The sequence below is a fragment of the Styela clava genome, chromosome 9, assembly GCF_964204865.1.
Source record: "Styela clava chromosome 9, kaStyClav1.hap1.2, whole genome shotgun sequence".
NCBI classification, from domain to species: domain Eukaryota; kingdom Metazoa; phylum Chordata; class Ascidiacea; order Stolidobranchia; family Styelidae; genus Styela; species Styela clava.
The window spans coordinates 7,725,224-7,979,939 of NC_135258.1; the positions used below are offsets into that span (position 1 = coordinate 7,725,224).

At 35.5% G+C, this 254,716-nt stretch overlaps 23 protein-coding genes, 1 long non-coding RNA gene and 1 other non-coding gene across 29 annotated transcripts in view; 12 read left to right on the forward strand and 13 right to left on the reverse strand.

The window, feature by feature from the left end:
- The window catches only part of LOC120338797 (aldo-keto reductase family 1 member B7-like), a 7,544-nt gene extending 6,616 nt beyond the window's left edge, over positions 1-928 (reverse strand). The window contains exons 1-2 of the mRNA XM_039406749.2: positions 754-928; positions 1-127 (exon numbers count right to left, since the gene is read on the reverse strand). The exon at positions 1-127 is cut by the window's left edge and continues 41 nt beyond it. Of these exons, the coding sequence (XP_039262683.2) occupies positions 1-127; positions 754-816 (190 nt within the window). The 5' untranslated portion in view covers positions 817-928. The remainder of the gene's footprint in view (positions 128-753) is intronic.
- A 6,555-nt stretch (positions 929-7,483) lies between these two features.
- Positions 7,484-8,595, forward strand: LOC144427131 (uncharacterized). Its single transcript, XM_078115832.1, has one exon. The coding sequence runs from the start codon at positions 7,611-7,613 to the stop codon at positions 8,355-8,357; it is 747 nt and encodes a 248-aa protein (XP_077971958.1). The 5' UTR covers positions 7,484-7,610; the 3' UTR covers positions 8,358-8,595.
- Positions 8,596-13,392: 4,797 nt separating this feature from the next.
- LOC144427317 (aldo-keto reductase family 1 member B7-like) lies at positions 13,393-17,894 on the reverse strand. Its single transcript, XM_078116335.1, has 8 exons — positions 17,752-17,894; positions 17,250-17,417; positions 16,598-16,714; positions 16,411-16,491; positions 15,721-15,944; positions 14,502-14,667; positions 14,312-14,394; positions 13,393-13,704 (listed from the first exon to the last, which is right to left on the reverse strand). Exons 1-8 carry the CDS (start codon positions 17,812-17,814, stop codon positions 13,650-13,652), a joined length of 957 nt encoding a protein of 318 aa, XP_077972461.1. The 5' UTR covers positions 17,815-17,894; the 3' UTR covers positions 13,393-13,649.
- Positions 17,895-20,146: 2,252 nt separating this feature from the next.
- LOC120338796 (aldo-keto reductase family 1 member B7-like) lies at positions 20,147-26,416 on the reverse strand. Its single transcript, XM_078116334.1, has 8 exons — positions 26,278-26,416; positions 24,636-24,803; positions 23,944-24,060; positions 23,081-23,161; positions 22,142-22,365; positions 21,423-21,588; positions 21,240-21,322; positions 20,147-20,606 (listed from the first exon to the last, which is right to left on the reverse strand). The coding sequence occupies exons 1-8, from the start codon at positions 26,344-26,346 to the stop codon at positions 20,552-20,554; spliced, it is 963 nt and encodes a 320-aa protein (XP_077972460.1). The 5' UTR covers positions 26,347-26,416; the 3' UTR covers positions 20,147-20,551.
- A 1,279-nt stretch (positions 26,417-27,695) lies between these two features.
- LOC120338795 (aldo-keto reductase family 1 member B7-like) lies at positions 27,696-34,361 on the reverse strand. The gene is made up of 8 exons (XM_039406747.2): positions 33,312-34,361; positions 32,361-32,528; positions 31,888-32,004; positions 31,466-31,546; positions 30,791-31,014; positions 29,133-29,298; positions 28,931-29,013; positions 27,696-28,287 (listed from the first exon to the last, which is right to left on the reverse strand). Exons 1-8 carry the CDS (start codon positions 33,378-33,380, stop codon positions 28,233-28,235), a joined length of 963 nt encoding a protein of 320 aa, XP_039262681.2. The 5' UTR covers positions 33,381-34,361; the 3' UTR covers positions 27,696-28,232.
- Positions 34,362-35,412: 1,051 nt separating this feature from the next.
- Positions 35,413-42,964, reverse strand: LOC120338792 (uncharacterized). Its single transcript, XM_078116399.1, has 9 exons — positions 42,878-42,964; positions 41,430-41,595; positions 40,012-40,101; positions 38,796-38,914; positions 38,146-38,323; positions 37,638-37,756; positions 37,075-37,368; positions 36,792-36,876; positions 35,413-35,560 (listed from the first exon to the last, which is right to left on the reverse strand). Coding segments are annotated over exons 1-9 (1,107 nt in total). The 5' UTR covers positions 42,933-42,964; the 3' UTR covers positions 35,413-35,559.
- Positions 42,965-49,293: 6,329 nt separating this feature from the next.
- Positions 49,294-55,979, forward strand: LOC120338793 (aldo-keto reductase family 1 member B7-like). The gene is made up of 8 exons (XM_039406746.2): positions 49,294-49,554; positions 51,303-51,470; positions 52,110-52,226; positions 53,210-53,290; positions 53,502-53,725; positions 54,530-54,695; positions 55,370-55,452; positions 55,693-55,979. The coding sequence occupies exons 1-8, from the start codon at positions 49,363-49,365 to the stop codon at positions 55,739-55,741; spliced, it is 1,080 nt and encodes a 359-aa protein (XP_039262680.2). The 5' UTR covers positions 49,294-49,362; the 3' UTR covers positions 55,742-55,979.
- Positions 55,980-66,668: 10,689 nt separating this feature from the next.
- Positions 66,669-69,374, forward strand: LOC144427146 (immunoglobulin domain-containing protein oig-4-like). The gene is made up of 4 exons (XM_078115871.1): positions 66,669-66,826; positions 67,004-67,122; positions 68,664-68,957; positions 69,306-69,374. Exons 1-4 carry the CDS (start codon positions 66,672-66,674, stop codon positions 69,359-69,361), a joined length of 624 nt encoding a protein of 207 aa, XP_077971997.1. The 5' UTR covers positions 66,669-66,671; the 3' UTR covers positions 69,362-69,374.
- Positions 69,375-77,100: 7,726 nt separating this feature from the next.
- On the reverse strand, positions 77,101-82,911 carry LOC144427263 (C-type mannose receptor 2-like). Its single transcript, XM_078116152.1, has 7 exons — positions 82,851-82,911; positions 81,363-81,528; positions 80,902-80,991; positions 80,262-80,383; positions 79,349-79,526; positions 78,914-79,032; positions 77,101-77,414 (listed from the first exon to the last, which is right to left on the reverse strand). The coding sequence occupies exons 1-7, from the start codon at positions 82,909-82,911 to the stop codon at positions 77,101-77,103; spliced, it is 1,050 nt and encodes a 349-aa protein (XP_077972278.1).
- Positions 82,912-86,605: 3,694 nt separating this feature from the next.
- Positions 86,606-86,769, forward strand: LOC120340260 (U1 spliceosomal RNA). Its single transcript, XR_005569309.2, has one exon. It is a non-coding gene; the product is annotated as a U1 spliceosomal RNA (small nuclear RNA).
- Positions 86,770-99,303: 12,534 nt separating this feature from the next.
- On the reverse strand, positions 99,304-106,066 carry LOC120339657 (aldo-keto reductase family 1 member B1-like). Its single transcript, XM_039407825.2, has 8 exons — positions 105,950-106,066; positions 104,799-104,966; positions 104,269-104,385; positions 103,429-103,500; positions 102,820-103,025; positions 100,457-100,622; positions 99,808-99,935; positions 99,304-99,713 (listed from the first exon to the last, which is right to left on the reverse strand). The coding sequence occupies exons 1-8, from the start codon at positions 106,016-106,018 to the stop codon at positions 99,650-99,652; spliced, it is 990 nt and encodes a 329-aa protein (XP_039263759.2). The 5' UTR covers positions 106,019-106,066; the 3' UTR covers positions 99,304-99,649.
- Positions 106,067-111,092: 5,026 nt separating this feature from the next.
- Positions 111,093-113,434, forward strand: LOC120339710 (uncharacterized). The gene is made up of 2 exons (XM_039407896.2): positions 111,093-111,225; positions 112,866-113,434. The coding sequence occupies exons 1-2, from the start codon at positions 111,210-111,212 to the stop codon at positions 113,186-113,188; spliced, it is 339 nt and encodes a 112-aa protein (XP_039263830.2). The 5' UTR covers positions 111,093-111,209; the 3' UTR covers positions 113,189-113,434.
- A 142-nt stretch (positions 113,435-113,576) lies between these two features.
- LOC120339311 (SH3 and PX domain-containing protein 2B-like) lies at positions 113,577-125,477 on the reverse strand. The gene is made up of 15 exons (XM_039407401.2): positions 125,280-125,477; positions 124,003-124,083; positions 122,783-122,935; positions 121,947-122,044; positions 121,442-121,464; positions 121,096-121,236; positions 120,477-120,593; positions 120,156-120,273; positions 119,468-119,562; positions 118,916-119,028; positions 117,762-117,908; positions 116,722-116,966; positions 115,892-115,974; positions 114,581-114,660; positions 113,577-114,132 (listed from the first exon to the last, which is right to left on the reverse strand). Exons 1-15 carry the CDS (start codon positions 125,346-125,348, stop codon positions 113,857-113,859), a joined length of 1,839 nt encoding a protein of 612 aa, XP_039263335.2. The 5' UTR covers positions 125,349-125,477; the 3' UTR covers positions 113,577-113,856.
- Positions 125,478-128,761: 3,284 nt separating this feature from the next.
- On the reverse strand, positions 128,762-143,456 carry LOC120338864 (oxysterol-binding protein-related protein 11-like). Of its 2 annotated transcripts, XM_039406840.2 has the most exons (18): positions 143,224-143,456; positions 142,258-142,361; positions 141,857-141,937; positions 141,199-141,366; positions 140,049-140,174; positions 139,414-139,532; positions 138,912-139,008; positions 137,690-137,830; positions 137,212-137,339; positions 136,784-136,816; positions 135,712-135,849; positions 135,045-135,213; positions 133,945-134,129; positions 132,963-133,092; positions 132,355-132,541; positions 131,788-131,881; positions 130,925-131,025; positions 128,762-130,407 (listed from the first exon to the last, which is right to left on the reverse strand). In XM_039406840.2, the coding sequence occupies exons 1-18, from the start codon at positions 143,346-143,348 to the stop codon at positions 130,212-130,214; spliced, it is 2,322 nt and encodes a 773-aa protein (XP_039262774.2). In that variant the 5' UTR covers positions 143,349-143,456; the 3' UTR covers positions 128,762-130,211. The 2 variants fall into 2 exon arrangements, with proteins under 2 accessions (XP_039262774.2, XP_039262775.2); XM_039406841.2 differs by lacking the exon at positions 136,784-136,816.
- On the reverse strand, positions 143,387-154,289 carry LOC144411629 (uncharacterized). 2 transcript variants are annotated; one of them, XM_078115784.1, is made up of 3 exons: positions 151,776-151,796; positions 149,936-150,189; positions 143,387-149,459 (listed from the first exon to the last, which is right to left on the reverse strand). In XM_078115784.1, the coding sequence occupies exon 3, from the start codon at positions 146,853-146,855 to the stop codon at positions 144,978-144,980; it is 1,878 nt and encodes a 625-aa protein (XP_077971910.1). In that variant the 5' UTR covers positions 146,856-149,459; positions 149,936-150,189; positions 151,776-151,796; the 3' UTR covers positions 143,387-144,977. The 2 variants fall into 2 exon arrangements, with proteins under 2 accessions (XP_077971910.1, XP_077971909.1); XM_078115783.1 differs by having other exon boundaries at positions 149,936-154,289.
- Positions 154,290-155,954: 1,665 nt separating this feature from the next.
- Positions 155,955-160,300, reverse strand: LOC120338865 (uncharacterized). 2 transcript variants are annotated; one of them, XR_013477747.1, is made up of 3 exons: positions 160,078-160,300; positions 158,743-159,577; positions 155,955-156,085 (listed from the first exon to the last, which is right to left on the reverse strand). XR_013477747.1 is itself a non-coding variant. In XM_078115785.1 (2 exons), exons 1-2 carry the CDS (start codon positions 160,288-160,290, stop codon positions 158,813-158,815), a joined length of 978 nt encoding a protein of 325 aa, XP_077971911.1. In that variant the 5' UTR covers positions 160,291-160,300; the 3' UTR covers positions 156,086-158,812. The 2 variants fall into 2 exon arrangements, 1 of the variants encoding a protein (XP_077971911.1); XM_078115785.1 differs by lacking the exon at positions 155,955-156,085 and having other exon boundaries at positions 156,086-159,577.
- Positions 160,301-160,331: 31 nt separating this feature from the next.
- Positions 160,332-162,418, reverse strand: LOC120338868 (26S proteasome non-ATPase regulatory subunit 9-like). Its single transcript, XM_039406845.2, has one exon. It carries the CDS (start codon positions 162,347-162,349, stop codon positions 161,753-161,755), a length of 597 nt encoding a protein of 198 aa, XP_039262779.2. The 5' UTR covers positions 162,350-162,418; the 3' UTR covers positions 160,332-161,752.
- An 88-nt stretch (positions 162,419-162,506) lies between these two features.
- On the reverse strand, positions 162,507-165,807 carry LOC120338866 (GPI-anchor transamidase-like). The gene has a single exon (XM_039406844.2). It carries the CDS (start codon positions 164,304-164,306, stop codon positions 163,164-163,166), a length of 1,143 nt encoding a protein of 380 aa, XP_039262778.2. The 5' UTR covers positions 164,307-165,807; the 3' UTR covers positions 162,507-163,163.
- A 20,178-nt stretch (positions 165,808-185,985) lies between these two features.
- LOC120339044 (uncharacterized) lies at positions 185,986-191,533 on the forward strand. The gene is made up of 4 exons (XM_039407088.2): positions 185,986-186,146; positions 187,214-187,369; positions 188,483-188,609; positions 189,272-191,533. Exons 1-4 carry the CDS (start codon positions 186,036-186,038, stop codon positions 189,706-189,708), a joined length of 831 nt encoding a protein of 276 aa, XP_039263022.2. The 5' UTR covers positions 185,986-186,035; the 3' UTR covers positions 189,709-191,533.
- Positions 191,534-192,371: 838 nt separating this feature from the next.
- LOC120340014 (ryncolin-1-like) lies at positions 192,372-197,174 on the forward strand. The gene is made up of 6 exons (XM_078116489.1): positions 192,372-192,651; positions 193,056-193,195; positions 194,085-194,181; positions 195,524-195,620; positions 196,165-196,232; positions 196,448-197,174. The coding sequence occupies exons 1-6, from the start codon at positions 192,375-192,377 to the stop codon at positions 196,696-196,698; spliced, it is 930 nt and encodes a 309-aa protein (XP_077972615.1). The 5' UTR covers positions 192,372-192,374; the 3' UTR covers positions 196,699-197,174.
- A 6,571-nt stretch (positions 197,175-203,745) lies between these two features.
- LOC120338921 (microfibril-associated glycoprotein 4-like) lies at positions 203,746-207,658 on the forward strand. The gene is made up of 6 exons (XM_039406918.2): positions 203,746-204,057; positions 204,420-204,559; positions 205,146-205,242; positions 205,645-205,741; positions 206,263-206,330; positions 206,990-207,658. Exons 1-6 carry the CDS (start codon positions 203,769-203,771, stop codon positions 207,247-207,249), a joined length of 951 nt encoding a protein of 316 aa, XP_039262852.2. The 5' UTR covers positions 203,746-203,768; the 3' UTR covers positions 207,250-207,658.
- An 11,419-nt stretch (positions 207,659-219,077) lies between these two features.
- Positions 219,078-222,680, forward strand: LOC144411643 (ryncolin-1-like). Its single transcript, XM_039406921.2, has 6 exons — positions 219,078-219,394; positions 219,757-219,896; positions 220,222-220,318; positions 220,752-220,848; positions 221,405-221,472; positions 221,956-222,680. The coding sequence occupies exons 1-6, from the start codon at positions 219,118-219,120 to the stop codon at positions 222,210-222,212; spliced, it is 936 nt and encodes a 311-aa protein (XP_039262855.2). The 5' UTR covers positions 219,078-219,117; the 3' UTR covers positions 222,213-222,680.
- A 4,379-nt stretch (positions 222,681-227,059) lies between these two features.
- LOC120338923 (microfibril-associated glycoprotein 4-like) lies at positions 227,060-230,628 on the forward strand. The gene is made up of 6 exons (XM_078115959.1): positions 227,060-227,342; positions 227,731-227,870; positions 228,198-228,294; positions 228,743-228,839; positions 229,363-229,430; positions 229,913-230,628. The coding sequence occupies exons 1-6, from the start codon at positions 227,066-227,068 to the stop codon at positions 230,170-230,172; spliced, it is 939 nt and encodes a 312-aa protein (XP_077972085.1). The 5' UTR covers positions 227,060-227,065; the 3' UTR covers positions 230,173-230,628.
- Positions 230,629-240,281: 9,653 nt separating this feature from the next.
- On the forward strand, positions 240,282-242,232 carry LOC144427354 (uncharacterized). Of its 2 annotated transcripts, XR_013477916.1 has the most exons (3): positions 240,282-240,780; positions 241,083-241,199; positions 241,351-242,232. It is a non-coding gene; the product is annotated as an uncharacterized LOC144427354 (long non-coding RNA). The 2 variants fall into 2 exon arrangements; XR_013477915.1 differs by having other exon boundaries at positions 241,083-242,232.
- Positions 242,233-244,455: 2,223 nt separating this feature from the next.
- Positions 244,456-247,953, forward strand: LOC144427175 (microfibril-associated glycoprotein 4-like). Its single transcript, XM_078115961.1, has 6 exons — positions 244,456-244,756; positions 245,114-245,253; positions 245,582-245,678; positions 246,127-246,223; positions 246,729-246,796; positions 247,279-247,953. Exons 1-6 carry the CDS (start codon positions 244,480-244,482, stop codon positions 247,407-247,409), a joined length of 810 nt encoding a protein of 269 aa, XP_077972087.1. The 5' UTR covers positions 244,456-244,479; the 3' UTR covers positions 247,410-247,953.
- Positions 247,954-254,716: the final 6,763 nt, after the last annotated feature.

A 254,716-nucleotide genomic window follows, 5' to 3' on the forward strand; every position in this document is an offset into this window, starting at 1 on the left:
CTTTATATAAATCTTGCAAAGTATCTCCGATTTCTTTCTCATTTCCATACAACCAAGCACTGTCTATATGCCGGTATCCACATTCGATTGCAGCGCGGACAGTCGTACAGACTTTTTCTGGTGGTATCTGCCAAAGCAATGAACTCACATCAATGGTCGCTTATGTACCGTTTTGGAAAAACTCGAGTAATTGACTCGATTCGATTTCGGCTCGAGTTACCATATATCAAAGATTCGAAGTAACTCGAGTCTTCTGAATACTCAGACCCATACTTATTTATCCGCCAGTGAGACTTACCTCAGTGATTCGTCTCGAATGACTTCGGGTTTAGGAATTTCCCTTGGACACTGGACTAGCTTGCGTTATAATTTGGATCACTGAAACTTGTTGGATTGAACGTAGGTCACATGTAGATTGGAGGAACTTATTCATTTTCAAATTATGGTGAGCTACTCAAATTTAATAACTTTCGAGGCATATTATAGAAGATTCGCTATAATACTCATCTAAATAACACGGAATTAGTCTACGATTTTCAGAGCTATAGGTTTAGATACATTAATAGATGTAGTTTTTCAGTTGAACAAAATATCCGAATCGAATTGGCGCCCAGCAAGTACAATTTCGTTGTGAGTCTTGTAGAAATATTTAATGTATTTTCTTTAAAGCAAATGTCTTGTTTAATCATCAAGATTTTTTTTTATACACTTCTCAAGTGTTTGTGAACCTGGTAGTCAAATATCTATACTTACAATCCCGAATCCCAATACCAAAGCTGGCATCTGATGTCCCGTGTTTAATGTTAGTTCGTACATGACAAACAACAAAATCAGGCTTTGTTGTCAAATATTATTTGTTCTTCAACTTTTCAAATTTAGTCCGGACTCTCGGTTTAATGTTTTTCGTGAACTACTATATACCTTCGTGACAGCTATATACATTTTAAAGACGTATGTTATATAGAAATATAATATTATGATATAATAGAAATGTAACATATATAGAAATAACATAACATATATGAAAACCAAATAGAACCTAAAAGGTATCAACATAAAACCTCGAATAAATAAAAACGTATTGTAAAAGAAATGAGTAAGCATGTATTTTATTCGTGATCTCATCTGACCTTCAAATTTTCCGCTTTTTTAGCGACCACTCTGTCTGTATATTTATTTAATCGACCTTCTCTAAAATTTTCATCTTATTTAACAGCGTCCTAGTTTTACATCACACATTGCGTATTTTCATGACAAATAAGCACGGCTCTTCCTAATCAAAAAAACGGTAACGTTTTTGTCAATGCCAATACGTGCTATTATTTTTTTGGCATAGTTATGTTGAATATTATCCACCGAAAGTAGCCATGTGAGAAAATTTGCACAAAAGCAATTTATTCTTATTTGATTGCCAAATATATAATTAGGATAACGTCGCCTAGTGATAAATTGACAAAGAAAAGAATTAATAGCAAAGCGCATCGTTCAAATGTACAATGTTACAAACATTTTAATAGATATCATATTAAATAGAAATGAAAGTTAAGTTTTGAGAATTGGGGCTTATCTATTATTTGATAGATATGTTCGCGCGACCCTCCATTTTTTATGCGGATTTTGTTTCAATGCAAATACCGGTCATCATGCATACTAAGATATTGCAAGAATCCAATTTTGGTTATTATTGTAAAACTGCTCGAGCTGGCGAAAATTAGATACAGGGACGTTGGATTACAAACAATAAAAAAAAAACTTGTGCTTGTTCACATATATGTTGTTGTTGTTGTCATTAGGTTTTATGGCACTGATAACATTAGTGGTCTTTTGCACCATTAACATATTTGAAATGAAGAATTCTAGATATCAAATTAGGAAAAATAAATAGATATATATACAATAAAATAATTATAATATTAATAATCCTAAAGAATTCTGCCCTTAAAATACAACGAATTGTATAGCAGATTCAATCATATGTAATTACTTCTGCCGATCTTCCAAAGCTTCTGGTCCTAAATTTTATATCGAAACGTTCCAGTAAACACCCATGCATGGAAGGTCGAATGGACATTTATCATCGTTGCAATTTCGGCTGAATGTCATATTGTTTTCCGTATCTCATGATCACATTATTGTCGTTCTCGAAAGCCATGTTTGAAAACCTCCGCTTAATATTTCACTAATTCAATTATTAGCAACAAACAAGTACATACTTATTTGAAAAAACACCCCGGGAAATACCGGTCCTTTGTAAAATGCTGTGATACTGGGCGATTGCGACACATTCCTGATTATATCAATTTGACATCCGGAAAAGCATTTGAAGCTCAACGCGGGATGTAACCCTAAAAAACCTGCTGCCAACGCAAGCAGCACAGAATCAATGGGGATATATACCGTGAGAGATCCAAATTACGGTAAGCTACTAAAATTGAATAGATTTCAAGGGATATTATACAAGTTTTTGATTTAATACTCATCTAATCTAAATAGCACAGGAGTGGCATCTAAATAGTAGAGCTAGATTTAGATGCATTAGCAGGTGCTGTTTTTCAGTTGAACGAATTGGATTGACGTCCAACAAGTTTCGTTGGGAGTCTCATTTCTTGAAAGTAAATGAGTCTCGTTCGACCATCAAGAATTTTTTGGACACTTCACAAGTGTTTGCAAGCCTTGTAGTCCAATATATATCTATACTTAAAGCCCCGAATTCCAATACCTAAGCTGGCATCTGTTGTCCCTTGTTCTCCAACTTTTCAAACTTAATCCTGACTGACTTCGGATTGATTTTTTTCCTCGTGACTTATTTTCCTATGATCATGATGGCTTCCGACAGCAAATTCAAATAGGAGAAAGTTTTAACTGTTGAAAACGTTCCACTGTTGGTGTTGTGACGAGTTACAATAGTAGCCCTACGTTGAACAATTTACACTGAGCTGTTTTTAAGACACAAGTGATCTCGTATACTGGTGCTTTCTAATGTCTGATTAAAATTTACCGAATTTATTTAATCGTCTAGAAAACTTCACATTTTTAACAATGTTTTTATTTTATACACAATGCACACTGCGTATTTTTATGCTCAATTAAACACGGCGCTTACTAAACAATACTAAATGAACTGTAACGTTTTCAGTGCCAAGTACGCGCTATTATCTTTTCGGCATAGTTATGTCGGACAATATCCACCGAAAGTAGCCATGCGAGAAAACTTGCATAAAAGCATGTTCTTTTTGTTTGATTGCCCAATATATAACTAGGATAACGTCACATAGTGAAAAATTGACATAAAAAATAAGTAATAGCAAAAGGCATCGTTCAAATGTACATTGTTACTAATAGTTGGAGTAGATAGGCCTAGATAGAATGAATTATAACTTAGCATGCTTTGACATGCATACGTTCAAATTTCTGCTTATCTAATTTTTTCCTGAGCCAGTAAAAATCAGATACGCCGACATTGTATTACGTATAACAAACACACCACGTGCTTAATTACATATAAAATTACGAACAAAACACTTCTGTCTATCTTCCAAAGCTTTTGGCCCTAATTACTTTTCGATTTTAATCGGTAAGTATGTTGATAGGTATTTGTCTGTCTGATCACGTTTTGAGTATGTCATATTTTCAGGCGGTTCTGTTACAAAAAGTCATGTAATGCTAACCGGTTCGCTGATCACAAAATATTCCGTGAGACGTTTATATAGAACCGGTGCGAACCGGCTGAATCCCACTACTGCTTTTGGCCCTAATTCGTATATCAACACGTTCCCTGTTCCAAGTTTCAAAAAGAGTAAATATGCTAACATTTTGCTGATACGCTCAGCATCGCTGACAACGTGCAAGATCTTTACCACGCAAAGAGTGTTGTCCTGTCCAATGGACATTAAACATCGTTTGACCACGTTTTGAGTACTGCAGCAGTTTGCGGTTGCCATGTTTAAAATAATTACTTATCGATCTTAAGATCGGTAAGTATGTTGATGTCTGTTAGAGTTAGATGAACGCGATATCTTGCGAAGGCGAGGATGAATCTGCTCCAAATTTTGCATGTGCATTCATCATATCTCGGACCAGAATCCTATTGATTTTGAATGTATTATGTCGTATAATTAGCGGGTTATTAATTAATTAGTGATGGGACACGTGGTGTCACCATTGAATCAAAGCGAAGGAATTGAAACCGCAGTTTCTGATTTGGAGGATCCCCTTTTTTCGTCGCTGAGAACGATTGTGTGCGTAACACTGCCCTATCTGCGATGTTGAGCGTTTAGGTATTTTGGTTACTCGCCGCTTCGACTTTTTGGGATTGGTGATGACCGGTGTATTGTTCCTTGTTCTGGAATCGTTGTATTAAGCCAATTCGGATGCAATCGGAACCATCCTTCATATACTATCTTTGTATTTGACACAAACTGTGATGAAATTGAATTAGCGCCACCTAATGTGGCCAACGTGGCACCATCGTTAATAGTCTCATGGCTATGCGAAGGTTTTATTTGGTTAGCGTGCGTCAGGATTGCTACATCTTGTAACTTGTTCTTTTTCTTGTTTTAGTATAGTAGTAATCTTTAAGTTAATAAATGCCTAGAAAACAGTCTAAATGAGTTTTCCTCGAATGGTTTCACTACAATTTTATTAACTTAAAAATTAGCTTCGGTTTTACCACTACAAAGCGTGATGGCTCAACAATTGGAAAAGTTTATCCGTGTACCAGTCTTGGACACTCCGCCGAATTCGCCATATGCTCAAAAGGTTTTCAGTCATTGGGAACGCATGATCAAGAGCTTTTTGAATTCTGCAGAAACTGCTAGAGCTTCGTCTCCGACGACAACAACATTGCCTGTGATTGACAAATTGGCAATTATTGTGGGCTACATGTCTCCTGATGTGTTTGTTTATATTTAAGAAATAACAACATATGACACTGCTATGGCCAAATTAGAGAAGTTGTACAAGAAGAAGAAAAATGACGTTTTTGCCAGGCATAAATTGGCGACGAATAAGCAAAGAAGTGGCGAATGCGTAACAGAATTTTTCCAACAATTGTCTTCGTTAGCTAAAGACTGCAACTTCGAAGCCGTATCTGCTGATAAGTATAGAGAAGAAGCTATAAGAGATGCTTTCATAACTGGATTGAAATCCGCCGAAATTCGTCAACGGTTGTTGGAGCACGAAGTATTAACACTTGACAAAGCTCTTCAGATTGCAGATTCATTAGAGAGAAGCCAAAAGTAGCTTTATAGTCTTCCATAACGTTTGATTGATCCTTTCACACTGAGCATTTCCTGTTGGATGGTACGGAGTGGAATTGGCCAATTAATGACCACATTGTCAGAAAAAGAAGCATCTGAAACTGTATCAGACACAGAAGAAAGACGTGATGACAATTTCAAATCTATAGCTGTGACATCGAGAACTTCAAACTTCGATTTTGCTGTCAAAAGGTGTGGTTATTGTAGAGGTGTGCATCGCTTAAAACGTCAAAATTGCCCAGCCAGAAATGTGTATTGCTTCAAGTGTGGTCGACGTGGACACTTTGCAAGAGTATGTAGATCTTCTAATGAAAATCGTGACAAAGTTGAAAACCCACATTTAGCTGCTGTTGTATCTAGCAGTCTAAAACTAGCTCTTGTTTCTGTAATAATCTCTGGCAGGCAAGTTGATGCTCTTCTCGACTCGGGCTCTTCTGATAATTATATGGCTAGCAATTTCGCGTCTTCTCTTGGGCTTACTCTAAAAGGACCGATGTCTAAAATTTCACTAGCATCAAAGAAGTCCGAAACTCGTATATTGGGATCTGTGACAGCCAATATTAGGGCTAATTCCCGAACATACAAAGATGTCAACTTTGGCGTAATAAATAACTTGTGTGTGGATGTTATATTGGGGCATAACTTCATGAGCAAGCACAGAAGAGTTATATTTCGGTTTGATGGCGCTTATGAGGATCTAAATGTCGAGAAAACCTGTAACCTAACTGCTGCAAAGGTTAGTGAACCTATTCAGATTTTTCAGTTTATTGAACCCAACTGCAAACCGATAGCAGCTCCGTCTAGAAATTATTGTTCAGACGATCGTCGATTTATTAAAAGCGAGATATCTCGTCTTCTTGGGGAAGGTATAATAGAGCCTTCAAGATCCCCATGGAGAGCACAAGTTATTGTGACCAAAGATGCCCGGCATAAGAAACGTATCGTTATTGATTATTCTCAAACGGTAAATCGATACACCTATTTAGACGCCTACCCATTGCCCAAAATTGACAAGATAGTAAATGAGGTAGCTAAAGGACGTGTATTGTCTACTATAGATTTGAAATCGGCCTACCACCAAGTGCCATTGGCAATAAGTGATAGACCTTTAACTGCATTTGAAGCTTCTGACTCCCTTTATCAATTTTGCAGGCTTCCATTTGGTGTTACTAATGGTGTAGCTGCATTTCAGCGATATATTGACTCTATCATTGCCAAATACGACTTGAAGGGAACTTTGGCTTACTTGGATAATGTCACTATTTATGGTACGAACAAGGAAGAACACGATGAACGACTGAAAGCATTTCTCTCTGCTGCCAAAGATTGTGAGTTAACTTTAAACCAAGATAAATCCTTTTATTCTGCTACTGAACTATCACTGTTGGGTCATCTAGTATCACATAACACTATTAAACCGGATCCTCAGCATTTCAAACCGTTGCTCGACATGAAGCCTCCTCGTGATTCTAAGAGTTTAAAGCGTTGCCTTGGAATGTTTGCTTACTATTCCAAATGGATTCCTAAATTTTCTGATAAAATAATTCCCTTGACTAGAAATTCGGGGTTTCCACTTTCAAACAATGCTATGAGATGTTTTGAAATTTTGAAAAGCGATCTACTAAATGCCTGCCTCGGGAGTATAGACGAAAGCAAGACTTTCACCATTGAATGTGATGCGTCTAATAACGCAATAGCTGCTATTTTAAATCAGTGTGGTCGTCCAGTAGCTTTTACTTCCCGTACACTATCTAAAAGTGAAATAAAGTACCCTTCAATTGAAAAAGAAGCTGCTTCTATTATAGAAGCAGTATGAAAATGGAGTTATTTGTTACATGGAAGAAAGTTTTGCTTAATTACAGATCAACGGGCCCTGTCTTTCATTTTCCCAAAAAACCATAAAAGCAAAATTAAAAACACTAAATTGTCATTGTGGAAATTGAAACTTAGTTGCTACAATTATACTGTTGTTCATCGAGCCGGGATTGACAATGTAGCCCCTGATACTATGTCTCGAATAAGTTGCCTTTTTGGCAATCCTGATTTTGACCTCAAAAGTATTCATGAACAACTTGGTCACCCGGGTGTTAGGAGATTGTCACATTTCATCAGATCTAAGAATCTGCCTTTCTCTACTGAAGATGTGAAACACATTTGCTCCAACTGTCAGCAATGTGCGGAGCTAAAGCCGCGATATTTTAAAGGCAATTACAAGCATGATTTAATTAGAGCAACTCGTCCGCTGGAACGAATCAGCATTGATTTCAAGGGTCCCGTTTGCGGTAAAAAGCAGTATATTCTGATAATTGTTGACGAATACAGTCGTTTCCATTCGCCTATCCTTGTAAAGATATGACTTCTACAACTGTGATACAGTGCCTTTCTTCCTTATTTTCACTGGTGGGATTACCTGAATACGTACATAGCGATAGAGGCCGGTCATTCTTATCAAGAGATGTTACGGAGTTTCTTGCAAGAAGGGGCGTTGCTAACAGCAATTCCACTCCGTACCATCCAACAGGAAATGCTCAGTGTGAAAGGATCAATCAAACGTTATGGAAGACTATAAAGCTACTTTTGGCTTCTCAAAAATTACCAGAGGGTGCCTGGGAAATTGTCTTACCTGATGCCTTGCATAACGTAAGATCTTTATTATGTGCGTCTACTAACTCGACTCCACATGAACGGTTGTTTGGTTTTCAACGACGATCGATGCTGGGCCAATCGCTCCCCGATTGGCTACTTTCAAGGGGTAGTGTGTTGCTTCGAAAATTCGTTCGGACAAAGACCGAACCTCTCTGCGACGTGGTGGATCTATTGGATGCCAATTCTAAATATGCACTGGTACGCCACTCAGATGGAAGACAAACTACAGTTTCTGTGAAAGACTTGGCGCCATGTCCCGACCAATCTAAAGCTAAACCAACCGAGACTCCAAATGATTTGAATGACGCTGATTTGCCAGAAGCTCAGGATGAATTAAATTCTACTTCGGATGAAAATTCGGAAACTCCCGTAGAAGATACTGAAAGCCCTCAACTTCGTCCCTCTGGTAGAATACGTAAGAGCCCGGATTGGTACGGAGATAGAATCTCTTAGCTTTATTCTACGAAGTGCTATTTTCATTTTGTAATTTTCGTGCATACTTTATATTCTGTTATATATATATATACATGATCTTTCTGGGTGGGGTGATTGTGATGAAATTGAATTAGCGCCACCTAATGTGGCCAACGTGGCACTATCGTTAATAGTCTCGTGGCTATACGAAGGTTTTATTTGGTTAGCGTGCGTCAGGATTGCTACATCTTGTAACTTGTTCTTTTTCTTGTTTTAGTATAGTAGTAATCTTTAAGTTAATAAAAGCCTAGAAAACAGTCTAAATGAGTTTTCCTCGAATGGTTTCACTACAATAGTCGACGTTCGCCATTTTCGGTGGCAAATAGGCTATTTATTGGCTGAAACCAAATCGAAACAATCAGGTTCGGGGTTGCAGAATTCTTCACCAAAATTTGGCTGGGCTGTGATTGAATAGCTGCCGCAACCCCGGTTAGCGCCGTTGTTTTTGACACAAATATAGGATAGTCGGCATTAGCCATTTTTGGTGGTAAATAGGCTATTGGCTGAAAACTAGTTCGGATTTGCAGAATTCTTCATAACAGTATTTCCTCGAGTAGTATTTCGACGACGACGTGGGGTGGGCTATTGTTTCCTACAAATTTTGATATAACGCGATGCCCAAGATGGATATAAAAAGATTAGAGGTTAAAAAGAGGGAAATTCTATCCGGTATTGCAAACAAATCGCGGCAAAAGCATCGAAAAGAAACTGAGATGGAGACCTTATGTCGACTTGATAAAGACTAAAAAACACATGCCGGAGGTGCGAAAATGGGAGACCATAACCGAAAAAAAATTATTGTCGCGAACAAGACAAAAAACGAACTGCCGAGGTTCGTGCGCGCGAAACGGCTCCGAAAAGATCTGGCCGTCTCCAAAAAGTAAAAAAAAAACGGAGAGTCGAGTTTTGTGCGCGGGAAACCACTCCGGAAAGATTTGGCCGTTTCGAAAAAGTAAAAAAACGGACAGCCGAGGTTCGTGCGCGCGAAACGCCTCATGAAAAATCTGTCCGCCTCCAACAAGACAAAAAATGGACAGCCGGGATTCGAACAAGGAAACTATACAGGAAAAAAACTGCTCGTCTAAATCGAATAAAAAAACCCGCCACGGACACGGAATCGTCAACATGGAGAAAATAACACAAATTATACACATTCAGAAATTTCATCACCGTATTTCCAGTGGCGCAGATTTTCCCTGCACTCCATGCCACCGTTTACAGTACAAAGTTAGTTCAGTGAAACTCAATAACACTGCTTACAAAAAAAGTAAACATGAAAATAATTGAATGTGTTCTATCGTACGAAATTAAGTCACCAGATGGAAGCGTGTATATTCGCAGAATATGTCACACATCGTTAAAGAATGGGAAGATACCTTGCCAATCTAAATCGTCATAATATGACGATAGCGGACCAACCAGCAGCTTTAAAATACCTGAATGTGCTAGAACTTTGTTTGATTTCACAGCAAATCCCTTTGATGAAAATTTTTGGATTTCCTCGAGGCAAGCAACGAGGAATTCACTGGCCCGCATTCAATGTTTCCTCTAAGTTACACGTCGTATGTGATCAATTTCCTCGGTTGCCGTCTGAATGTCAGTTGATTCCATTGAAGTTAATTAAAACGTAAATTGTCCTACACATCGCATTACATGTATGATTATGTGCTAATTTATAAATTGATATGTGCACAATTATATTGAACATGCTTCAAAAAATGATGAGGAATTGTGGAATTCTATGTTTATCGACGGCAACGATGACGTGCAGTTAAATTCTAATGAATCAGTCAAAAATATTCCGTAGCACCAGATATTCAAACAACGTGTCCTTCTTGCCATTTCTCTGATAGCGAGAAAAAACGTAGTTCAACAAACTCATCACCCACAAATGTTTCGTATTTGCCGACATCTACGGGTAGCGTTTTGAGTCGCAATTTATGGAACACAGCACAAACACAGGGAAGGAAAGTAAAAAATGTTCCATCAGATGGAAATTGTACGTTTGATGCCGACCCGCGAACGTCTTTCCGATTCTAATTTTGGCCCGAGGCCAATAAAGTTTGGGAACCCCTGACTTAGTAGGCTACGTCTTGGCATATCGTTGCAAACCCCAGTCGAAATACGACGTGAACTATTATTAAAATATATGCTTGAACACGCGGATGCCTGTAGAGTTTTTGTATGTATCAATGTCAGATATGAAGAACTTGATTGCTCTGACATGGAGCATCCGTCAGATTACGATACGACATTTCCCAAGTTAATAATCCGGCGCCTCGTCATAATCTAATGTGGCAAAATTTAAGAAGAATAATACTAACAAGAACAACAACATAATATTGAAACGATCGGTATGTACACTGACGTGTCCAATAAGATTGTCGTCAACACAAAGGGAAAGAAGTTTGGCTGTTTTATGGGCAGGTTTATGTCACTTTGTCCCGGGTCAGAAAGTTGGAAAATTTGTATCTGACTGATTTTGTTCCATGTACTATCAGATGTAGTTCTGAGTGTTCTGAAGTGATGAAAAACATGCGTGCAATGACTATGACACACCAACGTCCACCCGGATTGACATATTTAAATAAATCAATTTGGTTAACGGTAGGTCATTTAAACATAAGGTACTTTTTAAAGAAGATGGACGATTTAGTTTCTCATACATGAAGTGAAATTTTTCGTCATGCTGATATTTGCTGTTTCACAGAAACATATTCGATCGGACGTCACAACAAATTCACCAACAAATTGGACCACGTTTCCTTTAGAGAAGACGTACCCAGTGAACAAAATCATGGTGGAAAGCACGGATTATTAGTCTGTGCTTCGCGAAAGCTGAATCCAGTTGAAATAAAAACATCCTCGAACGTGCTTGAGCATAAAATGATTCGACTGAAAACTTCCACAAATAAAGAATTTTTTTTGTTGTGAATTTACAGACCACCGAGTTTTCTGCAGTTGGAATTTCTTAACATATATATTCTCCGAATTAATGACCTTCATTTCACAAGGAGATCCAACATTCATCTCGGGATATTTTGTTGATAATATTTTCCATAATCGATCTTCTATCAAGGAAAAATTTATTGAGCTTGGTTTCCGACAATATATTCCAACCAATCGCGCGACCACAGATGATGGGTCTCTGCTTGATCACATGTATTTTAATAGAAATTGTACAAATGACGGCATTGTTGTTGATATTGTGGACACGTATTATTTGGATCATTTGGATCATCAGTGTTTATAACAATCAATTAACTAACCACATAGTTTAATATCTTTGGCGAAACACCGCTGTGTGTCTCAGCAGGATAAATCATTCAGAATATGGCCAACCAGTAAAACACAATTTGCAAGAATAACACATGTGAAATCGTACTCCGTCAAAATTGTCGAGTAAAATATTGAACATGTGAAAGATCGATAAGTCGGTGGTCTCCGATCGCTATCTAGTTTTACTATTTGTTGGGTCTAGCGCAAAAACGTCATTTGTGTGATATTCCAGTTTGGTTTTAAGTACCCGTTACAAAACGAGGCCTAAAAAAATCGGGTATAAATGTATACATTGTTATCATTGTATACAAAGTATATTGGTGTGTTGCCATTGGAAACCAGATACAGTGGCCTATATTGCTACTCAATTTTGGTCACCGCATCATTATTTTACACGGAGTATGATAAAGTTGATTCGTTACTATAAAGCTACCGTCCATTGGAAACCAGATACAGTGGCCTATATTTAGGCTTACCATACGTCCCGCTTTTTAGCGTCTTGTCCCGCCGTCCCGAGAAGTCAGCCAAAAGTCCCGCTTTGGCGCTCAGCTATCCAGCATAATACACAAATATGTTCTCGTTAATGTTGTTGCTGTGTAGCGCGACGCTAGCCTACTTACTAATGGTGAATGCGTTATTTTGTTTGTTTCGTTGCTTCCCGCTAACATTGTTATCGAACGTATCACATATAAAATTAATTATAATTGGTCCTGTTCGGATGTTCACGTGAATGTAACATTGAACAACGTCTTTTTGAAGGTGTTATCTACACAAAAGCATGTTTGCGCGAATAAGTAAATCCTTAATGCTTGAAAACGGCAGACTATTTCATTATTCTTTATTCGTTTTGCTGTACTTAAAAAATCCAAATTTGGATCATTTGTATCGTTAGCGTCTATTCCTTTCTATTTTTAGAACTGAACCCGATATTTAGACAGAGAATATGCGCATGAATTCTCGATGATAATATTGCCAATAAAGATGGCTTTAAATGTAGGCCTTAGTAGTAAAATCGGACAATGTAAAGTTACAGGATCACAGCTAAGGGGTCGTGTCTTTAGAGGCGTCCCGCTTTGAAGTCAAGCAAAAATATGGTAACCCTACCTATATTGCTACTCAATTTTGGTCACCGCGTCATTATTTTACACGGAGTATGATAAATTTGATTCGTTACTATAAAGATACCGTTCTCTGATCTAGTAAAGCCTCGAATCGAATTCTCAGCAAATTCGGTTTCTTTTATCAACGTGAATATAGATTAAAACAAGAGAGCAATGATCGAATACATGGAAACGAAAGCCGTAGTGACATATCTTTTACATTACCGGTAGCCTGCCCATCAGATCACTGACATGCAAGCTCGGCACGAATTTTTTAAATTTGATGACGACATCACACAAAGCTTCGAAGTAAAAAATTGATCTAATTGATTCCAAATATAATAGCTTTCTAGCGGCAACAAGAAGCTTTAATCACTGAAAATTGGTCCAGTAGTTAAATAGAAAAGCGATTTTGCATGCAAACAACATAATACAAAACAACCATTGGTTCACTTCGTGTGCGATGACATATAAATTCATCAGAAACATATCGAAGCATTTCATTTTTAAATCATAGTTGTTTGAATTATTCATATCTTAGTTTTTCTTATATATTTATGCAGACCAAAGCTGTAAAACGGAAATTGAAAATATGGAGTCAATGGCTGCGAAAACAGTTGCATCATATAAAAATGATGCCTACTCACTGGCTCAATATTTAAAGAAAATTGATATAAGAAACACTGAATTAAAATATTCGTAAAATCGGCGTAAAATTAAAGTATTGTTTGTTATTGCAACTGTAAATTATTTAAATAAAGAAAAAAAGGCTTTGTTTACAGTATATTATCACTTGAACAATTTAGTAAATTTTGCATTGAATGTGATTGTAATTGAATGAATATTTATTCGTCATAAATTAAATAGACGGGAGTCGTAAAAATAGTTGATTTTAATCTTCAGAATAATTTGATTGATGTGCCCAGTATCTGTGGCCGCCAAGAAACCTGAAAAAAGAGCGCATCATGTAAGGAATACATCTAATTTATATCTATACTCCATGCCTTGCTAAAAATAACAGTCGGTTAAAACTAAATTGAAAATGGATCGAAAATAAATGTTTATTAAACTCCAGGTCTGAAATTGGTTTAAATAAATAAGTCAGGACAGTAATGATCAAATATATGGGCACGAAGATCCAACAACTAACCGCTGTACAGGTTGCATTTGCCACTCACAAAGTCATGCGGCTGACATCAAAACATCACAAACAACATCAAAACCAACGACAGTCGTGGCGTATGCAATCGCGTTTAGGGCGCTAAACAGTGTTCCTTCCCACGAATTGAAATAAAACAGCAAAAGTTTGTTTAAATATCGGATCTCGTAGTACTTGGGTGATATTGAAAAAATAATCATAAAAATCAATAGACAACTGACGACTTATACCTACCTCAACCTTAAGTGATAAAAATACGAAATCGATCGACCCATTTGTTACGAAGAAAATCTATTTTTTCCAATAAATAAGTCGCTTCCAACATCACAGAAGCCAACAAAATTAGAAGCCTCAACTTTGATGATTTAACTAAAAATATCAGTAAATGTTCCCACCATGCCATATCGAACGCCCTCCAATTTTTGTCCAAACCGTAAATCAGCTTCATTTCATCTTCGGTTATTTTGAAGTCGTAAACCTGGATATTCAAAAAGGTGTTGTTGATAACTGCAATGTAAGAAAAAATCAGGAGGTTGAAGGAAGGGAAATATATTTTACTAATCAGAACGCCTGTGTAAAGCTCACTTGAAAATTGCTTTTTATTCGCTCAGGGTCCACGCTTTTTGCAACAGCTCCTACTCCTCTTTGTATTTGGAATCTTATTGCTATTTGAGCGACAGATTTCCCTCGTTTTTCTGTAATTGATTTCAAAACTGGATCTTCAAGAACAACTGGGTCTTGGTCGGTAGCCCTGAAATAAAAATATAAAGTTTTCCTTCGATAAAAGTACGAGAGTTTTTTTTGTCATCATCAATTTATTGAGGTATTTTGCGCATTACTTTTTGAAATTTGTTTATGCAAAACTACTACCCATTAAACAACATATCAATAAATAGCATTTGTTTGAGCACGTCTGAAATCCTGCAGCCGTCCACATGTAATCACCATTAATTTTTTGACTTTGTGTACCTAACTAGTGTTTCCACACGAACTTTTCTTAACGTAAGTCATGCCAGCAACCCATTGAGAAGAGTGATTTCCAAAAACTTTAGCCTATGGTACAATTAAGAAAATTCATGTAAACTTTGCATTTAAAAAATTACGCCGACGATTAACGATATTGAACGGTTGACAAAAATGCCATGCTTCCTAGACTAGCACGAGGCCTGTCCGCCTGTTTAGATGGACCTTTGACTCCCGTAAAATTATTCTTATACTTTACCATTGCAAACTTTTCGGTGCTTATTTTAGCAGGGTTTCGCTATTGGCGCCTGTAAAATGGGATATTTGTTTCAAATCATCATCATGATTTATAGCGTTTAATTAACCATCTGTTTTTAAACGTACCGGTAAAGAATTTTAGCCTAGTCTATCACAGCTATGTCTACAATAATTTTCTAATACTGCAATTAAACTGACACTCTTAAGAAGACAAAGTGATCATTGAAATATTTGATAAATATTTAAATATCCGAGACACAACTGAAAACTAACAAATAGAATTCAAAAACGCGAAAACGAGATAATGTTTACGACGACGCTTGAAAATAGGTCTGAACAAGAAAAGTGTCTGAGCGAATGCGTTGATACGTCACTTTTTGCAGCTTGCTGATTGGCCAATGTCACGAAGAAAACAAGGAAGTCGATGTTCGCGGAAAGTTCATAGCAAGGCCTGTCTGTAGCCAGTTGGGAAACAAATTTACGACCCAGAGGCGCCGTGGTACGACGACCAATTTGGTCGCCATTTCGCCACTGTCCTGCGGAACACTCCAAAGAAGCTCGCGGAACTACAAAAATCTCTCACCAAAATCTTGTTTTGGAACCCAGCGCTGCGTATGCAACCACAGCAATTCCATTTCTTTTGCAGAATTCTATATGTTTCACATCAGCTAAGTAAGGATGAGATTCAATCTGATGAACAGCAGGTTTAATAGAGCAATCTTTCAATATTCGGTTTATCTGGTATTCGTTGAAATTAGAAATCCCGATGCTTCGAACTAAACCTTCCTTTTGTAACTTCTCGACCTCCTGAACAGAGAAAAGAGAAAAATCACTGATAAATAAATCTTTATTTGATCCATCGTATAGAATACGCCACATTGACGAACACAACTCGATTCGTTCGATATTTTATCGAGAAACAAATATGGTACCGGTGTTGTGCTTGAATAATTTTTATCAACAGTTAGGTAAATCCGACATTGCAACGACCAAGTAGTTATTTTTTCTTACCTACTTATCGCCAATGAGATGAGAAACTCCCTTGTCAGGAACACTATAAGGCAATGTTTTTTTTAGTTTATTTATATCAGATAGAATTTATTCCAATAAAAAAGAGAGCGTATCCATTAGCTGTGGAGACTGAAGATATGGGTAAGTCACGATCTTACCCGACACCGGCTTTTTTAATTAGAAAATTTGCAATGTTTCATCAATGGTCGACAATTATTCTACGAATGGGAGACAATCCTGTTTCAATTTCAAGGTCACATACTTTCCAGGTATCCGCGTAATGAACTTCATTGTCATGGAGATAAGTTCCGTTTTCGTCTTGTGGAAATGGATCTGCTGTTTTCTTTATAAAAAGAATAAATTAGAGTCAATTATGGAGGGATTTAACAGATAATTTCACGACTCCACAATTCCTCACGATTCAATATGTATTTCTATCTAAAACTTACCGGCAAAGCACATGGGATGTGAATCAGGAATAAATCCAAGTATTCGGTTTGTAATTTGTTTAGGCTTTCCATAAAGCCCTTTCTCACATCTTTTGGGTCATTGAATTGTGCCCACAGCTGCAAAAATGCAATATATTACGTAAATACACAGTGCAAAATTTGTATTTGTAAATTTGTGGATGTTTATGTTTCGTTGGATGGGTGAGGGAATTTACGCGATCCAGTCGTGTCGTGCGATAGCAATTTTATTCCTGACATTAGTGCTATCCGCTTTTTGAAGATTAGTTGCTTGTACACAAGCAAAGATAACTAAATTCAATTACAAAATAGCGTTATAGTTAAAACGATACCGACAGCAATTAGATTCAAAATTATGAAAACAGGTTTTCTTTTGTATCGAAATCATCAACAGTAGATTTCCTCATTCACAAAACGTACGTATGTCACTAACATGAAACGCTTTGCATTAATCTGATAGATAACTTTCAAAATGCTAAATACGACACAATTCGTCGGCTGCGATGCACTGTCGTAAAACAGTGCACCGTCCTAATAATCCAGATATCCCAAGAACAGGTTCGCGGACCCGCTGGTCCCATCAATGGACAAGTTAAAAAAAACGAAAACAAATACGAAGAAATCAGCCTAGTACCTTGCTTGTTAGAAACATCTCTTCTCTTTTTACTTTCCCCTCTTTATATAATTGTTGCAAAGTATCTCCGATCTCTTTCTCATTTCCATACATCCAAGCACTGTCTATATGCCGATATCCACATTCGATTGCAGTGCTGATTGTAGTATCGACTTTTTCAGACGATACCTGCCAAAACAATGAACTGGCAATCCGTATATCTCATTTACGGTCGCTTATGTAAGGTAATGAAAAAACTCGAGTAATTGGTCAATCAAATACCTGGCTTATTAATGGCATATCCGATATGGCTGGTATCAAGACGAGAGGCTCTGGTTCGCCCTATGATTTAGCCGTTTTATCGGCTTTCGTCTCTCCGAGATGAATATGTAAATCCTATCTCGGTTAAAAATATTTAATATATTTTCTTAAAAGTAAATGAGTCTCGTTCGACCATCAAGAACTTTTTAGACACTTCATAAGTGTTTGCAAGTCTGGTATTCCAATATCTATCTATACTTACAGCCGAGAATCCCATTATCAAAGCTGGCATCTGGTGTCCCGAGTTTAATGTTAGTTCGTACATGACAAACAACGAAACCAAGCTTTGCTGTCAAATATTATTTGTTCTTCAACTTTTCAAACTTAGTCCGGACTCTCGGTTTAATGTTTACTTTTTCTATACTACTATACACCTTCGTGACAGCTATATACTTGTACAAAGAATTATTTTTCAAAAGTTTTTTGAAGGCGTAAGTTGTGTAGAAATATAATATATATATATCAACCTAAAACACAAAAGAAATAAAAACGTATCGTAAAAATAGTTAGTCGACCTTCTCTAAAAATTTCATCTTATTACCAGTGTCTCGATTTTACAATAAACACTGCGTATTTTCATGACAAGTAAGCACGGCTCCTCCTAATCAATACTAAAGAAACTGTAATGTTTTCGTCAATGCCAAGTACGCGCTATTATCTTTTTGGCAATGAAATTATCCACCGAAAGTAGCCATGCGAGAAAATTTGCACAAAAGCAATTTATTCCTATTTGATTGCCAAATATAAAATTGGAATAAAGTCGCCTGGTGCCAAATTGGCATAAGAAAAGAATTAATAGCAAAACGCATCGTTCAAATGTACAATGTTACAAACATTTTAATAGATATAATATTAAATAGAAATGAAAGTTAAGCTTTGAGAATTGGGGCTTATCTATTATTTGATAGATATGTTCGCGCGACCCTTCATTTTTTATGTGGATTTTGTTTCAATGCAAATACCGGTTATCATGCATACTAAGATATTGCAAGAATCAATTTTGGTGATTATTGTAAATCTGCTCGAGGTGGCGAAATTCAAATACGCGGACGTTAGATTGATTACGCAAAAAAAACATTAAACAAGGCTAGCGCTTGATCACATATATGTTTTTGTTGTTAATCTGGTTTATGGCACTGATAACACCAGTGGTCTTTTGCACTATTAACATATTCGAAATGAAGAATTCTAGATATACAATTATGAAAAATAATTAGATATACAATAAAATAAATTTAATATTAGTAATCCTAAAGAATTCTGCCCTTTGAATACAACAAATTGTATAGCAGATTCAATCATATGTAAAAACTTCTGCCGATCTCATATAACCATGCATGGATGGTGGAATAGACATTTATCATCGTTACAATTTCGGCCGAATGTCATTTTGTTTCCGTATTTCATGATTACATTATTGTCGTTCTTGAAACCATGTTTGACAACCTCCACATTTTTTTACCTATTCCAATTATTAGAAACAAACAGTACATACTGTACTTATTCAAAAAAAAAAAACCCGCACGGACTGAATAACGGACTGTTGTAAAATGCTGTAATACTGGGCGATTGCGACACATTCATGATTATATCTCCCTTCATGATTCTGTCATAATTTGACAGCATCCGGAACTCAACAAATAAGTGTTGTCGTACTTATGCATATGGTAGTTATCATAGAAAGTTTGCAGAATGTATGTTTATAGAAGAAAAAAACGCCACTAATGCAAAAATGTGAGATTTGACCACGTTTTGAGTGATGCAGATTGCGGTCGCCACGTTCAAAGTGATTGAATTGTATTGCAACTGGATAATTACTAATTTCTATTTAGAGCAGTGGCAGGGGTGTTTTATTAGGCGGGGCTTTCTGCAAGAGATCTCAAGTTTGTCATTAATTCCGTACTTATATTACTATTTGTTAGGCTTAGCGCAAAAACGCCACTTGTGTGATACTCCGGTTTGATTTTGAGTACCCGGTACAATACAAGGCCTAAAAATTATGGTATGTATGTATACCTGGTTTTCAATGTTGTGACGTTGTTCTTATATTGGCGTATTGTGACGTAAATTATATTGGCGTGTTGCTTTTGGAAGCATTAATGCAGTATATTGCTACTCAATCTAAGTGATGTCGGTCACCGCATCCTCATTTTACATGGAGCGTAATAAATTTGATTCGTTGCTAAAAAGATACCGTTTCTTATGCCCTCAATCTTTGAGCGCTTCAGCAAATACAATTTTTTTTTTAACGTGAATATAGATCAAAACGAGAGAGCAATGATCACCTACGTAGGAACAAAAGCTAAAACGCAGTAGTAGCACGTCTTTCCCTGTACCCGTTGCCTGACCACCGGATCACTGAGATGCAAGCACGGCACGCACTTTTTAAATTTGATGACGACATCACACAAAGCTTCGAAGTGAAAAACAAATCTCATTGATTCCAAATGTAATAGCTTTCTAGCGGCAACAGGAAACTTTAATCACTGAAAATTGGTCCAGTAGTTGAATAGAAAAGCGATTTTGCACACAAACAACATAATACAAAACATCCATTGGTTCACTTCGTTTGCGATGACATGTAAATTCACCAGAACCATATCAAAGCATTATATTTTCAAATCATGTTTGAATTATTTAAATGTATATATATTTTTTATATATATTTAAGCTGACCAAACTTGTAAAACGGAAATTGAAAATGTGGAGTCAATGGCTGCGAAAACAGTTGCATCATATAAAAATAATGCCTACTCACTGGCTCAATATTTGAAGAAAACTGATATAAGAAATGCTGAATTTAAATTTTCGTGAAATTGGCTTAAAATATTGCTTGTTATTGCAACTGTAAATTATTTAAATGCAGAAGAAAAAGGCTTTGTTCACGGTATATTATCAATTAGAGAATTTAGTAAATTTCCCATTGCATTGAAAGTTATTGCATTTAAATTCATATTTATTCGTCATTAATTAAATAGACGGGAGTCGTATATGTGGCTCATTTAATCTTCAGAATAATTTGATTGATGTGCCCAATATTTGTGGCCGCCAAGAAACCTGAAACACAAAAACGCATCATATGAGCAATACGTTTACTTAATTTATATTCCTATTCATGCTTTGATAAAAATAACAGTCGGTTGAAATGAAATTGAGACTAGATCTAAATAAACTTCAGGTGTCCAAGTAAATACGTCAAGAGAGCAAATATTGAAAATATGAGTACGAGAGTCAATAACTGTACCACAGTACAGGTAGCCCTCGCGACTCACACAGACATGTGGCTGAGCACCTTAATCAAAAAATCAAAATCACCGACAGCCGTGGCTTATACAATCGCGCTTAATGGACCAAAAGCACTGTTCCCTCCCATGGTTTGAAATAAAACAGCAAAAGTTTGTTAAAATATCGGATCTCATAGAACTTGGGTGATATTGAAAAAATAATCATAAAAATCAATAGCCAACTGACGACCTATACTTCAAGCTTTAAGTGATAAAAATACGAAATCAATCGACCCATTTGTTACGAAGCAAACTTATTTTTTTTAATAAAAAAGTCGCTTCCAACATCACTGATTTAGCAAAACAATCCAATGGTCACTTCGTGTCCAATGAACAGTGAGAGAGAAAAAAATTAGGAGCCTCAACTGTGATGATTTAACTAAAAAATATCCGTAAATGTTCCCACCATGCCATATCGAACGCCCTCCAATTTTTGTCCAAACCGTAAATCAGCTTCATTTCATCTTCGGTCAGTTTGAAGTCGTAAACCTGGATATTCAAAAAAGTGATGTTGATAATTACAATGTAAGAAAAAATCAGGAGGTTGAAAAATATATTTTACAAATCAGAACGCTTGTGTAAAGCTCACTTGAAAATTGCTTTTAATTCGTTCGGGATTCACACTTTTTGCAACAGCTCCTACTCCTCTTTGTGTTTGAAATCTTATTGCTATTTGAGCGACAGATTTTCCTCGTTTTTCTGCAATTGATTTTAACACGGGATCCTCAAGAACAACCGGGTCTTTGTCGGCAGCCCTGAAATAAAAATATAGGTTTATTTTGATTAAAGTACTAGAGTGTTTTATCAATAATAATCAACGAGATAGCGATCAGAGACCGCCGACTTATTGATCTAGCGGCGTGTACTCTGACTCAATAGCGACACCGCGTGCACATCAGTAATTAAACAATACCTCGCTATTTATATGACATAATTCATCCAAAATCAATAGGCTTCTGGTCCGAGATATGATAAATGCACATGCAAAATTTGGAGCAGATTCAACCTCGCTTTCGTGAGATATTGCGTGTATCTAACAGACAGACAGACAGACAGACAGACAGACAGACAGACATAATTCCTATGTCTCAAACAACATTAGCCGTAATATCATTTGAGCAAGTCTGAAACCGTACACCCCTTCGTCCACATGTAAACACTAACTCTTCGACTTTGTGTACTCAACTATGGTTACAAAACGAACACTTCTTACCTAAGTCGTGTATCAAGTGATTAGCGATTTAGTTAGTATTGACTATTTGCTTTAATTGTATTGTACGCCAGTAGTATTGTACTGAAATATATCACCAAAATCTTGTTTTGGAACCAAGCACTGCGTATGCCACGACAGCAATTCCATTCCTTTTACAGAATTCTATATGTTTCACATCAGCTAAGTACGGATGGGATTCAATTTGATGAACAGCAGGTTTAATCGAGCAATCTTTCAATATTCGGTTTATCTGGTATTCGTTGAAATTAGAAATCCCGATGCTTCGAACTAAACCTTCCTTTTGTAACTTCTCGACCTCCTGGAAAAAAAAGGCGATATTACTCATAAATAAATCTTTATTTTATCCATCGTATCGCACGATACGAAAAGCGCTAAAATACCAGGCTTGTCCATGGGACATATATTTCTGTCTCATTCCCATCCCATCCCATAACTACATGTACGAAGAGACATGCAAAACAACAAAACTCATGGAATTTGCTAAATTCATATTCATAACTATTATACACGTGTCCATCAGCCCCTTCACTAACTATATTGTTGATGCTGAATATATTTTGCTCTTTATAACTAGCAAGAGAGTTATGCTCAGATATATGGGCACGAAATCCATAACGAAATGTTTCACCATCATTACCTCGAAAATCATACGGTTTTCGTGTCCCACGTGACCCATGGGAAATACAAATGTGTGCTGTGGCTGTGCTGTCCCATCCCATCCCATAGGACGTTTCCCATGGGAATCCCATTCCCATGGACAAGCCTGAAAATACGCCACATTGACGAACACAAATCGATTCGTTCGAAATTTTATCAAAAAACCAATAAGGCGCATTGTACCGACCGGTGTTGTGCTTGAATAACTATCATCAACATCAGCTGTAGAGACTGAAGATATTGGTAAGTCAGTATTTTACTCGACACCGAATTATGTTTATTATAAAAGTTACGATGTTTCATTACCGGTCGACAATTATTCAACGAATGGCAGTCGAAATTTTAAGATCACATACCTTCCAGGTATCCGCGTAATGAACTTCATTATCGTGAAGGTAAGTTCCGTTCTCGTCTTGTGGAAATGGATCAGCTGCTTTCTTTATAAAAGGAAACAATTGGGGTGCATTATTGGGAGATTTTAACAAATAATTCAGCTCCAGGTTTCCGAGCCAATGTGTACGATAATTCCAAAATGACTACAAGCTTGTATTCCGAATTTAAATCGAGTAATTGCAGAATCGTAGATTAAAAATTTCGCAAATTACATACAAAATATGATGCAAACAAAATAATGCATCATCGACATTATTATACTTATGCAACTCGCGTAGTCAGTGGCTTATCTACGTAAAATGGGGCCCATGGTAAAGTTTGAAAATGCGCCGCTTAATCGTTTAGTGACTATATTTAACGACTGTTGTAAATTAAATTAAGATACTTCTACGTTATTATTTAAGAAAAAAAAAGAGTTCAAATTATTTCCGTTTTGAAATTGTTTTGTAGAAACAATTCACGATTGAAACTTTTGGCGCTCCAAAAGTATCTCTACCAAGAAGGAGGTAACTAATTTCGTTCGCCTATTTTACATCAAGTTGTGAAAAGGGATTGAAATCCATGGGTAGGGGGTATATTCACTTGGCTAACACAGACAGTCCCCAAACTCGTAATAGAACTAAAATAAGGGAATAAAATTATGGCCTAACCCTAACCTGGTACACATACTATGGGATTACCAAACTTTATACCAATTGGCCATGTCTGCCATACCCTAGATACGCCACTGTACAAACTGCGAATCTGGTGACAATACCGCCTTTGCGTCCATATATTTGTGAGTTATTTTTCTATCATTCAATATATATTTCTATCTAGAACTTACCGGCAAAGCACATGGGAGGTGAATCAAATATAAATCCAAGTAGTCGGTTTGCAATTTGTTCAAACTTTCCATAAAGCCCTTTCTCACATCTTTTGGGTTGTTGAATTGTGCCCACAGCTGTTTAAATGGTTAAAAGATGAATTATATTAATACCTCGCAACACGCAAATTTTGATCTTTATTTTTAGGCAATAAAGACGATTCAGTTGAGATTTGAGCCGCTGTTGCATTCAAAATTTTAACAGCCCGTTCTCTTTTTATCAAACTCATCAACAACATGTTCTCACATTTCAGAAAAATTCGAATACCATGCTGGGCGCTAACTGTCACTAGATTCCAAGAACAGGATCGCACAGTTATACGGGAGCAAGCTGGATTTGCCTTGTTCTTATCTTCGGCACTTTAGAATTGTGTGTACCAATATGGAAGTAACTAATTGTGTTCGCCTACTTTACATCAAGTTGTGTAAAGGGACTGAAACCTAAGAGCAGGGGTATATTTACTTTACTAACACAGACAGTCCCCGAACTCGTAATAGAACAAAAATAAGGAAAATCGGGATGAAATTATCGCCTAACCCTAACCTTGTACACACACTACGATAGTAACCTTATTTTTTGGATATCGACGATACAAATTCTTAAAACCAAATAATAAAAAACGAATTCATTAATCAAAAATTAATTTGAATACTTTGGTTGTTATAAATATCTCTTCTCTTTTCACTTTTCTCTTTTTATATAATTCTTGCAAAGTATCTCCGATCTCTTTCTCATTCCCATACATCCAAGCACTGTCTATATGCCGGTATCCACATTCGATTGCTGTGCGTGTAGAAGTTCGGGCATCATCTGGCGACACCTGTCACGAGATGTAAAATTCTTATATTATAGGTATATATAAAATGATTTCGACTTTTATTTTCATGAATACCAAAGCATCGACTTCCTTTTTATTACCGTAACAATTACAAATCAGCGAACGGTAAACAATTGAAGCGTTTCTAAGCGTGGTTTTAAACATTAGTTTGTTTTTCTAGCTTTGTCGACTATTTGTCACTTTTCTACTCGTGTTTCCGACGTTGAGTTTTAAATCAAATGACTTAACGGTTTATTTCAGAAACAGTTTAATTTAGTGTGGAGTGAGTAGCAGGGTTGCCATATTGGCTTTTTTAACGCCAAATTTGCCATTTTGCGCTTTTTTCAAACGCGTTTGGCGTCAGAATTTCCGTTTGGCTTTTTGGCGTTTTTTTTGGCTTTTTCAAGTCTATTCTAGTGTCTATTATTAAAATCATATGAAATACAATATTTAGTGTGTAACAACTGAACAATAGCCTATTATCTGTACTTAGCTACTTAATTTCACTTCATTTTCATTATGCCTGATATGGTTTATGTGAGCTTTCAGCTTTAGTTTAATTCTGCAATTGCAAATGCAGTAACGATGTGATTAACTACGCTAAAATTACTGAATTAGATATCAATGGTTCACCTGTGAGCGGCAGGGGGTTAGATAATTTTTTAATAAAATTGATGGTTTATAAATTTTAAAAGTGAAAAAATTTTCAATAGTAAAGTACGATATAGGGAGAATTTTTTAAGGTGTAGCACAAGTTTAAGTAGAAACATATTGTAGGTATATTACATACTGACAGACTGAAGCGGCACCCGGTATTGTATATATTGAATGGTAAAATAATGCTGCCCGCTTGATATTTATTTTCCGTTCTACAGTTCTATAGGAACTTTACTTTCTATTTGCGTGCCTCACTGAATGAACTGATGGCTCTACATCATCATCAGTACGTTGCCAAGGGCTTAAAATCTGACAAATCATGGGGTTTTTGTATTTAGTAATATTGTTGGCTTTTTATGTCTTAATTTGACTTTTTTTGATCGCTGGGGTCTGGCAACCCTGGTGAGTAGAGTTTTGGTCAGAACTGGGTACTCTCGTAGTGTGTGTTTGAACATAACCAGTTAAGGGGTTGGACAATAAATTGATTCCAATTTTCCTTATTTTAGTTCTATTACGAGTTCGGGCGCTGTCTGTGTTAGCCAAGCGAATATACCCCCTGCATTTAGACTTTTATAACGCAACTGGATTGGAATTACTCGCACAAACCAGATTAAACTAAATTAAAAAATCGTTTCGCGGGTCGCACAATTTTTCCTTGTGGGTCGCATTTATCCCGCAGTACGCACACCCCTGCTTTATAAGAAAATAAAAGATTCTGGCACATTCCTTCAGCTTTATTAGGTGGTGTGGCGATGTCCCTCCGCAAGAATTAGGAGATTTCATAAATAAAAGAAATAAATATGTCAAACCTTGTACTTACACACCAATATCCCATCGCCATGGTTGGCATCTTGTATCCCGTATTCAATGTTATAAAGTCCTCTCCCATTTTTTTCTAACGGCGTATAACAGCAAATTTACAAATGAGGTATATATTTGGCTGTAAACGACAATAAACGACCATGCTCATGTATGTCATATTGAACTAACATAAAAGACTCACATTGTGGGTACACAACACTCAACTCAGAGATATCTATGTATCTTCGCGCTTCCACCAACTGAGACCTTTTGCACAGGGTGATTTGAAATTATTTATTTATAAGCGCTGAATAAAAAGGAACATATATTTTTATACATAAGTTAGATCGAAGTCAAACAGCAATTCATGATTGGTCGGTACCTCTTATTCACTCAGTTAGCGATGCATTTATATTTTTATTCCTTAGCTTAGAATAATCCTTCATACTACCTATCTAGCTTCGCTACTGTTGGTATTACAACTCTGATATCGAAGTTTCAATGCAGAACTGCATGTCGATCTCGTATTCGGCTATCTTGGATTTTATAGTCAATGTGTTGTCTTTTTACATACTCGAAAGTATATACAAAATGCACGCTGGTCCATGATGGTACTATAGATTACAAGCGAACAGCCTGAAATGTGCTGACGCATAACATTCACAATTGAGGTTAATTACACATTGCTTTGTAGACCACAAATGGTGATGGAAATATGTAGGTCTTTCTTGAACTCAAACTACCTTGAACTACACATTCTTGCGCGCTTTCTCAGATCATTTCATAACTAGACAGGCAAGACTGAATTTATGTACTTTATGCGCTTATACTGAAGCGTTACATTGTGAGAGCTAATATGTTGACTCTTGGTGTCTGACCGCAAAAGCACAGACACTCAAAACCAACATGTTGTTACGCTACAATCAAATAGCCGGTTATTTACTATTATTTGACTGTAAATCGGTTGAGATCATTTAGGAATATATTGTCAATGAAGGAATTCTCTTCTCGGTGTACACGCGAGCAAAAGCTTTTTTTTCGATTCAATAAAAATAAAATTCAATGTGAGCATATCAATTGAGATTACAAATGTATAATATATGAACTCAACATAACTTCACTTTTTTTTTAACTAGGACATAATATTCCACTTTTTATTATGTAAAGCTATATACCTTTATGCATATATACCTTTTTTCGCTTTCTCTTACACTTTGGATAAAGTTATTAATCTCCGCCACAACAGATCTGTTCATTTCGCATCATAAACTGCTTTGATCAATATGACTGAATAACACAATTCACAATTTCAAACTGTACGTTACCGCAATTTATGAAGCTATCTAGTTAGATAAAGCGAAATCTGATCTGTAAAATGACTGTTCATTATTTCTAAATAGTCATTTCGTTTCCAAGCAGTCAAAATCATTTTTTTTGTGTTCTGTTAATATTTATTTTCAATATACTATTATACATTAATACACATGCATCATAATAAAGTCATCAAAATAACACACCACGATGCCACGTAGATGAAGCTATAAGCAAAAACTGCAATCTTGTGTTCTTACAATTATGTGAAAAAATTAAGCAAAAATATCACAAGATTCACATCATTATTCTCAATTCCATGATTAAATTAATAATACCTTAGTTTTTTATATAATTATTTCGGTCAAAAGAAGGAGTTAACAGCTGCGTAAAACTAATAATTGCATCATGTAAAAATGATGCCTACTAACTGGCTCAATATTTAAAGAAAATCGATATAAAAACATGTAATTCAAATATTGGTGAAATTGGAGTAAAATATTGTTTGTTGCAACTGTATATTATTCAAATGCGAAAGCAAAAGGCTTAGTTCGCATTATATTATCAATTAGACAATTTAGTAATTTCCCATTACATCGAAAGTGATTGCAATTAACTATTCATCATTAATTAAATAGACGGGAATCGTAAAAATAGTTCATTTTAATCTTCAGAATAATTTTCTTGGTGTGCCCAGTATTTGTGACCTCTGAGAAACCTGAAGAAAAAAACAGTATCATTTGTGCAATACGTTTATCTGATAATTTTAATTTATAACCATGTTCCATGCTTAGCTATAAATGACAATCGGTTGAAATGAAATCGAGAATAAATAAGCTTCAGGCGTGAAATGAGTTCAAGTAAATAAGTCAATAGAGCAATGATTAAATATATGGGCAAGAGAGTCCAATAACTAACCGCAGCACAGGTAGCTTTTGCGACTCACATGGACATGTGGCTGAACACCTTAATTGTAAACTCAAAACCAACGATAACCTTGGCGTATACAGTCACGCTTAGCGGACTAAAACAGTGTGAATGAAATAAAGGAATTGAAATAAAACAGTAAATTTTTGTTGAACTGTCGGATCTCGTAGAACATAAAATTCAAAGATATTCCAAAACTAATAACAAAAAAAAACAGTCCACTGGCGACAACCCCCAGCTTTTAGTGATAAAAATTGGAAATCGATTGGAACATTTGTTACGAAGAAAATTTATTTTCCTATAAAATAAGTCCCCAGAACATCAACAACGATTTAGTGGAACAATCCACATGGCCACTCCGTGTCCAAATGGAATAATAATTAGAAGCTGCTCCTTTAATGATTTAACAAAAATACATCAGTAAATGTTCCCACCATGCCATGTCAAACGCTCTCCATTTTTTGTCCAAACCGTAAATCAGCTCCATTTCATCTTTGGTCAATTTGAAGTCGTAAACCTGGTTATTCAAAAAAAGGTGATGATGATGATGATGATGACATTGTATGAGGGAACATTAGGTGCGGTCCATTGGTTTGGGGTATATTTTACTAATCAGAACGCTCATGTATAGCTTACTTGAAAATTGCTTTTTATTCGCTCGGGTTGCACACTTTTTGCGATTGCCGCTACTCCTCTTTGTATTTGAAATCTTATAGCTATTTGAGCGGCAGATTTCCCTCGCTTTTCTGCAATTGATTTCAAAACTGGATCTTCAAGAACAACCGGGTCTTTGTCGGTAGCCCTGGAATAAAAATATAACGTTTTCTTTCCATAAACGTACTCAAGTATTTTATCGTCATGCATTTTATGAGTTATTTTGTTCTGATTTAAATTTATTTGAACAAAACTACTATATGGTACAATAAAAAATTTTCTGCAAACTTGAGAATTAAAAAAATGACACCGACGGTTAGCGAAATAGCCACGCTTTCCAGACTGGCGCGAGACCTGTCCGCCTGTTTAGATAGAAATGCCTGTCAGTGTCGTCAGTTGGGAGACAAATTTACAACACAGAGACGCCGAAGTACGGCCGAGAATGCAGTCTCAATTTCGACCCCTGTCTCGTGTGTTTGCGAGAATCACTACTTGTTTATATTTCAATGACGTTTGTAACGCGGACGTTGCAAACGTATCGACTCAGCAAAATTGCGATATAGACCTGTTTCTCGATTAATCCCGGGAATGCTAAATGATTAACACGCTGCTTCGATGAGATGGCTACTTCTGCCTTGTATCCAATGTAATCTATTGCACTTGGAGTTGCTTACCGTGTTTCGTATTGGGTTTACTATTTGCGGTTAAGATAAACGATTTGGATTGAAGTTATTAATTGGGTTTAAAATTAGGGGTTAGGAATGGGGTTGTAATTTAATGTACTTACTTTGGATTATAATTTGTTGAATTGAGTTGCCTGGAGTTCCTAAACATTTGCTATGTAAATATTGTTTTAACTTGTATGATTTTTTCTGTATTTTAGTATTTTGAGTGCTATTTTATCCTATGTGATTTAATCTGTACATAATTGTGACATTTGGTTATCTGCTAATTGCTGTGAATTGTTATTGCATGTAAAATGGCAATGCTATTGTATTTGATTATTTGTGTCATATAAGCTATTCAGTTTTATCTATTATTTTGGCAGGAAACCTTTCCGTTTCTCATACCCGGTTTTACGTTTCACGTGCAGTTCCGAACGTTTCGTTTCGTTCCTGATTCATGTTCGATATTTCATTTGAGGCATCTGTTGATTGTTACTCTCTTCCAGCCCAAACCCCATTCCGTTTTACATGGGTATTTAAAAAAAAAAAAATTTTGTCAACCATTAAACCCTAAAGCTTCACTCATGGCTTTTTAAAAGCGTGTGCTAGAGTGCTATTCAGCAATATATCTTTAAAACACACTAAGATATTCACCGATTTCAAGTTGAATTATATTGGGGCAGCACTGGAGGCACTTTAACCGCTGTTTACAGACTTTAATTGTTGAAAGCACGGACTAGTTGTAACAATTACCCGATATAAGTTTGGGGTCAGGACTGGTTTATTGGGACGCGTTTTTGAAGTCTCCAATCTCTTAATGTACGTGAGAAGTAACCAGGCTACATAGAATCGAGCGCAACACCGTGGATCACTCCGAAGAAGCTCGCGGAACAGCAATGTTCCGCAGAACAAAGTGTGAGAAAGTCTGTTGTAGAGTATTGTACGCCATTAAAATAATTCACTAAAGTCTCTCACCAAAATCTTGTTTTGGAGCCCAGCACTGCGTATGTCATCACGGCAATTCCATTTCTTTTACAGAATTCTATATGCTTCACATCAGCTAAGTACGGCTGAGATTCAATCTGATGAACAGCCGGTTTAATCGAGCAATCTTCCAATATTCGGTTTATCTGGTATTCGTTAAAATTAGAAATCCCGATGCTTCGAACCAAACCTTCCTTTTGTAACTTCTCGACCTCCTGGACGGAGAAAAAGGCGAAATTACTAAAGCCAATCTTTATTTTATCCATGGTATCGCACGGTACGAAAATTGCTAGAATACGCCACATTGGCGAACACAACTCAATTCGAAATTTATCAAGAAACAATATTGTGTCGTTGTTGTACCGGGGCTGTGCTTGAAAAATTTCATCAACGGAGGATGCAGTTAAATTCGAAATCACAACGACCAAATTGTTATTCTTTCTTATTTATCGCCAGCGAGATGAAAACCTACCTTGTCAGAAACACTATCAGCCAACTTTTTTGATATCCAATGTATATACATAATTTAATACATAAGAGAGCGTATCGATCAGCTGTATAGGTTAGGTAAAATATAGGTAAGTCGAAATTTTACTTGGCGCCGAATTATATAGAAAATTAATCAACGAATGGGAGACAATCCTTTTCCATTTAAAGATATCATACCTTCCAGGTATCCGCGTAATGAACTTCAGTGTCGTGAAGATAAGTTCCGTTCTCGTCTTGTGGAATGGTATCATCTGTTTTCTTTATATATAAAATGATGAATTATAGAAATATTTACACCACTCTCGGTTTCCGAGCCAATGTGTACGATAATTCCAAAAATGACTCCAAGCTTGTATTCCGAATTTAAATCGAATAATTGCAGAATGTAGATAAAAACTTCTTGAACTATGCACAAAAATGAAATTTACCAAACATGAGGATGCATCATTTACATTATTACAGTCATGGAACTCACGTAGTGCTCAATAAAACTGCGAATCCGGTGACCCCCCAATACGTGCGTTCATATATTTAGTTCAATATTATTAATATTATTATTGTTCTTCTATCATTCCATATGTATTCTATCTAGAACTTACCGGCAAAGCACATGGGAGGTGAATCAAGAATAAATCCAAGTATTCGGTTTGCAAGTTGTTTAAGCTTTCCATAAAGCCCTTTCTCACATCTTTTGGGTTGTTGAATTGTGCCCACAGCTGTTTAAATGGTTGAAAGATGAAATTATAATAATACCTCGCAACACGCAACTTTCAACATTTTTCATTTTATTCGTTCATTTTATTCGGAAATCTCCTGATTCTTTACTGTGAAATTTTGTTTTTAATAAATGAAAATAAAGACATTCTTTCAAAATAAGCCATAACGTTATTTTTCGAAAGAAAAATTAAATAAGATCCTGTCTTTTTTTGGGGGGAACATGGTATCTCATGGGTCAAGAACACGTTTCGCGCTAACAAGCTGAATCCCACCACTGATTTTAGGAAAAAATGACTTATTCTTTTTTTTTGGATATCGCCAAACAAATTTCTAAAAAACGAATTAATTTGAATACTTTGCTTGTTATAAACATTTCTTCCCGCTTCACTTTTCCCTCTTTATATAATTCCTGCAAAGAATCTCCGATCTCTTTCTCGTTCACATACATCCAAGCACTGTCTATATGACGGTATCCACATTCGATAGCAGCACGTGTAGTGGTTCGGGCATCTTTTGGTGATACCTGTCACGAGATGTAAAGTATTATATCATAAGTATATATAAATGATTTCAACTTTTATCCTAATGTGCACCGGAACATCAGCTTCTCTTTTTATTTTGTAGCAATGACAAGTCAGCGAACGGTGATATAACATCATACATTGGCAAACTACGGAACGCGGTTCAAATCGGGCTCGTTGGCTAATTCAATCTGGCCCGCCTGATGCTGCCACAACCAAACTAAAAACAAATTTTGATGTTTTAGTAGTTAGTAAATTTAGTTTCTGTATGGAACGTATTGCTTTCCTGTTTTGCTTTTGTAATACTGTAAATATTCACAAAATGTAACTTTTACGTCACACTTACATTGCCCGCCAGTCTAGATGGGCATATTTCTGGCCCCCGGCCAAAAAACAACCTTGCTGGTGGTGTACCCCTGGTGATATAACAATTGAATTTTTGAGTATAAGTAAGGCAATGTGAACAGCATGCGTTTCATTGGATATGAAATTTGCAAAAATATTGCAATTTACAATTGTGTCTGTCAAAGTATATTTATTTCTTGACTAAGATCTCGAATTTTATTTAATTAAATTTAAATTTGCTTCGTCTAGTCGAGTTGGATCAAATCTCGTGTGCGTGTGATTGATATCTATACGAATACTTCATGAGAAAATTATAGATTCTTCCACATTCCTTTAGCACGTTTATTTGGATTTTATGTGATGGTGTGGCGATTTTCTTTTCATAATAATTAGAAAATTTCCTGAATATAAAAAATGAATACGGCAAACCTTATACTTACACACCAATATCCCATCGTCATGGTTGGCATCTTGTATCCCGTATTTAATGTTATAAAGTCTCCCGCCATTTTTTTCTTTTAACGGTGTATTAATGCAAACTTACAAATGAATTATATATTTGGCTGTAAACGGCAATAAACGATCATGCTCATGCATGATATATTAAACTAACATGAAGGAGTCACATTCTGGGAAAACATCACTCAACTAAGAAATATACTGCATGTGTATATTCCTTCGCTCGTTTACCAACTGAACCTTTCGCACAGGGCGATTGGAAAATATTTATTAATAAGCGTTTAATAAAAAGAAAAAATAGATTTAATTGCTTTCTGTAATTTACATCGAAATCAAACAGCAATTCGTTACCTCTCATTCACTGTTAGCGATGCATCTATATTTTCATTCCTTTGAGGTATCCTTCATGCAACCTATCTAGCTTTTCTACTGCTGGTGTTATTATCTCTGATATTGACGATCTAATGCATACCTGCCATTCGATAGTTTTTCCGATAATGGTTTAAAAGAACTCTATCTCGTATTTATCTATCTTTCATTTTAGAGTCATTGTTGTCTTTTTACATACGTATATATACAAAATGTACGCCAGCCCATGATGGTACTATAGATTACAAGCGAACAGCCTGAAATATGCTGACGCATAACTTTTACAATTGTGTTTAGTTTCACATTGCTCTGTTTGCTACAAGTGATACGATGATGGAAATATGTAGTCATCCCTGAACATAAACTACCTTATGCTGCACATAACTAGACATGCAAGACTGAATTTATGTACTTCATGCACTTACACTAGGGCGTTACATTGTACAGCACAATAAAGTTGGATTGAAAATGCCACATCACGATGCGACGTATATGAAGCTATGAGCGAAACTAGCAAGCTTGTTTCATTACAAGAATAAGAGAGCATACTAATTTTTGTTGGTAAACAGAGTACAGTTGAGATGTAACTACAGTGATTTTATTAATGCAATGCTTCGAAATAAATGCCTGAATCGCCTAGACGTATTACCTTTTTTAATTATCTTGTACCTATTAATTATTTTCCTATTAATATTATAATGAGTAATAATATAATAACGATTAAAATATAAGGGTATTTGTGTTTGGAATCAGTGATTAATCATGCGCGAATAATAGACATCATGTTCTGCTGCATCACGTATGACAAAAAAAAATTTCCTGAAATCGTCAACTTGTGAAGGTTCGTGCCACGATTATATTAGGTGTAAATATATCAGGAAATAAAATTCTATCTATCTACCTTAGGTATCTATCGTGCTCACTTCATTGAGTATAATACCTCTGATCAATCAATGCATGTATATATATATATATTCAATACGTGTATGAGTAGCATTGAATGACTAATATTCATAAGACATGACTTATTAATTAAGATCACTTAAAATGAATTAAACCATTATTCAATGTAAAACTTTTCTGTTAAAATATCCCAGGCAATGCGTATTTTAGTCTGTGTTTGAAATGGCACATCCTTCGATGTAAATGTTCCATAACATTTGGGCATATGATTACAAAAAAATGTAATTTAACACTGAGCTTATTGTTTTGTGTATTTGTTAATTAAAATTATTAGAATCTTTAAATTTTTTGCTGGGAAAAATACGTCTTTCTCCTTTCTTTTTCTGAAATTTAAGGCTTTGCTTTATTCTTTTTAATAGTGTGACATCAACTCAGTATCATGGATTGTTCTTATTAATTAGAATCTTTAAATTTTTTGCTGGATAAAATGCGTGTTCTTCTTTCTTTTTCTGTTATATAAGGCTTTGCTTTATGCTTTTTATTAGTGTGACATAAATTTATTTATTGCAAGAGAAATATGAAGCTTGATTGTATGTTTAAATAACTCACTATTATGGATTGTTTTTATAAATTAAAATCTTCAAATTTTTTGCTGGAAAAAATACGTCTACCCCAGGCTACTCTTTTCAGCAATATATCCCGCACTAACAACAAATCAGTACTTCAAAAAATTACAGTGGCAGTGTTGGGCTGGCTGACGCAATAAGACTGATTACCTGACATGTACATCATTGACTGAACAATGTATAATCATTTTAATTTATTGTAAGTTTTTATTAAGCCATTATACCACATTATAATTGACTGTTTTGATTGGTTTAGCAGATTAAATTAAATTTTATGGATTGAAAATTGACGTTGTTCATTAGAACATTTTTCCATACTCAATGTCGACGCTCTGAAAAAAGAAAAGGCAATTTATGAATATATATGATTAAGATGGAAATTTACTCTTACCTAAGCAAAGCAAATCTTATAAGCTATATTCGATTCTTCTTTTGTAAAAATGAAGAAAATGTATAGTAAATACATACTTTCCAAACTTATCATTGTTCTCGTATACATTTTTGGTCACAAAGTGGATCGTTTCTATAAATTGTTGTTGTTAATGTTTATATTTTTCAAATTTTTATTTATTGTTATAACTACTAAAATTTTTTTTGTAGATTAACTCGTAGATTGTTGTTGTCGGTAGAAGGCTTTTACTTTATTTATTTCAAAGATTTCCGCGGGTAACATGAGATTCGATTTTTACTTCAAACTTTTGTGTTATGATTAACGATTGCACCGCCCAATATGGAAAATGGGGTCCACCACCACACACCGACGGTTTATAAATTGGGTAAGAAATTGGCCAATACCGAAGGTAAATATTTCATGCCTTTCAAATAATAGTAGTTCCTTTCATAGATATCGATGACTGTATTACAGAGCCTTGTTTGCCTCATAAGTGGAAATATATTCGTTGCATATGAAATATGTATCAAATGCGTAATTACAGGTTTAGGAGAATCGAATCAAAGTTTATGATTTTCTTATAATTCTCTATCAATGCAATAACAAAGTTACTTGAACACAAACTATTAATCCAACAATCCTCGTGAATTAGTAACTTATCTGGTCATTGACATACAACTTTTACTGCATGATGTTGAAAAAAATGAAATAACACGACCTATTGACAAGCCCGGTCATTTCGAATGGCATAGTAGGCCTAAATTATTTGCATCGGTTCATGCAGAAAGTTGGTATCGGCGCCATCTTGTTTTTTTTTGCTCGCCAAAGTTCGAGGTAAATCCGTCATTTTTTTTTATTCAGGCCATATTTTTGATGTGAAATTCTGACGTATAACTCTTCTCTTCCCAGTTAGTTATTGATGAAACATATGTTTTTTATTATGTGTGAACACTCCGCTAACTGGCTGAGTGATGTATTCCATATTTTTAGTAATTCATGCGTCTGGAGGACCCATTAAAAAAAGTGTCACATACAATTATATATTAGCACGTATTCAAGATTCGATTCGAAAAAAGTATCCGATTGTGAAATCAACAGATATTCGAAAATGCCCAACCATATACATTGAATGAATAAAATATGATCCAATGAATATCTAATAAAATGCTTACCACTGTTTCTGATAATTTTCAAGTCTCTGCCAAAAGTCTAAATTCTCTGTTACTCGTTCAATTTCTTCTTCTCCTTCGGTGTACACTGAAATAAGGTATTCAAATTTAACATATTTAACTTTCTGATTGAGTAAAGCCCTAACATGTTCGGTCTAAAATGTGGCGAGAGTCATGCTTGCTTAAAACTCATGTTTTTATTTCTAAAAAGTTGCATGCTCATTCAAAAATAACCAATTATGTTCAAATGATTTGACGAGCTTTACAGCTTATATATCTACTTTACCTTCCATCATGAGAAGTCCGAAAACATTCAACTCGAAGTTATTTGCGGTATTAGCAGCATAGCATCTGTATTCTCCTGCATCGCCCATCTGTGCTCTGTCAATTTTGAGCGTAGCACTCGCGGAACCAATTGACTGATGCAAATGCTGGTCGGTTTGTTCTGTGATACGTTCGCCATCTTTGTACCAGAATACGTCAGGTAAAGGAAAACCAGATGCCTTGCAATCGATCTGAAGATTGTCGTTCTCGTGTATTTTGGGAGACTCGTCAGAGACTTCAACGGCATATGGAGAAACTATGAAAAATATGCATATTTTGAAATTAAGTGATTTCAAACATTGTATAAAATGAAAACTGAGCATTCATTTACATTTTAGATAGATAATACCTAAAGACAAGAGGACAAAGCTCACAATTGCACAAAAGCCAAAACGAAGTAGTATCAACTCTTTTGAAGTACCCCCAATCCTTCTTATCGAAAAACTCCCGACTTCGATGAAATGCGATCGAAGAACCACCACACTGTGCGCAATTTTTTAATTTTGATGACGTCATCATACTTACCGACTTCGCAGATGAATGGAAGAGCAGTGCTTGAGCAATCAGTAAACTCTAGATCTTTGTTATTCATCGCAACACATTTCCCGTGCTTAGTTCCAATCCAGTACTTTTCGTTCGAATTTCTAAAGTGATAAAAACGCGTAAATAAAACGTTCCGATTATTTTTTTCTGATTTGTGCATTTATTATAAACGATATAGATATGCCGTCTCTCAAAATTTCCAACGTATGTTTTTTTTCAATCTTTCCGTTTTCTTCTTTTTTCTAACATGGATAAAGTTGCGCGCATATACAGGTTGGACGACGAAGTAAATATGTAGGGAAATCTGTTTTTGAAATATCCTCAGATATCAGTGGCCACTTGTACCTAGCGTCGTTTAGAGCGCAAATATCTGCCCCCCCCCCCCTCCCAAAAAAACACATGGAGGATAGCTACATCGTGCCGTGAGGCCATGTACGTTAGTTTTGTTTTAGTGAAACACCTTTCGAACACATCCATTAATATAGCAAACCTGGGAAGTTGGTTTTGCAAAATTTGAAATTCTTCTCTGCTATCGACTCGAGCAAGTCTCATTCCTTTGCTTTCACACTCTTGCTTTGCGTTCGAAAAGGTAGTTCGGCTATTGGAGGTGGAAATAGTGTCACTGAAAGACAGCACTGAATACATGGCGGGAAGTTGTCGGCTTGTCGCTATAAAACAAATGAGACAAACTTTGCATAAATAAAACTTGAAATTGTTGTAATTTTGCAAATTTAAATCTATTATACTCCATTGATGACTGAAACTTACGATCTTTTTTCAATGTTGGTAGTTTATATGTTCAAAAACATCATTTATATCCCATATCCATTGTCCAAATCAGGGCTCGCCGAACTGGAGGTCCTACCCCCGATGGACCGCGAAGGAATCAGGACTGAGAACCACCATCATCAAATTAGAGCCAAGGTTGGATTTTTTGTGCTAGAATATGCAAGCATATCGGTCTCATGAAAGTTCCTGGAGGTTGCGAAAATTTGGACGTGCCAAGTGGGTCGCGATGAAAATTGTTTGAAGAACATTGGTACTTATGTTCATAAGTTATATTTATATTCAGTCAGAAAAAAGATGATATGGTTATACTTTCAACTTAGAAGGGCTAAATATTAAAAGTACCAAACTTACAAATCTGACAGATATATCCATGGCTATCGCCACAACCTTCATCGTTCCAATAATAGGTTCCCTTCCCACCTGCTTCCATGCAATCTTCGTTGTTATCGTTATTAGGTTCGCCTCCGGCCCTACATAACGATGCAGAATAATAGAATAAATGGATATATCCCATGGATGATAGAGTGCAGTGTGGGTTTCTATGCAAAATGTACAATACTGGGAATATCAATACCGTTCAATTAAGTTATGTTTAAATACAAAAACCTTCTTTTTGATTGTTTTAATGCTTGAACCCCACATTCGTGCACATAAATAAAAGTAGCTCTCGAGAATTTGTATCAACAAAATATAAATCTACAAAGGGGTATTAAAGAATAATAAGATAATTCACATTTACTTTAAACGTGAATTTTGAAAAATGAGCGCTCCGGAAGTATGTGTACCAAGATGACGCACAATTTGAACTCTAGCCTGGACACATACTATGTTCAGGTTATGCGCCATCTTGGTACACATACTTCGAGAGCACTGAAAAATGCGACTTTGCTGAAAAGTGTTAAAATGCTGGAAATTAATGAATAAAACTAATTGACATCTTCGCAAACTCACGTAGTTGGAATTACATAACAAAAATGATAATTAATTAATTCGCGTTTGTTCTATACATTGGCGTGACGTTGCAGACTAAATGTCTCGCCTCCAAAATTGTCGAACGCCACACCCCCAGGGGGTAATAAAAGGTAGCCGATGCTAAACCGGAGAGATTCCGGTCTTTCCAAAAAAAGTTAGAGATCATTTGTACAAACCCCACCCACTGCATTTTTAATCCGTACTGGATAATTATTAATTTTCAATTCAATGTTTCGGAAACCAAATAACTGGCTAACTAATCCCATACCCGACATTAACTGATAACAGGACGAGAGGCCGTATTTCGCCATATGATTAAGTCGTCTTATCGACTTTCCTCTCACCCGGGATAAATAGGCGAATCCTATCCTATCCTTCTCATTTAGAGCGTTGGCGGGGGCTTTGTATAAAAGATCCAAAACTAGTTAGTAGCTTCCATTTCAGTTGCGATACTCTTTGCGCATTGGATACCAAGAAAGTTTTGTGTATACAAAACACCTGCTACCCATAATTCCCACAATACCCATAATTCACAAAATATGAGAAAAATGGGGAAAAAACAATAAGGAAACAATTATATATATCGCATACAGACCACATGTAATATCCAGAATAAACCTGAGATGAGTCAAACCATATCCAGTGTCCTTCTGTATACATGTCAGAGGCGCCCAGCCAAGCTCTTCTGCAAATTGAATTGTTTAAAGTACAAATTAGAAAGACGAAAATAACATTCTATTGAATTCAAGGGGCTTGCTGCACACTTACACAAATATTTCGTTTCGTGTGACCGAGACGGTCGGTCGGTCGGTCAGTCGAAACGTTACAGAAATATATTTGTGTAAGTGTGTAGCAAGACTCTTGAATTAAATAGAATAGTCATCTTCACACTTGGTATAGCATCCTTGCGTCATACGCATCCATCTGCGCGTAGGCATAGAGCAAGGAAAAGTAGTTAGTTTCACGTAACCCCACCTGAAAATAAAATGACTGCAATTGTTCAAATTTTTTGTTTGCTCAATTTATACCTTTTTTGTCCAGGAAAGTAACTTATTTTTTCCTAATTACATATTTTTTCAGTTCGAATTTATGTAGCTTATGATTTTTTATAGGATTTTCATTTTGCAGAGAAGGCAATTTTATGCTTTGGCTGTACTCACCATTTACGAACATATTAGAGAGAGCAATATATTAGGCGAAAGTTGATTTTAATGCAATTTCTTTTGCACATTTATAAGAAAATTCCCTGTTCTGGCTACTTTTATAACCTGATAAGGCTAATTCACAAGGGTGTTTTCATTTATGGCCAATCAAAATAACAATATAAATACCCCTGTGAATTAGCTCCGCGGATAGCTCGCTGGTTGGCAGGCCATCTGATCTGCAGATAACGACCGAACTTAGTCTACTTATATAACGACAGTATCAAAAGTCTGCGAGATAACTGTCGTAAAGGTTAAATAGACGCCCTTATAATATGTTTAACTTTTAAGAAACGGGAAAGGGACGACACTCACGTTGCTTTTGGCTTTACCTAAGTAAATTGAGATTTCTTAGAGTGTACGCAACGCGTGCATTGCTCCATTTTTGCAATCATGAACAACGAGGCCATGGGTGCTAAAATCCTTCGGAAAGCGGCCACGTGCCATAAAAGGTTGGGTACCATTGGATTAAACTAGAGTAATCTGTACTCCCGAAGTTTGTGAACCAATATAGCGGACACCGGAACGTAGCATGTGTACCAGGTTAGAGTTGGCCACAATTTTCCTCATTTTAGTTTCATTACGAGTCCGGGGACTAGCCAAGTGACTCCCATAGTATTTGTAGTAATTTTATTCGAATTTTTCTCATTTTAGTTTCATTACGAGTCCGGGGACTAGCCAAGTGACTCCTATAGTATTTGTACCTGAAATTATGGCCTAACCCTAACCTGTTACACACACTACGTACCGGTGTCCGCCAACTTGGTTCACGTACTTCGGAAGTACAGAGTAAACCAATATGATTACTTACTTTCCAGACTGTATAATCTTTGATGATGCAATGTTCAGCGTCTCGCTATTTATTATTCCCAAATGTTGATATCTTCCTATGCAAGCTTGCACTGCGCTGCACCACGGCCTTGAATCTCCGTAAAACGTTAATCCCTGTTGACTAGAGTACACGGTCATGTACTTCTCTGAACATAGTAAATTTATTATAAGCAAAGGTGATATAAACCAATATAATATGAACGAGAGAGCAACGCTCAAAAATATGGACACGTGGATTAGAGCGAAGCAGTGTTTACCTTTGACGTTACCGGTACCGTACCCTCAAAAAGTTCCGGGTTTTCAGTCGCAAGAATTTTCACAGTCAGCCGTCACGCTTGGCGGATTATAAACTGTGTTCCCATAATTAAAAATTAATACAGCGCAATTTTGGATGAAATATTAGATCTCATAAGATTCATAGAAAATTCAGGAATAAATGAAAGTAATAGCCTTCTGGCAAAAAATCAATCTTGAACCACTGAAAATTCCAAAGCAATTGGTCCAGTATTCGAAGAGAAAAGCAATTTTTTTAATGATAATGACGAAAGAAAATAACAAGAACAACAAAATTTTGAAACGATCGTTATGGCCACTAAACGTGTCCAATTATATAGTTTGACAACTTGATGTGAATTATCGGACACAGAGTAGATATGTGGATCGTTTTGTTATAATTATGTTGTTGTTGTTCTTGTTTGTCTCGTTTTTAGAATTCCTCATCCTATCGTTATGAAAAAATCGCTTTAACCAGTGGCTTTGAAATTTTCAGTGAATAAAGATTGTATTTTTCGCTAGAAGGCGATTACTTTCATTTATGCGTCAGTGTCCATATATTTGAGCAGAGCTCTCTTCATATTTATATAAATTCAAAGTATTCAGTACTCAAAGACGATTGAAGTCACTAGAAGACTATTTACTTTTATGCTCACCACTTTCGCGTTTACACTGTTATTTTATTTGAACAAATTCATTCAGAGCCTGGCAGGCGCCGACGTAAATAATATGAGGAGTTACAGGATCATTCGAGCGTTAGCAGGTAGATAGATCTAACATTACAACATAGAAGACACAAAACTTGAGAAAACCGTAGCTCAACCCAAGTTGTCGCAAAAATATGCATCTAGATCAGAGCTCTTCTAAGAGCCGACTCCCCGATGTGTGGCGGAGGGGCTTAGTACCCATTATTGTCAGAATTAGTCATACTTTTACTTCTTCCTTTTGCCTCCACTTAGATCAATTAGGAAAATTTAAAAGTCTAAAATTTGCTGACATATTTAATTAAACACCACAAAAAGTTGTCGAATATAGAAACAATTAAGAAAAATTCGGAATTGAGATTTGTAAAAGATAATAAGTTGCATCAATGAAAGGGTTTATTTCAGAAATATTTATGTGCAAAAACTTCTTACTAAAATAAAACCAACGAACCTGCATTTGCAAACGAAACCACAAGAAGAAGGCAAATAATTTTCAAGTCCATCATTTTAGTCTGATTACCGGGAGTCTAGTTATTTCCTGAAAACAGATGTTGCGATCAAAAATCAATCAACTTACTTATTGAGAGTTATAAAAGCGGCGTGGACGCAATAAACGCCTGCAAAAGATCTCAAGTCCTTATATAAAACAAATACCATAGTTATCGATTATCATGGTATAGAGAATTTAAAAATATTTTTACCTTAGTTTATATTAATCAATCAAATATTTTATTGCGGTCTTCAGACATAAATTAAAGCAACAAAAAATAAGAGGAGAAACGGAATGCACAGATATCTGAAATAACATGGACAAATCAAAAATCGTACGACTAATCGTCCACCCACCAACAAAAACTCGGCAAAAACACAAAAGAGTAGACGCGATTTAAAATCGGGCAACAATTTTAATTCAAAATGAGAAAACACGTAAGAATTAAATACAGGAAACAGGTGGAAATTTTGCAATCGAAATGCAACAAATATATAATGATGTAATGAAGCACATGTCAACGTTGTATCAAGCCCACAAATTTCGATATAATTATCTCAAGCCTCTAAACAGTAATATCATTGAAATAAGACCGTCTTTCCTCCGAAATGCTCACAATAATCATCATAAGGGTATTTATAAAGGGAATATATGGGAATGACACATCTGCCTTAACTTGATAAAGCTGAGTATAATAGGCCATCTTTATCTCATGTACGCATTATGTGAGGAAATTGTGCGTTCATATTGTCAGCAATTGTTTGCACAGTTTTCTGCAGGAATGCAGACTACGCTGGAAATACAAATTATCAAAGCATTCCTAATCGGAGCCCTAATTTAATAATCACAAATTTGTTATTTTAAAACGTGGCGGGTGTGTTTTTCTCAAATTTTTATCTTATGTGCGCATTATGTGATGATTTTTGCGTTTATGTTGTCAGCAATTGTTTTCCCAATTTTCTGCTGCATTTCTGCAGAAATGCAGATTGCCCTGGAAATGCAAATTTTCAAATCATTCCTATTCCGAACACTAATTGAATGATCACTAATTTGTTATTTTAAAACGTGACGGGTGTGTTTTTCTCAAACTTTTCATCTTATGTACGCATTATGTGATGGTTTTTGCGCTTTATTGACTTGCTGCATTTTTGAATAATGATATTAATCACATGTGCTACGAAATAGGCTGATTTACAGAAATTCTGCTTCCACTATATATTTTACACTCAATGTTAAAGATGACGGATCTTTTGTACAATACCCCCGTCTGCTCAAAATGAAAAAAATTCAGTATCCAGTTAGGGTTATGGACAGGAATGCAGTTTACGCTATAAATTTAAATAATTCCTAACCCGAACCCGAACTGGATAATTACTAATTTGTTAATTTGAAAAGGGGCGGGTGTGTTTTTTTCAAATCTTACATTTTTTTGCATTATAGTAAGGGGTATGTACAGAATATCGGAGATGTTTTCCGGCTTTCGCTGTATTTCTTGACACGTGCTAATGAAGGTTCACCCTAAGTTTATCGCTGGCTGAGTAATTATTCCTTATACTTTGGTAATCTATAGAATAAATATCTTATTACGTCAATCCAAGCTATATGCGTCTTCCGTTATCACTTTTCGTGACAAGCAAATGTAAGGCAAACAAATTAAACTATCTTTATCTTAGATGTCAGTATCGCGGGTAACGCGATTTCTGGAAAGCCAAAGTGAAGAAAACGCCTATTATAAATGTCAAAATTTGTAATCAATACTGGGGTAAAAAAAATTACACATATATGTGATGTCATCTTATAACATATGTTTCACTAGACCAAAAACTGGAAATGCGAATATGAATATATACTCATCTTCACCTAATTGCAGCAAAATGAAATGATTAATATAGCTCATGCTTTTTATTTGGTTCTTTGTTCCTGTAGACTTCGATGCCACCTTCGTTTTTTTTGTCTGCAATGACTATAACATGCTCAGCCATATTACTAGAAGTTCTAAAATTTAGCTGATTATTTGAGGTCGTATTGCCTTTTAAAATTATTGCCTTTGTTCGTTGTTTGGCACTCTGTGATATTTACTGGATGCAAATGAACCATGTTTCGATTTTTGAAAATAAGTAAAATTTGAATCGTGTTGAAAAACACTGTTTTTTGACAATAGTCCAGTGGCGACGCGTCAATAGGGCCAACCTTTTTCGGTATAATAAAAAATATTCGAAAAATACCTCAATATCGGTTGCACAGACTGTCTACACTAGCCATATTCTCCCGACATGGTTCATTTTTCGCTCGCAAAGCCTTCGCCGAACGTCGACGGGGCGACGCCGATTTTGCCCCGGTTGCTCATTGTATATCGTATTCTCTCTTTTATCTTCCACTCGCAGCGTTTGTCTCGTTTGTTTTCTGTTTCTTTTACTAAATCGCTCTAAATCGGGGCTAGCCCCGAAATGATGACGACACAATGCCGACGTTTCTTACAACAACGTGTTGACATATTCACGCATTCCTTCTTGTTCGTTGGTTGCTTGAAGAGTTGAAAGTTTCCTCGCCTTTGTTTTTGTCGCTTGTTTCGCTATTTGAATCAGTTAGAGACCTTTAGTCCATTGGCTTTCGATTTTCCACATTCCTTTTGAGCTCCTCACTTCTTTCCGGCTTCGCATTTCTTAGCCTTAGACTTCATAATGAATAAGGTTGATGCACTACTTCGCACTCCGTTTTCGCTGGAACAAAAATTAGAGGTACAACGTCTTGGGCCTTATCACCCAAAAAATTGTTCACTGGAACAATCCCATGACGGAGGAAAGCGTCGGCGTACATTCTGCGCAGAAACTTGGTATAAAAAACACGAATGGTTGTGTTACAGCGAGGACGAAAATCCCCTTTTTTTTGTTTTTATTGCCTACTTTTTGCTACCGCCCGTGACTCACGTTGGTGTAAATTTGGTTTTAGAGATCTTAAACATCTTTTCGAGCGTGCCAGGGATCATCAATCTTCTATGGAGCATCTGGACAATGCAGTAAAATACCGAACATTCGGAAATGTTAATATTGCAGCACAGTTGGATGAAGGACGCGCGGTTTCTATTCGTCGGCACAACCAAAACGTCGAGAAAAGCCGCCATGTACTCGGTCGATTGATAGATGTTTTGAAGTTCATTGGTTGTCACGAGCTGTCCCTCCGTGGGCACGATGAACGGGCTGGCTCTTCTAATAGAGGGGTATTTTTGGATATGGTGGAATACACCGCATCCCTAGATACAGTATTGAGAGATCATATTGATGACGCAACTGTTTCGAAAGGGACATCTAAGGGTGCTCCCGAATATGCGAACCAAGATGGCGGGCATCGGAACGTAACATGGGTAACAGGTTAGGATTAGGCGATAATTTTTTTCCAATTTTCCTTATTTTAGTCCTATTATTAGTTCGAAGACTAGCCAAGAGCCTCCCGTAGTATTTATACCTAAAATTATGGCCTAACCCTAACCTAGTACACATATTACATTCCGATGTCCGCCATCTTGGTTCGCATACTTCGGGAGCTCCCATCTAAGGATATCCAAAATGATTTGCTCGACTCAATGTATAAAATTTATTTACAACATTTGGCTCTGGAAATTGAGAATTGCCAGTTCCTTTCGATTCAGTCTGACGAGACAACTGACATCATGTGCGTTTCCCAACTGGCTGTGATTTTTCGGTTTGTGAAAGATGGTAAACATACCGAGAGATTTCACAGCTTTGTACCAATCGTTGATCGCACGGCTTGCGGGATATCGGCTGTACTGAAAAAAGTGTTACAGCCTTACAACGCGAAGTCAAAATTGATAGCTCAAACTTATGACGGCGCGGCAGTCATGAGTGGGTAGAAACATGGTGTTCAAGTTTATATAAAAGAAGATTTTCCTCATGCGCATTTTTTACATTGTTATGCACACCAATTTAACCTCGTTATTAAAAATATTTGTCTTGATGCCCCTCTCGTCCGTATATTTTTTGCAAATGTTTCGGGGTTTTCTTTATTTTTTCCGTTTCGCCGAAGCGCTCTGACCTCCTTCGCCAGATATGTAGCCGCCGTCTCCCAGCTTGTGCACCAACACGTTGGAACTTCCAATCACGCGTGGTGCAGGGCGTGTCCAAATTTGGGTCTGAGCTCATTGAGTGTTTCAATGGCATTCAGAGCTCTCCGGTTTGGGACGAACGCTCTGTGAGGGAGGCGGCAGGCCTAAAGCGTCTGCTAGAAGATGGTGAGTTTTCATTTTTTCTCGCTTTTTTCTCCACAACATTCTATCACGTGGATGTATTATACGGCGCATTGCAGTCAAGGCTAATGGATAGAGCGTCTGTGCAGTCGTGTATTTTAGACTTCTGCGATGCTGTATCTCGTATCCGGGAAACAATAAAATACGACGACACATGGAGTGCTTCTTTACGCCGCGGGCAAACAACGCAGCGTTTGATTTTGTCTGCAAAGGAATGCTGTGACATTCTGGTGAATCAAATAGGCGATCGTCTGCGCACTGAACACCTTGCCGCGTTCTCTTTGATGAACCCCGAAAATTTTTCAAAATTTGCACGTCAATTTCCCATCCATTTGTTGGCTACTGTCTCCAAATTTTACCCCATGATAAACGTGGGTAAATTGGAAAATGAATTGCGATGTATATACACCAATCAAACTTTTATGAACATCACATCAACTTGCGCGCTCTATGGGTTCCTCATAGATAACACTCTAGTATCTACCTTTGCGGCGTCTGCAAAATTTATCCATTTTTTATCCATTCACAGAGACGTTATTTCTGGGATGCATGACTTTAATCAGCGCGTTATTGAGCATTTTGCTTCCAAGAAACCGCGGCGTGTTGCATATATGTTCAAGCAGTGGAAGTCTAGCAGCATATATATCTATGAGTGAGCGACGCATGTCCTTATCTTTGCATTACCTTTCCTTTTTTCATAGTAACGTTTTAAACCTTATTTTAGGTTTTGTCTGCTTTCCCGAAGTTTCTGTTAATATGTCATTGTATTTATTTGGGTAAATATTGCCTTTCCTTTTGAAAGAGGTTTCAAAATAAACTATGTCTATATTTATTAATCCCTTGACTTGGACCGGTTTTAAAGACACTTTCTTATCGTTAAAAATTGTCGCTTTTGTCGATTGGTTGTTACCGATGGAATGGTTTTTATACTCATAAAATGATGGGAGAACTTACAGCGCTCATCCTGTCCCCGTAGATGGGGGTGACTTGGTCCCGCAGTAGCTTTCCCCGGTTGTCAAAATGACCACGCACGGCCACTGGACAATACCTACCTTGTTTTGAATGAAGAATTAATTTCTATTTAGGTGACAATTTGCTGCCATGTTAGTATTTTTTGGCGGAGTGCATGACATGGAATGCTTCCAATAAATGCGGTTGCTTTTAAATTTTGGGGGAAAATTAAAAAGTGAGTATGATGTTCCCATAAGTGTCTAATTATTATAGACTACTCATAAAATCACATTTTTCCTTGTTCATTTGTGCATTTCCCCTCAATGCCATATCTCTGTATTCATTCCTTCCGATCGCAAACAAAGAATACCTCTCCAACTCCTTCAATTTAGCAACTTCAATATCGGTGTGTATTAATTTACTGCAGCTGAGATCGTTCGTTTATTTTAGCAGATGACGCGCTGCGTTCAAGCTATGAGGATATCATATACATCTTCATTGACTCGAGCAACCGATGTATGCACACTCTCTACTTGAATCTTCAGCGCAAAAACAACGCAAACCAGTGCGTCGGTGGGAACCCTCATAGCTATCATACCAAAACAATCCAACAAACTGATACGAGCGACATTTATTAACGTTAGTCTGCATTTGTTTTTGTTGCTTGAGATAGATAGCTTTTATATTGTGCGTTTAATCGCAATTCGACATAGGCTTTCCATAATTATTTCATGAAGAGAAAAGTCGTTAAGACGACTTTATCATGAAGGACCACAGCATCTGACCCGGTTATCTGGTATAGGGGAATAATTACCCAGCTGTGTGCTTCCAAGTGCACGGAAGTAGTGAGCATCAAATGCTCCTATACTAATTTACCTACAACAGGAATACAGATAGTTGACGGATTGCACCGTCATCAGAGATACAACACCTTTAGATGAGCAAAAAAGTAAAGAATAAATAAAGAAACAAGTAATAGAAATCAGTAAAATCAGATTGCAATAAAATGATTGATAAAATTTTTGATCTTCCGAGACTGCAATTGTAGAAAAATTATTTGTGAATCACGACAACAATAAATATATATAGCGGAACACAAAAAAATAAAATATAAGTCAATGTCCAGGTACCTAAAAATGTTAAACGCCGCAATTTTTTTTTAATTTTCCCAACTAGTACGAAAACTCGCTTAAAACCATAAAACGGTTCCTGATAAGGTATTTGTATAGACCTGATGATGCCGGTCGGCGCCTCTCTCATTTCCCGTTTTGTACTTTGCATCGGTGCACGTCCTTTGCCAGCTTGTTCGTTGATATCTTGTAGCAGTTTGCTGAAGTCGAGGTTCTATCACAAAATGCCTGCGGTGCCTAATGCAACATTGCTAACTGGGCTAAAAATGCCCATGGTGGGACTTGGAACATGGAAGGTGGGTTTATACAACTAGCCTATACATAATTAGACATGTCTGTTTGTAGGTGTCTGGTACTCGTAAGTCAGTGAATACCCACTGCCGTTGAGGCGCGTAGGTATGGCCATGCTGATTACAGCATTATGACCGTCTATAATGTTGTATGGTGGACAGTTAGACAGTGATAACTGAATAAGGTACAGACAGGCAGACAGAGGTAAGAATTGGCGTGGGAATACAGGAATAGTTTGATTGCAATCTGATAATTGTATCAGGCAATTTACAGACTTTAATACCACTGTAATACAGTAATATTGAAAGCATTACTGCATTATTACTGATGTTTAAACTAATAACCTAAATACTGAAATAGGTAAATTGTAAACCAAACTAAAGGCTAATAAACTAGTGATTGTTTATACTTAATGGCAAGGGCGAAGCCAAAAATTTTAAGGGGGGGGGGGGGGTTCTGAAGTTTTTATTTGCCCAAGTTAGATCGAAACAGTTAGCGGGTCCGATCGAACGCTGGAATACGCGTGTCTATTAGTCTTCCTGTCTTCTGGGCCTACAGGTCTAAAATGCACTTTAATAGGGTTACCATATTTTTGTGACTTCTAATAGGGACGCCTCGAAAGACAACGACCCCTTAGCTGTGATTTTATAACTTCACATTTTCCGATTTTACTACATAGGCCTACATTCCTACATTTAAAGCTGTCTCGGCTGTCTTTATTGACCATATTGTTATCGAAATTTCATGCGCATATTTTCTGTCAAAATATCGGGTTCAGTTCGAAAAATAGGAAGGAATTGACTTTAACGATACCGGTACAAATAATTCGAATTTGGACTAATTAGTATTGGATTTACATGCGATACATCTGCCATCAGCGGGAAACGAACGAATTCACCTTTAGTAAGTAGGCTAGCGCTGCGCTATAGTTATTATAGTCAAGTGGTTTCTTATAGTTAAGTGGTTGTGTCTTGCAACTTGCAAGATTTGATCCAATATTTGGCCTTAAATGATCTTGCAAGCTGTTTCATCTTCTCAGTGAATGTGAAAGGGTATTTTATCCTTACTGATTTGCTTTTTTGGAAAAAAAAATATGGTTTTGTTTTCAATAGTAAAAGTTTGATCCTTTCATTTGAGGATGTGTAGTAAGTGTCCCTCGTCAAAGCCTATTTTCAACCAAATCAGCAACGTAGTTTACAATGAGCAGATGAATTTAGGTAATTTGTGACGATTTGTTACTGTGCGGTGTGTATGCTCAACGATTTCCTGCTGATTTTAATTTATCATTATCCTTGTTGAAGCTATGACTGGCATATTGCTTCCTGTTTAGTGTTACAAGCAACATTCAGAGCTGAAATAAACTTTCTTTTTATTAAGTCTTTTTTGTTCGTTCGTATATTTGGGTTCAAATGGAATGACTACTTAAAATATTTCAATGAATCAATATTAATAAAGAAAGTTAAATGACTTTACTTACCAATTCTCTTGCTCATAATTATCTGCTAATTATGCTAGACAAGGAAAATTATCTGATTTCAAATCATGATTATAGTTCCAATTTTTTGATTCCTTAATAAGTTTGTATTATTTTGTTTTTATCAATTTTATCATCTGTTGCAAATTAGAAATGTTATTTTTGCATAATTCACAGAGTGTAGAATTTTATATGCATCCTTTTTTTTCCTCTACTGCTGCAATCTATATCATGTCACTATCAATATCTTAAATGTTAATCCTTGTTCCTATTTTTCAGTCCAAGAAAGGTGAGGTGAAGGCTGCTGTAGAATCAGCAATTGATGTAGGATATCGTCATATAGATTGTGCTCTGGTCTACCAGAATGAAAATGAGGTTGGAGAGGGTGTGGAGGTGAAACTTAAAGAAGGGAAAGTGAAGAGGGAGGACTTATTCATCACTAGTAAGGTACAAAATTTGCTTTGGTTTTAATAGTTTACAGACAGACGTTTTGGCCCTTCATTAATAAATATAACTAATACTTCTCTTCCATTAACGAAATATTCAATCAGAGCAATCACGACTGCACACTTGAGTCTGCATGGGCAGAAACATCTGGTCCAAGATGTCCATGGGCTAAAATGCTGTAAACCGTTTTAAATATCCTGATGTATCAAATACAGGGTGTCCTAAAATAAATGTAACCTACAAAATTTATAATCGAATTAAGGAGTTTCATTTATTTTGGGACATCCTGTACTTTATTATGGATACTTCTGTGTTCTGTGCCTTTATCTTGAGTTTATGTACTTGAATACACTTACTGAATATTATATGTATTTTGCCGGCCACAAGTTTGTTCAGTCAGAACAACATTCAGTCTATCAACAAATCATGGATGAAGTAATTGACACTTTGAGAGTTTTGTATATTTAATACAATCATTGAAACACTTTGTAAAAAACATAAAAATTTGTTGATATTTCTTTTGAGATGACAAGGCTAACCAATTTCATTTTGTTTGCAAAGAAATAAAGGAAAATCTTATAATTCGTTGTATGTGTGTCCTTGAAAACATTGTTTAATATTAACAATTTTTACTTTCAGATCTGGAATACATTTCATAACCCAAAAGATGTGAAGCCAACTTTGATGGATTCTTTAAAATCATTGAGAACTGATTACCTTGACCTTTATTTAATGCATTGGCCGCAGGGATATGTGGTAAGGTCTTTCATGCCAGCATATATTTTGTTTTTCATCAAAACTTGGCACAACTGCTAAAAACTTATATTTTAATGGATGCCATTTCCATCGCATCTCTGATTATCCTACATGGGCTCGCAGGTTCGAATTCTGTGATGGAAATATGTGTGAGAGCCCTAGGGTTGCCACTTCTGGATACATTTTTTTCGAATCGAATCTGGAATCAGAAACATTCTAATCGAATCTGAATCTGTTGAATTTTTTTTTTTTTTTTTCCATTGTATGCGTAGGTTTGCCCAAAGTCACAAAAAAACAAGCCCAAATCTAGAAGAGAAAAACTTGACAATGGAATATTGACACACAAACATGCCAGGTCCAAAGATAGCAAAGTTTTTTCAGTGAATGAGCCACATCAAAGTGGAATCTTTTATTATTACAAAATGGCTATTCAGAATTTATTCTTCTTTCGCCTCGTGCTACATTGAGGAGAATATTTAATTTTATCTTGTTGACTATTAGCAAACATAGTTTTCTTTCTCACAGTGGCATGCAACAAATTTCAACATAAATTAATACATAACCTATTGTTTGTTTTACATAAGAACCGGTAGTAATAAATATGAAATAAAATGGGCTTAGTGATTATTCAGCATTGTAATGGAATTTTACTGTCAATGTACAGTCTCATCCATGAAAATCTAGTACAACAGTAGTTTCATGCTTTATTACTATTACCATCACAGTAGCATTTTTGCTAGGCGTGTTGTATATCTCTTTCTGAAAAAAAGTGTTTTATTATTAATTAACAGAACATGATGAAGATAGATATATTTTTTATGCATTTTTATCCTTTATTTGGGGTGGTAAGATATTCATTTGTTTAAGTGACAAATCAAATCTTCGTAATTCTGTTTTATTACTTGAAAGCCATTTAATATCTTCACCTGTATTCTTTTGCTTAAAAAAATTAAATGCTGCAACTTCTCTCCATATTAATGCAGAACGGTGACAAAGGTTTGTTTCCAAAAGACGATAATGGGAAATTTATTTACAGCGATGATGATTATGTGGATACTTGGAAGGTATGTGGATACTTGGAAGTATTAATTTCACCTTCAACTGATCATTTGCAGACTGATCATAGCATAACCATATGTCTCATTTACCAATAATTTTTATAAATAAGAGGTCTAGAATCGTATGTATGGCTTTACAATTTATATGCTCATATTGGAGGCGATGATGCAATAAAAGTTCAGTTAGCAGTAGTACTGGAATTCTGTTTTATTCCAGGAATTGGAGAAACTTCAGAAAGAAGGTCTTGTGAAGAACATTGGTGTTTCAAACTTCAACGAATATCAAATTAACAGAATAATTAAAGAATGTTCTGTCGTCCCTGCTGTCAATCAAGTTGAATCTCATCCATATTTAACGAACGAATTGTTACTGAAGTTTTGCAAATCTAAAGGAATTGTACTCACTGCATACAGTCCATTGGGATCTCCTGATAGACCATGGTAGGTTTGTAAGAGTCGATTTGTGTATGCAACTTTACCGCTGACTTATGCAAACTACGGCCAGCAGGCCAAATACAGCCTGTTGGTTACAATCTGGACCATCTGAGGCTGCCACAACCAAACTAAAACCAAAGTTTGATGTTTAATCTAAAAAATAGCTCGAGGAATTTGTTGAGATTGTGATTAAATTTAGTTCTGGCACGAAGTTTATTGTTTTTCACTTTTGCTTTTGTAACACTGTAAATATTGTTCATAAAATGTAACTTTTTATGTCACATTTACATGGCCCACCAGTCTGAAGGGGCAAATTTTTTGGCCCCTGGTCCAGAAACCTTGCCTGCCCTTAATTTATTGTCTGTTATTGGGTGATGATATTTTGGTCAAGAAGCTTTCTCACGGGTGGAACAATGATATTGGCTGTAAAGTCGCCAGCATTTAGACAGAACTTATCCTAATGGAACTAAACTACTAAAACCCTTCCTTTAGATTATGAATGGTTAATATAGTTTAAGTAAAAAATGACCGAATTATTGGTTTTCAAACTTTTTACAAGTCCTAACAGCGCCCCATCATCATCCCTCCCACCAACAAAACAAAAAAAAAGAAGAGACTGAATGAAAGGTTTTTCGCCCCATATTGTATCTATGAGAATCACTTATAAAATGATATGACGAAGCCACAGGGGCAGGTTTTCAATACTAATTTTTTCAAACAAGTTTAATAAATGCTCAAATCAAATAACAAATGAGAATAAATGAATAAGTTAACATAGATGGAATAATCTATTTCAAATATATTATCAAGGGCAAAGCCAGAAGAACCGGTGCTTTTAGACGATCCCAAGATCAAGAAAATTGCTGAAAGATTGGGGAAGACAACTGCTCAAATTGTGTTGAGGTATCAGGTTCAGCGTGGTGCTGTAGTGATACCAAAGAGTGTGACACCTTCAAGGATTGCTAGTAATTTTCAGGTAAATCTAGTCTAGACATAGGATAGGATTTATATATTTATCCCGGGGGAGAAGAAAGCCGGTAAGACAGCTTATCCATATGGCCATCTCGTTCGGTTACCAGTCCATGTCGGGTATGGGATTAGTTATTTGTATTCGGAAGCAGGGACTTGATGGTGGAGGGTATTCCTAAGCGTATTCCTAACGCTTAGCATCATGAGCCACACCACCGCTCCAACATGTTTCTCAAATGCTGGTCCTCATGTAAGATGTCTTCTTCAGATAACCGGAAAGGACAAAAAACCGTGATTTTTTATGTTGGTAAAGTCCTGCAGGATTATTATACTAGAAGTATGGCACTAATTTCTGAATACCTGTATTGACTGCTGGTATCGTTTCATTGATTCTAGTATGTAAAAAGTATAAGCTACAGTTTTTCTGTTCAAATTCTTCAAGAAATTATAGTTTGAATATTATTAACACCTAATGATGCTTTTTCCTTTTATGTACTGTTTTTTTTGATGAATACCATATTTCAGGTAAATAATTTTATTAATTCTTCATTGTTTCATGCAATTCATTGTTTTATGACTATAACATGGGTCGTGTCGCTGTTCATGGAACAGTGTTCATTGTGTATAAAATGGTTTTAAAATATTTATTTTTTGATCATTAAAAAAGTTCATTTTTTATAGTTATTTGATTTCGAATTGACTGATGATGACATGGCAGTAATCGGAGGCTTCAACAAAAATTTCCGGGGATGTGGATTGGAATGGTTTGTATATATTTCCTTGATTTTCTACTTTATTTTAGATTGTCTCCCTAATAATGTTGATTTCATACATAGTAATTACGCGGGAAAGGATTGCTGGACTTCTCGCCGCACTAGGGTGGTAACCGTTGGTCGGTTATGTCTTCCTCCACGACCAAGTCCATGCATATGAAACAAATAACTGGCTATCTATTCCCATAAATAAATACGTAAATCCTATCCTAATGTTGATATTTTTTTTAGGATAAGTGACCATAAGTACTGGCCGTTCAAAGAAAATTATTCAGAATGAGGAATCGAACGAATTTCTTCAAATATAAATCATGTTACTCTTACAATTTGAATCAAAGTTTATCAATTGTGCTGTTGGCGTCTATATTTTGCGGCTATATAATTCATTTGCTTGGCTACAGCAGCCATTACGCAAATGCAAGTTTATTTTGTGCAAACTTTTGCAATTGGTGATTTTCCCATAGTGTGTTTTTCCGTGTTTCAATTGATTATAATAAGAATAATAATTATTTATTTTATCCTCATGGCTTATGCTTTGTATGTAAATATGACTAATGGAATGAGTAGGTTCAGGGTGTCGGAGAAACATTTATCACGGGAGAGGAAAGTCGAAAAGACGACTTAATCATGCAACGTACCACGACCTCTCGTCATGTTACCAGTTCATGTTGGCCGAAGTGATTGCGATAATTGGTACAATCGTCAGGCTGTGCTGGCGCCTGTTTGGATTTAGTATCTTTGTGCGTATCCCTCTCCTACTTGACGCGAACAAGTCTCAGGCCAGAGGCAACCCTAAAATGCGGGAACGACGGGAAATTGCATAAACTAAAATGAGGGGACTACGGGAAATGCACTAAAATGCGGGAACGATGGGAAATTGCCAAAACTAAAATGCGGGAAATTTCACTAAATAGCGGGAAATTTCACAAAAAGCGGGAAGGACGGGAAATCGCTTTAGGGTACGGGAAATATTCATTTTTGGGTATGTTTAGGGGACATTGGCGTAGAAAGCGAAAGCAACGGCAAATATACCCTTGGGTTGTGTGGGTACAGAATTTGCACTAAAAAGCGGGAAGTTTCACGAAGAGTGGGAGTGACGGGAAATGGCACTAAGATACGGGTAATAGCATTTTAGTGCAATTACCCTGTACATGCACACTCAAGTGTAAACTTTCCGTTTTTACAGTGCAAATTTACCCCTCACATAGTCTAAAATGCATATTTCCCGTACATTAACGGAATTTTTCGTCGTTCCCGCTTTTTATTGCATTTCCCGTCGTTTCGTCGGGAATGATGGAAAATTTTACCAAAAAGCGGGAAAATGTTACAAAAAGCGGGAATGGGTACGGGAAATATGTATTTTATTGCAATTATCCCCGAACATGCACACCCAAGTATAAACTTTCCGTTGCTTCCGCCTTTCAGTGCAAATTTATCCCACACATATATATATGATTTCCTTCTAATAATTGTAAGGCGGAACTGCAGATAAGTCAGACCAAACAAGAAATACGGAAAATTTGCAGCAAATGCTAGACTCTGATATACCCGTGAACTTATATTAAATAAACTTCACATGTATAAGGGTAATAGTGTATACTATTCAAAGTTAAATCTGTGACTGTTCTTCCCGAATCTCGCATTTATTGCAATGTCATGTATAGGCTTGCACGTAATTGACAAAAATCAATTCCGTAATTACGGCCAAATCGATTACGTAATGACCCCGTAATTGCGATATTTTTTTCACACATTTAAACCTATCATAACAACCAATTTAATCCACTTCTATTCCGAATGGGACATCGAAGTTTGGTTTTCATATTCCCGGCAGTACTACACGCCGGCGACAGATGTTAAAGACAAATATCAAGGAGTGAATTCAAAATAATTTTATTCTGATTTTTATCTTTTGTATTAGCTTTGATTTTTTTATCCACTTTATCACCAAATTTTATGCGATCAATTTTATCATTACCAACACTGGTAATATATTTAAGAAACGATAGTTAACTTTTTTAAAATCGTATTAACGTATTAATACGACTTTCGTATTAAATAAAAATTCCGGGTTGCTAATTTATTAATCAACTACAAGCGTATTCTCTCGTTTGATTATTCTTTCGCTTGCCTCGCGACGAAGACTTGTTATTTCACCGTTTTTTACAATATCCGACTTTACTACTTAGTTAGCATTTTATAATAATTATTGATGCCGACTTATTGACGATATTCCGAATTCTATGCTTCATTTTACATTAAATCATTTCGCGGCCTAAAAGTTATAACATTATTTGCGATAAATTTAGATCAAATATTAATTATTTGCGCATTATTTAAAATACCGTACTTGTATGACATGCCTTCTCCGAAAATACAAAGTTATATCGCAAAACAATGCATTTTGTGACATTTCTTTTAATTATTATTAAATTAATAAATTAATTTTATTAATTTATTTTTCTAACTCAAGTCGACAATCCTATTTGCCAAGATTGACACAAGTTTGGTCGAGTGCCGGTGGTATTCGAGTCGACGATAAATCAAAATAAGTTGCCGCATTTGGTAAAGACAGGTAATCATATTTGGCCGACATATTGCGAGGCATTGTGAAAACCATATTGAGCAATGCCAAGTCCGGACAGGTATATAACGATAAAATCGGTAACAGAACATCAAGATTTTGTAATAGAAAATGGATCTCGCGCAGAATAAACACGGGAAATCCCGTCGTATTGTTGTTTCTCTGCCGTCTCAGTCCCTTTACCGATGCCGAAAAGACTAAGTTGCGTTGGTTCATTACGCAATTTCTCTTCCGTCTTTATATTGATGTTTGATAAGCGCGACATTAATTATCACGGCATTTACAAATAGACCATGTTTTATAAGTTGATCTCTTACATTCTTTAGTCATTTCACCCGAAGAAGTTGAAACCAGGTGTGTTGACGTCCATCGGTCTCAACACAATTCTATTCCTTATCTACGGTTAATATGTACATTGGCCATCCTAGATAAGTTGATAATAGGTTAGTAAATGACGCGTTATGCCTTCCCCATCTGCCTAACAAGAAAGAGAAAAACGGCTGCGAATACCGGAACTCTAACTTCTTTTACTTGAACTTTAATTTTTTACAATCGACGGAATTGACTGCTCTGAAGAGAGCTCGTTTCAATCGCGAAAGCGCTCGACCAACAATTACGACTTTACGTAATTCGTAACTTCACTTCCGTAACTCGAAATAATTCCGTAATTCCGTAAATTACGTGCAAGCCTAGTCATGTATGAAAACACCTATAGCGACATCTACATCCATCACGGTTAATTTCCGAATACACTGATGACGTCAGACATTTGAAAGGCTCACTTAATACTGTCGCGAACACATTATCTCGTATTTAAATTAATTCACATGTCAATTCATCCCAACATCAACGTCAATAGCATTTTTCAGCCTCCACAGTCAATTTCTTTGCATGAACTTCACGCCGCTCAACAAAACGATCAAGAACTTATCGAATACAAACGGGATCCTGAGAAGCATTCTCTTGAATTAGTAGATGTTCCCATCGCAGAGCTAAGCGGAACATTAGTATTCGATACATCAGCAGATAGTAAATTGAGGCCATTTGTACCCAAATCGTTACGCAAGAAACTATTTGACAATATTCATAGTTTAGCTCATCCTGGTGCCAGAGGCTCAACTGATCTAATTTCATCACGCATCGTGTGGCCCGGAATGGCTAAAAACAATGGGTTCGCGAATGCGCTCAATGCCAGCGTTCAAAAATGCAACGTCATACACGTACCCAGATGACAAATATCAATGTGCCATGCGATAGATTCGACACTGTCAACGTTGATATATTAGATCCACTCGGATTAAGCAGAGGCTACAATTACATTCTTATGTGTGTAGATCGTTTCTCACGTTGGTTAGAATGCATCCCATTGTCTGATATTTCCGCTGAAAGTGTTGCCAATGGATTTGTATTTGACTGGGTATCACGATTTGGAGCACCAAAGAGGATCATCACAGATTGTGGGAAACAATTCAAATGCAAGCTTTGGTCGGATCTAAGGAATTTTCTTGGCACCGACCATTCTACAACTCTTCCTTACTCGCCACATATGAATAGTTTAGTGGAACGCGCAAATCGTACGCTTAAAAATGCTCTTCGCGCTATGGAGAATCCTGAAGACTGGTATGACAATTTAGGATTTGTATTGCTCGGCATTAGAAGTGTCATCAAAGAAGATTTAGGGTTGTCCTCGGCAGAAATTCTGTACGGAGCACATCTTCGGCTTCCTGGTGAGCTCGTAGACCCTCGTCCAAATCAAACTACAATCGAACCGTATAATTATGTCAACAAGATGCGCAGATTTTTTAACAAACTACATAGCGTGCCTACTCGAGAGCAGCCGCCTAACCGAGTTCATATTCCTAAAGAACTCAATAACGCAACACATGTCTACATCCGTGTCGATTCCACAAGAAGAGCACTTCAGCCCGTCTATACTGGTCCACATAGGGTAATTTCAAGGTCCAATAAGTATTTTACGGTCGAATACAAAGGAAATCCTTACGACGTATCAACCGACCGCGTGAAACCATTCCAAAAGCATTCCTTCCTTTTTGTGACGTCGAGACTACAACTGTGAAATGTCACCCTTCTCCACTGAAGCCGCAGTCAAAACCTGATAGCGAACCAAGAGAAAACCCTCCCATTTTAAACGCACCAAGCCAAAACAGCCTTACTCGGCGTGGACGGGTAATTCGCACACCACGGCAATTAGACGAATTTATTTTAGCGCCTATTTTTGAAATAAACATTTAGGTTAATAGCATAACTTTTTACTTGTGTTCATATATAGCCCCATTAAAGCGTAACACCACATTATATGATCTATTTATTCGTCGTAATCCTTTTCTCACTTTCACGTATTTCATGAGCTCTTCCCACCGGTTGATTTTGTCTAATGATTTAATACGTCTGCCAGCCCAAAATTCTGTCACTACCTTATCCAATTTAACACATGTTGTTTATCACCGTTTGCTATTCCCACTTCACCTATCTCAAAATTTTTGAATATCATGCGACTCTTTCCATGTCAGCCCCCCAAAATGCTTTTAAGACATAATCGAGTAAAGTATTATTTGTCTTTTTATTTTTCTACAGCCCTGTAAAGCGGGTATTCCTTGGAATATTCCATACATGTTTCTGTTTCTTTACTTTTATCATTTTTTCCCCACTGTCCTGTGCTGTTTTTGTTGCCGGCTGCAATAATTTCATGATTAATGAGAATATTTTGTTGTTCAGCTGTGTCATGTTCGCACTTTCAATTTTAAATTACCAGCAGGCATATCCCTTATCTCCACGTCATCAAGTGCACCAAATGGTAAAATTCGGCATATCAAGTTAATCGGATTTCATCGTTAATTTACTCACTAACTATTCATTCGTATTTTTAATGTTTATTTATTTACTTCACCACATGCATAGAATATTACGTAGAGTCATATTTTCGCAAATCTCACCTCCTATTCATTGCACTTGCTGTTGACAATTATTACTGTCATACACTGGCGACAACAATGTTTTGTTGCTATGTATATATTGTACTATACATTGCTATATTTATCGGCTATTACTTAACTGTAAATCAATCGCTTTTTATTTATTTAATTGTCGTCACACCTGTACCCACTTTTATAACTAACAATAATTTATTGGAATATCTTACCCACTTCCATTTCATATTCATCTGCTCTGTGCTGCCCTTTGATTCACGTACCCGTCCACGAAGCCTTTACGAAGTGGGGGGACCTCATATAGTGACATCTAGGCTCGGGTCACATGACCTGTGACGCGCTGCCACGTTTTGGCTTTTTGGAATACCAAATTCGACACTCGCTTCCTGACACTTGATCTTTGCACACTCGACTTCGATGCACTCAACTCGGGGATCTCTCGCGACACGCACCTACTACTACTCCAAGCATCTTCCTCATTTTTGAGTTAAGTTATTTTACTGTTTGATATCTATTTTATGCTTTTATAACGTCGATTTTATAATACAATATACAACAAGAAACTTACTCGTTTTAATCAGAGACTTGAAAGCGGACAGGAATTAGGAAGCCTTGTCTCGGCACGCGGAGTCTAGGGCAATAGCAAGAGCCCTATACATCTAAATATAAACTTCCTGTTTCCAGGGATTTTTTTCTTTTCCCTCTCTTGTATTTTGTTGTAATTTCCTTTATAAATACACCTAAATACTTGTTTTCCGCTCTTTCCGCCATAATCTTAGTCTTACCGTCTTTCTGTTCTTTCCGCTTCTTCTCGCTTATCCCACCATTTTGAATACTTCCGTATTTTGTTGTCACTTATACTTATGCCACAAAATACTTATTTTTCCCCTTTTCCGCGATATTCTTAGTCTTCTCGCCTTTTCCGCTCTTCCCGCAATTTTCAATACTTCAGTATTTTGTTGTAATTATTTATATAAAAACACCCAAATACTCTTCCGTTCTATTCGCTATATTCTTAGTCTTCCCGCCTTTCTCGTATTTTCCGCTCTTTCCGCCATTTTTCAGTACTTCAGTATTTTGTTGCAATTTCCTGTATAAAACACTTACATACTTATTTTCCATTTTCTCCGCGATATTCCTACTCTATCGCCATTTTTCAATACTTCAATATTTTGTTGCAATGTTCAGCTCATAAACAGCTCAAAATAAACTTTCTGTTTTTCCCGCGATTTTTTTACTCTTCCCGCCTTTTCCGGTCTTGCTGACATTATCTTACAATTTCCTATATAAAACACCTAAATACTCATTTTCATCTTTTTCCGCGATATTCTTACACTCCCCGCCTTTTCCCGCTTTTCCCGTCATTTCTCAAAACCGCCCCATTGTATTGCTACTATCTATATAGAACACCTAAATACATATTTTTCATTTTGTCCTCGATGTTTTTACGTTTCCGAATCTTCCCGCCGTTTCCTAATACTTTCGCTTTTTATTGCAATTACTGTTGTTCCCGTCATCGCCGCTTATTTAGGAAAATTTCCCTTATACCCAACGGATATTTAGTGAAATTTCCCGTAGTTCCCACTTTTGAATAAAATGTACATACACATCTAAGTGTATATTTCCCGTTGCTCTCGCCTTTTAGTGTAATTTCCCTACATTTACTCTAAAATGTGTATTTCCACTATCTTGGAGCGATTTACCGCCATTCCCGCAATTTTGTAACATTTCCCCCGCTTACTAGTAAAATTTACCGTTTCCCGCATTTTAGGGCTCTAAAACGCGGGAAACGGAAATGACGGAAAGTTCATTAAAAAGCTGGAACTGCGGGAACGACGAGAAATAGTCATTTTCAAATTGCGGGAACTACGGTAAATTTTACAAAAAGCGGGAATGACAGGAAGTCGTTTCCACAGTTCCAGCATTTTAGTGCATTTCTCGTCCTGTTTCCAGCATTTTAGATTTGCCCCTGGGCCAGGGATTCTTCGTATATAAAATATTGGATTTTAAAACTTCATTTTATATATCATTTTTATTTCTAGGGGGGCTTTTAAAATGAAACAACGAAATATTTGGTTTGACTTGTTGTTCAACTCGATACGTATATCCTTATTGAACTTTACTTTGTTATCGGACGTTCGCTATTTCAGTTCGCAACAGGTGGATAATTCTCACATGTTACGGAATAAAATGACGTGTTCGATTGCAGAAGGAAATTTGATTCCTTTCAGGAAAAATAACGTTGAACGCAGTATTTATAGTTGGTGAAAAACAATTAGTGACAAACAACACTTCTTTGCTCAATGTTAGTTTGATGTAGAGCTAAAGGTAAAAAGTCGAGACAGCTTAGAAACTCAGATTTCAATCTCAACGTAGTTAAAGTACATAACGGAATTGGTTGGCATTAAAATTAACCTATTGACTGCTGTTGGCTAATTTTAGCAAAACCATAAGAAGAATTACAACCAAACATATATGTGTGTGAATAAAACGGTGTATGCAGGACTGTACGACTTACAATACTTACATCCCGGTTGATTGCTATTAATTGCTTTTTGTTCCGGGAATGAACAGGGAAGGCGATCCTCGAAAAAACATCCATTTCGCTTGCTGAAATCACTAATTAGTGTTTAGCAAAATATTCTATACTAGACTTGGAGTGCTTTAGTATAAACTTATATGGAGGTTAAATGCTTGTTAACAGCTTTCAATAATGTTTTACGGTAATAAGGTTCAGATTCTTCAGGAATATACCAAGATTCATTTCTGCAACATTTATCGGCGTTTCCCACCTTGAGCAAAATTCTAGAGCTAGTTTATTTAGGGGAGTAATTATTAATTGTGAATCGCGTTCTCATTTTCAGTCAGATACCTAGACTCCTGGTAGTTACGAAACAACATGACGTTCTTCAAAATGAGCATCCTATTTTTTATGGTTTCGTACGCAAATGCAGGTTTGTTATACGTTATTGTTCAGGTCAGGCGTGTGCAAGAAGTAATTGTGCGGCCCACGAAGTTCCAATTATTGAATGATGTGCGACCCGCAAAACAATTTTTTTAATTTAGTTTAATCTAGAACGTGCGAACTTGTGCGAGACGAACAACATATGTCATGAGATCAAAAACCAAATTTTTGTGCCCTGAACTACTAGAAAGTGAATGCAAAATGAGGCGCGGTCGGTATTTTCATCCAGTTATTTGTATCTGGCCCTCCTGTATTAAAGGTTGCACACACCTGGTTTAGGTGACATTTACATTTACTATTTGCTTTAACATACTATTTGTTATATGTTAATATGTTATGTTCCAATATGTTTTAAAGTACAGACGCTGCAAGAGATTCAAAGAAAGAGAGACATTAATGACACTAAAAATATGTCTGATTAGAATATGGTGTTGCCAAAACTTTTTTCATATAAATTGCCAAAGAGCGAAAACATATATAGATATATCCCATACAATAAATACACGGTCTGCTGCTAGTTTATCCGATAAAATCATTTTTGTGTACTCCCATAGTTTGTGTACCAGGTTAGGGTTAGGCCATAATTTTCCTTATTTTAGTTATATTAGTTCGGGCACTGTCTGTGTTAGCCAAGTGAGTATATTCTCTGTCCATAGGTTTCAGTCCTTATACACAACTTGATGTAAAATAGGCCAAAAAAATTAGTTACCTTCATATTGCTATTCACACTTCTGAAGCGCCCATTTTAGAGTATTCATCACATTCATTCTGCATTTTATTGCTTATCCAAATCTACTATTGTCAGAGAAGTACATCACCGCGTACGCTAGTCAACAAGGATTAACTTATTATGGAGATTTAAGATCTTGGTGCAGCGCATTGCAAGCTTGCGTATGGAAAAATCAACATTTGGGAATAATAAACAGCGAGACGCTTAACACCGCATCAGCAGCGATTATACCAGATGGAGGGTAAGTAAAGATATTGAATTACCTTGTATTTTTATTATTGTCGAGTAGCAGAATGAAAAAGACAAAACTTGAAGCTGTCTTTTCGTAACTCAATCATGAAATTGCTGGACATAACAAAAATGAAATGGCAACTACTGTTGCTGTTACTATTTTACATATCTGTTTCAATTCAATTTTCAGAAATGCCTGGCTTGGTGCGTCTGATATGTATACAGAAACTCATTGGTTATGGGTCGACTCCAAGCAGGTTTATGGTGGATATGAAAAATGGTGCGTAAACAACATGTTTGTACTAGAATTAGTTGAAGAAGAACTAGTTCTAAGTATCTGGTACCATGGATCGAGCCATGGGCCTCGTTCGGAAAGCCAAAAATGGCTAGAAGTTGTAATAATAAAATGTTTCAATAAAATAATTTCCAATTTAATTTGAACGTTTATGACTATCATGGTCGCATAATTCTAGCGTAAATATTTGCATTTGTTTCGAATTATATGATTTCAACTCACGCGCGTTTACATCTAATAATAGAAAATTCCGCTTGTGCTTATAAACGTTGTAAATATTGCGTTTAAAAATATCATATTTTGCAGTTCCATATTTCCCCGAGCTGTATTCGAATTCCAAATTGTTAAGTAAAAATTGGAAATATTTGGGTTTAAAAATTACCAAAAATATTAATAATTTATAGTCAGTTCTGCTTTAGCCATCAAGCATAGGAAACCAAAACTTATAAATACTTATAATATTGGATGTCCTATAATGTAGGGCTCCTGGTGAACCGAATAACGTAAATAACGAAGACTGCCTGCACGTAGGGTATCACGGAACCTATTATTGGAATGATGCATCTTGTGATTTAAACTATGGCTACGTTTGTCAGATTGGTGAGTTGGGAATTATTGTTTCCTTCACGAAAGTAAAAAGTTTATTTTCATCCCGTAATCGCTGATTAACGTTGTAACGAATGTGACTTGTAACTATGGATTTTGATGTTATTTAACCCCTTCATATTTGGAGTATGCTGAATTCAATAAAATAGATCATTTTAGTTATTTCCTTGATTATGATTTATCGAGATAGCTAGTAGCTACAAGCCTTAGCTTAGTGTGCATAGCGTTCTTTGCATCGACGAATTGGACGAATCGGAGTGTGGACGCGCAGATCGGGCCAATCATCCCCTATAACGTAAAGCGCCTATGACGCACTGCATTTGTTACAAGCAGTTTTGTTTATAAGACTGGAGTTTGATTAGGTTGACTATATTCAGTGACTCTAATTGTGTTTTCTGTTCTTGTGTCAACTCGATTTGGTACAAGTCTTATGTCTCCATTGCTTGGTGTTTTCTCTGTAGCAAGATTAAACTTAGATGAAGATCGACGGATTTCCTATTAGTTTCTTTCACTTTCATCTAAAGACTCCGGCCCTTGTTTTAGCAAAATTTAGCATTGGGAGTTCAACATGTAAGCAAAACATCGACTGCTCCTTTCTAATGTCAACCTATTCTGAAATCACGAGTAACTGAGGAAACGGTCGATACCCAATTGTTTGTAAATGATATGGCGTTACGCCCGATCGCATCCATCATTTGTTGGCCAGTGGCGACTTTCAACAATTTTGTTGGATACTGATCATCACACGTAAATAAATAATTTGTTCAGGAATAGCATCGATGGACAAGTTTTAATATTCGTTTTATATTTTTTTCATTCATTTTATAGGGACAGTCAGAGAAGTTTCAGCCATGTATGCAGTGCTGTCTTTCAGTGACACCATCCCCACCTACAATAGTCGAACATCATTTTGGAACGCAAAGAAAGCCTGTGAAAATAAAGGAATGAGACTTGCTCACGTTGAAATCGAAAAAGAATTTGAAATTCTACAATCAAAACTTCCAAGGTTTTTGCTTTATTGTTATGGGATGAAATGATTAGATAGAATCCTATCATTAATATACTCTCGATAAAACAAAGTATATTCGACTTAGTCTGCTTTAGCCCTAAAACTTAATGTTTGTAGATATTTTGAATCAAGGAGGGCAGATTTACATTGAAAATATGCCTCATTTTTATACAGTAAATCTAACGAAAAATACTGGATTGGAACTAAACACGAAAAATGCGTTGGAATGAGTCGCGATCATCTGGAGTTCACGGAATGCACAAGCACTTCCCTTCCATACATCTGCGAAGTCGGTGAGTATTAGTTCAAAATTTGGAGTGTCACAAAATAAATTTATTAGTAATCGATATAATTTTTTTTACTTTTCTCCCATACTGAAAATACACTTTGCATGAACAATATCAAGAAAACAAAAACGAAAAAATGGTATTTTAGGGTTAGGGAGCTATGAAAACCAATACTGGTTAACAAGCAGCGACACCCGCGATTAGGGTTAACAATAATTGATAAAGGAGAAAAAAAAGTTTACAGCAAAGAGAACAAACCCGTAACATACAAAAATACGATTGCCAGCGCCCTCAATTGGTACAAATCCGTATATATTAAACACCAATCCGATTGAATCATTTAGTCAGTTATTAATGAATACAGATACTTTTCGACAACAATATTTGATAATTTCTTAGGCTTGACTAGCAGATAAGATTTTGTAGCAGACTGAGTATGTATCTCACAATGAGTCGTAAATTGAAGTCGTAAAGAATGAGAGTGACTAAATAAAGCCCAAGACCCGTATAAACAAAAATATACCTGTGAGGTTGCTCTTGTCTCCGGCGACTAGAAATTTTAGTAGAGCGTGACCCATGGGACACACGGAAAGTTTTTGTTCAATACAGGCAAACTGCGACCCATAAACAAATATTTAGAGCCCCATGAGCGACTTAAACAAAGTTGCTCATAAACTTATTATTTTCTGCGCACGGATATACGTCCTAACTAAAACTGCTGTACGGAGTTTGTTTTGTAGCCGAACTGATAATTATAATTGATACACAAATAGAAATCGCAGGTGCAAAGTTCAATGTATTGATTTTTATAGGCGGCATTTGATATAGCGCGCACGTGGCCGGAAATGTGTATATTTGGCCCAGTAGTACATCGATTTTGCCGATCACTGTGGTAATATTAGACTTTAGTGGGACATTAACTTTAGGACTTTAACTATTAGACTTTAGGCGCCAACGAAAATTCAGAATTTAATTGGTAGTTTATAATAAAAGATCGCATAATGGTAACGAATGATTATTCAATATTAAGAGTGGTTTATGGTGAACAAGACAAAAATGAAAGCATTTGATCTTAGGTTTCGACAACGTTTTAAACAGGGCTGGGCATTTTCCAATACCTTGTGATTAGAGAATCGAATTATTTTTTCGAATCGAATTGAATCTGGAATACTTGAAAATATATAATTGAAAGCGACTTTATTATGGTAATTAGTCCTCTCAATAAATTAATTACTGAAGACATAGAACAAATCACTCCGATAGATTACTGAGCGTTCACACAGAATGACAAACACGTTTTATCAATAACTCACTACAGAAAATAGTCATATGTTACAATTTCTTAGAAAAAATATGACTTCAATGTAAAAAAAATTGGGGAAATCATCTCGACCATTAGCGGAAAAATACAAACAAGATGGAGCCGATTCGAAATTTAGCTTTGAACCGATTCGAATAATTTACTATTCGATTCGAATATTCGATTCAAATTGCCCAGCCCTAGTTTTAAATCAAGCAATTTTAAAAATCCTATATTTTTTTTATAGTTTCTCCATATAGCGTGGAAGTCTCTAACGAATCTCCCAAAATACACGAAAACGACGACCTTCAAATCGGTTGCACGGCGAAGGGTTTTCCTCTTCCTGACGTATTCTGGTACAAAGATGGCGAACGAATCACAGAGCAAACCAACCAGAATGTGCATCAGTCAATCGGTTCTGCGAGTGCAACCCTTAAAATTGACAGAGCACAGATGGGCGATGCAGGGCAATACAGATGCTATGCTACTAATACCGCAATCGACTTTGAGTTGAGAGTTTTTGGATTCCTCTATATGGAAGGTATTAGTGAATAATATAACAAGTTAAGCTGACCAATTGATTCGAATTAGAAACTAGGTCGAAACTTTGTAAATTAGTTGTAAAATATTTGAAACCTCACCAGGATATCAAGCCTACGTGCACTGCATATTTATATTGCATACAACTCCATAACTAGTTGCGTGTCTTAAAAACGTAACATTTTTTAATGAGCTGGAATTTCAAATGGATTCGATTCTTCGATAAAGTTTTGACTGATGGTAGTTTTCATACACATTCCTAAAATACCTAGGACAATTTTTCAGTACTTGGATATTTGAATAAAATAGATTTAAGCTCATAGATCTTAATATGTTGAAATGTTTTCAGTATACCCCGAGGGAAGTGAGATACCCCAGGAAAAAGAAAAACCCAAATTTTGGTAGAGACTTGAAAATCATGATATTTAATTGTAAGTATTAAATATTATTGGACACAAAGTGAATGCACCATGCACACTATGCACCATTTTGTTACTAAAAGAAGCGTTTTTACAATTTATTTTTCAAATACTTCGATCGAGATTGTTATTTCACTCAAAACTGTTGCTATTTTTGAAATTTAGGAAAGTACCACGTTTTGATATTTGGGGGGCAGACTAAAATTTTGCGTGTTCATTTTCACGATAAGCAAGTTTTCCTTTTTTTGTTCGGTTTCCCAATTTTTGCTATATTATCTATATCACGAAAGTTCTGTTTTATAAATTAATTGAACGTGAATTTGTCATTTTTTCCCCACATACATCTGACCAATTCATCCTCCCCCCTCCATCTCTATCAACTTCATCATCGTTAGAAACTCACATAAAAACACGAAGACCAAAATGAAGTAGTATTGGTATAGTTGACTACCGGTACGGCATTGTTCGCAACTCGGTGAACAAGTGCAGAATTTGTCATGACGTCATCGCATACAAAAGCGAACCCCATGAAGCCCACAGAAATGTTTGGAATAAATAAAAGTAATTGCATTCTAGCGAGAAATACAATCTTTAACCGCGAAAATTTTCGAAGAAATTTGCCCGGTAGTTATTGAAAAAGGAATTTTTTTCTTAACAATATAGAAAAAAAAAACACCCATAGGAACAATATCATAATGACAAGACAATCCATATTTACATTCCGTGTTCAACAAGAAAGCAATGACCATAAATATGGCCGCGAAGGCTGAAGCGTTTAACTTTGGATAAAATATCATCCTATTTTAAACGATAACACGATCATTTATTATTTATATGGCTGGCTACTAATTTATTCAGTGAGACATTTTAATACTTAACATTTTTGATCCTGCCATATTAATTGTAATAAATAAAATACGCCGTAGAGAAAAGAGGTCAATAGACTTCGAAATACTTATGTTAGTATAGAGTAGGCTATCACCTTATTTTAGTTGATGACTTATACCTTCACTGTCCAGAAGACACCAAATATGGGTAATTAATCCCGAATTATGTGAACCAAGATGGCGGACACCGGAACGTAGTATGTGTAGTATACCAGGTTAGGGTTAGGCCATAATTCCAGGTACAAGTACTACGGGAGCCCCGAACTGGTAATAGAACTACAAAAGGAAATTTAGAATAAAATGATGGCCTAACCCTAACCTGGTACACATACTACGTTCCGGTGTCCGGTGTCGGGTTACAACAAAAATAATTATTACGCGTAAAAGCGATTACTTTCCTTTGCAACAACCACAGTATAGCGCAACGACGCACGAGTGCATTTGTACTTTTGTAATTCACCTCACAGATAAAATATCGTAATTGAAATCTCCGTGTTTATTTCTACACCTAATTGTCTTTCCAAAGTAGCTCCATTAATCAATCCTGAATAAACTTTAGGCAGCTTGAAGTAAACCCTTCTCATTCTATTTTCTTTTTTCAGAACGACTAATTCAAGTATGACAACATAATATCTATGGAGTAATTCTATGAATTTGGTGTGTTCAATAAATAATTCCAACCCGTGTTGGTGGTTATGGAGTGATACATGATACAATAAAACTAACATAATTTGAATATGTCTGATGAACAACGAAAAGCTTGTGGTTTTAATTAACAGGTTTTCAACAATGCATGAGTTATGTATAACAAAAGAGCAATGCTGTCACGGAGGTTCAGTAGCATATCTGACTTACAATCAGTGATATTCATATTCTAGGAGGACCATTGTTTGGCAAAATCTCCTTTTTTTCTGTCTTCAGACAAATAATAAAAATCAATTTAGGACAAAATATCTAACACCTTCGAAATTTGGAAACACTCCTCAATCAAATAAAAAGTTGGGGGATATATTGGCGGAAAATGTGTTGGTTGACGCCACATATAGTCAAGTTGGTGTTATGAATATTTTTTCATGTTTCGGATAAAAATTTGAATCCAAACTTTCACCGTTCAATAAATTTAATTAAAAAATTATGAAACCAACCTGACTACATGTGGCGCCAACACCTTTTCGCCAGTCAGTGAAGGCAGTATGTCCCCATAGTCCAGCGGATAAGACCTCAAATATGATAGAATTGTGCACTTTTGGATGAAAGCATGAAACTTGGCGCACATGTACAGTAGCATCTTCTGATTAATTTTGGATATGGTGCCATCCAAGAAAATACTTCGTTGCCATCAAAACGAGGCATCATCCGTATTGCTATCCAAATGTAAGAGACATTACTTCAGGAAAGGATATTTCCAAGATAAGTAAACCGATGTGTATTTAAGAAGTAAGGAATAGGATAAAAAGTGCATTTTGACAATTGCCCTTAATAACAGAATACCTGGTTACCATGGAAACGAGGTATCGTTATCGACCAAACACGATTATTAGTCGCACAACCTGAACGATGACCGGAACACAAATACTATGTTCATGTTGTGCGCCACCTTGGTGTACATACTTCTGGAGATCCCCCATCCCTACTATTTGATGGACATACTTTCTATGTACATGCATATTATAGTTGATCAACATGATATCCCAGCAAAACTACGCTTGGAAAAATTACCGTGTTTTCACGCATCGACTTTGTTTATTGAATAAACAGATTGGTACTGATTTCACCTCGCTTGTTACAAACTTGGCTTTGTTTTAGAGCAATTCCTATTGCGTTCGACACGAGCTGAAGGTATTCCTGTTATTGTCATGAATCACAAATTAAGCTACATTCACTTTCGAAATGTAATTCTTTTTGTGCTCAATCAACTTCCATTGCCAATGGTATATTTTCAACTCATAGCCACATATAGCCGATGGAAATATAAAATATATATCTCATAACTGACGGATTATTGTTATCTTGGAGCTATCATATCGTCATCATATATATTAATAAAGATAAATTCATTCTCATAACTCTGGCATGGAGTATCTCAGCCAGATAATCTGTGGAGGACGGAAAACTTGCATTACATTTCAGCTCAAACTCGGCTGAAATCATTGATTCTTGTAATATAGATCTAACGTCGGCTTATGTAAGTGCTACATAAAAAATAAATAGAAAAACGATTGAAATAATTACATTTTCCAAAAATATATTCCACAAAGACTCCCCAATAACTAGCGGGGGCAATTTTACTATTTAGATATATACTTCAAACAAAGCACTTATAATGCATGAAATATATTGCCTAATTAAATTTGATTCTTGAAACAAACTTTTAGGTACATTCTACTCTTCCATATATTGCCGTTGGCTATCTGTATCGTGTGAAAATAGTAAATATCTATATTGCCCTTCTAATATACAGAATTCAATTAACAACAAACAATAATACTACTTTCCTCTCGAAAATCGTGTGCACTAAGCTCCAACAAACCTCAATATTTTCACTACATTTTATAAGACTGCAATTCTATTGAATACCAGGCAACATACTGTTTTATATCTGTCACAATATTTATAATCGCGGTGCTCAAGAAATGTGTTTTCGACATTTATTTAACGGTAATAAATTCGGCGGATCGATATAATAAATAGCGGTTTAAGACCATAATATGTATGGAATAATATTATGTGTACAATGATTGAGATTAGATTATGGGAATCAATTTTTATGGCTTATATATTGACAGGTTGGTGGACCGAAATAAGAAAAGGGAAATATTTTCTACTCGGCGTAGATTATCTTACCCCAGGTGTGGGAAATCACTCTCCTGAGGGGGTCCAGTTACAGATAATAGACTTAGGTAGTGGGCTATGAGGTGGAGTGAGCTTTATAACCGTATCTGCTGCCCTGATTTTAAACTCTTGTGTCGAAAATTGTTGGCGAAAGTCTTTATGTTTTGTTAAAAAAAAAAGGTCTCGTAATGTTATATTCTTCGAACACCGGAAACCCAAATTAGGCAAGCAGTTGAATATTGTCTTCATTAAATAGGTCTCTCCATTTCTTGTTAAAAAATGTCATTCGGAATCCACATTGCGTTTCCCACTCATACTGATGGATTTGTTACAATGGCTGGCAAATCACGGTAGCTGCAGAGAGAATGTTGGTCGCTCGTTAGTTTCAACGCAAATTTTTATCCATAAAAACTACATATACTGTAGCCGTAAATTCTACAGGTACAAGTGGGCCGGATGAAATACTTCGGCAAGCTGGGTCCTGCCCGCGGGCTGTATTTTGCCCACCCTGTCTTAGTAGTACACCGTGGTACTTGAATCAATCGGACTTTCATCAATTGTTGGAAACGAAGTGTACATATAGATCGTTTTGTTATCATTTTTTTATATGGATGTCACCATATCCAACATTTATCAGGGGATGCTACTGTACGTGTGTGCCAAGTTTCATGCTTGCATCCAAAAGTGCATGATTTTACCTCTTATCCGCTGGACTACCAAACTTTTCATTCTATTAGGAAGTGTTTCCAAATTTAGGGGGTGTTAGATGGCGGAGGTTTGAATTGTCAAATTATCTCGACTACCACGTTAAAGTGCTGTTTGATTGCCTGACATCTGAATCTCTCCTTTCAAATTTCCTAGGTTAGTCTACTGGACTATATCAATGACAGGAAATTGCCATTTCTGGGACATGTGACCAGAACGGACCACCTAACAAAATATCGGTTCATTGCTACAACCCCTGACTATAGAGAATGGGGAAGACCATTAACGAGAATGTCAGACAACGTGAAAAACATCACGGTCATTAGCTGAAGCGCAGGAGTCATTGGCGACGATTCGCATAGAGTGCCACGATTGGTCATCGATAACCATTCTGCCAAAGAGAGATTTTGTTTTATTCAAAGAAAATGTAAAACTGCGGTTGTTTATATAACGATAGTACCGGTTTTGGGTGTCGGCAATAAAAGCACTACTTGATTTATATATTAGGGGAGAACCGGCTTATAAGGCGCACGATAAACTTTTGAGAAAATCAAAGGACTGAAAGTGCGTTTTATTATCAGGCAAATACGGTATTAGAAAATCGTAATAAGTAATTTTCATGTATATTCATTACGTTAATTTATTTTTAGAGCCATATTTCCCAACCTTGGGAATTAGTTTGGTATGGAAATATGGAACTTATTGAGTAAACTGGGCTTTTCTGAAAATCTCAGCCTTGTTATATGAGTTTTGTAAACATCGATTAGACATAAACTTATTTACTTTAAGGGCCAAGGAGCGAAAACAGGGCGCCCTAGAACACGGTAATATTAACTGAATAATAGTTTCTTTAATGTCAAATTGTCCCTGTTACTTGTTAATCCTTGCTGCACTGAAAAAATCGGATTGGATGGGAGTTGCATATTAGAACCTGGAAGGATAACTGTATGCTGCAGTGCCTTCTGTATATTTATGAAGACCTGACAGCTATATGATAAGGCTCTATGTTCAGTATCCACCAACATTTTTTTAAAAAAGGAATTAATGGCTTCGAACTCCTTAACTCTATCACAATGAATACTTGCTCAAGTTTAATTAAAATTCTGCATTAGAGACGATAGCCATTTAAATTATGTTAGTTTATTTCATATATGATGCACCCTTCCATAACCACCAACATGGGTTAGAATTATTTACGAAATACACCAAATTCATAGAATTACTCTATAGATTATGTCGTCATACTTGATTTCGTCATTCTGAAAAAAGAAAATAGAATGAAAAGAGCTGTGCTGAGAAAATGTACTTACTCCAAGCTTCAAGTTTATTTAGAAATGATTAATGGAGCTAAAAAGGTCCTTCGTTACGCACGTTCAGCCATTCTCGAAAAATAATAAGTTGTAAAATGAAAACACGGGCAATTCGAATTAAGATAATTTATCTGCAAGGTGCATTTTGTGGTATACTGCGTTGTTGCAAAGGAAAGGAATTGCTTTTATCCGCAATATATATTATTGTTTAAATTTCTTCTCAGTCATTAGAGACCCGATATTTCACCACCTTTTTGGTGCCTTCTGCATGATGATACAAATGATAAACTACAACCAGCTGATATTTCATTATAGCTGATATCCGTGGTACACTTCAAAGTTTTTATTCAGGTATATTATTTAAAAATGTTAAGTACTAAATAAGTGTCTCACTGCGTTGCGCCATGGACAGCAATGAATGATCGTATTATCATTTAAAATGAGATCATATTTAATTCAAAGTTAGGCTTTGACCTTCGCGGTATGGTCATTGGCATTGCCCTCTTGTTGGACACGAAGTGAACATATGGATTGTTTTGTTATTATGTTGTTGTTTATATTGGTATTTTTTTTTTAATGTTATGAAAAAATCGCTTTTTCATGTTCTTTTATTATTATGAAAAAAAATTACTTTTTTTTTTTTTTATTTACTACTGGGCCAATCTAATTGAAAATTTTCATGGGTAAAGATAGTATTTTTCGTTCAATAGAAGGCTATTACTTTTATTTATTTCAAAAACTTCTGTGGGTTTCATGGGATTTGTTTTTCGTGAGCGATGACCTCATCAAAAATTGCGCACTATCTGGGTGTTCCACTTTAGTCGTGAAGACTGCCGACCTGTAGTCTGCTGTGACAGATTGTATACCCGTACTACCTTATTTTGGTCTTCGTGTCCATATATTTGAGCATCGCTCTCTTGTTTTTAACAGTAATTACGGTGATAAAGTTGACAGAATGGGAAGGAGGACGAATTGGTCATATATAGTGTATATAGAAAATAAAATATATACTAAATAAATTCCGAAAACAGAATATAAGGCTTTCCTTATATCTAATAGATAATATAGCAAAAATTGGAAAACGAACTAAAAATGAAAAATTGCGAACGCGCGAATTTCTTCCCCGATAACACGTTTGATATTAAAGGTATTTAAAACAGGAGAGAGATGCTCAAACACACGGAAACAAGGTGAAGGGACATGTATGACGCCTCAATGGTAGCTGTTTCAAATATCTTATGTTGATGTAACCGTAAATTCCAATAAATAGCAACAGTTGGGGGAAAATATGATCTCGAAGAATTGAAAAATAAATTGTAAAAGCTCTTTTTTGTAGCAAAACGGTACGGTGCATAGGATTCATTTCGTGTCCAATATTAATGAATCTGCAAAACTTACCATTGATTATTACGATTGTCAAGTTTCTACCAATAGTTGATTTCTTCTTTTTCCTGGATTATCTCACTTCCCTCGGGGTATACTGAAAACATTTCACCATATTACCATCTATGAGCTTAAATCTATACCAAGTTAAAGTACCGAGAAATTATTCTAGTAATTTTAGGAATGAATTGGGAAACTACCATTGGTCGAATCTTTAGAATCCAATCTATTTGAAACACTAGCTCATTTGAGAATTTTACAAGACACGCAACTAGTTATGGAGTTGTATGCAATATAATTATGATGGCTGTGAGGGAGTGATGCGTCTTAAACATGCCTAAGCTTTCAATGCAATGCACGTAGGCTTGATATACTGTTGAGGTTTCTAATAGTTCACAACTAAGTTATAAAATTTCGACTTAGTTTTTGATTCGAATCAATTGGTCGGCTTACATTGTTGTTCTAATCACTATTACCTTTCATATGAAGCAGTTCAAAAACTATCCGTGGTGACGTGGTATCCATGACAGCAAAAAAATATTTAATAATCAATATATTTTAAAATTATTCAAATCATTTACCCTCCTATTATCTAGAACCCCCTATAATTAATAAGAACTAATTCTACCTTCTATATGGAGGAGTCCAAAAACTCTCAACTCAAAGTCGATTGCGGTATTAGTAGCATAGCATCTGTATTGCCCTGCATCGCCCATCTGTGCTCTGTGAATTTTAAGGATTGCACTCGCAGAACCAATTGACTGATGCACGTTCGGGTCGGTTTGCTCTGTGATTCGTTCGCCATCTTTGTACCAGAATACGTCAGGAAGAGGAAAACCCTTCGCCGTGCAACCGATTTGAAGGTTGTCGTTTTCGTGTATTTTGGGAGATTCGTTAGAGACTTCCACGCTATATGGAGAAACTATAAAAAAAATATAGGATTTTTAAAATTGCTCGATTTAAAACGTTGTCGAAACATAAGATCAAATGCTTTCATTTTAGTCTTGTTCACAATAAACCCCATTTAATATTGAATAATCATTCGTTACCATTTTGCGATCTTTTATTATGAACTACCAATTAAATTCTCAATTTTTCTTTGCGCCTAAAGTTCAATAGTTAAAGTCTTACAGTCAATGTCCCACTAAAGTCTAATATTACACCAGTGATCGGCAAAATCGATGTACTACTGGGCCAAATATACACATTTCCGGCCACGTGCATTATATAAAATGCCGCCTAAAACAAATCAATACATTGAACTTTGCACCTGCGATTTCTATTTGTGTATCAATTGCAATTATCGGTTCGGCTACAAAACAAACTCCGTACAGCATCTTTAGTTAGGACATATATCCGTGCACAGATAATAGTAAGTAAGAGCAAAATCATGGGGCACCAAATATTTGTTTATGAGCCGCAGTTTGCCTGTATTGAACAAAAGCCTTCCGTGTGTTCAATCAGATGATAATTATATTTATTTTTTATTTAAAAACAATGTGCTCGATGAACCAATTTTGCCAAGAATTCGGCATTCTTACACTGATAAATCCAACACGGAACATATTATCTAATCTAATCCAATCAACGTGCAACAAGTGCTATTTTTCAAATCATTAAAATATTTGTTCGAAAACTTACTGAATATGAAAATTCAGGTTTGACTCTGGCTGCGATTTCGAAACTTTCCATATATCCTCGCTCTTCGACAATTTGTGTTCACCGAGGTCGAGCAACTCCTCGGGTAGTTCAAGTTTGTATGGACCTCGAGCTTTATCATTAAATAATTAATTTTGATCTCATACTTTTACGACTTCTAACCAGGTGTGAGATATATATATGAAACAAATATATTATTTCGTTCACACTTTCAGAATATTCGCTAGAACGTTTAGGGATTTGCTGTAAATTTTGATATTTATGCGTTTCATACAACTAGAATAATTTTAAGCGAAATTGATTTTTGGATCGATCCTAAGGTAACTCTGGCAAAAACTATACAAAATCTTATTCCGTATGAAAGTACTAGTCAAGTCTAAGAGTGAAATTAAGTATTGCGTGAAAATATTTGTATTCATTAATAACTGACTGATTGATTTGATCGGCTTAGTGTTTACCTAATATGTATGGATTCGTACCACTTGAGGGAGCTTGCAATCGTATTTTTGTATGTTACGGGTTTGTTCTCTTTGTGTAAACGTTTTTCTCCTTCTTTAAATATTGTTAACTCTAATCATGGTTGTCGCTGATTGTTAACCAGTATTGGTTTTCATGCCTCCCTTTACCCTAAAATGCCATTTTTACGTTTTTTTTTAAATTGTTCACGCACAGTGTATTTTCAGTATTGTGATAAAATAAAAAATATATACTGATTACTAATCAATGGATTTCGTGGCACTCCGAATTTTAACCAACACTCACCTACTTCGCAGATGTACGGAAGGGAAGTGCTTGTGCATTCGGTGAACTCCAGTTGATCGTGAGTTATTCCAGCGCATTTTTCATGTTTAGTTCCGATCCAGTATTTTTCGTTAGAATTTCTGTACAAAAATGAGGCATATTATCAATGTAAATCTGCCCTAACGCCGTTTGCAATATACTTTGGTTAATTTCACAATATCTAAAAGCATATAAAGTTTTGGGGCTAATAGCATACCAAGTCGGATATACTTTGTTTTATCGGAGTATATTATTGGCAATTCAACGTCTGCAATTGGTTTTAAAATCGTTGTGACGAAAAATTCATCGATTATTTTGTATTTTTGTCAATAATACACTCACTTGTATATTAAGCGAATCCACACATTACCGATATGGGTTCTGCCTAATCATTTCACATAACAATAAAGCAAAAACCTTGGAAGTTTTGATTGTAGAATCTTGAATTCTTCTTCGCTTTCGACACGAGCAAGTCTCATTCCTTTATTTTCACAGGCTTTCTTTGCGTTCCAAAATGATGTTCGACTATTGTAGGTGGGGATGGTGTCACTGAAAGACAGCACTGCATACATGGCTGAAACTTCTCTGACTGTCCCTATAAAATGAATGAAAAAACGATAAAACGAATATTAAAACTTGTCCATTGATGCTCTTCCTGGACTAATTATTTATCGAAAGTGTGATGATCAGTATCCAACAAAATTGCCACTGGCTAACAAATGATAGATGCGATCTGGCGTAACGTCATGTCATTTACAAACAATTGGGAATCAACCGTTTTCTCATTCATCCGTGATTTCAGCATAGGTTGACATTAGAAAGAAGCAGTTGATGTTTTGCTTACATGTTGAACTCCAAATGCTAATTTTTCTATACACGTTTGCCAAAACAAGGCCGGAGTCTTTAAATGAAAGGTTGGTTCAAGATTGTTGTTGTAGATAAAGAGAGAGCTATCACTCTTATTTATTTAGAAACTTTTTGTGGGCTCTATGGGCTTTGTCTCTCACTCTGAAGCTTTGTTGGGTGATGTCATCAAAATTAGGAAATGCAAAGCGTGTCACGGTTCCACAATTGCATTTCAGCAATCTGCTGGTCAGCGAAGTTGGGATTTGTTGTGGAAGACTACTGGTACTGTAAAAGAATTGATACTAATTCTTTTTGACATACGTGTCCATATATTTGAGCATTGCTCTATTGTTTTAAATGACATCGGGAAATCCTAGTGATTAATGGGTACAACCTTGCACCTATCACCAAATGCAAATTATCATAACACATCGGTTAACGGAACACATTTTGAAACCTATAAACAAGAAATTGCCCAACTCACCAATCTGGCAGACGTAATTAAAGCTTTTATCACAAGGTGAATCATTCCAATAATATGGTCCTTGATACCCTGCGTCCATGCAGTGTTCGAGACCATCGTGGTTGTTGGGTTCACCTGGTCCCCTACATCATAAGACATTCTACAACACTTGTATCCAGTGATAAAGTTTTGGTTTCTTGAGATTGATGGTTATAGCAGCGTTGAATATAAATTTGTATCAATTCTTAATTTTTAAACTCTATTTTCGAGATCATTTTTGCCAACTAAGTTCTATTTGAAATCAGCTCAGAGCTCAAAAATGGAACTGTTAAAATCAAAATTTCAGACGCAATGTTTTCACGAGCATCGATTACCTGCTTATTTCCGTAACAATGACCAGTCAGCAATAAGTCAACAATGACGTACTGATTGCAATCTGTGTAGCCGCACGGGTGTAAACATTGAAAAATGAATAAATCAAATAATAATAAAAAACAGAAATATTTCCACCGCAATTGAAGAGGGAGGGGCGGCGGGGCTGAAGTCACTGGGTCAGCAGCAACATACTTTCATAATAATGTAAATTACATTAAAATAATCTAGTTCTTCAACTAACTAGGTCTTTTTGAACTGTTTTAGTACACATATGTTTTATACCCACCAGCTTTGATACCCAGCAGAAACTCTCTGTGAGTCGATCCATACAAATGTACCTTCTGAGTATATGTCAGAGCCGCCAAGCCATGCCATACTAAAAATTGAATATGACTGTGGTTGCAATTTTATTTGATACGAAGTGTACATATGGTTCGTATTGGTATTATGTTGTTGTTGTTCTTGATGGTATTTTTCTTCTTATCGATATGAAAAAAATCGCTTTTGTTGCTGGAAATATTGATTTGAAATTTTAAGTAATTAAAAATTGTATTTTCCGCTGGACGTCTATTACTTTCCCTTATTTCAAAAATTTCTGTGGCCTCTATGGGATTGGTTTTTATGTGTCATGACATCATCAAAAACTGCGCAATCCGTGGCGATAGTATACTGTGGCAGTTTGAATACCCTTACTACTGTTACTCAACAACTGATAGAAATATAAATTAATTCGATATATTTACTTACTGTCCGTCCGGTATAATCGCTTCTGATGCAAGGTTCAGCGTCTCGCTGTTTACTATTGCCAAATGTTGATTTCCCCAAATGCAAGCTTGCATAGCGCTGCACCAGGATCTTGAATCTCTGTGATATGTCAATACCTGCTGACTAGCGTACACGGTGTTGTACTTCTCTGGAAATATAAAAATTTGGATAAGCACAAAAAGAAAATTAACTTGGTGACTACGCCTAATATTATTTTAGCAGATCAACTAGAGCAGAGGTGAACAAAGTTTTCAAGTAAGGGTCGCTGCTTTTATAAAATCTTTTTTGATACTGTTACGGCATTGGTTTTTGATTCAGAGCTATTTGAGGAACCTTCGCATTTTCCCCCAACACTTGATTTTAAGTCCACTAGAAGAATACTATAGGCATATTTAGAGTTGATTTCAAAATGTCTGGTGCAAATGACTTCAATCAGTGGCTCTCAAACGATGGGGCTTAAAAAGTTTAAGAACCACTGACTTTAACAGATTAACTGACCACTTTAACAGATTTTGCTAAATCAAGTGGATTTAAAAATATATATGAGATGAAAAGATAAACATGAAGTGCCGAGTGCGCCCAAATAAATCATTAACATGATGCAACAGACCTGCATTTGCAAACGAAATCATGAAAAGCAGAAAAAATATTTTCGATTTCATCATTTTCTCTTGTGTTTACCAGTTGTCTAGTTATTTGCCTGAAATGAAATCACAGATTAATATTCATTTCTCTCGATCTCGGACAACGCATCCCAATCGGAAAGTCTTTACTTCCCATGGGAGAATTTTGTCGTTCTTGGATATGAATTCTTTAGTTCTTTCTACTATAATACTTATTCATGAACATATTATGAACTTCATAAAAGCGAGAGTGCGACTTGCAAATGACACTTTAGCTGAGGATCCATCAAAGATTGAATACTGTGTTATGCATAGTGAGGGTTCCAAACGGGCGAAAGGAGGAATTCAACAAAAAAGGTTGGGAACCACTGATCACGGTGGGAAAGTGAATGGATGAATCTCAGTATATTGCTTAACTATAACCATAAAACGTCGTTAAAAGCAGAGTTTTGCAATACATTAATAAACATTTATCCTAGTTTATATCAAAGCAATCTTGAATTAGGGCAGTGGTTTCATCAAGCGAATGTTTCTCTGAGCATCGACTTCGATGTTTATTCAGAAACTAAAATTGATCACTAGTAATCAGTAATTTTAATGCCGACCGGAAAGATGCCGTTCCATCCACGTAATAGGTGGCGCTGCAGATATCAATGACTGCTTTTATGGGGTTTTGTTCGGAGCGAAAGCGCTTTTACACTACGTTGAGATTTTATAAAAAGATTCCAAGCTGTCTATCAGCTCTAGCTAGACTTTCCTACCTTTAGCTCGACACGAAACGAACGTTGAGCATAAAATGTTGTTTGCCTATAATTGCTCTTTCACTGGACTATATATATATATATACCACGTTCAAGGTTATCTTTCCTGGATGGAATTGAGTTTTGTTTTGCAATCGCGCACGTCATTTTATTTCGTAACATGTGAGAATTATCAACCTGTTGCGAACTAAAATATCTAACGACGGATAACAAAGTAAACTTAATGAGTTCAATTAGAGTTTACTTATTGAGTTACCTATTGAGACGAAGAGGTCGTGGTACGTTATATGATCAAGTCGTCTCTTCGACTTTCCTCTCTCTTGGGATTTTTCCCCGACATACTGAATTTACACTCCAATTGTCATATTCACATACAAAACATAACGACATGAGGATAAAATAAATAGATATTATAATAATCAATTGAAATGCGGAAAAACATATTATAGGAACAACACCAATTGCAAAAATTCTCTCAAAATAAACTTGGATTTGCGTAATAGCTGCTGTAGCCAAGCAAATGTATAATCGAGCCGAAAAATATAAAGGAATAAACTACCAGTATATTTGAGAAACTTTGATTAACCTATAAGAGTAACACGATTCGTATGTGAAGAAAATCGTTCAATTGCTTATTCTGAATAAATTTCTCTGAACGACCAGTATTTATGGTCACTTATCCTGAAAAAAGTAGGAAAAAAGGCCATTATTAAGATAGTATAGGATTTATTTAATTATCCCTGAAGAGAGGGGAGCCGATAAGACGGCTTAACCATATAGCGAACCAAGGCCTCTCGTCCAGTTACTACTCCAATACCCAGTTAATATAGTACAGTGGTTCTTTAACCTTTTTTGCATCATTAACCCCTTTAGCGAAAAAGATTACAAGATTTACCCCTAATATAGCCATTGGTGATCATTCATTAAAAATTCATCAAGCGAAGTATTAAGAGCCCTAACTTCAGACGCGAAGTCTTTCTATCCTTCCCTTTTCTTTCCACCCCTTCTCTTACCCCATCTTCTCCACGAGAGTGGAGTTTGGTGCAAAAAGAGCGGTGGGGGAGAGCGCTTACGGATGGGAGAGGGACGGGAGGAGGTGAGAATGGAAGTCGGAAGGAATGAGTGTTGGTGTGGGAGAGTGACGGTAGGAGATAAAAATGGAGGGGAAGATTGGGTGAAAGAGCTCAATATTAATGCAAGGAAACGAGGGAGCTGATGAAATTGTACCCGGGCCAGTCGGTCAGAATGAAGCCAGGACGTGGGAAAAGATGGCGCAAAGGTAGAATTGAACGACAAGTTGACATCAGATCTTATTTAGTCCAAACTGAAGATGGTGGTCTTTATCGAAGAAATCGAAGGCATTTGAGGCATACAAGCGACCTGATGAGTTCCAACCCGTTACAAAGAATTATAATTATGATTGTAATAGATCAAATCCCCCTCTTCGCAGATCTACACGCACTGTTAAAAAACCTTACAGATATGGGTATTGATCGATAATGTTTTATTTTATTTCACATTTATTAATGATATTTGTGTTAATATGCTATTTCTTGTTTGACGGGAAGATGTGACGTAATGTGATTACTCAAATGATGAGTAGCGCGACAACTCTTAATTTTTGTGGCGTAATGTATCTCATTTATCCGTCTGGCTCACCACACCAGTCGATGATACATAGTTGTGTTAACTTATAGACGTTTGTTTATGATCGTTGTTTACGTTGAATTGTTTAAAAGTCGTGCCGTTGTTTCTATTCTGAGCGAAAAGCAATTAAGCAACGAAACAGAATGGACATAGAAGTATATTTTCATAGCCAAGTGTCAATCAAAAGCTGCCTGCTTAATTATTAATGAAACATGTGCGGTATTCAAAGAATATAATATGAATATATTCGCCAAGTCAGTAATTTTTCCAATTCAGTAATTTTGACGACTTAATTTACGAAATGCACTGTAAAAACGTTTTAGAATAACACTACTATTATTATATCTCGGAATTTTAATCAAAATGATTCCGTGATCGGGATTTCCCGGCGTCACAACACTATTGAGCATCCGGTCCAGTAACCAAGTCTATTATCTGTATCCGGCTCACTCACAAAAGTAATTGCCCACCCCTGGGTTAGCTGGTCCCCTTATCGCCGTAGACTATCACCTCCACTATCTCCACTATCCACGTTCACTATCAAGTCCACACATCTGAAACAAATAACTAACTATTCTTGTAACCGGCATGGTGTGGTAATCGGCGAAGGCCGTGGTACTCTACTTACATGGTTTATCCGTCTTATCGGGTGCACTTGTGGGAAAAATTGTCGAAAATACACTAGCTAATTTATTGTATGTTAAGTAATCATAACTAGGTAAAATTAGTTGTCATGGGGATTAGGGGGATATGACGTAAATGCAAAAATATCTTGTTTTTTTATGTTTTGGTTGAGAGCAAATTTGATACCTCAGGCATAAAAGGAAAAGACAGCAATTAAGAAAATTCCAAACAAAGCTATCTCGGTAACACGAATTTCTCTGCAGACTAAATTTTATCCCGCAATATGAGATGTCCAAAAATTACCTATAAAATTCCGTAAACAGTCGTTTGTTTGCTGTCAATTAACCATAAATGAAAAAGTATTTTGACTTCTATTTATTGAGTTTACAATCATTTAAATAACCAGCTCGGCCCCTATTTAAAAGTAAATTGTGCTGTGAGGTGACGGAATTGGTAAAATTTTGTATGGTTCTTTCTGTGCTTTAGAAGCTTTGTTATTTGGTATGTATTCTGCCAAATACAGTTTTCACATAAAGGGTTATTGAAATACCTGGAAGTTCTTGGAAAACTATTAAAAAACTATTCTTCAGCGTGCCAGATGAAACAAATGTAAGGTTGTAATGGTCACCTAACTCTGTAATGGGCCATTCGATATCGTAAAACATATTATAACAAGAGAGCAATGCTCAAATATATGGACGCAGAGGCCAAAACGAAGTAGTATCAAACCTTTTATAGTGCCGGTAGCCTTCATTATCAAAAAACTTCAGACTTCGCTGCCCACCAGATTGCTATAATGCGATCACGGAACGAAACTTTAAAGTGACAAACAAATCTCATAGAGCCCACAGAAAATTTGAAATAAATAAAATAGTGGCGACCAGGGGCGTAGCCAGGAATTTTCAAAGGGGGGTTCTGAAACTTAGGAGCTCCCGAAGTATGTGCAATAAATGGCGCACAACCTGAACGTAGTATGTGTACCCGGTTAGGGTTCAGGTTGTGCGTCATCTTGGTACACATACTTCCGGAGCGCCGAAATTTGTAATTGCCAAGTTTAACTGTAACAGTGGTCTGGCCGGAGGCCTCCAAACGCGAGTTTCTAATATAACTGATATTCTAAAAATTGCTAATCGTTGCATAAATTTTTGTTTACAAACAATAAAGGACGTGCAGTGATAGGCTACTTATTTTCCAGAATGACCTTTAAAATTTATCCAAATGATAAACGCTAGTTAGGTACGATGTTTTAATGGAAGGCATTGATTACAGGGAAACATCATGGACCTATGATTTTATCAATGAGAAATTACGCAATTATGCTTTTATTATATGATATTGGCATGTAAAAGGAGCGTTTATATAGTGACACATCAGAACAACGCGACAAGCTGACCTGAATAGAGGCGTGGCAGGGGCGAGAACGGCCGTGAGAATAAGAGAGACAGAGTCTCGGGAGTGAGATAAGAGAAGAGAATTACATTTTGCGCGCGTTGATTGGTTTCCCGTATTTCGCACCACAATTGTTAACATAAACGCTTGGTCCATGATCAAAAACTCGCTTCAAAAGATCATACTTACCTGACGAGGCAGTCAACCGCGATCACGCAGGCGGTTCTGCCTAGGCGAGGCTTGGCCATTGCACTTGGGCCAGGTTGACCCTAGCGATTATCCCAAATGTGGATAACTCGGTCGTGTAATTTCTGTTAGTGGGGACTGCGTTCGCGCTATCCCCTTCCAATACACTTAATGATAACTTTGTCAATTAAATTGTTTAAATTTAACTGTTTGTTATCTGGTGTGGAGAAGTTTTGTGATTCGAGCAAGCGTTTCGACGTTTAGTTTTATATAAACTTCCTCAAAGAGAAACGGACGCCCACTGAAATGCCACATTCCTGGCCTTTCACAAAATGAAATTTCCTTTCATCTTCCGAAATGGAAAGAATATCGGGCGAGTTATTTAAATATCAAAGCATGAGGTGAAAGTTTCACTCCACTCACCCTTGGCTTAAGATTAAGTGTCACGTCGTTTTTATTATGTCATAAAATATTAATTTTATTACAAATCCGCAGAAAAATATGAAAGGCGATATTATATAATATATAGAATTGAATACATCATTACGGACCACGCATTTTCAAAACGTCAACGGATTCATTCAAATGTCTCTGGAACGCAGACTTACTACCCATCAGATCCAAAACAGCGACAAGATGTCACTAATAGAGTTTGGTTTGCAATAAAGCAGCAGTCGCTATTAAAATTCGGTGCCACTTCGATATGCGTTTTATCTCATAAAGACATTCTCATAGAATTCAGTTCTTAACCCTTTCATCACTGGGTCAGGTTGACATTCAAGAAATACGCAGGTTGCATATTAATGATTACGTACCAAAAAATGATTCGTAAATCAATACCATTCAGGAAATCAACTTGATCTGACAAACTCAAATTCCAACAAAGTCCTAAAGATTATTTAATCAATAGAAATCTATTTTTGATATTCAATTTGACGCGTCACTTGCTATTCATCAATGCATTTATTGTTTTTTCGCACAAACTTTTAAAATTGAAAAAAAGGTTTCCGTTTGCATCGAACTCGCTTACAACATTATTAAATTATTCGCTGATTATCACAAATTAAATTAGTCGCGGTTCGCTGATTATTACAACACTTCAAGAGCGGATCCGTGCGATTCCAAGTAAAGTGTAGATCAGGGGTGACCAACCAATCAGAGGCCAAGAGCCGCATTTTGTACTTTATTACCGCGAAGAGCCATAACATATACAAGAATACACACACACACGAACATCAGATATATCTATATTCAGCTCTGCTAGAATTCTATCTTCTGTAAATGTCACAAACCAACGTGATTATGACAGAAGTTTACAAGCCATTTATCATTATGCATGCTACATAGTGGGATTTCTGGCATTCCTTGGATTGAACAATCCTGTTTAAATTTGGCTTGTATGTCGTTATAGCCAATCGAAGCAGTTCTTTCAAGTGGGTGCCAGTCAGAACAGATTAAATTTTTGACGTGCTTCAGGGCCGAAAACACAGATTCGCAGATGTATGTTGTATCATTTCCAACTCAGTTGCAGCTTCATCTGAGACTAGGGGGAATTTCAAACTATCTGTCCCAGATTTGATTGGTCGTCGACGACGTAATCTGTAACGTTTTACCTGAACTTTTATTACTTTACTCAAAGGATAAACTGCGCGTTTACCGCCGAACTTCCCTTTCCATACGATTACGACGGCCGTTGTGGTGTCTCGGAGAAAAAATGATTGTGACGTAATAATGGAAGGTAGCAAGGTGAATTGATTGAAAGCGCTCTTTTAACTTCGACGTGAAAAAACAAGGCATGATGAATCATAACATGTTTAATCGAAACATGATGAATCGTAGTTTGCAAGTTATGTTTTCTTCATAATACCTACGGCGAAAAGAGCTACATAAAACCGGCGGCAAGAGCCGCATGCTGTTCGCGATCTGCGGGTTGGCCACCCCTGGTGTAGATCATTGACAAACAAGGACATTTTAAAGATCTATTTTTGTCAAACCCGAAGAGTCTATATTTGAAACAAAACAGAACATGATATTTATTTCATTTTATTTTAATCGATTCCAAAAAATATTTATATTGGTCTGCAAACTATTCCTTCTCCGTGCATGACGTCCATCTTGTTGAGCCTGGAAAATAAAAAAGATTATTTGTGAATGGTCTCACTAAGAGATAAAAATATATTTTCGGAAACAGTCGGAATATATGCTAGATTGAACATAAAATGTACGACATCAAATATTACAATAAGTTAGTCACTCATTTACAATCTATTTTTCTTACTTTTTAGCTCCAGCCTGGAATGTCCGAGTAGCAATCTCCTTCGTAACACGACAACTTGGGGAAACATTCCTCGTCGGTCTTACAAGCTGGTAAAAAAATAAATGAAATATTTTTGTATCAAGTTTTAGTTTATTCTGATATTCAAACAGTTTTAACATAATTAATTTTAGAAATTAATCACACGACGACGCGTCCAAACGGATATTCTAATATAATCTTATGGTGGCTAAAAATATAAGCATAATTTTTTGTAATTAGCAAAATAAAATTAAAGACAAAGGGAAATTTATATTGATTTTGAAATATGACAATGTTTTCTCACCACATTCGCCTGAACCAATGACATTAAACAACATGATAGGCAACTCTGACGTCACTCCATGAGACTACAGGCAAAAGATTGTATTTCATGATACGCTCCAATGCACATATTTCTCGTCGCCTTTCGCGTCCGTTTTCCGCTCGCTTTTGCTACTGGGCGTCTTTTTTACGTGTAGTACCTGCCTTTTTGCGCCTGTAACGAAACAAAATAATCTCTATAGCTAAGAAGTTTTGCTTACTTGGAAAGCTGGAATAACAGGCAAGCTGTAAAGAGCAATTCTGGACATCATAGACGTTTTTTTTTTATCAGAGAAGATTACAAACGCGATAGCGGAAAGATTTGTGTGGAACATTTTGCAGATAATGACAAAGTTCAAAGTTAGTAATTTTAATGTTTGCGCTTAATCATTGAAATTTCATTTAAAGAGGGTGTCATACAAAACTGTGCTGCGATACAATTCCATAACACAAAGTTTGCACCTATCGAACTTGCTTTTGTAGGTGAATTTATTAGACATATTACATATTCAGTTAATCGTAGGTAACATTGCTGGTACATAATGCATCGTAGATAGGTTTGTTTAAATTTAGGAATTTAGCTCATAGCCCACTAATTAATATTATCTTCTATGCAGGAGGTTGCAGGGTTAAATTCAACTTGCAGCCTTACCGATCACCTGACGATGCTCATTTAGTTTGGCTCGAGCAAGTCTTCTTGAAATGCTTGTGTGAATGGAAACTACCTATATTTTTTGCCTTCCTCCGATTTTAGACAAATTTATTCTGAGGGATTTCGCATATAATTCTCACTGATTGTTGGCTGTTTATAATTCCTATTGATTGTGAATTCTGATTATAACAATGAGTTGAAAATTTTTTTACCTAATTTACTGGCACCTTTTTCTTGTCAATACTCCAAGCTGAGGTAATAAACGTGACAATACATTTATGTCATCTGGAAGCAAAATATGCACACAAATTAATAGTTTGGCACATTGAGATAATACATCATGACAGAAAATACAAGTTAAAGATATATATGACCATCACATGGTAATTAAAATTAAAAAAAATTAATAGGGGCTGTGGAGTATGGAAAGTTCAAGACAAAGAAAAGAACAAATGTTCATAGCTCATGAACTCTCAATTTTGCCTCCATTGCTTTGTGAAGGCCAATATATTTCGAGTGGCTGAATTGGTTTACCTTTATGATAGCAACGATTTTGTATTTGATATAGCGAGATTATTTCAATTTAATTGAAGTGATATAATTTCCCAAAGCAATGCTTGAATCGTCTAGAATAGATCAGTGGTGTCAAACTCATGGATTTTCGAGAGCCGCATTGCATTTTGAAAATTGTAAAAAGAGCCGCAAACAGTTTTTGATAATGTATACTTAAAAGATATTTTTAAGATAGTTTTAGTTTGTGACATATATTGTGATGCAACTAAACAGTTGGATTAAGTTTTATTATTTTCTTTAATTTCAAATGCAATTACATATTAATATTTGCATTCCACTATTATTGCAACATTTGCAAGTTACAGTATTTATTATAAAAAATCGTAAAATTCTATGTACAACCATCAAAATCATTTTTGAACAAGCTTTGAATAAGGAAAGAATAATACATACACTAAAAATAACTTAATCTAAATATATGAACCTAAAATTAACAAAAATACTACAGTATAAACTCAATGTTTTAATAATTACATTCGTCCTGGCGTTTGGCATCTTTTTTGTGTCACCAGCATACTAAGGCCAGTCTGAAATGATTTTATAGTACCAACTCTAACTAACGAGGCCACATGATCATGGGTTTATCTGGATCTTTACGAATGTTTAATTAATTCCAGAAATGCAAAAAAGTTACTTTTATCATTTCATGTATAGATCAGTAAAAAAACAAATGACAGATTTTTTCGACAAGACATTTCGCACTACATTGCGTGGCATAGGATTGCTTGAATTATTATTGATATTGATTTTTAGTAACTAAGTCGTTGTATAATTATATTAATATACAAACACATGGAAATTTTCTGTTCGAAGTTGGTCTTCGAATTTGTCATATTGACTGCTGAGCTTATTGTGTTTTTTGATTGTATTGATGGAAATATGACAAATTAAACAATGTGCTTCAGAATTTTGTGAAGAGCAGAAATGTTCCAATCCCATTTTCTTCGAAAATGCCACCTTCTTCGTGTACTTTGCGTTTAATTTAATTACTCAAGTGTTTTATTCAAGTATTCTTTTGCTAGCTTGATGTGTATTCTTAATTGGGTCAAAATGTGGACAAAAAAAATAATATTCCAAAACTACTTTCAGTAAATTGTTTTCTGTGTGAATAATCAATTTCACTTTAGAAGGTTTGAAAAATCTATTACATTTAGATAAAAAAAAAACTTCCAAAATACTATTACAATTATTGTTAAGCGTTCGAGGGCCGCACTGGAAGTTCTCTGGGGCCGCGAGTTTGAGATCCCTGGTCTAGATTGAAGTTGTTCAAAAAATATATGATAGTATTTTATCATGAATGATGATTATACCCCTTCCGGAATTTCTTCTATAGTACTACCAAAAGTTGATGAACCAAATATAACACAGGTGCAGTGAGGTACCCGTAATCCTCATTTCCAAAGCTGTTTTAAGTATGTCTGGAGTGCTTTGTGCCTTTTTACAAATAAGACCGCTTATGCAATCTTACGCTTTGGAATTTTTAGTTATTTTCCTCAAGCCCTGCAGGATGTGGGGGCCATACACAACTCTACCGGAGGGTCAAATGTCTTTGCATGCCTCCATAGGTTGTTTTTCTATTGCAATTTTCTATTTTCAATTGCATTATATTTCTTGAAATCACACTGTCACTGATATGTCGCCAGACTTCTGATATCTCCCCGTCTGCTATAGTTGTCCTGTGAATAAATAATAGGAAATTGAGATTAGACGAATAGTTGAAAGTTTTGCTTTATGTCGGCTTAATTTCTTGATTGATATACTTACTATTTCTGCTATTGCCTCTTGTGCTGCAAGAGTCTCACAATGCTCAGACAGGTTTGTCCACAACTTTCACATCTGAAGAAAGAGAGGAGATTTATTAATTTTCGTTAAGAATAAATAAAGCAGTCTATATGATTCAGAATGGAAAAGCTAATAAATCCAATATCTCGTGTTTTATTTAAAAAATATTTTACTGAATTTTGGAAAATAAACCAACTAATAAAAGGGTTTAGTCAGAAAATTACAAGCATTCGTGGCTCCAAATACTTGAGAAATCAGACTATACAATATAGACCGGTATGAGTGAAATGTTAGGTGAACTTGTTAACACTTTGATTCAATACGCAAATAAAAGTGAATGTGTAATAGTATGTTACAGTGAGCAGCAATCAACAATGAGTATATATCCTCACTGATTAAAAAAATCTAACTGGAGGTGCATGAACTATTTGAAACCATAAGGAGTAAGTAAATATGTAATTTCGGCAAATGGGCAACTACGTACCGTACTGAATTAATAACTTCGTAGTATTTGACAAAGGCTGGCTTTCCCACATGTACTTAACAGTGCGATGCCCGGGTGTGATATACAACAATAGTATTCACCTTACCTTTTACCGATTTCTTTTTACCCCAACTTTCAAAAACATCATTAAAATCGACAACAACTGTCAAAGCAGGCACGAACACCATTCGTGCTACGCCTTGAAATAGCACACATCCGCTCGTTTTCGTCTCGTCAAGTATGTGCATTGGAGCGTGCTATCGAATACGATCTTCGGACAAAAATGCCGGAGTTGCGCATCATGTTGTTTAATGTCATTGCCTGAACAAACTTGGCGAAAACAATATTCCATAAGTAATGAGTTGTTGAAATTGCAGTGATGGCAGCTATATTTGGGACATTTCCACCTATTATCTATGCCGCTGTTTTCGCTTGTCTTATTATAGCCTGTAAAATATTTCTATCCGTGCATTATTACTGAATTCATTTAATAGGTACTAACCGTAAGATGTTCCTGCTAGAAACATCAGTGCAATGGCCAACGCCAATAACGTTGAAAGAAGGTTTTCCATCTCTGTCGATAGTGTAGTCTCAGTTATACTGTAAATGAAACAAGAGAGCTATACTCAAATATATGGACACGTAGAGCCGCATAATTTTGATGACGTCATAGCGAAAAAAAAGTAATAGCCTTCTGGAGAAAATTCTATCTTTGACCACTGAAAATTTCAAAGCAATTGGTCCAGTAATCAAAGATAAAAGCGATTTCTCCAAAACGTGTCAAAGAACAACAACAACAACAACAACAAGACTGAGAACAACATAACAACAAAATGATCACTATGTCCACTACATGTCCAATTATCAAGAAAAGTGGAATTTTTTACTCAGTATAAAAAGCACATAATGTGGTGTCTTTCTTATAATACTGTCTGTGATGAGGGGATTTCAAAGGTATAGAAATGTATTCTCGATTATTGTAAACGTTCTTGAATGCAAATGGTTGTGGTAAGGCAAAATGTGGTAAGGCAACAAAAAAATATGACAAAAAAGGCCTTTATTAATTCTCTAATATTCTATTTCGTGTTACACGTGTTCCATTTCGAATAATTTGAAACCTTTTTCTTTTGTCTTTTTCAACAAGATTGAGAAGCTTTGGTGACGTGGGAGTTTGTCCAGTTTGCGCAATAATGATTTTAATTAGGAATAATGGTTCGTGAACCAATGTCATTTGAGAAATATACTTGATTTGGTAACAACAAATTCTGACAAATTCATATCTAGAAGAATTATCTGGCCAACAAAACCCGACCTGTCGTTTTTACAATCGCAAGCAAACAACCCATAAAATAAATCTACATTTGTTTCGGCACTCCAAAAGTATTTGCACCAAGATGGCGCACAACCTGGTAAACCTAACCTGGTACACATACTATGTTCAGGTTATGCGCCATCTTGGTGCACATACCTCGGAAGTACCTTTGTGCCTACCAAGCAATTTATTGGACACAAATCAAACCTATGGATCGTTTCGTTACATTATTGTTGTTGCTAGAATTCTTCTTGTTATTGATGTTGTGAAAAAAATTAAAATTAACCAATGCTTTGAAATATTCAGTGGTTCAAAATTGTTGTTGTCGCTGGAGGGCTTTTTCATATTCTATTAATTTTTTTTATATTTGAAAATTCGTGTGATTGGGCTCTATAAAATTTGTTTTTCACTTTGACGTTTTGTGTAATGACGTCATCAAAATGAAAAAATTTCGCATATGTATGATTTGAGGAAGACTAGCAGATCTCAGATTTTGATCTTCCCGAAACGTCTTTTTTCACAACTAACTAGAATTTACAGGCTGGTTTTGTCATATCAAGAAATACGAAATTTATTTAGCTTGTGAACAGAAATTCTTGTTGACATTTAGATCTCTTGTAGAAAAACACGCCACCAATGCAAAAATGTGAGAGAAAAACACCTCCGCCACATTTAAGTATTGCAGATTGTGCTCGCCCGTTATCGGTGGCGGGGTTGATTTTTTGGCTTTCTACATAGGATTCTTTCATTTTTTTGACTTTATGTTTATAGTACGTCATTGTGTACTTTTCTAGGTTCATGAATATGATGTCAGAATTGTTCTCTGCATTCAGCTGCTTTGACATTTTGCTTTGCTGTATAATAAATTTTATATTTCTGTCTATTTCGGTATGGCAGTGGTGCCTTAATATAATAGGTAAACCTTTGAGTGTCTATAAAACCCGAAATTTACGTATAAGAAATAAGAGTAAGAATAACAATAACAAAGTGAATATTCTTTGTGTTTTAACTGTTGGGCAAGGCAAAAATTGCTGGACTTGCCTATAAGTTTCAGCGTTTCATGTAGAATATAGACAGGGAAAAGTAGCACATCACCGCAAAATTGTGAAAAGTGTAACAGATAATATTCTCATTAATTTGCAGGAATAATCGGTAAATAACTCAAAAACGAAATTCCCTGTGAGGTTCCAGCATAGGATTTACTTATTGGTACATATTGTTTGTGCACTCTCCCTTCTTACGCATAATTCAGAAGTTGGGGTTGCGAAATGCTCTCGGATAATTTACACGGAAGCAACGATGGTTCACTCTTCAAGAAAAATAAAATGCTATTTTATTACATCAATGCAATTTGTTTGGCAATTTCGCTTTAATATCTGAATTTTAGTTTCATTGGTTTCCGCTCAAAGTTAATGCGTATAATTCTTGCTGAAAAAAGTCAAAGGCGTTCCCGTTCTTAAAAACTCATTTTTTTGCTGAAAATATTTCGACAATAGCTGCAAAAGATATCTAGTTATACTTTTTATCACCATCTTAGATGAGAGTTTCAACCTGTCAATGAATTTAGTGTTTGCTTATTCTGGTATATACATATGAATTACAATTTACAAATATAAGACAAACTTTTAGGTGGCGTGAAGCTTTTTACAAATTCAGATATTTGTTAGATTTGATCTTGTCCGCCCTACTTTGGATATTTACGTTCCGTCCACGTATTTTTACAACTACTAATATTTCGGGGGTTTTTACTCTTTTCCTTTGAAACAAACGTAATTCAAATGACTCCAACAATAACGTTTCTGTGCGGCATTTTTGTAAAAAATTTACTAAAAAAGACAAATACATTACCAACCAACAGTTCAGTTTTCGGATAATTTACACGGACACAGCAAGAGTTTCCTGTAGTTAAATTCAGAGAAAATAAATGTTATTTTCATCACATTTATGCAATTTGTTTGGCAATTTCGCTTTAATGTGCGAATTTAAGTTTTATTTGTTTCCTCCAAGATTGATGTATAGAGTGCGCCTGAACAAATTTCTTGTAAAATAAAGTAAAATTGTTTTAATTGCTTGCCGTAAACTTGAGTTTTGCTCGAACCAGTTCATTATTTTAGCTAAAAGTTATTTAGTTATATTTGAGCATAATCGCGAAAAAGTATTTTGTTTGATGTCACCGTATTAAAAAATTTAATGATGGGAACCAAGAAAGGTTTATAATTTTGCCCTCAGTAATGTATAAATTTGATATTCTGTAGAATTTTTTTGGAAACAAATTTAGGCATATTTTATGAAATCATTGATTCAAGAATCACGTTCTTTGATGAGCAACCTTGGTGCACTCACACGTCTATGAATCCCTATAGAATGATGTTGAAATATGCAGACATTAGACCAGGGGCCTCAAACTCAATTTACTTGGGGGCCGCTTTCCACAATAAAAGCTTAGCAACTCGTTTAAATTGTATTCCTTGTGCACTGCAATTTTAACGGTGTAGATAAAACATGTCGGGATGCTCCTATGCTCAACAAAGAAATATTGCATTTCCCATTTTTTTGAAATTGTCTGTGCTCATCACCAACCTTTCTGTTTACTGAAACTTCACTTCCAAGGACACGTTTAGGGATGTGCGAAATTATAAAATTCCATCTTGTAATAACTGTTGCGCTGATGTTTCAATCAAGCATTTAGCCGACGGACAGTGATGTTTTGTCACATGGGAAACATGGTTACAATTTATCAAGATGAATCTAAGCGTTAGTGAATGTGACGTCAAAATCATGGAACACTGTTTTTAAATTATTTCAGGCGGTCCCGCGATCGAATATCAGGCCTACAGGTTTGGTACTGGTAGGTTACCGCACCGCATATTCCTTTCAGGGGATAAATGATAAAATATTTTGTTTTGTCCTGCGTGACTATATCTTATATTACGGAGTTTCCCTTTTTCGGCCACGGAACACTTACACTTTTTATATCAACTGGCGGAACACCAAAAAATGAAAGGGTTAAATTGATAAAGAAAACGATGCAATGTAGGGGTTCCCAATGGTTTCGAATGGTTACCAAAACCAAAAGAAGTACTGTAAATTTGATAATGAAATTAACAGTCAAAAAGCTAAACCGACGGTTACCAAAAATGCAACTACCCTAACTTAGTTAGTCCACTTTAGGCCGACGGTGACGCGATTTTAAACGATCAGTTGGGCGACAACTTCATGATTCTCAGATCGCCATCGCCATTTCTTTCCCACGCCACACTCGGAAGATGCTCGCGGAACATTAGTGTTCAGCGGAAAACAGTTTGGGAAGCGCTGTTATATTGAAAGCAATAATCATGCTAACTGAGCTAAGTGACTTGCGGGCCGCACTAACATTAAACTTTAATACCAAGGCAGGGGCCACAAACTATCATCCTGCGGGCCGCAATTTGCCCGCGGGCCGCGAGTTTGAGACCCCTGCATTAGACAGTATTTGAATTTATTTTAACAGAACAACAGCAACGCGAAAATACGTTAGAGAATCTCAATATACGCATTTTCGTCTCGTTCAAATTCAAAATGGAATTTTTTCCACGCCATTACAATATAAAGTACATGCTTTTCAATATTTCTACACAAGGCAAGTTTTCTGCAGGCTTTTTGCAAATCCCGCAATGAATGCTTTTAAGTAGACACCATTAAAGGTTCGGCATGGATGAACAGGCATTGGGTGAACAGTACCAGTTCAAATAATACACAGTTTAAGTTACGACGTTAAACGCTTGCGAGGGAAAGCGATATGTGTTTTCATAAGTAACGTAATTGCGTAACGTCGCTGCGTAAAGTAATTAAGGAAAGTCGTTTACGTCAAGTTGGCGCAGCGTACATCTAACAAATTAGAGAACATTGAATAAAATTGCTTATACAACTTGACTGGTGCATCATAAACTCTATCTAATGGTACCATTCGAAAGCTGTGTTTAACCTCTACAAATGTGTCGATATTGCATTAGGTTAAAACAAGAACAAATCGAAGTTTTTATTTTATTTTATTTAAAAGCTTTTCATTTTATCTCCATATTAGAATTGTCTTTAAAACAATATAAAACTTATCTGAATATAATATACGGTTCGCGAGATATAAGGTTTCAAAATGGCATAACTCACACGGGATGCCAAAGCCGGAAATCTGGCTTTCAGGGTCAGAAGACGTTCTCGGGAAAACCGGAATACCGGCATCTAGAGTTCAAAGAGTTGAAGCGCATTTCAGTTGGTCTTCCTCATAAAGATCGATCATTTTCAACTCAGTTGTAGCCCCATCTGAGACTGGAGGAAATTTCAAATAATTCGTCTCAGAATTAAATGAGTCGTCGACGACGTAATCTGTGACGTTTTATCTTCAGTCCAATTACTTCACTCAAAAGTTGAACTGTGCGTTTGCGCCGAACTTCGTTTTCCATAATATTACGACAGCTGTTGTAGTGCTATTATCGATGACTTCATAACGGATAGATAACTCATTGTTTTCGCTACAGACGTTGCAAGATTGTGTGGCCTTCTGTAAAATCATATTCTGGGGCGCTAGAAAAATGCTTTTCTTATGGCGGAGCCACGTAGAATCAAAACCTTAAATCTTGTAAAAATTAGTATTTCACCGGCAAATGTTATGGTAAATATGTTTATACGACCGTATTTATATACATTGTTAATTAAAATAAAATTTATATGATGTATCCGGACAAATTCATAATTGGCCACACACACAAACTGAAGTTGGAACGCCACGGCGTGGAATGCTCTTGTCATGATTTTACTTCGTTTGTTGTTGTTTACATTTACGCTGCTTTTATTATTGTTGTTTAAGATACAGTAGGGGTCTCGTGAAGTACACGCCCGGAAGTACTTCTAGTTTTATCATTACCCGAATAAAAGTTAGCTCTTTTAGCGAGTGGTGTAATCGCTGCTACTGTTACAAAAGCCGTTCCGTGAGGATTTCGAGGCGATTAATATGTATTTTGAAACCCCCTTTGAAAATCCTGGCTGTGGCCTGATTACGTTAAAGTATGTTGGAGTAGTTAATAAACTATAGACTAAAATAAATTTTATACTTTGAGATTTTATCGTAGATCTTAGGTGATTTTCCTAACAGCGATATCTTGAAAAAATAATCACAACCGGCTGTCAATATTATCCAAACTTATTATGATCGGTCATAATACGACTCAGTTCAACGCAGAGTGCTGCAGTATTTTGGACTAGTAATGCTTTTATTTTGTCGTAATTCGATCCAAACTCGAGAAACCATGAAAACAATTATAATAATATGATAAAGACCCTTGAAGTGGTCGCTTCGGCGGATTGAATATGTTACATAACAGAAAATGATTATCCATTGAAAAGATCCGGCTCTTCACGAGTGACGTAATTGGGCGACTGTTTTAACATAAATCTTACATTGTTATACAGTATCTCAGAATCAGGACCGTTACATGGAAATTTCCTCCACCCCTACCCTAATACAACTTAATAGACGCGATGAAATAGTCACCGATACATGCCTTATACTAGATCTCAAGTATATATTGATTTGGTGAGAGTCAGCTCATTTTATTTATGAATATATACATAAAGGTGCAACTTTCATTTTTCTTCTTCGGAATACATCCTCTCCACATCCCATCTTCTGTGGTGGTGCATACTTGGCCTGAAAAATAGAATGAAAACGTTCATAAATCCTCCAAAAAATCTTCCGTTTTCGATCTAATTCGTATCTGTTTTACACAAAAATGAATGCTCACTTGTCTTCAATTATGTCTATCAAGCGAGCATAGCTGCAACCACCCGTGCTGCGCAGCCTCGTTTTTGTCCCTGCTGATGACGTCATCAGCATTTTCATGTCGGTACTGTCGAGCACGAAATCAAAGATCTGCGAACAGAATTATTCGGTTTGATGTTGTTTTTATTAATACAGAAATAATTCCAATAATTTGGTACCTTTTTCTGTGGAGAAGCTGTTAATTTTTTATCGAAAATTCATCACATATCCACATACTACAGTAGATTATACGGTGCTTCCGAAGTATTCGTACCAAGATGGCGCACAACCTGAACATAGTATGTTGTACCAGGTTACGGTTGTTCAGGTTGTGCGTCATCTTGGTACGAATACTTCCGGAGCGCCGTTTATACAGTATACTTAGCAGCGGTGGGAAATTGAATCGAATAACCAGAATAACATATTTAAAGTATCAAGAGTTGAGGTAAAATAAAAATTTTGGATGAATTTTCAAGTTTACATCTTAATTACGATTACAGCTAAAAACTCGCTAAGTTAACTCGCAGAGCTAAATGATATACAAAACTTCAAGTTAAAGAAGATATTATACAATTCGGAAAATATTGAGAACGGTGAGAATGTAAGGAGGGATCCTTGCATTGAGTGATTACCTTGAATTTACAGTTTATTTGTGCTGTTCTCATACTTTCTATCACTACTACAACTCCTCTTTGTATGTATGACCTCATTATAATTTGTGTTGTTGTTTTTCCATGCTTTACCGCAATCTCCTTCACAGATGATCGATCGTTGTATAGCAATTTTGTTGTTGCTGTCCTGTATATAAAAATCATAAGGTAAAACACGAAATTTCGACACAAATGTTTCAATTAAACAAGACAAGGCCATTGTTTGCTAAAAGCTCTTGGTAAACACTCTCGCTCTTTCGCAAAACGCTCCGATTCCTAGACATATATTTATATAGTAATTTTATGCTTGAGAAAATAAGGCAGGATCCATCTATTCTGTGCAATGTGCACTTTGACGGAATGGTAAAATCTCAGCAAGAGATTCAGTGCGGATACTGCGTGGGAGAGTGTTTCGTGAAACTTAGCGAGGGATCTTGTATCATAACAATTTATCGTCAGTTCCCGCAGACAAAGAAAGCATTCTGGACGATATTCAATCAAAATAAGATGAATTAGCTACAGCTGAATTTTATATTTTAATCAAAAGTTGAATGATCTTTTCTCGTGCAATGAAAAATGCATTCGACATTTCGAAATTAACCATAAAATTTATATTTTCTGTTAAGTGACAGATTGCTTGGCACCCATATAGCTATAGCTCAGTTCCACAAGCACTCAAAACGCGTTCACGATTTTCACGATATTTATTAAAAATAGGATAAATTATCTGTAGTGAATTTAACATTCATTTTTTAATTATCAGCAAATAAACTTGGCTTGTGAAATTACAAATGGATTGACATCTTGACATTCAAGTGACATCGTGACCTTGAGTTAATCTATGAAATCAATCATCAATTGACAACCCTTCGACTACCCAGGAATATTCAACGCACCTTCTATAAATTTTGCGACGGAATTTGGTCTGAATTTGTACGTGTAAAGACCCAGGTTCAAAAAGAAATTGTCAGTTGCTCATCATAAAAACAACGAGTCGTATTTTCATCTGCAGTTGTTACATTCCGATAAATTCAAAGTTAAAAATGAATCGAATTAAACTATGACTAAATATGAGGGTCTTTTTGATTACAAAATCACAAACATGCTGGGCCCAGTTACTTATGCTTATAAGGGTCATGTCTATTTTTGCTTCTATTGAGAATTACCGAACGCCAAACGTAAACATGTTAGAAGCTACGCAGTGTTTTATACCTATAACAGGGGTCGGCAAACTACGGCCCGTTAGTCGGATCCGGCCTGCGGAGCAATATAATCCGGCCCGCGACACTTCACTGAATTATATTAACAAAACAGCTGTATTGACGATTATATTCTTTGGATGACAGAATTTGTTTTGAGACCCTAAATTATATTATAACCTAAGTATATAATTCACAACCACTCGTTCAATGAGCCTATACTGATTATAATTAAACAAATGGCAACAGAACGTAAAAAAGTTGATGGTGAGTGCAAATGGTTTATTGACGCAGAAAATATTCAAATGATCAGTCTTCGCGCACTGCTTGAAATTTAACTGAAATCTGTGTGAAAAAATGTGATTCGTTGGCCATTCCTTCGGTCCTTAACTTTCCAAAAATATGTGCGGCCCGCCAATGACTTGCGACCTTTAATTTTGGCCCGTGAACTACAAAAGTTCGCCGACCCCTGACCTATACTTTATATTCTTGAATTGTTCATTTATTTAATTTTGTCTACATTCATTAATGTTATAATGTCATATAGTTAGGGCTGCCATCGATATGAACCCAAAATTAAGGATGTCGGGAAACATGATAAGATAATATTAGTACGAAATGTAATGAACAAAATGTATTCATGCTAGTGCGACCCGTGTCTAATCATACTTTGCACTAGAAAGGATTCGCTTCAGCAGTTCTTTATTCCTAGAAACAATCTGTTCCATCTCACTTCTAAGTTGATGTTTAATTCAGGTTACACGAACTGAAATTTGCTCGTAGGCTATTGTCTTGTCATTGTGACAATCAATTTGCTGTTATTACATCATGAATGCGTATGCAATCAATGAGGTTCTAATACAATTTTTAGCAAATCAATCATTCGGATTTACTAATCTAGGTAATAAAACAAAAACAAGGACATTTGTCAAAATAAGGACGTTTCTTGGAAATGAATAAAAAAAATATTTTCCAAGACAAAGGCTCTCAAAATAAGGACAAATCTTAGAAATAAGGACGTTATGGCAGCCCTGTATATAGACTAGGGAGACTTGAAGACATCAATAAATATCTTTTAAATATTTCCCAAACTCATAACCAAGTCTGGTGGTTTGTCTTGTTAAGTTAACTTTATTCAAATCTTACTTTTGTCTCAAAGGAATGTAGGCAGCCAAAACAATATTATTATATTTGCAAAATCGAACATGAGGTTCTTCTATTTTACTGTGTTCCATCTGATGAATCGCCGGTACAACAGACGTCCCTGTCATAATTTTATCAATTTGGTATTCAGAAAAATCACAGAGTCCAATACTTCGAATCAAACCTTCCCTTTGAAGTGTTTCCAATTCCTAAAACAAATATTAAGTTTAGCAAAAATATTCCCACGAACATTTAAATGCATATCACCGGGTGATGTGTACAGCTGTAATTCACAGTACAAATGTTTTACCATTCTCGAATGTTCAATTTGTGAAGATCTTAAAATCAAAAACCAAAGAATCCACATATTGTTTTTACAATGCTGGTTATTATGAGAAAGCAAATGCTGGTCTAAATGCCTAAATAGTTTATTCAGAAATAAGTAATCTCATACAATAGCTAAGTGCGGCCTGATGCTACTCGCGCATTATTTATTCAAGAAAATTAATTTCCAATTAATGATGCATATTTTCATTGTAAATGAAAATTTATAAGTCTGTTTGATATTTTGTTTTACCATAGAGGTACAACAAATAAATAAAAGGCTTTTACTTTCCACATTCGTATGTAATCGTATTCCCTTGCAAAATCAATTGTTTGTGTGTGGGATAACCCTTTCGAAGCCTGGAAAAATCACGAGATATTAAATGCAAAAATACATTTTGATATTTCACAATTAATATATTAAGAATACTCTTTAGATTGAATTTATTATAGTAGTAGTTAGCCGTCATTTTTAGAACTAAGATTTGTATTTTGTTCAAATCAAATTAATATCAAAAAACTCGTTTAATATTGACATTCTATAGATTTAAAAATACTATTCATACTAAGCTGTAAAGATTTTTGTAGGGTGAAAGAATAATTTTCGGCTCTACTGTTAGTTACACAGCAACTTAATCGACACATCAGGAAAATATAGACTGGGATTATTTTGATAAACAATTCCGCCGCCGATGAGACAATGCGCATACGAAAAGAATTGTAGTTGTATAATTGTACTCAAATTTATAATATTCAACGCAATGACATTGACTAGATCAGTGGTTCACAAACTCTATGCGCCCCCTTTTTAGAATTTGTCAAGCCTCGCGCCCCACCTCACATCAAAGTAACTTACATTACAACAAGCTACAAGTATAACAGATAGTGAGGCAAAAGTATGTTTGAAAAAATCGTTGAAAATACGTGGATGGAACGTAAATAAGGAAATAAATAAATAAAGGTTTGGAAAGTTAACATCTAAACGGCTGGCAAGATCAAATCTAACAAATATTTTTATTTTTAATAAGCTTCACGCCCCCTCAAAAACTGTCTACACCCCTTTGTGGGGCGCGCCCCCCGTTTGAGAACCACTGGACTAGGTTTAGGAATATTTGTTGGCATATATACCGCAATGCTGCTGGCACTTTGTAAAAGACATAAATCCAAGTAGTCGGTTTTCAGATTTGACAGTGTTCTTCTGACGTCACTCCGCACATTGTTTGAGTTGAGGTGACCAGGAGAATACTGGGTACAAAATGTCAAATATCAAAATTTATCACAAGAAAGGGAAAAAAGAATAAAAAGGTTTGCAATAACAAAGATGAAACGTTGCACCCTCACGAAGCGCGACTAACGGCCCTCCAGAATTGTGTGTACTAATATTAAGGTAATTAATTTTGTTCGCCATTTTCACATCAAGTTTTGTAAAGGGACTGAAACCACTGGGCAAGGAGAATATTCAGTTGGCTAACACAGACAGTCCCCGAACTCGTCATAAAACTGAAAGTAGGGAAATCGGAATAAAATTATGACCTAACCCTAACCTAGTACATATACTACGGGATTACCGTTTTACTGATGTTGTTTATTTTTTATTATAATTATTATAATACATGGACATATTATAAAAAATTCAGCTAATAATGCGTTTTCCTTACCTTACTAGAAATAAACAAATCTTCTCTTTTTATATTTTCATTGCGATATATTCTCTGGAGAGACTTTCCAACATCAATTTCATTTTCATTCATTGTCGAGGTGTCAATGTGCCGACAACCAGAATGTATTGCAGTAAGAATAGCATTATCGGCGTTTTCTCCAAAGAGCTGAAAATAAGCGTCGTTAAATAATGTTCAACAATATCTTTTATATTGTGTTACGATATATTTATGTTATTACTTGATCCATGCATATTGATTTTATGCCAGGGTGGTCAAACGTTGGCGGCTCCGGGGGTCACAAAATTATTTTTGCATTGTTCGCGGGTCACAATGGTGCCAAATATAGGTGAACAGTTCAATACAAAATAAACACTTTTATTGTGGAAACACATTGATCAGTATTTGTCATTTGTCAAGCTAAAACATGCAAAATTCACCAAAAACGTAATAAACCTGGTAGAAGTCTTTATATATTTATATTTGGTGTAAGCTTTCAAACTCTCCAAAGAGCTGCAAATAAGTGACGGCGAATAATGTTCAACAACATGATTTATGTTGTGTTACGATATATTTATGTCTTTATTTGATCCATGCATATTGATTGTATGCATTTAAAACAGATTTCGGTCTAACTCAGCGGTTTCAAAAGGAAGCAATTTGCAAAGTGTGCCTCGAAAATTACTAGAATTGTGTTAAACATAACTAACATATGATTCGATATTTGAAAAGATGTGTTCAAAGCCGCTCACCTCTCATTAGATAAATAAGTCTGTACATAAGTAAACTGTTATGACGTTATGTTGATTCGTTGACATTGCCTTTATTCTTTAGGACTACAGGCTTACAAACAAGCATGAAATACACATTAACGATCACAAAATTGAAATTTTTTTCGAAGGCAGCAGTATTTTTCGTGTATTAGTTTTTTCGTCGCTAACGTCGCTAACCCTAACTAATCCTGACGTTGACCGCAAACCGAACCGGAAAAATTCCATTTAAATTACCAACCACACAGCAACGCCACCAGGCGTACATTTACGAGCCATATAGACTCCAAGTTTGAATGTCGGCCATTACAATCGAAGACTTTATATGAAAAGTAATTAAATAAGGCAATATATTGGTGAACATATTAAATAAATACTTACGTTTCTAGTGGCGAATCCCAATACAGGTACCAAATGTCCGCTACTCAATATACCACTAGGCACTGACATGTCTAGATACGCTGCTTTTGGTAATCCAAATTTGCTGCAATTAATAAATCTAAAAAGTGGAAATATTGTTTAAATTAGGTAGCCTAATTGAACTCTTTGAGAGAGATTATAGGAATATTATTTGAGAACAAATAAACCTCAATATTAGATACACAGTTCTGGGTAATCAACGTTTTTTAATTTATAAATATATAAACTTAATAGGTGGAGGTATATGGTACCCTGATAGCCTTTTCTAGGGATATTATAGAAATAATGTTTGAAGACCATTTTAAATCAGATCCTATCAGTGCAGATTATACAATTCGTTAGCATACTGACACTACCAGTAACTGGCAAACCGTAAAATAGCTAAGTTTAATTAATTATGTGATACAACGTGTCACAAGTTCACAACTCTGGCTGTCTGTTATTAACAGTCTTACGCAGTACGTTATCATCTGCTTGGGATAGTTTAACGGCCTTTTCATTTACTTCTTGAATAAAATCTTGCTTCTATCTATTGCATTACAAATCGACTCGACTGATACATTCGCCATCGTACCATAACATGAATGTAAGCTGATATTGCAAGTGGCACGTATTTTGACTGTCTAGGTGCGTGATCAATTTTCTGTTGTTAACAGGAAATAACGACATATAACGATATTAAACATGGAAAGAAAAGAGTTAAACGTTCGACACGGAGTAGACAGATCATGAGAAACGAAACAATGCCAATTAAATTGAATTTTGATAAATCTCCCTCTGCACATTTTCCTTCAAACATATTCAGTCAAGCTGTCATTTAGATATGCCGAGTTTTCGGACCTCCATAAGTATGTTCACCAAGATGGCGCACAAACTGAACATAGTATATGTGCAAGGTTTGGGTTCAGGTTGTGCGTCATCTTGGTGCACATACTTAGGGAGCGGCGAGTTCACCATTGCTTAACGGGTACGTCTAACATTATCGCTATAACCAGAGTGTGGTATAGGGTGTCCATACAGTCTATTTACAATTTCAAAAATGACTACAAATTGAAATGATGAGACACCGCAATGTAGATTGTTTCATGTTAATCAGTGTTTTATAAAGTCCCATTACATGTATCTTGTGCAGTCACAGCGACATGCAAAACCTATTCATGTATAAAATAAATTCATCATTTTATCTTCGGACATATCTCTCAAGTTATTCATCACCCTGCACCTGATGTAAAAAACACTTCATGCATCCATACTTTAAAGAAAAACCCTAGACAAGGAAAGAGTGACAGTTGCACAAATGAAATCCAATATTTTATCAAAATATTGCAACAGGGACTGGTTAGCGAGACAAGGTTAAAAATGTCGTGTAGTGTAATCGTGCTCTAAAATTGACAGAATTTTTTTTTTAAAAGATCCATTCTTGTGTGTTTGTTATATTTTTTGAGACGTTACGAAACATAGAAACGCTAACATTCGGAAGACTGAAACGGCTTTGCCAAGTTAGATTATTTTCAGACGCCGTTTCTCCAGAAACAATGTAAAGAAATACAACTCAGAATTACACGTAATTGGCCATAAAACAACCTATACGCTTTCCCGTCACGCGTAGACTAGAAAACCAGTTCAAAGTACTGGATTATTGTTGAAAATAGAAGAGAGGAAAATTGTTTATCTAATAATTAGTTGTTGAACGAACGCCATATTTAATTTCTTCATTAATACATGCTGCAACCTACTGAGAAGTTAGTGACATTCGAACTAGTATTGAATTTCACCTAACGGAAGCTTTCAGAATAAAATGTCTCTAACTCCAGACGGATAAGATTTTCGCTAAACACGGATACTGAGGACTTTGTATTTGGTTAGATAAGAATATTTTTGAAACGCAATGGATGTTTCTTCACAATCGACTCCAGAAATATTTTTCTTATTTTAAACCATTGCGACTATTTTTTAATAGTGTTATTGCAAGCTGAGTTATGCAAATTTGTGTACGTCTTGAAAGTTTCTATATTGTTTCAAAATGGAACTGGGATCTTGGTTAGTCCTGGTCTATTCCGGGTTTTGGGATCGTGACTAAATCGAAATACATTGACTTATACTTAATTGTTTGAAATATAGCTAATACTAATTAACAAATGGCAGTCAAAATTACAGAAGCGAACATGCCTGTGACTATGAATGGTTGGCTAAGTTTCAATTATTACAGCAACTTTGACATTATATTTGTTTTGTCATTGTTACGAAAATAAACAAAAACTAGAAACATGCAGTGCTTCTCTTTTTTAGAACTAAAAAAAAACGTGCACCGTGTTGCACGCGTGTTCTGCTGTCACTGACTCAAAGTAAAAGGTTTTTCCAACACCGTGAACGCAACAGAGATATTAAACGCAAAGACCAATTTTGAGAAGCTTCACACTACTCAAAATACTGCAAAAATCCTATTACTTACTCGAGTAATTTAACGACCAGTGCAGAAAAACGAAACATGTACATAACGTTTAACGCATTATGGTACTACATATACATCTATAGTGTAAAGTCCGCTTCCATGTTATTTCATAAGTCTAAATCGATTAATTTCTTAGTGAAAATTCGGTAATAAACAAAAACCTTCCACCTCAAACTGCAATAACCTTGGCTATTCTGACAAATTTGAAGGTCAATGCTTATTGCATTGGTCATTTAAAACATTCTTAATGCAGGGATCAATACGCGAAAATAATATATCAACTTTATGGTGATAAATAGGGAAATTACGCTTTTTAATGTCAAAGAAATTTATTTTGCTGATTATATTAGCTTCGTTGCAAACTTGGCTTCCATTAGTCGATGTTCATTTTTCATTTTTCACGAGAAAGTATTTTTAAAAATGCTTTGTTCCACCTTCAGCGCTGATTGGCCAATAACATACTGTATTAGTAACTCACTTTTATTCATATTTCGTCCATACTTACAGCAAACTAACACAAAAGGAATAAGTATATCTTATGCCAACGCATAGTGAAAAATGTTGATACATAAAGTATAATGACCTTTTTCTACGAATATGCGCATAGTCCATGCAGTCCCTTCACAATTTCAACTTTGTTATGAAGTCAGTCCTCAATATATTTTTACCAAGTTTGTTGTTTTGAATCAGTAATTGTACAGCTATTTTTACTTCATTTAATACATCTTTGACGGCCAAAAAAATATATGATATCGAAAAATTCCTTTGCAATTTTCACAAATTTAAGACTTTATGGACACCCTTTATATGTATATATATTCGGTGGATGGATTATAAACAAAACAATCATGGTTAAATTGTATTCAACTATCATTTACGTAACCTCTCTTCGCTACATTTTATTTTTTCTCAAATCTTCCCGCTTTATACAATTTATTTCAGATACCTTTTTGTCACCTGATATGAAAAATTTAAACTTTGAAGAACAGTGAATGCCAAACGTTTCTTTGTGTTGCAAAAAGTTTTTGTTTGGGCCGTGACAACAGTTCGTGACGGTAATTCGATGTCTTGAAATCGTGCACGAGCTCGGTAAAAATACATGTACGTTGACTTTTGCATTGCCTGCTGTAGCTTATAACGGAAATAGATATTTGGGTAGTTGTGATAAAATATGCATTAACATTGATTAGTGAATGAATCAATATTGAAAAACTCCGATATACAGGTGTCCATGAAATCCCTTCAAAATTTCAATTTTGTTGTGAAGTCAGTTCTCAATATATCTTAACAAGTTTTTTGTTTTGTTTAATCAGTAGTTGTTTAAGTATTTTTACCTCATTTAATACATCTGTGAGGTCAAAAAAATATATGGTATCGATAAATTCACTTCGCAATTTTAAAAATTTCTAAGACATTATTAACACCCTATATTATTAGTTGCAACACAACACTCAAAAATGCTTTATCGATTTTTCGCTAAAAGCGTCTTCCAAACAAGCAGCCATGCTGGTCAAATTGAGGATTCATAACGTGCTCGTAATCCATAAGTTTTTGTTGCATTTCATGTGATATTACAGATTTGAGATTACAGAGTCGAATCGAGCAAAATTCTCGAAAAAAAATTAATAATTTTCGCTTATTTCTTTATTACCACAGCTGCTCCGAATACTTCACAAGCAATTAAACGTTTAGCGTATATATATCCTGGGTAATACTGATTATTTAGCTAATAATTTCAATCGTAGCAATTTGTTCCAAGATTCCATCAGACCAGAAATTAACATATGCATAACATAAGTATAGCTTAAAATCTATAGTGTTAACTGTTATCTTTGACTGTATCTGATTGCGTGTCACAAAATTAAGCTAAGGCCCTGTAATTGGCGACTCTTTTATTAAAGAACGCGAATGGGTTAGCAAACAATGTGAAAAAGCGTGTTCGCGCTAAAAATCCTTTGATATAACATAAATCAACTACTTCGATTTAGAAGTGAATATATGTGTTGCTCATTATTGAGGTAAAAACGAGTTTTCCTATTGATATCATTGCGAACATAAAATAACAATGAATTTACTCTCGGGTTGCAGGCATAGTCTGATATGCAGATGCACATGTTGATAATATATAAAGTTCAGCCGGTGTTAGCAAAACGATGTAATTTGCCGACGTTTCGAATTTCTATACAGAAAAACTTCATCATGGCATAAAATGGAAAGGACACAAGTAGATATATATTGAGCAAGAAAAAGAAAAAAGGAAAAATTAGGAAAAAATTTTCATGGCGTCAACTCTAATCTAAAAGTATGATGATAATATATTATATATGAGCTGACACCATAATGCTTTTGAGCCTTTTTCTTATTCACCCTCGTGCGCATCATGTATTATTACGTTAACCAAATGTTTTTAGGTGGCTTTCCAATGTTCATTCGGTATTGGTGATAGGTGATACAAATAAAAGCTGCAAGCTGTGGCCGGGCAGCTTGACACAATACCAAAAAATACGACGACATTCCGTATCCATATGGTTGTGTAACCCGTATTAATTACCAGAGATATTACTCGGACAAGTGTCAACCTAACATAAAATCTATTCATTTTGTTCATAAATGATTAAAATTGGGTCGACAAAATCAAATGTTCAAATATTATTCACGTGACACACATAGCTTCGGATAGTCCAGCAAATAAATAATTATTGGAGGTAGAATGAAGAAAGCATAGCACTGGAATTATTTCTGGTCAATGTATCGACATAAACATCAAATATGTCGCAAGATTTGGGTGAGTATCTATTTATCTATATTGTTTGTGTCCGTTTAGTGATCATTATTGAACCACAATGTAGTATTTGCGTGAGAGAGGTGAATAAATCATGCAAGTAGAAAAGTATTACATATTAGGTATTACTAAATACGGGATTAGTTTTTTTTTTCTCACAAATTTTATTTTAGAAAAATTCAGTTAGTAGAGTATTTATTTCATACGCTATAAATAATGCCTAAATATTTTATATTTAGGAGCATACAGAAGTATTAAATGTCCTAACCATTGCATTATCTAGTATTAACATACGTACAAAGGATAATTATTTCATATGCAACACTTCAGGTTAACGGCACTCTGTCAAGCCAGAAAGCTTGTTATAAAAAATTATCGAGGAGAACATTAAACTAGTGAGACGCTGCACACCCCGCGATGTTTTTCACATCCTAGTTTAAATTAACTTCACATATAACCATATCGCGGATGAATGGCTGAATCAAAAAAGGATTACCCATTCTGTAAAAGTTCGGTAATTGGAATGGAGCCCGATAACTTTGAAGGCACTGCCAACATAATCTAGCGCGATATGCCATATTCACAAGTTACAATGACTCTGATTTACAAGTTTTTGATTTTCATATTGTGCGAAATCATGTAGGTTATGATGGGAAAACTTTGATAAGGTCTGCACAGCTTTCAATGAACAGCAAGGGTTACTTACCATTTGTATGATTTTATAAGAACTATTTGATTGCGTCCACATGAATATGACTCGCCTTGGTTATTACGGTGTTACATAACGATTTATCATATGTGCCATATCAAGCAGAGAGTATTAAAATATTCCAAGATTTATTGTTTACATAGGTGTAAAACGTTACTAATATCAGCTGGTTTTATACAAATACAAGTCCTAACAAAATAAACAGAATTCACAGGATTTGGTTGAAATTCAGATGAAAGCACATAACATTGCTATGAGCCTAAATTTCTGAACAATAATTTTCTGGAGTGCGATTGTATGCGAGCCTCGGCATCCGATGTAAAATTCGAATCAATCACATTGTATTTTATTGGATTTCCATTTCATTAGAATGGCATCGAAGTCACATTACCACCCCAAATTATTCACCGAATTTGTATACCGGTAATTAGAAACTTCCTAAGAAACTGGTGTTTGGACCGCAGAAAGAGCATTTTTCAGCTCGAACCACGTCAACAAAAATAAAGCGCTTGCTGCAATGATACAAAAACGCGCATGGCGCTGATTGTTTAATCAGTGTTGTCCTCTGTGCAATAAATATTAATGTCATTATTCAGGTAGTTAAATATTATAGGTGCAAATTTCGATATTCACAAGCATAAACCGATATATTGCCCTTAGCGCGTTACGTTGCGTCGTATGGTACAAGTGTTAGTAATACGCTTGTCATCACCCTTTGATTTGTCTTGTGTGGGTTCGAATCCTGTGAGGCTTAACAATGTCCGAAATCATTGCTGGACTCTTCATCACGTAGTAGGGTGGTTCACGTAACCGCTGGCGTGTTAATGCTTTTTCTGCCATCGTGTCAATCTTGTTAAGCGTTAGTGTTTCACTCTCAGTTGAGAGCTCGAGGCTTTCAGACAACTTGAAGAATAATTTCCCACTTTTTTTTAAGATTTGAGCAAGTTTGTGTGCGACATTGCGGAATTTACAGCCGACTTAGTAGATGATGGAAAAATCGAGGATGCTTACGAATATCTAGATCATCACACGCGAACAGATCAGATCTTTGGAAACATGAATAAAGTCATCAATATCATTGTATCGCTCCTGCCTGCTTCAAACCCTAAAATACAGATTTGTGCCGTTTATATGGCAGTGAAGTTTGGTGTGAAGGATGCTGGGACGGCTCTCAATATGATCTGTAAAATAACGGCTCTAATTCCCGACTCAGAACGTCGCAATTGGTCAATCTTCCAACAAAAACTTCGATGTTAGAATCTATGACATAAAGGCTGATGTGCTTTTCAGGTTTCTTCATTCATTTTTGTGCAAGATGAGCGTAATTGCTGATTGACTGTCTTGCTTCAAGTAAACTTAATTTAAACCAAAATATTTTGGGTGTATTTAACTTAGCTGTATTTGTTACCGTGTTGTTATATTGAAATATTGGATTCATTTCTACTGTCTGTTTTGTACAAAATATACGGATAGAGAATGAATTTTAAAATAATAAAAATGCTGAATGACATTTATTTTAAGCGATTTAGAATAGGTAAATTCACTCTTGCTACAGCATCCTCGTATTATATGGTTACGAATATTCCAGCAAAAAAGAATAGAAGAAGGATGAGTAGTTTGTTCTGCAGAAACCAAATCAATAGCACAGGTTGATAATTATTTTATTGACGTTCAATAGCAATTAAATTCATCCAAAACGTACGAGCAGTTCAGAAGTATAAAAACAGACACGATTCGAAATAACGATAATGTAAATCAAATATCGGCGTCCAACGTTCATGATATACATGCAATGAAGTAAAAGATGTGCGGATATAAAATAGATAGGTTAAGAAAGGGTGTGAGTGAGAGAGCGAGAGATAGATCGAAGGAGAGAGAGAGAGTGAAAGTATATCTAGTTACTTTAGTTTGAAACAACTTCGCATTTAACAGATAGCATAAAGTTCTTGTGGAGTATCAACGAGTTTCACTTTTCGTTCTTCCTCTCCGATTAACATTGGATTCTGTTGATAATATTCAACTAAATCTGGCAACCGAGAAAAACAAGGTTCTGAATCTTTGTAAACGCCGAGAGCATACTTTTGATCTGCGCGAAATCTAATGTGAAAATTCCAAACTATTCCTTGATGAAATAGTGTAAGCGAATAAGGCTTTCCTTGAGTAGCTCCACGTTGGCTTGGCCGTATAATGAAATATCCTTCCTATAAAGTCGAAGATAGGTCGATTTAATTAGTAAATTAAAAAAAATACAACAAGAATAATTCAATATCATTGTTTCTAAATGAAGTTAGAATAGTGTTTTATGTGTTTGTGTAGTTTTCTCATTGAATACACTATCACCTAAATCGAAAATTCAATTTAATTTTAGTAATTAAAACGTGCTGAACAACTCAAAATATCTTTTGAACAGTTGAACAGTTCTGAGATGTAAAGCACTTGTCTTTCCTAATAAGAGATTACAAACAATGTATTTTTTGAAATGTTTCAAACTTGTAGTATTAGCTTAATCATTTTGTAGAAGTATTTTTACTGATGTTACAAATGAAACAAAAGTCATATTTCATAATGTCTTGTGAATGCAATGGCTTTATATTATATGAAAAATGGAATTTCAATAATCGACAAAAAAACAAAAAAACTGTAATTGACCTGTCCTTCGCAAACCAGCGCACCTTCCGCTTCCTGTCTTGATACATCTCTGTACCAGTCGTAGACACTCAGATCTATTTCTAAACAAAAGAAAACGAACAAATAGGTATCATTCGATAAAGTGACAATGGGTGATCTGAGCCTCGTCAACCTGATCGCATAGTGAACCATACTTCACTTTTTATGTCCATCCGGTTGGAAAAAACAAAACTAATTCACTACAGACTAGACCACGAGTGTTATGCCTGTAGTCATTGAAGATTGATCTTTTTTCTTACAATCTAGAGTACGCAGTTGAAGATTACATATGCCGCCATCGCGGGTGAGAGTTTTCTCGCCGACGATGACAGTGAATCTATAGAAGTTGTGGGCAAGGTGTTCGAACCAAAAATTTTGCCCACCTAGACTGGCAGGCCATGTCAGTTTGAAGAAAAAAGTTACATTTTATGAACAATATTTACAGTGTTACAAAGTAAAGGTGGAAAACAATATGCCTCGTGCCCAAACTAAATTTAACCGCAATCGTAACAAACTCCTTGAGCTATTTTTAGCTAAACATCAAAATTTGATTTCAGTTTGGTTGTGGCAGCATCAGGTGGGCAAGATTGAATTACCCAACGGACCGGATTTGACCCGCGGGCCATGCTTTGCCCAAGTCTAATCTATAGTAATACATCACGCTAAATTTAAAATATAAGGAAGTATCTATAACTGTAGTATAAGAACTTGCAACTGTCACGGATGTCCGTGTTTGTGTTGTGTTAATATCTTTTCATATTTCTCTGTATGCTATTTCCCAGATCCTTGATTTAGGCCGGGTCTCGACTCCAACCACCCCCTAGTGGTGAGATAAAATGGTTTTCGTTCTCTTCTCGTCGGGAAAGGCAGGACGTTGACTGCTATTGTGTTGTGTTTGCTCATTATTGTTGTGATAAGCGTTTAAATGTAGAGCTCTACGATAAACAACCAATCCGAAATCTTTGAGTCTTTTGACCTATTTACACACAGTAGCAAAACCTAAACTGTGACACAATCCACCATAATATCGCAATGATTGTTATGAGCATGTAGTCGGTTTTCAATTGTTGTAACCTGCATTGCGCTGATGATAGCCACACATTATAGTAATCGAATATATAGACATACTTTATTATTTCACACAATATCAGTAATTTACCATAGTAGATACAATACCAGGTAGATTGCTCTCTAATCCGGGTGAAAGACTTTTTGCGATAGCGACAATCGCGAACGTAGAAAGTTATTTTAAAGTTACCAAATTACGGTACTCACAACTACTTTTCTACTAACTTTTTGGTTCTGGCAACGGACTATTTCTCGGTGACGTAGGTTTTGGTGGTAGAGGCGATTCTTTTCTTTTCCATTCTGCTTTGCTATCAGACCACATATATGCAATGAAATAAAAAAAGTTACTAAAATTATATAACGGGTATAGAGACGTTTGGGTGCTCCAGAAGTATGCGCACCAAGATGTCGCACAACCTGAACCTAACCGGTACACACACACACATACTATGTTAAGGTTGTGCGTCATCTTTGTGCGCATACTTCTGGAGGTCCGAAGTTTGCCATGTCGGCAGTTTAGTATATATACCTGTGAAAGTATACCTATCTATTTATACCAAAAGTTCCAAGCTGGGGTACATTTACCACCAGAAGTACATTTTTACTTTTCAATGGGTGTACATTAGATAGAGGACAAGGGAATTCGTTCCAATGTTTCTAATCGATCTCAAATATTTTTTTTCACCTGATATTAATGATTTGGAAAACCGAGTTTAAGAACTCCCTATAGGAAGTTAAATTTTTAACCCAATAGACGCTATTAACACAATTACAGTATCTACCGTTACCTAGTTTTTCAATTTACATGACTTTTATTTTCAATTTACATGACTCCGATTACAGTACGTAAGACAAAACAGCTGATTTGGAGGTACACAAGTAAATTTATAAATTGTCCCAAGGGTGCCGATGAACAGAAAGTATAGGAAACCCTGGCTTATAACATCTTTGCTCATAGTAAACCAAACATTAATAATTAAACATTAATAACATATTCAGTTGAACTATATGCCCACTGATTAATTGGTAATTAATAAGTTTTTGTTGTAACTTACCTAAAGACTTCGCTCACAACGTCTTCAAACTTTGTAAGAGGGATAAGTTTTCCGTTAGGTTTTGTGGTTGATTTCTGACTGCTTCCAATTTTTGAGCCGTTTCCTGCTTTTGGCGCGGGAGGTCTCGGTGGCCGAGGCTTAGGGCTTTGTTCTGGTGTTTTCTGAATGAGATAAGTTTCAGGAACCCAGCCTCGTTTGTCTCCGATTCTACCGTAACACCAACCAGCTGAAGATTTCTGCGTTACCTGTATATAGTATTTTAATTTAACGATGTTCACCATTAACTTTTATGCCATTATGTCACCATATGTATATTCATGTCGACGATACATAAAGAACAATCGGTATTAGTCGACAAACTACATCGTTTTGCTAACACCTGTTGTGCTTTAAATATCATCGACTTTCATTTTTACACAATATTCTATATGTTAAATTACAGCTCCACTAGGCTGGATGTAAGAAATGGATGTAGGCCCTTTTGAAACACTATCTTTTCCGATGTTAAAAATAACGTAATTATTTCCTGCTCTGATTAAAAAAAGCGTTGCTCTCTAATTTGAGGATTCAATAAATTATAACTGAAAATTAATTCACAATTGCACATTTTTCACAGGGTTGCAAACATAGGCAACAAAGCCTCTCAAAAAAGATACTCCGTCAATGACAAATGGCCAGCAAAAAAGACCTCATTCCATGTGTCTTGTATAAAAACAAGCTGTATAGACAATAGCTTGAGCGATGGCTGATACTTCTGATTATCCCGCGTGGGTTTGCAGGTTCGAATCCCATGCGAGGATAGTTATGTGCGAAAGGATTGTTGTACTCTTCGACACCGTAGGGCGGTGGTTCACGTAACCCGTGGTCGTTTACGGCTTCCTCCACTACCGAGTCCATGCTTCCGAAAACAAATACCCAACGTGGAATGTAACCGGACTAGATGCCATGGTTCGCCATATTATTAAGACGTCTTATCGCCCAGACCCCCAGGATAAATATGTAAATCCCATCCTATCGCTGAGCATGTCATTTATTCTTACATAAACTGTTTGTTCTTTATCAAAACTGATCCCATCTGGAATTGTTGAATCAAACGATGCGATTGTTTTATAAATTCCAGCAAATTCTTCTTCATCATCTTCTTCTATTATAGATTCTTGTTTTATCATCTTTGCGGTAAAATCGTTCTGTGAAATGGAAAATCGAAAATAAAAAAGAATCGTTGGTTTAGCGAAGGTATCGTTGATCTAAATATTAAAGCGTTCAGTTTAGAGACCAGCTCACGTGATAAATTGTCGTGTAATGTATGCCGACCAAGAAGATAACTATCTTTGAATCGAAGGTTCTGTGAATCTAGTTATTAGATGCCTGGTTTAAAACGTTATTGATTAAAATCTTGAGATGGGTATCGAAATAAAAAGGTATGTTCAAAATGTGCTAATGCTTGAGAAGAACTTTGGCAAAGGCAATGAAGCATATCCATATATACAGCTGTATGTATATTTCGGTTGTCAATGCAATTATCTTTCTAACCCTGCCAATATCTGAGTGGCTCTAAGTCGTTCGAGTCGCATTTCGATCTGCCCGCTTATGTCTTAAAAACAGAATGTATTCAGAGTAACAGCCAACTTGGAACTATGAAAAAGGTGTTTAGATAAAGGTGACCGTACATTTGAACCCATGTACATTTGAACCTATGCGTATATCCACGGGTTCAATCTATATGCGGGTGCTAAATCCCATGGGTTAGGGTTAGTATGGGTTTAACTATCCGTGAAACAAAAAAAAATCCATAGGTGCAATAGCATACAGGTGCAATTGTCATGGGTTCAAATGTACGTGGCTTCAAATGTAATGGAACCTTAGATAAATATCCCATAATAGCATGTTATTACCAGTGATGGGTATTGAAACTAAAAAAAGGTTCTCTTCTGTCACTCACTGACAACGTGTTTTCTCGTTTCAGAAAATATATCACTACGTAAGCTACATTAACATGACTTGACTTTACATGAATGCAATACATGACTTTGGCAACGTCAAATTTAACAATTGGTACTAGGTAAAGGCTTCGATGCGCGTAACCTATATACTGTGGTCATCAAACATCTAGAACGAAAAACAAGAACTGGTTCGCTGATTACCACGACATGCCAAGGGCTGATTTGCGTCTTTGAATGCACCACTGTATTACCTGCACTCTTGCTGCGGCTGCTTGTGTCAGCGTTCTCCTGACTGTTTGTCTTTTTGGAGGAGGTTTTTTCGCTTTCTCGATGCTTTTTCGCCACTTAGCTTTTGCATCAAAACCTAAAAACAAACACATTCTTTTAATAGCAATTTCAGAGCTGTATTTGGATTTTAAAAATATTCAGTATAAGTGATATAGTACATGGAGAAACAGGTAAGAATTAAAATTAAGAGACATTCGCTTAAATCAAACATTCCCAACTGGAGAGGAATTCCTTCCCATGGCGACGTTAGGTTATATCGGCATGATAGTACTGAATTATTGTGTACTCGGTGTAGCTTTATGAACACATTTATGAACACATTATAGTCTATACAAAAGTTAGAGTGCTAACTGCTACTTGAGCATACCATCAGCTAGAAATTGTTTAAAAGTTAAACAAAAAACGGAAACAGAGCATTTTAGATATTGAGGGAGAAATAAAGAAATCCCATTCAGGCGGGGGAAGGAATATATAGAAGAGTGTTGGGCACCACAGATTTGAATTGTGATGTTTACCTGGTCTCACACGAGTAGGTGTATATTTCGTTGTTGTTGTTGCATTGGATTTTTCAAGATATGTTGCTGGAACCCATCCCTCTGCATCGTCCCGCCTGATATTTATAATTTCATTAAAAAACTGCATTTAATCTTAAATTATAAATCACCAATCAATATAAAAAAAACGAAGCACTTGTTCGCAATGATTTGAGTATGAGAGCAATTTATTGTTGCCAAATGGGACGTTAAATTACGCTTTCAATGCAAATAAGAATCGTACTATGGTAAAATAGATTGGACAATCAGGGAAGGTGAAATTTGGACGACGAAGTTTTAGCCAAATAGTGTATATATATACAGTATATATATTAAATATATACACAGGGTGGTCGCCAGAAAAACAGAAAATTTTTATGTTTTTAGGAACAACTTTAACAAAGTTTTTTGAGGGCATATGTTATATTACACTCGTAAATAAAAGTTGTCTTTGCACTTTCTAGCAGTGTCCTAATAGAAGTCCAAGCTCGTGTAGCGTTTCGAAGGTGAACTTGTCGGTTATCGTTACAAGCTTTTCCTAAGCTCGTTTTCAAATCATCATTTGTAAAAATGAATAGCTATTTGACAAATTTCCTGTTGATCTAGCGACAACCCTGTATATTTCTTGAAGTTAATCAGTCCAAACTAAAAATTAAACAACACACCATACCTCGCATACCACCATCCTTCTAAATTTTTCTCTAGAACCTCAACGACGTCACTATAGTTAAAACTCATTTCATCAGAACTACTTGCTTTGAAATCTGTGATGGCTTCATACATCTCACCTGGTGAGACAACACTGAGTGTAAGCAATTAAAAAAATTCCTACACATTTTTATGCGATGTTAAAACTTTTGAGGAGTTATCAGTAAACAGTTACATTTATTTATAGAATTATATAAGATAAGTTACCATGTTTGGTAATTTTTTAAATATAACTTGCGTTGCATGTTAGTCACAAAAGTAATTCTGATATTGTTATTCTCACCTGATCCTGGTTTCAATCTCTTGCTTGATTGAACCGCCGTCTCTCCGTATAATGATTCCAGATAAACTCCAGGAACCCAACCGCTCATGCCTTCCTCGTTTGCTGCTAACCACCATCCTGTGAAAATAAAAAAAGGATTTTGTTGTTAATAGAAGGGACAAAGGTCTCGAATAACCTACGATAAATGCAACAAATTGTGGGAAGTTGTGGCAACGCTTTCTTCGAGATTTAACGCTATTATAGCGTATTGATTTTACAGTTGTTGTGTTTCTGTCTAGTTTTAATGTTACTTTATGTTTACTACTTCAGCGCAACTACATTTCATTGAAATCTGAAATACATCGTATCCCACAATACCAATATGTAGGTATTTAAAACTTGAAGCTTCTAACTTGCATTAGCTCGGCTGGAGTCGGGATCGCAAATAACAAGACGATCATCATGACGATCATCATGACGATCTCATACGACTACATCCTTGAATATAAAGAATTAAAAAAATCGGATTTATTTCACCTATTGTGCTTTATGTTGGAATATAGCTTATCATTGTACATAAGGACCTCATAGGACCTCACATATATATCTTACAGACTATCACGGGAAATTTAATCCTCACCATTTTCGTGTTTTTCCACAACTTCGACAACTTGTCCTTCTTTCAAGCTTAGTTCTTTCTTGTTTTCTTTTGTGTATTCAGCGATTGCAATATATTTGTCAAAAGTTACAGGTCCGGTGATTTCATTTGCTGTCTTCACGCCTGAGATATAAAACCAATATATATTATATATACAACAACAACACGATAAACTACGGATGGATGAACCTCTATGGATCAGGCATCATTCTGTTAATATAATCCAGAACCGAAAATTGAATGGAAATATTAAATTAGTTCACACTAAGTTAACAAAGAAAAATATTTTGAAATCCGAGTAAATCAGGCATAAAATACATAAACATACCTGACTGTTTCTCTGGTGAAACACTGGAATAAAATTAATATATATGTCAACTTTCAAATATCCTAATATTTCTAGCAATCATATTATTAAATACATATATATATGTGTGACAAATCAACCTGGAGCGGTTATAGCGATTACGAAGTGAGATATTGCAAGTTATAACCGATGGCTATATTCAGTTGGTCGTACGGGTCCTTTTGTCAGCGAAACTTTTCTTGTTTCCAGGCCTATCAGCTCGGCATGTTTTTTTTTAAGGAGACAACCTGTTGTTAGTGAGTTCGATACAAAATAGAAGCTGTTCTCAAATTTTGAATTCAATCTCTGATTATAGATAGCTGTTGTAATGTACTGTAATAGTTTGTATAGTCAGAAAATTAAACATTGTGTTCTAACGTAATCATCACTCACCATATAACGTAGATATACAGATTTGGTAAGATTCATTCCCGCCTAATCAATGTTAAGGACACTAATCCTTTACTTATAAATGATCGCGGTTTACCTTGTTCTTCTTATAGTGGATTTGTCTTCTTCGGTTGGTGTGAAGAACTCCACTACAACTTCGCTTTCAGAAATGTGTTTGGGGAGTTTTGAAATTCCCTGTAAAAATATTTGTGATTTATTGAACACATGTGTACTTATGGATCGCTATGTTATTATGTTGTTGATCTTTTTCCTATTCTTTTTCTTCTTCTTGTCATAAAAAAATAGATTATTTTCTCTTCAAATACAGGATCAATTGCTTTGAAATTGTCAGTGGTTAAAGTGTGTTGTTGTCGCTAGAAAGTTATTACTTTTTTATTTCCAAAATTTCTGTGAACTTTTTCTCTTTGAAGTTTTGATGACGTCATCAAAAATTAAAAATTGCGCACCATGTGGCGGTTGCGCGATCACATTTTAGCGACATGGTGTTCGGCGAATTCGAGAGTTTTTTGATAAGTCAGATTACCGGTATACCGTAAAATATATGATAGCTTTTGGTTTTTGCTTTCGTGTTCATATATTTGGGCATTTCACTTTCGTTATAACCATTTTTCTACAGATTTCTAGCACTCGCAGTTGTTGTTTGGGTAATGTGTAAGCTCATACTCGCTTCCGCGTCATAATTTTTATTCGTGACGTTCGCTATCCAGAGATTATAAGTCATCGAGTTTGCTTAAATATTACAGATACGCACTGGCCAAGTCAAAGCTTGGAAAAGTTCAAATGATTTCATCAAAGAACATCATATGTTACCAGGTTTCAAATCATCAATTCCACTATTAAGAATCGCTACCCACACACTCAAGTACAGCAATTAAGATGAATCACCACGAGATTACCATCTATTGTACTTACAATACAATATTCTGCAATCGGTCTCAGCCTCTTCAATGCAACTTCTCTAGTGTTCGAACGTCGAAATAATAATTTGCCAGGTAGGAATGGAATCTGACGTTGTCTGGGATCTCTCTGGCCTGCCTCTACCGGAAATAACTCCAAAAGTGACATCTACGCACATAGAAATAAAGATGAATTTCTTGCGTTTGCGTTAAACTAATGTTTAAAGCCAAATGACGTATCAAGCTGTACCAGAACGATGGCCTATCGGTAAGTTCAAAACAGCGATCCCAACTAATTCAAGAGTATTGCTGCACGCTAACACAGATATATTTATTTCTGTAACGTTTCGTTGTAGTTGAATAATTTTTGTCAGCGCAAGTCTGACTTTGGTCAGACGAAACGTTACAGAAATATATTTATGTTAGTGTCCAGCAAGATTTTTGAATCACTTAGAATAATTATCTTCACTTTTGCAACAGCATCCTTGCATTATATGCTTACGGATTCACCGACACGACAGCATGGTAGAAGAATAACCAGTTAGTCTCGCAGAAACCCAATTGATAGCACACATCGAAACAGGAATTCCACAAATTTCCGCAAACTCAAAGCGTCTACAGGTAAGCTAGAGTTCGTTTGAAGCGTTTGACTAAACTTTGTTGGTATCGCAGATTACACATCCAAGATTCAAATTACACATCGCATGGTTCAATAAATTGGGTAGACGATGCGAAACAGAAAGATCAGTGGCTTCTTGTTCGGAGCGTAAACGTGAATAAGCGTCTCGTAAAACTATACGGTGCACTTAATTCAAAAACACAATAAACAATGATTCTAACTTAATACAATTATTTGAAAATTGCTCGATTGAATTTGTTTTTGATCTCTTCCCGTGTCACCAGTATAGAAGAATGTCAGGCTGCTTTTCTGAGAATTTGTTCAGGTCGATATCAAAAGTTAATATGAAGATAAACATCGGGGGAAAATACCTAGAACGAAGATGATGGCAACTATCGACCTATACCCAGTAACCACTAAATGGCAGATATAAATAGGTGATATTTCAGCAAAAAACCTGTGGTTGTAGTGTAGGTCTTTTATTCGTGTTCAACAATCGAATCTCGGCACTCCCTACGACGCATTATAGGTAAACTCTTCAAAGTCAATAAATTATTTTTAAGGCATAAAGGGAGACGTCATTAGGTACACGTCTCAATCTCAGTCCACAAACTTACTTGAAAATCGAAGAACGCACTGTATTGTCTACCTATCATCGATTTGGTATTGTTACTCCATTCGACCTCGATAATGTACGCCTAAAATATGGAAAAGTTTTAAAATATTATTACTGCACGCAAAAACAAGATATTTAAAAATATATATATATGTATTATACAGGGTGTCCATATAGTCCCTTTACAATTTCAATTTTGTCGTGAAGTCAGTTTTCAATATATCTTAACCAGGTTTGTTGTTTTTTAAGTTGTAATTGTTCAAGTATTTTTACTTTATTTAATAAACCTGTGGCGGCCGTAACAATATATGGTATCGATAAATTTCCTATGCAATTTAAAAAAAATTAAAACTTTATGGACCCTGTACTATGATGTAGTCGTACAATGTTTAAATTCTATAGAAGTCAGATATAGCATTGAAGAATTATTTTTGCGAGAATGCTTATGAATATAGAGAAATCAAAAACTGCAAAACCATTTCCTTCTTTGTCACGGTACAACCAATTCATACAGACTTCATACAGACACAAAAAAGCAATGTGCAAATCGCGGTTATCGAGAGATGCTCAAGCGGAAATCACAATATTTGCCAATCTTTTTGCTCTTAATGGTATTACCCTCGATGGTAGTACATTACATACAAACAGTGGCATATCTAGATCATGGCAGCCATGGTTCGAGAGAAAAGGGGCAAAATATTTCAATCGTAAAATGTCTGGATGAAATAATTTCAAATTGGAAATACCTGAAGTTAGTACATTTACTTAAATACTAATGTGTAAGTAAATCAATTCAACCACAGTCGTTAAAAATTGTCAGTCAACGATCAAGGGGGTGCATTTTTAAACTTTGTCATGCATGCCTTGTTACGCAGATACGCCACTGTTCACAAAACGAATGATACTATTGACAAACAAAAAATATACATCACGGATATTTTATTTGGACCTTCTGAAGTATTCGCACCAAGATGGCGCACTACCTGAACACAGGTCGTATACCAGGTTAGGGTTCGGGTTGTGCGACATCTTGGTGCGCATACTGCAGGAGTACCTTTTATTTATATTCGCACAATTCCACGCTTATATATACAGAACACATGCTTCATTAAACACACGGTGATACAAAACACATGAATCAAGTCGAAAATGTCATATATATATATATATTATTTTAAAAATAGGTAAAGCATAATTATAGTCAAATGCTAGCACCGCTTTGTTGTTTGAATCACAGAATTTCTTTTTTCTAGTCGACATTTGTAGCAATGTACTTACATAGTGCTTGGATGGAAGTTTCCGTTTTTCAATGTCCTTTACCCTGATGTCTTGAATTGTAAGGGCCATCGTGAACACGCTATTTACATATATATAAATATATATACACTGTTTTACAATGTTAGGAAACTCTTTTTAATAATCAAACCTTCGACTATTTCAAACTAAGTGATGTTTACTACATTTTCTTCAACTATTATTACTCATTCTAACTCAGTATAGCAACAGCTTTATAAATAACAGAGGGAGGTGTTGTGAAGTAAAATAGAAGCGTAAATTGTTGTAAAATGTACTTGAACTAACATTACAACTGCAATACATAGAGTACTAATACAACCATTTACGATAATAGGACGAGGCGTATCCTCATTCTCCGTGAGAAACGAGGCCATAACGACAAGTGAATGAATGATCTATTATTATTCTTTTTGAAAAGGGTGTTTCTGCGAAGTCACGCGTTTTTTTTACCCGAATTCCTGACAAATCAACCGTAATCGTACGTGTCGCCCCGAAATCTCGCGACAATTACAGTAAAGATTAGCGTATAGGTTAATGGCATTTCAAGTTAATTTACATTTTGCTATGAGTTTACTTTCGATAAGTAAATGCCTAGCAAAAAATCAAACCATGCATATGTTTCATCCAAAAACGGAAAGGGTTTTTAGCACGAGCCAGCAGAAAATATATTTGCTACTTATCGAATTGGTGATAACGCGCGAAATCTGGAAATAAATGCTGTTAACATGAGAAATAATTTATTTTCAAAGACCTTATTTATAGTCTTGCAGACGACTGAAACAGGTGACGCCTTGCGTTAAAATTGAAATTTAATCAACCATATATACAATTGTGGCAACAATTTTTCGCTGTATTGAGAATTTCAATCCTTTAAAATTGAAGGTTGTAGTGAGGCTTTGTCGCTAATAACATGGCTAAATATCGTCCGTGCTATCAACTCTCGATTCCCGTTTGGAAAGCTATTTACTTGTGTCTAACTCTAATGCCATTCCGTAAACGCTGTTGTGGAGTTAGCTATAATTGTCATTGAAGTGAAATCCTTACGCCCATCAACTAGAGTTGTCCATCGATCCGGCAATCGTGTTTACACTGTAAACCTTATTTTAAAAATTTCCAATAATAATGGCTAACTCGTGCCCAAGTTAATTTTAGTCCGCCACACTGCACTGCACAAATTTAGTACATAACTTTAAAAACGCCAAATATAACGCTAGTAATCCGCTGCGGTGCACGTTACCCATTTGCTGCTGTTGCCCAAGGTCTGAAAAACCAAGAACGGGTTTCCTGGTTTTCACGTCATTCTGAGAACGGGTTCAAGCAAAGTCCCTGAATCCCATTACGGGAAGCATCGATTTACGATAAATTTGACATTCCTTGATAATGTTCGAGAACACGGGAGTATAACACGCAGACTTGTCCATAAGACATATTTTTCTGTCCCATTCCCATCCCACGGCAATTATGCCTGTCACATCCCATCCCATGGGATTTCCATCGGAATAAAATTCAATAAAAATTGTTAAATTTAGGTTTAGCGTCTACTAAATAGAACTACATGTACGAATAGACATGCAGCACAACAAATTTTACGGACTTTGTTAACTTTATATTCATACCTATTATACATGTTTCCATCAGCCCCTTCACGAAGTATATTTTTATTGCCGAATACATTTTGCTCTTTATAACTAACAAGAGAGCTACCAGTATGCTTCAATATTTGGACACGAAATCCATAACGAATTGTTTTACCATCATTTCCCCGAAAATCAAACGGTTTTCGTGTCCCATGGGAAATACAAATGTGTGCTGTCCCATCCCATGGACAAGCCTGATAATACGCCTTCAACGAAAGTATTGAAGCCAAAATATGAATAATAAAGCTTGTATGTGGTGATAAAGATCCCAATTATCATCCGAAATTCCTATTTTGATTTCCACTTGATGCTCAAAATACATATTTCGAAGTCCATTTGTATGAAAAACTGTTTTGTGCGCAAACTTTTACAATAATAGGCTTAAAATTAATCGTAAAACAACAATAATTCAATGAGCACGACGAAATAAAACTTCTGAGTTCTACTAAATCTATCTAACCAACATTAGACAAGATTTTATACATTTTCTTATTCTCAGGTATTTACTATTCATAGTTTATGCGTAACCGCCGCCAAGTCATGATACTTTATGCAGAGATACTAATTCCGGTGAGCTAAAGACTACTCAAGCTCGATATGACATTACGCATTTTATACCGGAGGTCGTAAAGAGAAACAAAAATAACAAAATATTTGAATCACCGATGACACATCCATGCATTTCTATCTCAAGACGCAGTTTAAGTAACGGCTGTTATTTTGGGCGCAATGCTAATATTAAAAACATTTTAATGCATATTTTTATGAATGATATTAGTGGTTTGAAATCTAATTTAAAGCGGTGGACGGTCCTAATTTCCTAACATACTATTTAAACAAGCACAAACGCTACTCGAGAATTTAGACGTTCGTGAAATCCCATACAGAATCATCTCCATTACTGGATCATTGTAAATAGTCACGATATTACTTCAAACAATCCGGAATCATGCCCGTTTCTATTCACCGAGTCACAAACATGAAAAAAAAAACATGAAAGCAAGAGAGCGTTGCTCAAGTATATGGACACAAAAGCAGTAGTCTACCCTACCTATTCTACAGTACGGTTATAAAAACTTTCGCGTAGCACGAGAGAGGCTGTAGGACCGCTACAAATAATTTTGAACAGGTCATCACACATATTTCGGTGTTAAAAAAGAATCACATGAAGCCTTCTAGCGAAAAATAAAATCTTTGACGAATGAAGATTTTAATGCAAATGTTCCCGTAGGTAATGAGAAAAGCGATTCTTCCATAACAAGAACCTCCTAACGAAACGATCTAGATGTGCACTGTGAGCTCAATAAACCAAACCGTTATTTTCGTAACCGAGTTCTGTATCATGTACGCGAAATGTGGGATCAAACGGCATGTTTTTTCACTAAAATTACTTCCCACGAGTAAGTCTCTCGTATTAGTTTAAAATGGAAACAAAAACGGTTTGCTAACAGTGTTCACTATCTTTCCACCACCCAATACAACTACGTGATGCCTACAATTTCCTAGAACCGGTGTGTCATTATTGGTGTGTTGTTTGTATTTCCACATTCATGAATGATCACGACGATCAGGGCATCTCACGGCGTATTTTTCCATCTATATATTTTAGGTCACGAGATAGGAATTTCAGGAAGCGTAACTTCCATGAATTCCGTCAGCGTGTTGCCATTCGTCACGCAAAGTTCAAAATAAACAACTACGGTAAATATCGAATAAGATGTATAACAGAGCAGAAGGATTTTTAAGCAGATTGCTATTTCAGTTGTCTGTGGGTTGTCATTCTTTATAGTACCATGTCACCGGAGTTCAAAATAAACAACTAAATGCTGACAGATAAACTTCTCTTTTAATGGAAAACCGTTTTAAAGTAAATCAGAATGATTTTTTTTGAGTAGATTAAGATTTTCGTTGTTCTTTGCAACTCTTGTAACAAGCATCCTCAGAATAAGTTTTCATTTTATATTATTAAGACTATATATCGTAAAAATAACAAGACAAATCTATTGAGAATGATCCAAGACACTGAGACTTGTGTAGAGGCAGCACCAAGCCAACAAACAGCACCACGGCTAACTTAATATTTCCAATCAATTCAGAAAACAGCACGACAATAACACTATGGTCGCCATGAAGATTATAGCACTAATAGCTATTCGATTCAATCACTCATGAGAAAAAGAATATGTGTAAAATAGAAAGGTATAAATTTCGTAACATTAGAGCGAAACATATAATTGGCTGAATTCGAACGACGATTAATTTTATTTGTCGCCAAAATTTATTTCATTCCTATTAGGACTAGCAAGAATATAACAACTTGAAAACGAGAATATAGGTCGGAGACCGAAGACTTATCGATTGAAAGTTAGGGGATCCCCCATTCATTCACTCTGACTCCATATTGACACCGCGTGTCCCATCACTAATTAATTGATAACTCACTAATTATATGACATAATTCATCCAAAATCAATAGGCTTCTGGTCCGAACTATAATGAATGCACATGCAAAATTTGGATTCAATCTCGCTTTCGTGAGTGTCGCGTGCATCTAACAGACAGACAGACAAACACCTATCAACATACTTTCCGATCTTAAGATCGATAAGTAATAAGGAGTAAAAAGCAAACATGTAATTTAGATAGATAGTAATTGTATGTACCTTTAGTAGATTCAAAATATTCATTTCATTGTAGGGGTTGTTAAATGTTAACTAAATCTCTGAAAATCGAGAATTTTTGATTGAATGTAAATCAGGACAAACATGGGTGTCTCAAAACGGCGCTCCATGAGTATGTGTACTAATACGGAGGTAACTAATTTTGTTCGCCTACTTTACATCAAGTTGTGTAAAAGAACTGAAGCCTATGGGAAAAGAATACATATACTTGGCTCACAGACATTCCCTGACTTCGTAATAGAACTAAAATAAGGGAATTCGAAATAAAATTATGGCCCAACCCTAACCTGGTACACACATTACGAGAGGGTACTTACTCTCCCCAATTTGCCAAACCTATATGAATGCCCTCGTTATTGCCCCCCAAAAATATATCTATCACGACTTTCAGAACAAAGTCGGGAGACACCGGGACAGTCTGGATAGTTGCAATTCCAGGTTCCAAATGCATGGAACTAATCTCAATCATACTGTTTACATAAATGGCCCAACCATATGGTGACCATAATAAATGCAAAATTATTTTTTCATTTGATACTCTTACACGAATCCAATATATTACCACAATAAAAGAGAGAAAGAAATATTTCATAATTCTACATTGCAACTATAGAATTTTTATAAACATAAGCGTCTCCGTTCTTGTGGAACAGAGCAGACTTGACAGGCTGATCAGAGTCTAGTCTTCTTTTTTCTCTCTTTCTCTGCCAATCTTCCAAAGCAGTCTTTCTATCAGTTGCTGTCGTAATGTCATTATCAATCAACGCTGCTGTGATGCCTTTCCAGAGATTCCTGATGAAACAAGACATTCAAAATAATGTGAACTAAGTGTATACAAAGATTGCTATTACACTATCATAATGAAATAAAATAGGCTGATGAATTATACTATGTTTCTTGGTCATTACAAGAAAACAATGCACAAATATCAGCACACCAAGTTTAAGTATTATTATACAATCTGGCTAACATATTCATAAGAAAAGCTTCGAGAATTAAATCAATGCAGAGTGTGTATACAACATCAAAATTGCACTAAAATTGAACCTACTGAAGTATGCGCACCAAGATGGCGCACAACCTGAACTCAAGTTGTGTACCAGGTTAGGGTTCAGGTTATGTGACATCTTGGTGTGCATACTTCAGGAGTACCGTAAAATTTATGTAACACCTTTTGTAGTATTTATTTCAATAGAATCACAGTACTGTGGGACGTGGGAGCAATTCTTGGACAATACATATGTACTCATGTAGCATATTGCCATGATCCACAATGAAAGAGCATTTCAAATGAGTTACTAATGTTTACCTTGATTCCATTGGTTCTTGGAGGTTTAAAGGTCGAACATATTTATTATAACTTTTGTACGTTGGCGTTTCTATAACTTCTGTCTTCTGGTTTCCATCAGCCTTTGAATAAAATTTCATATTTTTTACCTCCGTTTTATAATGTATATTAAAACTTCCAGATATTTTTAAAATATGAACTTTTGGCGCTCCTCAAGTATGTGCACCAGATGACGCACAATCTGATAACCCTAACCGGGTACACATACTGTGTTAAGGTTGTGCGCCATCTTGGTGCACATACTTCGGGAGAGCCAAACTTTTAAATTCATTTTATCAAGTACTATTATGATGATAGATTAAATAAATGTATTTTGACTGAATTTAAATTTTTTTTTCAATAAAATCGGAAATATCACATATTTCAAATAAAAATAGGTCAAATATGTGGCCAGTTAAGAAAGTTTGTAACATAAGCTCATTTAATCATCTGGAAAGTACAATAATGCAATAAATATCAGTGGATTTTGGCACAGTAAAATTAGTCTGAGTGAAAGATGTGTACGAACACTGTGAAAACCTACAAATATACATATGTAGCAGCATTTGACTGGCATCTGCCATGCTAGGTTATAATTTAATTTTATTCTTGTTGTATTTATGGCAACTAGTATTTTCACAGATGCCTTAGCAGGGCCAGTGATGTCAACAGCTACAGATGACTGATGGTGACCAACTAGCTGTGAAGATGAAGCGGTAACATCATCTCTGTAGTTGGGGTGCTCATTCCTGTTGGGATGTCTAAGGAATTAAGTTGACAGTTATATCCAAACTCAATTACAATCTTAATGGAGTTATTCCTAGCCAATGAAAAGTAGTACAAACCGTGGTAGACGTGAAAGTAATATTGCCGTTCCATTCACCTTCTGCTCTACAGAATACAGATCCACTTCCCATGTCTTTTACTTCAGCGGTTATTCTAAAAACGATAAAGACTAGTCATACGAAATAAAGGAATCTCATTATTGAAGAATAAGATTTCAACAAATTTACCGTGATGCCCAATGATTAATTGAATGAAGCGGCAATCATCATTTTTAAGGTAAGCTGATACAGCAAATGTTACGAGCACACTTTGAAATACCAAATTAGTTTCAGCGGGGCATGGTTCAACACTTAAAAAATAGATGGGTATTACGGACATTGTTTCGTGACCACTGATCTAAGATCGTTTATGATCAGGATAAGTAGTTTCCTAGGATTTCCTCTTTATTGACAAATATCAAAATTTTATCATAATTTTTTTTGTTTCTCTCATTTTTATGATTATTTCAGGCTTTCATTTTAACAATACTAAAGAAAACAGTCACTGAGGCTAAACAAAAGTTATTGGAGTTACGTTAAAAACAACAAATTGACAAAGTTAAAACTTGCATCAAACACTACACAAACCTATGAGGTTGTCCACCATACATTGGTTTTGGATGAAACGTTACGTTAGCAGCTAGATTAGTTTGATCGCATGTTATTGTGCATCGTCCGCCCAATTCCATCCATGGTGTTGTCAAAATAGATCTGGCAAATGCTGAAGGAAATGTTGCTACATAGCGTTCTTTGTGCCCAGTCAGTGTAATAACACCTAAAATGTAAATTTTGTGAAATGTAACGGTTCGGAATAAATGAATCTTCTCTCTGTATACACAACCCAAACCTAATGGTTTAAACAGGCTAAGTGGCAAAAGTATATGTATACTTGATCCATAGATGAAAAAAAAACTAAAATTTGGCTAGAAAAACAGGATAATTAGCAAAAAATGCTACGCGATGAAGATTTAGCTAAATTATTTAGGATAAGGTTTGAAATACCCACTGCAGTATCCCATTGCCCTTTGTGATAATTATAAAGACTCATATAAAAATATGGCAAGTGACTTTTACCTATTATTACAAAAAATTCTTGCCTATATTGACCACAGAAGATTGAACAGCAGCCAGCTTTAACTATACTACTTTTTTAAATTCTTCCTTCTGATGTTAAAGCAATTGAACTCTCTAGTTACCTTCACCAATATTAACAACTCCGATACTCATGTTCATGAACTTAGACTTGGTCCATATATGGGTGTTCATGCAAATCTCTCTTTCAGGACATTCTGCATAAAACGCTGATACAGGAGGATGATGTGAGACCTAAACAGAGAAAGTATGATAATGGTGAGTAAATGGTACTCCCGTAGTATGTGTACCAGGTTAGGGTTAGGCCAGAATTTTATTCCAATTCACTTTATCTCACTTGTACTACGAGTTCAGGGACTGTCTGTGTTAGAAGGGTGAATATACTCGCTGCCCATAGGTTTCAGTCCCTTTACACAACTTGATGTAAAATAGGCGAGAAAATTAAGTACCGGTTTCTCCATATTGGTGCACACACTTCCGGAGCAATAAATAAATTTTAACCAGGACTGCTGAATAACGGAAAATTACATTTGAATCAGACTCTGCATTAAGAATCATCTAACTCCAGGCTGTAGAAACTTTGACTCAGACCTCCAGTTCCAAATGAAAAAAAAACTCAAATTTTGATAACAAAACTTTGGTATATATGTAAGCAATCTATAAAAGACTGTTATGAACGCTTAGAAAAATTGACTTTTCAGTCTGTGCATGGAATTTTGATCTCTTTTATCACCACCGAGAATGTCTGCAATTGTGACTACCAACTAGGGAAAATTAGAATTTTGACTCTGACGAGTACAATATGACTTTAACAGGAAGAATACCTTTAATAATGATTGTATTCCAATGGTTTACTGTCCAAACAAGTTGACCAATTTGCTAACAGATAAAACTGTTCTCTGATGCTTTGTTTATATTGACAACATGGGACGCAGATTCAAATCATATAAATAAAAAGTAAAACCACGCATTAACCTTTAATATCCTCTGAATATGGTATAGATACCAAGTCCTACATACCAATTTTTTTCAAACACTAAAATTTGCTCAATTAAAAAACAGATGCCAAAATCTTTTTTTCATTACCTGCTCAGAAGCATATCTTATCCTATAATGTGTTGAACCATCTGGCGACGATGTAGATGAGGATTGAACTTGCGTTGTTCTACTCAAGTCAAATGATTCATTCAAATCAAATGACCTGGGTACGTAATAACTGCACTGGAATGTTTCTCCAATGATTGGATTGTATGGCTTCTTTGCTAATTGGCCTGAAATATATTGCAACATGTTTCCATACAGCAAATACATGAAAATTTATATTAAGATATCGGTTGTGTGAATAGCAACTAAAATGAAGTCCACCGATGCGAAGACTTTATTTGTAAACCATTGCTACTCAGTACAGAGTACATGTAGATGAGTTATGAAAAAAAAACAAGAGAGCAGTAGCCTACTCAAACATTTAAAAATATAGTCTTTAAGCATCAACAACTTTTAAGTGCTAGCTAAAAATTTAAAATAGACTCCACTCCAGTCATCAATTAGTTGCGGAGGAAAGTGATTTTATAAGAACAATATTTTAGCGAAACTCTCCCTATGTATATTTTGTGTTTAATAATGTGGGAAAATAATACCGTCAGGATAAAATAACAATACGCTATAAAAACAACTTCAATATTTAATTTCTTTATTTTTCGTGAAGGTAATTCCAGGCAAAAACAACCACGAAACATAACACAATAGGGGTCAGCATTCCATACCATTTTCATATCTCTTTTAGACCCACTCACTTTAAATCATGTTTAAAACCGTATTTTAGGTCATGTTAGCTATCCCAAACTATCCATGCACATTTTTTTGGAACTCCCGTAGTGTGTGTACCAGGTTAGGGCTAGGCCATAATTTTATTCCGATTTTCCCTATCTTAGTTCTATTATGAGTCCGGGGACTGTCTGTGTCAGCCAAGTGAATATACTTTCTGCCCATAGGTTTCCGTCCCTTTACCCAACTTGATATAAAGTAGGGGAACAAAATTAGTTACCTCCATATTGGTAAACACACTTCTGGAACACAAATTTTGCACATGTATATATCATATTATGTATGAGAGACAAGTCAAAACAAACTGTGCCAAGGTTCTTCCTTGGGCCCACTCTGTCAACTATGATATAAATTCCACAAACCTCTTCTTCCACAATGAAACGATGTGAGATAATATTTAACAACTCTGATCATTCTATCACGAGGATTTGAACCACCTGGTATTGAGATGAATAGCTCAGGATGGCCGAGGAAATCTGAATACATTTCCAACAAACTTCTCTTCTCAAGAATGAAGGTAGGCAGAGTTACCTGTGTATAAAATACATTGTTCTCGACACTTGAATAAAATAGTCCTAATAAGAAAAACGTACTAATATACCTTAATGGGATAATAATATTTGGGTGACAGAAAATTGATCTCACTAAGCCCATACTATGAGGCTCATCAGGTTTGAGTATTGCAAAATGTCATTTCTATCAACTCAATTTAACTTTCTAAAGTGCTACCCCATAAATTATGAGCAAGTTATTTCATAGGAAAAATAACACTGGATTAAAAGCATCGAGATTACAATGCATTGAAAGCAACACAGCCACTTGACGCTTTACGCATAGATCTGCAACTTTGATCTTTTCAAAATTAAATTCTCCTGAAGATTTCTACAATAATGAATGAATCATAATCAAAGAAAAAGGTTTCTAGAAATACAAACTTTCATGCCATGAATAAGACCAACTCAGAAAATCCCTAGCAGACAATTTTAGACAATGAAATTTAAACTTCAAAGTTCACAAGTAATATCTTACCCTTGTTAAGTCCATTCCAAGTTTAAGTTGTGATAATAAATGCATTATTACACTTTTATGTTTCTCAACAGTACCAAGATCTTCTTCATCAAACTCATTCAAATCACAAACTTCATCAGCTGGATTGATGGTTGGTTCCTGTGTAATATTTTTTAAAATTTTTTTCTCAAAACGGATAATGTTTTTGATAGATGAACCAAGGCAGTGGAGGAATATTTATAGTCACCTCAGACTCCAAACAAACTCCTGAGCTATTTAAAAAGGAACTTCTCAAAATTGAAGTAACCCAGATTCTAGCCCTGAACTCAAATAAAACCAAACTTGATAACTAAAATTTGAAAAAGCAAGCCTTCCATAGTTGTCTGTTAAAAATGCTTAGGCTAGTTAACTTGATAAAGTCGGCTACTCTCAGAAATTCTTAAGGTTGATTATCGCCATCAAAATTCAAACCAAGAAACACAAAAGTTCGACTCTTGTTTAAAATGAGGAGGTATGAAAATATGCCTCCAGCTCAAATATAAATAAAACCATTCACAAACTCTGATTGCCCATCTCAAATACCCCCTGAATTATATCAAGTAATTCTTTCAACTTCAACTTTATAGTGAGCTTTGTTACATTTCGATTACATGCTCAAGGTAACAACTAGCAGCACAATTCACAATTAATTAATTATGTATAACGATGGAAAAGTGAGTGAATGAGCAAAATGTCTTCAGTAATAATCAAGTTCAAAAAAAACTTCAAAAATCGCAGTTTGAATATTAATTTTATTTATCTGATTATCCATACGTTAATTAAATTGTCAAAAAAAGGACTTAATAAAGAAACACGCTCCTCCATCGTGAAAACATTTACAAGAATAAATAAATATAAAAATAATTAAAATCTGATTCAAGAAATTTGTTATTGTATTACTACAAGTTTTCATGCATATTCAAAATTATATCATGAAATTAATATTAATTTACAGTTTTATCTAGAACATAATATAACGCGTATATTTATCAAATTGATAAAATAATTATCAACGAAAAATGATTATTTTCACACATGTGTCATACCAACATACCACATAAGATACATTGAGAATGACTTCTTTGATCTAGAATATATACTTGCAATATAGACAGCAGTTGGTGGTTCCAAAACACTTAGATATAAACAGGTAGGCCAACCAAATTTTTAGTGGATTATCAGTGGGTATTCTCTGAGAAGTGTGAGTACCAATATCACATCACAATTCTTAAATTAACATGAATACAGGACCTTCTACAAATAAGTTTTTTGGTTCCTATTATTATTATGATTAAGAACTGTCATATATTTCTAAGCAGGTTATATATTACATCTCACTAGATCATTGGATCAAAAAGATTGTTATTATGGCAGTCTCAGAATATATTTTTTACTGAATCCTACTTTTGTCTGAAAATATAATGAAAGAAGGGAATGAATAATACAATTTTTACTACTATTCAACTAATCTATGAACTGCACCTGAGCTGGTTGTTCTTCTACGGAATCCACAGATTGATTACTTAACGATCCTCTCGCATCCCCGCTCATGTTATGTCCTGAAGACAGACTGTGATTGTCTCTCGGTTCAACCCAAGATATTTGGACACCTGGAAGATAAGAAGCATCATAGCAGAATTTAGTTAGAACCCAATTAAACACTGAGAAAAATTAAAAATGAATCACCCTGCAATGACGAGAAGTCCAGCTATCCTCTCGCACAAAATAATGCCCCACTGGATTAGAACTTGCGAACCCTCGCATGGTAATCCGGAGTGATGGCCCTTGCATTCCTAACGCTTAGCACCATGGGCCAACGATGCTGAACCCCCAATTATACTTAACAGTCAGAATACTTTAAGCCTATATTTTCTAGTTTTAAGCTATTTTGCATGAAAGATCTATGTTTGTACACCAAGATAATCTCTTATCTAGCTAACAAGCTAATAAAACGTCTTACCAGGTGGTAAAGCAGCAAATTGTTTATGTTGATATTGCTGAAGTATTGTATAACATTCATTCAAACATTTCAATGTTGATGAAGAAGTTGATTTCAACAACAGAACATCTTCATCTAGAGCTGATAAGATGCCGTCGGACTCTGAAAATGATAAAAAAAAAATTGTTAATGCTTTGGTCTAATTGCTTCACAACACCTTTATAGTCATAGTGTCAACTTTTGTAATTATTACTTCTTTACATACTTGAATAATGGTGGTGCTTTGGAGATGGTTAATATAGTTGGTAACAGGCTTATAGACTTAGTTGTATTCGCTTCGAGGGCAAATTAACTTTTCACAAAGAAGAAGAGGCCCACCATACTTAGCAAAAGTATTTCATTTTATATCTGATCAATAAGTCAGTTAATATGAAAGATAAATCAATAAAAACAAACATTTCAATCAAGGTGTTGATTGTACATGGTAAAATTACAACTAATTCATCAGTTCACAAAACATAAGTCATCATTACAATGATGTTCAAGTTGCATATGGTGGAAAACTGGATACACCCGTATAGTGTATGTACCAAGTTAGAGTTGAGCCATAATTTCATTCAGATTTTCCTTATTTTAGTTCTATTACGAGTTCGGAGACTGTGTGTGTTAGCAAAGTGAATATACCCCTGCCCATAGGTATTAGTTCCTTTACACAACTTGATGTAAAATAGTTGAACAAAATTAGTTACCTCCACACTTCTGGGGCACCGAAAAACTGTTTACTTAATACTTTTTTTAAAACAATATTTTCAAATTTGATATTTTGAATAAACCCTGAATCGGGTTTTTCAATAAGGAGAATTGTACAAATATCCATTAAGACCAGTAGTTCCCAAACAGTGGGGCAAGCCCCACATGGGAGCGCGGACTATTTTTTGAGAGGGCGTGAGGCTATTTGAAAATGAAAATATTTGTTAGATTTGACCTTATTTCGGATATTTACATTTTGAAACTCTTAATTTACTACATTATTCATGTTACATCCATATATTTTCAACGCGTTTTTTAAATAAAACATATTTTTGCCTTACTGTCTGTTATTTGTAGCTTATTGTTAGCTAATTACTTTTGAGGTGGGACGCAGACTTGACAAATTCTAGAAAGGGGTCGTGGCCTGAACAGTTTAAAAACTACTGATTTAGACCAATACTTTACTCGATACATAATATATGACAAGACCTACTTTCATCTTCGTTTGCACTTTCAACAGAAAAAACATGAGGCAGATTTTCTAACATGTTCATGAGTCCTGCATGGTAGTTATCGGCTGATACTAAAGCCTGGAAAATAAGATAAAATAAGTACAGTGACAAGAAAACCATACCTGGCTCTGTATATATACCGGCAAGATTCAAATTTTATCTAAATTAAATGGAATTCTTACTGAAAACATCTTTGTCAAGTTCAAAAAATAAAGGTCAATTTATGACTGATTTGAATATGACAATACTTTCTGTGTACTAAATATTTCAATAATCAATGTACAACAAAACATAACATCTACACAAATCACCAAATGTTAATACAAACTTAACACAAAAAATAGTAAAACTAGCAATTTTTAAATATGATTAGCATGCCAAGTTATTAAGGGAACTTCCATATCTAAATGACGGGCAAGAAAAGAAATTATCCCAAAAAATCAGAAAAAGTGGTTCGTTCGTATTCATAATGCTGCACGTTACCTCTCTAACATCTCTCAATTCCTTGCAATCACTTTTATGACTTCGCTTAGCACCAAGTTGGGGAGTTCCATATGATTTGTTCACAGAAGATCTACTGCTTGTACGTGGCCTTGATGAAACTATAATAAGAAAATATGATTCTTTACATCAAAACCTCGATAATAAATCGGTAAAAATAAGCTATTTCAAACATTAATAGAAGAAGCATTGATGTGGTTGGCCATATTACCAGTTAGAACTTGGAGTGGGCAAGGTTTTTGGACCAGAGGCCAATATTAAGATACAAGATACAAAAGGATGAAATGTGGGCAATATTCATATCCTCACTATTTAAAACAATAAGTCAGTTACAGCAACAAAAATTTATAGTTTCTTTAGACTTTAGTCTTGAGTTTGCTCATAACTTTGCTACGAAAAGAGTCTCCAACTTTGCTACGAAAAGAGTCTCCAACTTTGCTACAAAAAGAGTATCCCTTCAATTGTAAGTGAGTGTGAGTGACTTTGGTTTAAAAAATCCAACTATGGTACTAGTAAATCCGTTGTTAGGTCTAGTTTTTAGAATGTTTACTTCCAGAAAACCTCATGTCTAGAGAAATCAAATAGAAAATTCAGAATAACTCTGAATAGAATATTACCTGGAGGCTTAGAATCAAGTCTGATATCTCCTGATTCTGTATTATAAGAAGTTGTAGCATGAGCAGCCGGTCGCCTATTCTTGGCAATAGTATGAGCTGTTTTCTGCTGGACTTGATCTGCTGCATCTGTGATTGGAATGAAAGAAAGGGTATTTAATAATAGGAACTTCTTCCGAATGAGGAAAGTGGACAAACAGATTTCAATATAACGCTATTCCTATTGAGAATCGAATTCACATTCATTAGATGCCCCCACAAGCGAGCTATATTTCAAACAAAATCCCCTAAATTGGTGTTTTTGCAAATCATCAAAATTCAATGTAAACTTCAATTTATTGGACATGAAGTTGCCCTATGGCTCGTTGAGTTAAATTGTTGTTATAATTATTCCTCTTTTTGTAGTTAAAACAATCGCCTTTTTCTCAGACTACTGGACCAATTGCTTCAAAATTTCTAGTAGTTAAAGATTGTTGTTGTCGCTAGAAAGTATTACTTCCATTCATTTCAAAGATTCGATACTGCTTCGTCTCGTGTCCATATATTTGAGCATTGCTCTTTAGTTATTATTTCAACTTCAATAATCTTTGTACCTTTATCTTTGATGAGTAAATAAGTTTGTATCTTTAATAAAATATTCAGAACATATTAAATGAATACTTACACATCATAGTAAGCCAAACTCCATGATCAGCAATAAATAAAACGATAATTAATTAGAATAATGATATTAGCACATAAAATATATTTTCCAATTAATCTCAATATCACAATTTTGGATATGGCGACTGGAAAGTAAAAGGTATGGATGAAAACGTATCAAGGAAGGTATGATGAAAAATATGGTTCAACTAAAGAATTATCGTTACAGCATATGACTGTTTCGAGATGTAGAAAAAGTATAAAGTGTTCAACAGAATCCAAAGTGACCAAGATTAACTTGAATTTAAGAACAGTGACTCACAAACTTGCTCTACTACTACAAGCCATTAACAAATCGAAAATCATATTTAAAATTTCGAATAAAGACAGTAAAATTTATTTAAATCAGTCAAAAAAATATCAAATAGATATTCCTGAAACATCTACATTTTACCTCTGCAGCGACTATACTTTGTGCAATAGAATATAAAAATCCAAGACAAAATAATACCTTTTATTTTATGCCCAATATTAGTCATTGATGATGAAATAGATCTTGGTTTCCTCATGGATTGTCCTCCACTGATTGGTGGATGATCTCGCGCAATTTGTTGTGTGAAATGATCTGCGACTTGACACAAATGAGAAACCCATAGTTGACGTTCTTTCGTATCGTTTGCTGAAAATCAAAACAGATATTATATCATTCAATGTAATTCTGGTAGATATCAGATTTTAGTCTCAATATATCAGTGTCTAAGAAGATCAGTGGCTCGTTTGATAATAACGCAAGGTGAGCAACTCGTAAGACTCATAACTTGAAAAAAGGATCTCGAGGTGTCCAAAAATTGTCCTACTAGCTGTTTAGGTGGTACTCCCCAAGTATGTGAACCAAGATGGCAGACACCGGTACGTAGTATGTGTACCACTGTACTAGCTTAGGCCATAATTTTATTCCAATTTTGCTTATTTTAGTTCTATTACGAGTTCGGAGCCTGGCCAAGTAACTCCTGGAATTATGGCCTAACCCTAATCAGGTACACATACTATGTTCAGGTGTACACTATCTTGGTTCACATACTTCGGGAGTACCGTTTAGGTTTAGTAAATAATGCCAAAGACATCCAAAAATAAAGAAAGAATAAAACGAAACAAAAAAAGAGGTTTACCTCTCAATTTATAAACTTCGCTATTCGCTGCATTAACAGAGAAAGTGTACTTGTCATCAGTACTTGGTGATATTACAGCTCCTGAAATATAATTTCGATTAAACAGTCAACAAACATTCACAAACTGTCCACTAAAGAACAGTGACAAAGTATTTGATGATGTAACATAGCAAGAAAAAATGAAAAACTGTTTTTTTATTTAAAGTATAAAGCAGTTCTAAGACCCTATAAAATAAACAGTAATAAAAAACTGAATCTTACACCGCATAAAAAAATAACCGAGATAAGATATAGCATACTTTTATCTATAAAAATATGAGACATATCAAAAGGTAATTTATTTCAATTTGCTCGACACTAAATACCGTAGATAACAAAGACTTTAAATCTTGCTCATTCACCTGCCAAATGTAGAAATCCCCTTGGTCTGTGAGATGGTGCAAAAGCTTCTGATTTGCTTACGTGATACTCAAGAACGCCTTGCTGGGGATTCAACATGAAATACCTGAAAATGCAAGCGATAATAAGTAAAAGTGTATCACAATATACATTCAAATATACTTGATATAAAAGCATGGTATAAAATTGTTTAGTCATTTGATTTATAAGGTGACCTACTGTTTGGTACTCCCGTAGTATGTGAACCAAGATGGCGAACACCGGAACGTAGTATATGTACCAGGTTAGGCCATAATTTCAGTCCCCAAACTCCTAATAGAACTAAAATAAGAAATATTGGAATAAAATTATGACCCAACCCTAACCTGGTACACATACTGCGCACACTTTTCACAGAAAATCAGATCAGCACTGCACCATATCATTTAAGTTGAAAAGTACTTCTATGAGTCTATCCCTGTCCGACCAAAAAAAAGCTTTTCTAACAAAAGTTCATGGACACAAAATTTCTATATTGCACAATTTCAGCATGCTAATCATGGTCATGCTCATGAAATAGCGGAAAAAAGTCATCAGATTCAGAGCCAGACCTCTGGTAAAAAAATCTGACCTCTGATAAAAAAATACCTTTGGTAAGGTTTCTAGTGCCTTTTAACGTTTTTTTTTTTTGGTTTTGCATGTTTTGGCAAGGTTTCTAGTTTTTTTGGACGGATTTTCACTGTTTTGGCACGGTTTTTGACATTTTTTCGCGATTTTGCCCGTCTCTTGGTAGATCTGATCAATCAATTTTCAGTTTTAAGAAAAATATTTTAATTTCTTGCTACATAATATTCCAAATTTTAACACCAGCCACGGAATTAAAGGATATAAAAGAAATAATCTCAACTGCAACCCTAATACCAGTGAAAAATAACAAATAATTCTGGCTCTACATTTCAATACCTAACACAGGAAGAAAGCATGTATACCTGTTCTGCCATCCTTTCATCACATTAGTATATTTACTCAATATTCCATCCAATGGTGTGAGATTGGTGACACTGCTTGCACCCGGAGGAGGAGGCCTTGGAGGCGCAGCTGCTGCAGGTAACATAGTTGTAATTGTTGAAAGAGATCCTAGCTTTTAGTATATTATTAACTATATAAACAAAAAATCCAATAAAATGTAGCAATATAAACGAAACAAAGAAATTAAGGCAAAACAGGGCTATATCATGCTCGTTCTTGTCATGATGTCTAGAATCATGATAGAGCAGTGGTTTTCAATTTGGGTTCTGTGGCAAACTATGGTTCCGTTAGTTTTCATTCCAAGTTTGAGAGTCCATAATCCTATATGGATACTCCCAAAGTAAGTGTACCATTTTATTTAGCGATTTTTTAATTTTATTAAGAGTTTGGGGACCGTCCGTGTTAGCCAAGTGAATATCCCCCTGCCCACAGGTTTCAGTCTCCTTGCACAACTTGATGTAAAATGAGCGAACAAAATTAGTTACCCCATATTGGTACGCATACTTCTGGAACGCTCATATGTATATTGTTCGAATATGATCAAATATATATTAGTATTAAATTCGCTACAATTCAAAGTTGTTCTGTCAGTATTAGGTTTGCGTTTATACAACTCAGAAAAATAAACTATTGCACATGGGTTACTAGCCTTTAAAATGTCTTATTGAGGCTCTGATTCACCAAAAAGGTTGGAAACCCCTGCCTTGATAATTTAGTTTCGATCAGCCAATTTCAAACTTTTACACACTCAAAATGCAATTTCTTAAAACAGATTGAATTGTACAGGATATGCAACTAGCAGATGATTTATTCAACTTCAAATGACCAAATTTAACCATTTTACTGCTTTGTGATTGAATGCTCATATAATGATCAAATTTATATGAAATGATGAACAACCAGTCTTACACCCCTATTAATGAAATGATTATTTAAATAATCATTAAAAGAAGAAACACTAAAAGGGATTTAATAAAGAATATGCTGAATAATAAACTTCCACCCAGAAAGTTTCATATACAAAGGAAAATTCCAAATTCAACCCTAACCCTATTTTCTATGAAGAGGATTTTCGATTTGAAAATCATATTTTTTAGACTTTATGGGAGAGTTTTACACAATCAAATAGTGACAGTATCAAAGAGAACAATCAATGAGTTGAATATTGTATGCAAATTGCAAAGTAAAGTTTAATGAACATATTGTACTACATCAGGAGTAGAATAAGATATCCCAATATACTGAGTTTTGTATCTTATTCGAAATAAGTATTCAGAATTAAACGAATTTTCAAGAACTTTGACATAACGATGTTGAAAACTATAATTATTTGAATACATTTGAAATGAGTTTTGTTAAGAGCAAGTTCTTCATTTAGGAGATAATGTCAAACAAAAAAAATTCAATTTCAGGCGATTGAGATTCAAATCATTCCCTCTAAATTTACTCTCATCGAATATACTGGTGTAACTTTTTCATTGAAAATGCCTAAATTAGAATACTTTTGATATTGCATATTATTCGAAAATGATTCTTCATAATGTACTAAGGAGTAAAAGAATAATTATTGTTCAGTTTTGATAATCTATGTTTGTCTACGGTATGTTTTTACATAGTTGAGTATGAAAAAAAAATGGGAATTTAAATAGCGCTTGAACTCTATATAAATGTATTTATTTGAAATCATAAAAGAAAATGTCACGACAAATGAATATTATTCACAGCTATCAATTGTATCATAAAGTAATTTTAAAACAGTCTGTTTGAATTGCTGTCGTTTCGTTCTTGGAAGATTCTCCATTTCTAAACATATTAATGAAAAAAATAAACTGTCTGCGGAGTTAGTAGATATAACATTTGGAACAGATAATGGAGTATTAATAATAGGATTTTCATCTGTTTGCTGCCTAAGTGCAGCAGAATATATATTCGTAAGAGTTTCTGAATTAATTTGTGAGTCAGTTTCTACTGCTACAGGGAGTGATAAATTATCAATTTCGGATTCACTGTCATTATAATAACAATCTTGTTCTTTGTCAAGCATACTTCCATTGGTAGTGATGGGTAATCCATTGCTATCATTACTAATAGAAGGAATTTCAATGCAATCTGATTCTTCTTCAATATTTTCTTGCGTAGTTTCGTGTGCATTACCATTATTGAACAATTCACATTGTAGTATGTTGTCAGTGCAATTTGCTAATTCCAAGCTTCTTAGAAGTGCCATTCTCAATACCTTGCATTTTTCATCTACTGATTTTCTACCACCATTAGACAATTTTGTGACACCATTTTTCTTATCTGGTGAAAGATTAACATCGTTATTCAATGATGAGCATTGACTCGATAATAGCATATCCCTTCTTCTTTTCAATGTTGTTAAAGGGATTCCATATTTCGCTGAAGTTTTTGAAGGAAGTTCGCCGTCCATTAAATCACTCAATGCATTTGAGAGATCTTTTTCAGACCACGTTCTTCTAGGCTTTGCAAATTTGCTTTGTTTCAATTTTTCAATAATATTAGTAGGTAAAGTTAACCCAGAGTTCAAATTATTCACAGAACTATCAGAATTTGGAGTGACTGAAGTGGCCTCAGTAACATCTTCATGATTTATGTTGCTCTCCTCTAATAGATTTTCTGGTATTTCTAGTTCAGTACTGCCCTGCATTTTTGGAATTTTTGAAGCCGAAACACCTATATCACCAATTTCTATTTCCGGAATGTTGTTTGATTGATCAAGTTTACTCTCATTAGAAAATATGGACCCTCGATCTTCTTTATCAAACGAAGTTGAATTCAACTTGAGAGCTTTGCCAGATATGAGAGCATCTCGCCTTCGTTTTAAAGTTGTAAGTGGAATGCCATATTTCCTAGCAGCCTCAGATGTATGTAATCCATCACTGACTTCTTTCAGAGCATGAAAAACATCAGTTTCAGTCCATGTTTTTGGAGGAATAACAGTCGTTTTCATATTATTTTTGTTTAATTTTTCATCTTTTATTCCATACTTTGCAGCAACAGCTAATATCTCAGACTCTAGATTTAATCCAGATGGTAAGGGTTCAATTTCAAGTTTTCCAATTTCAGAATCATTCCTTTTTGATCGTAACTTTTGAAATCTCTCGTACAAAGTTGACTGTGGAATTCCATATTTTCTGGCAACTGGTGTAAGTCTTTCACCTTGTTCCACTTCTAGTAGAGCGTTTGCAACATCATTTTCTTGCCATATTTTTCGTTTTATAACATACTTTTCCCTCTGAAAAATATCGATTCCAGAAACAAATTTTCTGTGTTTTGCTCGTAATGTCACTTCAGGAATTTTATATTTTTGTGCAATCACTTTTAATTTACATTTTCCTTGTTGGAGTTCATCGATTGCATTCTCCAAATCTTCCTCTGTCCAGCATTTTCGTTTTCCATACAATCCAGATTTAACTCTATCATGACGATCAGATAGAGTTGAAGGAGGGATACCATATTTTACAGCTGTACGATGCAAAGCTTTACCGTCTTCAAGTTCTTGTAATGCATTCGTTATATCAACCTCAGACCAATTTGAAGATTTTCTCTTTGGCGGGTCCATGGTTGACATTTTATAATTCTACTGTCAACACCATAGAACTACTTTAGCTGAGAATGATAGTCAAAAAATAATCGCAAGTTTAAAAAAATTCTAAGATAATGTACAGAAATCAGGAATGAGGCACAAAATAGCACTGACTCAAAAAATGTTATGCTGCCATTTCTGGCATAGTTGCACTTGTAGTCATGTTTATGATAATATCATTGCTGTGATGAAGACAATATGGATCTCTGTAAAATTCAGTACGAAACAGCGCACAAAAGTATATACATCATTGAAAAATTCAAACAATTAAATTAAATTTTAGATTACTCTAAAGCAGCAATACAGGAATTCTAAAAACTACGATTTTGTATCATCAACCTGTTATCATATAACACCATAGATAGCACATAAATTCCATATTGAAATTCCAGGTTCATTTGACAGATGTGTATAACAGGCACTTTCAAGTTCAGATTTTTTCTTTGGAATAAGGGATAGCATATCGTGCATTGAAATTGAATATCAAAAAAATATTAATCAATATTATATCCTTAACTAGCTAATACTTCTCACATATCAATCAATATTGTCTATTAGAATCAGATCATGATTGTTTCGGTAGAAGCAAACCCAGCCCAGCGAAAATTTAGTGTTTATAAAGATTGCAAGACTGATAAGAACAGGCTGTACATTTGCCATTGTCTGGGGCATTCCTCACGTTGTGTCGAATTGGCAAAACTTAAGGGTCATAATATTTAATCCCTACAAACCACAAGGAATTCTACGAAATGCTTCCAGTAGTTGATGAAAGTTAGATCTCATGAGCAGAAAGACTATCTAAAAAAAAAACATTCATTGCAACTTTTGTAAAATTAAGCTTATTTAACTGTTTTCCATGCTGGGCTTTTTTCTATTTCCTTTAACCATCCCTGATTGATGATTTACAATTTCTTTCGTATATTTGTTTAGTAATAAAGTTGGTAATGATTCTGAGAGGAAAAAAAAATGCAGTAATCAGTAGCAACAGCGGTCTGATAAAAATTGGAAGCTAGATAACCATTGTCATCAAGATTCAGAAGCAAGAATATTTTTCAACGTAAAGATAAGCTCACAAAAAGTGTCAAAAATATTGTGAAAGGGAATTATTGACGTTTTTCAATGATAAGTTACTTCTATGATAACATAATAAAGGGGCCCTAGGTCCAATAAAATTGTTTTTATTCTAGAAAATTGAAAACCAAAAGGGTTAGGTCCAAAAAACTCCCAAAAAAAAAAAATTGGGGGGAGCACGATTTTTTTTATACCATCAAAATATGGCTTTCATTGTAACTTTGGTGGACCATGAAAACTAGACATCCTTGATGTAAGGTATTAGAGAAATATAAAAAACTAGAAAAATGGACTTAGCCCAATTTGGATTTCCTGCGTCGATATGTGTGACTCAAATTAGTCCCCAGTGGTGTCTCTTTGAAGCGCAATGTCTGGAAACACCTTTTGGATGTCGGCCTTATCAGCTTTTAAAAAGATCAGCAAAAAAAACAGCGTGAAAGTTTTATCTCGAATAAGAGAAAATCATGATTGTTGGCAGACCATTAGGCGACAAATACTCACGGTAAGATAACAAATCAATTTAGAGGTATAGTTATTAATTAACAAAAAGCAGACAGAATGTCCAAACGCTTCGGCACAAAATAACTCGAAACACAAATGAGAAACTGCAAACCCAGTGTGCGTATCACCTATGGAGATTGAAAATACATCTTTGTATTATAGAAGATATACCATCAAAATTCAGAGATATAAGCTAGTTAGCAAAAAGCAGACAGAATGTCTGAAATAAACCTGCGCGCTATGCAAGAAGAAATACAGGAATATAAACTGCCATCACGACTCCTCACATTTGAGTAATCTCTCATGCAGTAGTCTCAAAACACTTCGTTTAAATCTAAGTTTTTCTTTAAAAGGCAATCTTTCCATATCCATACATATTGACGAGAAAAATAACCTGTCAGGAGAGCTGAAAATACTAAAGTCTGAGGTATTGATGCTGTTCTCGAGTTTTGAAGACAGCGATGTTCGCTGTGGATTAGAAACCGCAATCTCTTCATCAGCCGGACCAGAATAAGTCTGCGATTGAAAGGGAAATATTGTTTCAATGTTCTCCGTACTATTTCCTATTGATGTTCCATTGCTTCCCGATAGAGAGAGCGGCGATGCTGAGTAGCTGAGAGATTCTAGTTGATTATTTAGAGCACTTTCATTCAAGGAAGACTGTTGTTGTTGTTTTGAGCTATTTGTTCGGGTTACTGCAATTCTTGTTTGAGTGGAGATATTTTTCAGACTCGGTGAAGCGGAACTGCTAGATGAAGGTGGTGTATTAACTAACTCGCTATTGGGTGTTGTGGGCTTCTTCCTATTAATTCTAGGCTTCCATTTCAAAACTTTGGTATCCCAGTTCAGTCTATCAGTATTTATCTTTTGTCGCCTCAAAAATCGGTAATACCAGTTTGTTGCCCCTGTAAAACCCTCTATGCCGAGTTCTTTAGCCACTTGAACAGCTTTTTCTCTAACTTCCTTTCCAGTAACGGTTCCTCGGACTGCTCTCTGACTTAACAACCATTCCGCAACCTTTGAAAAATATTGAACTTACAGAAATGCTGGGTATAGAATAGATACAGATAATAATGGAGTATACAAAACCTGATTAAAAAAAGTCTAACAGGATTAATCAGACCAAATTGGCTTACCGGTACTTTGTGCAGAAGGGTATTCGAAATGAAGTTACTGGAATGACTTACCTAACAAGAATATTCTTCAACCCTAACTTAAGAATTGGTCAGTTTATTTACTACACTATGATATATTTTATTCTTGATGTCAGTGTGATGTTTAGAAGTGGAATATTCAAAATGAAATTACTAAAAAAGCAATCAATTTGAATAGGTATTCCATTTCGAAAATATCTAAAACTGATCGTATATCAATTTGACAGTTACATGCATTAGAGAAACGAGATGAATTATATTAGCATAAAAAGAAACACTCATTTGAAGTTTCCAATACAGACCTAAAACGTTAAAATGAACAATAAGTGAAATTTAAACCTTTCCATCTAAAAGAGGATATTTGCAGGGGGGTCCTCTGAATGATCTTCGAGACTTGTCTGAAGCACGCAACGAATCTTCTTTCTTTCTCCATGTCCTTGCCATGGATTCATCAATGTTAAATTTACGTCCCGCCGCCAGATTGCTATGTTTTTTAGCATAATTGATAACCTCAATTTTGAATTCCGCAGTGTAACTTTTACGTGTTGCCATTACGAGGACTCCAATTAGTTGGTAAGTATCAGATTGTATTACTGTCAGAAAATTAATTTAAATATATGAAGTCAAGGAAAATTCTCAAAATAGTTCCAGCTTTTATTAATGTTTAATGAATTAGTAACGATAATATGGACAAACTCATAATGGTTAAAAGAGTGCTAAGCCACAGTGAGACAGAAATTTTAGTCATAACTCATAATCACGGTTTTAATTCAACTGATTGAGAGAACCAGGGATGGGGAGCTGGTATGAAGTCACAGCGACTCCAGCTTCAGCGTCAAAGTATATTTAAATTGTGGTTCCAGCTCAGATTCCATCGCCATGGGCTTCAGGGTCGGCGCTGCAAATAACGCATGCTTTCACATTTTATCGATTGTTTTCCAAGTGTAGCGTGTTATTTAGGTTTTAAACAATTTTAAGACTGTCTTATGATCCTTTCCTTTTTTGTTCTTGCACATAACTGCAAATCCTTTGAGATTTATTTTATAATCATCGGCGATGAGGTGTTAAAGATAAATAAAAGGGCGGAATTCGCAAGCCAAATTTTTCACATTGTAAAACACTTAAATGAAACGGAAAGCACTATAATCTTCGTTTTAGGATGCCCGCAACAGATCGAAAACGCCCATTCAGACATTGTAAATCTCACAATTTTGTGTGCCTGCAGCACATAATATTTCCTGGTTAGCTTAGGGAATCATATCGTTTTTATTTATGGGAAATAAATTTAATGACGCTCAATCATGCTCGCGATCTACCTTTTTATCCATTCTAAAGCTATGACAGGATCTGATTAGACTTTTCCCCAGATTATATGAGATAATTAATGGAAAGTATATTCATTCAATTTTTGTTAAAATATATTTATCGAACTTTTTCTAAGGATGATATCCTAAAAACAACATGAGTGGCAGCAATGCGATAATGCAATATCGGTGTTGCAAAAACTAATCAGATTTGTGAAATTCACAAAAATATGAATCAAAACAAGATCTAATCGGGCACTTCACAACACATTTTTATGTCCGCAAATTGCTATGGTATTTTAGAGTAGTGATGACTAATGATTTTATTTTGTCTACGCAACCGCAGGTTAAATTGAACACGTTCAAATTTAAAGAAGCAAAAAATTTCAAAAAGGCCAGTATCAGTCATGATTATTCGATTATTCACTTTGCGCAACAGAAGAATCATTATTTCTCAAAAAATTGGATTTTTCCATAAGTGGCGTAGTCGCGTAGGCTGTTTCTGAGGCCGTACCGCGAAGATTTCGAGAGATGTGTTTTTATCTACTAATTATGATTTATATGCATTTTTAATGTACTAAATTAAAATTTACTTTCTGGAATTTTTTTGCAGTTATTGGGATTTTCTAACGGTGATGAGAAATTTGCAAGATTGCAAAAAATGTATTCAAATTAAATATTATCCGACATTTCATTCAAAAAAATTTGGCATAGCGGAAATAGGAATCAAATTTGTGATATATCATTGCAATAGTGTTCACTATTAGCGCACTTTTTTGCGAAAAGTGAGAAGCACTTTCGCACTTTTTTTCAGGGACTGCGAAATAGCACTTTTCGACCAATTCGAAAATTTTCTCTTTGGTGGTTCCACTGACCTTTTATATATCTTTACTAGCAACACCATAGAACTACATTAGCTGAGAATGATAAGAATAAAAAAGAATGGCCAGTTAAAAAAATTTATCATACCAGGTGCACAAGGTAGGTTCAAGAAAAGGCAAAAAATCACAATAGTAAACAACGAAGATAATGTACAGAAATCAGGAATGAGACACAAAATATCACAAACTTAAAAAATGTTATACTGCCATAGTTGCACTTGTAGTCATGTTTATGATAATATTTATTAGCTGAACACAACTTCGGTTCATGAATTCCCTCCTTGCTGTGCTGAAGACAAATGAATCTGTGTAAGATTCATGACAAAACAGCAGGCAAAAGTATATACTGGTACATCATTGACAAATTTAAACTATTAAATTATAGATTATAATAAAGCAGCACTACAGGATTCTATAAACTATGGTTTTGTATCATCGAACTGTTTATATCACACTATAGTTCATATTAGAAAATTAAAATTTCCCAAGTCTATATTTTTGTAAAATTTCATATAAAACATTCGAATTATGATCTATAGCCATGGAATTCCAGATTCGTTTAAAAGGTAGACTATTCATTGACAGAACAAAACATATGAATTTAGCAATTAGACATTGCTGCCATTCAGCAGAAGCAATGTTTTCTCGATCGCCTCAGATTGCAAAATTAAATTAGCAAAATGCAGCTCTGACCAGAAAATAACTTCTATTTGCACTTTCCATTAAATAATTACCATACCGGTAATTGATATTCTCAAAAAAAAAGATTTTTCTGATTTCTCAAGATTTAAAACGCGATTGGATGAAAGTGAAAAGAAACAAAAAAGCAGTGATTAGCAGGGAAAGAAATACAAACAATATTTACATTAACCAGCGCGAGTATGGAGCAAGGAAAATTAGATTCAAAAATCGGCAAATTAGTTGTTAAATTAGATTCAAATTTATTTGGAGATGTCAAAATTATCAGCAACGAATTGACTATTTTTACTGATATATCTAATTTTAATCCATATGTATTGCTATATTACAATTTATCAATGTAGTTCGTACGCTGATATACGATGAAAAAGCATTAGAAAACATTCAGTTTCAGTTTCATTTACAGTCTAACCAGATATTAAAATCAGGCCTAAATAATTAAAGTTTACTGCAATTTGTATCATATGTTCATGATATCATATAATTATATTATAGGCTACTTTATAAAATATTTGAAAATTCTATATTCTCCCGATAAACCCTCTAGAACAGGGGTGGGCAAGGTTTTAGGGCCAGGGGCCACAAATTTTACCCGTCTGGACTGGCGGGCCGGCCAAGTGAGTGTGACATAAAAAGTTACATTTTATGAACAATATTTACAGTCTTACAAAAGCAAAAGTGGAAAGTAATAAGCCTCGTGCTAAAACTCAATTTAATTTCAATCTCAACAAATTCCTTGAGCTATTTTTTTTTATCTAAACATTAAAATTTGGATTTATTTTGGTTGTGGCAGCATCATGCGGGCCAGATTGAAGTACCAAGCGGGCCGGATTTGGCCCGTGGGCAAGTGTTTGCCCATGTCAGCTCTAGAAGCACCTAATCAAAAAATATATAGAGCATAGCTCTCTGTGTGCAGATTAGCAAATAAAATCCAAATCATTAGCAGCAAAGTTAAAACAATTCTATACAGAAAATAATGCAATGATAACAACATGCAAAACATCAAACCGTCTCATCTAAATTCTCGATGTATAACAAGCACTTTCACGGTCAAATTTGGAATAAGCGAAAGTATATCGTGCATTGAAATAGAAGATATCAAAAAAATATTAATCAATATTTTATGCCTAACTGGCTAATAATTCTCACATATATCAGTCAATCAGATCACGCTTGTTTCAGTAGAACCATACCCAGTCCAACAAAAATTTAGTGTTTATAAGGATAGAAGGTCATAAATGATGAGAACAGGCTGTACATTTGTTAACTGCTGTCATTGTCTGGTCTGGGTCGTTTCTCACGTTCTGTCGAATTGGCAAAACTTGAGGGTCATATATGTCACTCAAATTAGTGACCAGTGGTGTCTCTTTGAAATACAGTGTCTGGAAACACCCTTTGAACACCAGCTTTCAAAAGAATCAGAAAAAAAACAGCATGAAAGTTTTATTTCAAATAACAGAAAGTCACGATTGGCAGACCGTTAGGCGACGAATACTTACGGTAAGATAACATATTAATTTAGAGGTATAGTTAACAAAAAGCAGACAGAATGTCTGAAACGCTTCGGCACAAAAAAAAATCCGCAACACTAAGGAGAAACCGCAAACCCACTGTGCATATTATCTAAGGAGATTGAAAATTTCTGGCAATCCATGTGCTAAAATTAAAAAACATCTTTGTATTATAGAAGATATACCGTCAAAATTCAGAGATATAGGATAGTTAACAAAAAACAGACAGACTGTCTGAAATTGCAAAATACACCCGCACGTTATGCACGAAGAAATACGAAAATAAAACCTGCCATCATGACTCTTCACATTTGAGCAATCTCTCATGCAGTAGTCTCAAAACACTTCGTTTAAATCTGAGTTTTTCTTTAAAAGGTAATCTTTCCATATCCATGCATATTGATGAGAAAAATAACCTGTCTGGAGAGCTAAAAATACTGAAGTCTGAGATATTGATGTTGTTCTCGAGTCCTGGAGACAGCGATGTTCGCTGTGGATCAGAAACCGCAATCTCTTCATCAGCCGGACCTGAATAAGTCTGCGATTGACCGGGAGATATTGTTTCAATATTCTCGGGCCCATTTCCGACGGATGTTCCATCGCTTCCCAAAGAAAGCGGAGATTCTGAGCAGCCGAAAGATTCTAGTTGAATATTCAGAGCCCTTTCATTTATAGAAGACTGTTGTTGTTGTTGTTTTGAGCTATTTGTTGGGGTTACTGCAATTCTTGTTTGAGTAGAGACATTTTTCGGTCTGCGGGATTGAATCGATGATATTCTCGTTGAGGTGGAATCACTAGAGGAAGGTGTTGTATCCACTATCTTGCTATTGGGTGTTGTAGGCTCCTTTTTAACATTTCTAGGTTTCCATTTAAAAACTTTGGTATTCCAGTTCAATTTATCAGTATTGATCTTTTCCCGCCTTAAAAATCGGTAATACCAGGTTGATGTCCCTGTAAAACCTTCAATGCCGAGTTCTTCAGAAATTTGAACAGCTTTTTCTCTAACTTCCTTGATGGTAACTGTTCCTCTGAGTGCTCTCTGACTTAACAACCATTCCACAACCTTTGAAAAATATTGAACTTACAATAATGCTGGGGATATTTACAGATAATAATGGAGTACACAGAACTCAATCAAAAAAGTCTAACAGGATAAATCAGACCAACTTAGCTTACCAAGCTTCAAGCCTTATTTAAGAATTGGTCAGTTTATTTACTACACTATGCTATACTATGTTCTTTATGTCAGTGTGATGTTTCGAAGTGGAATATTTAAAATAAAAATTACTAAAACAGCAATCAATTTGAAAGGGTATTCCATTTTGAAAATATCTAAAACCGATCTTATATCGTTTTGACAGTTGCATGCATTAGAGCAGGGGTCGGCAAACTGCGGCCCGCGAACGTCCCGGCCTTCAATGCATGACACAAAAAATATTTATAAATTTATCAATACCTCCACATGAATTTATGCGGTAACGAATGCAGTTCTACGGCTCTTTTCTGCAGCGTCCGTGTTGAGTTGTATATCGTTTGCTCGATGTTGGTTGTACTTTTGAAATATGTTAATTTTGAACGGAACATAAACGTCTCATTATAACACAGCAATAGAACGTGCGCAATAATTTTAAGTTTAATGTGACGATTGTTCCCAGGCAATGTGACGATTGTTCGGCCCGCACGCTACCGAAAATGTGTTTATGCGGACCGTGAGTACATAAAGTTTGCCGACCACTGCATTGGAGAAAGAGATGAATTATATTAGCATAAAAACAAATACTAATTTACAGTTTCCAATACCTAAAATGTTATTAAAATGAACAATAAGTGAAATTTCTACCTTTTTATCTAAAAGAGGATATTTGCTGGATAGTCCTCTAATTGATCTCCGAGACTTGTCTGAAGCACGCAATAAATTTTCTTTCTTTCTCCATGACCTTGCCATGGATTCATCAATATTAAATTTACGTCCTGCCGGTAGATTGCCATGTTTTTTAGCATAATTGATAACCTCAATTTTGAATTCCACAGTGTATCTTTTACGTGTTGCCATTACGAGAACTCCAATTAGTTGGTAAGTATCAGATTGTATTGCTGCCAGAAAATTAATTCAAATATGAAGTCATGAAAAATTCTCAAAAAGGTTCCAGCCTATCAATTTATGCTCAGATTAAATTTTGATAATGGATTGACGATAATATGGACAGACTCGTAATGTTAAATTAGTGCTAAGCCACAGTGAGGCAGAAATTTTAGTCATAATTACGGTTTTAATTCAACTGGTTGAGAGAACCAGGGCTGGGGAGCTGGCTTAAAATCACAGCGACTTCAGCTTCAGCGTCACAGTATATTTAAATTGTGGCTCCAGCTTCGACTCCATAGCCATGGGATTCAGGGTTGAAGCTTCAAATACCGCATGCTTTTACGTTTGTCGATTGTTTTCCAAGTGTAGCGTGTTATTTCGGTTTTAAACAACTTAAGGTCTGTCTTATGATCATTTTTTTTTGTTCTTGCACATAACTGTGAATTCTTTGAGAGTTATTATATAATCATCGGCGATGAGATGTTGAAGATAAAGAAAGCGGGGAATTTGCAAGCCAAATTATCCACATTGTAAAACACTAAAATGAAACGGAAAACAAAATAATCTTCGTTTTAGGATGCCTGCAACAGATCGAAAACGCCCTTTCAGACATTGTAAATCTCGCAATTTTGTGTGCCTGCAGCACATATTATTTCTCTGGTTGGCTTTGGGAATCATATCGTTTTTATTTATGGGAACTAAATTTAAAGGCGCTCAATCATGCTTGCTACCTACCTTTTTATCGATTCTAAAGCTATGGCGGAAACTGATTAGACTTTTCCCCAGATTATGATATATGAGATAATTAATGGAAACGGAATATAGTCATTCAAATTTTTTTTAAATATATTCATCAAACTTTTTCTAAAGGGGATATCCTAAAAACAACATGAGTGGCAGCAATGCGATAATGCGAAGTCGGTGTTGCAAAAACTAATCAGATTTGTCAAATTCACAAAAATATGAATATTTTAAATGAGTTAAAACAAAAGCTAGGGCACCTAATTCAAAAGCACTTTCGCACTTTTTTTTTGACTGCGAAGCACTTTCGCACTCATAATTCGCTTATGGAGTTAACAATGGTCTGCATTAAATATAACTTTAAACTTATGAATTAATATTAGGAACTGAAATTCATAAAAACGAATTTTAATAAGCTGAAAAGGGTAGATTTTATCGTTTGGATCAGGTATCTAAAAGTTATAAATATGAAAAAATGAGATGGTTAGGACTAGGAGCTGGAGCCACTAAAATGTCTGGTAGCTCGGACTCTAGCTCTCCAGCCCTGGAGAGAACAAGCCAATAAAACAAAATAATAATTAGATATAAGCATTAATCCCCCTGTAATAAGTAATTAGGCATCATTTAAAAATTTGAATACCGTATTAAATTTAAGATTCTAAAGCAACAATACAGGAATTCTACAAACTACAATTTTGTATCATCAACCAGTTAATTATATATATATATATCACGACATTGGTAGAATCAAAAAATCAAAATTTCATACATCCCATATTTTTCATAACATTTCATATAAAACATTCAAATCACACTATAGCCATGGAATTCCAAATACCTTCAAACATAGACTATTCATTGAAAATCAAAACATCATAGGAATTTAGCAATTGGACAAAGTTTGCCCATTTGGCGAGTCTATATAGAAAAGGTTACACAGCTTCCTCTTTTGGTGTTTCAATGTTGTAACTTGTAGTATTCAATATTTTCTTACTACCCAACTATATTTACTCAACTTCATCATCTCTCACAGCCTAAATTATACTTATATATAACCATATTAATGTTGGGTTAAGCCTACGCTTATTGCAGCTGTACTCCGATTGTAAAATTAGGATAGTAAAATTCAGCTTTAAGGTATAATCTGGTCCAGGAATGACTTCTATTCAATAATTACTGTAATTGACATTCAAAAAGAAAGAATTTTCTGATTTTTCTAGTTTTAAAACATGATTGGATATAAGTAAAAAGAAACAAATAAAAAAAGCTAAATAAAGGTTTTTTTTAGCTACGTTTCAATAAGGTTTGCAGTGGTTAGCAGGGAAAGTAGCTCTCTGTATATAACACGCACTTCCAAGGTCAAGTTTTATCGCCAAGTATTAGGTATTACTATAGTAAATGTAAAAAGAAAAAATTGGTATTTTTACAACTGGCTATTAATTATCACATGAATCAGTCATATGTGTCTAATTTGATTTGGCACAAAGTTTGTTAGAAAACTGTCCACGCTTGTTTCGGTAGAAGCATTCCCAGTCCAACAAAAATATAGAGTTTACAAGGATAGCCGGAGTCTTAAACAGTTCCCTAGCTCAAGCGTGAATTAAAAGTGATAAGAACACGCTGTACATCCGTTAATCGGTGGCATTTTTTTGTCTGGGTAGTTTCACCCAGTCTGTCGAATTGGCAAAACTTTGCGGTCATCGACGTTACTCAAATTAGTGACCAGTGGTGTCTTTTAGAAGCGCAGCATCTAAAAACACACATCGAACCTCGGCTTTATCAGCGGCAGGACATTAGGCGAAAAATACTTAAGATAACATATAATAATTTGGATTGTAATCCAAAGATGTAGTTAACGAAAAGTAAAAAGAATGTATGAAACGACCCAGCGATAAAATGCAAGCAACAAAAAAGAAAAAATGGGTACCTGCATATTATCTATGAAGATTAAAACTTTCTGTCGATCCATGGTCTAAAATAAACTGGCGTATATGCCATCATGACTCTTCACATTTGAGTAATCTCTCATGCAGTAGTCTCAAAACACTTTGTTTAAATCTAAGTTTTTCTTTAAAAGGCAATCTTTCCATATCCATACATATTGATGAGAAAAATAACCTGTCAGGAGAACTAAAAATACTAATGTCTGAGATATTGCTGTTATTCTCCAGTTCTGCAGACAGCGATGTTTGTTGTGGAACAGAAACAGTGTCTACATTTGCATGATCTGAGTTCGTATGCGATTGGAGAGGAAATATTGTTTCAATGTTCTCAGTACCACTTCTTATTGATGTTCCATTGCTTCCAGAGAGGAAGAGCGACGATGCTGAGTAGCCGAGAGATTCTAGTTGATTATTTAGAGCACTTCCATTCAAGGAAGACTGTTGTTGTTTTGAGCTATTTGTTGGGGTTACTGCAATTCTTGTTTGAGTAGAGACATTTTTTGGTCTGCAGGATTGAATCGATGTTATTCTCGGTAAAGTGTAATCTCTAGATGATGGAGTTGTATTCGCTATCTTGCTATTGGGTGTTGTGGGCTCTTTCTTATTAACATTTCTAGGTTTCCATTTCAAAACTTTAGTATTCCAGTTCAGTCTATCAGTATTTATCTTTTGCCGCCTTAAAAATCGGTAATACCAGTTTGTTGTACCTCTAAAATCTTCTATGCCGAGTTCTTTAGAAATTTGAACAGCTTTTTCTTTAACCTCCTTTCCGGTAATGGTTCCTCTGAGTGCTTTCTGACTTAACGTCCATTCCGCAACCTTTGAAAAATATAGGACTTACAGTAATGCATAGATATAGTACAGATAATAATGGAGCACACAAAGCTTAATTTGAAAAAGTCCCAACAGTTTAAATCAAACAAACTTAGCTTAACGGTACTAGTGTGGCAGGGTATTTAGAAATAAAAGTTAACTGATGACTTGATTAACATTAACAAGTATTTTCTTCAAACCTAATTTTAAAAATTGGTCAGTTCAATTTGCTACAGCATAATATATTATGTTCTTGATGTCAGTGGGTTGTTTTTCAAGTGGAATATTCAAAATAAAATTACCAATTGTAAAAAATTACTACAACAGCAAACAATATTCCATTTTAGAAAAAAACTACCAGTAATATCGTCGATATCGATCTTACATCAACTTAACAGTTCTATGCATTAAAGAAATAAAATGAATTGTGTCAGCAAACAAACAATCATTTACAGTTTCCAATACAGACCTGAAATGTCAAACTAAACAAAAAGTGAAGTTTCTACCTTTTCTTCTAAAATAGGATATCTACCAGGGCTCCCTCTAAATGATCTCCGAGATTTATCTGAAGCACGAAACAAGTCTTCTTTTTTTCTCCATAACCTTGCCATGGATTCATCAATATTAAATTTACGTTCTGCTGCGCGGTTTCCATGTTTTTTAGCATACGTGATAACCTCAATTTTGTATTCCAAAGTGTAACTTTTACGTGTTGCCATTACGTGAACTCCAACTAGCTAGGAAGTATCAGATTGTATTACTGTCAGAAAATTAATTTAAAAATAAAGTCTTGGAAAAAACGTCAAAAATGTTCCAGCTGGCATATCAATTCAAGTTCAGATTGTATTTTGATGAATGACGATTGGCAATAATATGGACAGACACAAGTAACACAACATGTCCGGCTCATAATGTTAAAAGAGTACCGGTACAAAACCACAGTGAGACAAAAATTTTAGTCATATTCATAAGGTTAATTCAACTGACTGGGAGAATAAGCCTACAAAACAAAATAAAAATAGATATAAACACAAACTAATCCCAGATTAATTCAGCGGTGGAAATCATTCTGAACAACTCATAAACTCATACGTTACGATAGCCAGTAATATGAGGTATAAGAATCCACTGTAGGTTTCTTGCCCCTGATCATTATGCAAGGAGAAATAACATGCTTGGTATTACGTAATATGTATAAAACCTAACAAGAAGAAAACAATATGAAATGAACAATGAAACAAAAATATCAAAGGAAAAAAACAAATATTGAAAGCAGCCTTTGAAGAAGTTCGATTATTTCAACTCCCACCCCATTTTACAAATCAGCATTTACTTGCTAATAATGTAGAAATATGAATTGATGAATATATTTCCCAAGTGATGATTGGAATCAGAAATGATGATCCCATGACAGTAGGCCTACATATTTAATCAATTATTACGGTGAATATTTTCATCGGAGCATAACAAATCTTCACAACTGTTGTCGTCAATTGCCATATTATTAAGATCTTAATAATCACTCATTTATTCATTTCAAAGCGTAGCCATAAAAAACAGTTTGCAATCCAATATTACCAATTACCAAGCCTAATAAATAATCAATTCAAGACTAATAAACCAGATTAGCAAGAAAAGCAGGATGGCATTATAACAAAGTCTCTACCTTTTAAGCTCTCATGACAAGATTTCAATTATTAGTAGATGAAGTGGGGAAAAGTGTTCACAATTTCGTGGTTTTGCCATAATCACCTGGTTATCAGATCACACAATGCAAGCTACAGATTGATGATTGAGGTAGAACATTTTTATCTTTAAAATTCAACCATATCATATCGTGTTCATGAAGTTTTGATACAATCAACATATTTTTTAGGAAGCCAGTTCTCAATATAATTTACTTAATAACCAGGTTTATTTCATTTTAACCAGTGTTCGTTTTATATTTACCTCATCCAATACACTCTTACATGAATTGAACACCATTAATAATTGGTGGAACAAAACAAATCAAATTTTTTTTTACCTAATTTACCACTGGACTTCATGAACACCAGTACAGTGTTTAGGAATTTGATTCGAACTATGTGCAATGTTACTTTAAACTTCTTTTACATTCTGCAACCTTTTTATTTGTCAAACCTTTCAACAAAGATTTGGGAAGACTATAAAGAGTCAGCTTTAAATAGGAACAATGTTACATCCCAATAAACCTCTCCCGCTCCATTTCTTTGGTGTGAGCATAAGTCTTTGTATATTCCCCTCCCGCTTAATTTTCACTTCAACATTTTTTCCTTCGCTGTGTTGAACCACTGTTGCAATTGATTGCAGATTTTGAAAATTTGTTTCATTTACTGATCCAAATTGAATTAATTCATCACCTACTCGGAGTCCAGCGAAATCAGCAGGAGAACCACTGGAAACGAGATTAATAGAAGCAAAGGCTGAAGGTGTATTTGTTATCGTTACATCAACCATTGGTACATCAGATGATGAGTCTGCCGCCTCTGGTTTGTTTTTAGAGTGCAAGCTATATAATTCTTCTTCAATTTGTTTCATTAAGTTTTTGTGGTCATTTTGCAAGCATGAAATTTTATTTCGACTTATACGTACTTGATACACATCAATGTCATTTCTGGGAAAGCCTTCCGAGTCTACCAAGGGCTCAGTCATTCCTACATTTCCCTGAGAAGCCAAAACATCATACATTTGTTTGATTTCTTCTTCAATATTATCCTTTTTTGAAATTAAATCCTTGATTTTTGCTCTGTTTTCCATTTCACCTAGTATAGAGTGCCTCAATGCCAGAAAGGTGTAACTATTATCTAACTACTTTGCTAAAAAAATGCATAAATCACAATTAGTTAAATACTGAAACTATTGGAATCTATCCATCAGCATACCAGTACACAAAAGTCACAAATATCAATAAACATTTTCTTAAATAAAAAGTTTTCATTACTAGCCAAATTACCACAAAATAAACATCATAAATAATTACAATCGGACATGATCAAAATCCAGTAAATTATAGCACAAGTTAAATGTTAGATACAATGAAAAGCGTCATATCTATGGAAATTCTTGAGAAACAAATAAATGTCAGTTCAGCCCTCAGAAGATGCTTGCAATTCTGCAAATATATTATAGACCAAAATTTTGTTAGCAGCAGGTGATAATGCCCTGACGAGATATCTGTCGACTGCGAAGAGCTAAAAACAGAGCATCCATGCCAAAAGAGTATAGGATACTAAGCTACAGCATAGTCTGTGAAGCTGCATAGAAACTAAGGAATAGCCTAATTAAAAAGAAACTTTTTCCCTCTATATATCAAAATTCATTTATTCCATTTTACAGTGATAAGTACCATATTTTAATAACAAAAGACTAATTCAATTCCTTTACTGCTGTCAGTCATTGGCAGAGATATTGAAGGCAACAGTCGCCTTCCCGATACATTCGACAAACATCTCACTGTTGACTTGTCTTCGAACGCACAGCGAGAACCCAGGTTCAGCGCAATTTATTCCATGGACAACCTGAAGATTTCCCACATACATCTCCACGCATAAAATAAAAAAATAGTAGGAAATCACATTTTCAATAGAAAAATGAAAATCACAGTCAAGATGATTGAAAAACAGGTAGATTGGGTTATGAGAGGTTGATCATTTATTTCCTGCGATTCTGATTGTTCGGAGTCAAATGAAGGAAATTGTTCAACTTCCATTGATTTGACATCTTCTATCTGATGTGACTTTTCGTTCGCGCTGTCTGAATCAATTTTAATCGGTTTCAATTGTACCGATAAATCATTAACTTGCACTGATCTGACACTTCCGAAGAAATCAGTGATTAGGACATTATTAAGTGGACGGTTAAATTCCTTCGAAGTCCAGTAACCCGGTGTAGAAATACAAAGTTCTCGCGGGCATACTTTGAACAGTTGATTTATATTCTTTTTACTACTTGGCGTGATACGTTCCAAAAATTCTAACAGGTAGTATGTGAACCTGTCAATAACGTACACACCGATAGCTGGATCAATGTGATGAGAAAGAGAATCTTCTCCAATTTGGCTACTGCCGATTGCAACTACGTTAGGAGAATAAACTCGTCTGTACATCGATACAGCCTGACATGTATCGATAATAAAGAGTAGTTCATTATATCTTTGTTTTTGCCACATTTGTTCGAATGCATCCCCTAATTCGACGTCCGAAACTTCCTCTGCATCTTGGAACTTTAGAAATCCTTCACCTCCATGACCTGTCATATATATAAGGATATTGCTTCTGTCATCTGTGTTTAATCGCTTAGATCTCGGTGTGTCCGGGGGTAGCCGACCAGTGAGAACTCGGATAAAATTTTCCACTGTCACCTCATATCCACGGTAGTCTACTTCAACGTCTGATCCATATACATCAATAGCTTCATTTTGATTGTTGTATACCTTTGCTGGTCTTGGATTTCTAGCATTGCATGCCATGTCGTCAGCCAACATTAAGATAATGTGACTGTCCGGAATTCCCAATCTTTTGACGCTCCTATAAACAGATAATGCATTTGCAACATGGCGATAATTAAACCAAAATCTTGATGTACAGACTAAAACAGCCCAGTTGTTGGTGTGTCTGCTTTTCTGGAAGAATTGATCAACTTGAGGTTCCGCTTTTAAAGATGAACCATAGTGAGCAGAAACAATCAGCAGCAACAGTATTTCTGCGCGTAACATTTTTCAAGTTTGGATATCGCTCAAAACAGTAAACCAACTTGAAATGATCTTTGAAACTAAATATAACCTTTGAAGTATTAGCAACAATGATTCAGTCAATTAAATGTAAGAATGTTGATTTGATAGGACACAGTTCTCCATTTTCAAGAATGTCCTGATATTTAGATCGATGAAGATCTTAAAAAATCTCTCATTTACACCAGAAACGAGGGCGTCTGGTATTAGAGCATGCATAAGATAAAAAATACTGTAATAATGAATAATATTAGGAAATCCCATAAAAATAATGTTTTTGCTACGAGCTTTCAAATGATATGGTAAATTGTCTTTAAATATGGAGAGTTCTTCTTGGAATCTGGGAACTGTAAAGTACTGTGATTTGGTGATACTGGAGGACCTTCTAATCTTCTAGAACAGGGGTTCTCAAACTTTTTGTGTTGCGGAGCCCTTGAAAAAGTTGACTATTATTCACGGGGCCCCAAAATAAATGTTAAAAATTGTTACTTTCCGAATAATATTCCTGAGTAAGTTAAAATTACTGTGCTTATTTTAATTAAATGCTAAACCTCTTTTAATAAGGTTAATACAATTCATAAATGAATCTAAATGTCAAAGATAAATTATGTATACTAAAGCTGTAAATTTGACACTTGACAAACATATTAATAAATTAGGGGTCGGATCTTTTCCCTTTAGACATTTTTGCAAGACTTAAAAGGCTGCTAATAACTACTCAATTTCGTCAGCATGGGGGGTGTTTATTCTTCCTAAATCAAAAATTTCCCTCGACATATACATGTATTGTTCCACAATGACGACGAGTATTGCTTTTTTGTTCTCGGGGGGAATTGTGAGTTCAATGTGAAAAACATGTTACCATATTATAGTCATCGGTGACGCAATGCTAAAAATAATAAATAATAAAGAGATAAATCCGCAACTCAAATTTCTTGATTGAAAAGCAGCATTCTAAAATATTAAAACTAAAACTTAAAATTGAAGATAACACTATAAGTTTTGTTTCAGCAGACCCACGTCAGATTAAAAACGCTTTCATAGACATTGTAAATCACAAAATTTGGAGTTATGTTGGGTTTTCTTTGGTTATTCGTCGTAGTAACTGCGAAACCGAAACACAGTCAATTGTGCGCGCGATGCACCTATTTTTCTATTCTGAAACTGCAGACGGCGACGCATGCAATGAAATAAATTCCAATCTTTTGTATTTTGTCCCGACCTCATGATTTTTTAAACGGCGATCTTGCCTGTGAGTGCGAAAACACAAAATCAAGCTTGACAAATCCCAAGATCGCAAAAATACGACTGCAATTTATGTATAGTTGGCAGATTATCGCGTATTTTATGTTATTTCAGAATAGTATTCTTTCATTTTCGTAATCCTAATAGTAAAATTAGCAAATTCAGTATTTTGAAAAGTAATCGAATAGTTGCGGAGCCCATGGGTTTCTCTCACGGAGCCCTGAGGCTCCGTACGGAGCACTTTGAGAACCTATGTTCTAGGCAGGGCTGGGGAGCTGGTTCGAAATCATGATGGCTCCGGCTCCTGCTCCGGAGTGGCAGTGTATTCAATCTTTAGCTCCAACTCCGGCTCCGGAGCTTAATTTTTTTATGCCGGAGCTGGCTCCAGCTCCGGCTCCATAGCCATTATCAGTAGTGCAGCCCAATAACGCATTTGGCTAATTGTTTTCTAAGTGTGGCATGTTATTTAGGCTGTAAACACCCTTCAAGTCGGTGTCATGATAATTCCTTTTTATTCCTGCATGTAACTTGTGAATCCACTGAGAGTTATTATATGCTGTATTTTCGGGCGAATCGGTCTACCCAGCATATAAGGGTTTTACATATAACCCCACAATAAGACGGGAAAGAAAATCTGCTTCTGGAATGGTCGCAGCGTTTGCGCATTCGGTAAAATAGCTCATAATGACTTTTTCTACCACATAATATTTAACCTATAATAACTGTCTTTTTATTTTAATTTAATTGTGTTCAACATAACTGGCAATCATGCCGGCCAAATAAAATCTGTCGTGGGCCATTCTAACGCAAAACTTATGGTGTTTTCTGTTTTATTTTTAGTATTTTATAATATCGCTTTTTAATCGGGAAAATTTGGTTTGCGTATTGACTTCTTTATTTATCTTAGAATTTCATCACCGATGATTATGTAATAACTCGTTTTCTCACAAATATGGTGCGTGACACAAAACATATGTCTTGAGAAATTGTGATTAAGGGAAAAATAAACACTGAAATAAAAGATGTTATGGCCTAATGTTTATGGCGACGAAAACAATTGACGCTTTTCACGAAATGCAACGCACATGTGATAGTAACGGCAATAGCCCTTCAACTCATGCTAATTTAAACTGGCCTGACGGGGATGCAGTATTTTATGGTACAAATTGAATAAGCAGACCCAAAATAATGGACATTACCATCGTCACCCAATTAGATGCCGTCCCCCTCTCCCAAATCAGGCCAAAAGTTGGTTCTAGAATCGAGGCTTTTTCATAATTATCAGCGATGAGATGTTAAAGATAAATAGAGAAGTCAATTCGCAAGCCGAATTTTCACATTGGAGAGTTATTATAAGATTCTAAAATGAAACGGAAAACACTATAAACTTTGTTCTAGGAGACTCCCAACAGCTAAAAAAAATGCCTTGTTAATCTCATTATTTTTTTTGTCTACGACATATTATTTACCGGTTGACTTTGAAAATTATACAGTCACTAAAATAAATCTAAACGCAATCAATCTTACTCGCGATATACTTTTTACATATTCAAAAAATAACAATGGAAATTGATGAGACTTTTCTCCAGAACATGCTATGTTATGGATCAAAACAAGATATACCGTAATGGGGCACTTTGCCATACATTTTTATGATAGGTGACTGGTGCGGTGCATTTTGGAGTAGTTAAACCTTTCTTTTGTCGTAAAACGACTCAATCTCGAGATAAGTTGAACAGAATTGAAGACATTTGAAATGGATTGGATATTCAACGCCACGAAAAAATCATAATATGTTACATGGAAATTCCAAAATCACTTCTTCGAAAATCCCTGGCCATTAGGGCTTTTGAGCTTGACCGCAATCATGAAAAATTGCAGCTTAGTGGAAATGAGAATCAAAATTTTGATAAAAGCGAACCGCTTCAAATTTTGATACTAAACTTTCAAACATACAGAATAACTGGAAACTTTTTAAAAAATATTAGGAACTAAAATTTTTAAAATGAATTATAAGCTGGAAAGAAAAGATTTTATCATTTGTAACGCTATCAGAAAAAAATTATAAATTTGAAAAACAAAAAATGAGATATTTAGGAGCTGGAGCCTGGAGCCACTAAATTTTTGGTAGCTCCAGCTCCAGCTCCAGCTCCATCTGTTATGAAAAGCTTGGCTCCAACTCCGACTCCGGCTCCATCAAAATGTAACGGCTCCATGGCTCCAGGCTCCGACTCCAGCTCCAGCTCCCCAGCCCTGGTTCTAGGAGACACTATCGTTTTGTATGCATGTTTATTTGCCTCAATACCGGTATGTAACAGCATGGCATAATATACAAACATACTGGACTGGACGCATATGTACTGTAAGACCTCGTTGGCCTAAGTCACAGAAAATTAGCAAAACTTAAGAATTGAGTTCATAACGCAATGCACGTGCTTACCAAAAGACTGAAAGAAGGTTTAGAACAGATTGAATGCAGGAATGTGTGGATAAATATAGTATACAAGAAAAATTATATATTTGGTATAGAATTGTTAATTTATGGAATATTTGCTTTACTGCTTTAGGAAATAGGGTGGCTTACCCACTTTGCGGCCACGACCTATTTGCGGTCATCAACTAATTTAATACCAAAAAAATTAACGAACCGCGACGATATTTCTCACGCATTTTTGTCCACTTATCCCTCGTAGCTCTGCAACATAAGCGATGTTCAAGGCTTGAAATTTGCGGTCGCACACTGGTCGTTCGGTCGAAAATACCGCACGTCTTCCGAGTGTCGTACTTTGGTGCCAGACTGGATTCCATGGCAGGTGCACGCCCGAGGGCGCTAGCGCTCCGCAAAAATGCACGCGAGCGAAATCAATTTTGCACGCCGAAAATTTGCAATTGCTCACCAATGTAAATCGGTTTAAATGGTTTTAAAATCAATAATCCAGTAATATAAAGATGCCAAAATATTATAACTCCACAATTTTCGACAAATACCAGTAGGGATGGGCAATATAGAATAATTTACTATTCTAGAATATTCTAGAATAGTTAAATCGAATCCAGAATACCGAATCCTATTCTATTTTCATACTTATTCAAATAGTGGGAATTTCCACAATTGTAAATGTATTACTATGAATTTATCTTTTATTTGGAAATGTCCTGAACATTTGTTTCCATTTGATATTAAACAGGCATTCCCCAGGACAATAAAATTTAGGAATATTACAATATTTTTTCCTTCAATTGTTCCAAATGTATGTAATCCCTAAATACTGAAATGCTAAATTAAGACACGCTTTACACACTTAAATAGTAAGCGGTTAAATACAAAAATAGATATGAAACGGCGTTAAATCATTTTCAATGTTAGTCTGCCGAGTTTACTAAAACATACCCGCTGAGAATTAATTAGATGCAGGACCAGCGTGTGGCCACTGCAACTTACGCGGCCGTTGTAAAATATTAAATTTAACCACTATATTATATCAAAATCAATTTTTTATTCTGTGCTAGCAAGACTCGTAAAACCAAGTTCCCCTAAACGCGATTTCGTACTTAGTTATTAGGTAATAACATCTAAAGACTAATTCCTTTTCTATGATTATCATTACATATCATTATCTACCCAGACTTGGCCCTACTTAAACTCAATACGTCACTATCTTCGCCAGATGCGGCAACTTTTTCTTTAAATTTTCGGCGACTAAAATACTACAGACACTCGATCAAACGTGCGTCTATCTTGAACGATAGGAACGGACCGAAAAATGTGTACCGGTAATCATTTGAGAGTGATATTGAAATGTGACAGATTTTCGCGTATTGCGATATAACTTTGTATTTCGGAAAATGGTGTACTTAGTTATTAGGTGATAACATCTAAAGACGAATTCATTTTCTATGATTATCGTTACAGAATATTATCTACACAGACTTGGCCCTAATTAAACTCAATACGTCATTATCTACGCCAGATGCGGCAACTTCGTCTATCTTGAACGGTAGGAAAGGACCGAAAGAAATGTAATGTTTCGAGAGTGGAATTTAAATGTGACAGATTTTCGCGTATTGCGATATAACTTTGTATTTCGGAAATGGTGTAATAAAATTATTCGTAAATAATATTTGATCTAAATTAATCGCAAGCAATGTTATAACATTTAACGCCTGGCTTTTGTTTACATGCATCATTTTTTTGGGAAAACTCGCAAGTCGCGAGATATCATTTAATGTAAAATGGAGCAAGCACGTCTGTAAACAATTAAAGATTGTTGCAATCAGATTATCGCTAGTAAGTCGGCACAAATAATTATTAATATCATGCGTTAGCTATACACTGAAGCAAATCAGTAAAACGCAAAAATGTTGCAATAACGAGTCTTCGCCGACTTCTTGTTCTGAATATGCCGATTGAGATTACAGTGTTTGATGTTTACCGACTTTATGAGCAGACGCAAGTAATATTAAACGAGAGAGATTTCCACGCGAGAAAAAACGCTGGTGCGATATCCACGCGAGAAAAAACGCTCGTCTTTAATTGATAAATTAGTAACCTGAAATATAAAAATTGATGTTAGATTATCGCTAGTAAGTTGGCACAAATAATTATTAATTGGCGCTTGGCGCCGGAAAGGCGGAAACCGAATCCTGATATCGGATCCCGTTGGATTCGAATACTTTGGGATTCGAATCCTCCGGATTCGGTATTCTATATTGCCCATCCCTAAATACCAGCCTGCAAGATTTGGTCTGATCGAAATATTGCGAAGCAAAAAGACCATGGACCTTTCCCCAACCTTTGACCCGCGAAAAATTCCTCTCATTGTTATGTCCTTTTTTGCATCTTGCTGATTGGCCAATGTCACGAAGTAAACAAGGAAGTCGATGCTCGGGGAAAGATCCATATCGTGTTGAATGATAGGAAATAGGAATCCCGTGAGAATAGTTATGGACGAAAAGATCGCCTCCGCACCAATGGCCAAGTACGGCTCTGATTCAGCGTATTTTTCATACAATAATTTTACACGAATGTACTGAACAGTACCGGTATCTAAAGTTGCTCAAACACTCCCAAAATTAGTGACAAAGTATGAAAATAATGTTTGGGGTCAAAGGTCAAACGTCAATTTTGCTCAAATTTGACGTATTTTTTATCCATTAATTCTACGTAAAAACACTACCAAAATTAATGACAAAGTATGTCCATTTTGCTCTGGTTCAACGTATTTTTTATCCAATAATTTTACGCGGATGTACTGAACAGTACCGGTATCCAAAGTCGCACAAACACTCTCAAAATTAGCGACAAACTGTAGAAATAATGTTTGGGGTCAAAGGTCAAACGTCCATTTTTTCTCTGATTCAACGTATTTTTTATCCGATACCGGTTATTTTACGCGGATGTATTGAGAGGTATCTGATGTCAAAGTCAGTTGCACGCGAGTGCAGTTGTTTTGCACGTCGTGAGCTATAATTGCACGCCAGGAATTCTTATTTGCACGCGGGAATTTCTGATTGCACGCCCGATTTCTCGTTCAAAAAAGCCATGAAATCCAGACTGGCTTTGGTGGTTTGTTTAGCTTTAACCCCTGGTCGTAGAAAGTTAATTCGAGGTTTACCATGTAGAATAAATGCCAATGCACCTAAGGTGAAAAAATTAACGGGTTAGAAATATTAGTTTTTATTTTTTAGCGGTTCGAATGAAATCGACTGCAGACTGGCTGCACCACCCTATATTCAAATAATTCTATACCAGAATCCAGTAATCCTAATTAGACAAATTTATCTTTTCTCTAATCCAGTAATCAGATATCGTTTTTGCACATAGTGTATATAGTTTTTTTTTTTATATAAATACTGAGAGTATAAGTATAAGTTTATTTCGACTCCATAATCAGCAATAGACAGATAGACAATAAAATGCCTGATAAAAACAAAATAAATAAAACTGAATATAGAATCGGAAAAGCAAACGAAACCTCAAGGGAGGTTTAAAACATACAGATTATAGGTGGGAAGGTATCGATAAAAGAAGTACGGTACCGTAGTATCGTACCGGTAAGTGTTCGCTCACCCAAAAGTGTAATATAATAGAACCTGTGTTATTTATTTATTTGTTGGCTTGTTTTGGGTGGTAACTGATTACTGACTCAGATTACTGCAGTACCGGTACCGGTACTGTGAATGGTCGTATCGTTACCATTCAGTCATCTACCGAAAACTTAGGGTGGTCCAAACCCAGGCCTGCAGGCCACATGTGGCCCGCCGCTTCATTAACTATGGCCCGCGTCACATTCGGAGAGTAATCAAAAAAATCGCATTTCAGCATTTCGCGTCGTTTCGTAATAAAATTAATCAGAAAAATCTTTTGACATATTGTTATATCACTAATGTCACTAAATTGACTAGTGTTATGGCTAGCTGAGGCAACTAGCGAAGTTGAATGATGTGCTTGGCAGTCTAAATTATTATCTGGCTTTCTATCTTTCTTGTCGGGAATACCGGTATGCTTACAATACCGGTACCGGTATACAGATATCAGGATATAGGCATCATAGAAAACTAAAAATAGAATGCAGATTCTATTAGCCTGGGATAGCTGTGTCTGATAACTATGTGTTTGCACAATAAAAGCGTTTTGTATTGAACTGTTTACCTATTCTTGGCACTATTGTGGCCCGCGAACAATGCAAAAATAATTTTGTTGCCCGCGGAGCCGACAACCTTGGACCACCCTGGTCTACATGTCATATAGATTTTACCGTATGCAATTATGAAATTCTCTCTCTCTCTACTAATGTTGACCTTCCACGTTCTTACAATGTTTAATCAAACTAGCCACACATTGCTATACATTCTTTCAATATATTTTCATATCATTTATGAATATTAACTTCGCGAAACAAATGGCAAAAAGGCACCAACGTGAGATGGAGTTTTCTCTGAAGAACAGTCGCGTCTCAAAGTCTCCCTCTCGTGGTGATTTAGAAATTGTCACTCAAGCGTGTAAACATTCTAAATCAGTGGTTCTTATCTCATATCTCACGAAACTTATTATTATCTTATTCAGACAATTTTTATACTGTTTAGAGACAATCTAGGAGACTAATTATAATTATGAGATAGAGATAAAATATCGCGATTATCGTACAAAAATTGGCAAAATTGAATAGCGTGGAATTATTTTGAAAAGCTTATGGATTAAATAAATAACAAAAACTGTGTTCTTGTTTTAACCTAATATGATATCGAAACATTTGGAGAGGTTAAAGATAGCTTTCGAATGGTACCATTAGATTGTATTTATCAAGCACCGAACGTTTAAAGCCTGCGTTTTACATTAATCATTCCAGAAGCTGATGAAATGCCCGAATTTTTTTCTGGAAAACTTTTCTTGATTTAACGAGCTGTTGCAACAGTTGCTCCAAAAATTATAGAATGTAAAGCAAATCGGATTAAAGCAAATTATTACTTTCTTGGATTTTTAATGCATACGTATTATATAACGAACTTAGGTACTCCAGAAGTATGTGCACCAAGATGACGGACACCGGTACGTAGTATGTGTACCCGGTTAGGGTTAGGTCATAATTTTAGGTAAAATACTACGGGAATCACTTGGCTAGTCCCCGAACACGTAATATATTTAAAATAATGAAAACTGGAATAAAATTATGGCCTCACCCTAACATGGCACACATACTACGTTACGGTGTCCGCCATCTTGGTGCACATACTTCTGGAGCGCCCGAGCATGTCTTCTAAACTTTCTGACGTTGACTGATCAAGTCTGCGATTTATTTCCTGACGGTGCATTATATTCAGAGATATATAAGAAAATTTTGACGTCTGAAGTGTTTGCCCCAACAACATCAGTTATGTGGTTCACTATCACCTGGCTGTTTTCCTAGTTATATATTGACTTGAACTAGCCCCACGTTAATTGGTATTAATTATCACAATGGTTCCCAAACCTTTTCTCAAGCGACCCAAATTTTTCAAAATCTCGCAACACAAAGATATGATCAAAAAGAAAAACGACATGTATTACTCTCATGACCGCAAAATTAAATTACTGCTACAAAAAAAAATTTACATGACATTACTTCAAAGTGGGAAAATTGTGCGTGTTTGCCATCAATTTTTAAAAATCGTGGCATAGCTTTATTTAGGCAAAATAAATGCTCCTAATGTTTAATACTTCCCACATAATACAAGAGCTATAGATTAGAACAACACACCGTAACTCCAATAAAGTAACTGCGAAATGCTACTTGAAATATTTTATGGCTGACTCTTTCAACAGTAGTACTGTTAAGAAGCACCAGTCGTTTTAACAGCATTTCACCATAACTTCAATTCATTTGAAAAGTGTCAGTCGACACTAAATCCGATATTTGTTCTAGAGAACTATAGTAGTGTACCGTTACTTATTGACGGTCAATATTAATGGCTAAATGCCGAATTACCGATACCAGTACGGTAATCGACTAGCCGTACCCCACTCAACCACTCACTTTAAGCAGAACTGAGTTAATTAGGCTTCTTACTAACACACCGACTGTACTTATTTCTCTTCTATGTTCTCACTTTTTTATTATAAACTTATCAGTATCCATACTTCTATGGTGGACCTTGCAGTAAAAAAGGTTCCTATAATTCAAAAGTTCAGGGCTGGAGAATTCATTTTACAGTTTTAGAGGCCTCAAGTACTTGAGATTTTGGTGCCCTATGTATAAGAAGTAATAATATTAGTAAACAAGTATAAGAATGAAACTAGTATTCCATGTTATCTGAAATTAAATATGCAGTTCCAGGATCCATTACTGATTGAATGTCAAATTATGATCAATTGAAAATTCGAATTAATTTTCTCTAGAAAGCAAGAGAAATATTTATTGCCATAAAAACAAAATCAACACTAATATAAACATAATACAATGAAGAAATTCATTTCAGAATTTTATTTATTATTATTTTTTACCGGTTCGCCAGGGTAGAGAGGTTGGGATCCACTGATCTAGGCTCCAGACCCTTGTGTATATGCCGTATAATAAGCCCATCATGGCATAATATAGCACCATAGGTGAATGCTAATGAGTCTAAATCAAATATAAAAATGATAAAGAAATGAGTAAAAGCTCTAATATGCTTTAGGGCTTCAATATTGAGGAAGTTGCTATTTGTGACTATATTTTTCCGACGTCACGATGAAAACGCTAACGCGCCCAAAGTTAATAGCAGTTTTAGAGTAAGATTGTACTTCCTGAATGCAATTTGGCTTCCAGACGGTTTTAAACTGACGATTCAGGTAAATTATATGAGGTATATATGCCTTCGTTTCTGGCTGTTCCCGCTGTTGTAGTCTTCTAGTGTAGTCTGGTGAGATGCGATTCAAATAGGGTATCTGTGGATACTTTTAGCCCGTGGAAGATATTTGGTAATCGGCATAAGGTAAGGAAAAATAATGTCGATGCTAAATAATATAATCAAAAACGTAATAACAAGTGGCGATAACTTTCAGTCTAGCAATCCATACAATGTAAGATATTACTGAGGCTGAGTAATGTCCAGTGCAAGAATTCTATTGGCTAGGAAAAGCAGGAATTATTTAAGAAGTGTGTTCGATAAATGAGTTAAGCAATCCTGGATTAAAATAAAAATATTTAAAACTAAGACATTATCAATCAAAATGTGATATTTCCAATAATTGATATTCTATACCGGGTATAGCGAGACAAGAACTGCAAAATCCTTGAAGTTGTATATTTTTTGTGCATAATATGATAACTCTTATGAAAATGTAGTGTTTTTATGGAATGTTCTCCGACATTCCTTATGTACAAGGCTTAAGAGACGAAGATATATCCATGTTGCCAGTTACCACAGTTTGTACTTTTGACTGCGTGGCACCAAAATTTATTTTTTATTGTTTTAACAGATTGTGTCATTAATTATCAGTCAGCGATTTGCTGCTGAAATCTAGATTTTATCACAAAAAACGGAATCAAGTATGAACTGCTCAGTGAACAATTCCAACATCTCCGTTGAATCTTTCGATGATGTACTCATGAAGGAATTTTACGTGATCCTAGCTGTCACAATGATTTTGATTTACCTTATGTTCTGTCAACTCTACGTTCTTATTTCGAAGAGATTGTACAAGTGTACAGACCTTTCGTTGACGTCGAATCTTCGGTCTGTAATGAATTTGACACTTGTTTTCACCGGTATCCTTGCTTTAGCTAAGATGGTGTTGCAGTTCATGCTTCATATAAATTTGAACAGTGCGATCCTGACAGTCGACGTGCTTTTAGCACAGTGGGTGTTTACGTCGGAGTATCTCATACTCTGGCTCCGCCAAACAATGTTTCACAGCGAACCATCATTGAAGCACCTCTCGTCGAAAGCGTTGCATAATTTCAGTCGGTTTCAAGGATTTTTCATGTTATTCTTCAATTTGTTCGGGAGTATTGTGATTGGATATGAAGGCATTCGGAATAATATAATTAGATTCGCTTGCTTTTCAAAATGGATGACGATTTGTTTTCTTATTTATCAAATTGAAACTCAAATTTCCACTCTTGTATTGTTTATAATTCCGTTATTTCGCCACAGAAAAACTTCAGGAAAAGCATTCGGGGGTCGAAGGTTACAACAGAAATCCATCAACCTATTGAAAAGGTCAATGATAATTACCCCTATAACAATTTCAAGCGACATTGTCGCATTCGTTGTATTATCTATATCTGGATTATCGACAGTTTACAATATTAATATAGCTTTTAACTTGTGGTGTCTGCTTTTTTGCTTCGATGACTGGCAGACGAGAATGCTGCCTTGTTTTTCTTTTTGCAAATGCTTTTGCAAAAGACAACAAGAAAGGGATTTAAATTCAAGCAATGCCACTGAAGGCAAAATTGTTGAAGAAATCGTTTAGATTTGTTATCTAAACATTCGTTTTGACATTGTTTGTGAAAAGTTTGTAAAAATTTCAATTTTGGCTGTTAGAGAAGATTACCCGATTTCTCCTTTGCCCTGAAAGCTATAAAATGTTTACGAATTAATAAAATCTTCAATTTATTCTGTATAATATGCTTATAATATATGTGTACGTGGAATATATTTTAAATAAAATATTATACTCGAAATGGAGCTTTACTAATTGATATTTTAATATTTATTTCATGATCTCCCCGGTCAAAAGGAAAAGCGTCCACAATTTCGCCACAAAGCTTATCGCTCAGCAAAGCATGTTACTGTCTACCATGTACTGTCATTGTGAAGAATGGATGTTTGTCGCGTAGTCTCATTTGCAATTTACTCATTCATGCTGAAGATACAACTTCCCTAATTTAATGGAATCGGATTTCAAATTATTCCTTTATTGGATTTGTAATACATACGTAAAATATAACTACATGTCCTTTGAATTTTCTGACGTTGGTTGGGAAACACTGCACACAATGCATCGCAGCAACACTGTATTGTTTCATTAGCTCATGGTAACAATATAGTAGCTAAAAAGACTGTGAAACTAGAATAAAACGGCCGACATTGGAAACAATAAAACTGCTGCAGGAAGAACGAGTCCTAACGAATCAAAAGTTTCGCATATAAAAACGCAGGCAGTTGACTAAATTATAAAGATTCAGGTGTTGCGAACTTAAACTGCCTTAAGTTGACAAAAAACATCCACGTATACGCGTTGTAGCCACTTCCGACCAACTCAACCCACAGACTTGTTGGAAACACGGTCAAGGACAAAACGTCGTCAACAAATCGCATTTAGTTATGCGATTTATGACGTAATAAATACACCAGGCATTATATATTGCTATATCGCAGGGATTGCAAACCTTTTTTCAATGAGTGGGTCAAAGATATTTAATTCACGTTTGTATCTATAAGAAACTTCTGGAACAAATCTTATAAGCTTCTGTTAGTGTTGGTGTAGTTTTGTGCTTTACTCATGCAGCACTTCTATCAGGGACTTTTCATGGCACTTGATTTTATGAAATTAGAGTACGAAAACACGCATATGAATTACATACAAAAAAAACTTTAGGATGATGCGGTAAATTATTTTACGGTTCAAGGAGTTTGGAGGGAATTCCACACTGATAGTGTTATATTTTTCGATCAGCTTTCAACCCCGTCAAAGCACTTTTACACTGTCCCATTGTTATTTGAGATTTCCAAGTTTTTATTTCAAGTCTGAAAGATTTAGTTTCCTCAACGGCATTGTAGGCGAGAAACTAATAAAATGCAGAGTACCATATAGTTCCCGTATAACCCCTAAAACAGTGCTTCTCAACCTTTTTCATATCGCGGATTGAAAATTGAAGCAAGTTCGAAGTATTCGAATGTATTTTCAAATAATAATCACTTTTCGCCGCCAGTTGGTGTTTCGTATTCGAAGAAAATCTTCAGGCTTGTCCATGGGAAACGTCCTATTGGGTGGGATGGGACAGCACACATTTGTATTTAGCATGAGACCCGTGGGACACGCAATATGTATATATATATTCCCCATACTTAGTTAAGGGGCTGATAGACACATGTATAATAAATCTGAATTTAAAGTTAACAAAGTCAGTGAATTTTGTTTGTTTGCATGCATCTTCGTACATGCAGTCCTATTTAATAGAACAGTGGTCCCAAAAAGTGCGCCGTAACGAGTTGTCAAGTGCGCCGCGAAATTTAAAATATTGTATTTATTGAGGTAAATTGAGTTAAACATAACCAAAATATGGTCAATTATTTTACATATTGTATTTATTGTTTCTCATCTTAAATGATGTATGTATGAATGAATAGATTCATTCTACCTTCTATGTCGTTTACCTTATGTTTCGTAGTGTCTACCTCTACCTTTATTATTGTTACGCAATAATGGAGGTAGAAACTAGCTCCAATTTGTGACTTGCAATTGGTCCAGTATTCGAAGAGAGAAGCGATTTTATCATAACGGAGGAGAAGAATATCAACAAAAACAACAACATAATATCAAAACGATTCATAGGTCCACTCACGTGTCCAATAAAAAGCATAGTCTTCTAGCAAAAAATATAATCTTCCCCACTGAAAGCAAGTGGTCCAGGTCAATGAGAAAAGCGATTTTTCCATAACAAGAAAATACCAACAAGGAAAAAAGCATGAACAAAAACAACATAATAACAAAACGATCCACTCGTACATTTCGTGTCCAGTAATAACTCGTATGTGTCAATGCAAATATTTTTTGCTTGATTCCCAATTTCGCATGAGGTCGAATCAAGAAGATGTCGCTACTGGGAGTTTACGCTCAGGATGTTACAAATATAGTATATATGACCTGTGTAACCGCTAGGCCAAAGGGTTGTGCAACATGGAATGGTATTTTTTATGTGACAAAAAAAAATTTGCTATACTAAGTTTGAATTTCCAATTACTAGCTATATTTTTTGATTGTTTCAATAACTGCCAAAGCCCCGCAACGAGATATCATAGCTAAAAAGAATTGAAAAACATTTGGACCAAATGCTAAATACAATTTCTCCCAATGTTAAATTTTATTTATGTAGATGAGTCCAGTGCTAGACAAAATTATTAGAAGGGATAGCATTAATACACGCAGTTTTGGATGTTTATACACCATCAGATGGTTATTGTGTTTGTATATTCTCTGTTGTTATAATTTAATCCTAATAAAGTCAAATTTTGTTTTCAATTTGTCGTGACATGAAATACAGAAGAGAATGAGTCGCGAGTTTGATAAGTTCGGGGACCACTGATATAAATCATTTAAATCAGGTAACGTACTTGCGGTATTTCGCTTCATGTGCAGAATGCCATTACATATTGTAATCATTCTCAGAGTAAGCCTACTGCTTGGAATTTGACATAATGCAATGACTCATTAGACATAGCTGTTATACACTGCTCCGACCGGATCTGACGTGAGCCATTCGTCATTTCCGTTTATTGAAAGCGCTGCTCTGTTGTAGAAAAGTGATATTCAGCTGTTATTTGGTTAGCAAAGGACGTGTGCCTTCTTGTTGTATGATTCAGCGTGAAAGTAAACAGATATGCATCAGAATAGCAACATTGGTAAAAGAGTGAGAATAAGGTTGCGGATTGACGATTTTGCCAATATAGAAAATAACGTTCGATACAATTATAAAATCACTTACTTCACAATGTAAATCAAAATTCCTGGCGCTAAATGTTGAATCAAGAAAACGAAATTTTATCCACTTACTACAGCTAGTCATATGTGGGAAATAGCAAGATTAATTTTAAACCCAGTCGTAATCGAATTGTAATTCGGGATCAGTTGAATCACATATCTACTTTATCAGAATAGCAACATTGGCTAAAGAATGAGAATGATGGTCGGTGGATTGGTACACAATTTTGACGATTTTGCCAATATGGATAAATCCACAACTTGTCATAGATGAGGAGATTAATCGCAATCGCAGACGTAATCGAATGGTAATTCGGGATACATTGAAATTTTCATATTTCATTTCGAGATGCAAACGAACAACGTTGTTTGTATTCTAAAAGTTACTCCCGCAGTGTTAGGGTTAGGACATAATTTTATTCCGATTTTCCTTATTTTAGTTCTATTACGAGTTCAGAAACTGTCTGTGCCTTCTAAAAAAATTAGAAATCATATTTTCTGAAACTAGTTGTGTCAATGGTATTATAGTATTTTGTTTATAGGGATTCTACTTTTACTTTCGAAAAAATATAACATTTGTAGACAGTATTCACAGCACTACCAGATATGCGCCTAGAAATGAGGATTTTCTTCAAGCAAGGGACTCATGCTTGCTTTTGATATGAGTATGCATACCGTTTACCCCTTTATATTGCTTGGCAAATATATTACGCATCTGCACGAAATTATGGAATGTATGCATTTCGAATATATCGAGCACTTTACTTGGTAAACAATTACGAGCTTCGCCATTTCCGAATTCGATGGTCAACTTATTGGACTCAGTAATATATATGATTTTGTCATGGAGCTGTTGTGATAGTGGGATTATATTATTCATTAATATAATTTTAGGTACATTTTTCGGTACTCCTGAAGTATGCGCACCAAGATGTCGCACAACCTGAACCCTAACCTGGTACACAACTTGAGTTCAGGTTGTGCGCCATCTGGGTGCGCGTACTTCAGGAGGTCCCATTTTTCTCTTCGGTATTCTCATCGTAACATGTATGTTTACAATGGGTATACGGCGAAGTGAAACTACAGTTAGTATATATATGGAGTTTACGATGAGTGTTTTAGAGCCCTATTTGGGATTCAGGGAGCTCGCACGAGTTCACGCGAACCGGTTCTTGGAATATTTATTTGTCAGCGACGTTTATACGTTAGACCATGGTCAGCTGTGTTTAGGCGGTCGCAGCAAATTGCACTCCGGCGACGACTAGGGTTGTATTTGACATTTCGAAACTATATGTATTAGATATATGTAAAACGGGTCATTTTAATGTAGATTACGGAGTTACATTCTTCTCATGAGTTTGCTGCAAAAGAAAGCCTATTCTTGGAATTTTAAATCCTACCTCTGGCATAATTCCAAAGTCGAAATTTATTTACATTTATTTTATAACATTCGTCTTGGTATTTGGTATGCGGGGAACAACAGCAAACTCAAACTATAAATAGTGCTGTAAATTCCGTCTCAATATTCTACAGATATTGTGTTCAGCTGTCGTCAGGAAACTGTATCATTGAGTTGGATTGACATTCAAATGTTAATAGTCTCGAATGAATTAGTAATAGAACAGCAGTACGAGCAGGAAAACCTGCCGTTTTCAAATATTTTTAATCTAGCTCTTGCTCGTTCAGTGATCCAGATTTTGACTAATTTGGTCAGCAAGAATTTGGCCTTATAGTTGAGCTAAAGTTGCGATTGGGTTTTTACCTACCATTCTATTTGACTTAACCAGATAACGATAATCAAATATTTATTCGTTTAACCATTTGATATATCGAACAAATATAGATATTTAAGGTTGCTCATGTATTGAGTTCAAGCAGCGAATTGCAAATTGCGGTACTTGTATTAAGAACTTAGTTTGGCAACGTATGATGAATGATTAGTTAGACTTTTAAATTAGGGGTATTCCAGATATTTTGACGTTTTTATGTTCGGAGGAAAAAGGCGAATATACCCACTAAATTCGCGTTTACTTTTTAGGCATTGAAGGTTTTTATTTATTCAGACGAAGAAATTTGACCTCGGACGAAAAGTTAAAGAGCGCAGCAAAACTCTTCAATTGAATAGAATAGTCATTTTATTCCCTGCTACAGCATCCTTGTAAAATATGCATACGGATTTATTTGCTCAAAGGCATAGATAGAGCAATAAAAGATATTTAGTCTCGCGCAACTGATAGTTACAATATTTATGAGCATTTTAAGTTCATTTTGTGGTAATGAGTCTAATTTCTCTACCATTGGTAATGTTACGTTGATAATCCCACGTTTCTATATGGTTAGTGTTAGTAAGTACTTTCACGCTGGTTTGACCACATACTTTTAAATCAGATCGCTTCCTATTTGAAATGTCGTCATACCTCGCAAGCATTATGAATGCGGAAGAACGGCGTGTGTTGCTCATAGATTCGTGCTGGAAATACGTGGATGACGTATGACGTGGAAATTGATCAAAAGCTGTTTTATTTTGCATGTACAGCGCGCTATTAGTTAATGCTTTCTCGATATTATTACCAGGGAAATCATGCAAGTGTAAGTTAGTAATTGGGGATGCTGTTATAGTCAAATAACGCATGGCCACGCATGGCGTTTTCATTTAGTGTTAGTTTCTGTGATGATGGTGGCCATCAAGTCTGCTTGGATATGGAATGATTATATTATGTTTGAGACTCAAATAAAGAGGACTGTGTCTTCTAAGAAATCTTACGATTGAATAATGGTACAGTCAGTATTTTTAACGAAATTGAAACTACTTTGAATTCATGAATTGAATTCCTCGTTCGCATTCGGGATTGTAGAAAATATTTCAGAATTGATACAATTACTAGGACAAATGTTGTCAGAGTCAGGGCATCGACCTATAGCTAAATATGGTGTTGCGATATGATCTTTGTATATGATTTTAACTAATAGTAGATGCAGTCGACGAATTATCAAAATTTAAATTCACGCTGTAGATTCTAGAACTATGAAAGGGAAGTGAATGTGTATACCATATTAAATACCATAAATTTGCAAAAATGACTCATTGACGACTTCTTGGAACTCACACCCTTATGTACGTCAAGTTAGTAATGGCCATAGTTTCAACAATCATGCATTGTAACCAAAAATTAGAGTACCAATACCAGTAAATAGATTGTCCCACATCAAAAAAGAAAAAAATTACAAATATTTGGATGGGATAAAACTGTTACCGTGTAAGTCAAGATAGAAAAATGTATGTACTTTAGTATTTTCCTTAGGTATATTATTGGTTGTGCAACGCAAATCGGCGTTTATCTGTAGTACAACGAAATGTCGCAGAATTTTGAAAATTACACTTGGGTGCTCCCGATGTGCTGTTCGATGGTTTGTCGGTCAAATATATCACTTCCGTATTGGCTTTCGTTGCGTGTCCTTGTACCTTGTACTCAATGTCATCTATACCGGTCATATATGAAAGCAAATGCATGCTATTTCAAGGTGGAGCGCAACCCTAATGACACATTCTAGAGCTCGGGGTTTCCCGGTGAAATACTTTAATTGTGTTTTATTGTCGGAATTATATAAACTATAAGGTTAGGGTTGTTCAGGTTGTGCGTCATCTTGGTACGAATACTTCCGGAGCGCCAACTATAAATATATATAAAGCCAACCTGATACTATACTTGCAAAGTGAAATGATCTTTGAAGATTCCTAAAAATCTGCATTTGAAGCTAAAATCAGATAGTTATAACTCGCACCCAGAGGAGTGCCAAACTTTTCTGCTCCGCTTAGCGTGTTTCTGATAATGATGCCTCTTGCTGACTCCCCTTCACCGCAATCAGGCACACAAGACTATTATACGTAATGTCAGCTTTTACTCGAATAAAAACGCATCGAGAAAAACGTGTAATAACGCCACAGCTCGTTCTTTACAACGTGCTGTCCGGGGTGTCTGCCCTATCGCCCTCTCCTAGACCCGCTTCTGCTTATACCATGAATCATATTATGAAATGTTAGGCGAAATGAGCAAGAATTTGACATTTTGAAATCATGGTGAATCTGATGGTCATGGTGTCGCGTTCCTTACTGTATAAGGAAAATCGTGAAAAGAAAGAATTTGAACATGTTATGACATTAGAAGAAACCAGTTGCTTGGTATTTCCATTTGAAATGTCTGTGAATTTTACTCGGAACTAATACACCCAGTGATTTCGAGAAGGGTATTAAAAAAAAGGATGATTTTATATAAGATTCTGAAATTATTTTTTATGTTCTTGGCGAATTCAGGTCCCAGACCTCAAATAGATCCGAAATAGATCCGATCCGATATATCAATTTTAATAAAATTATATAATGAATTCATGGGTCCTTATATCTCTCTGAACCCACAAGAAACGTGATCGTCACCCAAAGTAAATATTATTGCATCATTGATTTATGTAATTGTATCGTCGAATTGTTTTCAAATAGCCTGTTGTGGAGACCGTGAAGTAAAAGCGATTTCTAGTAATATCGTTTTAGCGGCTATATTGAGAATATATTTAACTTGCATTACAATTGATGATAACTCTGATTTGGATTTGAATGTTGTGAGATTTTTGTTTTCGATTTAAATTGTGAAACAACATGATTTGAAGACTACGTTTCGAGATTACTGTACTCGATTAACTTTGCGCGACAAGTTCTAATTATGACGTAATCACAACAGACTAAGATGACTAATTTCAAATAATTTCAGCCTTGCATAGACAAAAATAAACGAGTGTAGCAACAAAATTAGTCTAAGTTTGGAAAAAAATAACTTTTAAAATCGGACGAAGTTACTTATTAGGTTGAATGAAGCATTCCTAATCAAGCTATTTCCAGTACATTTATGATAGGTTCAATTTCCGGTGCCGGTAAACTTTTTAGTGACGATTGAATACGTGTAATAATGACGTGATCATTTTCAATCAATACCGTTATATACAACTTATGATAGATACAAATGCGATTTTGTTTGCGAAATATCGTATAGGAGTGAAGGGCATATGGAGGATATACAGATATAAGTATTTCCGCACATTCGATGACTAAAGTTTGCCATGTTTCAAAAGATTACCCAGAGAAGAATTAGCAATATATGTCAAAATACAGAAATTTTATTCAAATCGAAGCAGAGAAAAACTCACAAAAGATAACTACGGACACTAACTGTTAGACCAGGCAGAATTTGAAAGATAGCGTCTAGTTTTCGCATACCTCCAAAACATTCTAGTGCCTTTCTGTTTGATGCATCTCCGAAATGGAACCGCTGGAACAAGACAAGTTACGAAGAATGGGCAGATCCATCCTAATTGCTCTGTCGTAAACGTTGTCAAAATATTGTTGCTAGAGGCGATTTCATTATTATTTTTATTAATAAGATATTAGTATGGTTTTTGCATTAATTGGGAATTCGGCAGGACACCGAAAACACTTGGTTGTTCGCCATTCCTTTTATACCGAGTGATATTGGCGCAGTGACGGTGAGAAGCCCACTAGTGACTGAATATTTTGCGGCGTAAAATTCAACTCATACTCTAGCTGTGAAGTATATAGAATCCTAGAGCTTTGAACATTCAACATTCTAAGCATTCACGCTAGTCTTCATGCTATGTTTAACTTTATTTTGCTTAAATATGTTGGTTACCGCCATTTTAGCGTTCGTTCGTAAATTCGCTCAGAAATCAATCCGCTTTATTTCTGAATGAGAGCTCGCGACCTAGCTTTGCGCACATTTACATGTAAAAAATATTCTATACGCAACGAGTTACATTTTGAGCGCAACGATTGTAGATTGGGATCAAATTGTTGAATAATCGACGAAATGATGATTGATTGATGTCTAAGTAAGATAATTTATATTTATGAGAACAGAATGCCGAAAATTTCACTGGCGAATTAAAGTTGGAATGTTTGTATAAATTGTAATTCATTTTATACTTGGTACGAATGTGCCTTAGAATGAAAAGCAAAGAGTGGAAATATTGGGGACATTACAATTATATTCATTGAGCTAGAAGCTCTAAACCTCAGGAAATATTGCAAAATAACTTAAAATCATTAAATTTGTGAATAATTGAGTATGTTCAAAAATTATTCAAATTTTCTTTTTAAACTTCATCTTGTGCAAAGTCACTATAAAACTTCTTCGTCTTTGCACATGAACCTTTTTCCTTTTACCTTGTCTTAATACTTAATTTTTATTTTATATTATGAAAAGATTATAATTCAAATTTACTCATATACAACTAATATGCCTGAAACCGAGGAAGAAAAGCAAAAGAGATGGGCGAAAAGCCGGGCAATGGCTTACATGACACCAGCTATGGTGCATGCCATGGAGATGTCAAAGTACCAGAGCCAGGTAGAACTTAAACTAGGACAGTTGTTTTCCACCCTTTTCAGTCGATCGAAACTCCAATGGAACATTCCAGAGGGTCCAGAAGCCCTTGTGCAATGCGTGTATGAACTGCAACCTAATACAGTGGTTCCCACTTTTATTTCAATCGACCCAATTTTTTCAAAAAAATGAAGTTTGTGAAAACTGGCGATCCAAGGATAGTCTCAAATACTAAACTGCATGTTGTGATTTTATGAATTCAAATTAAACTACCATATACAAAACAATTTTTACATACATACTGTTTATTCGACGAGAAATTGCCTCAAAGTTCGAACACGCTTGTTTCCCTTTAACGAGTTTTGAAATCGTGACGTGGGTTCAAAGCCAAATAGATGTTGATATGTTTTTACGTTTTGATCATAATCTTTATATTCTTGGCGAATTCAGGTCCCAGACCTCAAATAGATCCGATCCGATATATCAATTTTAATAAAATTAAATAATGAACTCACGGGTCCTTATATCTCTCTGAACCCACAAGAAACGTGATCGTCACCCAGAAAGTTCGTTACGTCACGATAAGTTGTTACGTTTTGATCATAACTTACTATTACTACTGAGCAACACTCTAATGCCAAACAAAAACTAAACAATAAATTTTGACAAAATTTAAAATCCATAGTTTTCAGTGTTTGATTTTGTATAAACAAGCGACCAACGAGTATTTTCAGGCGACCCGGTTTTCGGTCGCTATCCATAGGTTGGGAATCACTTACCATATATACTGACAAAACAAAACGATGTTAAAAATGTAGCAAGTTTATTAAATAGTGGTATTTTATTATATTTAAAGAATAATCCAAGTTAAATATAAACTTGTGGAATCGCTGACCTGTAATGGCGGTTCTTGGGTGCCCCGTAACCTTGGTTGAATACCACTGAACTGTAGAATATAACTTTGATATTGAAAAAATCTAGATAAAACAGAAAATACATTCAGATATTTTATGGTGCAGATCTATTTAACAACAATTGAATAGTGGAAAAGATTTTTGAAAAGGAGTAATAAATGATTATTATATTTTCAGAATAAGTACAAAGAGCAGTTCAATAGAACAAAAGGCAAAGGTTATACTGCAGTATCGAGCACGCCAGAACTGGAACACGTCAAAAAACAATCTATCCGGCTCAGTCAATCTAAGTATAAATCAGAGTTCGAGAAGAATAAATCAAAATTCACATCCGTAAGTATACACGTATTTAACTTGTGTCATATAAAAATTCTAGTTTGCTTCAGTTTTATATACAGTGTGTTAAAAAAGTAACGCAAAGTTAACAGAAGTTAAAATGAAATGCTACTTAAAACATTCAACGACTGACACCATTTAACATTATTGAATTACGGTGAAATATCATTTAAACATTTCATGACTGACACTTTTTAACAGTTACTTATTTTAAGTTGCCATCTTGAAATATTGTACCTCAATTTTGTGTTACTTTTTTAACACCTTGTATTTCTCAAAACACAGCTTGTTTGGTTCCAGCCCTAGGCTGGTTCCAATGCCGAGTATTCTAATGGAAAATTTATCGTTATCTGGTATCGGGCCAAAAAGCAGTATTATTGTTCACTTATAAACCAATCAAGCAATGCTCAAATATACCAACACGAAGGCCAAACAACTAATCCTCGAGCGATTCTCTGATCAACTACTGTAATAATTCACATCGCCGAACGGCCTCTGCTGAGCGCTGGTTGCTTCGGTTGCCTTGTCTAATAAGAATTATTCTCCGTTGACAAGAGTGCAACTTCTGTGTTAAACATTTACATTGAATAAAACTTCAATCTATATACATTGTAATGCTTACTATCTTTTAACATTATGGCAGTTATTAAATTTAGATCAAGATAGTTTGAAAACTTGTGCCCATTCGATTTCACTTTACACAACGTATAGAACCGCCAATGACGAAACAAATAACTTCGATTTGAACGTGTAAATTTTGGGTCTTAATATTAAATAACGATTACTAAATTTTTTGAATTGTTACTGAATTTAGACCAAGATAGTTTGAAAATTTGTGCTCATACGATTTCACTTTACACAATGAAGAACCGCCAATGACGAAACGAACAACTTCGATTTGAACATAAAAATTTTGTGACTAAATTTTGAATAACGATTTCTACATTTATAGAATTGAATATACGCTCGTATAGTATTGTAGGACAAATAAAATGATGGGTAATGCTAAAAATAACATAAAATAGCTTTTAATATTCGAGTTGATATTTGTAATATTTTGGATTTTAAGATTATGAAGTTTAAACCATGCCATAAAAATCATCTTTGCAGGTAGCTGATGATCCTGAAACACTGCGAATAAAAAAGGTCACAAATCAAGTGAGTAAAGTTGCTTATTCAGGACGAGGAACAGCAATGGCGGAAACTAAAAGAAGGGGGAGGCCCGCTGGTAAACAAGGTAAGCTCCTTCAAAATATACCGCGATCAATATCATTTTGGAGGAGGGGTGGGCCCACTTTTCTGAGTGAGCCGGTTACAGATAATAGACTTTAGGTTACTGAGCCGAATGCTCAAAACTCCAAAACTCAATATGAAACTATGAATAAGAACAGTTCATTCACAAATAACTAGAGTAACATCGAATGTACAACAAACGGCTAGCGTACTAAGTGGCACAATTATATATAACAAGTGGAGCATTATATTCAGGTACTGATAATACGTTGGGAATTACGGTCTATATTTTAGCCGGTGATTTTTTGTTTTCACCGCATATTTATATCCGTAATAACTATAGTCATAATTTCAGCAGGCACAAGTGGGCCGGATGAAACACTCCGATGGGCCGGATACGCCCGCGGGCCATAATTTGCCCAGCCCTGTCTAGAGATATTCCAATAAATCCAAATGAGATCGGTTTGATACCAAACCCCATTCTTTATAAATTTTATTTAAAACGCTTCCATTTTTGGAGACATCGTAATAACTTTGAGGGAAACGATTTTATACTCACCTTTGAGTCTTGCGTCCTCGTTCTTTATTATGAGGGGAACGTTCTTTATTACTTTTATTTACAAGTTATTGCACCTCATATATAAATACGAGACTTTTTGTCTGCAGAAGAAGCCCCGACTAAACCCGACCCTGAACCTGTAGCGGAAGAAGTTCAGGAACCAAGCAATGGGATATCCCACGAAGAAGAAAAAGACAACGACGCAGAAGACACCAAAGAAAATGGCGATTCTCACTCATACGAACAAGAACACGATTCGTATTCCAATGGACAAGACCACAAAGAGGCGGAGGGAGAGGTTCAAAATGAAACGTCAGGTGAACAAGAACACGAGTATTCACCAACAGAAAATGGAACAAACGTCCATCCCGAGGAAGTGGTAGAAGAAGAACAACATGGTGAACAACAAGAATATGGGTATGAAAACACGGAGACTCAAGAAAATACAGGACAAGAATACGTGGAAGGGGAAGACGATGCCGAATTTAAATCCTATGACGAGGAAGGAGGAAATCTGGACGACTTTTACGCTAACCTTGGATGAAATGCGACCTTGGTTTTCGCTAATAGTTTACTTTAAATGCCTCCGTTCCTGAAATTCTATTTGAGCGCTAGACTTAAATTTATGGACAAAAACTTGTAAATACCGACACTGTGTAAGATGTTGAAAATAGCTTCTTCAATTAGAAGACTCTGTTTAAGAGGTAAAACCTCACAGAACAACGATGTAATATGTTTTAAAACATAATAGTTTATTCACAAGGTTTCGAGTTTATGGACTTTTCCCCGACCTTTGACCCCCGAAAAATTCTCCTTATACTTTACCATTGTAAAATTTTTGGGGGGTATTTCAAGAGTGCTTTTCGAGTTGGCGCCTGTGAAATGGGGTATGTGTTTCAAACCATCATTATGATTCATCGCATACAACAATCTGTTTTTTAAAAGGACCGTTAGAGAATTTTAGCCTAGTCTATCACAACTATTTCGACACTAATTTTTATTACTGCAATTAAATTAAAACTCCTAGGAAGACAGGGTGACTATTGAATTATCTGATTTACATTTAAGTTTCCGAAACACAACTGAAAACTAACGAATAGAGTTCAAAAATGCGAAAACGAGGTAATGTTTACGACCACGCTTGAAAATCTGTCTAAGTGAGAAATGTGTCTGGGCGGATGCGAGAAGGGAGCATTGTTACGTCACTTTTTGCAATTTGCTGATTGGCCAATGTCACGAAGTAAACAAGGAAGTCAATGCTCTGGGAAAGGTCCATTGCGAACAGTAGCCTAAATTAACTCGACTACATTTTTTTGTGAAAGTGTTGCAATTTTCCTGGATGAAATAATTTAATTGGACTTCTGCCAGCACATGTGATATACAGTATATATACATCATGTTTTGGTCTACAGAGTGATTTTTTGTTTTTTAAAACAAAATCTGTTTTTGGGAGAATGATTAAAGGGCCTAATATTTTTTCTGTTTCTCATTATGATTTCACCATAGTTGGACCAGTACAAATAACTACTATCCTATACCAAAGAATTATGCAAAAAGAATCTTTGCTACCCCACATCTCAATATTTTTAATACCAGAACAATCAATTTCCTCATGACTTTTAAAAGATGAATTACCCTCGTTCAATATATATATATATATATATGAATGTATTGTTTTTCAGATATATACCGAAATTATATATTCAAGTAAATGCTTATTGTCAATTATAATAAGACATAATTATACAAATTTTGCTTTATACGAAAATTGTTGTACACACATAATTTAAATCTCTGTAAAATATAAAAAATTGTTTTTTGTTTTTGTTTAGCTTTCGCGTGATTATAAATTAAACGGATTTGTATCAACATTGTATTATATGAACTGAAACATTACTGCTACTCTGCAATGAGTTTACCATACCAACTGTTTATTCCATTTATATACAGGATAATAATACAAGTATAAAGTCTGACTTTTATAATTGAAAAATATTGAAATATGACATTTTTCTGCAATTTTTTTACATTGCTTCAATGATAAACTACATGAATAACTATTACTGGGACCAAAAAGACAACTATTTATCTGACCATATCTATGTATATCAAGTTACTGGTTTGTATCAATGTAATTAAAGGTATAAGCACCACTTAAATTTTCTTTTTTTACGAAATAGGCTCATGTGTATTCCAACCTTGCTAAATGTAATCAATCAATTTTATTTGTTGCTCGCTATTGTTCTCCTGCTGCACTTTTATTATTGTTTTAGACTTTTCTTGTTTGATTTCAGCGGACCCAATATTATTGCAATATTATTGTTACTATTATTATTAAAGACAGAGAATAAACATTAATTTTACGTGTGGAAACTTTCTATAAATTTATATTTCTAGAGGATACTCCTGTAGTATGTGTACCAGGTTAGAGTTAGGCCATAATTTTATTCCGATTTTACTTAATTTAGTCGTATTACGAGTTCGGTGACTGTTTGTGTTAGCCAAGTTGCCCATAGGTTTCAGTTTCTTTACCCGAGTTGATGTAAAGTAGGCGAACAAAATTAGTTACCTTCATATTGGTGCACACACTTCTTGAGCGCCTTCAAGAGTGCAGATCAGGGCCCTTGTCCAGCTATACTTTTTAAACAAAAAATCAGAGAACGTGCCTTCAGGTGAAAAATGAAAGTTTTACGAATCATTAAAAACGCTTACAGCAACTTATGATAAACGTAGGAAGTCTTTAAGGGGAGAAAACATTCGAACTCACATTTAGCAGTTTGTTGTTGTTGGTATATATTGAAGATTATTCTGAGACATGTCTATTCAATAACCGATCAATCAGCCATTAAAATGTTTCAATGCTATTTCAGTACAAAAGCACACTTTTATCACTCAACACTAATATTCCTTAGAGATTCGAGTGTGCAGTCGTATCTTAATTATCGGAACACGAAGAAGGAAAACTGTCTGGCCGTGACAACTGTAATCGGAAAGAAACTGGCTTTGGTTTTAGGTTTTATTGACGGAAAACTATCTTTAGCTGGTACTTAGTAATACAAAGTCCCTGATGAATTTGGGAACATTTGATAGGTTAATATAGCAGTCGATAAACAACAGCTGCTCACTAAAACCCATCTATGGGTGCGGCATGTATATAACAGTAATCTGGGCCGTTTGGTATTTTATTCCTGTGAAATTCATCAGACGGACATGATGTGGGCGGGCAAAACTGATTCATTTTTAATTATTCTCCAATACTTCGCTTGTACGTCTAAGGCAAGTATCAGTCTCGGAACTTGTCAGCTTTCATGTGATGAGAACGAAAACCAGCTCCCTTCTCGCGTAAGAGGTCCACCTGGACCACCGGGAAAGCGCGGTCCAGTAGGAAATCGCGGATTAGTTGGACCGAAAGGATCATCAAGTAGTTGCTGCGAAGATCTTGTTGAACGAAACAAACAGCTTGAACGTCAAGTTCAGGAGTTAAATGGTTAAGTAAACAAAATGTTAAAATGCAAGCATTGGAAAGCGTGGTGTCTTGATTTCCTTGTTATAGTTTCTTATCAGTTTTGTATACAAGTGCATTTTTGAAAAGAAATTTTTTTTAAGTGTGAAAGCTCGCAGATCAGGGCTTTTGTTCAGCTACTTTTTAAACAAACAAATCAAAGTACGTGCCCCAGTCTTTAAAGGGAGAAACATTCGAACTCCGCAAATGGAGGTTAAAGAAAATCCAAAACTGACGCAAAGATTGAATTTATTTGATACGGTCTCGTACTAATTATTAGTTCGGCATAGCGCATTGTTTGGACGAAAAATTACAAGTAGCAAACTCGAATTGCAACTGTACTGCATGGAATGAAACTCAATATAAGTGACAGTGCAACTTTTTTCTAGAACGGATGTTTCCACGGGACTGTGCAGCCTTAAAAAGTCACGTGATTTCAAATGGAATTTACATGATTCATCCGTTTAATGAAAGTAAACAAGGAGTCCAAGTGTACTGTGATCAAGAAACCGATGGAGGCGGTTGGATTGTGAGTAGTGTCTTCGGAAACTTTTTTGTCCATGTCTAAAGCTTTTTAGTCCAACAGTATGATGCCCAAACAAAAATCACAACAAACCCACTTCTCATATAAATAAAATATCTCAATTCTATGTAACTTGGCTTAGATGAAATTCTGGAATATCAAAGTCAATGTGGCATTTATTCTATATGTAATTCCATATACTTTGTACCTCAATACACGTGTTGAATATGATTGCCATGCAGAGGGCAATCAATCATTTCAAGTCACCATCTCATTATTAATTGCCGTGTAATAGAACTTATCTTTTTCTAAATGAATACACTGGAGTCATAGATAAAGGGCGTTATATACATTTATATCGATGTAAATGACGCCCTTCAACCTGATAGCTTTGTAGGCGACAAATACGTTTTGACCTAGATGGCCGAGCTGTAGACTATATAGCTGGCTGTATTACAAAATTCATTCGTTCAATTTGATTACCACTGCCTTGCAATGTGTTAAATTCATTCCAAAATGATTAATTCAGTTCCTTTATTAGGTGACAAAAATAATAGGGCAATGAGAACGGATGAATACCCTACCATAGTGACGTATAATACCGTAATCTGAAGTCAATAAACAGCTCAATAACATGGCGTACCACGGACTCTCGTCGGGTTACCAGTTATTTTGTTCCAGGTGCATGAACTTCATAGTGAAGGTAGACGAAATCGACTACCAGTTACGTGCTAAAACCTACGGCAGTGAGGAGTTAGAGTCCAGACATCCTCTCTCACATGATTTGGGAAAGATGAGGAGGAAAAGATCACATGCATCTGAGAAGTAATAGTTGTTCCTGAAATTTCGATGATCACAAATCGAAACTAATTTTTCTTGTCACGTTTGTTTTTAGGTGATACAAAGAAGAGTTGACGGACATGAAGATTTTTACCGTAACTGGAATGACTATGTTACAGGTTTTGGTTACAAAGAACGAGAATTCTGGCTAGGTATACTTTAAATTACGAACCATTTGAATTTTTAGGTATAAGATCTATATAGTAATTTGTGTAAAACATGAAGGCATTTTCATATTTATTTCACAACTTTTTTTTGCACATGGTTTATAGCGTTTAGCGTTTATGATAGCATAATATTTTTCATACTGTCTCGAAGGTTATGGTGATAAGGATTAGACTAGATAGCGATCAGGGACCGCCGACTCATCGGTCTTCCGCATATTCAATATTTTACTCGAAAATTTTGACGGAGTGTCGCAGACAAGGCATTGTTACGCACAAAATCGTTCGCAGCGACGAAAGTTAGGGGATTCCCCAAAACAGAAACTGCGGTTTCGATTCCTCCGCTATGACTCAATAGCGACACCTCGTATCCCGTCACTAATTAATTTATAACTCGCTAATTATACGACATGTTTTAATTCAAAATCAATAGGCTTCTGGTCCGAGATATGATGAATGCATGCACATGCAAAATTTGGAACAGATTCGTGAGATATCGCGTAACATACGAAAGTGTCTAACAGACAAACTAGAATATCGGTTAGAAACCGAAGACTTATCGATCGAAGGTTAGGGGATCCCCAAAACAGTGGTCTTACTCCATAGTGACACCGTGTGTCCCATCACTAATTAATTAATACCTCGCTAATTATAAAACATACTCCATCCAGAATCAATAGGCTTTTGATCCGAGCTATGACGAATGTACATGCAAAATTTGAAGCAGATTCAATCTCGCTTTCGTGAGATATCGTGTGCATCTAACACACAGACAAACAGACTTACAGACAAATACCTAACAACATACTTACCGATCTTAAGATCGATAAGTAACAAACAAACAGACAATTACCTAGCAACATACTTATCAATCTAGATCCATGAGTAATATTCTGACTGGCATATATAGAATTGACCCGCATTAATTAACGCTTACCAGATTCTAAACGATTCTATTTCTTGGAATATGCGCACGTCATTAAATGCTGATAGCCTACGTAGTGGCATGATGTGCTAACAGAAATATTTTTTTCGGGCCAAAAGCGACTGAATTTTTAAATTCAAAATTTGATTACCCTGAAAAGAATGTTATGTACTTCACTCTTTGTTATAAAATCTACTTTGAATCCGGTTTCAAGGGGGCGAAGAAAGTGACGCGAAGAAGAAGCGACTCAACTTCACTTGTGACTCGGGAATGAAGTGAATCGACTTAGCTCCGTTCTCAAGCGTTACAAACTTGCCGGGGCCCGAATCAAATGATCTGTCATTCATAGCTTCAGTTCAGTAATGTGGGCAAAACACTAACTATTGATATCTTTATAATTCACAGGACTGGAGACGATGCATAGAATATCTACCAATGGTCTTCATGAGATTCGATTCGATTTTATCACAAGAGGCAATGAAAAAATATTCGCAAAATACGGGTAATTGTAGTTTTTTCCGCACTTCCAATTATTTTTATTGCTTCATTTATTGTTGGGTGGGATAAAAAAGTATAAACAAGATCGATTATTCAGTAAACCACATTTCAAATTTGCTAAAAATATTATAATAAGTATATATTTATATTCTAGGCTGCAATGTAAACGTCACAAGAGGAATTTGTTGTAGCAATCGTTATTTCAGTGATTCGTCCATATTTTAGTTCATCGATCATGATCGTTTCTTGCCAATGTGCTTCGAGTAAACTCACCTTAAGCAATGTTACTATGAATAAAAAGACTTTTTTATACAGGGTGGTGAAAAGTAACGCAAAATTAACAGAAGTTGAGATGAAATGCTACCTTAAACATTTAACTGATACCTTTCAACAATATTGAATTACAGTGAAATGCTAATCAAACATTTCACGACTGAAACTTTTTACAGTTACTTATTTAACGTTGCCATGACGAAAAGTTTACCGTAATTTTGCGTAACTTTTTCACATCCTCTATATTAAATTTACAAAAATATTCTAACTTTTAGACAATTTCAAATTGCTGGAGCAGAAGACAATTATCGAATAACGATTACCGGATATTCAGGAAATGCTGGTATGCTCAAAATAAATATTATGATCTACAACGGACATAACACTGCTTTTCAATTTATATAGTATGTGTCTGTTTGAAAACTTGATTTGACTTTAAATGTATATATATATTCGCTTCGCACGATCTCCCATAACGATACGAATTAGTCGGGCAACATGTATCGCCCTGCGCTTATTCTTGTTTGATTGAATTTATCATGTTGTTTCTATTAACAGGCGATTCAATGGAGCATCATAACAATAACCAATTTTCGACAAAGGATCAAGATAACGACCCAAACACAGGGTCAAATTGCGCTTTAGAGTACAAAGGGGGGTGGTGGTACAACTGGTGTCACCACGCTAACCTGAATGGTTTATACGCAGACATTACATCGACCAAGGGTTTATCCTGGTATAAGTGGATAAATTCGTTTACTCCATTTGCAAAATTTGTAGAAATGAAGATCAGAAAACTCAGAGAATAAATAGCGTGGCAAATTTGTAATAGTGTGAAATAATATAGTTTTTGTCATCTATTGTATACATTTTCTTTGTCAGTATATTATAAGTATTTTGTTTTGAGTTTTATCATATAAGGCTATTCATTCACATCATTCGAGGTTTTCGTAATAAGGGTATAATCGAAAGTTGAATTTCATTTCAATGCCCCATCACATCTGTTATATATGTTAAAACTTAAGTTTTTTCGTTAATTGTAACCAACCGAGTGAATAGAATTGAAGAGTTTTCATTTACCGTTGAATGGAGCGCAATCTTTTTCTGACTGAAAAAAAAAACGCACAGCAATGGTTAAGATTCGGGTCTTACCAAATTTAAGTTATATACACTCAATAGTACATTCGCCTCTTTGATTGGAACAAAGTTTGATGTGTTAATTTTTACTCGTTAATGGTTTAAGGGTTGAAGATCTTTATGAAAACTTCGTTCAAATAAATAAAAACAACTTTTAATGATGCACAGAATAAACAAAATCTTCTAAGTTTCGTTATCAGTTTGTAAAGGTGTACCTACCAATTATACCTTTCGTAATTTTTGCATGAGGTTTATTGCAATATCATGCACAAGACTACAGCTGCTTTTTCGGCGCTCCAGAAGTATTTGTATCGATATGGAGGTAACTAATTTTTTTCGCCTACTTTACATCAAGTTGTTTAAAGGGACGGAAGCCCATGGACAGGGGGTATATTCACTTTGATAACACAGACAGTCCCGAACTCGTAATAAAATTGAAATGAGGAAAATCGAAATAAAATTATGGCCTAACCTGGTACACATACTACGGGAGTACATTAAACTTTAAACAACATTAAACTTTGCACTGGAATAACAATTGTGAAACGACCACACATATTATTGATATTGTTAGCGATGAAAGGTTAATAATGAAGTCCTTCGTTTAGCAACTCGAAAGAGAGTCAAATTTTCAACTCAATAGAAGCTGTAACTACCGAGTCCACATTTGCAGTTCACAGGATTTATTTTGTCTGATCACAGCACGCAAGGCCATTTTGGGGGTGAAAGTAGAATATATGAAATTTCCAAGTTGTACCTTTTACCAAACCAGGGAAGTAACTCGCCTATCAACCAGCTAAACTGAGATAATGCACAGATTATTTCCGCGTACGGTGTCAGTTGATATTTAATACGGTTAAATATCGATCTAACATAATATTAAAACGTTCACTTTATGATATTGGATTTATTATATTGGATCACACGTCATTACACGTATAAAAAATATATATGGTTACCGAACACAATTAGTCCAGTGGAAGAGATTCGTATTAAATGCCGTATTTGTCGTATTAAATGCCTTTGCCTCTCCACTCCATAGATCATTACATAAAGTAAACCATATACAAGAGTGTGCTTCTCAAACGAGGATATATACAACCCAAGAAATACTGGAGGTTCGAAGGGTATACCACATCCATAGAGTGCACATGGGTGTACCACATAAAAGAGATTCGGAACACTAACATATTTTATTGCAATGTGGCACAAATAGATCATAACGTGTCTGTGCATTTAAATAGGCACCTTGCTACATTTATATTCCGTCGCCCCAGCGTTACCAAAGATTAGAGTTGTATGATTGTCATAATAGAACTCGGTTATTTCAAACCCATCTAACGCTAAAAAATGAGTGTCATAAGCAAATATTTTTTACGTAAAATGTGATCACGGGAGATTGGACGTCGCTATTGAGTTCACTCCTTCGATCATGATGAAAAACCTTTTTATAGCATCATTGGCAATGGCCGTTGTAGTCTACTGATGTTTTAATAGGTTAGTAATTCTCAAATGTGTACTATCTGAAAGTTACTACATAGAAATTACTTTCATAGTAGGACAAGTAAATACAACAATAAACGACATGCAAGAGATTTCTTCAATAGACCTTATTCATTAAAAACCCATCCTACGCGCAAATTGTAAAGTGATGTAAACAAAACAATTTTAACATTAGCATTGATGGGGAATGTGATCGCCAAAGCAGAAATTTGCATTTTTTGTAATTTTCTAGAAATCTTTCATTGTAGAAGTGGGCAGTTTTGAGGATAGAATATTTTTTACATCTTTTTTGATATTTTTATCATGATAAACATAGTCAAGATTTTTGATAATCGTTCATTAAAGTTTTAATGGCGCGGCGTTTCCGATGACGTCATTTCCACTAGACCATGAGATTCTGCCAACTCGCCGTGCTCTGTGGGATATGATCAGCAAAAGCGGCGCTAATGTCGTTTTCGGTACGGTACCGGTACTGGAAGCGTTTGACGTTGACAATTTATAACCCATATCATTTCTATCACGTTTGTTTACTGGTTTTACGCATTTATACATGTACAGCTAGCAATCATTTACTGAAGGCATGCTGACGTGTTATTTAAACTACCGGTAACGTACCAAGGCTGCAAGAGGTGAAAACTAAATTATTTGGTAAATAGGCCTACAACAAAATGTTGGGCAGCCTACCAATAGGCAGGATAAGTTGTACGGTACCGGTATACAAACAAAGATGAATATCTCAAACCTGAACAGGTACAATACCGGCCTCTTAACTAGGTTGAAAAACATGAATGATTGTAGTCCATTATTAAACCACTGCTTTTTTGTAGATATTCACTTAGTCGACACTTAGCAATTATAGCAGTTAATTTATAAAAAAAAAAATTGCAAATTAATGACTAATAACAAATCAGTAGAAGTCAGCTCGGGTCTTCAAACATGTGATGATTGAAGTGAGAAAAAAATTTGAAGTCACGTTTAGAATATTTCATCAAACAACAATGGAAAAGGTACATTGGAATCAGTCAAGCTTCAAATGCTAATGACATTAATGAAAAGAAATAAAGAATATGAGAAATGAAGACTGAAGTTTCCTTCTGGGACATTGGAAGACGCTGAAACTTTATAGACTTGATAGTGTGGAAAGCCTTCTCACAATGCAGTAATAATAAAACATATATTTATAATATCATTATACAGGCTTTAATTAATTAAAATATCTATCTTTGCTAATAAATGCTGAAAACCATTTATTTCAATCTGTTGAGTGATTAGGACCAGAAATTTGCTGTAGGGACCATCACCAGGGCTGGATTTACCAATAAGCTAGGCAGGTTGAAACTATCCAATAAAAACCAAAATAGGTCTTTCGTTGAACGCCAGTTGTGGTACCGGTATTCCAGTATTTCTGTCATCACAAGCAGTTGGAACGCATATCCCACAGAGCACGGCGCGTTGGCAGAATCTCATGTTATAGTGAGAATGACGTCATCGGAAACACCGCGCTCATTAAAATTTTTAGTGAACGATTATCAAAAATCTTGACCATGTTTATCATGCTAAAAATAGCAAAAAAGATAAAAAAAATATTCTATCCTCAAAACTGCTCATGTATACAAAGAAAGATATATAGAAAATTACAAAAAATGCAAATTTCTGCTCTGGTGATGACATTCCCGATAAGAGACCACTGTGAATCCAGCGGAATTTCAGCGGAAAAATATTCTGCAGTTTTCAACCGTTTCCCATGCAGAAAATATTCTCTTATTCCAATATTTATAAGGGATAAATGAATAAGTTTAAGCACATTTAGCTGGTAGTGGTAATTACAACAAATATAACTGTATATCACATAAAACAGAAAAACTAAAACATATTAGAATATATTTGCAGAATGAAAAAAATTTTAAATAAAAATTGGCAACATTTGATTGAAACACAGAAATATCGGAAAATATTTTTGCAATGTTACATGCAAACTCTAGGGTTCGAGACCAAATGCAAATATGATCCGCAAAGTTCCGACAACTTTTAACAGTAATTTTGAATAGTACCAATAGTGGAAAGTATTATATATAAAAGTTGAAGAGAACAAAGCGGGACTTTATGATTTATGGGGCTCCAAATACAAGCCAAAAACAAGATTTTCTGAAATTTGATGCGTACTCGATATATCAAGGCCGAATTCGAATATGTTGCTTTATATGCCGACAACTTATGACAACGATTTCGATCACATGTATAAGTCAAGTGTCTAACACCAAAGTATGATCAACAGCGGAACAAAACTTAACAAAATAGGGCCCTTCAAAAATTGACAAAAAATCAGATTTTGCTATATTTCGAGCGAACTCAATGATTCGATGCCAAATTCGAATATAATCCGCAAAGTGCCGACAACTTTTAACAATAATTTTGAATAGTACCAATAGTGGAAAGTATTATATATAAAAGTTGAAGGGAACAAAGCGGGACTTTATGATTTATGGGGCTTCAAATACAGGCCAAAAACATGATTTTCTGAAATTTCATGCGTTCTCGATATCTCGAGGTCGAATTCGAATATGTTGCTTTATATGCCGACAACTTTTGACAACGATTTCGATCACATGTACAAGTCAAGTGTCTAACACCAAAGTATGATCAACAGCGGAACAAAACTTAACAAAATAGGGCCCTTCAAAAATAGACGAAAAATCAGACTTTTCTGTATTTCGTGCGAACTCAATGATTCGATGCCGAATTCGAATATGATCAGCAAAGTGCCGACAACTTTTAACAGTAATTTTGAATAGTACCAATGGTGGAAAGTATTATATATAAAAGTTGAAGGGAACAAAGCGGGACTTTATGATTTATGGGGCTTCAAATACAGGCCAAAAACAAGATTTTCTGAAATTTGATATCGAAAACGAATTCGAAAATGTTGCTTTATATGCCGACAACTTTTGAAAACGATTTCGATCACATGTACAAGTTAAGTGTCTAACACCAAAGTATGATCAACAGCGGAACAAAACTTAACAAAATAGGGCCCTTCAAAAATAGACGAAAAATCAGATTTTGATGTATTTCGTGCGAACTCAATGATTCGATGCCGAATTCGAATATGATCCGCAAAGTGCCGACAACTTTTAACGGTAATTTTGAATAGTATCAATAGTGAAAAGTATTATATATAAAAGTTGAAGGGAACAAAGCGGGACTTCATGATTTATGGGGCTCCAAATACAGGCCAAAAACAAGATTTTTCTGAAATTTGATGCGTACTCTATATATCGAGGCCGAATTCGAATATGTTGCTCTTTATGCCGACAACTTTTGACAACGATTTTAATCACATGTACAAGTCAAGTGTCCAACACCAAAATATGATTAACAGTGGAACATAACTTAACAAAATATGGCCCTTCAAAAATTGACGAAAAATCAGATTTTGTCATATTTATTGCGATATCAACTATTCGACCCCGAATTCGAATATGTTATTTTATTTTCCGACAACTTTTGACTATGATTTTGTTTATATGTATAACTCAAGTATTGGTACTATTCAAAATTACTGTTAAAAGTTGTCGGCACTTTGCGGATCATATTCAAATTCGGCTTCGAATCATTGAGTTCGCTCGAAATACAGCAAAATCTGATTTTTGTCAATTTTTGAAGGGACATATTTTGTTAAGTTTTGTTCCGCTGTTGATCATACTTTTGTGTTAGACACTTGACTTGTAGATGTGATCGAAATCGTTGTCAAAAGTTGTCGGCATATAAAGCAACCTATTCGAATTCGGCCTCGATATACCGAGTACGCATCAAATTTCAGAAAATCTTGATTTTTGCCTGTATTTGAAACCCCATAAATCATAAAGTCCCGCTTTGTTCCCTTCAATTTTTATATATAATACTTATCACTATTGGTACTTTTCAAAAATTACTGTTAAAAATTGTCGGAACTTTGCGGATCATATTCGCATTTGGCCTCGAACCCTAGAGTTTGCATGTAACATTGTAAAAAATATTTTCCGATATTTTTGTGTTCCCATCAAATGTAGCCTATTTTTATTTTGTATTTTTTTTCATTCTGCAAATATATTCTAATACGTTTTAGTTTTTATGTTTATGTGATATACAGTTATGTATGTTGTAATTACCACTACCAGCTAAATGTGCTTAAACTTATATTTTGGTCTGAGTTGTTTCCTTCGGAACTTATTATTCCAAATAGGATCCATTTATTCTTTATAAATATTGTAATAAGAGATTATTTTCCGCACGGGAACCGGTTGAAAACTGCAGAATGTTTTTCCGCTGAAATTCCGCTGAATTCACAGTGGTGATAAGAGCTAATGTTGAAATTGTTTTATTACATCACTTTTCTTTTTGCGCATAGGATGGGTTTTTAACGAATAATGTCTATTGGCAGTACCATCACATGGAGAGCAATAAATATTGTCACTTATGACCTGATGCCTGATTGACAAGGGTGAGATAGAGGCATAAATACCCAGTTCCATATTTGGAAAAGTGGGAGATGCAAAGGCTGCGCATAACTGCAGCGACTACAAAATTCGATTCTAAATTGATATTAATTCTGAAATCGGTCTGTAGAAAAGGGTTATGGACAGGGAGGGGCGTGTCAAATTGTTCTGCTGTCCAGTTCGAGTTTCTGATATTGATTCCCTTAGATCTAACCTCTAAAATAATGTTGGGGATAAACATATTATAGATAATGTTATGCATGAGAATTAATAAATTGAAGGTCACATAAAAATGAAATGTTTGTATTATTTAAATTTAAATCCCCAAACTATGCAAATAAATCACTCCTACAATTTGCCGCCTTGGTTATGGGATATTCTATATTAATATCAAAACCGAAACATCAGCACTTGCAAGTTTTAATTAAATCTGGAGATATATAGGTCCCAATGAAATTGCAAGAATAATCGCAATACTGCACACTTTGAAGACCTAATTTGATTAAATATTCCTATGATGCAGTTTTCAACACCGAACAATACATTTGATGCATCAAGTAAATAGCCTGCTGACCTAGAGGTAAGTTTTCGCATGTATGTGTTATTATCGACATATCAATTTCATTCTGCTGTCATTACAGCCGTGACATAACTGCCTACTAAAACTCATTTAATCGCGGAGTCATCAACGCAATGCGTTGTATATAAAAGCAATTATTCTGGGCCGTTTGGTATTATATTCCCGTGAATTTCAACAGACGGACATGATGTGGACGGGCAATACTAAGTCATTTTTCTTGGTGACTTTAATCATTCTCCAATACTTTGCTTGTGAGTCTCAAGCAAGTATTAGTCTCGGAACTTGTCATCTTTCGTGTAATGAGGACGAATCACAGCTCCCTTCTTGTGAGGAAGGTCCTCCTGGACCACCTGGAGAGCGCGGCCCAGAAGGACCTCGCGGAATGATGGGTCCAGCAGGGCCACCAAGTACTTGCTGCCAAGACCTAGTTGAACGACACGAACAGCTTGAACATCAAGTTCAAGAGTTGGATGGTAAGTTATGAAATGTTGCGATGCATTGGGAAACTACTTTTTATGTTTTAGTCTCTCGTTTAATATTAGTTTGGTATAGTTCCTTATTTGGACGAAAAAATTGCAAGTTTCTAATTTTCATTGCAATTGTACTTGTTGCTTGCACATTCGGGCAAATATTATTTGCATAAAAAAGAACGAAATAAAAATAATTTTTTGGACAATTCGATACGATACAAAGAACAATACTTTGACTTGGAAAGTTTATTTATACTCGTAACATAGCTCGATAACATGTAAAGGTAATTTTCCAAACAATCCTTAGTTTTTTTAATTATCTAAACAGGCGTGGAGCATAATAAAAGTGAAATTACTTTGTTTAGAATGGACATTTCCACGGGATTGTGCAGCGGTAAAAAGTCACGTGATATCAAGTGGAACTTACGTGATTCATCCGTTCAAGGAAAGCAAACAAGGACTCCAAGTGTATTGTGATCAAGAAACCGATGGTGGTGGATGGATTGTGAGTAGAGAGTTTTGATAACCTTCATGTACCCTTGTATCACCATGCGGCGGTGAGGAGTTGGGCAATCCTTATGCATACAAGAGAACTATGCTCAAATATATGGACACGTAGCGCCACCAAATGGCAATAATTTTGATGACGTCATAGCGAAAAAAAAGTAATAGCCTTCTAGAGAAAAATTTTATCTTTAACCACTGAAAATTTCAAAGCAATTGGTCCAGTATTCGAAGAGAAAAAGCGATTTTTTAATGATAATGACGAAAGAAAATAACAATCACAACAAAATTTTGAAACGATCGTTATGGCCACTAAACGTGTCCAATAATCATCCACGGGATTCGAACCTGTGAGCTCACGCAGTGTAATCAGAGGTGTCATGGAAAGCGTCGTTCTAACACTAAGCCTTAGATTTTAGACCAATGCGTCACCAACCGCGCAAAAATATTACCCATATAATATTGTATTATTGCATATTCTCGTTTTATGACACAGAGAAATATTACAAACTTCTGAGTAGAATAGTTGTCCCAAAAATATGACGATCGGAACTCATTTTCAATTAAACTGTCACATTCATTTTTAGGTAATACAAAGAAGACTTGACGGATCGGAAGATTTTTACCGTGACTGGAATGACTATGTTACCGGTTTTGGTTACACAGAACGAGAATTCTGGCTAGGTATACTTAATATCATGAACATATTTTTGCCTTGGTTATTTAAAATATAATAAAAGTTACATAATGTCATATCGATGATGGCGTACAGGGTGTTGGCGTTAATATTACAAAACTGTCACTCTACTTCTGGTCTACCCAAAATACCTGATTCTAAACAATTTTATTTCTCAAAATATGACCCTGGCTTATGACTCGGGAATGCAGCGATTCGATACCGTTCTCGATCGTTAAAAACTTCCGTTGTTCAAGGTTTGACTTCGGAAACGTGGGCTAACCAATAGTTAACTGGCTAGTCTAACTCTATATTTGACGTAAAATATGGACTAGAATTGACTCATAGTTGGAAAAAACATGATTCAAGTTTTCAGAAACGTTTGCTAGTGACATCTTTATAATTCACAGGACTCGAGACGATGCATAAAATATCCACCAATGGTCTTCATGAGATTCGATTCGACTTTATCACAAGAGACAACGAAAAATTATTCGCAAAATATGGGTAATGCAATATTTTTTTACGCACTGTTAAATATTTTGTAAACTCTTTTTAGTGTTTGATAAAATGAAAGAGCGTAAAAAGGCTTACAAAACGGTCGATTATTCAGTGAACTACCATTTCAAGTTTGCTAATAGTATTACGTGTGAATATACAGGGTGTACTTCAATTCCTTTTGAAATTCTCAATATTTTCAAACCAGGTTTGTTGTATTCTAATCAGTAATTGTTTGAGTATTTTACCGTTAATTAATACATCTGTGAGGCCCAAAACAATATATGGTATCGATAAATTACCTTTGCAATTTTGAAGAATGGTATTCATGTATATTTAGATTCTAGAATGCTACATAAAAGTAACAAAAGGAATTTGTTGAGGCATTTGATGTTTCAAAGATTGCTCCGCATTTTCGTTTGTTCATCGTCATCGTTCCGTGCAAATTTTTTAAAAGTAGACTCATTCTAAAATAAACTGAAATATCATATATATATAAGTAGATATACAAAAAATACTCTAATTTTCAGACAATTTCAAATTGCTGGAGCGGAAGACAATTATCGAATAACTATTACTGGATATTCGGGAAATGCAGGTATGCTCAAGATAAATTGTAAATTTAACAATAAACAATAACGCTGTTTTTCGATTTATATAGCAGCGGTTACCAACCGGGAAAAACCCAATGGGGTTAGCAGTTGGAGTGCGCCAGAGTGCTAGACGCTAAGCTGATACTACTTTGGCCTCGACAAGAAAACTTCACATTCTCCCTAGTTTCATTGTTTGATAAGGTTATTTCTGAGGGTGTTTTTACTAACATAATTGGATTTGAAATCATAAACAGAATGGTCATGAGAGCTGAAAGCCTCCGAAAGGAGGAACGACTCACGAGTATAAATAGTTGAAAACGGTGACCGTACATTTGAACCCATGCGTATATCCACGGGTTCAATCTATATGCGGGTGCTAAAACCCATGGGTTAGGGTTAGTATGAGTTTAACTATCCGTGAAACAAAAAAAAATTCCATAGGTGCAATAGCATACAGGTGCAATTGTCATGGGTTCAAATGTACGTGGGTTCAAATGTAATGGAACCGTTGAAAACCAATGGTATATAGTATGTGTATGTGCAGCAACATGATCTCAATTGCCTAATCTTCATATCTCATAAAGATAGAATTTAATCGAGCAACCTGTATCGCACTGCACTTATACTTGAGTCATTGAATTTATCATGTTTTTTTTATTAACAGGCGATTCGATGGAGTACCATAACAATAACCAATTTTCGACGATGGATCAGGAAAACGACCTCGACCCAGGAAAAAATTGCGCTGAAGAGTACAAAGGGGGTTGGTGGTACAACTGGTGTCACCACGCTAACTTGAATGGTTTATACGCAGACATAACATCGACCAAGGGTTTATCCTGGTATAAGTGGAAAAACACATACACTCCCTTTGCCAAATTTGTGGAAATTAAGATCAGGAAATCAGCCGTGCCAGATCTTTAATAGTATAGAAGTAAAATAGTTTATAACATCTACGTACAGGGTGGTCATAAAGTCGCACATCAAGGCAAATTTCAAAGATACAAAAACCTTGAAGTTATTCGATCCTGAGACACAGTCTTCTCTGATTTATCATGATAACAATCTAAAATTAGAATGAGTCGCCTATTGACGTACACGTTATGACGTAGATTGTGAGTTTTACTCTGGTGTGCGACATTATAGCTATCCCTGTATTGTAGCCTACAGTCAAATAAATACTTTCTCATTAGTCCATTGAAATTTCAAGTTTTGCCTGATACATGTTTTTGTGTGTGTCAAGATTATCATGTTTGCATTTTTATTGTCATCTCATTAAAGTTGCATTGTTTTGAGTCTTCTCACCTAAAATATATCACATTCCATCATACAATTCTTTTTTTCCCCTAATGGTGGGCGAATAGATCACATCAATGTTGATCATATAGGCGTTGTCAGGTGGGGGTGATAAGGGGTCATGTCCCCCCTATATTTCAACATTTTGTAATGTTATTTTGATGCATTTGCAGTGAGACCCTTATGCCTCCTCCAACACCAATTTGCTCTAGTTTTGACTGGTTTACTGAAAACCGGAGGATTCCTGTCTTGCTGTCGATTATCCTTTCTGCAAATGTACAAACCGATTAAGAGAAAATGCACGCTTATATAGTTAGGATAACTCTGTCACCAAAGTAAGGCTGTTGAAAGATTCTTCGAGATATCAGTGAATGCCTTTACCTATAGGTAAGCCTATAGGCTTTTTCGGAGCAAAACGCACGAGTAAGCGTCGTATTACCTCATTGTACAAAAAATGCCCCCTCACTAATTTTGGGTTGGCTATGGTCTTGAATGCGCCATGTCTATTCTGTAACATAGTACTGTCTCTCTGATTGCAACCAACCAAGGAAATAAAAGTAAAAAGTTTTCATTTACCGCTGAATAGCAATATTTTTCTGACTAAAAGAATCCTACTAAGGTATGCAATCTCGGTTGCGGGATTTTCAGCGACGGTACTTCCGTAGTGTGTGTACCCCTGCCTACAGGCTACCTTAGCTACCTCCGCATTGATACACATATTTCTTGTGCGCCGGTGCGATCGCATACCAAAGTGGCACTCTCGACAGTATATTTATGGCTTTCATAGACTGAATCGTTTTTCGTACCTGTGCCTACAATTATATATTCAAGTAAATGATTATTGTCAGTTATAATAAATACATAATCAAATAAATGTTGCTCATATAATTAATTGTTGTACACACATACATCATATCCCTGTAAAATATACAAAATTGTTTTTTTTGTTTAGCTTTCGCGTCATTCTAAATTAAACGGATTTGTACTATCGTTATTGTAATGAAAAACGTAAACTATGTGTATATCATCGTCAACATTGTATTATATGAACTGGAACATGACTGAAATTAAAGCTATAAGCACCACCTAAATTTCCCTTTTTTACGAAATAGGCAAATGTTTATTGCTTGCTAAATGTAATCAATTAATTTTAATTGTTGCTCGCTATTGTTCTCCTGCTGCACTTTTATTATTATTTTAAACTTTTTTTGTTCGATTTCAGCGGACCCAATATTATTGTTACTATTAATATTAACCCTGCTAAAACGATTAAAGACAAAGAATAAACATTAATTTTACGTGTGGAAGCTTGCTATAAATTTGTATTTCAAGAGTACAGATCAGTGCCTTGTCCAGCTACATGAACAAAATCTAGGAATAAAAAAAATGCCTCTAGGAAAAAAAAATAAAACTTTATGAATCATTAAAAACGCTCCCAGCATCTAATGATAAACTTAGGACGTCTTTAAGAAGAAAACATTCGAACTCCGCAAATGGAAGTCGAAGAAAAGCAAAGCTGAACCATCATAGCCCACGGTATACAGACCACGGACGTTTTACCCTATGAACTTTTCTTACCACAAGACAATTTTAGTTGATATTTTATTTTGCTTTCACCTTCGGAGTTGTTTAAAAAAAAATTTTACCCATGGGATTTATAGGATATTTGCTCAAACTAAGGGCTCGGGGTTTACATGGTTAGAGTTTTACCGATGCCACAGGGTACCCAGATATGTCGCTTCTGTGAAGAACAAATATGAGCAAATAAATCTATAAATATTTGTGTAATATATATTAATATTTCTAAACAACTACCAAGGCAACAGAAAGTCAAAGTCATAACGCCATACGCCACGTAGAGATAAGAAAAGTCTGTGGAGCAAAACGTCGGCGATGCGAAAAGTTTTAAACCATGGCTCATCACCAAACTCAGTGCGGTGAATCCCAAACTTCCTAGTCTGCTATAGGCCAACGCATTCGGTACATACAGGCTGGGTAGCGTTTACCACGGCAATGTATCTCCTGCCAGAATACGTCTTAGCCGTTACAATTAGGCACAAGTAATCACACTATAATGAATAATTTGTAGAGAGTTCGCTCTCGCCCATGGCTAGATTATTATTGAAAATATTTGCTCAAAGCAAGGTCATGAGAACTCATTAAATAAACTCAGCGATAAATTAAATTTTATCACAAGAGGCAATGAAAAAATCTTCGCAAAATACGGGTAATTGTAGTTTTTCGTTTCCGCAGTTCCAATTATTTTTATTTCTTCATTTATTGTTGGATGAAATAAACTTCACTCTTTGTTACAAAATCTACTTCTGATCCGGCTCGACTGCGGACGAAGAAAGTGGCGCGAAGAAGAAGCGACTCAACTTGACTTGTGGGCTGTGGCTCGACTCGGCTCCGTTCTCGAGCGTTACTTACAAACTTGGCAGGCCCGAAGCAAAATAATTCCTGATTCAAGGCTCAAGTTCAAAAACGTTGGCCAAACACTAAATATCGATGTCTTTATAATCCACAGGACTGATGACGATGCATAGAATATCGTGCTCGTGCTCGTGAGATTCGATTCGACACAAGAGACAACGAAAAATTATTTGCAAAATATGGGTGATTGGAATTTTTTATTACGCACTGCCAAATATTTTGTGTACTTCATTCAGTGTTTGATAAAATGAGAGAGCGTAAAAAGGCTTACAAAACGGTCGATTATTTAGTAAAAGAACCCTTTCAAGTGGGCCAATAGTTTTACATATACTGTAAATTGAGATTTTATTACGTAAATATCAAGTTCTTTTATTCCGACTGCAAACTGGTCATTGCATTTACGTACATATATATATATATATATATATATTATTATAATTTTTTTTATGACCAATTTGAGACATTATCATGCCCTCGGTTTTTTAGGTATACTCGTAGAGAAAACCCACTCTCTTAGATTTCTTTGGAAAAATCTCGCTGATCGTGTTGAGACTACAGTTGGAGGATTGTTTGAAGATTTCCAGCCAAACCTTTCATAAGGATAGCTCACTGAACGCCGTCAAGTACTTCTTGGGTGGGCGTGGCATAACTGCTTTAGCATATTTCATTTCTAACCCCAACGTCATTCCAATTTGACTTCACTACAAAGTCACAGTGACCAAATGAGGCCCTGAGTTTATTTTGTTTGTCGAACCATAAACATACAATATATGCACACATATAGAAATAATAATAATAAAAAACAGATGCTTAGGTGAATGACTGGGAGACAACGATACGACCTTTTGGGTTTCATCAGAATCTGTTGCCCCCCATACAATTATAACAACTAATAATAAAATGATTTAACAGGTTTTGTGTTAATTTTTCAATGCCTCTCATTTATTCACTATAAACACTATTTGCGAGAATTTTTAAATTTGATTCCAACTTAGTGATTTGAACCTGCAATCGCTAAACAGTCGAATAAAAATACGATGCTCAATAGGATAGGATTTACATATTTATCGTGGGAGAGAGGGAATCCGATAGGACGGCTTAACCATGTGATATGGCTAACCACGCCTCTCGCCAAGTTACCATTCCATGTCGGGTATGGGATTTGTTAGTTATTTGTTTTCGGTAGCATGGACTTGATTGATGAAGCCGTAACCGACCAGTAGTTACGTGAACCACCCTACGGACCCATAATTTGGACCAAACTTCCGCAGCGCCACAAGGAATGAAAATTTCTCTGAAAAAATAATTTTTCAAAGATGTTTCTCAGATAACTCGGCTCGGCGATATTCTCAGCATATATGAAGTTAAGGTTAAAGTCATCCAACTTCACTCGATATATCAACACCCAATAAGACCAAAAATAAGAGATATACATTTTATTGTAAAAATGGTGTCTTATTTCAATTTTCTTTCGAAAAATAACACTAGGGCTTTTTTTTGGGGGGGGGGGGGGGGGGATGTCGTTTATTTTCATTTAGAGAATTACGAGATTTCGAATATATATACAGAATATCAAAAACGATATCCATTTACTTACAAATAACAAATTTTTCTTTAAAATAACAGCTAAACATAGAATATTAATCTTTTAAAACGATTAGGAAAGATTGTTTGCTATAGACCAAGGCAAAAAAAAAATTGCGCTATCGACTAGGTGTTATTTTAAGGGAAGGGCTTATATTAAAATCCTTTTTAAAATTCATGCCAAGTCTTATTTTTGGGTAAACACGGTATATAGTACGTGTCATGATATTAAAATATGCGTATCACAAATTTTCAACAAGGATTACATTGCCAAAATATATTAAAAAAAATATACTACATGCATGGAACGAAGGATAATGGCATATATAAAGGTTATAAGAACATCTAATATTCTGGAGTGTATAAAATAATACATTATCTATTTGACTTGAGCTCTTGCTAAAGAATTACTAGCATACTGTTTGTTAATAATCTTATGTCTCCTCTTTTGCGTGAATATTTAACCTTATATCGAGAAAAACGTTTTAAAATTTTTAAAGCGACATTGTTGTATGAAATTATATTTCAAGCAGTCAACTTTATCTGTCAGAAGAGTAACTGGCGAACATATAATAGGAAAGGCATTAATATTGGCGCGAAATATAGTTTCTACGTCGCGCAAAAATACGGTTGCATTTTTGAATGGGTGGCATACATATTGTGTAAAACTATCAACTTTCAAATTTTTATCATGTGTGTAAGACCGAAAAAGAGTTAGTAACGATTGTGGGCATCCATCGGGATTGACACTTTCCATAGAAACAAACAAACAATTTGAACCCTGCGGGCCCGCTGGAAACATCGAGGCTAATTTTTCACTGTTGGACATCATTAAAATTACAATTAAGTTGTATCAACGAGGACGTGGAAAACCTAATGGCCTCGCTAGATCACCTATAGTAAATATTTTACGTTTTTCGACGCAAAAGAATCGAAATATCTTACCAATAAGTTGATAAGAGCTGTAACACCAGTCGCGCAACGGGTCTTTTAAATTTTGTACGTTATAATGTACAACTTGTATGCTTCAATGAAATTTGTAAGGCCGCACAATGTGCTATGAATGAGTTCGTTTACATTTATAATTTTTGGAGCAACTGTTGCAACAGCTCATTAAATCAAGAAAACTTTTCCCGAAAAAATTCATTTTATCTGATTCTGAAATGATTAATATAAACGCAGGCTTCAAACGTTCGGCATGGCGCGACTGTGAACAGGTATCACAATACCAGTTCAAATAATACCTGCTTTAAACGTATGCTTTAGGTGAATGACGTTTCATACTTGCGCGGGAAAGCGATATGTGTTTTCATAAGGAACGCAGAGCTGCTACGTTGCAACGTAATTGCAAAACGAAGTAATTAGGGAACGTCGTTGTTCAACTCAAGTTGGCGCAGCGGACATGTGAAGAATTGGAGAACATTGAATGAAATAGCTTATACAACTTTACTGGTTCATGATGAATTCAATTTAACGGTACTATTCAAAAGCTATCTTTAACCTCTATGTGTCGATATCATATTAGATTAACACAACAACAAATTTAAGTTTTTGTTATTTAATTCAAAAACTTTCAAACAAATTTCACGCTTTTCAATATTGTCGATTTTTGTACGATAATCGCGACATTTTATCACCATCTCATAATTATCGTTAGTCTCCTAGATTTTCTCTCAAACAATATAAAACTTGTCTGAATATGTTATAAGGTTCGTGAGATATGAGGTTTCGAAGTTGCATACTTCAAGATAACGGATCTAAAACAAACCAGGGCTACCGCGTTACCACGATTCTTCGGACACAAAATGGCATCCTTTATGCACCATTGCACTCGTTGTCTCCACTTGGTTTCTAATCACTTTTGTCAAAGTATACTGACTGCCGTCTAAAACAGGGATTTCCAATCCGGGGGCCGCATGCGGCCCACAGGAAGAATTCGTGCGGCCCACTTGAAGTTTTTATATAAATACGGACATATAAACATATCTTACATAACAATTTTCTGGTATGATGTCAAATCATACTAGAATTTAGGCTTTAATTTCACGCGACTCCGCCCTAAGAAAAGCGTTGTTAAACGCCACAGAACATGATTTTATAGAAGGCCACTCAAGCGTGCTACATCTTTGGCGATACAATGAGTTTTCTACCCATTGTGAAGTCATCAAGGTTGAAGTCACATACCGGTACTGTGTTTTATCGATGGTTGTTGAACCACAAAAACAAATCCACCGGTATGTCTGGAACAAAATAGATGAAGCTTGAGGATAAAAAATCGGAAATATCAAAAGGATTGGGAAGAGTTGTAAGGTAACGATGTATGCGTAATATGCCTGTTTCGATCTTTAAGTATTATATTTGAAAAGCATAGGTGTATGCTGACGAACGAAAATTTGACAAACCAGTTAGTTACATTGTGCGGTATCAAAACTACCCGTTGATATTAAACAGTTGGGCAATGACATTCAAAGGCAAGTTTCGCACTAGTTGAAGAGAAAAATTGCTGACTTTATTTTTGTTTCTTCTGATTTTTTACGCCAATGTATGTGCATTTTGCCTAAAAATTGAGTCCATGGTCTTTGCGTGCATCTTGTGTTCAGAAATCCACAAAATTGTTGTGCAATCCAGGCGTTTGATTTAGCGACGCTCAAATTCTAACGTAAATCGGAATTGGGTTGGTATTTAAGTTTGGTAAAAACGTTTGCGGCCAGCAATGAATTTCCCCATGTGAAAGTGGCTGGCGACACTTAAAATGTTGGACATGCCTGGTCTAAAACGCGCAGACGATCACCTGGAATCAAACGAGCTATCTCTCTCGTTTCTTGTCGTAACGATCCCGATATGAGAGAGATCGCCGGCGTCGGATATGCCATATCGGGCGATCGTAGCTTTACTTTGGCAAGCTCTCTTGCGTGATTGTGATGTCGTAGTGTGGTAACTTTTGGATGGCGTAGTCAGGTGTGGGCTAGGAATAACATATGCAAAAATGTTTGTTCCACTTCAACTAGAAGTACTTACGACGTTTAGTGAACATGAGCCAAGTAAGCTAATATGACTTTAATTAATGAGGTTAATTGACAAGTTCCGTAAAACTTTTTGCCTCAATATCAAATATAGCAAGTAGAAAATCGTGCTATAACGTCTGAATATTTTGACGAACTCATGTTATTTTCAAGTTGATGTCGTTGAAACTTTTAGTTGGCAACGATTTTCGTTCTCATAATTATTAGATATATATTTTCCTCGCAATATTTAAAACTTCAAACCTTCACAAACTTATCGCTCCATTATAATGAGGCACCTACAATAATGTGTACGGCACATAACAATATTCGTTGTGCTGTGTTACATATCATCTTATACTATTAAAAATGAATACTGTGAACACCCATTAAACCAGCCTCTGATAATAATAATATTCATTGAATAAAGAAGCACGGTTACCGTGGTGGGATTTTGTACACGAAATATAATCCTGTAGACGGAGAGTGTAAACTATATGATAATGCTTACGCAAAAATATCTATCTTTACCTGATATACTGGGAACTCATTTCAACTGTTTTTTAATGTAAATAAATCATTATCTCTTGCGTCCGCTTTAGCGTGACATCATAATGTACAGATTATATCGGCATCTGACGGTAGTTGAAATTTATATTAAATATATAAAGATATAGAAATTGAACACAATTAGTTCAACGGAAAAGATGACTTTAACGGATTAGTTTACCGGAAGCGAATCGTACATTGCTATATATCGGAACAATGTCAGGGGAGAGGAAATATGGCTTTCAAACTCTTTCATATTTCACCACATTCTAGGTAAAAGCAAAACTATACGAGCAAAGATGCTCAAACAAAGGCAGTTGTCGTAATAAATGCTTTTGCCCCTGCACTCCATAGATCATAACATTATTAAAACATTGTACAAGATTGTCTTACAATATATAGATCGTAAATCAGTATTGAGATGGTCTACTTGAGAGTCTAGACTCTGCAGTGGTTCTCAACCTTTTTTCCTTCGTGACCCACTTTCGTTTTATAAAAATTCTGTGGCCCACTTAATTTTTCATGCAAGGAAAAAACAACAAGAAAAACAAGACTCTTTTGGCAAAAAATAAATACTTCCATTTTAGTAACTAGATAGAAAAGCAGCAGCATCATTTATTGCTACTGCAATAAAAATTTGACTATAATGACGCAAATTGAACTTTTCAATAACTATAGTAATTTTTAATAGACTTGTTGCCCACTTGAAAATGTCTCTTATGTCCCAGCAGTGGGCGATGGCCCACTGGTTGAGAACCAGTGCTCTAGTGTCTAGATAGATCATAGGTTCTCAAAGTGCCCCGTACGGCTCCGTACGGAGCCCCAGGGCTCCGCGAGAGAAACCCGGGGGCTCCGCGAGCTATTCGATTACTTTTCAAAATACTGAATAATTTTGTATCTGTTCAAAGAAGCAATAACAGCTTTGATAAAATCTGACTACAATATAGCCTCGAAATATGGTAAAGAGGCGGAATTAAAAATGACATTATCTATAAGCTGGAGAGCAGCCAGGATTTTTAAGAGGGGAGGGGGGATCGGAAATTTCCGCGCAACATTCTTCGCAATTAAAAAAAAAACGGATAACGAGATTTCTGTTGCGTTAAACATTCAATCCATGAACGATGCAAGCATTTAAAGTGTCTTGTCGTAATAATTATGTAATTGTGCTCATCGTTACTCACGTTTGATTTGAGATTACTATTAGGATTACTAAAATGAAAGAATACTATTCTAAAATAACATAAAATCCGTGATAAACTGCCAACTATAAATAAGGTCGTATTTTTGCGATCTTTTATTTATGAAACTTAATTTTATTTCGCACTCGAGAATATTCTTAGGCAAGATATCGCCTTTTAAAAATCATAGGGTCTGGGCGAAATACGATTGATTGAAATTTATTTTATTGCATGCGGCTCCGCCAGTAGTTTCAGAATGAAAAAAGGCACATCGCGCGCACAATTGACTGTGTTTCGATTTCGCAGTTACCGGTACTACGATGAATAACCAAGGAAAACCTAACATAACACCAAATTTTGTGATTACAATGCCTATAAAAGCGTTTTTAATCTGACACGAGTCTAGTAAATTATAGTGTGATCTTCAATTTTAAGTTTTGATATTTTAGAATGCCGTTTTTCAATCAGGAAATTTGAGCTGTGGATTTACCTCTTATTAATTATTATTTTTAGCATTTCATCGCCGATGACTATAATTTGGTAACATGTTTTTGACATTGAACTCATAATTCCCCAATCCCCACGAGAACAAAAAAGCAATTATCGTCGTCATTGTGGAACATGTATATGCCGAAGGAAATTTTTGATTTAGGGAGAATAAACACAGGCGTAAAGTTAAAAAACATGCCATGCTGACGAAAGCAATTGGCAATTGTAACAAAATGCAATCGCGCCCGTTATTAGCGGCTTTTAAGTCTTCCGAAAATGTCAAAATGGAAAAGATTCGACCCCTAATTTATTAATATATTTGTCAAGTGTCAAATTTACAGCTTCAGTATATATAATTTATCTTTGAAATTTAGGTTTATTTATTACTTGTATCGACCCTATTAAAAAGGTTTAGCATTTAAATTATGTAAAGTACTTTTAACCTACTCTGGAATATTAATCGGAAAGTAACAGTTTTAACATTTCTTTTGGGGCTCCGTGAATAATAGCCAATCTTTTCAAGGGCTCGCAACACCAAAAGTTTGAGAACCCCTGGCCTAGAGCAGTTCTTCTCAAACGGGTGTTTATACAACCGGCTCGGGTTCCAAATAGCGACTGTCAGAACAGCGACAGTCATAATGGCGACTTCATAATAGCGACGTAATCGAGTGAGCGACTGTCATAATGGCGACCGCATTAAAACAGCGACTGTTATGATAGCGTTAGGGTTGGGGTTAGTCCAAATGAAATGTTGTTTTAAAGTCCCTTTTGGTTTCAATCTTTCACTACGCAGTGTTTGCCTGTTTGTGCGTGCATACGTGTGTAGAGAGTTCCCTAACCCTAACACGAGTTAAGTCGCTATCATACCAGTCGCTGTTTAATGCGGTTGCCATTATGACAGTCGCAGTTTTGACAGGCGCTATCAGGCCTGGATACCATACAACCAGGGGTACCAAAGATTTAAAGGTTATATCACATCGATAGAGTGTCCAATGGTGTACCACATAAAAAATGATTTGGTACACTAACTTAATTTATTGCATTGTGTCACAAATAAAGCATAACGTGTATGTGCATTTAGTTAAGCACCTTGCTACATTTATATTGCGTCGCCCCACCGTTACCCAAAATGTGGTTGTATGATTGGCATAATAGAACTACCGTAGGTTATTTTAAACCCATCTCACGCTAAAAAAGAAGTGTCATAAGCAAACATTTTACGCAAAATGTGATCACGGGGGATTGTACGTAGCTATCGAGATCACACAATCGATCGATGAGGAAAAAACTTGCTTTAACATCATTGGCAATGATCGTTGTACTGGTGTTCTTAACAGGTTAGTAATTCTCAGATGCGTACTATCTGAAAGTTACTACATAAAAATTACTTCCATAGTAACCCAAGTAGATACAACAACAAACGCAACAATAAACAACAATTTCATGAGATCAATAAGTATTGCCACTTATGACCTGATGCCTGAAGCTATTGATAAAGCTGAAATAGAATCATAAATATCCTGTTCCATATTCGAAAAAAAACGAGATACAAAGGCTACGCATAACTCCAGAGGCTATAAGATTTGAATAAATATAATCGATTCTAAATCGATATCAATTCTGAAACAGAAAAGGGTTATGCACAGGGGCGTGTCAAACTGTTTTGCTGCATGGGGTTTGATTCTGATATCGATGCTCCTTAAACCTAACTTCTAAAATAATTTGGCTTATAAACATATTATAAATGTTGTTATGCATGATAAATAATAAATTAAAGGCACATAACAATGAAATGTTTGTATTGTTTAAATTTTAATCGCCAAACTAAGCAAAAAAAATCACTCCTATAACCTGCTGCCCTGGTTATGGGATATTCCATATTTATATCAAAACTGAAACATCAGCACCAGCAAGTATTATTTAAATCAGGCGATAAATAGGTCTTAATGAGATTGCAAGAATAACCGCAATACTGCACACTTTGAAGACCTAATTTGATTAAATATCACAATGCTGCAGTTTTCAACGCGGAACAATACACGTGATGAATAAAGTAAATAGCCTGCTGACCTAGAGGTAAGTTTTCGCGTGTTTGTGTTTATTAGCGACATACTAATTCCATTCTGCTGCCGTTGTAGCCGTGACATAACTGCCTACTGAAACTCATTTAACCGCAGAGTCAACAACGCAATGCGTTGTATATAAAAGCAATTATTCTGGGCCGTTTGGTATTTTATTCCTGTGAATTTCATCAGACGGACATGATGTGGACGGGCAATACTAAGTCATTTTTCTTGGTGACTTCAATCATTCTCCAATACTTCGCTTGTGAGTCTCAAGCAAGTATTAGTCTCGGAACTTGTCATCTTTTGTGTAATGAGGAAGAAGCTTGTAAGAAAGGGCCTCCTGGACCACCTGGCGAGCGCGGCCCAGAAGGACCTCGCGGAATGATGGGACCAGCAGGGCCACCTAGTACTTGCTGCGAAGATCTAGTTGAACGATACGAACAGCTTGAACATCAAGTTCAAGAGTTGGATGGTATGTTATCAAATGTTGCGATGCATTGGGAAACTTTACTTTTTCTGTTATAGTCTCTCGTTTAATATTAGTTTGGTATAGTTTATTATTTTGACGAAAGATTGCAAGTTACTAACTTGCATTACATTTGTACTTGTTGCTTGTACATTCGGGCAATTGTTATTTGCGTAGGAAAAAATGAAATAGATATAATTTTTTGGGCAATTCGATACGATACAAAGAACAATACTTTGACTTGGAAGTTTATTTATACTCGTAACATAGCTCGAAAACAGGTAAAAATAATTTTCCAAACAATTCTTAGTTTTTTAAATTATTAAAACAGACATGGAACATAATATAAGTGACATCACTTTCTCTAGAATGGATGTTTGCACGGGACTGTGCAGCGGTAAAAAGTCACGTGATATCAAGTGGAACTTACGTGATTCATCCTTTCAATGAAAGTAAACGAGGAGTCCAAGTGTATTGTGATCAAGAAACCGATGGTGGTGGATGGATTGTGAGTAGAGTTTTGAAAACCCTCATGTACCCTTGTATCACCATACGACGTTGAGGAGTTGGGCAATCCTTATGCCTATAATCATCCACAGGATTCAAACCTGCGAACCCACGCAGTGTAATCAGAGGTGTTATGGAAAGCGTCGTCCTACCACGTCGCCTTAGATTTTAGACCAATGCGTCGCGCAAAAATTATAACCATATAATATTGCATATGTTCGTTTTATGACACAAAAGGAAAGAATACCAACATCTGAGTAGAATAGTTGTCCCTAAAATTTGACGATCGCAACTCATTTTAATTAACCTGTCACATTCTTTTTTAGGTAATACAAAGAAGACTTGACGGATCGGAAGATTTTTATCGTGACTGGAATGACTATGTCACCGGTTTCGGGTACATAGAACGAGAATTCTGGCTAGGTATACTTTAAATCATGAACATAATTTTGCGTTGGTTATTTAAAATATGATAAAATTTATATAATTTCATACTGATGATGGCGTAGATGATGACAAGGCAATGTTTTTTTCTCGTTTTGTCTCAAATTTTCTATCAATAAGGATTCGGTATTCCGACTATCATATATATACTGGATGGATCTGAAGAAGATTAAGATTAATGTTAAATTAATTTCACAAAACTGTCACTCTACTTCTGGTCCACCAAATATACCATCAAAATATACCAGATTCTAAACAATTTTATTTCTCAAATTATGACCTTGGCTTGTGACACGGGAATGCAGTGACTTGATTCGATACCATTCTCGAGTGTTAAAAACTTCCGTGGTTCAAGGTTTGAGTTCAGAAACGTTGGCCTAACACTAACAATCGATATCTTCATAATTCACAGGACTGGAAACGATGCATAGAATATCTACCAATGGTCCTCATGAGATTCGATTCGATTTTATCACAAAAGACAACCAAAAAATATTTGCAAAATACGGGTAATGGAAGTTTTTTTACGCACTGCGAAGTATTTTGTATACCTCATTTAATTTTTGGTAAACTGAAAGAGCGTAAAAAGACTTAAAAAACGGTCGATTATTCAGTGAACTACCATTTTTGAGTTTGCTTTTAGTATTGCATGTGAATATACAGAGTGTATTTAAAGTCCCTTCACAGTATAAATTTTATGAAGTTAGTTCTCAATATATTTACACCAGGTTTGTTGTAATTTAATCAGTAATTGTTTGAGAATATTTACTTCATTTAACACATCTGTGAGGACCAGAACAATATATCGATAAATTCCATTTGCAATTATGGAAAATTCCAAGACTTCATGGTCGCCCCGTATATTTCGATTCTAGGCGGCTACATAAAAGTAACAAAGTAATTGGTTGTAGCATTTGATTTTTTAAAGATTTCTCCACATTTTCGTTTGTTGATCGTCATTGTTCCTTGCAAATTTGTTTCAAGTAGACTCATCCTAAAATAACCTAAAATATCATATATATATATATATAAATTATAAATATACAAAAATACTTTAATTTTTAGACAATTTCAAATTGCTGGAGCAGAGGACAATTATCGAATAACGATTACCGGATATTCAGGAAATGCAGGTATGCTCAAAATAATTTTTATAATCTACAATTGACAATAACGCTGTTTTTCGGTTTATATAGCAGTGGTTACGAACCGGAGGTCCCAATGGGGCATAGCAATTAGAGGGCGCCACAGTGCTAGACGCGAAACTGATCTTACTTATGCCTTGGCAAGTAAGCTTCCCGTTCTACCTAGTTTCGTTTCTTGATAACGTTGTTTTTGAGGGTGTTTTCACTTTGTTGAGCGTGTATTGTTTAACATAATTGGATTGATTGTGATAAACAGAGGGGTCATGGGAGCTAAAAGTCTCCGGAAGGAAAAACGACTCACGATCCATAAAAGGTTTGCAAACCACTGGTATATAGTATGTGTGAGGGCAACAACATGATTTTAATTGCCTAATCTTCATATCTCATAAAGATAGGATTTGATCGAGTACCATGTATTGCACTACACTTATTCTAGAGTCATTAAATTCATCATGTTGTTTCAATTAACAGGCGATTCGATGGCGCATCATAACAATAACCAATTTTCGACGAAGGATCAAGAAAACGACCAGGACCCAGGAAAAAATTGCGCTGAATCGTACATAGGGGGTTGGTGGTACAACTATTGTCACCACGCTAACTTGAATGGTTTATACACAGGCACATCGACCGAGGGTTTATCCTGGTTTAAGTGGAAAAATACATACACTCCATTTGCCAAATTTGTGGAAATTAAGATCAGGAAATCAGCCGTGCCAGATCTTTAATAGTATAGAAGTGAAATAGTTTATAACATCTACGTACAGGGTGATCATAAAGTCGCACATCGAGGTAAATCTCAAAGATACAAAAACCTTGAAAAATTATTCGATCCCGAGACGCAGTCTTCTCTGATTCATCATAATAACAATATAAAATTAGAATGAGTCGCCTATTGACGTACACGTACACGGTTTGACGTAGATTGCGAGTTTTACTCTGGTGCGCGACTTTATAGCCACCCCTGTATTATAGCTTACAGTCAAATAAATATTTTCTCATTAGTCCATTGAAATTACAAGTTTTGCCTGATACATGTTTTTATGTGTGTCAAGATTATCATGTTTGCCTATCGTGAAATATCAGACTAATAGTACTAGCCGCAATAATCTGCATGTATTTTTATTGTCATTATATTAAAATTGCATTGTGTCGTGTCTTCTCACCTAAAATATATATCAACCTTCATCACAAAATTCGTCTTCAGGTGGTGGGGTGCTGGGGGTTATGCTCCAAGATTTTCAGTATATTTAGTGGGATTTTGGGCATTTGCATTGGGATATAATCCTAATGACATCCTAATGCACCAACCCTGATAAATCAAGATACTGTTGGATATCAGTGGCTGTTTTTATCGGGCCTTGTTCAGAGCAAAATACACGAGTAAGCGTCGTATACGTTATTATACAAAAAAAAAATTGACCCATCCTCCTCCCGAATTTTGGGCCGGCTACGGTCTTGAATGTGCCACGTCTGTTCTGTTAACTAAAACTGAAGCTTTCTCGCTGATTGTAACCAACCGAGTGAATGAAAGAAAAGAGTTTTCATTTAACGTTGAATGGCAAATATTTTCTTATTAAAAGATTTCAATGAAAATGTTAGAATTCGGTTGTTCACAAATTTAACTTACGTATATAAGGTGTTACTTTGATATGCCATCTCTGCCGCTGTGTGATCTCAGTGATTTTAGTTCGGGTTAGAAATTTTATTCCAAAAGATAGTCTTTATGAGATTAAATGCACACCAAAGTCGCGCCACAATTGTTGCCACATTGTTTAAGCATGTGAGATCGGTTGCAAAAATAGCTTCCTCAACAGTATATTTATCGCTACCATTAAGTCAAAGTGAATCATTTTTTGGCGAAGACAGTCATATGTTATTTTTAGCTTGCATACAGTTGGGTTAATAGTTTCGAGGTAATTATAAAAAACTTCGGCATTTAAATGTACGCAGCTACGAAAAGGTAAACAAAATTATTGGAATATTTTAGATTAGTTAACTGCTGTATTACTCTGAATATGTTGTAGTCTACATACCGAGGTAATTTCTAAATATGGTTGATTGAGATACCATGTGCCTGACTTTTGCCCTTTTCCCATTGCCTCTGTGTTGTTACTGTTAATGCATCCTTGTTCACTGAGTGCAAGATTACTAAAGCAAAAATCAAAACGGCCACATTGGGCGGTTTAATGTTCTTGCCTCACATTCAAGCAAATTTTATTGTACATGCTTTAACCTTTTTTATTACATTTTTTGTATGACCAAATTGAGACATTATCATGCCCTCGGTTTTTTTAAGTATACTCGTAGAGAAAACCCACTCTCTTGGATTTCTTTGGAAAAATGTCGCTAATCGTGTTGAGACTACAGTTGGAGGATGGGTTGGAGATTTCCTGTCAAACCGCTCTCAAGGATTTGATTTTAACGTCATAGTTCCAAACACGGTCCATAGACATTGACCTTAGATAATTATTTTGGTCAAGTAAGCGGGGCTAACTCACTGAACACCGTCAAGTACTTCTTGATGGCGTGGCATTACTGCTTTAGCATATGTCATTTCTGACCCCAACGTCATCCCAAAATGATGTCACTACAAGTTCCCTAAGACTTTTTGCCTCAATATCAAATATCGCAAGTAGAAAATCGTGCTATAACGTCTGAATATTTTGACGAACTTATGTTATTTTCAAGTTGATGTCGTTGAAAATTTAGTTGGCAACGATTCTCGTTCTCATAATTATTAAATTTATATTTTTTTCGCAATATTTAAAACTTCACAAACCTTCACTAATCTAATCGCTTCATTATAATGAGGCACCTACAATAATGTGTACGGCACATAACAATATTCGTTGTGCTGTATTACATATCATCTTATACTATAAAAAATGAATACTGTGAACACCCATTAAAAACCAGCCTCTGATAATGATAATATTCATTGAATAAAGCAGCACGGTTACCGTGGTGGGATTTTGTACGCGAAATATAATCCTGACCTGTAGACGTAAAGTATATGATAATACTTCCGCAAAGATATCTATATCTGATATACTGGGAATTCATTTCAACTGTTTTTTAATGTAAATAAATTATTATCTCTTGCGTCCGCTTTAGCGTGACATCATAATGTACAGATTATTTCGGCATCTGACGGTAGTTGAAATTTATATTAAATATATATAGATATAGTAATTGAACACAATAAGCTCAACGGAAAAGATGACTTTAACGGATTAGTTTACCGGAAGCGAATCGTACATTGCTATATATCGGAAAAATGTCAGGGGAGAGGAAATATGGATTTCAAACTGTTTCATATTTCACCATATGCTAGGTAAAAAGCAAAATTATTCGAGCAAAGATGCTCAAACAATGGTTGGTCGTATCAAATGCTTTTGCCCCATGCACTCCATAGATCATAACATTATTAAAACATTGTACAAGATTGTCTTTACAATAACTAGATTGTATAATCAGTATTGAGAAGGTCTAGAGCAGTTCTCCTCAAACGGATGTATATACAACCGGCTCGGGTTCCAAATAGCGACTGTCAGAACAGCGACAGTCCTAATGGCGACTTCATAACAGCGACGTAATCAAGTGACCGCAATAAAACAGCGACTGTTATGATAGTGTTAGGGTTAGAGTTAGTCCAAAAAAAAAGTTGTTTCAAAGTCCCTTTCGGTTTCAATCTTTCACTACGCAGTATTTGCCTGTTTGTGTGTGCATACGTGTGTAGAGAAGGCCCCTAACCCTAACACGAGTTAAGTCGCTATAATACCAGTCGCTGCAATATGACAGTCGCTATCCGGCCTCGATACCATACAACCACGGGTACCAAAGGTTTAAAGGGTATATCACATCGATAGAGTGTCCAAGGGTGTACCACATAAAAAAGATTTGGTACACTAACTTATGGACCTTTCCCCGAGCATCGACTTCCTTGTTTACCCCGAGCAAGATGCAAAAAGTGACGTAACAAGGCTCCTTGTTCGCAACCGCCCAGACACTTTTCTCACTCGAACAGATTTTCAAGCGTGGTCGTAAACATTATACCTCGTTTTCGCGTTTTTGAACTCTATTCGTTAGTTTTCTGTTGTGTTCCGGAAACCTTAATATAAATCAGATAATTCAATGATCACTCTGTCTTCCTAGGAGTTTTAATTCAATTACAGTAATAAATAATTAGTGTAGAAATAGCTGTGATGGACTAGGCTAAAAAAATTTACCTGTACTTTTAAAAAACAGATGGTTGTATGCGATTAATCATAATGATGATTTGAAACACGCCATTTTACAAGCGCCAACTCGCAAAAGCAATTTTAAAATAGTTCCGAAAGTTTTGCAATGGTAAAGTATAGGAGGAATTTTTCGGGGGTCAAAGGTCGGAGAAAAGTCCATTTTATTGCGATGTGTCACAAATCTTCGTCGCCCCAGCGTTACCCAAGATGGGGTTGTATGATTGTCATAATAGAACTAGGTTATTTTGAACCCATCTCACACTAAAAAAGTGCAAACATTTTTACGCAAAATGTTATCACGGGTGATTGTACGTAGCTATTGAGATCACGCAATCGATCGATGAGGAAAAAACTTGCTTTAACAGCATTGGCAATGATCGCTGTACTGGTGTTCTTAATAGGTTAGTAATTCTCAGATGCGTACTATCTGAAAGTTACTACATGAAAATTAATTCCACGGTAAGACAAGTAAATACAACAACAAACGCAACAATAAACAACAAATGCATGAGATTTTTTCAAAGATCAATAAGTATTGCCACTTATGACCTGATGCCTGAAGCTATTGACAAGGCTGAAATAGAATCATAAATATCCTGTTCCATATTCGAAAAAACGAGATGCAAAGGCTACGCATAACTCCAGAGGCTAAAAGATTTGATTGAATATATATTCGATTCTAAATCGATATCAATTCTGAAACAGAAAAGGGTTATGCACAGGGGCGTGTCAAACTGTTCTGCTGCATGGGGCGAGTTTCTGATATCGATGCTTCTAAAACCTAACTTCTAAAATAATTTGGCTTATAAACATATTATAGATGTTTTTATGCATGAGAATTAATAAATTAAAGGTCACATGACAATGAAATGTTTGTATTGTTTAAATTTAAATCACCAAACTAAGCAAAAAAATCACTCCTATAACCTGCTGCCCTGGTTATGGGATTTTTCATATTAAGATCAAAACAGAAACATCAGCACCAGGAAATAGTAATTAAATCGAGCGATATATAGGTCTTAATGAGATTGCAAGAATAACCGCAATACTGCACACTTTGAAGACCTAATTTGAATAAATATTACAATGCTGCAGTTTTCAACTCGAAATAATGCACGTGGTGCATAAAGTAAATAGCCTGCTGACCTAGAGGTAAGTTTTCGCGTGTTTGTGTTTATTAGTGACATATTAATTTCATTCTGCTGCCATTACAGCCGTGACATAACTGCCTACTAAAACTCATTTAACCGGAGAGTCAACAACGCAATGCGTTGTATATAAAAGCAATTATTCTGGGCCGTTTGGTATTTTATTCCTGTAAATTTTATCAGACGGACATGATGTGGACGCTTAATACTAAGTCATTTTTCTTGATGACTTTAATCATTCTCCAATACTTCGCTTGTGAGTCTCAAGCAAGTATTAGTCTCGGAACTTGTCATCTTTCATGTAATGAGGAAGAAGCTTGTATGGAAGGGCCTCCTGGACCACCTGGCGAGCGCGGCCCAGAAGGACCTCGCGGAATGATGGGACCAGCAGGGCCACCTAGTACTTGCTGCGAAGATCTAGTTGAACGATACGAACAGCTTGAACACCAAGTTCAAGAGTTAGATGGTAAGTTATCAAATGTTGCGATGCATTGGGAAACTTCACTTTTTCTGTTTTAGTCTTTCTATATTATATTATTATACTATTCTTTAGTCTAATATTAGTTTGGCAAGTTCATTATTTCAACGAAAAATTACAAGTTGCTAACTTGCATTACATTTGTACTTGTTGCTTGTACATTCGGGCAATTGTTATTTGGGTTGGAAAAAGCGAAATAGTTATAATTTTTTGGGCAATTCGATACGATACAAAGAACAATACTTTGACTTGGGAAATTTATCTATACTCGTAACATGGCTCGATACCATGTAAAATTAATTTTCCAAACAATCCTTAGCTTTTAAATTATCTAAACAGGCATGGAGCATAATAAAAGTGAAATTACTTTTTCTAGAATGGACGTTTCCACGGGACTGTGCAGCGGTAAAAAGTCACGTGATATCAAGTGGAACTTACGTGATTCATCCGTTCAAGAAAAGGAAACAAGGAGTCCAAGTGTATTGTGATCAAGTAACCGATGGTGGTGGATGGATTGTGAGTAGAGTTTTGAAAACCCTCATGTACCCTTGTATCACCATACGGCGATGAGGAGTTGGGCAATCCTTATGCATATAATCATCCACAGGATTTAAACCTGCGAACCCACGGGGTGTAATCAGAGGTGCCATGGAAAGCGTCGTTCTAACACTAAGCCTTAGATTTTAGACCAACCGATCGAAAATAATATCCATATAATATTATATTATTGCATATTCTCGTTTAAGACACAGAGGAAGATTACAAACTTCTGAGTAGAATAGTTGTCCCAAAAATATGACGATCGGAACTCATTTTGAATTTACCTGTTACATTCATTTTTAGGTATTACAAAGAAGATTTGACGGATCGGAAAATTTTTACCGTGACTGGAATGACTATGTCACCGGTTTTGGTTACATAGAACGAGAATTCTGGCTAGGTATACTTAATATTATGAACATAATTTGCGTTGGTTATTAAAAATATAATAAAATTTACATAATGTCATATTGATGATGGCGTACAGAGTGAAGTAGATTCCCTTAATGTTCAATTAATTTAATATTATCAGTTACAAAACTGTCACTCTACTTCTGGTCCACCCAAAATACCATCAAAATATACCAGATTCTAAACAATTTTATTTCTCAAATTATGACCTCGGCTTATGACTCGGGAATGCAGCGACTTGATTCGATACCGTTCTCGAGCGTTGAAAACTCCCGTTGTTCAAGGTTTGACTTCGGAACGTGGGTTAACTAATAGCTAACTGGCTCGTCTAACTTTAACTTTGACGTAAAATATTGACTAGAATTGACTCTAAAAGTTGGAAAAACATGATTCAAGGATTCAGAAACGTTGGCTATTGTTATCTTTATAATTTACAGGACTCGAGACGATGCATAAAATATCCACCAATGGTCTTCATGAGATTCGATTCGACTTTATCACAAGAGACAACGAAAAATTATTCGCAAAATATGGGTAATGGAAGTTTTTTTACGCACTGTTAAATATTTTGTAAACTTTTTTCAGTGTTTGATAAAATGAAAGAGCGTAAAAAGGCTTACAAAACGGCCGATTATTCGGGGAACTACCATTTCAAGTTTGCTAATAGTATTACGTGTGAATATACATACTTCAATTGCCTTTAAAATTCTCAATATTTTCAAACCAGGTTTGTTGTATTCTAATCAGTACTTGTTTGAGTATTTCAACTTTATTTAATACATCTGTGAGGCCAAAAACAATATATGGTATCGATAAATTTTCTTTGCAATTTTGAAGAATGGTATTCATGGTAAACCTGTATATTTAGATTCTAGAATGCTACATAAAAGTAACAAAAGTAATTTGTTGAAGCATTTGATGTTTCAAAGTTGCTCCGCATTTTTGTTTGTTGATCGTCATCGTTCCGTGCAAATTTGTTCCAAGTAGACTCATTCTAAAATAACCTGAAATATCATATAAATATAAGTAGATATACCAAAAATATTCTGATTTTCAGACATTTTCAAATTGCTGGAGCAGAAGACAATTATCGAATAACTATTACTGGATATTCGGGAAATGCTGGTATGCTCAAAATAAATTGTAATTTTAACAATAAACAATACTGCTGTTTTTCGATTTATATAGCAGCGGTTACCAACCGGAGATACCCAATGGGGTTAGCAGTTCGAGTGCGCCAGAGTGATAGACGCTAAGCTGATACTACTTTGGCCTCGACACGAAAGCTTCCCATTCTCCCTAGTTTCATTGTTTGATAAGGTTATTTCTGAGGGTGTTTTTACTTTGTTGAGCATGAATTGTTTAACATAATTGGATTTGAAATAATAAACAGAATGGTCATGAGAGCTGAAAGCCTCCGGAAGGAGGAACGACTCACGAGCCATAAATGGTTGAAAACCTCTGTCATATAGTATGTGTATGTGCAGCAACATGATCTCAATTGCCTAATCTTCATCTCTCATAAAGATAGGATTTTATCGAGCAACATGTATCGCCCTGCACTTATACCTGAGTCATTGAATTTATCGTGTTGTTTTTATTAACAGGCGATTCGATGGAGTACCATAACAATAACCAATTTTCGACGATGGATCAGGAAAACGACCTCGACCCAGGAAAAAATTGCGCTGAAGAGTACAAAGGGGGTTGGTGGTACAACTGGTGTCACCACGCTAACTTGAATGGTTTATACGCAGACATAACATCGACCAAGGGTTTATCCTGGTATAAGTGGAAAAACACATACACTCCATTTGCCAAATTTGTGGAGATTAAGATCAGGAAATCAGCTGTGCCAAATCTTTAATAGTATATAAGTAAAATAGTTTATAACATCTACGTACAGAGTGGTCATAAAGTCGCACATCAAGGTAAATCTCAAAGATACAAAAACCTTGAAATTATTCGATCCTGAGACACAGTCTTCTCTGATTCATCATGATAATAATCCAAAATTAGAATGAGTCGCCTATTGACGTACACGTTATGACGTAGATTGTGAGTTTAACTCTGGTGTGCGACATTATAGCTATCCCTGTATTGTAGCCTACAGTCAAATAAATACTTTCTCATTAGTCCATTGAAATTTCAAGTTTTGCCTGATACATGTTTTTATGTGTGTCAAGATTATCATGTTTGCATTTTCATTGTCATCTTATGAAAGTTGCATTGTTTTGTGTCTTCTCACCTAAAATATATCACATTCCATCATACAATTCTTTTTTTGTCATAATGGAGGACGAATAGATGAGATTCACATTAATGTTGATCATATAGGCGTTGTCAGGTGGTGGGGGTGAAAAGAGGGGTATTTGCAGTGCGACATAAATTCTTACGCCTCCTCCAACACCATTTTGCTCTAGTTTTGAACGGTTTATTGAAAACCGGAGGATTCCTGACTTGCTGTCAATTATCTTTTCTCCAAATGTACCAACCGATATGGAAGAAAATGCACGCTTATATAATTTGGATAACTCCGTCAGCAAAGTAAGGCTGTTGAAAGATTCTTCAAGATATTGCTAGATATCAGTGGCTGCCTTTACCTAGGCGTTTTCGAAGCAAAACGCACGAGTAAGCGTCGTATTACCTCATTGTACAAAAAATGCCCACCTCACCAATTTTGGGTTGGCTATGGTCTTGAATGCGCCATGTCTATTCTGTAACATAGTACTGTCTCTCTGATTGCGACCAACCAAGTGAATAAAAGTAAAAAGTTTTCATTTACCGCTGAATAGCAATATTTTTTTGACTAAAAGAATCCTACTAAGGTATGCAATCTTGGTTGTGGGATTTCAGTGATTTTAGTATTAACCTAGTTCAGCGATGACGGAGGTTTAAGAACTGCATTCTATGAGAATGTTTTTATGGGGCTAAACGCATACCGAAGTGGCACTGATTAAGATCCCCTTAGGCAGATGCGACGGTACTGCCGTAGTGTGTGTACCCCTGCCTACAGGCTTCCGTCCCTTCACACAAGTTGATGTAAAGTAGGCGAACAAAATTAGCTACCTCCGTATTGATACACATTTTTCTTGTGCGCCGGTGCAATCGCATACCAAAGTGGCACTCTCAACAGTATATTTACGGCTTTCATAGACTGAATCGTTTTTCGTACATGTGCCTAAATTTATATATTCAAGTAAATGATTATTGTCAGTTATAATAAATACATAATTAAATAAATGTTGCTTTATACAATAAATTGTTGTAAACAGATAAATCATAACCCTGTAAAATATACAACATTTTTTGTTTTGTTTATCTTTCACGTCATTCTAAATTGAACGGATTTGTACTATCGTTATTGTAATGAAAAACGTAAATTATGTGTATATCATCATCAACATTGTATTGAATGAACTGGAACATGACTGAAATTAAAGCTATAAGCACCAGTTCTCCTGCTGCAATTTTATTGTTGTTTTAGACTTTTTTTTTGTTTGATTTCAGTGGACCCAATATTATTGTTACTATTACGTATGGAGCTTGCTATCAATTTTTGAACAAAATCTAGGAATCAAAAACATGCCTCTAGGAGAAAAAATAAAACTTTATGAATCATTAAAAACGCTCCCAGAATCTAATGATAAACTTAGGACGTCCTTAAAAGAAGAAAACATTCGAACTCCGCAAAGGGAAGTCGAAGAAAAGCAAAGCTGAACCATCATAGCCCACGGTATACAGACCAATACCACCATCGGAGCAATACCACCGGAGATTCCCAAATTGACATCAAGATGCGTTTGATACATTGTGATCCCCAAGGACCAATAGACATTTACCGGTATTTAGAATTTACTCTTGAAACTATAGGCAAGAAAATACCACGTCAGTAATATGTATATGAGGACAAATGTTTCGTATCCAGCTTGTAATCCCAACGTAGTTAAATTGACGTGCGAAATGTAATTTGAAAATAAATTAAAGTTTTAATTAAATCGTGCGGTATACAAGTCTTAATAAGATTGCAAGAATAATCGAAAGGCTGCACCGGTCAAAGGCCTCATTTGATTATTTATATTTATGCTGTACTTCAACAAGTAATAAAATCCTATGTTAGATACATACGAGACATGGTGTGCTGATTTATTATTCCCCAGAGATAGACATATCTTGGTGGTCTTGAAATCCTGAATTTCTCAATAATAAAATTTTTAGCTGGACTTAGGACTGTAGAAGTTAAGAACAGAATGGGCCTAAGTCCAGCTAAAATTTTTAATATTATGAAATTCAGAATTTCACGACCACCACCTTGTAGAGCATGGCTCAAAACCCCTAAATACTGAAAAAACGATAGTCCCAAGTTCCAATATGATGGGCGTGAACATCAGAAATGAAATGTCCGAAACTTACATCCCTAAAAATTTCTTCAGTGCAACTTAGGCCTAAGTCACCTTGTTTTACCTTGCATCCAATACAAAAAAAAAATCAGAAGTTGTTGAGAACAGAATGGGCCAAAGTCCATTTTGGGTTAAAAAAGCAGGAAGGAATTGAAGCTGAAGTGCCAAAAAATATTGATTACAAAGATATTCACATCCACATTAAAATAACCAGAGCTCAGGTTTCACTAAGTGTGAATATCTAGAAATTCAAAAATAAAAAGATTCCAAATTGTTTTTTGCGTTTTTCTCAAAACTCAAAATTGTGACATAGGCCTGTTCTGTTCTCATCCGGCGATATACTTGCTTCATCGATCTCTTATAATGATATAATTCAATAAAGCAACATGTATCGCACTGCACTTATTCTTGGGTGATTGTATTTATCATGTTGTTTCTATTAACAGGCGATTCAATGGCGTTCCATAACAATAACCAATTTTCAATGATGGATCAGGAAAATGACATCGACCAAAGAAAAAATTGGGCTGAAGCTTACAAAGAGGGGTGGTGGTACAACAGGTGTCATCACGCTAACTTGAATGGTTTATAGGCAGATACGACATCGACCAAGGGTTTATCCTGGTTGAAGTGGAAAGATACATACACTCCATTTGCCAAATTTGTAGAAATGAATATCAGGAAACGCAGAGACTAAGCAGCGTGGCAAATTTGGAATAGTATAGATTACTATAGTTCATACCATCAATTGACACCAACAGGGTGTCAATAAAGTTGCGCACCAAGGAAAGATCAAAATTCTAAATCTACAAAAAGCCTGGAACTTGGTAAACAGTCTTCTCCGATTCATCATGATAACATAATAAAATTCGGCATACATCAACGTCATTATGAATTATGAGTTTTACCTTGATTCGCGACTTCATAGCCGCCCTGTACTGTACAATCAAAGAATTTCTTGCTTTATTCAGTTGTCAATTTGTGCTTAGACGTTTTTATGGGTGTCAAGAGTATTATGTTCGCAGACTAATAGTACTAACGAAAGAAATTTGTATACATTTTCATTGTCAATATATTATGATTGCTTTGTTTTGAGTTTTTTCACCTAAAATATATTAACTTTCATCACATAATTCGACTTTTTATTATGGACCAATAGATGAGATTCATCAAAGTTCCACGCCTGTTCTGTTGATTAAGACTGAAGCATATTCTCTCATGGTAACGAACGAAGTAAATGAAAGTAAACCGTTTTCATTTGCCGTTGAATGGAGCGCAATCTTTTTATGACTGAAGATATCAATGGAAAGGGTTGGAACTCGGGCATTCCCAAATTTAAGTTACGTATATAGGGTGCTACTTTATTATGCGATCTCTGTTGTTGTGTGATCTCAGTGAATTTAGTTATGGTTAGGAATCCCTGTTCGAGAATGTCTTTATGAGATTAATTGCACACCAAAGTCGCGCCACAATTGTTGACACTTTGTTTAAGCATTAAGATCTGATGCCAAAATAGCTCCCTCAACAGTATATTTATTGCTAACATTAAGTCAAAGTGAATCGCTTTTTGGTGAAGACAGTCATATGTTGATTTTAGCTTGCTTACAGTTGGGTTTATAGTCTGGAGGTTATTATAAAAAAACTTGGGGCATTTAAATGAACGCAGCTACGAAAAGGTACACAAAACTAATGAAATATTTTAGATTAGTTAACTGCTGTATTACTCTGAATAGGTTGTAGTCTACATACCGAGGAAATTTCTAAATATGGTTGATTGAGATAGCATGTGCCTGACTACTGCCCTTTTCTCGTTGCCTTTGTGTTGCTAGTGCATCCTTGTTCACGGAGTGCAAGAATACCAGAGCAAGAATCAAAACGGCCACATTGGGCGGTTTAATGTTCTTGCCTCACATTCAAGCAAATTTTATTGTACACCTGACATAGTCTAGGAATAACATATGCAAAAATGTTTGTTCCACGCAAACTAGAAGTACTTGCGACGTTTAGTGAACATGAGCCAAGTAAGCTAATATGACTTTAATGAGGTTAATTGACAAGTTCCGTAAGACTTTTTGCCTCAATATCAAATATCGCAAGTAGAAAATCGTGCTATAACGTCTGAATATTTTGAGGAACTTATTTTATTTTCAAGTTGATGTCGTTGAAACCTTTAGTTGGCAACGATTTTTGTTCTCATAATTATTAAATATATATTTTTCTCGCAATATTTAAAACTTCACAAACCTCCACTAATCTAATCGCTTCATTATAATGAGGCACCTACAATAATGTGTATGGCACATAACAATATTCGTTGTGCTGTGTTACATATCAGCTTATACTATTAAAAATGAATACTGTGAACACCCATTAAACCAGCCTCTGATAATAATAATATATTTAACGGAAAAGATGACTTTAACAGATTAGTTTACCGGAAGCGAATCGTACATTGCTATATATCGGAACAATGTCAGGGGAGAGGAAATATGGCTTTCAAACTCTTTCATATTTCGCCATATGCTAGGTGAAAGCCAAACTATTCGAGCAAAGATGCTCAAACAATGGCTGGTCGTATCAAATGCTTTTGCCCCATGCACTCCATAGATCATAACATTATTAAAACATTGTTCAAGATTGTCTTACAATAACTAGATCGTATAATCAGTATTGAGAAGGTCTAGAGCAGTTCTCCTCAAACGGATGTATATACAACCGGGTCGGGTTCCAAATAGCGACTGTTAGAACAGCGACAGTCATAATGGCGACTCCATAACAGCGACGTAATCAAGTGAACGCATTAAAACAGCGACTGTTATGATAGCGTTATGGTTAGAGTTAGTCCAAAAAAGGTTGTTTTAAAGTCCCCTTTGGTTTCAATCTTTCACTACGCAGTATTTGCCTGTTTGTGCGTGCATACGTGTGTAGAGAAAGCCCCTAACCCTAACACGAGTTAAGTCGCTATAATACCAGTCGCTGCAATATGACAGTCGCTATCCGGCCTGGATACCATACAACCATGGGTACCAACGATTTAAAGGGTATATCACATCGATAGAGTGTCCAAGGGTGTACCACATAAAAAAAGATTTGGTACACTAACTTATGGACCTTTCCCCGAGCATCGACTTCCTTGTTTACTCCGTGACATTGGCCAATCAGCAAAATGCAAAAAGTGACGAAAAAGTCCTTTTTCGCATCCGATCAGACATAGGCCGCGAGCCGAGGCCATTTATCTTTCAGTTTCGTAGCGCACATCAGGTAACTACCTGAAAATGATTTTAAAATGTTCCTTAGAAATTTAGTAACAAATATTGCCTTGTTCCCACTTCCAAAAGTTGCACGTTTTACAGAAAAGACGCTTTTACTACAATAAATATGTGTTACCATCTGTCCTATTTTCTCTGCTTTTCCGGTATCATGGGCCAATGAACGCAGACTTCTGCAAGACGTAACAGTCAAGTTAGTCAGCTGTAGGTGGATCCCCAGTGGTCGGATGAATATCAGATGTACTACAAGTAGTAGTAGTAGTATTTTATTTCGTCAACAATGTCAAAATCAAAATACAACATACAACATTTCAAAATTAATTTCCAAGGCATTGTGACGAGGCTGTGACGAAGCGACCGTTAGGTCATCGAGTCAGTCACAGCCTTCAAAAAAATATAAAATTACCATTTTTTAAACGAAATTGAGCTGAAGTAGCATACACCGAAAATAAATTAACAAAACTAACAGAGAGGAAAACAAAAACAAAAGAAAAAACAAAACTCAATTGAATATGTTTAAACCATACTATGGGGGATGGCATGTACACAGTATAATTCAAGCCTAACCAACTGGAATAATGGTCTTTTACAGTTAATGTTCTATAGTAGAGTCGTATGTTTCACGAAAAAGGGACTCTAGCTTCGCTTTAAATACTAGTTCGATACATTGAGTGGCATGTAAAATCGTTAGAGTGACTCAGACAGGAAATAAATTACAATAAACTGTGCAGTAATAATTAGAGGTATGACATCATCAAAATTGTCAATTGAAGCCTTGAATTTGAAAATTCTGTAAATACAATCGTGAATTTTAGAGTATCCATTCTTGCTATAATAGTGGTTTTGGTGTTGTTCTGTTGGAAAATAACACAAGAAAACGTTGAAATAAAAATTAATTAACCTCTACTAGACACAAAATCTCGCAAGTTCAAGGTTGTTCAATAGAAATTTTGTCGCATAAAAAAATATTATTTTAGGAGTGTGTTTTAAACATACCGGTATATAACTGAATAGAACTCTATTAAAAACACGCTATGAAAAAGTCATTTAGGGCTTAATGGTTGACAATTAAAATAACCCATGTAAAATGGCCACAGAGCGACTGGCGGAGTAGGGTTAAAACACAGTAATTTCTTGTCCTCCTACCAACAGCGACCGATGGTGTGAGTATGTCACTTGTAGCTATCGATATATTTTTTAAAAAGTTTGCGGGCGAAACATGCATAGCTGCAGTCTTTTATTTCCTGACTAATTTCATTCCAAATAACCGGACCTTGGAACAATATGGATTTTTGCAAAATCGATGAGTCTGACCTTGGAACAAATAGGTTGTGCTGTGAGTATCTTGTGCCATGATTGTGGATTAAACCTATGTTTTGAAAATAATTCATAAAAGTATTTGGAGAACAGTTTTGTTTCGTACGGTACATAAATTTTGCAACTTCATAACGATATAAGTCATTAAGTTTAAGAAGTTTATGTTTATAATAGTACGGTGTTGTATTTTCTTTGTAACTGCTATTGGAAATTATGCGAATTGCTCTGTTTTGCAGTACACTGAGCTTTTTCAGATGCTGTTTTGCCGAACAACCCCATATTATTATACCATAAGACATATGTGAATAAAAGAGACTGTAATAAATTTGTAAAAGAGTTTTTTGTGAGACCAATCCACGTAGCTTACTCAGCGTTCCAACGGCTCGTGCTAACTTTTTTGATAGCAGTTCAATGTGACTACTCCAGTTCAAGCAACAATCAATTTCAAGTCCCAAGTAAGAAGCTTTTTTTACCTTTTCCAGCTTAAAACCATCAAGATATAGATTTACGCTTGCACGATCATTCTTAGAAATTACAATGTATTTAGTCTTCTGGGGATTCACAGTTAGCTTGTTGGAGTGCATCCATTTGCCAATCTTTGAGAGCTCAGAATTGCAATCGGTTTCTAATTGATGAATGGAACATCTCGAAAGTTTGAAAGAAGTGTCATCAGCAAAAAGATGTGTCGAAAATTTACTGGAATTATGGATATCATTCACATAGATTATGAACAATAGAGGCCCCAAAACAGAACCTTGTGGTACGCCCATACTAACATTTTGTGAAGTAGATCTAACATTACCAAAACTGACATATTGCATACGTTCACTTATGTAACTTTTTATCAACGCCAGTGCATTACCTCTTATACCATAATGATGAAGTTTGTGCAGTAATATTGAGTGATCAATTGTATCAAAAGCTTTTTTTAAGTCCACGTAAATGTTAACCGAATGTTGTTTTTCAGCAATATTCATATATAGATGAGTAACACTGTCTAAAACCGCGTGAATTGTTGAGTGTTCAAGTCTAAAACCGAATTGTTTATCTGACAAAATGTCAAATTTGTCCAGATATTCTGCCAATCTGATGTGTAATAGTTTTTCGAACAGTTTGGCTACAGCTGGAAGAACTGAAATTGGTCGATAATTGCTTACTATGCTTGGATCTCCTGATTTAAACACAGGCGTCACTTTTGCCACTTTCAGGCATTGCGGAAAGACTCCATGCTGCATGCATGTATTAAAGATATCTGTAAGATTCTTGCTAATGATATGAATCATCATTTTTAGAAAACGAATAGACAGGCCGTCCGGACCAGAAGCTTTTCTTGAATCCATTTTGTTTACAAGTGAAATAATTTCATATTCTAGTATAGGCTCCAGATAAATTGAATTTTTCTGGGGTTCGCCTAAATATTTCATAAAATTTATAGAATTATTTGTCAGATTTGATGCAAGATTAGGACCAACGTTTACAAAGTAAGTGTTAAATTCTTCGCATATGGACTGGTAGTTGCATATAATGCCATAATTTGTCTCAATTTCGTGTGGAAATTTTTGTTTATGCTTCTTATTAGTGATTGTGTTAATGAGATTCCATGTCTTTTTTGTGTCACCCTCTAGTTCTTTGAATTTTTCTTGATAAAATTTTATTTTAGCCTTTTTCTTGATATGTGTAAGAATGTTAGAGTATCTTTTGTAATATCTTATTTTTGTTTTGTCCATGGATAAAAAATGACTTTTATATAAACGTTTACGAGTCGCGATTGATTTTTTGATACCTATCGTAAACCACGGTTTCGAGTCGAATCTCAGTTCTCTACGCGTTTTTTTTCTCAGCGGAGCATGTTTGTCAACAGCTGATTTCAGAATTTCCAAAAGCGTATGAAATGTTTTTTCGATATCAGGATTGTGTGTATTGGAAATGTCTAATTCAGCTGCTGAGTTTTCAATATCTTCTAAAAAAGAGTCAAGTTGGAAATACTTCAATGATCGCACAAATTTAGTCTCAGAGTTCTTTCTTAAGGTCGTATTGCGAATTATACACACTATAGGTAGATGGTCAGAAATATCATACCACAAGGCATAACCTAGCAACTGTAATTCATTTTCGTTGCTGTATATGTGATCAATTAATGTACAAGAATTATTAGTGATTCTGGTGGGCGCAGATATTAACACTTGTATTGAATTTGACAGTAACATGTTTGAGTATTCCAAAACGAAAGAATCAGAAGTTTTGCACAAATTTATGTTAAAGTCACCAAGAAAAAAAACTATTTTCTTGTTTGCCATAATTTTGTGCATCGACTCATTTAACAATGTGTAAAAAATTTTGCGATCTTGTTTGGGGTGTCTATATATAACTGCAATAATCGCTTGTTTGCCATTGTTTAGTTTGACACTTATCCACAGATCCTCACAGCCAACAAGATTAAGCTTAAATTTATCAGTTTTGAAATATTCTACACAATTTTTTATGTAAAAACACACACCCCCGGCCGCTGTTGGAGAATCCTCGTGTATGAAAGAGTAATTTGGCAAGGTAATATTTACCACAATAGACTTGTGTATTCGTGTTTCTGATACAGCTATGATATCAGGAAAAAAATTTAAATCGTCCAAAAGATTACCAAGTTTTTCTAAATTTTTACCAATCGATCTGATGTTCACATGGATCATAGATATATCACTTGGTAATTTTGTTTTGTTAAGATTGTGAACATCAATATACCCAGGTGAAGATTTCCAGGCTGGGTCTATTTTATCAAAATCTGTACCAGCGAAGGTACTGAAAAACTCTTGATCATTTTCTGACATACCCGGAAAAATATCAATTAAACAGTGATTACAGTAATATGGATCATCTGATTGGCCAAGTTTGATAAATTGATCAATTTTAAGGCCAGAGCATTTCAGATGCAACCATGAGTTACATAAGTCACAGTAAATTACATTGGAAAGGCATCTTTTTTTACATAACTGCTCGCTTTTGCGTTGAGTAGCCTTTCCATAGTTTTTTTCAGTTACCGGTAATATTAGTTCAGTTATTCTAAGGAGGTGTTGAAAAGTATAGGTAAGATATCAAACACTTGCATATCCTTACCATAAATAGCAATTTTAGTTGAGCACTAGCTCATAAGACGTTGTTAAATAGGTGCGGTGCGGTAACTCCAAGGAAGGCTAGACCTAGAATAATATGTCTCAAACAACGATATTTTCTGGCTTGCATGAAATGTTTATGATTAATTTAATGACTCTTCTTGACTATTCAGCAGACTTATACTACTATATACAGGCCACAGCATATTTGGAAATAGAAATGAATGGCTATTTCTGTAATGCACGGTTGTGTGAAAGAGAAGAAAATCAATTTTACTAATGTCGGTTGGTCTAAATCTAAATTCATAGAGTCGACAAGAACCTGGGAAGCAATGATAAGTTATGCCGGAGTGGAAAGAAAGGTAGCATTGGAAACGATTGAGAGGTGAGAAATCAAGTTGTAGACAAACAGTTGATGTTTTAAAATATAGTCTATAGTTCATACTCATGCTGTCATAGGACATTTCAGACTGTGATATATCAAAATTTAGTGTAGATATAGTCTAGTACGGTACCGGTAATGGTATGCAAACACTGCTGGACTGTAGTACATGCAATGAGCATATATACGCTCATTTAGTACATCAGATAAAATGCATTATGATTATGTATTCAAGGTATTAGTTAGTATTTAGTGGTATTTTTAAACTCATGCTGCTCCAAATATTATTTTCTTCCTCATTTTAGATACTGTACTACAAAAGAAAACGGCAATGTTCCACCAATCCGACCTAACGCAGGCTCTGATCCCTGCTGCTATCAGTGCTATAAAATGGATTAAACAAGAAGTCTTGAAGCTTAAAGGTATATGGGAATCATAATAGTTGCAAACAGCTTAGATGGGCTATTCATATTGAAATACTTTAGCACTTTTCTGCAATTGGAACTGCCCATCAAATTCATGTTGGAGACTTCATTGAGATTTTCAATTCATTTTTTTCCCTCGACTATGAAGATCTTTTGAAGTTAACGAGGCATTAATAAATAAAGCTGAGGAATTTAAAGAGGATATGAAGAATGTAAATGATACCAGGGCACGTCTATTTAACACTGTCAAACATAAGGATTATACTCTCCACCCAACAATGATTCACTGAAGAAGCATGTGGCCCTCAAATCAGTTCTTGAGTTGGCAAACTGCAAGTGTAAGAAAAATAGTCAAAATAATTTATGAAAGTGTGCCAAAATCAACTTAAATTGCACAGATTTTTGTTTTTGTATCGACTGCAAAAATCACAGTACACTTATAGAGGAAAAGTCGATTTTTGAGATAGTGGATTTCGAAAACAATTCAGAAGAAAGTGAATTAGATATTACTGTTGATTTAATAAGTATCATTTATTTGTTTTGTTTTTCGGACATTTGTTAGTGTCGTAGTCCTGTTTCTAGAAGTATTATTGCCTTTGTTCAAATACATAACCACATAAACTAAAAAAAGATTAATTGTAAATTGTAATATTTCTGTTCACTATGTTATGTACATTATGTTAATTTTCTTGACTTTTGCGGTGAATTTCTAAGTGAGAAATAACTGATTTATTTGTGTTTTCGTGCTCACGATGTTAATTTGTGACTTCATTGCTTAAAAATAAATACGTTTGATAGCTTCTATAAAATGGATGTAGCTTTTTATGCTGTTCTTGTTGTAAACTGCTTGTGGTTATTACATAAAATTTATTTATGTGAATCAGCGTTGTTGGTGTCGCTGCTTTCGAGGTCACTCCCGATTCCTGTCACACAATTAAAGTATTTTTTGTTGTTGGTTACATGTATGCCATATTTTTCGTAATCTACCTAATAAATTATGATTGACTGAGGAAGTCCGATTTTGGTCAGGCAAAACATCACAGGAATACATTTGTGTTAGTGTGCTGTAGGGCTCTCGAATTGCATAGTTCTTATGTATGTGTTGTAAACTTATGGTTATTGAATTTCCGGGAACCTCTTATATTCAGCACTAGGATTGTGGAACAAGCTGTAATGCGTTCATTATGTTCGTTTTCACACAAAACTGAAGAATTTATTTAGTTACCAGATGTGCGCTACGAAACTCATTTTCTGGGCGTTTTCATGGCTTCGTCTCACGGCCCATATCCGTGGTAAGGATCTACATGTGTTTAATAACTTACTTATACATTTTTCAACAACGTCTTAGCATAACTTAACTAATAATAACTAAACAGGGCTATGGAAAGCCTGCCCGACTCAGCGCAAGGTCAAGCAGTAATAACTAATATTCATCCGCTCGCTAACAGCTGGTTTAATTCAATTGTTACGTCATGCTGAAGTCATTGTTCCTTGCCGAAAATGTAGAGAATATAGGACAGATCGTAGCACATATTTCTTGTAGTAAAAGCGTCTTTTCCGTAAAACGTGCAACTTTTGGAAGTGGGAACAAGGCAATATTTGTTACTAAATTTTTAAGAAACATTTTAAAATCATTTTCAGGTAGTTACCTGATGTGCGCTACGAAACTCACTTTCTAGGCGTTTTTCAGGGCCTCGGCTCGCGGCCTAACACTTTTCTCATTCGAACAGATTTTCAAGCGTGGTCGTAAACATTAACTCGTTTTCGCTTTTTTGAACTCTATTCGTTAGTTTTCTGTTGTGTTTCGGAAACCCTACTATAAATCAGATAATTCAATGATCACTCTGTCTTCCTAGGAGTTTTAATTCAATTACAGTAATAAATAATTTGTGTAGAAATAGCGGTGATGTACTAGGCTAAAAAAATTTACCTGTACTTTTAACAAACAGATGGTTGTATGCGATTAATCATAATGATGATTTGAAACACATACGCCATTTTACAGGCGCCACTCGCAAAAGCAATCTTAAAATAGTTCCGAAAATTATGCAATGGTAAAGTATGGGAGGGATTTTTCGGGGGTCAAAGGTCGGAGAAAAGTCCATTTTATTGCAATGTGTCACAAATCTTCGTCGCCCCAGCGTTACCCAAGATGTGGTTGTATGATTGTCATAATAGAACTAGGTTATTTTGAACCCATATCACACTAAAAAAGAAGTGCAAACATTTTTACGCAAAATGTTATCACGGGTGATTGTACGTAGCTATTGATATCACACAATCGATCGATGATGAAAAAACTTGCTTTAACATCATTGGCAATGATCGTTGTACTGGTGTTCTTAATAGGTTAGTAATTCTCAGATGCGTACTATCTGAAAGTTACTACATAAAAATTACTTCCATAGTAAGACAAGTAGATACAACAACAAACACAACAATTGCAAGAGATTTTTTCAAAGATCAATAAGTATTGCCACTTATGACCTGATGCATGAAGCCATTGACAAGGCTGAAATAGAATCATAAATATCCTGTTCCATATTCCAAAAAACGAAATGCAAAGGCTACGCATAACTCCAGAGGCTACAAGATTTGATTGAATATATATTCGATTCTAAATCCATATCAATTCTGAAACAGAAAAGGGTTATGCACAGGGGCGTGTCAAACTGTTCTGCTGTATGGGGCGAGTTTCTGATATCGATGCTTCTTAAACCTAACTTCTAAAATAATTTGCCGTATAAACATATTAAAGATGTTTTTATGCATGAGAATTAATAAATTAAAGGTCACATAACAATGAAATGTTTGTATTGTTTAAATTTAAATCACCAAACTAAGCAAAAAAAAATCACTCCTATAACCTGCTGCCCTGGTTATGGGATATTTCATATTAAGATCAAAACAGAAACATCAGCACCAGGAAATAGTAATTAAATCGAGCGATATATAGTTCTTAATGAGATTGCAAGAATAACCGCAATACTGCACAATTTGAAGACCTAATTTGAATAAATATCACAATGCTGCAGTTTTCAACTCGAAATAATACACGTGATGCATAAAGTAAATAGCCTGCTGACCTAGAGGTAAGTTTTCGCGTGTTTGTGTTTATTAGCGACATACTAATTCTATTCTGCTGCCATCACAGCCGTGACATAACTGCCTACTAAAACTCATTTAACGGCAGAGTCAACAATGCAATGCGTTGTATATAAAAGCAATTATTCTGGGCCGTTTGGTATTTTATTCCTGTGAATTTTATCAGACGGACATGATGTGGACGCTTAATACTAAGTCATTTTTCTTGATGACTCTAATCATTCTCCAATACTTCGCTTGTGAGTCTCAAGCAAGTATTAGTTTCGGAACTTGTCATCTTTTGTGTAATGAGGAAGAAGCTTGTATGGAAGGGCCTCCTGGACCACCTGGAGAGCGCGGCCCAGAAGGACCTCGCGGAATGATGGGACCAGCAGGGCCACCTAGTACTTGCTGCGAAGATCTAGTTGAACAATACGAACAGCTTGAACATCAAGTTCAAGAGTTGAATGGTAAGTTATCAAATGTTGCGATGCATTGGGAAACTTTACTTTTTCTGTGTTAGTCTTTCGTTTAATATTAGTTTGGCAAGTTCATTATTTCAACGAAAAATTACAAGTTGCTAACTTGCATTTGTACTTGTTGCTTGTACATTCGGGCAATTGTTATTTGGGTTGGAAAAAGTGAATTAGTTATAATTTTTTGGGCAATTCGATACGATACAAAGAGCAATACTTTGACTTGGGAAATTTATCTATACTCGTAACATGGCTCGATACCATGTAAAAATAATTTTCCAAACAATTCTTAGTTTTTTACATTATTAAAACAGGCATGGAACATAATATAAGTGACATTACTTTCTCTAGAATGGATGTTTGCACGGGACTGTGCAGCGGTAAAAAGTCACGTGATATCAAGTGGAACTTACGTGATTCATCCGTTCAAGGAAATGAAACAAGGAGTCCAAGTGTATTGTGATCAAGTAACCGATGGTGGTGGATGGATTGTGAGTAGAGTTTTGAAAACTCTCATGTACCCTTGTATCACCATACGGCGGTGAGGAGTTGGGCAATCCTTATGCCTATAATCATCCGCAAGATTCAAACCTGCGAACCCACGGGGTGTAATCAGAGGTGTCATGGAAAGCGTCGTTCTAACACTAAGCCTTAGATTTTAGACCAACCGCGCGAAAATAATACCCATATAATATTATATTATTGCATATTCTCGTTTTATGACACAGAGGAAGATTACAAACTTCTGAGTAGAATAGTTGTCCCAAAAATATGACGATCGCAACTAATTTTTAATTAACCTGTCACTTTCATTTTTAGGTAATACAAAGAAGACTTGACGGATCTGAAAATTTTTACCGTGACTGGAATGACTATGTCACCGGTTTTGGTTACATAGAACGAGAATTCTGGCTAGGTATACTTAATATTATGAACATAATTTGCGTTGGTTATTAAAAATATGATAAAATTTACATAATGTCATATTGATGATGGCGTACAGAGTGAAGTAGATTCCCTTAATGTTCAATTAATTCAATATTATCAGTTACAAAACTGGCACTCTACTTCTGGTCCACCCAAAATACCATCAAAATATACCAGATTCTAAACAATTTTATTTCTCAAATTATGACCTCGGCTTATGACTCGGGAATGCAGCGACTTGATTCGACACCGTTCTCGATCGTTAAAAACTTCCGTTGTTCAAGGTTGGACTTCGGAAACGTGGGCTAACCAATAGCTAACTGGCTAGTCTAACTCTATCTTTGACGTAAAATATTGACTAGAATTGACTCATAGTTGGAAAAAACATGATTCAAGGTTTCAGAAACGTTTGCTATTGATATCTTTATAATTCACAGGACTAGAGACGATGCATAAAATATCTACCAATGGTCTTCATGAGATTCGATTCGACTTTATCACAAGAGACAACGAAAAATTATTCGCAAAATATGGGTAATGCAAGTTTTTTTTACGCACTGTTAAATATTTTGTAAACTCTTTTTAGTGTTTGATAAAATGAAAGAGCGTAAAAAAGCTTACAAAACGGTCGATTATTCAGTGAACTACCATTTCAAGTTTGCTAATATTATTACGTGTGAATATACAGGGGGTACTTCAATTCCCTTTAAAATTCTCAATATTTTCAAATCAGGTTTGTTGTATTCTAATCAGTAATTGTTTGAGAATTTTAACGTTAAAAAATACATCTGCGAGGCCCAAAACAATATATGGTATCGATAAATTACCTTTGCAATTTTGAAGAATGGTATTCATGGTAAACCTGTATATTTAGATTCTAGAATGCTACATAAATCTAACACAAGTAATTTGTTGAAGCATTTTCGTTTGTTGATCGTCATCGTTCCGTGCAAATTTGTTTCAAGTAGACTCATTCTAAAATAACCTGATTTATCATATATATATAAGTAAATATACAAAAAAATACTCTAATTTTCAGACAATTTCAAATTGCTGGAGCAGAAGACAATTATCGAATAACTATTACTGGATATTCGGGAAATGCAGGTATGCTCAAAATAAATTTTAAATTTAACAATAAACAATAACGCTGTTTTTCGATTTATACAGCAGCGGTTACCAACCGAAAAAAACCCAATGGGGTTAGCAGTTAGAGTGCGCCAGAGTGCTAGACGCTAAGCTGATACTACTTTTGTCTCGACACGAAAGCTCCCCATTCTACTTAGTTTCATTGTTTGATAAGGTTATTTCTGAGGGTGTTTTCACTTTGTTGAGCATGAATTGTTTAACATAATTGGATTTGAAATCATAAACAGAATGGTCATGAGAGCTGAAAGCCTCCGAAGGAGGAACGACTCACGAGCCATAAATGGTTGAAAACCTCTGTCATATAGTATGTGTATGTGCAGCAACATGATCTCAATTGCCTAATCTTCATCTCTCATAAAGATAGGATTTTATCGAGCAACATGTATCGCCCTGCACTTATACCTTGGTCATTGAATTTATCGTGTTGTTTTTATTAACAGGCGATTCGATGGAGTACCATAACAATAACCAATTTTCGACGATGGATCAGGAAAACGACCTCGACCCAGGAAAAAAATTGTGCCGAAGAGTACAAAGGGGGTTGGTGGTACAACTGGTGTCACCACGCTAACTTGAATGGTTTATACGCAGACATAACATCGACCAAGGGTTTATCCTGGTATAAGTGGAAAAACACATACACTCCATTTGCCAAATTTGTGGAGATTAAGATCAGGAAATCATCCGTGCCAAATCTTTAATAGTATAGATTTATAGAAGTTAAATAGTTAATAACATTTACGTACAGAGTGGTCATAAAGTCGCACATCAAGGTAAATCTCAAAGATACAAAAACCTTGAAATTATTCGATCCTGAGACACAGTCTTCTCTGATTCATCGTGATAACAATCCAAAATTAGAATGAGTCGCCCATTGACGTACACGTTATGACGTAGATTGTGAGTTTAACTCTGGTGTGCGACTTTATAGCTATCCCTGTATTGTAGCCTACAGTCAAATAAATACTTTCTCATTAGTCCATTGAAATTTCAAGTTTTGCCTGATACATGTTTTTATGTGTGTCAAGATTATCATGTTTGCATTTTCATTGTCATCTTATGAAAGTTGCATTGTTTTGTGTCTTCTCACCTAAAATATATCACATTCCATCATACAATTCTTTTTTTGTCATAATGGAGGACGAATAGATGAGATTCACATTAATGTTGATCATATAGGCGTTGTCAGGTGGTGGGGGTGATAAGAGGGGTATTTGCAGTGCGACATAAATTCTTACGCCTCCGCCAACACCATTTTGCTCTAGTTTTGAACGGTTTATTGAAAACCGGAGGATTCCTGACTTGCTGTCAATTATCTTTTCTCCAAATGTACCAACCGATATGGAAGAAAATGCACACTTATATAATTTGGATAACTCCGTCAGCAAAGTAAGGCTGTTGAAAGATTCTTCAAGATATTGCTAGATATCAGTGGCTGCCTTTACCTAGGCTTTTTCGAAGCAAAACGCACGAGTAAGCGTCGTATTTCCTCATTGTACAAAAAATGCCCCCCTCACCAATTTTGGGTTGGCTATGGTCTTGAATGCGCCATGTCTATTCTGTAACATAGTACTGTCTCTCTGATTGCAACCAACCAAGTAAATAAAAGTGAAAAGTTTTCATTTACCGCTGAATAGCAATATTTTTCTGACTAAAAGAATCCTACTAAGGTATGCAATCTCGGTTGTGGGATTTCAGTGATTTCAGTATTAACCTAGTTCAGCGATGACAGAGGGTTAAGAACTGCATTCTATGAGAATGTCTTTATTAGGCTAAACGCATACTGAAGTGGCACCGATAGAGATCCCTTCAAGCAGATGCGACAGTACTCCCGTAGTGTGTGAACCCTTACCTACAGGCTTCCGTCCATTTACACAACTTGGTGTAAAGTAGGCGAACAAAATTAGCTACCTCCGTATTGATACATATATTTTTTGTGCGCCGGTGCGATCGCATACCAAAGTGGCACTCTCAACAGTATGTTTATGGCTATCATAGACTGAATCGTTTTTTGTACATGTGCCTAATTTATATATTCAAGTAAATGATTATTGTCAGTTATATTAAATACATAATTAAATAAATGTTGCTTTATACAATAAATTGTTGTACACAGATAAATCATGACCCTGTAAAATATACAAAATTGTTTTTTTTTTGTTTAGCTTTCGCGTCATTATAAATTAAACGGATTTGTACTATCGTTATTGTAATGAAAAACGTAAATTATGTGTATATCATCATCAACATTGTATTATATAAAGTGGAACATGACTGAAATTAAAGCCATAAGCACCAGTTAAATTTCCCCCTTTTTATGAAATAGGCAAATATTTATTGCTCGCTAAATGTAATGAATCAATTTTATTTGTTGCTCGCTATTGTTCTCCTGCTGCACTTTTATTATTGTTTTAGACTTTTTTGTTTGATTTCAGCGGACCCAATATTATTGCAATATTATTGAAAATCTAGGAATAAAAAAAACATGTCTCTAGGAAAAAAAAATAAAACTTTATGAATCATTAAAAACGCTCCCAGCATCTAATGATAAACTTTGGACGTCTTTAAGAAGAAAACATTCGAACTCCGCAAAGGGAAGTCGAAGAAAAGCAAAGCTGAACCATCATAGCCCACGGTATACAGACCACGGACGTTTTACCCTATGAATTTTTCTCACCAAAAGACAATTTTAATTGATATTTTATTTTGCTTTCACCTTCGGAGTTGTTTAAAAAAAAAAAATTACCCATGGGGATTTATAGGATATTTGCTCAAACTAAGGGCTCGGGGTTTACATGGTTAGAGTTTTACCGATGCCACAGGGTACCCAGATATGTCGCTACTGTGAAGAACAAATATGAGCAAATAAATCTATAAATATTTGTGTATTATATATTAATATTTCTAAACAACTACCAAGGCAACAGAAAGTCGAAGTCATAACGCCATACGCCACCTAGAGATAAGAAAAGTCTGTGGAGCGAAACGTCGGCGATGCGAAAAGTTTTAAACCATGGCTCATCACCAAACTCAGTGCGGTGAATCCCAAAACTTCATAGTCTGCTATAGGCCAACGCATTCGGTACATACAGGCTGGGTAGTGTTTCCCTCGGCAATGTAACTTCTGCCAGAATACGTCTTAGCCATTACAATTAGGCACAGGTAATCACACTATAATGAATAGTTGGTAGAGAGTTCGCTCTCGCCCATGGCTAGATTATTATTGAAAATATTTGCTCAAAGCAAGGTCATGAAAACTCACTCAGAAATTAAATTTTATCACAAGAGGCAATCAAAAAATATTCGCAAAATACGTGTAATTGTAGTTTTTCATTTCCGCACTTCCAATTATTTTTATTTCTCCATTTATTGTTGGATGAAATAAACTTTACTCTTTGTTACAAAATCTACTTCTGATCCGGCTCGACTGCGGACGAAGAAAGTGGCGCGAAGAAGAAGCGACTCAACTTGACTTGTGGGCTGTGGCTCGACTCGGCTCCGTTCTCGAGCGTTACTTACAAACTTGGCAGGCCCGAAGCAAAATAATCCCTGATTCAAGGCTCAAGTTCAAAAACGTTGGCCAAACACTAACTATCGATGTCTTTATAATTCACAGGACTGGAGACGATGCATAGAATATCCACCAATGGTCCTCATGAGATTCGACACAAGAGACAACGAAAAATTATTTGCAAAATATGGGTGATTGGAATTTTTTATTACGCACCGCCAAATATTTTGTGTACTTCATTCGGTGTTTGATAAAATGAGAGAGCGTATAAAGGCTTTCAAAACGGCCAATTATTCAGTAAACGAACCATTTCAAGCGGGCCATTAGTTTTACATATACTGCAAACTGGTCATTGCATTTACGTATATATATATATTTTATTATATTTTTTTATGACTAATTCGAGACATTATCATGCCCTCGGTTTTCTGAAGTATACCCGTAGAGAAAACCCACTCTCTTAGATTTCTTTGGAAAAATCTCGCTGTTCGTGTTGAGACTACAGTTGGAGGATTGTTTGAAGATTTCCCGTCAAACCTTTCATAAGGCTCACTGAACGCCGTCAAGTACTTCTTGGGTGGGCGTGGCATAACTGCTTTAGCATATTTCATTTCTAACCCCAACGTCATCCCAATTTGACGTCACTACAAAGTCACAGTGACCAAATAAGGCCCTTCAAAGTCAAAGTGATTACAAACCAAGTGAGGACATGCATTAGTAATGTTATAAGCACTGGTGTGACGTCACACCCGCTATTTTGTGTCCAGGGTTGTATAGCTGTAGAGAGAGAAAGAGAGAGTTTATTTCGTTTGTCGAACCATAAACATACAATGTATGCACACATATATAAATAATAATAATAAAAAACAGATGCTTAGGTGAATGACTGGGAGACAACGATACGACCTTTTGGGGTCATCAGAATCTGTTGCCCCCCATACAATTATAACACCTAATAATAAAATGATTCAACAGGTTTTTTGTTAATTTTTCAATGCCTCTCATTTATTCACTATATACACTATTTACGAGAATTTTTAAATTTGATCCCAACTTAGTGATTTAAACCCGCGATCGCTAAACAGTTGAATAAAAATACGATGCTCAATAGGATAGGATTTACATATTTATCGTGGGAGAGAGGAAAGCCGATAGGACGGTTTAACCATGTGATATGGCGAACCACGCCTCTCGTCAAGTTACCATTCCATGTCGGGTATGGGATTTGGTAGTTGTTTGTTTTCGGTAGCATGGACTTGATTGATGAAGCCGTAACCGACCAGCGGTTACGTGAACCACCCTACGGACCCATAATTCGGACCAAACTTCCGCAGTGCCAAAACGAATGAAAATTTCCCTGAAAAAATAATTTTCCACAGATGTTTCTCAGATAACTCGGCTCGGCGATATGGTCAGCATACACGAAGTTAAGGTTAAAGTCATCCAACTTCACTCGATATATCAACACCCAATAAGGCCAAAAATATTAAACAATGAGATATACATTTTATTGTAAAAATTCCTGATGTAAGTATCGCTACTTGCACTTGAGCTATTTTAACAAACTGGCAGGACTACAATACAGAAATTTGCAACTATTACGGCGTTTCCCCCAAAATAAGAGAGTGTCATATTTCAATTTTTTTTCGAAAAATAACACTAGGGCTTATTTTTTGGGGATGTCGTTTATTTTCATTTAGAGAAATACGAGATTTCAAATATATATACAAAATATCAAAAACGATATCCATTTACTTAAAAATAACAAATTTTTATTCAAAATAACAGCTAAACATAGAATATTAATCCTTTAAAACGAGTAGGAAAGATTGTTTGCTGTAGAACGAGGCAAAAAAATGTGCTATCGACTAGGTCTTATTTTAAGGGAAGGGCTTATATTAAAATCATTTTTAAAATTCATGTCTCATTTTCAGGGTAGGTCTTATTTTCGTGTAAACACGGTAGTACGTATCATGATATTAAAATATGCGTATCGTAAATTTTCAACAAGGATTACATTGCCAAAATATATTAAAAAAGTATACTACATGCATGGAACGAAGGATAATGGCATATATAAAGGTTATAAGAACATCTAATATTCTGGAGTGTATAAAATAATATATTATCTATTTGACTTGAGCTCTTGCTAAAGAATTACTAGCATACTGTTTGTCAATAATTTTATTTGTCTCCTCTTTTGCGTGAATATTTAACCTTATATCGAAAAAGCGTTTTACAATTTTAAAAGCGACATTGTTGTATGAAATTATATTTCAAGCAGTGAACTTCATCTGTCAGAAAAATAACTGGCGAACATATAATATGAAAGGCATTAATGTCGGCGCGAAATATAGTTTCTACGTCGCGCAAAAATACGATTGCATTTTTGAATGGATGGCATACATATTGTGTAAAACTATCAACTTTCTAATTTTTATCATGTGTGTAAGACCGAAAAAGAGTTAGTAACGATTGTGGGCATTCATCGGGATTGACAGATTCCATAGAAACAAACAAACAATTTGAACCCTGCGGGCCCGCTGGAAACATCGAGGCTAATTTTTCACTGTTGGACATCATTAAAATTACAATTAAGTTTTATCAACGAGAACGTGGAAAACCTAATGGCCTCGCTAGATCACCTATAGTAAATATTTTACGTTTTTCGACGCAAAAGAATCGAAATATCCTACCAATAAGTTGATAGGAGCTGTAACACCAGTCGCGGCAACGGGTCTTTAAATTTTGTACGTTTTAATGTACAACTTGTATGCTTCAATGAAATTTGTAAGGCCGCACAATGTGCTATGAATGAGTTCGTTTACATCTTATAATTTTTGGAGCAACTGTTGTAACAGCTCATTAAATCAAGAAAACTTTTCCCGAAAAAGTTCATTTTGTCAGCTTCTGAAATGATTAATATAAACGCAGGCTTCAAACGTTCGGCATGGTGTGACTGTGAACAGGTATCACAATATCAGTTCAAATAATACCTGTTTTAAACCTATGCTTTAGGTGAATGACGTTTCATACTTGCGCGGGAAAGCGATATGTGTTTTCATAAGGAACGCAGAGCTACTACGTTGCAACGTAATTGCGTAACGAAGTAATTAGGGAACGTCGTTGTTCAACTCAAGTTGGCGCAGCGGACATGTGAAGAATTGGAGAACATTGAATGAAATAGCTTATACAACTTCACTGGTTCATGATAAATTCAATTTAACGGTACTATTCAAAAGCTATCTTTAACCTCTATGTGTCGATATCATATTAGATTAACACAACAACAAATCTAAGTTTTTGTTATTTAATTCAAAAACATTTAAACAAATTTCACGCTTTTCAATATTGTCGATTTTTGTACGATAATCGCGACATTTTATCACCATCTCATAATTATCGTTAGTCTCCTAGATTTTCTCTCAAACAATATAAAACTTGTCCGTATATGTTATAAGGTTCGTGAGATATGAGGTTTCGAAGTTGCATATTTCACACGGGATGATAAGATAACTATCGCAACTTTCAAGAAGCCGCGCAATACCAGTATTATTCTTTTAGGCAAATAGCAAAAGAAAAATACTGAACTTACCCGAATAAAATGCAAAAAAGTAACAAATCTTCAAACAAATTGACGAACTAAACCTGAACAGCATACTGACGGAGCTAAAACAAACCGGGGCTACCGCGTTACCACGATTCTTCGGACACAAAATGGCGTCCTTTATGCACCATTGCACTCGATGTCTACACTTGGTTTCTAATTACTTTTGTCAAAGTATACTGACTGCCGTCTGAAAACAGGGATGTCCTATCCGGGGGCCGCATGCGGCCCACAGGAAGAATTCGTGCGGCCCACTTGAAGTTTTTATATAAATATGGACATATAAACATATTTTACATAACAATTTTCTGGTATGATGTCAAATCATACTAGAATTTAGGCTTTAATTTCACTCGACTCCGCCCTAAGAAAAGCGTTGTTAAACGTCACAGAACATGATTTTATAGAGGGCCACTCAAGCGTGCAACATCTTTGGCGAGACAATGAGTTTTCTACCCATTGTGAAGTCATCAAGGTTGAAGTCACATACCGGTACTGTGTTTTATCGATGGTTGTTGAACCACAAAAACAAATCCACCGGTATGTCTGGAACAAAATAGATGAAGCTTGAGGATGAAAATCGAAAATATCAAAAGGATTGGGAAGAGTTGTAAGGCAACGATGTATGCGTAATATGCCTGTTTGTAGCTTTAAGAATTATATTTGAAAAGCATAGGTGTACGCTGACGAACGAAAATTTGACAAACCAGTTAGTTACATTGTGCGGTATCAAAACTACCCGTTGATATTTAACTATATG

Bases quoted from the DNA above. Each gene is read 5' to 3' on its own strand.
- LOC144427131 (XM_078115832.1), top strand. From the start codon at position 7,611: ATGACTTCTACAACTGTGATACAGTGCCTTTCTTCCTTATTTTCACTG.
- LOC144427317 (XM_078116335.1), bottom strand. From the start codon at position 17,814: ATGTACGAACTAACATTAAACTCGGGACACCAGATGCCAGCTTTGATA. The intron at 16,492-16,597 runs GTAAGTTTTAGA...CTTTTTATAAAG, and splicing joins ACATCCCATGTGCTTTGCCG to AAAACAGCAGATCCATTTCC. The intron at 13,705-14,311 runs GTGGGAACATTT...CTCTTTTTTCAG, and splicing joins AGGGCGTTCGATATGGCATG to GTTTCTTGGCGGCCACAGAT.
- LOC120338796 (XM_078116334.1), bottom strand. From the start codon at position 26,346: ATGGGAGAGGACTTTATAACATTGAATACGGGATACAAGATGCCAACC. The intron at 23,162-23,943 runs GTAAGTTCTAGA...CCTTTTATAAAG, and splicing joins ACCTCCCATGTGCTTTGCCG to AAAGCAGCTGATCCATTTCC. The intron at 22,366-23,080 runs GTATGTGATCTT...TTTTTTTTCCAG, and splicing joins ATTACGCGGATACCTGGAAG to GAGGTCGAGAAGTTACAAAA.
- LOC120338795 (XM_039406747.2), bottom strand. From the start codon at position 33,380: ATGGCGGGAGACTTTATAACATTAAATACGGGATACAAGATGCCAACC. The intron at 32,529-33,311 runs GTAAGTATAAGG...ATCTCGTGACAG, and splicing joins TGACGATGGGATATTGGTGT to GTATCACCAAAAGATGCCCG. The intron at 29,014-29,132 runs GTAAGCTATACA...TTGAATAACCAG, and splicing joins GAATAAAAAGCAATTTTCAA to GTTTACGACTTCAAATTGAC.
- LOC120338792 (XM_078116399.1), bottom strand. From the start codon at position 42,932: ATGATGGACTTGAAAATTATTTGCCTTCTTCTTGTGGTTTCGTTTGCA. The intron at 41,596-42,877 runs GTTCGTTGGTTT...TACTATGTTCAG, and splicing joins GGTTTCGTTTGCAAATGCAG to AGAAGTACATGACCGTGTAC. The intron at 40,102-41,429 runs GTAAGTAATCAT...TTCAATTTGCAG, and splicing joins AAGATTATACAGTCTGGAAA to AAGAGCTTGGCTGGGCGCCT.
- LOC120338793 (XM_039406746.2), top strand. From the start codon at position 49,363: ATGATGCCGGTCGGCGCCTCTCTCATTTCCCGTTTTGTACTTTGCATC. The intron at 52,227-53,209 runs GTAAGGTCTTTC...ATATTAATGCAG, and splicing joins ATTGGCCGCAGGGATATGTG to AACGGTGACAAAGGTTTGTT. The intron at 55,453-55,692 runs GTTTGTATATAT...TATTTTTTTTAG, and splicing joins CGGGGATGTGGATTGGAATG to GATAAGTGACCATAAGTACT.
- LOC144427146 (XM_078115871.1), top strand. From the start codon at position 66,672: ATGTATGCAGTGCTGTCTTTCAGTGACACCATCCCCACCTACAATAGT. The intron at 66,827-67,003 runs GTTTTTGCTTTA...ATTTTTATACAG, and splicing joins CTACAATCAAAACTTCCAAG to TAAATCTAACGAAAAATACT. The intron at 67,123-68,663 runs GTGAGTATTAGT...TTTTTTTTATAG, and splicing joins TCCATACATCTGCGAAGTCG to TTTCTCCATATAGCGTGGAA.
- LOC144427263 (XM_078116152.1), bottom strand. From the start codon at position 82,911: ATGACGTGCGCGATTGCAAAACAAAACTCAATTCCATCCAGGAAAGAT. The intron at 80,992-81,362 runs GTAAGTAAATAT...TTCAATTTTTAG, and splicing joins GCGATTATACCGGACGGACA to TATGGCATGGCTTGGCGGCT. The intron at 80,384-80,901 runs GTGGGTATAAAA...CTTATGATGTAG, and splicing joins TCTGCTGGGTATCAAAGCTG to GGGACCAGGTGAACCCAACA.
- LOC120339657 (XM_039407825.2), bottom strand. From the start codon at position 106,018: ATGTCAGTGCCTAGTGGTATATTGAGTAGCGGACATTTGGTACCTGTA. The intron at 103,026-103,428 runs GTAAAAGCCTTT...TATTTGTTTTAG, and splicing joins ATTACATACGAATGTGGAAA to GAATTGGAAACACTTCAAAG. The intron at 100,623-102,819 runs GTAAGATTTGAA...TTTTATATACAG, and splicing joins TACATTCCTTTGAGACAAAA to GACAGCAACAACAAAATTGC.
- LOC120339311 (XM_039407401.2), bottom strand. From the start codon at position 125,348: ATGGCCCTTACAATTCAAGACATCAGGGTAAAGGACATTGAAAAACGG. The intron at 121,465-121,946 runs GTAAACCGCGAT...ATTTTATTCCAG, and splicing joins TCCACTATAAGAAGAACAAG to TGTTTCACCAGAGAAACAGT. The intron at 119,563-120,155 runs GTATGGTGTGTT...TATAAATATCAG, and splicing joins GAAGGATGGTGGTATGCGAG to GCGGGACGATGCAGAGGGAT.
- LOC120338864 (XM_039406840.2), bottom strand. From the start codon at position 143,348: ATGTTACCTGCAGCAGCTGCGCCTCCAAGGCCTCCTCCTCCGGGTGCA. The intron at 139,009-139,413 runs GTAACGTGCAGC...CTTATTTTCCAG, and splicing joins AATTGAGAGATGTTAGAGAG to GCTTTAGTATCAGCCGATAA. The intron at 130,408-130,924 runs GTAAACATTAGT...TTGTTTCATCAG, and splicing joins CAAGAACCAATGGAATCAAG to GAATCTCTGGAAAGGCATCA.
- LOC144411629 (XM_078115783.1), bottom strand. From the start codon at position 146,855: ATGTCAACCATGGACCCGCCAAAGAGAAAATCTTCAAATTGGTCTGAG.
- LOC120338865 (XM_078115785.1), bottom strand. From the start codon at position 160,290: ATGGCAACACGTAAAAGTTACACTTTGGAATACAAAATTGAGGTTATC. The intron at 159,578-160,077 runs GTAGAAACTTCA...TATTTTTCAAAG, and splicing joins ATCCTATTTTAGAAGAAAAG to GTTGCGGAATGGACGTTAAG.
- LOC120338868 (XM_039406845.2), bottom strand. From the start codon at position 162,349: ATGGAAAACAGAGCAAAAATCAAGGATTTAATTTCAAAAAAGGATAAT.
- LOC120338866 (XM_039406844.2), bottom strand. From the start codon at position 164,306: ATGTTACGCGCAGAAATACTGTTGCTGCTGATTGTTTCTGCTCACTAT.
- LOC120339044 (XM_039407088.2), top strand. From the start codon at position 186,036: ATGCCTGAAACCGAGGAAGAAAAGCAAAAGAGATGGGCGAAAAGCCGG. The intron at 186,147-187,213 runs GTAGAACTTAAA...TTATATTTTCAG, and splicing joins TGTCAAAGTACCAGAGCCAG to AATAAGTACAAAGAGCAGTT. The intron at 188,610-189,271 runs GTAAGCTCCTTC...TTTTGTCTGCAG, and splicing joins GAGGCCCGCTGGTAAACAAG to AAGAAGCCCCGACTAAACCC.
- LOC120340014 (XM_078116489.1), top strand. From the start codon at position 192,375: ATGATGTGGGCGGGCAAAACTGATTCATTTTTAATTATTCTCCAATAC. The intron at 194,182-195,523 runs GTATACTTTAAA...TATAATTCACAG, and splicing joins AGAACGAGAATTCTGGCTAG to GACTGGAGACGATGCATAGA. The intron at 196,233-196,447 runs GTATGCTCAAAA...TTCTATTAACAG, and splicing joins CGGATATTCAGGAAATGCTG to GCGATTCAATGGAGCATCAT.
- LOC120338921 (XM_039406918.2), top strand. From the start codon at position 203,769: ATGATGTGGACGGGCAATACTAAGTCATTTTTCTTGGTGACTTTAATC. The intron at 205,243-205,644 runs GTATACTTAATA...TATAATTCACAG, and splicing joins AGAACGAGAATTCTGGCTAG to GACTCGAGACGATGCATAAA. The intron at 206,331-206,989 runs GTATGCTCAAGA...TTTTATTAACAG, and splicing joins TGGATATTCGGGAAATGCAG to GCGATTCGATGGAGTACCAT.
- LOC144411643 (XM_039406921.2), top strand. From the start codon at position 219,118: ATGATGTGGACGGGCAATACTAAGTCATTTTTCTTGGTGACTTCAATC. The intron at 219,897-220,221 runs GTGAGTAGAGTT...ATTCTTTTTTAG, and splicing joins CCGATGGTGGTGGATGGATT to GTAATACAAAGAAGACTTGA. The intron at 221,473-221,955 runs GTATGCTCAAAA...TTCAATTAACAG, and splicing joins CGGATATTCAGGAAATGCAG to GCGATTCGATGGCGCATCAT.
- LOC120338923 (XM_078115959.1), top strand. From the start codon at position 227,066: ATGATGTGGACGCTTAATACTAAGTCATTTTTCTTGATGACTTTAATC. The intron at 227,343-227,730 runs GTAAGTTATCAA...TACTTTTTCTAG, and splicing joins CCAAGTTCAAGAGTTAGATG to AATGGACGTTTCCACGGGAC. The intron at 229,431-229,912 runs GTATGCTCAAAA...TTTTATTAACAG, and splicing joins TGGATATTCGGGAAATGCTG to GCGATTCGATGGAGTACCAT.
- LOC144427175 (XM_078115961.1), top strand. From the start codon at position 244,480: ATGATGTGGACGCTTAATACTAAGTCATTTTTCTTGATGACTCTAATC. The intron at 244,757-245,113 runs GTAAGTTATCAA...TACTTTCTCTAG, and splicing joins TCAAGTTCAAGAGTTGAATG to AATGGATGTTTGCACGGGAC. The intron at 245,679-246,126 runs GTATACTTAATA...TATAATTCACAG, and splicing joins AGAACGAGAATTCTGGCTAG to GACTAGAGACGATGCATAAA.